The 220,661-nt window shown below is 47.5% G+C and overlaps 4 protein-coding genes and 2 pseudogenes across 14 annotated transcripts; 1 reads left to right on the top strand and 5 right to left on the bottom strand.

The window, feature by feature from the left end:
* Positions 1–7,092: 7,092 nt before the first annotated feature.
* On the bottom strand, positions 7,093–12,763 carry LOC129656499 (RNA-binding protein with serine-rich domain 1-like; annotated as a pseudogene).
* An 8,617-nt stretch (positions 12,764–21,380) lies between these two features.
* On the bottom strand, positions 21,381–29,730 carry LOC129655553 (Kruppel-like factor 18). Of its 2 annotated transcripts, XM_055586103.1 has the most exons (5): positions 29,136–29,727; positions 24,483–24,689; positions 22,909–23,121; positions 22,285–22,780; positions 21,381–21,687 (listed from the first exon to the last, which is right to left on the bottom strand). In XM_055586103.1, exons 1-5 carry the CDS (start codon positions 29,280–29,282, stop codon positions 21,512–21,514), a joined length of 1,239 nt encoding a protein of 412 aa, XP_055442078.1. In that variant the 5' UTR covers positions 29,283–29,727; the 3' UTR covers positions 21,381–21,511. The 2 variants fall into 2 exon arrangements, with proteins under 2 accessions (XP_055442078.1, XP_055442079.1); XM_055586104.1 differs by lacking the exon at positions 24,483–24,689 and having other exon boundaries at positions 29,136–29,730.
* A 25,150-nt stretch (positions 29,731–54,880) lies between these two features.
* LOC129656268 (phosphatidylinositol N-acetylglucosaminyltransferase subunit P-like) lies at positions 54,881–55,374 on the bottom strand. Its single transcript, XM_055586980.1, has one exon. It carries the CDS (start codon positions 55,331–55,333, stop codon positions 54,947–54,949), a length of 387 nt encoding a protein of 128 aa, XP_055442955.1. The 5' UTR covers positions 55,334–55,374; the 3' UTR covers positions 54,881–54,946.
* A 2,013-nt stretch (positions 55,375–57,387) lies between these two features.
* Positions 57,388–60,200, bottom strand: LOC129656266 (transcription initiation factor TFIID subunit 9-like; annotated as a pseudogene).
* An 8,392-nt stretch (positions 60,201–68,592) lies between these two features.
* DMAP1 (DNA methyltransferase 1 associated protein 1) lies at positions 68,593–77,830 on the top strand. The gene is made up of 10 exons (XM_055586090.1): positions 68,593–69,005; positions 69,553–69,644; positions 69,893–70,088; positions 75,594–75,752; positions 75,875–76,042; positions 76,317–76,502; positions 76,602–76,673; positions 76,974–77,046; positions 77,196–77,491; positions 77,720–77,830. The coding sequence occupies exons 1-10, from the start codon at positions 68,901–68,903 to the stop codon at positions 77,777–77,779; spliced, it is 1,407 nt and encodes a 468-aa protein (XP_055442065.1). The 5' UTR covers positions 68,593–68,900; the 3' UTR covers positions 77,780–77,830.
* A 316-nt stretch (positions 77,831–78,146) lies between these two features.
* On the bottom strand, positions 78,147–208,876 carry ERI3 (ERI1 exoribonuclease family member 3). Of its 10 annotated transcripts, none has more exons than XM_055586091.1 (10): positions 208,385–208,742; positions 205,890–205,965; positions 194,003–194,280; positions 174,816–174,932; positions 168,001–168,060; positions 167,461–167,550; positions 163,708–163,799; positions 136,965–137,037; positions 102,355–102,487; positions 78,148–78,725 (listed from the first exon to the last, which is right to left on the bottom strand). In XM_055586091.1, exons 1-10 carry the CDS (start codon positions 208,517–208,519, stop codon positions 78,643–78,645), a joined length of 1,137 nt encoding a protein of 378 aa, XP_055442066.1. In that variant the 5' UTR covers positions 208,520–208,742; the 3' UTR covers positions 78,148–78,642. The 10 variants fall into 10 exon arrangements, with proteins under 10 accessions (XP_055442074.1, XP_055442066.1, XP_055442070.1 ...); XM_055586095.1 differs by having other exon boundaries at positions 78,156–78,725; positions 102,388–102,487; XM_055586099.1 differs by lacking the exon at positions 102,355–102,487 and having other exon boundaries at positions 78,147–78,725.
* Between the last annotated feature and the right edge of the window lie 11,785 nt (positions 208,877–220,661).

Genomic DNA, 220,661 nt, shown 5'->3' with positions numbered 1-220,661 from the left:
AAAAAGAAATAAAAGGAATCCAGATTGGAAAAGAAGAAGTAAAGCTCTCACTGTTTGCAGATGACATGATCCTCTACATAGAAAACCCTAAAGACTCCACCAGAAAATTACTAGAGCTAATCAATGAATATAGTAAAGTTGCAGGATATAAAATCAACACACAGAAATCCCTTGCATTCCTATACACTAACAATGAGAAAATAGAGAAATTAAGGAAACAATTCCATTCACCATTGCAACAAAAAGAATAAAATACTTAGGAATATATCTACCTAAAGAAACTAAAGACCTATATATAGAAAACTATAAAACACTGGTGAAAGAAATCAAAGAGGACACTAATAGATGGAGGAATATACCATGTTCATGGATTGGAAGAATCAATATAGTGAAAATGAGTATACTACCCAAAGCAATCTATAGATTCAATGCAATCCCTATCAAACTACCAACGGTATTTTTCACAGAGCTAAAACAAATAATTTCACAATTTGTATGGAAATACAAAAAACCTTGAATAGCCAAAGCAATCTTGAGAAAGAAGAATGGAACTGGAGGAATCAACCTGCCTGACTTCAGGCTTACTACAAAGCCACAGTCATCAAGACAGTATGGTACTGGCACAAAGACAGAACTATAGATCAATGGAACAAAACAGAAGGCCCAGAGATAAATCCACACACCTATGGATACCTTATCTTTGACAAAAGAAGCAAGAATATACAATGGATAAAAGACAATCTCTTTAAGAAGTTGTGCTGGGAAAACTGGTCAACTACTTGTAAAAGAATGAAACTAGAACACTTTCTAACACCATACACAAAAATAAACTCAAAATGGATTAAAGATCTAAATGTAAGACCATAAACTATAAAACTCCTAGAGGAAAACATAGGCAAAACACTTTCTGACATAAATCACAGCAGGATCCTCTATGACCCACCTCCCAGAATATTGGAAATAAAAGCAAAAATAAACAAATGGGATCTAATTAAAATTAAAAGCTTCTGCACAACAAAGGAAACTATAAGCAAGGTGAAAAGACAGCCTTCAGAATGAGAGAAAATAATAGCAAATGAAGCAACTGACAAAGAACTAATCTCGAGAATATACAAGCAACTCCTACAGCTCAATTCCAGAAAAATAAACGACCCAGTCAGAAAATGGGCCAAAGAATTAAACAGACGTTTCTCCAAAGAAGACATACAGATGGCTAACAAACACATGAAAAGATGCTCAACATCACTCATTATCAGAGAAATGCAAATCAAAACCACAATGAGGTACCATTTCACGCCAGTCAGAATGGCTGCAATCCAAAAGTCTACAAGCAATAAATGCTGGAGAGGGTGTGGAGAAAAGGGAACCCTCTTACACTGTTGGTGGGAATGCAAAGTAGTACAGCCTATATGGAAAACAGTGTGGAGATTCCTTAAAAAACTGGGAATAGAACTGCCTTATGACCCAGCAATCTCACTGCTGAGCATACACACCGAGGAAACCAGAATTGAAAGAGACATGTGTACCCCAATATTCATCACAGCACTGTTTATAATAGCCAAGACATGGAAGCAACCTAGATGTCCATCAGCAGACGAATGGATCAGAAAGCTGTGGTACATATACACAATGGAGTATTACTCAGTCATTAAAAAAGAATACATTTGAATCAGTTCTAATGAGGTGGATGAAACTGGAGCCTATTATACAGAGTGAAGTAAGCCAGAAAGAAAAACACAAGTACAGTATACTAACACATATATATGGAATTTAGAAAGATGGTAATGATAACCCTGTGTGCAAGACAGCAAAAGAGACACAGATGTCTAGAACAGTCCTTTGGACTCTGTGGGAGAGGGAGAGGGTGGGATGATTTGGGAGAATGGCATTGAAACATGTGTAATATCATATATGAAACGAATCGCCGGTCCGAGTTTGATGCATGATACAGGATGCTTGGGGCTGGTGCACCGGGATCACCCAGAGGGATGGTACAGGGAGGGAGGTGGGAGGGGGGTTCAGGATGGGGAACACGTGTACACCCATGGTGGATTCATGTTGATGTATGGCAAAACCAATAGAATATTGTAAATTAATTAGCCTCCAATTAAAATAAATAAATTTATATTTTTAAAAAACTGAAAAAGAAAAAAAAAATGTCCAGATGGGGAAAAACAAGGAAATAGAGAAACTACCATAGATTGGAGAGGATCAAAGAAGCATGTCGATTAATGCAATATGGGATTCTGGACTGGAATTTTAAACAAACAAAACAATAGTGGAAAACCTGTCAAAATTCAAATATAGTCTTCTTAAGCATTCTAGCTAAATGTGTGTCCATTTTGTGAAGCTTTTAGAAGAATCAGCTTTTGGTTTCATTGATTTCCTATATTCTTTTTCTATTTCATTTATCTCTGCTCTAATCTTTATTTATTCCTAAACTGTCTTTGGGTTAGTTTGCTCTTTTCTAATTCCTTGAGGTAAACATTTAGATTGTTGATTTGATATGTTTCTTCCTTTCTAAAGTGAGCATTCCCTCTTAGTACTGTTTTTACAACATCTCGCAAATTTTCATTGTATATTTTCATTATTATGCAAATAAAAAGTTTTTTTTTTAATTTCCATTTATCTCTAAGTATTTATTTCTGTTTTAATTTCTTTCTTGACCTGTTGGTTGTTTAATTCAAACAGTTTTGGGAATTTTCCAGTTTCCCTTTTGTTATTGATTTTAACTTCATTCTATTATAGTCAGAGGAAATACTTGGTAACTTTATCCATCTTTTAAAAAATCTATTGAGAATTGATTTGTGGTTTACTAAATTGTGTGTATTAGAGAATGTCCCATGTGGAGGTGGGAAGAATGTCTATTCTGTTGTTGGTTCTCTAGCTAATACTCATTGGTTTTATGTGTTGTTTAAGTTCTCTTACTTAACTTCTGTCTGGTTCTATCCATCATTGACAGTGTGGTATTGACATCTCCAACTATATTATTGTAGGATGATTTCTTCCTTCATTTCCTTCAGTTTTTGTTTTATATATTTTGGTGGTCTGTTATTATGTACTTGCTGCTGCTGCTGCTAAGTCACTTCAGTTGTGTCCAACTCTGTGCGACTCCATGGACTCCAGCCTACCAGGCTCCTCTGCCCATGGGATTTTCCAGGCAAGAGTACTGGAGTGGGGTGCCAGTGCCTTCTCCGATTATGTACTTAAATGTTTGTAATTATAATTACCTTCTTGTTGTATTGAACCTTTTTAAAAAAATATGTAATAAAGTGCTTTGTCTCTTGTAAACTGTTTTGATTTAAAGTCTACTATCAGCATAGTTACTTCTCTTTGGGCTACTATTTGTGGGGACTATCTTTTCTATTATTTCACTTTCAATCTGTTTGTGTACTTGGATCTAAATGGGTTCTCTTGTAGACAGCACTTAGTTGGATCATGTTTTTTTACTTCATTCTACCAACCTCTGTCTTTGGAGTGTTTAGTCAGTGAAAGTAATTACTGCCAAGAGGGCATTCACTTCTACCACTTTGCTGCCTGTTTTCTTCTGTATGCTTCCTAGTGTTTTTTGTCCCTCACTTCCTCTATTACTGTCTTCTTTTATATTTAGTTGACCTTTGGTATGTTTAATTCCTTTCTTTTGTATATATTGTATAGCCATTAACTTGTGCCTACCACCGGGACTATGTTTCACATTATAAAGTTTTATACTCTAATTTGAAATTATACTAGCTTAACTTCAAAAACATAAGAAAATTTCGCTCCTCTGCAGCTCAATCTCCACCTCCTTTCAGGAAGAACTAATGGGAACAATATTCCCTAAATTCTGGCCTGTTTAAAATTGCTTTCCAACAGCCTTGATATTATAGGTAAAGCATTCCACAATTTCTTTCCTTGTGCAGGTGTTATTCCACTGTTTGTTTGTTGTTTTTTTGTTGTTGTTTTTACTGATTATTTACGTCAAGAACATGATTTCAAACTGATTGCTTCCACTTGAGTCTTTCTGCTTGAAGAAAAGGAGAAAAAAATTCTTCTTGTGGAAGAATTATTTTTTACTTTTAAAGTTTAAGAATTCTATGAGGATACATCTTAGAGTTAACTGTACTAAGTTGATTTCTCTAGGTAAAGATGATGCCTTTTAAATATATGCAGATGAATCCTATTTAACGTCAAATGTTTTCTTGAATTAGAGTTTTAAATAATTAGTTCCTTGACTTCTTTGGTTGTCCAGTGGCTAAGAATCTGCCTGCCAATGTGAGGGACACAAGTTTGACCTCTGATCCGGCAAGATTCCACATGCCTTGGGGCAACAACTTTTTTTTTCTTAATTTATTTATTTTATTTGGAGGCTAATTACTTTACTTTACAATATTGTAGTGGTTTTTGCCATATATTGATATGAATCAGCCATGTGGTTTACATGTGTCCCCCATCCTGAACCCCCCTCCCACCTCCCTCTCCATCCCATCCCTCTGGGTCACCCCAGTGCACCAGCCCTGAGCACTCTGTCTCACGCATCGAACCTGGACTGGTGATCTGTTTCACATATGATAATATACATGTTTCAATGCTATTCTTTCAGATCATCCCACCCTTGCCTTCTCCTACAGAGTCCAAAAGACTGTTCTATATATCTGTGTCTCTTTTGCTGTCTTGCATAGAGGGTTATCATTGCTGCTGCTGCTGCTGCTGCTTAGTCACTTTAGTTGTGTCCGACTCTGTGCGACCCCATAGACGGCAGCCCACCAGGCTCCCCCGTCCCTGGGATTCTCCAGGCAAGAACACTGGAGTGGGTTGCCATTTCCTTCTCCAATGCAGGAAAGTGAAAAGTGAAAGTGAAGTTGCTCAGTCGTGTCCGACTCTTAGCGACCCCATGGACTGCAGCCCACCAGGCTCCTCTGTCCATGAGATTTTCCAGGCAAGAGTGCTGGAATAGGGTGCCATTGCCTTCTCCGAGGGTTATCGTTGCCATCTTTCTAAATTCCATATACATGTGTTAGTATACTGTATTGGTGTTTTTCAACTACTAAGCCAGCACTCCAGAGTTAGTGCTCTACAACAAGGGAAGCAACTGCGATGAGAAGCCTAGACAGCACAAGTAGAAAGTAGCCCTGGCTCTGCACAACTAGAGTTCCTTTCATTTTGTTCTCTATACCCTTTATTATATTTCCATCTTATTTCTTCTCACTGACACCCTATAATTTAGTTTTCATTTCTGAGATCACTTTGTCTTTTTCAGTCTATTTCCTGCTTTATTAATAAAGCTACATTTTATATGATCCTTTAGTTTGGTCCATTTTTGTATTTTTGCATCTTTGTTTCTTGTGATCTCCTTCTCCCATATTGACAATTGCCTATTTAAGTATTTGAGATTCAGGTTGGGTTCTTCTTTTGCAACTTTCCTCTGCCAGGGACTTTCAGGGGGCTTCCTTTGGTGGCTCAGATAGTAAAGAATCCACCTGCAATGCAGGAGACCTAGGTTTGATCCCTGGGTGGGGAAAAGCTCCTGGAGGAGGGCATGGCAACCCACTCCAGTATTCTTACCTGGAGAATCCCATGGACAGGGGAGCCTGGCAGATTACCGTCCCTGGGGTCAAAAAGAGTCAAACGTGACTGAGAGACTATGTGAGAGGGACTTTTTAATTGCCTTTTTGTCTGACAAAAATAATTGCTTCTCATTTTTAACAATTATTGTATCTTTGTATCAAGGTTTGATTTTTCTTGTTTATGTTTAGAATGTGTTGGGTTTTTCTGGACCATTTATTTGAAAGGAATTTCTGGTGTATGAGGTGGGGAAATTTAGGTATTAAAAGTAATTTTCAGTTCCAGACTGTCCTCTTTTGTTTGCACAATGTAGAGCTATTTCTTTAGTACATGGCACTTTTATTTCTGGTTGCTTTCTCTGATTCTTAGATCTTCTCTAAGTAGAATCTTTATTCTGAGCTATTTCCTTCTTTCTTTCATCATCTGCTTAAGCTTCCTGGAAACACTACTGTCTTCTAGGGTGCCCAGTCTCTTTTTTTTTGCATTTTGCTGCTGTTGCTAAGTTGCTTCAGTCGTGTCGGACTCTGTGTGACCCCATAGATGGCAGCCCACCAGGCTCCCCCGTCCCCGGGATTCTCCAGGCAAGAACACTGGAGTGGGTTGCCATTTCCTTCTCCAACACATGAAAGTGAAAAGTGCAAGTGAAGTTGCTCAGTTGTGTCCAACTCCTAGTGACCCCATGGACTGCAGCCTACCAAGCTCCTCTGTCCATGGGATTTTCCAGACAAGAGTACTGGAGTGGGTTGCCATTGCCTTCTCTAATCATGCATTTATTCAACAGAACTCTTTTACTCTGCCCAACGAAGTACAAACACAATATTATCTAAAATGCTGCAAAGTTACAAAACTCAAAACAAAATTCATAGTACTGACTGTACAATAAAAGCCTAAAAAGCAATTGCATGTTGCTAAGGTAACCTGCACCAATACCATGAAAACCAACATAACAGGGAGTTCTGTGATGACCAGGCAGTTATCATTGTCAACTTACCAATTTCAGAGAAAGAGAGACGTGTGTGTGTGTGTGTGTGTGTGTGTGTGTGTGTGTGTTCGTGTGTATGCATGCACGAGAATACATGCAAAAAGAACCATTTGGGGCAGAAAACAGGGTATTTAGATCCAGCGGTCAGAAGAAGGCTCAGGCAGGGGAGCAGGGCCAGGCTACCAGGAAGGACAGCTGGGCATGCCCTTTCCTGTGGGACTCTGTCACAGATAACCAGATAGGCCCCAGGTCATCTGTGGAATGGGGAAACATCTTCCCAGATTGGGATGTACCACCACGTAGAGCCCTCTGCTCATCCTTGCATCTTCACAAGCGTTATCCCAAACCAACAACACTTCTGCAGCCAGAACCCTGCCACCTGGGAAACATCTGAATTGCTGCCTTCACCTTGGAAGCCTGCCTCAGAGAGACGAAGAGAGTTCAGCTGGGAAAGTGACAAAAGCGAGCTGGATGAGATATAAGTCACAGGGGCAGAACTTTGGTGGCCCTGCTTATCCAGAGGAGTTGGAGCTGGAATGGCTTCTATGGAGGGAGTGGCAGGGGGCTTAGGTGGAGGGTGGGGGGAATGCAACCTCCTTCATCCAAGGGGGTGATGGGTGAGCGGCACCCATGGGAGGCAGTGGGAGCATTCTCCCGGGAGGGCTGGCTCGCCTGGGGGACGACTGAGGCCAGGGAGTCAGCACAGCCGTAGCAGCGATCTTCTGGCCATCGATTTTTCCTCTGTCCATGTGCTTTCAGAACCTTCCCAGCCTCATCCGGATTCTCAAACTTCACATAAGCCTAGCCTTTAGACAGACGGGGGTACATCTTTTCGGCAGACATGTCAGTCATTTTAATTTTTCCACAGGTGGAGAATATCTCCACGATGTGACCCTTGGTCACATTCTTGGTGAGCCTCCCACTGTGGACTTTGGTGGATTTAGGGAAAGGGCTCTGCCTTTTCCTTCTCTTTTCATCCCTTTTGGGATTTGTAACAAGAATGCCACCTGTTGTCCTGTCTGCCCCAAGAAGGACTCGGAGAGCCTGAGGAGCCTCTGGAGCTGGAGCCACGGGAGGTGCTGGGACTTCTGGAGTGGCTGGAGCCAGGCCAGGTGCTACTACCACCAGAAGCACTGAGCCTCTTCCACCATCTTTCCTTCTCGCTTGACTCGTTGTGGGACCATTTATCTTTTTTTTTTTTAATTTTTTAAAATATTTTATTTTATTTTTAAACTTTACATAATTGTATTAGTTTTGCCAAATATCAAAATGAATGCCACAGGTATACATGTGTTCCCCATCCTGAACCCTCCTCCCTCCTCCCTCCCCATACCATCCCTCTGGGTCGTCCCAGTGCACCAGCCCCAAGCATCCAGTATCGTGTATCAAACCTGGACTGGCAACTCGTTTCATACATGATATTTTACATGTTTCAATGCCATTCTCCCAAATCTTCCCACCCTCTCCCTCTCCCACAGAGTCCATAAGACTGTTCTATACATCAGTGTCTCTTTTGCTGTCTCGTACACAGGGTTATTGTTACCATCTTTCTAAATTCCATATATATGCGTTAGTATACTGTATTGGTGTTTTTCTTTAAAGTGATCCTTCGATTTCTCATCAGAGGAGTCTTTGTGTTTGGTAGGAGAAGGAGCCCTTGTTGTTGTTGTTTTTGAGTTGTTCAGTTGTGTCTAACTCTCTGTGACCCCATGGACTGCAGCACACCAGGCCTCTAAGTCCTTTACCATCTCCCAGAGTTTGATCACTCATTTCCATCGAGTCAGTGATGCCATCCAAACAACTTGTCCTTGGTCGTCCCCTTCTCTTCCTGCCTTCAATCTTTCCCAGCATCAGGGTCTTTTCCAATGAGTCAGTTCTTCACATCAGGTGGCTGAAGTACTGGAGCTTCAGCTTCAGCCTCAGTCCTTCCAGTGAATATTAAGTGTTGATTTCCTTTATGATTGATTGGTTTGATCTCCTTGCAGTCCAAGGGACTCTCAAAAGTCTTCACCACAGTGAAGCATCAATTCTTTAGTGCTCTCACATCCATACAAGATCACTGGAAACACCATAGCTTTGACTATATGGACCTTTGTAGGCAAAGTAATGTCTCTGCTTTTTAATACTCTGTCTAGGTTTGTCATAGCTTTTCTTCCAAGCAGCAAGAGTCTTTTAATTTCATGGCTGCAGTCACCATCTGCAGTGATGTTCAGTTCAGTTCAGTTGCTCAGTCGTGTCCGACTCTTTGTGACCCCATGAATCCTAGCACGCCAGGCTTCCCTGCCCATCACCAACTCCCGGAGTTCACTCAGACTCATGTCCATCGAGTCAGTGATGCCATCCATCCATCTCATCCTCTGTCGTCCCCTTCTCCTCTTGCCCCCAATCCCTCCCAGCATCAGAGTCTTTTCCAATGAGTCAACTCTTCGCATGAGGTGGCCAAAGTACTGGAGTTTCAGCTTCAGCATCATTCCTTCCAGAGAAATCCCAGGGCTGATCTCCTTCAGAATGGACTGGTTGGATCTCCTTGCAGTCCAAGGGACTCTCAAGAGTCTTCTCCAACACCACAGTTCAAAAGCATCAATTCTTCAGCGCTCAGCCTTCTTCACAGTCCAACTCTCACATCCATACATGACCACAGGAAAAACCATAGCCTTGACTAGACAGACCTTTGTTGGCAAAGTAATGTCTCTGCTTCTCAATATGCTATCTAGGTTGGTCATAACTTTTCTTCCAAAGAGTAAGCATCTTTTAATTTCATGGCTGCAGTCACCATCTGCAGTGATTTGGGAGCCCCGAAAAATAAAGTCTGACACTGTTTCCACTGTTTCCCTATCTATTTCCCATGAAGTGATGGGACCAGATGCCATGATCTTCATTTTCTGAATGTTCAGTTTTAAGCCAACTTTTTCACTCTCCTCTTTCACCTTCATCAAGAGGCTTTTTAGTTCCTCTTCACTTTCTGCCATAAGGGTGGTGTCATCTGCATATCTGAGGTTATTGATATTTCTCCCAGCAATCTTGATTCCAGCTTGTGCTTCTTCCAGCCCAGCATTTCTCATGACTTACTCTGCATAGAAGTTAAATAAGCAGGGTGATAATATACAGCCTTGACGTACTCCTTTGGAACCAGTCTGTTGTTCCATGTCCAGTTCTAACTGTTGCTTCCTGACCTGCATACAAATTTCTCAAGAGGCAGGTCAGGTGGTCTGGTATTCCTGTCTCTTTCAGGATTTTCCACAGTTTATTGTGATCCACACAGTCAAAGGCTTTAGCATAGTCAATAAAGCAGAAATAGATGTTTTTCTGGAACTCTCTTGCTTTTTCGATGATCCAGCGGATGTTGGCAATTTGGTCTCTGGTTCCTCTGCCTTTTCTAAAACCAGGTTGAACATCTGGAAGTTCACAGTTCACATATTGCTGATGCCTGGCTTGGAGAATTTTGAGCATTACTTTACTAGCGTGTGAGATGAGTGCAATTGTGCAGTAGTTTGAGCATTCTTTGGCATTGCCTTTCTTTGGGGATTGGAATGAAAACTGACCTTTTCCAGTCCTGTGGCCACTGCTGAGTTTTCCAAATTTGCTGGCATATTGAGTGCAGCACTTTCACAGCATCATCTTTCAGGAATTGAAATAGCTCAACTGGGATTCCATCACCTCCACTAGCTTTGTTCGTAGTGATGCTTTCTTAGGCCCACTTGACTTCACATTCCAGGATGTCTGGCTCTAGGTCAGTGATCACACCATCATGATTATCTGGGTCATGAAGATCTTTTTTGTACAGTTCTTCTGTGTATTCTTGCCACCTATTCTTAATATCTTCTGCTTCTGTTAGGTCCATACCATTTCTGTCTTTTACCAAGCCCATCTTTGCATGAAATGTTCCCTTGGTATCTCTAATTTTCTTGAAAAGATCCCTAGTCTTTCCCATTCTGTTGTTTTCCTCTATTTCTTTGCATTGATCGCTGAGGAAGGCTTTCTTATCTCTCCTTGCTGTTCTTTGGAACTCTGCATTCAGATGCTTATATCTTTTCTTTTCTCCTTTGTTTTTTGCTTCTCTTCTTTTCACAGCTATTTGTAAGGCCTCCCCAGACAGCCATTTTGCTTTTTTGCATTTCTTTTCCATGGGGATGGTCTTGATCCCTGTCTCCTGTACAATGTCACGAACCTCAGTGCATAGTTCATCAGGCACTCTATCAGATCTAGTCCCTTAAATCTATTTCTCACTTCTACTGTATAATCATAAGGGATTTGATTTAGGTCATACCTGAATGGTCTAGTGGTTTCCCCTACTTTCTTCAATTGAAGTCTGAATTTGGCAATAAGGAGTTCATGGTCTGAGCCACAGTCAGCTCCTGGTCTTATTTTTGTTGACTGTATAGAGCTTCTCCATCTTTGGCTGCAAAGAATATAATCAATCTGATTTCGGTGTTGACCATCTGGTGAAGTCCATGTGATGTTGGAGCCCCAAAAATAAAGTCTGTCACTGTTTCCACTGTTTCCCCATCTATTTGCCATGAAGTGATGGGACCATATGCCATGGTCTTCATTTTTTAAATGTTGAGTTTTAAGCCAACTTTTTCCACTCACTTCTTTCACTTTCATCAAGAAGCTCTTTAGTTCTTCTTTGCTTTCTACTGTAAGGATGGTGTCATCTGCATATCTGAGGTTATTGATATTTCTCCCAGCAATCTTGATTTCAGCTTGTGCTTCATTCAGCCCGACATTTCCCATGATGTACTCTTCATATAAGTTAAATAAGCAGGGTGACAGTGTACAGCCTTGATGTACTCCTTTCCCAATTTGGAAGGGCCCTAGTTCTGGACTTTTTATTATTTTCTTTGGCTTCTAGCAAGCTCTTGTTTTTCACTCCTAATAAATTCGTTCTCCCCTTTTGAGGTGTTCAAAGCAGAATGGTGGCTTCGCTTATGTGAACACTCACTTCTAGCTGGAGTCTGAGAAAGGATCCCTAATGAATTGCAGTTGACACCAAAGTGCAGCAACTTCCCGCTGCCGCTACCTCCTCCAGCTCTCCTCAGCTTCTGAGGCCAGCGCCGCCAGAGGTGTTTTTATTTACTCTCAATTCTCTGTTTCATTTTTAGGAAGAAGCGTGTGAAGTATCAGATCTGTTACCCACTGCCTCAGGCAGATGTGATGTTCAAAAAATACCTAGAGTGATTTTTAATAAATGCCCCCAGAGAAAATGGTGTTTGCCCCAGGCAAACTTTGAGTCTGGTCAAATATTGTCAGTTTTGCAACTGGGGTCTTCCAGGGACCCACCAGATAGGTCAAATAATGAGAGTTCTCTGGGAAGGGGTGCTTTACAGGAATTCCAGCCTTGTTCTGTCCTCTCCAGTGGCTGCCAGGCTGCTAGTTTTCACCACGACAGCAGGCTGTTAGTTTTCAAGTCCACATGGAAGCCTTGATGGATGGAAACAGGACAAGCTGAAATACCACAGAGCTTGTTGTTCTTTTCATGTCAGTCATTTTTCTCATATAAATGCTCCCCAGTCTCAAGTCTGTGACTAATTTCTTGAGTTTAAAATTTTTTATTCTAATCCATTGTCATTACTTTTATGGAGGAGAGAATTTTAGAAGGTCCTTCACCATCTTCACTGCCTTCATTCTTTAATTGTAGTTTTCATTTTTACCCTTCAAATTATAAATGATAGATTTCTTTTCATATATTTACAGGCTATTAAAGTATATTTTCATGTAAATTGTCTATTCAGTGATTTTGTCCATATTTTCCTCTGGATTTTGGTTTATTTTCCCCTCAGTTTTTAGAGTTTGCCAGTTGTCTCTTGATTTTATCTCTCTGCCTGTTAATCTCTCTATTGTTTGCCCTGTGAAAGATTTTTATTTTCATACAGACAGTTTTACCAGCTCTCTTCTTTTATTGCATCTGGACCTGAGTCTTAGAATTCTTTCTATAAATTCTGGTTATATGAGCCAACTCAATGGAAATGAGCACCCTGCTGCTGAGAAAGATTGAAGGCAAAAGGGGAAGAGGGCAGCAGAGGATGAGATGGTTGATAGCATCACCAACTCAATGGACATGAACTTGAGCAAACTCCAGGAGATAGTGGAGGATAGAGAATCCTGGCGTGCTTGCAAAGAGTTGGACATGACTCATCGACTGAATAGCAACATAGAGGAATTCACCTAGTTTTTTCTGGTGCTTTTTGTTCAGTTGCCCATATGGTTGCATATTTTACTTTTAAATACCTGATCCATTTGACTTGACTTTTACATATGGAATGAATTACAGATCTAATTTCAGCTTTTGCTACTGAGTTAAACAACTATACCAACATTTTCTTTCTTTTTTTTTTTTTGGCTGCACTGCAGCCAGTTCTCCAACCAGGTATTGAACCCAGACCACAGCAATGAAAGCCCAGAATCCTAACCACTGGACCACCGCAGAACTCCCCCAGCACAATTTCTTAAAGTCCATCTTTCTTCTATTGATTTGTTACTTTTGTACTTATTTCTGATATGTCCTTGTGCCTATTTATAGGTTTTCTATTTTATCCCTCTGGTCTGTCTCCTCATCCACTGGCTCCGCATTACTATTTGTTGACCTTGCAGCCAGAGCAGAGCCCGGTGATCACCCTCCCGCAGCCCTGTCAATGCAGACACTGCACACTGCAGGCCTCCCACCCACACCACCACCCTCAGGCCCTCTGCTAACTCCGAGGGCTGTCTCCTCTGACCCCCCCAACACCACAGCCCTCCCACCATGGACATTGTATTCTGTGCCTCAGGCCCACAGTAGCGCCTCTATTCCCTCTCAGGCACCCAGCCCCTTTCTACAGCTCACCTGCACCCTGGAGGTTTCCCTCCTGCTTGATCAGTGACTGTGGGCCAGCTCTGCTTCTGCATTGACTACAAACCTGCAAACTTGTCTGCCATCCACCTTATGCAACTATACCTTCTTCAGTGAGATCTGAACCCCAACCTCAGAGAGAGGGCTTATCTGCCAAGCTTGCCTTTACTCCATAGCTTGTCCTCTTTTGGCCCTAGGGTCCCATATAGTGTTCCCTTATATCTTAGAGTTACTCTTTTATTACATTCTGTATTTTATTCTTCCACTGCTTTCAGTTCATTCGTTCAGTCTTGTCCAACTCTTTGCAACCCCATGGACTGCAGCATGCCAGGCTTCCCTGTCCATCACCAACTCCTAGAGTTTACCCAAACTCATGTCCATTGAGTCAGTGATGCCATCCAACCATCTCATCCTCTGTGGTCTCCTCCTCCTCCTGCCCTCAATCTTTCCCAGCATCAGGGTCTTTTCAAATGAGTCAGCTCTTCACATCAGGTGGCCAAAGTATTGGAGTTTTAACTTCAGCATCAGCCCTTCCAATGAATATTCAGGACTGATTTCCTTTAGGATGGACTGGTTGGATCTCCTTGCAGTCCAAGGGACTCTCAAGAGTCTTCACCAAACCACACTTCAAAAGCATCAATTCTTCAGCACTCAGCTTTCTTTATAGTCCAACTCTCACATCCATACATGACCACTGGAAAAACCATAGCCTTGACTAGACGGACCTTTGTTGGCAAAGTAATGTCTCTGTTTTTTAATATGCTGTCTAGGTTGGTCATAACTTTTCTTCCAAGGAACAAGCAAGCGTCTTTTAATTTCATGGCTGCAGTCACCATCTGCAGTGATTTTGGAGCCAAAAAAAAAAATAAAGTCTGACACTGTTTCCACTTCTTCCCATCTATTTGCCATGAAGTGTTGGAACCAGATGCCATGATCTTAGTTTTTTGAATGTTCAGTTTTAAGCCAACTTTTTCACTCTCCTCTTTCACTTTCATCAAGAGGCTCTTTAGTTCCTCTGCACTTTCTGCCATAAGGGTGGTGTCATCTGCATATCTGAGGTTATTGCTATTTCTCCTGGCAATCTTGATTCCAGCTTGTGCTTCATCCAGCCCAGCATTTCTCATGATGTACTCTGCATATAAATTAAATAAGCAGGGTGACAATATAGAGCCTTGACATACAGCTTTCCTGTTTTGGAACCAGTCTGTTGTTCCATGTCCAGTTCTAACTGTTGCTTCCTGACCTGCATATAGGTTTCTCAAGAGGCAGGTCAGGTGGTCTGGTATTCTCATCTCTTTCAGAATTTTCCACAGTTTATTGTGATCCACACAGTCAAAGGCTTTAGCATAGTCAATAAAGCAGAAGTAAATGTTTTTTGGAACTCTCTTGCTTTTTCGATGATCCAACGGATGTTGGCAATTTGATCTCTGTTTCCTCTGCCTTTTCTAAATCCAGCTTAAACATCTGGAAGTTCACGATTCACATACTGTTGAAGCCTGGCTTGGAGAATTTTGAGCATTACTTTGCTAGCATGTGAGATGGGTGCAATTATGCAGTTAGCATGAGCATTCTCTGGCATTGCCTTTCTTTGGGATTTGAATGAAAACTGCCCTTTTCCAGTCCTGTGGCCACTGCTGAGTTTTCCAAATTTGCTGGCATATTGAGTGCAGCACTTTGACAGCATCATCTTTCATGATTTGAAATAGCTCAACTGGAATTCCATCACCTCCACTAGCTTTGTTCGTAGTGATGCTTCCTAAGGCCCACTTGACTTCGCATTCCACTGCTTGACATAATGTAAAATCCTTAATGGATTTTAGTTTTCGTGAAATTTTAAGAAAATGGCTGGGATTTTTAATGGGGTGGGAATGTGTTACTGTTTTTCATATTTAGGTTAATGTCTAAAAATTCACTGTCCAGCAGATTAAATTTGGATAATGAAGAATGGTGTATTATCTTTTCTCTTTATGGTGGTTGCACTTGATAAAAGACTCAAGTGCATGCTCATATTTCTTTGGTCTCCTTCCCACCCCAGTGTGTTAATAATGCATTGAATTTTTTTTTGGTGGTTGTTATCGAGGGTCTTTTGTTTATTTGTTTGTTTGGCCACACCTCACAGCACTCAGAATCTTAGTTCCCTGCTGCTGCTGCTGCTGCTGGTAAGTCGCTTCAGTCGTGTCCAATTCTGTGACCCCATAGATGGCAGCCCACCAGGCTCCTCTATCCCTGGGATTCTCCAGGCAAGAACACTGGAGTGGGTTGCCATTTCCTTCTCCAATGCATGCACGCATGCTAAGTCGCTTCAGTCATGTCCAACTCTTTGCAAACCTATGGACAGCAGCCCACCAGGCTCCTCTGTCCACGGGATTCTCTAAGCAAGAATACTGGAGTGGGTTGCCATTTCCTTCTCCATTAGTGCCCTGACCAGGGATAAAATCTGTGCTGCCGGGAGTCTTACCCACTGGATAGCCAGTTCCCAAAGCTATACATTTTTAAAATACATACATTTGTACTAAATCCATAGAAGGTAAATCAAGGGGAGATATATATATGCAAAATTCAGAGTAGTAGTTATTCCTAGATGATAGACAGAGGGTTAGATGGGAAAAGCACGTGAGTAGATACAAAAAGTGTCAGTAATATTCCAACTCTTAAATTAGGTGAGGATTCTGGCTCAAGTCCAAGCCCTATGCATGATTTTTTTTCAGGGCTGACCCTAAGGCTGTCCCTGGCTGGTTTCCTGGGGGAAGCTACCCTCCCCACATGGGATGTGGTGCATAGCAGGGCATTGCACTTTCTGAAGCTGACCCATGGCCCCTAAGATCAGACAGGCTGATGAAAGATTTGTTTCTTGCCTGCTCACTTCCATCCATAAGCCTCTTTACTGGAGGCATTGGTGAGGCAAATTTCTTCACTATGACTCATATCTCTCCACATCTAGCCCTTTTTCCTCTTCCTCTCCAGGTCTCCCAGGTCCATAAGAAAGTAGAAGACTTTTGTCTGGGGCCTGAGGTGGCTCAGTGGTAAAGATTCAGGAGCTGTGGTTTCCATTTCTGGGTCAGGAAGACCCCCTGGAGGAAGAATAGCAACCCACTCCAGTATTCTTACCAGGATCATCCCATGGACAGAGCCTGGTGGGCTATAGTCCATGGGGGTCACAAAGAGTCATATATGTCTGATCACACAAACGCACAACAGTAAAAACATCACTGTCTACCTGCAAACATCTGACCCTTGACTGGTACTATTCCGAGTGGTTGTCAACCCAGATAATCATTATATAGTCTGACATAAGGAATAGAAGAGAGTGTTATTTTAGCCATACTGAGGACTAGTCTGGGAGTTCAGTCTCTACCAAGGAAGAAAGGGCTCCGGAGGTACGTGGCATTCAGCACAGTTTTATATCTCTCAGAACAAAAGCATACATCAAACATGACAAATATTCCTTCAAGTTTTCAAAAGAAAGAAATTAGCATGTATATGGTAAGTCAGTATGGCCTTGGCATTTGGGAAGGGGCTCTTTCAGGGAGCTCTAGCATCGGTGTCATAGGAAGGGCGGCATTGATCCCTACCCTCAAAGCAGATGTTCTTTTTACTTCAGGACGATGCATTCTCTTCACCTATGGTTAAAGCAGGTGCACAGTGGATGTTGGAGAAGCCAAAAGCCAAGCTTTCTAGTTGCAGGCCGTGACTGTTGGTGACTGTGAGCAGGTCCCTGGTGTCGTTAGACTTTCTGCAACTCAGTGTGTTATTGAGGCTCATGCTTTCCGGAAAAGAAGGTAAAGTCCTTCAGGGTCACTTTCCATAGTAATTCAAAGAGACCTAGATAGAGACTTGGTTAGTTTGCCTTTACCATGACAAAGATCATTTTCTTACACCTTGTGATGGGGCATCTACTAATGGGGTGCATTGTCACAGGCCCCCTCTTTCAAAGTGCCCCGACACAATACACTTTGGTTGGGAAGGAAGAGAAAAAAGGAGAGGAGATGGCCCAGTATTTGGTGGGAGGCTTTGGAACTGGTGCCCTCCCACTGACCCATTTGGGGATCTTGATGGTATTTGTCTACTGGGTTACCAGAAAGGCTGCTTCCTTAGAGTGGGACTCTACCAGTGAAAGCCAGGAAGCCATCCAATGGCGCACCCAGTCACCCTTTTCCTGGGCCCCATTTATCCACATTTACTCTTGTCTTACATGTCTCCACAATCTCTCAGATCACCAGTTGGAGTCTAGGGCAGGAGAAGAGTGTCATAAGCCAGTTGTGTTAGTTGGCTTTGGATTCATCAACTCTGATTTGCTTGAAAAGTGCATCTCCTTTGATAGGCAATTATTGGTCAGTTAGGGCCTTTCTAGTACCTCAAGTGAACCAGCATCATCAGTGTGACATTCTTTATTGATGCAACTGGATTCTGCAGGAGCAAAACACCTCCCTAAATGCCAGCTCACTCCTGTCAGAGAAGGAGGCCACTGGAACATCAGGAAGAGCAGTGGAAGACCCACTGTCAGAGAATTTTGGCCACACTAGTGGTGGCCTTCTTCCTACACTCCTACTCTGCCCAGACTGGGTAGTTTCTCTCCCAGCTGGAAGCCTCCAATTATTAAAGAGTTCTATGCAACCTGCCCTCGGCCCTTGTTGAAGTTATTAATGATACTTTCTGAGCATTGGAGGCACAACAGAACAGCCCCCACTCCTTGGCCTGAGTAGTGTTGGCTGACTGCTTAGTCCTTGGCTTCCAGCTGCCCAGTCAAGGAGGGGATCTGTGCCATCGCCAAGACTCGGATCAAGAAAACTGGCAAATTACAGCAGTCCATTAGGAGGCTGAGACAGAAGTCCTTCTGGCCCTCTGGAATAGACCCTAATGGGTTATAGGCCATCTTTATCTTGCTTAACAAACATAGGGGCCCATGGCTACACTCACTCCTCCAGGCAGGCCTAATCATTTGACTTGGAGTGGCTTAGATCATGGCCCTTGTACTCACCTGTCAGCATGGTCACACCCCCTCAAGGTCTGGCTCACAGGGGACCTGATGGTGTAACCTCTGCTTCTCATTCAGATACTAAAGGACCCAGGGGTTGAATTAAGGAGTCCAGTTCCAGGAGGTCAAGACCTATTTGTGATCTTTTGGGCCAGGCCATTACAAGACTATGGATGGCTTCATGCTGGAAGCTCCCCACCCTACACCAACCGGGCAGATCCCTGCAGTGCAAAATCTCTGAAGCAAGTGGCTGCAAGGACACCCACACCTCCTTTCTAGGGTTCTTGGCTGAAGCATTCTTCTCCCATCTGACTCAACATGTTTCCACTCCTAGAATTCCCCTTTCCCACCTCTCTCTCCCTTCTGCAAAATGATAGAGGTCTTTTGTTGGAGGCAATGAGAGAACTCCCCCGTAACTGTATGTAATGTAACCCTTGCCTGGTGTTTCACAAGGAAAGAAGGAACGCTGGAGAGCTGCCACCTCTTCTTTTGGTTTCCTGCTCACTCTCCAGCAGTAAGTGAATAAAGGCTTGATCTCTACTTTCAGGTTGGCTCATTGTCCTGATTGATCATCTCAATACCTGAGTGCAGGCCATTGGGTGATGGGCTCTCACAGATGTTTACTTTTGTACTTATATTAATTCATATCATACTTTATACCACATTAAGAGATAATTAATGTGAGACCTTCAAAGACCCAGGAATCTACCTCTTGGGGCCTCTGCAGTGAGAGTGTGTGGGTCAAGTAGAACTTTAAATGCTGCAGGGCAAACTGCTTCTTTTTGAAGTCTTGCAGTAGAAAGTACCTTTCTGAGTGGCCCCAAACTTGGAAGTAAATGGAGGGCTTACCCAGACACTTTTTCAAAGGAATATTATTCAAGCTGGTACTTGGATGAGGGTTCAAGTCAGACCTAAGAGGACAGGGCCTGCAAGAGCTGGGAGAAGGACCTAAACAGCAGATGAAGATGGCGAAGCTCCTCAGGAGCAGGTGTTCAGTCACGCCCAGGATGAGAGAAACAGACCCCAGGTCACTGCGGCTGCAGACATGTCAGCAGAAGCCTGAGGCCCCAGGGAGAGGAAACATCTTTCCCCTGGCAGCCAGCACTTGACCAGTCCTCCTCCTCCAACACCTCCACCGCTGTATCCTGAGAAAGCAGAAGGGGAAAAGAGACACTTTGCCTTAGAGAAAAACAGCCAAGACAGGAGGTTCAACTCTTTAATGAAGTTCATCCAAATGAGTTTCATTCAACGAGACCACTTGACACTGGAAGTGACCAAGCGTCCCTTTCCTCGTAACTCCGTAGAAATAGATCTCCAAAGAAAGAAATGAGGTGCTCAGATATGAAATGCTACGTTCTTTCTTCTTTTTTTCTTTCTTTCTTTTTAATTGGAGGATGACTGCTTTACAATATTGGTTTGATATCTGCCATACATTGCCATACAAGCCATAGGTGGACATATGAACCTCCCTCCCACTTCCCACTGAAATGCTAATTTCTTAACACATTTGAACTATGCACGCATTACAATCATCTACATAAAACATCTTTACATGTACAAATAGAAATAGAGGATTTCTATTAAAGGAATAAAGGATTTCTACAATTGCACTCATCTCACACGCTGGTAAAGTAATGCTCAAAATTCTCCAAGCCAGGCTTCAACAATATGTGAGCCGTGAACTTCCTGATGTTCAAGCTGGTTTTAGAAAATGCAGAGGAACCAGAGATCAAATTGCCAACATCCGCTGCATCATCGAAAAAGCAAGAGAGTTCCAGAAAAACATCTATTTCTGCTTTATTGCCTATGCCAAAGCCTTTGACTGTGTGGATCACAATAAACTGTGGAAAATTCTGAAAGAGATGGGAATGCCAGACCACCTGACCTACCTCTTAAGAAATCTGTATGCAGGTCGGGAAGCAACAGTTAGAACTGGACATGGAACAACAGACTGGTTCCAAATAGGAAAAGGAGTATGTCAAGGCTGTATATTGTCACCCTGCTTATTTAACTTCTATGCAGAGTACATCATGAGAAACTCTGGACTGGAAGAAGCACAAGCTGGAATCAAGATTTCCAGGAGAAATATCAATAACCTCAGATATGCAGATGACACCACCCTTATGGCAGAAAGTGAAGAGGAACTCAAAAGCCTCTTGATGAAAGTGAAAGAGGAGAGTGAAAAAGTTGGCTTAAAGCTCAACATTCAGAAAACGAAGATCATGGCATCCGGTCCCATCACTTCATGGGAAATAGATGGGGAAACAGTGGAAACAGTTTCAGACTTTTTTTTTTTTGGCTCCAAAATCACTGCAGATGGTGATTGCAGCCATGAAATTAAAAGACGCTTACTCCTTGGAAGGAAAGTTATGACCAACCTAGATAGCATATTGAAAAGCAGAGACATTACTTTGCCAACAAAGGTCCGTCTAGTCAAGGCTATGGTTTCTCCTGTGGTCATGTATGGATGTGAGAGTTGGAATGTGAAGAAGGCTGAGTGCTGAAGAATTGATGCTTTTGAACTGTGGTGTTGGAGAAGACTCTTGAGAGTCCCTTGGACTGCAAGGAGATCCAACCAGTCCATTCTGAAGGAGATCAGCCCTGGGATTTCTCTGGAAGGAATGATGCTGAAGCTGAAACTCCAGTACTTTGGCCACCTCATGCGAAGAGTTGACTCATTGGAAAAGACTCTGATGCTGGGATTGGGGGCAAGAGGAGAAGGGGACGACAGAGGATGAGATGGCTGGATGGCATCACTGACTCGATGGACGTGAGTCTGAGTGAACTCCCGGAGTTGGTGATGGACAGGGAGGCCAGGCCTGCTGCGATTCATGGGGTGGCAAAGAGTCGGACACGACTGAGCGACTGAACTGAGCTGAACTGAACAAGGAATAAAGAAATAAAGGATTTCTACAAGGATTCATAACACACTGATGAAAACATTCACTATGTACAGAAAAGTCAATGCAGAGTGCTTCTGATTCTACTGAAATGCATACACATATTCTTTATACATTACATTTATACAAAAATTAATGAAAACCTTAAAATTTAAAACTAATATTAAGCATCGATTATGTGCTGGCACAGTGCTAGGTGCCAAGCAAAGTCTTAGCAGGGAGACTCTTTCAGTTCAAGTCCTTTCCTCAAAGGCTGCTGGGCTTGTCATCATGGGAGAAATTCATCTGTGGACTCTCTGATGCTGCTTTAAGTGATCGCGTCGGGCAAAGTCTTTGTCGCATATAGTACACAGGTAAGGCCGCTCCCTCGTGTGCCTTTTCTTGTGTCTGTTGAGCTCAGATGAACGGGAGAATGCCCACGTGCATCCATTCACGTTACATTTATAGGGTTTCTCTCCTGGAACCAAGAAAGAAAGGGAGACTCGTCATGATTCAAGGTAGCATGGGACAAGGAAGTTGGAAAAGAATGGAGAAGAAAAATGTTGGGCATGTTGGGGCGGGACAGAGAGAGACAGAAGACAGGGCTGGACGGTGTGTACAGGAAAGGAAGAGGAGGAGGGCAGGATAGGCTAGAGGGCTGAAGGTGGAAGAGGAAGAGAAAAAGAAAAGTAGGAGGGAAAGCAGGAAGGTAGTGGTGGGTAGAGAAGGTTGAGTGGGGGTCATCTATTGGGACTATGGGAGTCCATAAAGAGACAGTCCCAGAAGAGGTAGGGTCAGGACCATCCTAAGAGCTCAAACAAAGCCCTCCACTTCTTCCATCATCCCGGGCAGTCAACACCACAAAACGCTGCAGCCAGGTTGCCTCTGGAGCAGAACTAGAGTCTGTTCTTAGGACTGCTTTTTATACCCTTTCAGATCGGCCAACCTTTTCTAGAGTCTTCTGGATCCCAGACTTAGAGGGAGGTGGCAAAGATCTCAAATGATGCCAATGTTTTGTAAATGCAGAGGCCTTTAGCTATTTCCCTGACACCCCCACCCTTCAGTCTGTACTCACCTGTGTGCACACGCTCATGGATCCGCAGGTGGGAAGATTTGGCATACGCTTTCCCACAGTTCTTATAGGTGCAGATGTAGGGCCTCAAAATGTCAGGCCTCTTCTGCAATGGACACCTCTGAATCTTGGGATTCCACTTCTGTGTTTCTACAGGTTGTCCTTGGATCAAATGAGAACTGGCAACATACAGAATTCTAGGATATAGCAATGATGCTGAGGAAAGTGGCATCATATAGACTCGATGGGGAGTGTCTTCATCACTGAGTTTCTTCATCTGACCCAGATAGGTAGTTTGGACCCCACTGAAGGCCATCTGACCTCCATAGAGGCTCTGGTCATCACTGAGGGTCTTCATCTGGCTATTCTCACTGGGGACTGTCAACTTGTTTGCATTAACGGCTGTTGCTTGACAATCAGAGATGAATGTCTTAAGAGTGTCAGTGACATCCATCAACTGGGATGCTGCTGCAGGGTTTCTCTCATCAAAGGAGGTCACCTTGGGGTCAAAGAGAAAGTCGCTTTAGGTTTCCAAGGGGCAAAGTAAGGCTTTAACATGGACAAAAACTGTCCCAAGGATGACAGAACATGCATAAATCATCTTTGTGGGCCTCAAAAAATCATCACCTGCTTCTGCAGGGACTCCTTTTGGCTGACGTCATCATGGGCAGTCAGAGGTACACAGAGGTCTGACTCTGGTGCAGCCGGGATTCTTGTTCTATATGTCTCATTGACCTCCTGGAGAAACTCCTCAATGTCCTCAAGTGTCGGAAAGTAAGATGTCATAGAAGCCTCTTTGCTGTTGCCTGATAACTGAACTAGATCCTCAGCTGTGGGTTTCTGCAAAAAAATGTTACAAGTTCAAATGTGGTGGTGGTGGTAGTTTAGTCACTAAGTCATGTCCAACACTTGCAAACCCATGGACTATAACCTGCCAGGCTCCTCTGTCCATGGGATTTTCCAGGCAAGAATCCTGGAGTGGGTAGCCATTTCCTTCTCCAGGGGATCTTCCTGACCCAGGGATGAAACCCAGGTCTCCTACATTGCAGGCAGATTCTTTACTGAATGAGCCACCAGTCAGATGTTGTACCCAGTTCAAATTCTAATTCTACACACACACCATCACTGGGCGTATAGGTTTCCTAAACATCTGGTAGAAAGTTTACAATTGACTGCCAAAAGCCACGATGTCAGTAGTCTCACACCTTTTCACCCTATGTGCCTCCTTGCAGCTCTTGTCATACTCTGATCAATCAGCCTGCTCAGTTTTGCCATATCCACGTCTGGTCCCTTTCTAAGTCTGCCTCTCTCAGCAAATTGTCTCAGTGACTGTAGCCTGTATTACTAAATATGATCTCCCACTCTCATCCCTGCCAAGAAAGCCCAGACTCTTCTACCTTGTCCTGACTCTCAGAGCAGAGAGACAGCTATGCTAATTTGCCCAGGGACTATAATCAAAACTTATCATGATACATCCATTGAATAAGTAAGCTGAGGACATTCTGAAGTCTTCTTCTAAACAAAATCCATAGAAATGAGAAATGGCCTTAAATTTAACTGTTATATATAATCATGCTTGAACCTAAGTGAAAATTTCCCAGCCACAGTGGAGCGAAGGCCACTGTCGCTTGGAGGTGTAGAAATAGGATATGCTCATGAGGTCAATGTCACCGTGGAGACACTCCACCAAGAAGGACCATGGAAACTTATGGATTCTCAGAGATGAAGGCCTCGTGGAAAGTCAACTTCTAATGACACCTTAATCTGGCACTTCCTTTCCTCCCATTCTCACTCTTGAAATAGTGTGATGCCAGTCTGCTTCCCTTCCTCCATTACTGAACTGAAAGCTCCTCAAGAATAGAGAACTCCTTAGTGAGTTCTGACAGATATAACTGTGAGGACCTCAGAGAAAATGGACTCAATGAAAGACTTCTGATTTTCACTCCCCCAGCTCTAGGTCTGCATCCACCCTCTAAAAGCTCAGGATGTGTTTGGGGTGTCAGTGACATCTGACATCTGGGATGTTACTGCTGGTCTACTGTCCTCAAAAGAGGTCACCTTGGGTCAAAAAGGATCTTGCCTAAGTTTCCATGGGGCAAATCACAGGCTTTAACATGGGTTGATGTTATTTCTGCACAAGAAGTGTCTGAGAGATGTTAGGACACGTATAAATCACCACTGTGAGTCCAAAGCCTCTTCACCTGGTTCTGCATGGGCTCCTTTTGGTTGTCCTCTTCATGAGCAGTCAGGGGTGCACAGAGTTCTGCCTCTGGTGCCGCTGAGGTTTCTGTCCCATATGTATCATTGAGTTCCTGGAAAAATGCCTCAAGCTCTTCCATTGCTTCAAGGTAAGAGTCTCTTGAAGCCTCTTGGCTATTGCCTGATAGCTGAGCTTCAGTTGTGGAGTCCTGAAAAAAAAAAAAAAAAAAGGAAGTTCATGTACCCTGCTGCTGCTGCTGCTAAGTCGCTTCAGTCGTGTCCAATTCCGTGCGACCCCATAGACAGCAGCCCACCAGGCTCCCCATCCCTGGGATTCTCCAGGCAAGAACACTGGAGTGGGTTGCCATTTCCTTCTCCAATGCATGAAAGTTAAAAGTGAAAGGGAAGTCACTCAGTTGTGTTCAACTCTTCGTGACCGCACAGACTGCAGCCTAGCAGGCTCCTCCGTCCATGGGATTTTCTAGGCAAGAGTACTGGAGTGGGTTGCCATCGCCTTCTCCGTCATGTACCCTACCTAGCTCAAATCCCAGTTCCAAGTTCATGCTTCTCCCTTCCTATTGATCCAATTTTAGTCTATCCCAAAAGCCTGCAATTGCCTCTTCATTGGCCTCTGTGAATGAGAGGACTCCATCTTATGTAACCTTCAAGACAGTCAGAGTAATATTTCTAAAATGAAAACTCTTCCTATGCCACCCTATCTATCAGTGGATGTGGGAATCTAGATGAATGTAAAAATATCCCACCACCCCTACATAGATATTGTCCCACAGAGTTTTAAAAATCATAATGTGATTCATGTTTAAGATTTCAGGACACAAGTAAGCTTGTGAAATGACGACCAAATATATTTAATGGAAAAGGAAACCAAAAACCAGGTTAGCTACACTATATCAGGAAAATTCACTGGCCAAATCCGTTACATGAGAAAAAGAAGATCATTATATAATGAAAGGGAATAATTAGTCAAGAGATAGACCAACTGTCCCCTGGAAGAGGAAATGACAACCCACTCCAGTATTCTTGCCTGGAGAATCCCAGGAACAGAGGAGCCTGGCTACAGTCTATAGAGTTGCAAAAAATAGTAAGACTGAAGCAACTGAGCACACAGGTGTCCAATAGGCACATGAAAAGATACTGTTTATTCAGTTCAGTTCAGTCACTCAGTCACATCCAGCTCTTTGTGATCCCATGAGCCACAGCAAGCCAGGCCTCCCTGTCGATCACCAACTCCCAGAGTTTACCCAAACTCATGTCCATTGAGTCAGTGATGCCATCCAACCATCTCATCCCCTGTCGTCCCCTTCTCCTCCTGCCCTCAATCTTTCCCAGCATCAGGGTCTTTTCAAATGAGTCAGCTCTTCACATCAGGTGGCCAAAGTATTGGAGTTTCAGCTTCAGTATCAGTCCTTCCAATGAACATTCAGGACTGATTTCCTTTAGGATGGACTGGTTGGATCTCCTTGCAGTCCAAGGGACTCTCAAGAGTCCTCTCCAACACCACAGTTCAAAAGCATCAATTCTTTGGCGCTCAGCTTTCTTTATAGTCCAACTTTCACATCCATACATGACTACTGGAAAAACCATAACCTTGACTATATGGACCTTTGTTAGCAAAGTAATGTCTCTGCTTTTTAATATGCTATCTAGTTTGGTCATAACTTTTCTTCTAAGGAGCAAGCAAGTGTCTTTTAATTTCATGGCTGCAGTCACCAACTGTAGTGATTTTGGAGCCCCCCAAAATAAAGTCTGCCACTGTTTCCCCATCTATTTGCCATGAAGTGTTGGGACCAGATGCCATGATCTTAGTTCTCTGAATGTTGAATTTTAAGCCAGCTTTTTCACTCTCTTCTTTCATCCTCATCAAGAGGCTCTTTAGTTCTTCACTTTCTGCAATAAGGGTGGTGTCATCTGCATATCTGAGGTTATTGATATTTCTCCTGGAAATCTTGATTCCAGCTTGTGCTTCTTCCAGCCCAGCGTTTCTCATGATGTACTCTGCATAGAAGTTAAATAAGCAGGGTGACAATATAGAGCCTTGATGTACTCTTGTTCCTATTTGGAACCAGTCTGTTGTTCCATGTCCAGTTCTAACTGTTGCTTCCTGACCTGCATACAGGTTTCTCAAGAGGCAGGTCAGGTGGTCTGGTATTCTCATCTCTTTCAGAATTTTCCACAGTTTATTGTGATCCACACAGTCAAAGGCTTTGGCATAGTCAATAAAGCAGAAGTAGATGCTTTTTTGGAACTCTTTTGCTTTTTTGATGATCCAACGAAAGATGGCAATTTGATCTCTGTTTCCTCTGCCTTTTCTAAATCCATCTTGAACATCTGGAAGTTCACGGTTCACATACTATTGAAGCCTGGCTTGGAGAATTTTAAGCATTACTTTGCTAGCGTGTGAGATGAGTGCAATTGTGCGGTTGTTTGACCTGTTTATTGAGTAAATGCAAATAGAAACTCCAGTGAGATAACACCTCTACCCCGATAGAATAGCTATATCAAAAAGACAAGATATAAATCTGGGGCAGAATTTGGGGAAAAGGGAATTCTCAAGCACTACTGTTTGGAATGCAAATTTTTACAGCTGTTGTGTAAAACAGTATGGAACCTCCTGAAAAGGTAAATACCAGAACTACTGTATGATCCAGTATTCCACTGCTGGGTGTTCAAAGGAAATGAAATTCATATCTTGAAAAGAGATCTAAACTCCGAGGTTGATTGCAGCCCTAGTCACCATAGCCAAGATATGGAAACAACCCAAGTGTCTGTTCAGCAGATGAATGATTATGTGCTATTCAGGTATCCAGCGCTTTTTGAAGGATTACCATTTCCCTTTTATGGAAAATCTACACTAGTACTTGTTTTCAGTAATCTACAAAAAAAAAAAAATGATTTTTGCTTTTACAAAAAGAGTTGAAAGTGAAAATAGTGTTCATCCTCTGTTTTGCAGTGAACTTGAGTAGACTGGCAGACCCTCCCTGGGGAACTACACTCAGCATCTCAGCATGAAGTGCCATAGCCTTGAACTCTCTCCGTGACCATCTGTGCTTTGTCTTCATTTGTTTTGCTAATCCTTTAGCAAGAAGGGTCCTAAGGCTTTATACCATTTCAGCTTACAAGAGGTTTCATAGAAATGTTGCACTTTCTGAGAACAGAGGAAACCTGTGTATATACTACAGAACATCATTCAACCATCAAAAAAGGAAATCCTGACATTTGTAACAATATGGATGAACCTAGAAGGCATTATTTTATGAGAAATATCAGAGAGACCTAACCCTTATAGTACTATTTTGTATGTAAAATAAGAAAAAGCATTTGAACTCATAGAATCAGAGAGAAGAGTAGTGGTTGCTAGTGGCTGAGGGGTCAGTAAATGAGAGATATTGGTCAAAGAGCAAAAAGTCTTAAAACAATTAAGTTCTGAGGATCTAATATATAGCTTGGTGATGACAGTTAATTGAATACCAGAAATTTACTAAGAGAGTAAGTCTTGAGCATCATCACCCAAAACAGAGAGGTATCCATAGCAAGTGATTACTGTGTTCACCATGTTGAATATGGTCATCATTTCACAACATATACATACATCATATTAGCATGTTGTATATTTTAAATCTATGGGAGTTTGTCAATTATACTTTGATAAAGTGAAAGCAAAAGTCACTCATTCATGTCCGACTCTTTGCAACCCCATGGACTATACAGTTCTTGGAATTCTCTAGGCCAGAATACTGGAGTGGCTAGCCTTTCCATAGGAGAAGGTGATGGCACCCCACTCCAGTACTCTTGCCTGGAAAATCCCATGGACGGAGGAGCCTGGTAGGCTGCAGTCCATGGGGTCGCTAAGAGTCGGACACGACTGAGCGACTTCACTTTCACTTTTCACTTTCCTGCATTGGAGAAGGAAATGGCAACCCACTCCAATGTTCTTGACTGGAGAATCCCAGGGAGAGAGGAGCCTGGTGGGCTGCTGTCTATGGGGTCACACAGAGTTGGACACAACTGAAGTGACTTAGCAGCAGAGCCTTTCCATTCTCCAGGGGATCTTCCCAACCCAGGGATCAAACCCAGGTCTCTCGCATTGAAGGCGGAGCCACAAGGGAAGCCCTATTTCAATAAAGCTGAGTATAAAAATACATTTTTTTCAAGGTAGGAAGAAATCCGTGCCCGTCCCTCATAGATTATAACTCTCTTCCTTAATTGTCCAATATCTATTAATGCCATAATACACCCAGACTCCTCCATACATGGTCACAGTCACACATTTTTCACATCCTTCCATTGTAAGCAGAGGTTGCAGCCACCCTATTCCACATAGTGATCTGGGGACTCAGGGGACCATCCAGGCAGCATCCTTGCCCTCAAGGGACCTTCGGGGACATGAAACTGAACAGGTCTCAGCGCTGTCTGCTTGCAGGAACCTGTCTGTGTGAGGGCATCCCCTGGACAGTGCATGCACACAGGAGTGCCCAGTCAACAACCCCTTGAAGAAATGAGCCATTTCGAATGTTTGGGTTCCTCTTTCCCAAGAGTGTACTCCTGCTAGGCCTCATGACTGTACACCTGGAAGCTGCTGACCTTCCACCCCAGCGCACAGACTTTGGTGTCTGGTTTAAATGGTGCAGACTCACCATCGGTGCATCCAGTGTGTGTTCAGGGACCTCAGCGTCGTGGGCCAAGAGTTTCCGGGACTGGGATACTGGCCGGAGCACCTGGCCTTTTGTAGAGCCGGGGATGGATGTACTGCAGTCCCAGACCAGCTTTCTTTGGTTGGCCATGCCCTGCTGATTGGATCCCAGCCTCAGAAACCAATCACCTGGGAATTTTCGACCTCTCAGGGTACCTACCTGATTAGGTCACCCAGAGGCACTTCTGGATGTTTTTTTACAGTCATTTGCCAGGTATTCAAACTGCGCAGGGAAAATGGTTTACACAAAATGGCAACCCACTCCAGTACTCTTGCCTGAAAATCCCATGGATGGAGGAGCCTGGTATGCTACAGTCCATGAGGTCGCTAGGAGTTGGACATGACTGAGCGACTTCACTTTTACTTATCACTTTCATGCATTGGAGAAGGAAATGGCATCCCACTCCAGTATTCTTGCCTGGAGAATCCCAGGGACGGGGGAGCCTGGTGGGCTGCCGTCTTTGGGGTCGCACAGAGTGTGACACGACAGAAGTGACTTAGCAGCAGCAGCAGCACAGTCATATGTGGTGGAATCTGTAACTGTCAGCATATGATGCAGAAAGTGAGGCTCAGGGAGGTTAAGCAACTTGCTTGAGATCACACCCAATGTCAGTCACAGGTTCTAGATTTGAACTCAAAAGGTTTATAATCCAGGTCCTTAAACACATCAGAGGTGTCAACCCAGGATCCAATCAGCGTATGTATCCAATCAGTTCTGTATATTTCATCTCTAGGTTGTAAACAGAATCAGAAGTGCTTCCAGGGTAAAATCCTGGATTTGATGAGATCACCTAGAAACCATTTCCATCTCCCCTCGCCCACCCCCAAGTGTCATGGAGACTGTTTTATCCCAGTGGCATGATCCACGTCTGGAGTCACAAGAGTGACTCCTGACCCTCTTGCAACTCCACTCCAGGTCCGAGTCTGGTCCCCACTGCTTATGGCTCATCCATCAAGAGCAAGCTTCAGGGCTTTAACCATTCATAGACCTGCTGAAGGGGTGCCCCACCAGCCTCGGGTCTCTAAAATTTTTCAAGTTGCTCACATCTGTTCACCTGGCCTGATGTGGGTTGAGAGATGAGGTGAGTGGGACGGAAGAAGCCCAGTCGGGTCCTTGGACCCACTCCCTGATTCTGGCTTCTGCTGTTGGCCACTGGCAGGCTTGTCCTCATGGGCATCTCCAGGGCTCTTGAGCTCTGCTCACTCAGAGGCTGCTCCTCTGGAGATATCAGTTGATAATCCAAACAGTTTTCTCACACACTCTTTTATTCCCAGGCAAGCACTGTTCTGTTTTTTCTCACTGTTCCACATATGTAAATGACAAAGTATAATGTTTCTTTGTGTTTTTAGACTCATATGTATGGCATTGTTGTTGTTGTTGTTCAGTCGCTAAGTCATGTTTGATTCTTTTTGACCCCATGGACTGCAGAACGCCAGGCTTCCTTGTACTTCACTATCTCTAAGTTTACTTAAATTCATGTCTTTTCAATGGGTGATGGAACCATCATACTGAACCACTCACTATGCTGGAACCATCTCATCCTTTGTCCCTACCTTCTCCTCCTGCCATCAATCTTTCCCAGGATCAGGGTCTTTTCCAATGAGTTGGCCTTTCCCATCAGGTGGCCAAAGCATTGGAGCTTCAGCTTCAGGATTAGTCCTTCCAATGAATATTCAGGGTTGATTTCCTTTAGAATTGACTGGTTTTATCTCTTTGCAGTCCAAGGGACTCTCAAGCGTCTTCTCCAACCAAAAGCATCAATTCTTCAGCACTCAGCCTTCTTTATGGTCCAACTCTCATATCTATACATGACTACTGGAAAAACCATAGCTTTAACTATACAGACCTTTGTTGGCAAAGTAATGTCTCTGCTTTTTAATATGCTGTCTAGGTTTGTCATCGCTTTTCTTCCAAGGAGCAAGTATCTTTTAATTTCATGGCTGCAGTCACCATCTGCAGTGATTTTGGAGCCCAAGAAAATAAAATCTGGCACTGTTTCCACTTTTTCCCCATCTATTTGCCATGAAGTGTTGGGACCAAATGCCATGATCTTAGTTTTTTGAATGTTGAATTTTAAGCCAGCTTTTTCACTCTCTTCTTTCATCCTCATCAAGAGGCTCTTTAGTTCCTCTTCACTTTCTGCCATTAGGGTGGTGTCATCTGCATATCTGAGGTTGTTAATATTTCTCTCTGCAGTCTTGATTCCAGCTTGTGATTCATCCAGCCTGGCATTTCCCATGATGTACTCTGTATATAAGTACATGATGGCATGGCATTACTCAACACTTATTCTGAAATTGGCCTTTTCTCACTGGACCTTGTATCTTCCATCTATTCTTGTGGATAGTCACTTAGTGCAATGTTTTTATTGTGGCTTTTTTTCACTTTGTGTGAGTAGAGTAATGAGGAGATGCATCCAAGAAAATTTGGGGGCCTCAGGAGGGACTGGCTTTTCTTTTTAAAAAATTTTTAACTTCAGGGACATGCCACGTGGCATGTGGGATCTTAGTTCCCTGATCAGTGATGAACCTGTGCCCCTACAGTGGAAGCTCAGAGTCTTAGCCACTGGACCACCAGCATATTCAGGAGGCATCTGGTGTGAGCCCACCACCAGGACAAAGGAGAGCTGGTTCCTTTCCAGGTTATCTTCAAATAAATTTGGAAATTGCTTTTGGTTAAGGACTAAGGGTCTGTCCATGTTCATGGATGTGTACAAAACAGCAGGCCCAGGCCTCTCAAATCCAGTGTCACTGACTGAATTTGCATTGATTCGTAAAAGAAACATAGTAAATAGTTTGAAGAAATTTTAGTCTGAATCTTAAGGTAGTTTTGATTTTGGAAAAATGTGTCTGCCTAGTGGAAAAAGTAAAACTTTGGTTAAAAGGTAAAGGTTACACTGTGGCAAAAATTTAAAACCGCATGTGAATAACCACAGACACTTTACTGTCTGAGCCACCAGGGAAGTCCTTATATAAGCAACTGCTGCTGCTGCTAAGTCGCTTCAGTTGTGTCGGACTCTGTGCGACCCCATAGACGGCAGCCCACCAGGCTCCCGTGTCCCTGGGATTCTCCAGGCAAGAATACTGGAGTGGGTTGCCATTTCCTTCTCCAATGCATGAAAGTGAAAAGGGAAAGTGAAGTCCCTCAGTTGTGTCCGACTCTTAGCGACCCCATGGACTGCAGCCCACCAGGCTCCTCCATCCATAGGATTCTCCAGGCAAGAGTACTGGAGTGGGGTGCCATCGCCTTCTCCGAACTTCATATAGATGAACTAAGTAAAGACCATTAAATCCATATTAGCATTTCTCAAACTTTTAGGTCTTAAGAGTCTCAAAAATTAATAGAGGACCTTGAAGAGCTTTTGCTCATATTAGGTAAACTTGTCAGTATTTATGATATTAAATATTAAAAATAAAGAGTTTTAAATATAGGAATACGTACTTATTAGCTATCATATCACCTCTGGAAAACTGTTCTGTGCTCATGACAGAATGTGAGGAGGCAAGTAACATCTGAGTATTATTATGATATTTGTTTTGACCTTGCAGACCCTACCCCACCCACCCAATAAAGGCCTCAGGGACTCCCAGAAGTTGTAGTTACACTTTGAGAATCCCTGATCTCTGTACTCAGTAAAACTGCTATTTCAGCTGATTTAAAGTTTATATGGATGAGCAAGGGGCCAAGAATAGCCAGAGATCATTTTTAAGGTGAATAAGGATGCGGAACTTGGCCTACCAGATATCAAGAATCATTAGAAAGCTGTATAAGCAACTAAGTATCGGCGAAAATTTAAACATCATTTCTCTAATTTTTTTTTGCTTAAAGACTTCTTTTTAATAAAAAAAGAGAAAAGCTACCTGTAACATGGGTGTCCCTGCTGAATTTTAAGACATAGAATGAACATATGAGAGTCAACATCAGGTCAACAATTCATAGTCATAAATGAAATTCTAAGAAACTCCTCTCTCTAAGATTTTTAGCTGATTTAGAAAATAAACTATTGGGTTAGCCAAAAAGTTTGGATTTTTCTGTACCATCTCGTGGAAATATCTGAACAAACTTTCTGACCAACTCAATAAAGCCAGGAAATTAAAATTTCATCAAAATTAATTTTTTATGCCTAGTCACAGCATACCTTTTGATAAATTAAATTTGGAGGCTGAATCTGGAGCTTAAAAGATGGTTATACGACTTCTTGATTTTACCACTGAGAGAAATAAACCTGCAAATATGTCATTTTAATTTATGTAGGATTTGGTTTAAATAAAAAGGTTAAATTAAAACAATCACCTAAATTCCTTATGGTTGCCTCATGAGTCATATAGTTTATTACTTACAATAATGTTAAGGATTTTAAATGTAAAAATGGGTGTCTAATTAAGTTGGATCATAATTTGGATCACTAGCATCTTTATAAATTTTGTCCTTCTAAATCTTGGAAAATATAAAAATTATGTGAGTCTATGCAGTTATGCTAACTAAACTGAGTAAAGTCATATTTCTTCATCAGATACTTATTATCAGCAGTTGTATTATTCTTTAGTGATAATTTAATTATGTCATGTTAAGTTGCTAACTGACTTTAGGATCTTGGACTAATCCAATACTGAGATAACAGTAGTCATTTTGTATCTGAAAGCCTCATAGAGGTTAAAATTCAGAGAGGGGGAGAAAATAAATTCTTAATTGCCATACAATCTTCAGATGATTTTTTTACAGTATAAAACAAATTTATTTGCAGGAATGCATAATGATTGTTTGCCATGAGCGTTTTGAACTTATGACAAGTCTCATTTTCTTGTTAAATTTGCATTTCCTGGAGAAACTGGTGTATAAAACCTTAATTAAGTATAAGTTCAAATGAGTTTTTAACCTATATATATATTTTTTTACCATATATTTCTTCTTCACAAGACTCAAAATAAGATGGAAAGTCATTCTGAATATTAAAGTGCTTATTCTAAAATAGTGCATCTTTGCATTAGCTTGGGAGAAGGCAATGGCACCCCACTCCAGTACTCTTGCCTAGAAAATCCCATGGATGGAGGAGTCTGGTAGGCTGCAGTCCATGAGGTCGCTAAGAGTCGGACACGACTGAGCGACTTCACTTTCACTTTTCACTTTCATGCATTGGAGAAGGAAATGGCAACCCACTCCAGTATTCTTGCCTGGAGAATCCCAGGGACACGGGAGCCTGGTGGGCTGCCGTCTATGGGGTCGCACAGAGTCCGACACGACTGAAGCGACTTAGCAGCAGCAGCAGCATTAGCTTTAGCGTTTCTAAGAATCACCTGGAAAAGACCACAAATTACAAATGTTAGTGAGGATGTGGAGGAAGGGGAATGCTTGTACACTGCTGGTGGGAATGTAAATTGGTGCGTCTGTTACCAAAAGTTGGGCCTGGCTGCTTGCTCCTAAGAAACCAGTACAGAGGAAAGGTTGGGACATTTCCTTAGTCAATGGCTAAGACTCCCAGTGCAGGGAGCCTGGGTTGGATTCCTGGTTGGGAAACTTGATCCCACTAAGAGTCTGCATGCTGTAATTAAAGATCCCACATACCACCACTGAAAGATTCCACATAGCACAGGATGGTTGAAGATCCCTGCATGCTGCAACCAAGGCCTGGTACAGCTAAATAAATTTTTTAAAGAGAGAGAGAGGCAAGGTTGGTGAAAAGAAGTTTGCTTTATTCTGGATGCTGGCAACCCATGCAGAGGTAAGAGCTTTTAGCTAAAGGGAGAAACAGCATAGTCAGCTCTGACAGTCATCTTGAAATTGGTCCAGGGGTAGTCTTCTTGGAATTGTGGCAGTTTACATCATGGCTACAGTCTGGTCATCATGTGGTTAACCTCTTCCACCTGGTAGGGCTTTCAGTATCTATAAAACAGCTCACAGGATATGGCTCAGAATATTATCAATAGCCCATGAAGAGGAACTAAATGTCTTTGACTTTTCTTAATGACTAAACCCATTATTTACTCTTGTTGGACTGTTTTCCTCTTCTCGACCCCATGGACTGTGGCCCACCCGGCTCCTCTGTCTATGGGATTCTCCAGGCAAGAATATCGGGGAGGGGGGTGGTTGCCATTCCTTTCTCCACAGGATCATCCTAAGGCAATACTCCCCACAAAGTGTTTTAGAAAAAAACTACTAGGCTCTTAATTCTTCCAGAGTGGTCCAACAGTGCAGTTAAAAACTGCTTTTGTTTGTTATTCCCACAGTATGAAAAACAACTGTGAAGACAGAAAAACTTCAGGGCAGCCGTGAGAGTGTTTCTGCCGAGGAGTAATAAGCCATGCTCATATCTTGTAGCCCAAGGGACACTTCACCTTGGTGGTATTCTTCCCCAAAGGGCATGATAAGTTCAACCTAGTCAAGAGAAAACTTCAGAAAATCCTTAATTGAGGAACATTCTATAAAATACCTGACCAGTACTCTTCAAAAGTTGGAAAAAATAAGGAAATAAAGAAAACTACCATAGATTGGGGAACATCAAGGAAACATGTCAGTTAATACAATGTGGAATCCTGGCCTGGATTTAAAAAACAAACAAAATCGTTCAGTAGTGGGAAAACTGTCAAAATGCAAATATAGTTTTCTTAGTCAATCTAGCTAAAGGTCTGTCCATTTTGTTACGCTTTTAGGAGAACCAGCTTTCGGTTTCATTGATTTCCTCTATTCTAGTTTCTATTTCATTTGTCTCTGCTTTGTGCATTTTGTGTCCTCAGTCACTTCAGTTGTATCTGACTGTTTTCAACCCCATGGACTGTAGCCCACCAGGTTCCTCTGTCCATGAGATTTTCCCGGCAAGAATACTGGAGTGGGTTGCCATGCCCTCCTCTGGGGATCTTTTAGACCCATGGATCGAACCCACATCTCCCGTGTCTCCTGCATTGCAGGCAGATTCTACACTGCTGAGCCACCGGGGAGGCCCTTATCTCTGCTCTAACCTTTATTATTTCTTCTTCCTACTAGTTTTGGGTTTAGTTTGTTAATCTTTTCTAATTCCTTAAGGTGTACATTCAGGGCATTGATTTGATATGTTTCTTCCTTTTTAAGGTTAGCATTCACGGCATTAAATTTCCCCCTTAGCACTGTTTTCACTGTATCTCACAAGTTTTCATCTTTTCATTGTATATTTCATTGTCATGCAAATGAAAACAGTGTTTTTCACTTGCATTCATCTCTAAGTATTTTCTTATTTCTGTTTCGATTTCTTATTTGACCTGTTGTTTGGTTAAAATGGTTAAAAGTGTGTTTAATTCCCACAATTTTGTGAATTTTCTAGTTTTCCTTTCGTTATTTATTTTAACTTCATTCTGTTATAATCACAGAAAATACTTGGTGTCCTTATCACCTTTAAAAAATCTATTTGAGAACTGACTTGTGGCCTAACATACGGTCTGTATTAGAGAATGTCCTACGTGCAGGTGAGAAGAATGCTTATTCTGTTGTTGGGTAGAACGTTCTCCTTGTTAAAACTAATTGGGTTTTTGTGTTGTTCAAATTTTCTTACTTATCTTCTCTCTGGTTCTATCCATTATGGACAGTGTGGTACTGAAATCTTCAACTATTATTACAGGACTGTTTCTTCCTTCTTTTGCTTCAGTTTTTGCTTCATATACTTTGGAGGTTATTATGTCTGTAAATATTTGTGTTATCTTCTTGCTGTATTGAACCTTTTATGTAAATATAATCTTTGAACAGGAAGGAAGTGAAGAAATGGAAGCATTGATCCAATCTATTACAAAAGCCAAGTAAGGAAGTAGACAAAAACTTATGTAACAGAAAAAAGGCATTTTTATCTGTGGATGTTAGCTCCTGTGCTTAAGCTTAAGCTAATCTCTCAACCCAGTTGGACAATAGAAGCAGCAGATGTATTAAAATAAGAATAAATATTCTCCAATAATAAAATCCTCACATGGGGGTTTCTCGCCTTAAAAACTCTGTGCCTTGACTGAGATATTCACCAGCACTTGACTTTGGGGGAAGAGAACCTGTTACATTAGAGGAAGATTTTCTTAAAGTCTCTAGATTGTGAATTAAGCAAGATCTTCAACTCTTTGAGTGCATGAGATCTTTTTTTTTTTTTTTTCTCCCTTCTGGAAGAAAGTATGAGTTGGTTGAGAGATGGAGAGTGGAGATTTTAGGAAAATTCTGCAACCCCAAAATTACTTTTTGAAAAAAGAAGTTTTATTTTGAAATCATTTCAAACTTACAGAAAAGTTGCAGGAATAGTACACAGGACTCCTATATGTCCAACCAGATTCCCCAAGTTTTAGTATTTTGCCACATCTACCTTATCGTCCTTATTGTAATTTTCTCTCTCTCTCTCTGTATATATGTAGTAGACATATTTGTTTTTTCCTGAACCATTTAAAAGTTAGGTTGCACACAATACTCCATTAATACATCAGTACTACCTTTTAATGCTTTAGTGTCAATTTGCTAAAAGAAAGGTCACTCTCCACAGTAAAACCAACCAACAAATCAGAAAATTAACATTGGAGCAATTTGACTCTATAATTTATATACCCCATTCACATCACTATTATTCTGATATCTTCTATAGGTCCAAGATCCAATCCAGAATCACACATTTAGTTGTTATGTCTCTTTATTCTCCTTCAACATGCAACAGCTCTTTGGTCTTTCCTCGCTTTTTATCATCTCAACATTTTTTAAAGAATGCAGACGCACACTCGAGAGCCCATGCTCTGCAACAAGAGAAGCCACCGCAATGAGAAGCCCAAGCACAGCAATGGAGAGGAGACCCTGCTCACCACACCTAGAGAAAGCCCATGCGCAGCAATGAAGACCCAGCACGGCCAAAATAAATAATTAAAAAAGAAAGAAAATTTAAATAATGGAAGAAGACAAAAAAAAAAAAAAAAATACAAAGGAAAGGCTAGGAAGGATTTTACCAAAGATTTTGAGTGGAAAAGTTTACATTTCTGCAGGCAGAGAGTTCTGGAAAAAATAAGTACCCATACTAAAGTAAGTCAGAAGTAATTCCTTGGGGCCACCTCTTTAGTGGGCTCAGAATCAAAACGCATCTCCAAATCTGTCCTCCTCTTATGGGAGCCAAAGAATTAGAAGGTCATTTCCACATTGGGCAGAACTCCTAGGTCACTCGGGTCTTCCTGTTTTCCATACACTAGGTGGCACCCAAGTCAAGGGCTTGTCCCCATGGTCAGTTTGGGTAAGTTTTGGCTTCTTCCTCTCTCTTCAAAAATACCTAATGTTGTGGGGATTACTAATCCAAGTGTGACTTCTTCCAACTCTCTCCCTGCAAATGTTACCTTAAGGCCATTCGGCATTTTTAATTAAATCCTTCCTTTACTGTCAACCTGATGTAGACCAGATGGAAAGGGTTTCTGGATGACACCCCATTCCCCCAGGAAAGGAGGGGAGGGAAGCAGATGGACTTATAAGACTCCCAGGCACTTCCAGCCCTCTGTGTGGTAGGGCAAAGGTTTAGGACAATGCATGCTTTGCCACAAATGCAAGATTTTAGCACCAAAACATGCAGAAGTTTGGGGGAGGGCACACAGAGAAGATAAAGGGAAAACAAGAGGGTCTGGGTAGGGCCCTGCAATGACCACTTCTTGTACATAAATCTATTCTCCAAGTACCTGCTAGGAGCTAAATTGTGTTCCCTTTAAATCCTCGTATTAATGTACTAACCCCCAGTTATTTCAGAATGTGACTGTATTTGGAGATAAGATCTTTAAAGAAGTAAGTTAAAATTGAGGTGATTAGGGTGTGTCCTAATCTTGGTATTAGTCACTAATATGACTGGTATGTTTTTTATTTATTTTGCTGGCTGCGTTGCAGCATGTGAGATCTTTCTAGTTGCTGCAATGCGGGATCTAGTTCCCGGAGCCAGGGATCAAACCCTGGCTTGGATCAAACTCCATGCATTGGGAGCATGGAGTCATAGCCACTGGACCACCAGGGAAGTCCCTGGTATCTTTATAAGAAGAGGAAATCTGGACACAGACACGCACAGGGGAAAGATGCAGGGAGAAGACAGCCATCTATAGGCCAAGGAGAGAGGTCTCAGAAGAAACTAACCCTGTCAACTCCTTGATCTTGGACTTCTAGCCCCCAAAACTGTGAGAAAATAAATTTCTATCTTGTAAGTCAGTCAGTCTGTAATATTTTGTTATGGCAGCCCAAGCAGGCTAGTACAGAATCTATTGCATCTGGAAGCAGATTCTGTAATTTTATCACTTTTAAAGCAAAGTATTTTCCAAACGAGAGCTTTTCTGTACCTAGATACCTCTATGGAGGTCACAAAGTTAGTCAAAATATGTTTTTAATTAAAGATGTCCACTCTGTTAATGAAGCAATATTGCCCTTCATTTCCAGTTGCTCCCAATCCAGTCATAATACTGCTAAATATTTCACAGTCACAACCTCGGGTTCTACCCTTTTCTCTCTCCCAGTGTGCTAAGAAAACATTCCAAAGACTATCCACTTTTTCTAAATGCTTTGAAAGGGTTTAAATAATATTATGTTTCCTGGTTGTTTGGTCTCATCTGACACAGTGATAACCTATTGCTGTTTTGTCCTTCAGTAGATGCCTGCAAACAGAGCAACTATCTTTCCTGTGTAGCTTAAGAGAGCCATGATGCTTTTGTGAAAAATATTACAAAATTTTATGGGACTCTGGCTCCACTATCTAGAACATAATATCTCTTCAAGGGAACAGCATCTTTCCAACAACTGAGAAAAAAACTATCTTCAAGGACTCCAGACATATTGCAGTTTCACAGATGTACTCTTTATTGGACATGATTGGAAATTTTCTCTTTTCTTTTCATGCATAAGAATAAGATAGACCTATGGCTAATGGGATTCCATATTCAAAACGTGTTGGGTTTCTTTGTGCATTTAAATGAACATGATTCATATGTATGAGTTACCATAACAGCATAAGGCACTTAACAAGCTTGGGGCAGTAATGCTGCCAGAGACATGGTGAGCAGGGGAATCAAATCCAAATCAGAGTAAGTATCTATTCCCATGGGGGTTAAGTCACTACTGTGTTTGATTTGGAGTGCCTGACTGTCCAGGCATCACAGGTGCCTGACTACCTCCAGGTGCCTGACTGTCCCCAAGTGCAGGGGGCTAAGGGTTTGTGACTTGCTGATAAATCGGGCCTCAGTAATGCCAATAAGGGCTTCCCTGGTGGCGCAGACAGAAAAGAATCTGCCTGCAATGCGGAAGACCTGGATTCGATCCCTGGGTTGGGAAGAACCACTGAAGAAGGGAATGGCTACTCACTCCAGTATTCTTGCTGGGAGAATTCCATGGACAGAGGAGCCTCATGGGCTATACTCCATGGGGTCACAAAGAGTCAGACAACTGAGTGACTAACGCTTCACTTCAATGGCAATAAACATGTCAACCTTGGGAAGGGGAAGTCCATGTGATTCAGCTGGGCTTAATTTAATTTATGAATCCACTGGGCAAGTACTGGAGTGACTGGGGAGGGAGGATGACTGACATCCACGGAGCAGGTCGTCTTGTTCACCAGGTTATGGAGCGTCTCCTCCATTTTGAAGATTCTCAAGGTGAATAAATACTCTCATAGTCTAGACCCATTTTAAGAGGGTCTTAAATCCACCTACGTATCTCTTCTCCAATCTTCCTTGTCATCGATTTTCTTATCTTGTCCCTTTCAAGTCCCCAGCCATAAAGTTAACAGTTTACCACTTTTTTGTGTGTCCCTGGGGGGCCTTACCTTGAAACATCTTCCCGAACAAGGAAAGTGGACAAGTTGTGCTACTTGAGTTCTGCCCACTAGGAGGATTTCCCCTCTCTGTAGTCTGTCAGGTGAATGTAATACATGACACAGTAGTTCACTGCTGGCCGCTACCAGTGTCCTGTGCTGAGTATTCTGTAAAAAGTTGAAATGTTTTCTCTCTTGGCTCACTGATCATAGGAAACTGTGAGGTCATTGGCGTTGGCTGAGGGATGGATAGCAGGGAATGAGAGTGGACACATTAGGAATGTAAACAGTTAGCTCGTGCAACTTTCATGCATATTCAGACTTGAGCCTGGTCTTATAGGACCACTTCCACTTGATGGATGAAGTACCCTCTGTTTTATGGTTTGAGATCAGTTGGGGATGTATAATCACCAAGTGTTTCGTGGTTAAGTGTTGTTGTACTCTGCTGGAGTCCAGGAGCAAGCCAGGTGCTAGTTTCCCAAAGAGCTATTTGCTGAATTCGACATGCTTTCTAAATGATACTCTATTTATTAGGATAAAGTTAGCTGGCAACTTCAGATGATTGTACTTGCAGACTTATTGTATGTTTATTTCTATCACACCAGAGTATCTCAAACCAAAGGCCACCAGCCCCATTCTTTACTTTGCTCTAACTAGTCAAATAGGAGATTTTTTCATGCCTCCATTTTTTTCCCCATCTGCCTCCCATCCCGATTTTAAAAATTTTTTAAAAAGAAGAGGAAAAGAAAGGATGGAGTGTTAGAGAGTCCTTTAGGAAAATTTTATGTATTGGGTCCTGAATCCCATAAAACTGCCATATAACTATTTATCCTTCTCATGGGAAGCATATGGGATTAGCAGACTGTGACTATGGTCTTTTATTTTTTCATAATAGTTTAACTTCTATCTGTTAAAAGGCTTTCAAGACCAAAGAAAGTAACTTAAAGAAAGGAATTTATGTTATAAAACTTTTATTTGATCTAACATTTGATCTTGCTCTTTTGAGTTCAATGGCTTCATCTGGGGAGACATAGCAGTGACAGAATTCATACCTTTTTATTACGGAAAATTTCAAACATACATAAAGTAGAGAGAATAGTATAATAAGCCTCCAAGCACCTATCTTCCAGCTTCAACAGTAATCAACATTCTATTCTTGTCATTTATACTCTATCCTTCCTACCACTGTGTTTTTTCTTTTGCTGGAGTATGCTAAAACAATCTAAGACAGCATATAGTTCCACTTTGTAAATTCTTCAGTAATATAGACATTTTATAAACATAACATAACCACAATTTCATTATCACTCCCCCCAAAATCAACAATTAACTACTTAATATCATCTAACAATTAGTCCCTGTTCAGTTTTTCCCAATGGTCTCAAAATGCCTTTTTATAGTTGGTTTATTTAAATCAGGATCTAAACAAGATGTACATATTGCATTTGGTTCGGAGGTCTCTTAAGTCTGTCTCTCATTTTCTAAGGTAAATACAGTCTTTTCTGTTGAAGAAATTTGTGTTTTTTCTAGTTCCCAAAATAGGCATCAGGTTTCTAAATAGAAGGAAAAAGCCTTAGCCAAAGAGTCACATATTATTCAGACTAGTCTAAGAAAACTAATAACTTGAGTAAATGAACTTGAATAGATTAAAAGCCACATCAGAATAGAATTGTAGGCCTTCCCTGGTGACCCAGTGGTGAGGAGTCTGCCTGCCAATGCAGGAGACATGAATGGGATCCCTAGTCGAGGAAGATGCCACATGCCACAGAGCTACTGGGCCCCTGTGCTGGAACTATGGAGCCTGTACACTGGAACCCAGGAATAGTCACTACTGAGCCCACGCACTGCAATTGCTGAGGTCGGCGCCCTGGACCCCCTGCTCTGCAAGGAGAGGGGCCCCCACAAGCCCGCACATAGCAACTGAAGGGTGGCACCCCACCCCCCTCATGGAAACTAGAGAAAAGCCCGCGCAACAGCAAAGACCCAGCACAGCCAGAGATAGAAAGAACAGGATTGTACCTTTTGGTCAGAAACATAGGAACCAAAGGCAAAAATCTGCCAAGCTTAAGGCCAATTAATATATATATATACATATATATACACAACACTGTATTTTCCCCATTTTGCATTTATCTTGATACTGCATAAAGTGCATTGCCAAGCTAAAGTACAAGCTTCCTGGGACTTCCCTGGAGGTCCAGTGGTTAAGATTATGCACTTCCAATGCAGGGGACACAGGTTCAATCCATGGTCAGGGAACTAAGATCCCACAGGCTGTGCAGCCAAATAAATAAATAATAAAATAAATACAAGTTTCCTAATTAAAAAAATAATGGCATATGAATTTCCCTTTGTTTTAAAGTCTTCCTTATATGTATTAATGGTATTTTGTTTTTGCCTTCACTTTGTATAGGACATTGCTGCAACAATCATATGACTCTAAAGCAGAAGTTTGGGCACAAAGCCTGACAATCTTCAGCATTATGACCGTAGTAAGGAATTATTGCTTTTTTTGTGTGTGGTTAAGTTGGTGTATATATTTTAATTGTGTATATATTTTATTATATCAAAAGTGTAAAACAAGGTACATTCAGGGAGATACATCCGTACACTTTTCCTTATAGGTAATCATTTTTATTTATTAGTTTTTGGTTTATGCACTTTAAAATTTTGTATATATATGTGTGTGTGTATATAGATATATACTTTTTCCATTCTTCTACAAAAAGTATAATACTATACATACTCTTCTGCATGTTGGTTTTCTGCACTTTTATCCTGGAGGTCACTCTTTAGCAAGACATAGAAATATTCTCCTTTTTACAATTGATGAATACCCCATTGCATGTGTGTACCATTGTTTATTCACCTGTCCTTTATAGATAGACCTGTGAGCTGTTGATACTCATATATTATTACACAGTGTGCTGCAATAAATAGCCTTGAGCATTCATCATTTCAAGTTTTTGCCATTTTATCTTACCTAGAAGGGAGGTTTCTTGGGCATAGAATAAATGCACATATAATCTTGCTAGCTAATGTCAAATCTCCCTCTACAGTTGCACCATTTCTCATCTCCATCAGCAATACATGAAAGTACCTCTTTCTGCACAGTCTCACCAGCTTAGTGTGTTATCAAGTTTGAGATTTTTGCAAATCTGATAGATAAGTAGTGCTATCTTATTTTAGTATTAATATACATTTATCTTACTATACAAGTAGCAAATCAAAGTTAAGCATCTTTTCATATACTTAAGAGCTATTTGTATTTACTTTTCTTTAACTTTCCCATTACTACTGGATAATTAGACTAAGATTTGAATTTCTTTTCAATATTTAGAAAAATTTTACATATTAGGGATATTGGCCTTTTGTGATATGAGTTACAATTTTGTCTTGGTTTTTATTTAACTTTGACATTGCTCATGGTATTTCAGGCATGTGATTTTTTAACTTTTGAAAATTTCAGGTAGATAAATTTACCCATCTTTCTGTTGCTGAATCCAGATATGGAATCAGAGGAAAGTCCTCCTCATTTCTAAGTTGCAAAAAAATTGACCCACGTTTTCCTCAAGTATTTGTATGACTTTCTATTTTTACATTTAGATATCTGACTCACTTGGAATTTATCCAAGTGCAAGTCATGAAGAATGGATCCAATTTTGTCTTTATCCACTTGGCCATCAGTTGTTCCAACAGCATTTGTTTATCAAACATTAAATGTCTGTATACCTTTGGAATCTATCTTTAAATTTTATATCCTGTTAAATTAACTATATATCTATTTATGCACCATGTATTAATAAAAGAAAAAGAATTTTTTTTTAAAAAAACTAAAGAAAGAAAAGAAAATGAAGTCGCTCAGTTGTGTCCAACTGTTTGCAACCCCATGGACTGTAGCCTACCAGGCTCCTCAGTCCATGGAATTTTCCATGGAGTAGGTTACCATTTCCTTCTCCAGGGGGGTCTTCCTGCCCCAGGGATCAAACCTGAGTCTCCCACATTGCAGGCAGAAGCTTTATGGTCTGAGCCACCAGGTTGGTATTATCTTTAGATTTTTATATCCTGTTCAATTAACTATATACCTATTTATGCACTAATACCATGTTTTAATAGTTTTTTAAAAAACTAGAGTTGATTTACAATGTTGTATTAGTTTCTGATGTACAACAAAGTGATTCATATATATATATACATAAATATATGAATAAGTATATTTTCCCCATTATGGTTTATTATAGCATATTGAATATAGTTCCCTGTGCTATACAGCGGGACCTTTTTGTTTACCTATTTTATACATTGTAGTTTGTATTTGCTTTTCCCAAATTCTTAATTTATCCTCCCCCCACCCCCTTTTGCTTTTGGTTACCCTCAGTTTGTTTTCTCTATCTGTGAGTCTGCATCTTCTCTTTTCTGGCTGTGCTGGGTCTTTGTTGCTGCGTATGGGCTTTCTCTAGTTGCAGAGATTGGGCGCTCCTCTCTAGTCGTGGAGCATGCGATTCTCGTTGCAGTAGCTTCTCATTGCAGAGCATGACCAGCTCTAGGCACATTTAGCTCTATTCATGTTGCTGTAAATGGTATTGTTTCATTCAATAAGAGAGTTTTAATAAATGTTTCAGTGTGAAGTAGGGCTAGTTTCCCATTTCTCTTCTTTTTAAGGAGATTTCTGGTTAGTCTTGTATTTATTTTCCAAAATAATATATAATCAACTTGTCTGGCTCCAGAAAAAAAATAATAACCTGAAGATAATTCCCTGGTAGCTCAGCTGGTAAAGAATCCACCTGCGCAGGAGGCCCTGGTTCGATTCCTGGATCGGGAAGTTCCCCTGGAGAAGGGATAGGCTACCCACTACAATATTCTTGGGCTTTCCTGGTGGCTCAGACGGGAAAGAGTCTGCCTGCAATGTAGGAGACCTGGATTCAATCCATGGTTTGGGACGATCCCCTGGAGGAGGGCATGGCAACCCACTCCAGTATTCTTGCCTGGAGAATCCCCATGGACAGAGAGCCTGGTGGGCTATAGTCCATGGGGTCTCAAAGAGTCAGACACCACTAAACACAGCACAGAAGATAATTTTATTGGGATCACAAATTGTAACTTGTAGAGTATGATCTCTTTCTGATATTGAGTCTTCTGATCAATAATATGGCATGTTTTCTCATTTTTTCAAATCTACTTTTTGTCCTGTAGGAATATTTTATAGTTTTCCTCATGCAGGAGGCCCTGATTCGATTCCTGGGTTGTGAAGTTCCCCTGGAGAAGGGATAGGCTACCCACTCCAATATTCTTGGGCTTCCCTGTTGGGGAATTACACCTCATTACACAATCCTCATTACACAATTCTCATTAAATTTGTGTCTGCATTTTATTTCATTTTGCTTTCGCTGTTGTGAATGGAATCAGGGCTCTCTTCTTCCTTTATTTTTTACAAGTGATTACTATTTCTTCCAAGTGGTTACAAAGCTCTTTATTTCTATATGCTAATTTTATAACATGCTACTTGACAAAATACATTTATTCTTCATAGGAATAAATTTTCCATTTATCATAAGTTTCCTAGAACTATATCACTTGCACATGAACATAAATTTACCTCTTCTTTTTCCATTCTTATGTTTCTTTTGTTGTTGTTGTTGTTGTTTGCAATGTTTCTTTTTTTTTTTAATTTTATTTTATTTTTAAACTTACATAATTGTATTAGTTTTGCCAAATATCAAAATGAATCTAATTGTTTTCTCTTGTGTTAAAATAGTGGACATCCTTGTCTTCTCTATGATTTTTGTGATGAGTTCCAAGACTATTTGTCTGATGCCAGCTGTGTGCCCTAAAATTCAATTCAGTTCTGACACCAGCTACCCATAGTTAGTGAAGATTCCACAGGTTAAGGCTTTCAGTCCCACAAGGCTGCCCCCACATCAGGTCCTGGGGGTCCCCAGCCCACCCACACTTCTGCCTGGCTGGATACAAATTTGGGACTTCCCACAACATCTTCAAGTGGAAAATTCATTAGACCCACTCACAGAACTCAGGAAAGTGCTATACTTACAATTATCATTTTATTACAAAGGATATTAATGAACAGCTAGAGGAAGAGATACTACCCTCCTAGACAATTAAGATGTTCCCAGCTGAGGAAACTCCCTTAGCATGCAGGCCCTGAGTTTTTAAATTGTTAGTTTGGTGACTGAACTCAATCTCCAGTTCCTCTCCACTTCTTGAAGTTCAGCGTGGGGCCGAAAGTTACAATGCTCTAATCAGGTGGTTTGGTTCTTCTGGCCCCAGCCTTCATCCTGAAGCTACCAAACCCCTCTCTGCTGTGAATCATCACCATGAAACCCCTCATTAGCATAAACTCAAGTATCGAGTTCATATATAAAATCACTGCAGATGGTGACTGCAGCCATGAAATTAAAAGACGCTTACTCCTTGGAAGGAAAGTCATGACCAACCTAGATAGCATATTCAAAAGCAGAGACATTACTTTGCCCACAAAGGTCCGTCTAGTCAAGGCTATGGTTTTTCCTGTGGTCATGTATGGATGTGAGAGTTGGACTGTGAAGAAGGCTGAGCGCTGAAGAATTGATGCTTTTGAACTGTGGTGTTGGAGAAGACTCTTGAGAGTCCCTTGGACTGCAAGGAGATCCAACCAGTCCATTCTGAAGGAGATCAGCCCTGGGATTTCTTTGGAAGGAATGATGCTAAAGCTGAAACTCCAGTACTTTGGCCACCTCATGCGAAGAGTTGACTCACTGGAAAAGACTCTGATGCTGGGAGAGATTGGGGGCAGGAGGAAAAAGGGACGACAGAGGATGAGATGGCTGGATGGCATGACTGACTCGATGGACATGAGTCTGAGTGAACTCCGGGAGTTGGTGATGGACAGGGAGGCCTGGCGTGCTGCGATTCATGGGGTCGCAAAGAGTCGGACATGACTGAGCGACTGAACTGAACTGATATAAATTCAAGTATTGAGTTTATAAATTCAAGTATCAAGGGGGTTGTTATGAGTAACAAGACACCCCTATCACTCAGGAAATTTCAAGGATTTTTGAAGTTCTGTGCCAGGAATCTGGGGAAAAAAAAAATTTTTTTTTTTTAATTATATCACCAGTAGGAAAGCCTCTAGGGTTTGCCCACTAATTAATTTGGGGCCAAGATATTGTAAAGGAAGTATCCCTCAATTTCTTTTTATTGAGTCTTTAACATGAATGGGCTTTGAATTGTGTTGAAGGCCTTTTCAGTATTTATGGAGATTATTATTTCCTCCTTAGGTATATAAATTTGATACACTATGTTAACAGATTTCCCAGTATTGAATGATCTTTATATTCCTGAAATAAATCCCATCTAGTTATACGTATTTATTTAATGTGTTATTAATATATGCTTACTAATATTTTACTTTTTTATTCATTTACTATCAATGTTGTACTTGTTCCACAAAAAGAAATTGGAAGTGTTTCTTCCTCTTCTATGCTCTAGAATTCTTTAAGTGGCATTCAGTTATCTTATTTATTTCATCAAGATTTTCATATTTATTTGCATAAAATTATACAAATTAATAGGCTCTGTTTTGATGGCCCTGTCTGGCTTGTCATTAGTTTGTATGTTTTATACTTTATTTTAAAAATTAAGTTATTCAATAGTTTGTGTACATTGCTAGTGTTTTCAAATAAGCCTTTTGATTTCTGTATTACTTTTACTCTGTTTTATCAGTTCACTAATTTTTCACTCTTATTAATTCTTTGCTTGTGCTTTACTTTGGTTTTCTTTGATCTTTTTCTATCTTTGTGACATCAATGTTTCATTTACTTACTTTCATATTCATTGATAGAGATATCCAACATAATGAATTTTCCTCTGATAACTCTTTTTTTGCCATAGACCATTTATTCAGATGTAATGTTTACACTATTAGCAGTAGTATTTTCAAGAGTTCTAAATTTTTAATTTTTCCTTCATTGAAGGAATCATTTAAAAGTATGTGTATTAAAACTTTTTTCCAAGTGGCAGAGACTTTATTATTATCATCAATATCTAGCATTGTAGTCATAGAACACAGCCTGTTATTTGCATTTAAATTTTTTACATTATTTTATTTTATTATTTTTAATTGAGGTATAGTTGATTTACAATATTATGTTAGTTTCAGGTATACAGCATAGTGATTCATAGTATTTTTACATATTATATTCCACTAAAAGAGCTGACTCATTGGAAAAGAACCTGATGCTGGGAAAGATTGAGGGCAGGAGTAGGGGGGCAACAGAGGATGAGATGGTTGTATGACATCATTGACTCAATGGACACAAGTTTGAGCAAACTTCAGGACATAGTGAAGGACAGGGAAGCCTGGCGTGCTGCATCAGTCCATGGGGTTGAAAAGAGTCAGACACGACTGAGCGACTGAACAACAGCAACAAAAAGTTATTACAAGATAATGGCTGTAATTTCCTGATACCTGTCACTTATCTATTTTATACAGAATAGTTTGTATCTTTTAATCTCATACCCTGTCTTGCTGCTCCCTTTTTCCCTCTCCTTAACGGTAACCACTAGTTTGTTTTTTATATCTCTGAGTCTTTTTCTGTTGCTACATACATTCGTTTTATTTTTTAGATTCCACTTATACGGTATTTATCTTTCTCTGTCTGACATTTCATTAAGCACAATATTCTTTAGGGCCATCCATGATGCTGCAACTGGCAGAATTTCATTCTTTTTGTGGCTGAGTAATATTCCATTGTACATATATATCACATCTTCTTGATCCATTTGCTGTTGATGGGCACTTGGGTTGCTTCCATTTCCTGGCTATTGTAAATAGTGCTGCCGTGAGCACTGGGGTGCGTGTATATTTTTGAATTAGCATTTTGTTTTTTTCCAGATATATACCCAACAGTGGAATTGCTGGATCATATGGTAGCTCTATTTTTAGTTTTTTGAAGATGTGCCATACTGTTCTATAGTGGCTGCACCAATTTACATTCCCACCGGTTGTGCACAAGTGTTCTTTTTTTCTCCATATCCTCTCTGATATTTGTTAAGGCAATGGCACCCCACTCCAGTACTCTTGCCTGGAAAATCCCATGGACGGAGGAGCCTGGTAGGCTGCAGTCCATGGGGTCGCTAAGAGTCGGACTCGACTGAGCGACTTCACTTTCACTTTTTACTTTTCTGCATTGGAGAAGGAAATGGCAACCCACTCCAGTGTACTTGCCTGGAGAATCCCAGGGACGGGGGAGCCTGGTGGGCTGCCGTCCATGGGGTCACACAGAGTTGGACATGACTGAAGTGACTTAGCAGCAGCAGCAGACTTTTTGATGACAGGTATGAGGTGATATTTCACTGTTGTTTTGATATGCATTTTTCTAATAATTATCAACATTTTTTGCCAGTTTTCTTTACGTCCTAAGATGTCCATTTTCAGGAACATTCCATGTGTACTTCAAAAGGAGGTATGTTCATTAATATAGGTATTCCGAATTTGACATACATTTGTAAGAGCTACCATACTGATTATGCTGTTTAGGTCAGTGATACTCAAAGTAGCCAGTCTACTATGTCACTAAGCATACAATAGTTCAGCTGATTTTTTTTTTTTTCTTTTTTGGTGGCAAGACTTTCCAAGTGAAGGAAGTAGTGCATTGATTTAAATTCTGGAGCAAGCTTCTTATCTCACTGCATCTAGTAACCACAGTTCATGAATTGGCAGCAGTCTGTAACCACATTTTCAGTAGCACTGGATAAGGTTTCCTAAATCCTTATTCATATTTTATCCACTTGCTTTGTCTTGGAATGAGCTTAATGTATCAATCTTTTCTCTTGTTAATGTGTTTCTGTTTTTATTTGGTGGAAGCTGACTCTATGTTATTGACTACATATCTCCATTTTTAAATTAGCCATTAACATTTCTTAAAGTCCTCCTTTTTCTTTTTAAAGTCTTTTGGTCAGAATTCTATCTTGACAGATACCAACATAATGACCCTTGCTGTTTTGTGTTTTACATCTTGCCTGGTATAAATTTATCCATTCTCTTATTTTTAAGCATTCTAATCTCTTTGTTTTAGGTGTGTTTTTAAATAACATAGGATTGGACTTTGCTTCATTTGACAATTCAAAAATCCTTTCATGTAATATGTGAGTAAACCTCATTTATAGTATTGGTAAAAATAAGTTTTTAATTATAAACTATTTTACCATATAGTCATCTCTCTCTTTGTTTTAAAAAATATTTCCTTGACTTGGAGAGGAGACAAGATGGCAGAGTAGAAGGACCTTGAGCTCACCTCCTCCCACAAGAACACCAAAATCAAAACTAACTTCAGAACAACCACTGATAAAAAAAGACTTGAACCTACCAAAGAAAGACATCCCACATCCAGAGACATGAAGAAGCTCAACAAGATGGTAGGAAGGTTGCACTCATCATATAATCAAATCCCATACCCCTTGGGTGGGCGAATCACAAACTGGAGAATAATTATATTAGAGAAGTTCTCCAACAGAAGTGAGAGCTGTGAACCCCATATCAGGCTCCCCAGACTGGGGGTCTGGTATGGGGAGGAGGACCCTCCAGAGCATTTAACTTTGAAGGCCAGTGGGGCTTGAATGCAGGAGCGCCACAGAACTGGGGGAAGCAGAGACTCCACTCTTGCAGGGTGCATGCAAGTTCTCGTGCACATCAGGAGCCCGGGGAAAAGCAGTGACTTCATTGGAGCCTGAGCCAGACCTACATGCTGGTCTCGGGGAGTCTTCTGGGGAGGGAGAAGATGTCTGTTTTTCTCTCTGGAGTCATAAAAGTTGGTGACAGAAATATCAGGAAGTCTTCATCTACTTGAACTCTTGTTGGAGGCAGATATCTTGCTTGGGTTGTTGTTATTCAATTCTCAGCCATGTCTGACTCTTTGTAACCCCATAGATTGAAGCACACCAGGCTTCCCTGTCCTTCACCAACTCTCAGAGTTTGCTCAAACTCATGTCCATTGAGTCAGTGATGGCACCCAACCATTTCAGCTTCTATTGTCCCCTTCTCTTCCTGCCTTCAATCTTTCCCAGCATCAGGGTCTTTTCCAATGAGTCAGTTCTTCACATCTGGTAGCCAAAGTATTGGACTCTCAGCTTCAGCATCAGTCCTACCAATGAATATTCAGGACTTATTTCCTTTAGGATTGACTGGTTTGATCTCCTTGCAGTCCAAGGGACTCTCAAGAGTCTTATTCAGCACCAGAGTTCAAAAGCATCAATTCTTCGGCACTCAGCCTTCTTTATGATCCAACTCTCACATCAGTACATGACTGCTGGAAAAACCACAGCCTTGACTATGTGGAGCTTTGTTGGCAAAGTGATGTCTCTGGTTTTTAATACACTGTCAGGTTTGTCATAGCTTTTTTTCCAAGAAGCAAACATCTTTTAATTTCATGGCTACAGTCACCATCTGCAGTGATTTTGGAGCACAAGAAAATAAAGTCTCTCACTGTTTCCATTTATCCCCCATCTATTTGCCGTGAAGTGATGGGACCAGAGGCCATGATTTTCGTTTATTGAATGTTGAGTTTTAACCCAGCTTTTTCACTCTCTTCTTTCACTTTCATCAAGAAGCTCTTTAGTTCCTCTTCACTTTCTGCCATTACAGTGGTGTTATCTGCATATCTGAGGTCATTGATATTTCTCCTGGCAATCTTGATTCCAGCTTGTAACTCATCCAGCCCGGCATTTTGTGTGAGGTACTCTGCGTATAAATTAAATAAGCAGGATGACAATATACAGGCTTGACATACTTCTTTCTCAATTTTGAATCAGTTCATTGTTCCATGTCTGGTTCTAACTGTTGCTTCTTGACCTGCATACATGTTTCTCAGGAGGCAGATCAGGTGGTCTGGTATTCCTACCTCTTTAAGAATTTTCCACAGTTTGCTATGATTCACACAGTCAAAAGCTTTAGCATAGTCAATGAAGCAGAAGTAGTTTTTTTTTTCTAGAATTCCCTTGCTTTTTCTATGACCCAGTGAATGTTGGCAATTTAATGTCTGATTCCTCTGCCTTTTCTATATCCAGTTTGTATATCTGGATGCTCTTAGTTCATATACTGTTGAAGCCTAGCTTGAAGGATTTTGAGCATTACCTTGCTAGCATGTGAAATAAGCGCAATTGTGTGGTAGCCTGAACATTCTTTGGCATTGCCCTTTTTTGGAATTGGAATGAATTAGCACCAAGACTTGGCCCCGCCAGTCAGGCCCCAGTGCCTTCGGCCAAACAACCAACAGAGTGGGAACACAACCCCACCCATCAGCAGACAGGCTGCCTAAAAACTTCCTGAGCCCACAGCCACCTCTACACACATCCTTTGACATGGCCCTGCCTACTAGAGGCCCAAGACCCGGCTCCATTCAACAGTGGGCAGGCACCAGCCCCTCCCACCAGGAAACCTGCACAAGTCTCTGGACCAGCCTCACCAACCAGGAGGGAGACACCAGAAGCAAGAAAACTATGATCCTTCAGCCTTCAGAACTGAGTCTACAAATGCAGTTCAGAACATACCCTGGGACCAGCTGATCCCTGGCCCTTGCGTGATGAGAGGCGATAAATATGATGTTCCCCACAGAGGGCACTTCTCCAAGGTCAAGAAACATAAATAACCTTCCATATACATAAAATACAAATATAAATTTAGACAGAATGAGTTGGCAGAGGACTATGTTCCAGATGAAGGAACAAAATAAAACAGAAGAACAACAAAGTGATGTGGAGCTAGGCAATCTACCCAAGAAAGAGTTCAGGGACAATAATTGTAAAAATAATCAGAGAACTCAGGAAAAGAATAGATGCACATGGAGAGAAGTTACAAGAAGTTTTTAACAAAGAGTTAGAAAATATTAAGAACAACCAGAGTTGAAAAATACAATAACTGAAATGAAAAATACACTAGAAAGAATCGAGAGCAGAATAAATGAGGCAGAATGAATAAGTGATCTAGAAGACAGAATGGTGAAAATTACTGCCACAGAACAGAATAAAAAGAAATGAAGACAGTCTAGGAGATCTCAGGACAACATTAAACGCACCAACATTCAAATTATAGGGGTCCCAGAAGGAGAAGAGAGAAATGGCCTGAGACAACATTTGAAGAGATAACAGCTGAAAACTTCCTTAACATGGGAAAGGAAACAGTCACCCAAGTCCAGGAAATGCAGAGAGTCCCATTAAGGTTTAACCCAAGGAGGAACATGGTGAAACCCATAGTAATCAAATTGACCAGAATTAAAGATAAAGAGAAAATATTAAAAACAACAAGGGAAAAAATAATAAATGACATATAAGGGATTCCCCCATAAAGTTATCAGCTGATTTTCCAGCATAAACTCAGCAGGCCAGAAGGAAGTGGCACAACATATTTAAAGTGATGAAGACAAAAACTTACAACCAAGAATACTCTACCCAACAAGACTCTCATTCAGATTTTGGTGGGTCTAAGGACTGTTTGAATAATTTAAAACTCTTTCCTACAAGCAGAGGACAGGAACAGTATGAATAATATCTTGATACTACTTGGCAAAGACTTTGATAGGGAAAGAAGCAAATAAACCCCTTTTGATCAATCTGTGCCTCTGAGTGAGTTTCAATTTCCATTCTATTATGTAATATGAAATCAAAGCATGAGGTCTTGTTTATGGGGGAGGGTGTGGTACTCCCAGATTCTGAAATGAGGTCTTCTGTATGAAGCTGTTACTCTCACTTTTTAATCACCTCTTTCATTTTTACACACAATTTTTTTTAACCATATGGTAATGCAGTATTTATTCTGTCCATTAGTAACTACTATTTGATAACATTATAGTATTATTAGAACTTAATATAAAAGAAGTTCAACCTACTTTTTTTTTTACATTTCAACACTGGATATTAATCAGAAAGACAGTATAAATTAGTATGGTTGAAATCTTTATGTCAAAAATTTATAATAAATGTTTGGTATTAGTCCACATACAGTTAAGTTTTTGCTGTAAAGTTATTTGGCTTCAAGAAAGAACATTTGGTTTACTTCACTAACAGGAATATCTCTTAGTGCTGGGATGGCCTCTTCTTGGTCTTTCTGGTGCTGTTGATTTTTGGCATAGTCATCTGTGATATTATGAATGGAGTGGAGTAGAGAGGTACTCATCGTGTTTATTCCAAATAAGAGGACATCACCGATGACTACGGTAATGAGGAGATACACAGGCAGAGCAACAGCCCAATACTTTTGAGGCCAATAAGTTAAGCCTAAGGAGTTTAGCCAAGATTCAGGAATAAAAGCCCACACAAGATACAGTATGAAGCCAAATTGGGAGCTTAAGAAAAGAACAAAGCCATAAATTGCTCTTTCTGGCAATGGCAATGGTGAATTTTCCACCATTTTCCCCGTGGCTTTAGATATTCTTGGGTCCTCCAAGCGCCAACTCCTACACACAATTTTGAGTGATAGCAATGGTCCCTACCTTGTTTCTATCTTTATGGGAGTATACTTAATGTTAAACCATTTAATATGATGTTTGCTCTTCAGTTAAGGTCAGTTCAGTCACTCAGTCATGTCCGACTCTTTGCGACCCCGTGAACTGGGGGTTCAAAAGCACGATACTTTTGAACTGTGGTGTTGTAGAAGACTCTTGCGAGTCCCTTGGACTTCAAGGAGATCCACCAGTCCATCCTAAAGGAGATCAGTCCTGGGTGTTCATTGGAAGGACTGATGTTGAAGCTGAAACTCCAATGCTTTGGCCACCTGATGTGAAGATCTGACATTTGAAAAGACCCTGCTGCTGGGAAAGATTGAAGGCAGGAGGAGAAGGGGACAACGGAGGATGAGATGGTTGGATGGCATCACTGACACAATGGACATGGGTTTGGGTGGACTCCGGAAGTTGGTGATGGACGGGGAGGCCTGGCATGCTGTGGTTCATGGGGTTGCAAAGAGTCGGACACAACTAAGCAAATGAACTGAACTGAACTTAGTTTCTCAGAAAAAGAGAATAAAAGGCTCTTCATCATAGTTAGGAAATAGCCTTTGTCTCTTGTTTTACTTAGTGTTTTTTCCAGAAGCTCTTCTTGACTTTTCTTAGCCGTTGTATAATTGCACAGTTTTCAACTTGATTTTCATCCATGTGATTAATTAGGTTGAGGTTTCCTAATTTTGAACTATCTGTAAGGGGCCAAGGTAATTTTTATTTTTAGGTTTATTCTTAGGTGGTTAATAGTTTTTGCTGCCATTGTGAATAGAATCTTATTTTCTATTACATTTTCTAATTGGTTATGGCTGGTATATAGGAAAGCTATTGATTTTTGTTTTTACGTTGATTTTGTATGTGGTCACCTTGCTGAATTTTCTTATTAATTCTAATAGTTTGTCAATTGATTTTCTTGAGTTTTTCTATGTAAGCGATAGTGTCATTTGCAAATAATCACAATTTGCCTCTTCTTTTCTAATGTTTATACCTCTTATTGCTTTCCTTCTCTTTTTGAATTAGAGAAAGTAAATGATACCATTTGAATAGTAGTGGTGATAAAAGTCATTCTTGTCTTGTTTCTGACTTCAATTGGAATGTGTGTCTATTACTTCACCATTAAGTATGGCATTTGCTGTAAGTTTTTATCATTGTTTTATTAAAAACAAACAATGCATCAAATTAAAGCTGTTCTTTTTCTACATGCTAGGAAATTTTTTCTTTTATATCATTAGTGGATGTTGAATTTAAGACAGTCATTTAAATTTTTTTATTTATTAATATAAGTTAAATTGATATATAACCTAATGCTGAGCCATCTTAGTAATGCTGGGATAAATCCTCTTTGGGCTTGATGAATTACTCTTTCAATACACTGCTGGATTTAACTTGTTAAGATTTAATTTAAGATTTTTGCTTCATTGCTCATATGTGGGATCATGTACATATATTTTTTCTCTTGCCCTTACCTGGCTTTGGCTTCAGGATATGCCAGTCGGTAAAATGTGTTGTGTGGCTTTCCATCTTTTTCTTTCTTTTCTTCTCATTTCTAGCTTCCTTTCTTTCTTTAATGACAACTTGTTTTTTATACTTAAAGGCTGCTGAGAAACGATTACTAGTCCTATTGTTCGATGCACAATACTGGATGCTTGGGGCTGGTGCACTGGGACGACCCAGAGGGATGGAATGGGGAGGGAGGAGGGAGGAGGGTTCAGGATGGGGAACACATGTATACCTGTGGCGGATTCATTTTGATATTTGGCAAAACTAATACAGTTATGTAAAGTTTAAAAATAAAATAAAATTAAAAAAAAAGAAAATCTAACATCTTAATTGAAAACTATGGTAACTATATGTACTCATTAACTACTATTGAAGTTTTCTAAAACAACTTGAAAACATCATGTGCATGTTTAATTTCAGTACAATGGTTTCAAGACCAAGTATACATGTTACATGCATTAAGGCTAGATTATAAATGATTGCCATCACCATCATCATTATCAATATCACCTTCACATTTTCTTTTAACTTGTTTGATGACTCATTCTCACTTCCACTGCATAATCATAAGGGATTTGATTTAGGTCATACCTGAATGGTCTAGTGGTTTTCCCTACTTTCTTCAATTTAAGTCTGAATTTGGTAATAAGGAGTTCATGATCTGAGCCACAGTCAGCTCCTGGTCTTGTTTTTGCTGACTGTATAGAGCTTCTCCATCTTTGGCTGCAAAGAATATAATCAATCTGATTTCGGTGTTGACCATCTGGTGATGTCCATGTATAGAGTCTTCTCTTGTGTTGTTGGATAAGGGTGTTTGTTATGACCAGTGCATTTTCTTGGCAAAACTCTATTAGTCTTTGCCCTGCTTCATTCCGTATTCCAAGGCCAAATTTGCCTGTTACTCCAGGTGTTTCTTGACTTGCTACTTTTGCATTCCAGTCCCCTATAATGAAAAGGACATCTTTTTTGGGTGTTAGTTCTTAAAGGTCTTGTAGGTCTTCATAGAACCATTCCACTTCAGCTTCTTCAGCGTTACTGGTTGGGGCATAGACTTGGATTACTGTGATATTGAATGGTTTGCCTTGGAAACGAACAGATATCATTCTGTCATTTTTGAGATTGCATCCAAGTACTGCATTTCGGACTCTTTTGTTGACCATGATGGCTACTCCATTTCTTCTGAGGGATTCCTGCCCGCAGTAGTAGATATAATGGTCATCTGAGTTAAATTCACCCATTCCAGTCCATTTCAGTTCGCTGATTCCTAGAATGTCAACATTCACTCTTGCCATCTCTTGTTTGACCACTTCCAATTTGCCTCGATTCATGGACCTGACATTCCAGGTTCCTATGCAATATTGCTCTTTACAGCATCGGACCTTGCTTCTATCACCAGTCACATCCACAGCTAGGTATTCTTTTTGCTTTGGCTCCATCCCTTCATTCTTTCTGGAGTTATTTGTCCACTGATCTCCAGTAGCATATTGGGCACCTACTGACCTGGGGAGTTCCTCTTTCAGTATCCTATCATTTTGCCTTTTCATACTGTTCATCGGGTTCTCAAGGCAAGAATACTGAAGTGGTTTGCCATTCCCTTCTCCAGTGGACCACATTCTGTCAGATCTCTCCGCCATGACCCGCCCATCTTGGGTTGCCCCAGGGGGATGGCTTAGTTTCATTGAGTTAGACAAGGCTGTGGTCCTAGTGTGATTAGATTGACTAGTTTTCTGTGAGTATGGTTTCAGTGTGTTTGCCTTCTGATGCCCTCTTGCGACACCTACCGTCTTACTTGGCTATGTCAAGGCTATGGTTTTTCCTGTGGTCATGTATGGATGTGAGAGTTGGACTGTGAAGAAGGCTGAGCACCGAAGAATTGATGCTTTTGAACTGTGGTGTTGAAGAAGACTCTTGAGAGTCCCTTGGACTGAAAGGAGATCTAACCAGTCCATTCTCAAGGAGATCAGCCCTGGGATTTCTTCAGAGGGAATGATGCTAAAGCTGAAACTCCAGTACTTTGGCCACCTCATGTGAAGAGTTGACTGATTGGAAAAGACTCTGATGCTGGGAGGGATTGGGGGCAAGAGGAGAAGGGGACGACAGAGGATGAGATGGCTGGATGGCATCACTGACTCGATGGACATGAGTGTGGGTGAACTCTTGGAGTTGGTGATGGACAGGGAGGCCTGGCGTGCTGCGATTTCTGGGGTTGCAAAGAGTTGGACACGACTGAGCGACTGATCTGATCTGATGACTCATTGGAAGTCCTTTATGATGGTGTCATGTTAGTGGTAATAATAGTGGTTTTGGACCCTATTAATGATGGATTAATCCAAATATGGTGAACTGCTGCTGTTGCAAGAACTGATGCTTTTACAGCTGGGGACTGTGAAGCAGGAATCTGTACTGTACACCTTGGCTCTGTGAGGGACATTGGAGTCCCTACCTTAGTTGAGGGCTTCCCTGGTGGTTCAGTTGGTAAATAATTAATCTTAGTTGAAACAGACATGATTTGTGGGATTGGGTGACTGGAGTGGGAGTACTTGGTATGCCAACAACTGAGCCAACATTTACCTGTGGAACTGTTACTCTACCTGCAGAGTATATGTCTTTATTTGCTAAAGATTAAAGTCTATAGGTTGGAACAGCCAAGCAATATCTATCGAGTGGCAATTTGCTGCTGCTGCTAAGTCATGTCAGTCGTGTCCAACTCTGTGTGACCCCATAGACGGCAGCCCACCAGGCTCCTCTGTCCCTAGGATTCTCCAGGCAAGAATACTGGAATGGGTTGCCATTTCCTTCTCCAGTGCATGAAAGTGAAAAGTAAAAGTGAAGTCACTCCGTTGTATCCAATTCTTTGCAACCCCATGGACTGTAGCCTACCAGGCTCCTCCGTCCATGGGCTTTTCCGGGCAAGAATACTGGAGTGAGTTGCCATTGCCTTCTCCAAGTGGCAATCTAGGGCCTGAATATGGCTTGATTGATTGCAAAAGAGTTTGATTTCTTTCTTCAAAGTCTAATAAAAAAATCTCTTGGGGAAAGAGAGGTAAAAGATTGGTTAGCACAGCACTGGATTGACAATTGCACATCATGAGCATCAACAGTAACTCTCTTAGAAATTTTTGCATCATCTAAAATTGTGGTCACAAATTGAAAGGCAAACTCCAACATCTGATTTACAACTCTTACCTCATATTCTGTAATCTCCATGTCCTTCAGGATTTGTGCCATCATCTCTGCATCTTTCAGCATGCTCTTGGGAGAAGGCATCTTGCCAAACTCCATATAATATCCAGCAATACGACTTTTCGAGTTAAATCACTCACATGAATGTATTTCAGTGGTTTTGATGCAAGTCCTTTGCCTAGTGCCTGGTTTACCTTGCCTAACCTACCCTCCATCTCTGCCCTGTCATGCACCCTGACCAGTGAGCAGGATGTTCAGCCTTTTCTTATTCTCTTAAATAGATTCTATAATGTGAAAATTATGTATCCTTCAAATGTGTTTCTCTCTTTATTAGGCTCTGATATCATGCTACTTTCCTGCCTTGAGGAAATTTCATCTTATATGCTCTAAAGTCAACTTATTTATTTATAAATGAGGAATAATCTTTCCCCTGAAGGTCAACTAGAACTCACCTATTTAAAATTCTCAGCCTGTTACCTTTTAACTTTGTCATTCAATGACAATATTTTCAGTTTTTCTATGGTTATTGCCCCATTTGGTTTTCTAATTCTTTTTGGAACAATTTTGGCTACTTTTTTAAAAAACTGGAAAACATAACTCAGAACTATGAGCTTTAACTGGTAAAGAAATTGGTATCATAACAAGCATGAATTTGGTATTTATTTTGGGGCAGTGAAAATCCAGGTAATCTTAAAGGTAGCCCTTGACCTGCTGCAACTGATTATCACTTGCAATCAATTATCACTTGAATGAACGATGAAGGCAAAGTGTTGGTGAACTAAGTGGCCTCTGCCACAGAACAGTATGGAGGGAATAAGGGATTTGTGAACACAGTAAAGAGGAATTTCTTTCTGAACAGTGGGAAAAAAAAAAAAGAAGAAAAGAATGTGAAACTCAATACCCTAAAATTTTGATTCAAGACAAGTCCCAAACCATTGACTTTCTATGTCTATCATAAAAATAATTTATCTCTTGCAGTCATGGGGCTGATAGTAACTGAAAATCAAATCCAAAGTGTGATATTGAGGATTACTGTAGTATAATACCAATTAAATTCACAGCCTTGCCAGTCTGTTATGTGAATGTCAGAGTGTTGACCAGAAAAGAAAGCAGTCAGATAACTCAGAGCATCTAAAATCCTACCTGCCTTGAGTCTCCCCGGCCAGTAGAAGAGGCTTCTCTTCCCCTGCTGAGGCTAATGGGTGACTTCTGACAATCCTTGTCATCAGGAGGAAATAGTAACACAGTTCTATGAAAGCCTTCTGTTGACCCCTTCTGGTAAATCAAGGTAAATTCCATGAAAATACACGTGAGTGATGTTTCTACAGAGCCAGTGTTCTAGACGGTATCACAATGTCCTTTCCTAAGTGCCAGTTGCTTCACCTTATACCCTCCTACCATATGAAAGTGACAGAATGCTATATTTTACTGATTCACATTTAAAAAAATAAAATGTTGTTGAGGCAAAATTCATATAACATAAAATTAATTATTTTAAAATGAACAATTCAGTGGCATTTAGTTCATTCACATACCTTTGAATGTGATTCCATACCTTTGAAATGGAATTTATGTTATAATCAATGATATGCTATAGTTTAATTGATAATGTTTCATAAAATTCTTCATAGTGGAATATAAATAAAGGTGCACCTTTCAGTTGATGGTGTCTTAGAGTAGTTGAATTTGGGTACTTGGTGGTTTTCTTGGATTTTTGAGGAAGCACACTTTATATTTGGATGTCTTGCCAGCCACTCATCTACTGAGTTGACCCGAAGGACCATTAGCTTTGAGAGGAATCCAGAGCAAAGGAAACTGTCCAATTGGTCTAGCCTGTAATGTAAGTAGATGGGCCTCTTGGTCTCCATGACCCACCAGATTCCAATCATGTTGCAATCACCTTGCTGATGGAGACTATAGCAAGCCCAGGAGCAGCAATGCAGAAGTGAAGAAAACCATGCTCTGTTTGATAAGTAACTGATCTCCTTTGAGAAACAGCTTTATCTTACTACCAGGCCCTGATAGAGACTGCATGCTTGTCCCTGGGACAACCAGGTGACCTTCCTTCCATAACCTGGAAACTAGTTGATCCATTCTCAAGTCTGTAGTGTTCAAAAGCATTCGTCATCAGATGGAAAGAATACAAATGAGACCAGACCTAAGCGTCTTCTCCTTTGCCACCCATCCCTCAATAAACACTTATGTCTTAACAGGCAGAGGTTGTTTGAATGGATAAAGAAAAGCAAAACCCAAATACCTGCTGTGTATAAGAGATGCACTCTAAAAGATGAAATAAAATGGAAGGAAAAAGTATATACCATGCAAACAGTAAGCTTGTGAAGGCTGGAGAGACTATATGAGTTAAAGTATATTTCAAGACAAAGACTAGAGATAAAGATAGATACTTCAGGACCACCCTGGTGGTCTAGTGGTTAAGAATCCACCTTCCAAAGCAGGAGATGCAGGTTTGATTCCTGGTCAGAGAATTAAGATCCCACATGTCAGGGGGCAACTAGAGAAATCTCACATGCTGCAAGGAAAGATCACACACGCCACAACTAAGACCTGACCAAAATAAATACATAAAATAAATATTTAAAAAGATAGATATTTCATAATGGCAAAGCGATTGATTCACCAGGAAGCTATAAGAATTATAAATTTGTGACAACAGAGATTATAACCTAATGACAGAGTTTCAAAATACGTGGAACAAAAATTGACAGAACTAAAAGAAGAAATACACAATTCCACGATCATAGTTGGAGATGAAAAGAAACCCTCAGCCATAGACTAATAGACATAAAAATATCAAGAAAGATATAGATTATGTGAACAATATCATCAACTATCTTGCCCTAATGGAAATTTATAAAACTGCATACCACAACTGCAGGATATATATTCTTTTCAAACATTGTACGCATTGTACACATCAATGGACCATATGCTGAGCCATAGAACAAGTCTCAATAAATTTGAAAGCTTTGATATCATACAGAATATGTTCTCTGACCACAATGGAATTAAATTAGATATCAATAATCATAAGCTACCTAGAAAACTCCCAAATATTTGGAAATTAAGCAACATAGTTCTAAACAATCCATGGATCAAAGACATAATCACAAGGGAGTTAGAATGATAATGAAAACATAAAATGAATAGTAGGATGCAGGATAAACTTTATAGCTCTAAGTACTTGTGATTGAAAATAAGAAAGGTCTATATACCCCTTGGGCTTTCTTATATGGGCTTCCCTGGTGGCTTAGATGGTAAAGTATCTGCCCGCAATGCGGGAGACCTGGGATCGATCCCAGGGTTGGAAAGATCCCCTGGAGAAGGAGATGGCAACCCACTCCAGTACTCTTGCCTGGAAAATCCCATGGATGGAGGAGCCTGGTAGGCTACAGTCCACGGGGTCGCAGAGAGTCGGACACGACTGAGCGACTTCACTTCACTTCATATACCCCTTACGTTTTATCATGGAATGCTGGCTGGCATCCCCAATGTTATGGTCCAATGGATCAAATAATTCTCAGTTCTCACTGGGTGGTTTCATGGCCTCTCACAGACAAGTGTTTAGTTTCTACAACAGTCATTGTAAGCCAAAAACTCCTTCTCAAGTAGTGGCCAGTTTGTGGGTGGGATCAGAGCCTTGCTTCAGAATCCTGGGTGCCCATGCTGTGATTCCCCAATTGGAATTGCCTGAAGGTATTAAGTAAGATTTCTGTCACAAAATATGTCCAGAACATTGGGTCTGTTGGATAATCAGGCCCAACTAGTAACACAGCTTGCACTGCAGCCTAGGCCTATCTTTTGGAGCCAGGTTCCTCTCTAAACCTATAGGTTACTGATAAATGAGTCAGAGCAGCACGCTCAAATATAGTACACACGGCCTCCAAACCCAAGAGGGCCACCAAGCTTTCTAACTTTTTGAGGTGAGTGGTACAAGATGTGACCTCTTGTTTCTTACTTTAATTTTTGTTTATTTATTTAGTGTAGACAAGCAAAAGAATTGTCTCACAAGGAAGTCTGTAAAAGACTCCAGATTTGGGGAGGACTGGCTCACCAAATAAAAAAATACATGTGTTTAAAAGAAAAAAAGAAAAATAAAGATGTCTTAGCTTGAGCTGCTATAACAGAAATAACTATAGACGGAGTGACTTAAAAGATATGTATTTCTTAGAGTTCTGGCAACTGAGGAGACTGTTCTGCCAAAAAATTTAAAAAGCTCAATAACATAAAATAGACCACAGGAGTCTGCTCAGGAAAGCTGATAACTGATGACATACAATTGGTAGGGGAAGGGGAAGGGAGATGCCTGCAAAAGCTAGAATTTCAAAAAAGCTGAAATGGTACAGAGAGATACCGCCCACAAATCCTGGAATCCATGGTAGGTGAGTGTGAAAACAGAAATCTTTTCCTTTGTGGAGAACGTTGGAAGCTTCTTCAATCTACTGCAAATTCTGGAGACTTCTGGGGGTGGGGACAGGGGCAGGGCTCCCGAGAATATCCCAGGAGCCTTCATCCTGGGAGGAGGGAGCCACCCCGCACTTTGCCTGCTCGACCCCCCTCTCCCCACCTCTCTGCCCCCTGCTTCCACACACACAGTGTCCTGGGACTGCTCCGTGCTGGGGCCACACGTGCCCTCCAGCCATCCCAGAGAGGTTTCCATCTTCTTTTTGCCCCTAGAACTGGAGGGGGACCACACAGGACTTGCCGAGACCCCTGTCCTCCGGCTCCTTTCCCTGGACTTTGTCAATCCTGCTCCCCACTGGCTTTTGCCCAGGGGCACAGGATGCTTTGGAGAGGTAGTCATCTTGATCAGGCCTCACAGGCAGCTCCAGTTCTCATCTACTTGGTCCTTTATATTGAGGTACAATGTTCACGCGATGAAGTGCACAGTTCTTAATGTACCAGCTGAAGGCAGTAATCACATTTTCCTTCTGGACGGCTGGAGCCTTTAAGGCACAGGGCCTGGCATTTAATGGCCTAACTAAATGACTTCCCTGGTGGCTCAGAAGGTAAAGAATCTGCCTGCAATGTGGGAGACCCGAGTTCAATCCCTGGGCCAGAAAGATCCCCTGGAAAAGGGAATGGATACCCAGTTCAGTATTCTTGCCTGGAGAATTCCATGGAGAGGAGCCTGGCAGGCTATATAGTTCCTGGGGTCGCAAAGAGTTGGACATGACTGAGTGACTAACACGTTCACTTTCACTTTACAGTTAAATACTAAACAATTATTTGTTGAATAAACTAATGAACAAAATCAAGTCAATGTACATTTCCACCAACAGTATATAGAAATATGGCGCCTATTTCAACCACACCCTTGTCAAAAATAGGTATCACAATTATGTTCAAGTTTTAGCTATTTGATAGTCATAAAATGATTTCTCATGATAGCTCTCAGTTCTTCAACTCTTTGAATCCCAGTAAGGTGGAACGCTTATCTGTATGGTTATTGGCTGTTGCACTTGTGTGAATTTCCTAATCATGTTCTTTGCCCATTTCAAAACATGGGAAATTTGTCCTATTAGTTGGAAAACGTCCTTCGTAATTCGCCTGAGCAAGACCAGGGCAGATGGAGTGGCTCCGGATCTTGATCACAGCACGCACACACCACCTTCCCTTCCCCACAGTTTCTAAGAAGCCCCTGAAAACAGGGCACATGACCACTTGCTGGAAGAGCCCAGAGGATGAGAAAACCCACTGCCACACTTATGGAGTGCATAGTCTTGGTGAGGAGAGGGGAGGAGGGGGAGGAGGGGTAGAGGTGGAGGGGAGAGAGAGAAGGGAGAGGAGGGAAGGAAGGAGAGAGCCAGGCCAGACCCTCAGGGGCGACAGTCTACTATTTTCTAGCTGAGCTGTCAACAGACAGGCTGAAGAGCGATGGGCTTCTAGGATCCCTTTTTATTCTGCCTCCTACATCCACATCCCATCAGTTCCTAGTTCCAGTTGACGCTACCACTGCCTCCCACCTTGTTCTCCTGTCTCCAGCTCCCTGCACCAGCAAGCCACCAGTGTTCTTTCTTAAAGAGGAATCTGACTGTTTTCAACCTTCTTCCCAACTCTCCTCCCCATGACGCCCCCCCACCCCATACCCTTCAGCGGCTTCATATTGCTCTCAGGGTTGAATGAAAACTCTGTTAAAGTTGACTCTGCAGCCCCAGAGCACCCCAGCCTGAAATCCCTCTCCCAGGCCCCTCAACAGAACACTGCATTGCAAGAGTCTCTTCAGAAGTGGTGTTGGGTTTCTGGGGAGGGTCAGCTGGGTGGGCACCACAGAGTAAGCTCCCCTTGGGCCTGGCAGAGAGCTCCACTGTCACCTGCAATGTGATACAGGAAGTGTGGCAGTGGCTCCCAGAAGGGTCAAGAGAGAGGCATCCCTCTCTCATTCCCTTTTCCCCAATCCTGGACTCAGTTTCCCCAAGGAATGAGAAGCTCTGGACCAATCATTCTGAGGGATTTCCTAATGACAGCAGCTAAGGCGGCACTCCAAGAAAAGGGAAGAAACCTGGCCATTTCCAAGACAGAAAGAAAAATGATTCCTCTTAGGATAAAACCCAAACTGTGGCCCCTAGTGCCTACCTCCGATCTTAAGTCTTCCTATTCTTCCCCTCCTTACCCAACGGCCACCACACCAGCCTCTTTTCTTTATGTCCCTTCAACATACAGTGTTCCTTCCATTTTAGGAAGGAACACTTTGCCTTTGTTATTCCTCATGTCTGAAACACTCCTTCTCCAGGTATTTTGTGGCTGATTTCATCATTTAAACCTCAGCTCAGATTTCAGCTCCCCGAGAAACTTTTCCTGACCACACTACGTTTAGTCCCCTATCCTATTACCCTACTTAATGTTTTTCATAGCTCTTGTCCCTATGAAACTTACACTATTTTATTGTTCATATGCTAGATATGAGCCCCGTTGGGAAATATTTGTATCTCATTCACCCAGCGCATTCCCAAAGCCTAGAATAACACCTATCACAGACACACATTGGTATACCACATCCTTGTCCTCACAGGAAGTATTCTATCAGGAGAGATATATCTTAAACAAATAATCATGCAACACTGATTACAAGCAGAATCAAGTGTTTGAGGCTGAGGTGCAGGACCCTTTCCCACTGCTTTGTCCACTTCTGGCTCCAAGGACTGTTCCTTTACCCTGTGGGCATTTGCTGCTGCAAGACCCTGGCTTCCCCTGGAAACTGACTAGAGCTCAGAGCATTCACCCAGGAATTAGACCTCAGAAGCAGGGCAAGGTTTATATCTCTAGGCCCACTTCTCCAAACTTGTGGGATCTAGCTAGGTTTGTGGCTGCAGCAGCAATTTTTCCCTACCCCTCTCCCTACGCAAGTCAGAACAGGATACAACATTGATAGCTCACTTGTGTGGGCTGTCTGCTCATTCTAGATTTTTGACAAGCCCCTGGCTTGGGGTCTGGTCTCCTTAATACCTTACAACAGCAGTCCCCAACCATTTCTGCACCAGGGACTTTTTTCATGGAAGACAATTTTTGCACTGATTGGGGGGAGGGGGTGGTTTCTGGATGCTTCAAGCACATTACATGTATTGTGCACTTTATTTCTATTATTATTACATCAGCTCCAACTCAGATCATCAGGCAGTAGATTCTGGTGGTTGGGGACCCCTGCCTTACAAGCTCCACTCTATCTCCCATGCCCAATGCCCAGGGTCCTCCGTGTCTGCAGGCTATTTTGCAGAGGCTGAAGTTAGGAGCTGCTTCCCCTGTCCCTTTGCCCTTCCTCAGGACCTTCTGTTCTTCGATTCTCTCTCTCTCTCCAAGAAGATCAGCAAGTTTCTTCCCTTGTGGGATACTTCTTCCAGTTGCTACCTGCTCGGGGCTGTGCTCTTGAACCTCTTTGGAACCCACACTAATGCAGCTAGCTCCCAGACAAGTGAAGTTTCAGAAAGCTGGGCTCCAGTAAAGTCCCACGGGATCCCGATCCACAGACAACCCAATCAGAGGAGGTGCAAGTGAGGGTCCACACCTCACACCATCTTGGCAGCCACCCTGGCAAGCTCTGCCTTGTCTGGTTGATCTCTTCAACGCTCAGCACAGTGTCTGGTACGTACTTAGCACTTAATGAACAGAGGCAATTAACACCACTAATTCGTTTAATGGAAAAAGGCACCGTGTTAATGTTTTACATGGATTATTGGCACTTCGTTTACGCAGGTACCATTACAGTTTCCACTTTGAAGAAACGAGTGCAGAGAAATTAAGCGACTCCCAAGGTCACAAAGCTGTGCACTCTCTTTTCATTGCGCGATGGCGCAACGCAGAGGGAAATGCCAACGCCGAGGGAAAATGCCAGAACCCCAGGCAGTCCAGGAAACCGGCGAGCTCCTGGGAGGCAAGGTGGGTGACAGGCTCTGCGCGGTCAGTAATTTTCATATGGGGTTGCCAGCCGGCTTGCTTTCCGCTTAACACAGACCGGAAGCGTTCCAGTCGGCCACATTTCTAACGCGCACGACCGGAAGTTTCTGTCCGCGGCTTTCAGGAGATAGTGGAGCCGCTGGGCCGCAGCCGGGAAGCTTAGGTGTGGAGGCGCTGAGACTTAGGAGACAACTGGGGCCGTTGGGGAGACTCAGGTGGCGAGACACTGGCGGGGTCCCGACCTGACCCTGGGCCAGTCTCGTCCTCGCGGCCCGCCTCCTCACCCCGCCCCCACTTGGGGCTGAAGTGGCTCCGCCTCCTGATCTGAGCCTGGTCCCTCTTCAGGCACTGACCCTTGACCTCGGGGCGCCCCCCCATCCTTTGGGCGCGATGGCTACAGGCGCGGATGTCCGGGACATTCTAGAACTCGGGGGTCCAGAGGGAGATGCAGCCTCTGGGACCATCAGCAAGAAGGACATTATCAATCCGGACAAGGTAGCAGTGGTGCCTGGGAGTTGGGTAGCGGGAGTGAAGTGGTGAGGAAGAGTGACACAGAAGAGGGCTCGAGGAGAGATGGGGTGCCACACTGGAGTGAGACGGGCGGTAAAAGATGTGACACAACGGGATAGAGAGCATGTGTCACCGTGATGAGGTGGGACGGAGGAGGGGGACACCCGTGGAAAGTGGTGGGGACCAAGAAAGTGTGACACGTGTAGGAGAGGACCTGGAGAGGGACACTTGTGTGGGATATTTGGGGGAGGGCCATCAAGTCGGGGTGACCATGCTGAGATAAGGGAGAAATATCTTCTCCTCTGCCAGGTCGGGCTCTGAGGTTAGAGGTGTGGTGGGGAATGACCCACTCGTACCCAGGCGCCCCTGGAGTGGGTTTCTGTACCTTCATAGTGTGTTATGACGTGTCACAGTGTGAATGTGTGTCGCTCTACCTGTAGGTGCTGGTTTGTTCAGGGATTGAGCTGGGCTAAAGAATTTTCAGGAAAGGGAGTTTAGGCTGTGGTTCCTCTCCTGTGGTTTCCCTCCCCAGAAAAAGTCCAAGAAGTCCTCGGAGACACTGACCTTCAAGAGGCCCGAGGGCATGCACCGGGAGGTCTACGCACTGCTCTACTCTGACAAGAAGCAAGTATTAGAACCCCAGGGCCCCAGGCTTAGGCCCCTGACCAACCTGCCTGTCCCTAACTCCTGATTTTCCCAGCCAGTTTCCTCCTCACTCAGGGCTCTTGCTTGCCCACTAGGATGCAGGAGCACGGATGTCTCACTCCAGGACGTGACTTCCTTGCTCTAGGGTAGATCAGCAGCCTGGATCCAAAGGCTCTGTCCACACCGTCTGACTCTGTAATCTCTCACCTCCTTAAACCTGCTCCCAGGGACGCGCCCCCACTGCTACCCAGTGACACTGGCCAAGGCTACCGCACAGTGAAGGCCAAGTTGGGCTCCAAGAAGGTACGGCCCTGGAAGTGGATGCCATTCACCAACCCAGCCCGCAAGGATGGAGCCATGTTCTTCCACTGGCGAAGGGCAGCAGAGGAGGGCAAGGACTACCCCTTCGCCAGGTTCAATAAGGTGAGCCACCACCATGGGGACATAGGCCAGGGTGCCCACCTGCTCTGAGCCACATGCCTGAGCTCTCCAGTCTCCTGGTTGGCTCCAGAGGCACTCTCAGACCAGGTCTTGACCATGTTTGCCCACTTAGTCCTTGGGACACATGCTTGCAGGGTCTTCTCTGCCCGTGGGGTCCGGTCCTCTCCTAGCCCTGCTCTGATTTTTGGTGAGCTGCCTTGGCCTTTCAATTGTTGCTGTTCTTCAGAGCGATGTCCTAGGTGCTCTACTCTGCTCACTCTCTACTTTCTCCCTGGTGTGCCTCATTTACACCATGACCTCAGTTACCCTCTCTATGTCACTAACCCCAACTTAATATCTCCAGTCCAGAGCAGCAGTTCCCATATATCCAGTCATTTGCTTACCTCACTCCCTAAAGGCTCCACAGGTACTTCAGATCAAGTGGATTCCCGTGAGCAGAACTTACCATCTTCCCTCTGTTCCCCACCCATAAACCTGTTCCCCACATCAGTGAATGACACCACCATCCACCCAGTTACCCAAACCAGAAATCTGGGACTCATCCTTAACCAATCCTCCTTTAGCACTCATATTATTTCAATCAACAACAGAACAAAGAAAGTAGGGAAGACATACAACAAACGTGGAAACAAATAAGTTGGATTCTTTCAGATAGGACTGATCAATGAAACCAGGATATGAAATGAGATAAAGAGGGAACTTGTAGATGTAGGGGAGGCCTAATTTAGGTAGGGTGGTCAGGGAGGGCCTCTCTGAGAAGCTGGGATTTGAGCTAGACCTCAGTGATACATCCCGTCATGAGTCCTGCTGATGGTTTCTATATAAATGACATCTGCCTATGTTCTTCATTCTCTGTACCAGCACCCTAGTCCACGCTGATTCTTCTCTGTTCTAGATGACTGAGGCTCAGATGGAGCAGGGCCCTACCCAGACCCACCCAACCAGTGAGAAACAGAGCTGGGCTAGGCTGAGATTCCCTAGGCCATTGTTTAAGCCACTACACAGTATGGACCCCAGTCCCTGCAGCTTAGAGCAGCCTAATCTTTGAGCCTGAAAGCCCAAGGGGCTTGTAGCTGGACTCCCAAGTCCTGACTTCTTGCCCCTCAGCTAGTACATCCACTTGCACCTGGACACGTTCCCCCGAATGGCTCACACCCCTTTCAGACTCAGCATGTCCAGGTGTGACCCATCATTCTCCCCCACACCCCCAAATTGCTTTTTCTCCACCTCACCACCATCTTTAGGCCCTTCAGGTCCAATGGAGGGAGAGGCTGGAGATGTAAGACTGAAAAGGGATATCCAAGAGGTAAGAGGTTTGAGGTGGGGGAGGAAAGGTTGGATGAGACAATTCAAGGTGAAGACAAAAGAGTGTTCATTTTGTATTTCGTAAATGCTGCTCCATGCCAGGACTTCCCTTGTAGCTCAGTGGTAAAGAATCCACCTGCCAGTACAGGAGATGTAAGTTCGATCCCTGGCCTGGGAAGATCCCCTGGAGAAGGAAATGGCAACCCATTCCAATATTCTTGCCTGAGAAATTCCATGCACAAAGGAGCCTGGTGGGCTACAGTCCATGGGGTTGCAAGAATTGGATATGACTTAGTGACTAAACTATATATGTGTGTGTATACATATACATACACACACACACACATATATATAAATATAAAATTTTTCTTATTCTTTTCCATGTTAGGTTATAATAAGTTAATTGAATATAGTTCCCTGTGTTATGCAATAGGACCTTTTTTATCTGTTTTATATATAGTAGTTTGTATCTGCTAATCCCCAATTTCCTAATTTATCCTTCCCCCATCCCCATTGGGAACCATAAATGTGTTTTCTGTGTATGTGAGTCTATTTCTGTTTTGTGAACAAGTTCATGTGTATCATATTTGGATTCCACATATAAGTGATATCATATGATATTTGTCTTTCTCTGTCTGACTTCTCTAGTTGCATCTATGTTGCTGCAAATGGCATCGTTTCATTCTTTTTTATGGCTGAGCAGTATTCCATTGTGTATATATACCGGTTTTCTTTATCTGTTCACTGTCAGTGGGCATTCAGGCTGCTTCCACGTCTTGGCTGTTGTGAATAGTGCTGCTGTGAGCATAGGGGGGCATGTGTCTTTAAAATTAGAGTTTTCTCCAGGTATCTGCACAGGCACAGGATTCTGGGTCATAAGGTATTGAATTGACTCTTGAAGGACGTCACCAGGTAATAGTAGGAAAGAGTACAGTGACTTGTTCAAGCAGAGGAGTCATTGTGAGCAAAGACATAAATGAAAAATCAGTCATGTGTATGGCATGCTGTGGGCATTTCCCCGTTGACGAAGCCTGAAGTCCAGGACGGAACATGGTGGGAGAAGAGGCCTGAGAGGCTAGCAGGGCTGGGTCAGGCAGGGCTGGGCAGCCAGGCTCAGGAATGGGCTTTGCGCTGTGTCTTTGGGCAGCCACTAGTAGGTTTTAAGTAGAATGGTGTCAGGATCACATTTGAGTTTTAGAAAGCTTGTGGTGGTTATGGGTGGAGAATGAAGCCACAGTAAAGGAAACTAAGCGTCTTCCCGCCAACGCTGCTCATTCGTGGGGCCGCGCTTTCAGCCTGTGGCTCCCCCGCCGATTTCTTGCTCAAGCCAGCAACACGAGAGCTCCTGTGACAGCGCCTTCCTCGCCTCTGATGGCCGGCTGCCATAGCCCGTGATGCTTAAAGCCTCTCGAGTCTGTGCCCTTCTCTTCACCTTCTGCTGCTCTATTTCAGGCCTCTTCACTTCCTACCTGGATTATTTCTTAAACCTGCCAGTTGGTCTCCTAAGTTCATATTTCACCCCCTCTGTCGTCACTGTTGCCAGGGTGGTCTATGTAGAAGAGAATCATGATCTCACTCCTCTCTTTAAAACTAACCTTTCTGGCTCCCATCACCTACAGGATGAATTCCAGACTCCTTAGTGGGCGTATAGGCCTGCAGCAGCTCCCCTCTGCTGACTCTCCAGGCTCTCTCAGGCCTTTCCCTGTCTTGCCCTTTTCTTGTTCCCCTAATGTGTCCTGATGCTTCAGGCCATTTCTCTCTCATCGCTGTTTACGTGGTACCCCTGCTTAGGATTCTTTCCTCTGCATTCCCTCACCAGTTCACTTCTATTATACTTAACCTTAAGGCTGAACCAGACCTCATTTATCTCTTCCCTGTCAACCCTTGTCCCAGGCTGAATCAGGTGTCACTCATTACACCCTAGGCATACCTTTGTCATCAGTTTTGCCTCCCTGTACTAAATTAGTTTTGCAGCTGGACTGCGAGCTCTGAGAAGGTAAGGCCCATCTTACTCAGCACTGTGTCCCTAGCATAGGTCTAGCAGGCCCATGATATTAATAAATATTTGCTGATCTCTCTTGCTTGACTCTGAACTTCTTTTTATTTTTATGGCTGCACCATGTGGCTTGTGGGATCTTACTTCCCCAACCAGGATTCAAACCTGGGCCCCAGCAGTCAAAGTGCCAACTGCTAACCTTTGGACCACCAGGGAACTCCCTGACCATGAGCTTCTTGAGAACAGGACCAGCTACACTGTTCCTGAGTATATTTTTTTTTAATTAAATGGAATTAAAATGCATAGGAGGGATACTTAACCAACTGCAGAGATCTGAAGGATCAGAAGTTATCTAGGTAGAAGGAATGTGGAAGTGAGAAGGCATTTGAGGCAAGAACAACAAAGGCTGAGGGGGAGAGCCTGCTATATTCCAGTAACTGCTAGTCTCTCAGCTGGAACTTAGGGTCCATGAAGGACAGTGGTTGCAGAGGGAGGCCAGGTCACTTACCATATGTTCACTGATTGATTCAATAAATATTCATTGATACCTACAGTGTGCAGGTCCTGTGCTGAGCCTAGAAGGTAGGAAGTGATCCAGACAACCCTTGCTCTTGGCAAGTTTAAAGATTATCTAGAAGGCACTTTCAAAGTATCAGGGAGCCTTTGAGGGGTTTCATAAGGGATGGTTGGGTAATATCAGTTATATATTCTAGAACAGTGCTTTTCAATTATCTGTGATAAAGGACATTTAAAAAAATTTCCCAATTCATCAGAGACTACTAAAGATAGTAAAATTGTAAGAAAAGACAAAATATCAGTCCATATTTCTTCTAAATTATTTAGCAGCAGATGATGCTGTAAAATTGTCGTAAAGCTTTCTAAATGCTTACTCTCATTTCTGTCCTTACTGTAGACTAGGTTTGCAGCAGCACTGGTCTAAAGGCTGCCCTTGAACAGTGTCAGAGAGGTCACATCTTGGCTGCAGATGGAGAACTGCCCAGAAGAGGATTAAATGGAGGCAGAGAGACCAGTGGGGAGGCTGTATCTCTATCCAGGCAAGGGGGTAGTGATGGTCTGGACACGGGCATGGCAGTGGAGAATTGGGAGGTCAAAGATACAGATTTGGGAAAGAGGAGCCGTCTCTGGGGTTGCACAGAGTCGGACACGACTGAAGCAACTTAGCAGCAGCAGGGGTTCAAGGGTAAAGGTAGAAATTAAAGATGCCTCCTAGGGTTCTTGCTTGGGTGATGCCAACATTGAGATCTGAACTGGAGGAGATAGAAGTTTGAGGGAGCACAGTGAGCTCAGTACTGAACATACTGATTTTTTTTGTTGAGGTATAACTGTTTTATATATATATATATTTTAGCTTCAGTTTAGAAGGTAATGATCCCGTATCTGTATATATTGTGAAACGGTCACCCCAGTGAATCTGGTTAACGTGCACCACCTGAACATACTCAGTTTGGGATGTATGTAGGACCTCCAGTAGGAAATGTCCAAGAGGCTGCAGGACGTAAGGGTTTTGAGAGCCAGTGTCGTTTGATGGAGAAACTTCCCTGGTCCTGCCTATCACTGTCTCCTTCCTGGGGTCTCTGACTGACAGACCCAGCCCATACTGGTGCTGTTTCCCTGAGGGAGGTCTGGAGGACAGGGCATGGGGGTTGGGATGGGGGTGTATGCTGGGAGTAGGATTCAGGTGCCTTTTCTATAGAGATGAAGCCTTGGCCAGCTTGGGGAGCTGCAAGTCTCCCTGTCACCACTGGGTGGCAGGAGTGCTTCAGACAAGTGTTCCCTGCTAGGGGCTCCTGGACCTTTCTCTGGAACTTAGCCGTCTGCCCTACTCCAAGTTGACCCTTGGACTCCACAGACATGCTTACCCGTGGGCCCCTCACCTTAACCATGGGGTCAGGAGCATGTGTTTTGTGCAGTTGGTCCTGGAGTGGATCCAGAGGTGGGCGACAGTCCTGGAGCCTGCCAGGGCCTTTGGTCAAGCCGTCAGTTTCTTTCCTTGCTCTGGAAACATCATTTCCAGGGGTCCTGTGCAGGGTCCCAGGCAGAGGATCTGCTTTTGTCCAGTGCAGGCATGGGCAATAAACAGGAGGGACCGTGGTCACGGGGCTGCAGCCTGTGCGACGTGCCGTGACGCGGGCGTGCCCATCCCCCTCCCCGCCCCCCGCCTGTAGACCGTGCAGGTGCCCGTGTACTCAGAGCAGGAGTACCAGCTCTACCTTCACGACGATGCTTGGACAAAGGCAGAGACTGACCACCTCTTTGACCTCAGCCGCCGCTTTGATTTACGTTTTGTCGTTATCCATGACCGGTATGACCACCAGCAGTTCAAGGTGAGCTGGTGCCTTGTTATTTGCATGTGTGCCCAACCCTCAGGCCCGGCAGGCCACTAGCTTCATGCCTGCCTTCTCACACACCTCTGAGCGTTTGTCTCTCTCTCCATGTCTGTCCTTAGAAGCGTTCTGTGGAGGACTTGAAGGAGCGGTACTACCACATCTGTGCCAAGCTTGCCAACGTGCGGGCCGTGCCAGGCACAGACCTCAAGATACCAGTATTTGACGCTGGGCATGAGCGACGGCGGAAGGAACAGCTGGAGCGTCTCTATAACCGGACCCCAGAGCAGGTCAGCCCGAGTCCCACAGACTCTTCTCCAAGCCCTGAAACCCCCTGACCACCACCTCCACCCTCCACGCCCTCGGCTCCCCTACTGCCCCCGCCCCGACCCCATCCAATCCCACCCTTCACTAGCCACCCTCCCTGCTCTCCATAGCGCTCACGACCCCCTGCTGCTCAAGAGTCCCTCACAGACAGCCCAGCAACCCACCCCCCGCCCCGTCTCCCTCTCTCTGTCGCTGCCCCTTGAGTTTCACGCTCCTCTCAGCGTCTCTCTTTCCCAGGTGGCGGAGGAGGAGTACTTGCTGCAGGAGCTGCGCAAGATCGAGGCCCGGAAGAAGGAGCGGGAGAAGCGCAGCCAGGACCTGCAGAAGCTGATCACGGCGGCAGACACCACTGCCGAGCAGCGGCGCACGGAACGCAAGGCCCCCAAGAAGAAGCTGCCCCAGAAAAAGGAGGCTGAGAAGCCGGTGTGGAGACTAAGCCAGCCCAGCTTAGGGTGGGGGGCTGGGACTAACACTGGGCCCTCTCCCAGTGACACCCTGGTCTCCATAACTGCTCCTCCCCAGGCTGTTCCTGAGACGGCAGGCATCAAGTTCCCAGACTTCAAGTCTGCGGGCGTCACGCTGCGGAGCCAACGGGTACGTGAATCACCTTCTTCTCTGTGTCTGGGCCTCAGCTTTATGGCCTAAGCGCTGTGGGCCAGGGGCCTGGAGCAGGTGGAGGTGGACACACCAGGATCTCAAGGGGACGCCAGACTGAGCTCAGTTTTCAGCCTGTTCTACTCACTGGTTGTTTCCTTCTGTGACTCAGAGCTGCCTCTAGGGGTTAACTTCTCTTCTAGCCCTCCCCACCCCGCCCCAATTCCTTTTGTCCCCTTCATTCTAAACTACTTGTCGGGAGAGGGTCCCGCTTGAGCTGAGCTGCCTGGGTCATTGCAGATGAAGCTGCCCAGCTCTGTGGGACAGAAGAAGATCAAGGCCCTGGAACAGATGCTGCTGGAGCTGGGTGTGGGTGAGTGTGGAGGCTGGGCCCCTCAGGATAGACCTTCCCACCAGAAGGGGCCCCCGCCCCTCCCAGGCGAGGTTGTGGATGAAGGCCGGGCGGTAGGGGGCAGTTCTTGCTGCTGGCTTCCCACCACCGTGCCTCCTGCCCGCCCACAGAGCTGAGCCCGACGCCCACGGAGGAGCTGGTGCACATGTTCAATGAGCTGCGGAGTGACCTGGTGCTGCTCTACGAGCTCAAGCAGGCCTGCGCCAACTGCGAGTATGAACTGCAGATGCTGCGGCACCGGCACGAGGCGCTGGCCCGGGCCGGCGTGCTGGGCGGCCCCACCACCCCGGCGTCGGGCCCGGCCCCCGCCCCAGCTGAGCCAGCGGTGTCTGAACCCGGTCTTGGCTCTGACCCCAGCAAGGACGCCATCATCGATGTGGTGGGCGCACCCCTCACGCCCAATTCGGTAAGAGGCTGGACCGACCAGGAGAGCTCCAGCTGGCCCTGCTAGTGAGCACAGGCACGTGCATGCACGGGCCCCACCCCCTCTAGCGCCCGAAACAGGGATCATCGCTCTGAGGGGTTCTGAGAATGAGTGGGTGGCCAGTGGGCATCACCTTCCTGACTCAGAGCAGGAAACACATGCACCAAGCCCGAGTCCAGCCATTGACCTCGGCACCTTGTGTCTCCTCAGAGGAAGCGGCGAGAATCGGCCTCCAGCTCCTCTTCTGTGAAGAAAGCCAAGAAGCCATGAGAGGCCCCACGGGGTGTGGGACGCTGCTGTGTAAATAGAGCTGCTGAGCTGGACTGGGCTGCCTCCTTTTCCTTCTCACCGCTTCTGATGCCCCTGGCTGGGAGGGTGGCCAGGAGGAGTGGCACTGGGGCTTGCCTATGCTGAGGCCCTTGGCAGCCCTTTAACCACTGACCAGCTCCCCCAACTTCTGTATCTGGGAACACCCGTCGTTCTACACTTGGGTTGGTTCGCACACAGCAACGACTGTACATCCCAGCTGCCTTCTAACGCAGCCTCGTGCTCAGACAGTCCCCGCAGCCCTGTGCGTATTCAGAAAGGGTCTCAGGTGCTCCACTGATGCCATCTTTACTTACTGGTGGCCTTGAGTACAGGGCAGCCTGGCACCACCTGGTCCACACACACACACACACACCAAGGGCCTCATTTCCCCGACTTTATTCAGTGGCACGTTCACAGCAGGGACGGGGGCAGACACAAGGTGGGGCCTGATCTGTCCTGGAGCCCTGGGGGCACCACACACCATGCACTACAGATGGGAGGGGGCACAGGGGGGCTTGGTGGCCCCAGCAGAAGCCTGTGTATTGGGAGGAGGCGGTGAGGAGGAGGTCCCCCAGCCCAGGCCCACAGTGGGAGGGGCTGATACTGGGCTGAGGTTGAGAGGTGGGGGTAGGGGGCACAAAGTGTCTGTTCCAGAGGGGCCAAGTAGCCAGGCCTTAGCCAGGGCAGAAGCCCACAGGGCAGGCTGGGGGACACTCTGGACGCAGAGCTGTGCCACTCTCCCTTTGCCCCTCTGGTGAGGGAGAGGAAGGTTCTGGGCTGGGCCAAGCAGCTACCCTGTCCTGCCCCATCCCATCCTCGGCCAGTCAGAACGGCTTTGACGTCTGCTTGAAGATGAAGCCTCGATACGCGAGTGTCTTCATGATGTTGGCAATGTTCTTGCAGTCATCTAAAAGGAGGGAGAGGAGACAGTTAGGTGGGCCCCATATCCTTCCCCTGTGGGCCCACAGGTGCTCCTAAACGGGTGTCGTGGGAAGCAGGATCAGATTCAGGAGCCAAAGGCTCTAAACCAGGGGGGGTCCTATACCCAGGTGGCAGCATCTCCAGCTTCAGGTTGGGTCTGCAGGAAGCCTGGTCTCAGGGCCTCTCAGTCCCATAATTCATGCTGGAAATTGGCCGGCATGTCCCGCCCGGCCCCAGCGGTGATGTATGGGTGCCGTCGCAGTAAGAAAAAGGCAGAGTAAATGTGTAATTTCTCCCTTGACGGCCCCCGGCCGCTGGGCGATCCTTCTTGTTGCCGCCGCGTGGGGACGGCCCGTCCGCCACACTCCGTCTTCCCGCCACCCGCCTTGATGTCTCCATTTCATTACTGTGCGGCCATTCATCACGCCCACGGCCAGGGTGACTTTGCCGGCACTTCCGTGTGTGTGGGACATGTGGCCCAGGACATAATCACTGGTGACAAGGCACAAGCCTTGGCACTTCCAGTCGGGGCCCCAGGCTCACATTGCTCCAGCAGCAGCTGCCTGGGTGCCTGGTTCTGTGCAGCCCCGGCCAGCAGAGAAGGCCCAGGTCTGTGGTCCTCTCACAGCCTGGCCAGCAGCCTTCTACCAGACATGCCCGTGGAGCTCAGCCCAAGCTTGCTCTCCTTCCCAGGCAGGCTTCAGACCCTCACTCTGGCAGTATCGCAGATTAAAGACGTCTGCGCCTGCCAGATCCTGGCAGCAGTGTCTTCGGTATTGATTCCTATGAGAAACTCCATGGTGAAAGCCTCCCAGACCCCAGACGCGGGTAGCCACAGGCATAGGTACTCCTGGAGCCTCAGTGTCATGGCCATGGACCAGGACTCCCTTCACCACCCCCCTCCCACATCCCATAGGTGGCTCCTATACCACAACCGGGACCTCAGCTGCCACAGCCCTTACCAGATCAATGCTAGGGCTGCAGAAGTATTGTACATCGATGTCATAATCAGGTGTGGGGGGTGGTAAGGTCAAGGTGAGGTCAGGAGGCCCTGCATCGGTCAAGGACCAACCCCTTCCAGTGAGCTCCCAGCCTCTCCTTGCCAGGATCTTAGACTAGGAAAGGGGACCAGCCAGAGCAAGGATGACTGTGGGAGCGGGGCAAGTCCGGTCACCAAGCCTTATGCCATCAGCTGGACCCCAACTCTGCAGACCCTGCATGGAGCAGACAAGTCACACACAGTCCTGTTTCTCAGAGCTCAAAATGAAGGTAGCCAGCTGGGGTGGATGTGGGCACAGACAGGTGACCCCAGGCATTTGGGAAGCCATGAAGGCTGGTCTGAGGCAGAACAGTGCGAAGACAGATGGGTGGGTAGTGGCGGCCATGGCAACTCCAGACGTGACCCATCCTTGTGGTTTATGGGCCGGACACGCACCCCGCTCAGCTGCCGCCCCGTCATTTGTCTCCCTTAGTGTACGCCTAGGCTGTGGGGGTAGAGGGTGGAGGGAGGGGGCTGCGACAGGAGGAGCCAGGCAGTTGAAGGGGAATGGGGCAGTAACGGCTGTGCACAAGGGGCGGGTGTGGGAGCAGGACAGAAGGGCCTTAACGACAGGGTCGAGGAGCTGTGATGGTACTGTTGATAGGGTGATTTTCTTCCCAAGTAAATCTGGCCTTGTCAGGGCACCTCCAGTCCTTCCTGTCTTGGACACTCTGGGGACCATGGCTACTGTGCATATTAAGAATAAGTCCCCTCGTTATCTGCAATTACCCAGCGGCCACACACCTCATTTCTTCCAGCAGAAAAGAAAATTAGTTTTCTATTGACTTCATCTGGCTCCTCCCTCGTTGCTGGACAAATCGCTCAATCTGCCTCCCCTGGCCCAAGTGAAGATGCCCAGCCCCTCCCCCCAGGCCACCAGCCATCCAGTGGGCGAGCGCTGACTTCCCACCTGTGCCTGGTCTGGGGCTGGGTGAAGGTCCATGCACCCCAGTCTCAGCCCTGACCTCTCCCCACTCTACACCCTGGAGGGGTTCATCCGCATCCCGAGCTCCAGCTACTTCTGAAAACTGCCTCCTGAGCTCCAGACCACAGATGCAGACACCTCGGGAACATCTCCTCCTAGATTCACACACAAACTCAAAACGGCCAGCAGTGAGCTCGTTTCCTCCCCCCAGCTCCTTCACTCTCCCGTGTTCTCCACCACAGTGAATGGCACCCCAAAATGTCCCAGAAGAAACCCGATTCAAGCCTGGCATCCTGCCTTCTCCCCCAGTCCAATCAAGCATGAACTGAAGGCTTTGTTGTCGTCCTGTCTCCTCTTCTTCCCTTCACTCTGGCACCACCTCCCAGTCCAGAGCCCGGCATCTCCTGCTATTCCAACAGCAGCTTCTCTTTCTCCCCTTTAATCCATTCTCTCACAGCCAAAGTGATCTTTCTCACACAAATCTGATCACGTTCTTTTCTCCTTAAATCTCTTCAGTGGCTTCCCTGCCCTCAAGTCCGCACACTCATTACGACTTCAAGGTTAAAGGGATCCTGCAAAACCGGATCCCTGCTACCTCTGGTCTCACCCCTGCCACTCTCTACCCTCAACCCCCGGATTCCAGCCTCAAGGGGCCACTTACTGTTTTCTGAAAATGACAAAGTAGGTTTTGGAGTCAGATAGACCTGTTTCTAGTCTTAACTTCGCCCGCTGGCTGTTGCCCTGCGGCAACTGCCAAGTTTCCCCAAACTTCAGGTTCACCGGGGTGATAAGAGGTGCTACCTGAGTGTTATGTGAGGAATGAGCGAGTGAAACCGCCACATGTCTGCACATGCTTTATGTTTGGAATATCTCCTCTCTTCTTGGGTAGGTAAGGATGCTAGTTTTCAGGACGGTCCAGTGGTGAGCAGGTGTGTACTGTACAATCTGTGGCATATGTGACATAGGGGCCAGCACACTTGGAAAAACCACTTATCACTCATGGCAAACTCTGACTACTGACTTCATCCACCAGGGGTTCCAGAGTCCAACTTGTTGCCACTGGTCTATCATAATGAAGAGAGACCCAGAGTGGGCTCACCCAGCAGGTCAGTACTAACTGCAGTTTTGGGCTTCCGCCCCGGAAGCTGACCTAAGAGTCAGTACTCCACTGATCAGCACAGACACAAATCTGGGCTTTAATAGTAAGTCAGATAGAGCTCTGGGTGAGCCTGATAACAACATGGCCTCCCAGGAAGTCCTCGGCTCGAAGTCCTGGGTCAGCAGTCCCATCCTGTGGCCCATCACTCAGCAACTGGGAACAGCCTGAGGCTGTTCTGGGGGGTCAAGAGCAGGGAGCCTTGTGCACACAGCAGAGGCCTCTAAGAGTAGGTCTTCCTCACCTCCAAATTCTAGAAGACTAACCTGTTTTTATGTTCCTGCAGGATCATCAACGTGTGACAAGATTGCCCTCATCTTTTGGGGGGCATTAATATTTTTAATGTTGGCATTAATTCTTAATGTTTTTATATTGCCAAGGCTGTAATGGGGGTGGGGGCTAGTTGCCTACATCCCTCAAAGGTGAGTGGGGTCAGCACTTAACAGGATGAGCTTGCTGGCTGGGCCCAAGGGTAGTCAAACACCTGCTTGGCAAGGTAGCTGCTAGTGGAGGGCGGCTCAGATCGCTCAGGACAGCCTGTGAGAATTCACACAGGGCAGCCCCCTGCTGCTGACACGCTCCAGCTGGTGCCCTTGTCTGGGACCTGAAAGAGGACAGGATGCGGAGCCTGGGCCAGGCCACCCTCAGGAGGGAAGGGGCCCCAGGAAGCTCTTGGAGGGCCATCTATTCACACACTCACTCATTCAGCAAATACACTGACACCTCCTGGGTGCCAGGTGCACAGGCCCATGCTGGGCCACGGCCTGCAGACCCTGCAGCTCCCTGCCCTCGAGGAGCTTCAGAGACTGCACCTACAAGTGGTGCAGCATGAACGATGCTGTGAGAAAAGCAGGCACCAAAAAGGGCACTTCGTTCAGTCCAAGGATCAGGAGAGGATTCCTGGGAGGAGTAAATCAAAAATGCAGAGGAGGCTAGCCAGCAAGGCGGGGAGGTGTTCTCAGCATAGTGAACAGCACAGGCACACTTTCATATGGGAAATGTGGAGTGTCCCCCCAAATTTAAGATGAGCAGATGGTGGGTGGAGGTGATGAAGAGGAGACAGGGGAGTGGCGAGGTCAGCACTGGCTGGCCAGAGGAACTCCTGCAGAGCCCCAAATGCCAAACTAAGGAGCTTTAATTTCTTCATTCTGGGAATGATGGTGAAGACACATGTTTGAGGAGCATGACAGGCTCCAATCTGAGTTTCAGAATTATCTTTTGAGGACTGGAGGGTTAACCCAGAAGGCAGAGATGCCAGCTAGCAGACTGTACTCTGTATTTCTGGTCCAGGTCAGAAGTACTGGCCCAGAACAGGCCAGTGATGGTGGAGATGAAGGTGGAGAGATAAGGGTCATGTGGGGAAGCAGATGGAGGCAAGAGATTTTCAGGAAATAGAATGAGCAAGACTTAATGAACTATCATATATTTTCATCTACTACTCTGTTTATAAAAACTTTGACTTTTTAGTCTGCCTGGAATTTATTTTTGTATGTGGTGAGTAGAAGATCTAATTTGCTTTTTCCCCTAGTGGATAGCCAGCTGTCTCGTCACCACTGACTGAACTGTCCACACCTGCCCCACACTTTTGAATGATCCCCCATCACTGTAAATATATACAATTTCCATACGTGGATCTGTCAGACCAGGAAAGAGAACGAACATGAAATGACCAAAGAGGCAAATCATCCTGAGAGGACACCCGGAGCAGAACAGTGACAAGCTGCTGACCTGAGGAGGCCGTGAGGCCTAAAGGACCTCAGACACAACCTGAGGTCCCCTGCCTAAAACGCTTGGCATGGCAACACACTGTATAGTGATCTCCTGGAGCCAGCGAGGAACGGGGCTGGAGCACACAAAGCAGGAACCCATGAGATGGGTGGAGAGAACAGTGCGAGGAGCAGGAACCATGACAAGGAAGACGGCAAGAACCTGGCGCATGTCAACATTCTAGAACCTCATCCCATCTCCGCCTCCTTCTGCTAGGATGTCTTGGCCGCAGCATGCCTGAGCACAAAGGGTCAGAGGGACTGCCAGAGCAAATTCGCTCCCAGCCCCATGTGGGGCACACTTACTCTAAGAAGTTATTCGCTGTTTACTGAAACCCTAATCTAACTGGCATCCTATGTTTTTATTGCTAAATCGGCTACTCGGTGCTGGGGGCAGCATCTCAAGCTATGGCTGGGCGCAGTTCAGGGCACAACAGCAAACGGGAGCTCAGAAGACAGGATGCCAAGGGAGGGAATCAGGACTAAGCCAGCAGAGGGCCCCTGTGTATCCCTAGATTCTGGGTTCGAATCCAAACTCCATCACTGGACAACTGTGTGAACATGAGCAGATTACTGTACTTTATTTAACCTCTCTGTGTTTCAGATTCTTCTCTAAAATGGGAATAATAATGATAATTATAGCAACTACTTCCCTCAAAGGGTTGTTAAAAAGATGAAATGAGTTTTTATTTGTGAAGTGCTTAAAACAGTGGCTGGGTTAGTTATTAGTAGTAGTATTGGTAGTGTTATTCCAATAGTATCCAATGATAATATTGTTATTCCAACAGAAATACTCTGCTATCCCCCAACTCCCATTCCTTGTCCCAGACACAGCCCACAGAGTCCCCTGGACCCACAGACAGGGTGACCTTGGCCCACGGGAAACGCCCCACCCCAGATACAGATTCCCTTCTCCCCACCAGCAGGGCTCCTGCAGCTCCCTCCCCTCCCCCCAGACAGGGCCCTCTTAGCCTCAACTCCAAAGTGACCCCTTCTTCCAGCCGCCCCCCCCACACAACCCCCCTCCACCCCACCGAGGTGCCTGGAGGTGCCACAGGGCTGATGGTGAAGGATGACGGTGGTTCCACAATAAGGGGAAAAGGCAATTTCATCTTGATTAGCAGGCGATTTCTCTCTCCGTAATAAGCGCGCTCCAAATAATTAGCGTGTTTTACGTAATAATGAAATTACAGAAATGCAGTCCACTTATTCAAACAACTCACCATTACCATATTTTTAAATATTAGACTTAATTAGAGTTTATCACTTCAGAGAAGTATGCGGACCGAAGATGTTTTTAAAAAAATCCTCATAAAGTGTTTATTAAGCGCTGGTAAAGCTGGGATAATGATGTGTTTGGAAATTAAGGCAATCAAACACTTACCGCCGCTCCTGGAGGCCGGGCATGGAAATGAGGCCATTACACGCCCATTACCCGCCAGCTCGCAGCCACTTGGGGGGCAGGGAGAGGATGCGCCTGGCCGAGAGGGCACAGTGCCTGGAAACGCCTGTGCCAACAGCCCGAGACAGCCTGACCAGTAAGCACAGAATCACTTATAGGCCACTGACATGTGGCCACCAGGAGCCTGACTCAGACTTGGCCAGGCAGGTGACGGGACAGGTCCCAAATGCCAAAGGCACCCAAGACTAACCTGGGTCCAGGCTCCCAGGCCTGGCAGGACACGTCAACTCCACTCAAACCCCAGTGCAGTGCGGGGACAGGAGCCCGATCGGGCAGCCAGAGAGGTCAATGAAACAGGTGGGAGCTGAGGACGCTGCGGACCCAAGTGTCCTCTCCCAATTCTAGGCCACACAGGAAGGGGAGCTGGCATGGTAGAGGGGGCTCTAGGAGGAAGCTGGGGGACTGAGTCAGGGGCCAGGCTCAGGAACACACCTGGGGACAGACCCGGACTGGGCAAAGTAGGCAAGAAGGGTGTCGGGAGAGAGGGGCGGGTGGCTCCAGGCCCCATTTATCCCGGTGAATAACTAATTCCAGAATTTATAGTGCTGGGTTTTTGTTCTGTGGCCATTTATATCTGCGAGGGGAGGAAATGAAGAGGCAGCGCGGACGCCACATCTTTCTGTGTTATTGCTTGTCTGCCATTTGCAAATCATTATTAATTGTGGGCCCTGGTGGTGGGCCGGGTGGGGGCCGGGCCGGGTACATCCACATAGCTCTTCATCAAGGACCCCAGCCGCTGCCCCAGAGAGCCAATTACCCCGCCCTGATTGGGATCAGATAAAGAGGGAATTTTTACAAATTAGGGAATAAATAGAATTTCCACACAGGGCGCGGGCAGGACCTGAGAGGCTGTAATGAAAAACCATCCGTCACCATCAGCGCGGGCTGGGCACGCAGGCCCGGCACTCCCTCCCTGTGTGGGCCCGCCCTAACACTCAGGGGCCCAGGCATGCAGGTCTAAGGACACCCCAAAGCCCTCCAAGGCCTGGAAGCAGGGAGAGGAGTTCCCACTGGGGCGCGTGTACACCCTCCGGGCTCAGCTCTGACACTATCCCTGTCGCCTCATCCTTTCCCTGTCTGCCTCTCCCTCAGGGTCTTGACAGGAGGAGACTGAGGCAGTCCTGAGTTGGGGACCACGGGGCAGGGACCACATCCATGCCCCTCCAGCTATGGCAGCCCAAGGGCAGGGCCCCAGCCCCGTGGACCAGTCACTCTGGGCTCCCATTAGCGCTCCTCCCCTTGGATCATTAAATATGTATATCTTATTACACGCCTTGTTAGAGTATCGAGCTCTATTGACTGATGATAAATCCTGAGCCTCGTCCTGGCCATAAATTTATCTGGAGATGATGAAGACTCAATAATCTAGTCAGGCAGATAATATCATCGGGCCTTAAAAAAGATCATTACATTATATGTCAGAATTAAAAGTGAAATACACCGTAGTAACAGGGCGGCTGCTCTGGCCATTACAACGGGTGCCCGCCTCCCCCCACTCGTCCCCAGCCAAGACCCCACTGGGGTAGAGGGGCCAAGAAGCCTCACCTTCCTCTTGGCTCTGGACGCCAGGGCTAAAAGTGCTTGATAACCTAAGGCCAAGTGAAGAGGATCTGGTGTGGGAGGGGAGCAGGGAAGAAGTGGCCACTAAGAACTGCAGAGCACACCCGCCATGCCTGGCAGCCTCTTCTGCCTCAACCAAACCCCCACCTTCGCCTGTCCCTAGGGGTCTCCTGTGGAACTGTCTTCTGGGGGCCCTGGAGTGGCTCCACTGGGAAGGTGATGGGGCTTCACCTCCTTCCAGAATGGCCTGACCAATGAGGGCAGATTCTTTCCAAAATGGACACCCAGGATACAGAGAGGTTAGGCTTGTCTGCATGCCCCAGGCACCTGTGACCTGGCCCCAGACCCACGGCCAGCAGCCTATCTGAGGTCTGTCCTGTGAGCATGCGCTATCAACACAGACCATGGCCACCTCCCTCCCGGGAGCCCTGCCTGTCACGGCCTCTGCATCCTGTCATTTGAGAACCTTGCTGCCAGCTTCTTAGTGTTTGCCGTCGGCAGGAACAACCATCTCCATTATGTCTTATTTTCACCCATTTCCACAGTCACACCCTCCACCTTGTTAACCTCCTCCACTGTTCTTCCTTTGAAATACTAAATTCATACATCCCTAGTTACTGACAGTAATACCTTTTTCTTTCCCCTCACTGGAACCTCAAAACCATTTCGATCTCTCATCTCTCCAGGTACATCCCCCTCCTGGTCTCCACCTTTTTCCTCTGTTCACTGTTGACTGGTTATCCAACAGCCACTCGCTCCCTCTCTGCAGAGCTAATGGAGCCCGCTGACCCACTCCCTTCACTGACCCAGGGGGAACCCCCAGGGTCTGAGCCATTTGTGGGGATCCTAACCCCTTGCCAGTCATGGGTTTAGGAGCGGCCAAGCATTCTGGCTACTGGGATATGATGGTAAGTTTGCTGAAAGACCTTCAAGGAAAATTTATTGACTCTTAAGAAGAGAAGCATGCGGGGGAAATAGTCCTTTATATTCTGGCTGGACGTTTTCATGTCTGTACATCATGTCTGGGACCAAAGAAGCCATCTCCCAGCCTTGAGGGCAGTTAGTCTGTGAAGAACATGCTGAAGATAGAAGAACAGAAAAATGAAAAAAACAAACAAACAAACAAAAAAAACCTGGGTCCTTGATGACACTGCTGAGATGCTAAATGAACCAACCCTACGATAACCTTACCTCTCTGGTGACGTAATAAACCCTCTTATTGTTTAAGATTTAAATTGGGTTTTCTTTTTCTTGTAGCCAAAAGCATAGTAACTGATACAGAATGTAAAGGCAGGAAACAGAGTGAGAAAATAAATCGGGGGAGGCAAGGGCAGCAAGGGCACTATTTGAGCTAGGGAATTGGTAACCCCTGTTCTCTTAAAATATTTGCTCAAACTATTTTCCTGCTATATCTCAGGATACAGGCCATGTTACCATAAAGGCTAAAAAAAGTCAAGCTTAGATGGGAACCCAGGAGAAAACAGAGGGAAGAAAATACAACTTTACTGAGAAAGGATTTTTGTGTATGTGATGTGCAATTTAAGTAGACTTTTTTAAAGTCCCACAGCAACACAAAGTCAACAGACTCACTCATGGTTTCTTCTTTCTCCCCTGCCCTTCTTAGCAATGTCACTTCCAATTCCTAGATTATCTCATGGTCCAAAATGGCTGCTGACGCTCCAACCATCACATCCACATTTTAGGAAAGAGGAAGAAGGAAAAAAGCAAGACTAACATACTTTCCAGCTGAGTCATTTCCCTTTCAGTATTGCTCCTGAAAGGGACAAGTGTGTTCAGTGTGTTCAGTCCCACACACTTTTCTTTTTATCTCACTAGCCAGAACTCAGAGATATAAACATCTAGTTGTATGAGAAACTTAAAAAAAAAAAAGCAGCATTTACCTGGGTACACCATGCTGCCCCTAATTATCCAGGGGCTCTATTTAATGAGGAAGAAGGTAAATGGCTATTGGGTACATACCAAGTAGTTTTGGTCCAGGCAACGTAACTGATACACCCCCCTTTGGAGCCTGGATTCTACAGTCCATCATCTCAGTCCTTTCTTGCCAGTAGTTTCAACTCTCTTGCTCCTTTTTCCTCCCATCACCCTCGCCTGGAAAAACCAAACTCTGCCTTCTTTAAGCTTACATCTGGGCTGAGTGTGACTAGAGAAAATAGTAACCTTACAGGTTCATGTGACTCATAAAATCAATCAACCTCACCTGGGTGGATAAACACCACCCATTTTCTATGTGCCTGATCAGTGTGCATGCTCTTTTTTCCCTTAGTGACAATTTCACGTTTTCTCTACTTTCTACAACTCTTTAACCCCTACCCCCAACATCACCCCTGACTGCCTCACCCACGCAATCTTGTCTCCTGCTTCACAGGAAACACAGAAGCCAGCCCCCTGCACCTGGGCCGGTCCTTGCCTTTCATCCTGATACAGCAGAGGAACTGTCCTGAGGTTACTTCTGAAGCCCACCCTCTCCCCAACTCTACCTGGCTTCTGGAGTCTACCCTGACTGCTTTTCAGGGGTCTTACATTGTGAGTAACCCCCTTTCTCTGTGATATAGCTTCAGTGGGCTGACTCAGGCCTTGAGACTCTTCTCTGGGTTTCAGTGACACCACCCTTTCTCCCCTCTCCTCCTCCAGCCCCCCATCCACGCTGCCTTTTCTCCTGACCGCGGTCACTGGCCTTCCTCCCTTTTGACTCTCTGCACTCTCCGTCAGCAAACGTACCTGCCCCTAAGCTTTACTTACCACCTATCTTCTAATAGTTTCTCAACCTGCACACCTACTACTATTCTCTTGGTCCAGGCGTCAACCTCTCTCGACCAGGTGACATCACTGCCCCATCTCCACCTCCTCCTCCATGGTGTCCTTCTAAGCCATACATCTGGTCATTTCACTCCCTCTTAAACCCCTTCAATGCTCCTGGAACAGAAAGGACATCAGTGGAAATGTCGTGAAACTGAAATAAGGCCTTCTGTTTAGTAAGCAGTAAGGGACCAATGCTGACGGCCTGGCGCTGACGGCTGCACCGTGACTGGGCAGGAGGCTAACACCAGGGAAAGCTGGGTAAGAACAGCTTCTGCAACAGAAAACCAGTTCCAAGTAAAAAGTTTAAGAGTTCATAATTCAAGCAACAGACACCCACCACCACCACCACTTTCAACAAAGCCTCATTGCTCTAAGGACAGTGTCCAAACTCCTACACTCAGTTCCGGGGATCTACCCAGGGTCCCTCTCGGGCCTCATCTTTCCTACACTCCTGTCGGACTGTGGAATTCAGCCTCTTCTCCCTCTTGGCTTTTCCACATGCTCTTCCTTCTGCCTGGGAAGCTCTTCCCCCACTGCTCAGCCATCCTGAGGGATAAAAGTTTGCTGCGGTTTCCTGAGGCCCTTGCCTGCACCCCCATGTTGACATTAGGAACCCCTTCTGTGTGTTCCCACAGCACCCACTGTTCCTCCATGTGACTGCCTCTGTCACCCCCTGCTGGACCACAAATCCCTTGAGGGCACTCCTGTTATCTCCACAGAAGCCCTCAGTAAATACGTAATAAGTGGAGGAAAGGAAGGACTGGAAGAAAAGTAAGAGGGAAGGATGGGGGGACAAGATCACATGAGCCTACTCTAGCCCTGATACCTGCCGCCTGCAGCCCAGACAGGCCCCAGCCCCAATCCTGCCCCAGGTTCCCACGTGCTGGCAGCTTCGGCTCCTTCCCCACCTCCACTCGTTCAAGTATCTTTATTTCCCCAAGATCTCCTGTGCCAGGAGACAGGTTGGGACCTGAGCTCTCATTGACCTGGCCAGCCCGTCCTGAATCAAGACATCTAGGGGCAGAAGGAGCAGTGTTGGGGCTCCGTAGTCCCTGCCAGTGATGCCCTGGAGAAGGGCCTGACTTAAGCCTGGGGACTCTGGGAGGGGGGGCTGCCCTCCCTAAGCCCAGTCCCACCTGGTAAATATTTCATCCTCAAGCTGCTCAGCTAATCCCTATTAATTTCAATACCGCCGCCTTGCCTGGCTCAGCTCCCAATGCATTATTTATCCCCTTTGTTTGTTTGTCGCTAACAGGTGGGCCCCAGCGGAGGCGCTGACTGGGGACAAGCCCACTCCATCACAGTGTGGCTGTGAATTAATCATGAGGACTAATGGGAACCACCTCAGCTCCAGGCACTTCCCTAGCCCCCTCCCCCTGCCCTGGCACCCAGGGGTGGGCCTGAGCTGTCTCAGCACAGTTTAACTCAATTCAAAACAACACATTTGATCCACTATCTACCCATAGGAATCAGACACTATGTTCTGCTTTGGGGACACAAGCTGAACAAAAGAGACATAAATTCCTGCCCTCAGGGAACTTTCAATCTAGTGCGGGGGAGGGGGAGAAGGGGGCATTTAACAACTTCTTAATGAGGACTATGACTGCACGCTCCAAAGGTCGAGTGTGCAGGGGAGGGGACCTGACCAAGGCTAGGAGTCAAGGACTCTTCCTTGAACAGCAAACTGAGCTGGGCTCCGAAGGATGCTGCTGCTAAGTCGCTTCAGTCGTGTCCGACTCTGTGCGACCCCATAGATGGCAGCCCACCAGGCTCCCCCGTCCCTGGGATTCTCTAGGCAAGAACACTGGAGTGGGCTGCCATTTCCTTCTCCAATGCATGAAAGTGAAAAGTAAAAGTGAAGTCGCTCAGTCGTGTCCGAGCAGACTGAATTAGGCTAAGGGTGGGAATGGGGGCTCCCAAGGAAAATAAAGCCAGGTGGGAAAGCCCTGAGGTGAATGAAGGCATGGCAGCTTCCAGAGAATGAGGGAGGGCGCTGTGTGCTGCAGTACAGGGGGCATGAGGAGAGAGGCTTCAGAAGGGGCCCCTACATCAACAAGGCCCAGCCTGGGTATGCTCCTCTCCCTAAGTGACCAGCATTTGTCCCAGGAGATTAGCACAGAGTCCTCCCAACGCCTGGATACAAGCACACACTCACACCACCTCTGCTGACTTGAGCAGTGTCTGAACTGCTTGTCCTTTGTGCCCGTGGCACTGGACAAGTGGTCAAGACTATAAGCCTTCAACTGCACAGATCAGGAAATCCAGGTGAGCTTTGGCCTGGAGGACTCTGAGGAGGCCAGTGCAGGCCTCTGAATGTCCGGAAGCTTAGGTGTGGCAGGCCAGGGCTGGGAACACTGACTGGCCTCAGCCACCATGCTCACATCACCTCCCAGGAAGGAAGTGGCCCCATCTCTGAAAACTCAGCACCAGACTGGGCACCCAGAAGATCCCAGCAAACACCTTCTGAATGAATCACTGCACAAAAGTGAATGCCCACCATCTCCCACAAAGATCTTTCCCCAGACACTCCCCTCAAAAGTTTCCCAGAGATTTATATAGATAAACGAGCTAACTCATAGTCAGGGTGGTACAATACTTTCATGGTAAGCCTCACAGGTAGGAACCATCATCAATCCTACTTTAAAGAGGAAGAAACAGAGGCCCTGGAAGGTGAATGACTTACCCAGGACCACAAAACCTGAAATGATGGGTATAATCAGAATGAGGTCAGCATGGCTCCAGGCTCCTGGCAGGTCCATAGATCTGCCCCTTCTATGGAGGGATTTCCCCCAGGAATCTCCCTTAGTGACTCCAGGGACCCCCAATCTTGAGAGCAATCCTAAAAGGGACCTTGTTTATGAACCAAATGTAGCTCTGCCAGGGCAAAGACCTCACAGTGCACATGGTTGGGGGCTTTAATTCTATTCAAAGTGGCCACTTTGAAAATCCATATGTCTCCAGGCTCTCCGTACATCACGGTGTCAAGTCATGGAGCAGTGGCATCCATCAGCAGCTCCCAACGCCAGGGCCTGGGTGCCCGTATGCCTGATCCCACCCCATGTGCCTGTCCTAACTAGGGGCTGCTCTGGCAGCATTACCCACGCTGTGAGAAGGCTCAGGCTAGCCTGCCTGCTTGACCCAGCCTCACCCCTGACCCAAACGCCTCCTCTATCCCGCTCAGTCTCTGTTTTCTTGGAGCTAGGCAGCCAGCATGGAGGCAGCCTCGATAACTCGCTAACGTGCTGCCCATGCTGTTCTTAAAAATTTATGACTGTGCAACATGAAAAATCCGGCTGAGGAGCCGTCATTAGCAGCGCTGCCTCCCTCCCCCACCAGAGCCGCCCTCGTAAATTGAGATTTATGGCTGCAGCAGGCAGGGCGGGGGCGCGTGCAGACGATGAGGATGTTGTGGGGGAGACAGGAGAGACCGATGAGTCCGCGGTGGGGCCGGTGGCTCCCCCCTGCGGCAGCTCCGGTTCATCGCAGTCTGCGGAGATACCTACCGAGAGCTGCGTCTGGCCTGGGGTGTCAGCCGTGAGCGGAGGCTGATTCCCTTTAGCCGCCGCTCTGGAGGGGGCGGAGCCTATCTATGTCAATCACTGGCTCCTTGAGGTCTTGGGCCATATCCTGAGGTCCAGGTGCCAGCAAGCGAGGGTCTCTTAGAAGGATGACTTGGGGAGGGGGAAGGTTGGACCGAGGGAGGAGGCATCATCTTTGTTGGGGTCACTGGGTCTGGGGCCCCCCGCCCCCCACTGTCCGTTTCTCCAACCAGAGGCTTCTAGGTTGGGCTGTGACTGTGCTATGCCAACCAGAGAATAGAAGGGAAGGGAGGGAGGGAGAAGGACGTCAGGAACCCTTCCGAATTCCCTCTCTTGCTGATAAGAAAGGCCTGAGGAGAGGATGTTACAGGCGGGACGGCAAGGATGCCATCAGTCTCAGAGCCTCCCCAACCAGAGCCAGGCTGGGGCTGAGAAGAGGAGGTGAGACCGCGAGCCCGCACCCCCACCCCCCCGCCGCAGGCCCTCCCTATTACCTCCCCTCCGCCTACCCCCCTGCTCACTTAGCCCTGTCAGCCAGGCCATTATGAAATTGGGGTTTCATTTACAGACTAATTAAACATTACAGCTTGTTCACAATTACAACGCGGGGATGAGGGAGTAACTAATTACGGAAGAAATGAGCTAACATTTATCTCTGCTCCCACCTCCCTCTCCCCCCACTCAGTCCGGCTTCCTCCCGCTCTCTGGTCAGTACCAGCTCTCAAGGCTTATTACCTAGGATGGGGGACTGGAAGGGCCCGATACCCACCCACCCCAGACACAAGGTCAGGCTATTCCCAGCCACCCCGGGAGAGGGGCTTAGTTCCCAGGGCCCTGCCGCCACACTCAGGGCTTTTGCACAGGACCCTGTGGGTGACGGGACCCTGTGATGGTACGTGTGGCCATATGAGGGTGGGGTCTTTGCTGTTTGAGTATGACAGCACTGTGGAGCCACGTGACTCTGTGCATCTTCATCTTTGGGGCAAGGTGTGGGGCTACAGATGATGGTTTCTGTGATGCAGTATGAAGATGGATGATCCATGCCCTGACCCCCAAGCCCCCAGGGCAGTACAGGAAAGAACCAGGAGGCTGCAGGAGGTGATGGTCTAAGTGGGCCCCAGGACCAAATTCCCCACTGGGCGACCTTTTTCAGTCAGCCAGAAGCAAGAGAGGCGGCGGGTGACCCTGCCCTGGGGCTCAGCTCGTCCCAGTCCACCAGCTGGCCTTGGCTTCTGGCCAGATTTGCACCCCCCAGGGCCCAAGGAGCCTCCTGAGGGTCCTGGGGTGCCCCCTGTGGGCAAGAGTCCTGGGGTCTGGCTGGCTTGCCGCAGAGTTTAATAATAGTAACAGTGAGAGTAAGCGTTTCCATCCTTCCTGCCTTTGGGCAGAAGAAGAAAGGAAAGAGGAGGGAGAGGAGGGAGTGGAGGGAGCGGGCTGAAGGGAGGCTTTGAGGCCTCAGAACTCACATCAAACGGCCGGATCTGGGCCTAATTGTCTGACCCCTGCCCCTGCCTTCAATCAGCTCTGCGGCTCCCCGCCCGCCCCTTGCCTAACTAGCAGCCATGTTCTCCTCATTAGGACAAGCTCCCCTTGCACACGTGTCCCCGGACATGTCCCCAGCACTCCCAGCTCCCAACCCTGCCTGGTGGGAGGGTACAGCGGGGACCCAGTTTTGGAGGGGCTCCTGGGACACCTGTACCCTCGGCCACAGCTGGCTGGCCTGAGCGGCTCAGCACCTCTCCCTGAGCGGCGGGGCCCCGGAGGCCACGTGCTGTGACCCGTCCCTGGGCTGGCTCAGCCGCTGTGTGCATTCTGTCCTCTGTGTGCCCTTCTTGTTACAGCCCAACTGTCTCAGACACATAGCTCCTGAGGGTGAGCTGTGTTTGAATCCCGTCCCCTTGGGGCTGGTTCAGCCTGGCAGGGGGTCTGCTGTGGGCCAGGGTCTGCGTTCAGAGGCCAGGAGCTGAAGGACTTTGTCGGCCTACTGTGCATGGATGGTTCCCTTAAGCAGATCCAGGCACGGCCCTGTGTGAGCGTCTGGGGCTGGTGGCACGGCAGGGAGGCAGGGGAGCTGGGTGGTGAAGAGCTCTGACCCTAGAGAGACGTGTGTTTGAACCCCAGCTCTCCCACCTCCTTGCTCTGCTGCCCTGGGTGTGTGACAGCCTTCCTCAGCTGCCTTAAATACGATATAGGTGACAGCCCCAACCTCACAGGGCTTGAGGGCTCACTGAGGTAACAGTGGAGAGTCCTCTACTACAGCTGTGGCACCAGCAAACCTTATGACAGGATACAGGTGGGGACGGTGGACTCGGAGCAGGACAAACTCCCTTCTCCACAGGCCTCACTTTGCCCAGCTGGGTCAAAAATGTCAGGGACAGAAAGAGCTGTAAGGAAGGGTTCAGAGCCCTGGAGAAAAAAGAGCAGCTCCCAGGGGACCCAGCTGATCCCAGGGGCAGGAGCTCTGATGCTGGAGCCACAGTTTGGGGGCAGGGATGTCACACAGCACTGTCAGGTGGGAGGGCAGGGGCCCAGCTTAAGGATTGTCAGGTGGCATTGAGGTCAGATGAGGCAGGTTAGTAGGGCTGGTCCATGAGAGAGAGATCATCCCTTGAGTACTGTACGCTTGGGAGGAGGGGGTGCTAGGAACACCACGGGAATGCAGGCTCTCTGGGTCACTCCAGGTACTCATTCTCAAGGTACCAGACCTGTACGGGACTGGGGGAAGGGCTGGACTGGCCTGGGCCTTGACATTGTCTCTCACCTTAAACCAGTGGTAATGATTTGCAAATATTGATGGAAACGCAAACTACAGAGATTGTGTTTTTCGGGGAGTGAAGGTGGGGAGAGGGGATAAGGAGAAAAATAAACTGAAATGAAGTCCGGTTATCTCCCATCTGTGGCTGCTCCTAATCCCCCAGCCCAAAGGAATCCAATGCAGCCCCTTATCTGCCCTGTCAATCACTCCATCACCGCCCAGTGTTTGGTGGGCACCGCACGCCCTCGCACACACTCAAGCACATGCTCACACATGTACACGCTCACTCCACGACTCTTGCTCCGACACTCCCGCCCACCCCAGCCCATTACTCCTCTGAGTAGGAGCAGCCAGCACGCAGGTCCTGCCAGATGGATGCAATTTGCATAATATCAGCAGCGGAGGCTGCAAGATCACCAGGGGTCAGGGCGCTGACATCCCCGCACAGTCTATCTGCAAGTGCTAATTTGGCCGGCATTGATCTGTCTTTCTGATTTCTTTGTCATTTACGTCTGCGATGGTTTGACAGGAGATAGAGAGAGAGACAAGGGGAGGCCAAGCCGGGCCTGGGGCTAGGGAGGTAGGGAAACAAAGATTGTACTTCCCAGTGCATCATACACACACAACACACACAGACAGACACCAGAACCTCCTCCACCTATCCGCCACTCTATTCATCCATCCATCCATTTCTCCATCTCTTGTAACTGGCAAGGGCCAGTTCCTCAGATGTTCCTGGGCTCCGAGTGCGCCCGTCCAGGGAGGAAGGTGTGAACAGCCCCGAGCACTATGCAGGCAGCCCAGTGGAGGCCCTGTGGATGCCTAGAGACTTCTCGTGGTCAGCCACCACCCCTGGCTCATCATTTTCTCTGGGACACTCTAGAAAGAAATGGATGGGGTCAGGGGAGAGGGGGAAGTGGGGTGGTAGTGCTGGGGAAACACACACTCCAGCTGTCTCTCCCCACTCCTCATAAGGGAGCTGTGCTGACTTCTCCCCTCCCAGCCTCCCTGCCCTGAGGATGGCCAAAGCCAGGAGTGGGGGGCGACACACCCCTCTGCCTCTCCAGGATGGCCAGGAACAGGTCTATCAGGTCGCAGAGGCCTCACCTCAACACTTCACCATGCTCAGGTCATCCGAAGAAGCCCAGACTGGGCTCTGACTGATTCTGAAGCCCTCCAGCTCAGCCAGCAAGTCCCAGGTCAGATCTACATCCTCCCTGCTGGGCCCTTGGCCAGAGTCCCCACGTTCTGAGATGTAGGAGATGTCATGGGGTGGGGAGGGGGGGAGAAGATGGGAACTCTGGGAAGGAAGAGCCCACTGTAGAGAAGTGGACATGGTCACTCTGTCAAGGGAGGAAAAGGGGCTGGAGCCTTCCAGGAGTGACCCCTCCACCAATGGCTCTGTCCCTGTCCCACCTCTTGCCCTCGCCCAGGGTAGCAGGAGCAGGGTGATCAGAAGGAACTCCCTGCTGGGCAAGGTGGAGGCGGGTGCTGGCGTTTGGTGTGTGCTAATCCCCGGCCTGAGGTCTTCAGAGGGACCGGGGAACTTCAAGGAGGGGAAGGCAGAGCTGTACTGCAGACGAGCTCATTAGCCAGCACCCCCACCCCCCCACGAGGAGGAGGGCGGGCGGCCCAGGGAGCTTGGCGGCGGAGGCGGCAGAGAAAAGGCTGTCACTGTCCTTTCTTCCTTTTGGTACAAGCATCTCCCCGAACCGACGATTCTCCTGCAGTGACATCTCTCACGGGCGCTAATGAGATCTGTGTCACAGAGCTAATGCGCTCTGACTGGACTCTGATAGACACCCCACTCCATCAGGGGAGCCTACAGGCTGGCACTGCCCCCCAGGGCCGGGCCCCACCCAGCCACCTGCCAGCCCAGCTCTCTTGCCAAACTGTGCTGGGCAGCAAGCTCCTGAGAGGGCTCACCCGGTGACTTGCCATCCCATCTCACCTGGAGCCTGTGGAATCCCTGGTTCCTGGGCAGAGGAGCTAAGCAGCCAGGGCAGGACCACCCAGCTGGGCACCAGGGAAGGTTTCGATTGTTCGCCCCACCTGTGACGCCGGCAGTCTGCAGGGCCTCCATGTCCCAACAACAGGGGAGATTTTACTGAGGTTTCCTGTGTGGATTTCCAACAAGAAACAAGGGAAGGAGGCCCAGGCCGTGCCCTTAGGGAGGTCAAGTATGTAGGGCCTGATCATTACCTCTAACTGGGGCCTAGGGATGTATTCTGTGCGCTCACACTGGGAGGGCTAGGCAAGACCCCCAGAGGGGTGGCCCTTAGAAGATGCGTAGGATCTCCTGGATGGAAGGCAAACAGAAATCACTGTGTAGGGCTGTCGGTTTAGGAGGAGGCTGGAAACCAAGGGGCGGGGCCCTGGCTCCCAGGGCGACTGTGCCAGGGTGGCCACGCCCCCTTCCCCTTTCTTCCTCACCTGCTGCTACCGAAGCTTTGCCAAGACCTGTGGGTTTTATGTGACACTGAGAGAAACGCCAAATGTAAGCTTGTTTTTTTCCTCACTGTCTCTGCTGGCGGCACAAAGCCCAACACCAAAAAAGTGCTCCTAATTCAGCACGGTGGTAAGGATGCAGACTTTGTGCTCAGATGGTCCTGAGAGTGAATCCTCGCTCCTTTGTCTGACTGCCTGTGTGACTGCAAGTAAGTTACTCAACTGAGCCTCAGGCCCCCAATCTGTAAAACGGGGATGACAATGGCTGCCTTCATCAGACTGTATGAAACCTAAATGAGTTAATACAAAGCGCCCCAAATAATGTGAATGTGCTGTGCTGACCACTTGCTGATATGAAAGAAGGCCCACTCAGCAGTCCCCCATGGAGGCTGCCCAAGTCAAGAACGCTAGCGGAACCCACTGACACAGCCAGTCAGCAGTTCTGCAAATGTGTAGTCCCCCTCACCTGCAACCTCCTCCATGCCACCCTGCTCCCCAGGGTCCCGAGGCTGAATCCACTCCCCCAGGAAGAAGTGTCTCTCCCTGACCACGAGGCCACACTGACAGCCACTGAGTCCCCTCTCTGGTAGGCGTTCCATCCCCGATGCTCCCCCTACTGCAGTCCCCAGGGCCAAGCCCTCTCCCCATCCTGGTGACGGAGCTCAGTGGGGCAGGACCAATGCAGGTTTAGCACCTACCACAGCTCCTGAGACACAGCAGGTGCAAGGTAGCCGTTCACCACCTCCTTCCCCATGCCCATGGCCAGCTGGCTGGCCCTGAATTAACCACCACCTCCCACATACCTTACTGCATGCATCCCTCACCTACCCTCCCCATTGCCCCCTCCACTGATTGCCCTGTGGCCTCCCCTTTCGTGATTTCTCACTGCTAGTCCTTTCTACACAGACTCTCAGATGGCACTGACTGGAACCAGCTCTGACCAGGTCATTCTACCCAAACACCCCACGGCTCCCCCTCAAACAGCCCAGCCATGCACATCTATCCCAGCGGGCCCCTCCCTTCCACAGCCAAGGTCTCTGTCCTGCCTGGCCGGCCAAACCTCCAGCATACCTGCTCCCTTACTCTGTCAGCACCTCCACCACCCCAGTGCCCAGCAGGAGTCCCCGCCAGGTAAGCCCCACAGCCCTCCCCTGCCACCCATACCTTAAAAGGAGACTCAGGAGATTCCTCCAGGGGCCAGGGTCATCGGAGCTCAGCACACCCTGCCACTCCCCCCAACCCAAGGCATTGCCGGAGAAGCCAGCAGCCCCTGGAGAGGGCTAAGCTATGGGACCTGCAGAGTCCTTACCCAGAGTCACCAAGGCTGCCTCACCCCCCAGCAAGATACATACCACTCCCCACTTGGGGCTGGCAGCTCCTCACACAGTTAATTAGCACCATGTCACTGAGGACCAGCCTGAGTGGCCAGTGACAGGAGCTAACCCCTGACCCCAGGGCTGGGAAACAGTCCACATCAAACTCTTACAGTGCGACCCTTTTAGCACGCACAGTAACTCAGGGCACCGCCAGCTGAAGCTCATTAAAGCTGTCTCTTTGGTGCGAGGGCCATTAACCTCACCGCTCAAAATCTGCACCTCCCCTCCCCGCCTCTCCCAGCCCAATTAATGCCCTGCATCCTCCCTTCCTTCCAAGCACCCTCACCCACTCCTCAGAGCCAGCCAGCAGCTGGTAGGGTAGCCCCCTTCATTCACGAGTACAAGGATCAAATGCCAGGAGCCCCCCATGCCCTGGGCAGAGCAACAGAGGAGGCAGGTCTTGGAGCACCCACTGTGCACCCAGACTGCGCCAGCCATTCCCAACAGCCCAGGGAGGCAGGTGGCACTGCCTCTGGTCTAAGGTCACAGGGCCTGAACTGCTGCTAGCTCCAAAGCCCTGACTTCGCTGCCATCAGCCAGAGCCTCGGGTGGTCCCCTGGGGCCCATCCAGAGGGAAACACCTTCTTCTCTGAAGAAGGAGGGAATACTTCAAGGGTCCCCACCTAGAGCCAACATGGGTGAACAGACAAGAACATCACTGAGTCCCAGGAGGCAGCAAAGATGGGAACAAAGCACCCCTTCCTCTCAGAGACAGCCCCAGGACAGATACGCAGAAGCAGAGCACCCCGCTCAAGACTGTGTGGGGTGAATTACCCCAGTCCTGCCAGCCCCTCCGTTTCAGGCTGCTCCTCTTTCCCTGGGCCCAGGTTCTCTGGCCCCTCCCTTCCCCAGCACCCTGGCCCTGACTCATCACTCGCTCGCCGTCCGTCCATCCACCAGAGTGTCTGTCGAGCACCTACTTAGAACCAGTGTGTGTAGCGCCCGACTGCCTCACTGATTCTGGACCAGAGCTCTGATCCTGTCTTTATCTCACTCACGGACTTCCTGTCTCCTTAAAACCTCACAAAAAGCCACATTCTCTGACCTGGCATTCAAGGCTGCCTTATTTCCCCATTTATCTTCTAGCCATTTCATTCCCTAACCTAAATGTTCCACTCCAGTCACAGGAAACTACTTGCAGATGTCCAAAATTGTCCTCTCATCACAACAGGCTTCCTCCTGCCCTTGCACTTTGGTATACAGACGGCCTCCCCAAAGTTGAAACCCTTCCCCCAACTGTCTGCCTAGCAAACTCCTATTCATCCTTCAGGGATCCCCTGACTCAAGTCTCATCTTCTCTAGGAAACTTCCTGCTGACTCCGAAGGCCCATCAGCATGATAGGTTTGGGGTCTCCTCTAGGCTGTATAAAACAGCTCCTATGGGAGGGAACAGCAGTTGTGGGGGACTCCCAATTCCCCAGGCCTGATGGCCACTTCCTCTTTCCCCCAGGACCCCAAGAGAACCTTGAGGGCCAATAAAAATGATATGGGGGCATCCTCAAGTAATGAAATGTAAATGAAGAAGAAGCCCTTGGCAACTGAGGGCAGGGAAACCGTCCTTGGGGCAGCCCAGGTGTTTCTATCCCGACCCTGAGCACCCTGGGTGGAGACTGCCCAGTTCAGTCTCTGCCTCCTCCCAGGAGCTCCCTGAGGACAGGACCATCCGCTCAGCACGCCCAGCCCTAGCAGACACCTGCAGTGCCTGCGGAAAGGATGAGAGGCCAGTCTGCAGCAGGAGACTGGACACCTTTCAGTGTATCTTGCCGGTCCCCTTCCCTGTCACACCTCCACAAAGGTACGCAGGCTCTGCTAATGTGTAACATCACCCGGGAACACCCCTGCTCCTCCCCGCTTGGAACAAAGTCTATGCCTGTCAAGTACCCTGCTTGAAAATATTTGCATGCACACGTGTGCAGACACACACACCAAATAAGATGCACTGAAATGAACAAACACATTTTCTGATGGATATACACACAGGCTGATGGTTGCTTCCACAGACAGGTGCCCTCAGGAAGGTGTACACAGAACACCTTTACCCATACACACATCCCTCAAAAAGACACATTACAGGGACACATACAAACTCCCAGACACACACACAGAGACATGCAGCTTAAGGTGCCATTCACTCCCTCACAGACACACATCCACAATGATATATAAGAAGCCAGCAGAGCCTCCAGTGCTAGAACCAGCCCCCTCCCACGGAGCAATCCCCCTGAGGAGGCACCCCCATCTGGTACCCCAAGTGGCCCCTCCCAGCCCAGGCACCACTCAATGGAGGCTGCTGCTCCTACGGGGGAGTTCAATACCCTGTGGACGGAGCCATCGGTCAGAAGGACCCCGACTAATTAAAAGCTGGTGAGGTTTAAATAATTCATCTCCTTAACTCCCATTGATCGCCCAGTTTAGTGGCCACAGACTTGAAACAATATTAAACAGCCTTCTCCAGCTCCACAGGGGGTGGGTAAGCTGACATGTGCCCACCCCTCTGAGGACATCACCCACCAGAGATGCAACCCAGGGTGGGATCCCTTGGTCTGAATCCAAGGCCACCTGTGATCCACCCAAAGCCCAGACCCCAGCCTCCTCCTGAAAGTTGTTTTGAGAGAACCTTTCCAGCGGTCAGGTTCCACTCTCCCCTCACTCCACCCCTCCTTCCCCGCTCCCCCCAGCTACAGAGAGCACCCTGCTGGAGCACTAAATGAGCCCCAGAACCCCTCTGTGTGCCAGGGGACTGGGGGGTGTGGGCAGGGGACTGACCAAGCTGCCAGGGGATTGTGTGGAGGGACTGACCAATGCCGCTGTGGGGCCGGCCTATGTGTTGCAGGCTGAGGCCCTTGTTCATGTCTAGAAGTCCATTCTTGGGCCAGCAGCCCATGGCGAAGCTGTAAGCCTGGAAGACAGGAGGCAAGAGTGGTTACCAGAGGCCCTGACCCAACCCCATCACTCACCAACACCCTCAGCCCCCCATGTCTTCCTAGCAAGGGCTTATTCTCATCATGCTACTTCATGAGAGTCCTCCCTACTTGCTGGGTCCCCTTTCCACCAGAGTCCCTCCAGAAAACCCTTTCCACCTTCAGAGCTCCCTCTCTCCTGGGTGTCTCCCCATCAGAGGTCCCCAGCCCTCATGGGGTGCCCCTCACCAAGCTCCTCTCTAGAGCTCCCATTTTTTAAGATCCTCCTTCTTAAGACTCCTCCTCCCACCAGGCATCCCCTTCCATCATGCAACCCCCCAGCCCCCCATCCAGAGTCTCTGGCCCTCTGTTGGGTATTACTGGTCACAAAGACTGGTGGTGGGAGGGAGATATACTGGAGATATATTGGAGATCAATATATCCAGACTTAACTCCAAAGACAGGAAAACTGAAGCAAGAGACGAGGGGGCCAGCCAAATGCCTGTGGTCAAGGCGCTTTTGACCTGGAGGTAGGCCAGACTGTGGAGCTGAGGGCCATATAGGCCTCAACTGAAGAGGAGTAAGGTCACCTGGCCGACTCAAGCAGCTGTGAGGGGAGCACACGAAGAATGTGTGTTTGTGTGTGTGTGTGGTGGGAAGCAGATCTTGCTGAAGGTCAAGTGCTCACTTATGCATATTCAAAGCGGCCACCCATCGATCTGTACTTAATTGTTTTCCTGGGGTTGGGGAAGCAAGCGCTGGGGGCATCGATCTGTTCAGCCCCCAGCACTCCATTGCCCCCCTCTGTCCCCAGGCCACCACCCACCTCCTCCACGGTGGGGGGGCACACATCAAGCAGGGAGAGCACTTCCTCTCACATCCCATACAGGCATGACAACCAGGTATCACAGATGAGGAAACTGAGGCCCAGAAAGAAGAGACTTACAAGGGTCAGAATGCTATTAAGTGGCCCAACAGGGATTTAATTCCTATTCAGCCTGCCAGCAAGTCCCAGGCTTCTATCAGTGTGCTTGCATAGCTAGCTGACCCTTCAGACAGTACCCATGTCTTCTCCCAAGAAATCCCCAGCACCAGGCTGTCCTTCTCCCATTGGCAAGAAGGTGACAGGGTGGTTAAGACAGGGATCATTGCAAATGATGTTTGGGTAAGTTCCCAGAAGTTGGATGGTAAGTCCACTGGTGGAACTAAGGTGACTGTTAGCCATGGGCAGGCAGGCACCACAGAGCTCCCGTCCACTACTGGGCCAGGGAAGTCCCCATCCCACCACAGACTGCCTCCCAGCGGAAGAGTGCCCAGCACGGGGTCGGAAGCAGAGCACAGGAGGTTGAACACGCAAGCTATGCCAGGACCAACGGGCTGAGCAGAGGGCTGCAGGAAGATCTTGGGGATCTTGATTCCCTCCCAGCTGCAGGAATCAAGTGTCAGCCCTGTGGGCCCTGAGAGGCCAGGAGAGAGTGCACCTCAACCTCAGCTCCCTCCAGAGCCACTTTGCTTGACCACAGAGGTACCAGCCACCACCCAATTTCCCAGCCCACCCTCCCACGCTTCCCCAGGCCACAGCTGTACCCACAAATCGGGGGTTGAGCGCGAGGCTCAAGGACAGGGGAGAGGACGCTGGCTCGGAGTCGGGGCAGAGCTGGGATGCAGGCAGCAGGCAGAGCAGCTGGTGGGCGGTGCACAGCTGCGGGAACTGCTGAGCATGGTCAGGGCCGCGGCTGGAGCGCAGTGAGCCAGAGAGCAGTGGCGGGCCGCCTTTCAAGTACTTTAAAATCACTTACAAAGGCCGGATTAAACGATCAGAAATTCCATTTAATAGGACAAATAAAGAAATAACAATCTACTCTATCAGCCTGGAGAAGGCGAGCTGGATGGGTTTTCTTTCTTTTTTTTTCCCCCCCTCTAAAAAGGAAAAAGGGAAGGAAGGGGGAAAAAAGAAGGATAATGTGTGTTTACTCAAGCAAAGAAAAAAATATTTAAGTGATGTCAGGGAGAAGATTGCGGTAACTAGTGAAGAATAACACCGTCTACTTTGCTGTCAAATCACACCCGAATTTCAGTAATAGATTCTCGGCTGACACTCAATTCAATTCGAAGGTGATCCTGCTTTATCCCAGCCCATCAAATATTAAACACTTGCATTAGCAGGTGCTGCCGCTTCCCGGCTTAAAGCAGCGGGCGGGCGGCAGGGCTGCAGAGCCCCTCTGCTCTGCGTGCGGCTCGGGGACAGGGCAGCTTGGCGTTATCTGCGCGTCATCCTGAGCCTTATCGCCGCTAAGCGGGAAGACCACTTTAGATAACATTAGGCGCCTGCCCCAACGCGTCACCGTGATTAGATTATTATTATAATGATGACTCCCCAAGATCTTCTGCAGACTGGAAAGTGAGGGGGCAGCAGAGCCCAGGAGGGCCTGGCTGGTCCAGGGCAAGCCGGGGCCCACAGTGGGGAAGCAGGGGTGCCAGGCAAGGCGGCAGCCCGGTCCCGCCTGACGAATGCCTTTCAGGAAGGGCAGTCTAGCTTGTCAGAGCCAGGGCGAGATGAATTGGCGTCTCTGCTGCGGCCGCCAGTGGCATGCCCCACGGTCTACTATTCCCAGATAAGGCGTGCTAACCAATTGCTGCCGTGGCATGGCCTCAGCCAGCACTTCCTCCAGGGGCGCGGGCGGGGGCAGGGAAGGCGCGTGCACATGGGTCTGCCAAGCTCCTAATAAGAGGGATTTAATTTTTACAAATGCTGTTTCCAGCGGGGCCTTCACGTAGCAGCCAAAGTCCAAAATGATATTAAAAACGGTTAATTAAAACTGCTCTCCTTCAGCCTGGGCTCTCCCCGCGCTAGAGAACCCTGGCAGGCCTCCTCCAGGTACTGCCACGCGCCTCTGCAGAGCCGAACCTTCGGACGTGACCACCTGCCTCGTGGATCCCGCCCGAGGCACAGTCCCAGGGCACAGCACCACAGCTCCCCCCAGCTTCTACTATCGCGGGCACCCCTCGGGCACAGCTAGCAGACAGCAGAGAACACAGGGTTCTTCCACCACCTAAGCTTCTATCGGCATGTTCTGGATCTTGCTCCTGCTGCCCTTCTGGGCCTGTACCTTCAGGCCCACCACCCCCGGCACTCACTGCTAAAGTCCCTACCCCTGCCCAGATACACACACTGTTGAGCACGAGTACACACCCACACAGGCACCAAATTCTCCCTCGGGTGACTCAGCCCATCTTTCCATTCCCCATGCCCCTCCCGACGCCCTCCCTCAGAGATTACATCCATCTGTGAATCTTAGCAGAGCCTTCGCAGGAGCCCAGCTCAGGGCAAGGTGATGTGGGCTGTGTCTCAGAGGTTCTGGCTGAGGGGTCAAGGCTGGCACCAGAGAGCCACCAGAGCAGGAGGATCAGGGACGCTGAACCCTGTGGGTTGCCCACAAGGACACTGGAGACAGACAGGCCCATGCCAGGAGAGCTTCCTGAAGGGAGCGGTACTGGAGGCACCGGAAAGACGATACAGCAAGGATAAAGGAAGGTGACAGGAGCGAGCTGGATGGCACCAGGCAAGGGCTGGGCTGGGCGGCCAACGTGGAGACGTCTTGAGGTGCTGACCGTGCAGTGCTGCCGTCAGCCAAGGGGCCCGAGTACCACCTACCGCCCCCCTTTACTCCTGCCTGCTTCCTATCCCCACTCCCTCTCTCTCTTCTGCCAATCTGTGGGGCATGGGGTAAGGGACCCAAAAGCGTTCTGACCCTGAGCAGTGCTGGGCAGAAATTTGAAAGCTAGAGCCTGTGCCTGAGCCCCTGTCCCATGCTGGTTCCCAATTCTCTGGACGCCACTTCTCCAGCTGCACCTCTCCTAGCTAGTAGGGCCCCCCTGCCCAGCTGAGGGTTCCAGGCCAGAGGGTGGGGCAGGGGGAAGGATGACTGAGGAGTCCTCTCCAGGGCAGGCAGAGTCAGGGTGAAAGATGCTGGGCCTCCCAAGCCACCCACCCCAGCCCTGTGCCAGGCAAGCATGCACACTTCCCTTCCCCTGAGCTGCTGTAATTTCCATGCGCAGGGAAGCAGGTGCCGAGCTGTTCCCGGCTGGCTCTCCCCTCTCGCGGCTCTGCCCGCCTTGGCTGCTGCCCCATTAGCTTAGTGGCCAGCCATCTGCGACGGGCCTGCCGCGCAGCCCTGCTGTAGGCGCGGCGGGTGGCCCCCTGTGTAACAGGGAGCTTTGCCATTAGCGCCTTTAATATTCTGACACCTCAGCACAGCCTGCTATTACATGCAAACGCTGATCGCCCTGTGAAATTACATTGCTGGGCCCGCGAAATGGAATCGTGTATAATCAGCCTCCTCCATGCACTGTCAGTCCCATCACAAACACGGCGCCCGGCGGCTTACGGGGGCTTAGCAGCTGCGACAAGTGTATTGGGTTTAATAGATGAAGTAGCCCTCATCGGCAGCAGCATCAGATCCTTCAAAGAGGAAAGAAGAGGCATTGACAGCTGCTAGGGTGGCTCTGCCCACTGGTTCGCCACCCACCAGGGCCCTGAGAGTCGGGTGGACACAGCGTGGGCAGGGCAGCAGCTGGGGATAGAACCCAGCTCAGACCACAAAGAGAAGCACAAACTTGCAGAAAACCCAGAACTTGAAAGCTGGCAGTGGCACATCTGAGCCATCCAGCCTCCCCACAAGATCACCCTGAGGGGTGGCCTATGGCAGAAGGGCCATTTCCCAAGACGAGGAAACAAATCAAATCACCCGTGTTTCCCATAAACACCCAACAGACAAAGACAGGGAGGTGATACTCTGGAGGATCCAGGGGAGGAAGTCTGACAGACAGAACTACTCTCTAATCTTTTCTTTAACCGGACGACATGTCGATAGTTGGTAAACCAAATACCAAGGCTACAGAGATGCATGAGGATGGCGTACCCAGTAGCCCAGGCCTCATGGAAAGAGTGCATTCAGAAGTTGGTTCCCAATTCTGCCAGTTATTAGCAGTGTAACTTTGGTGATAACCTAGAGGGGTGAGATGGGGTGGGAGGTGGCAGGCAGGTTTAAGAGAGGGGACATGTGTATACCTATGGCTGATTCATGTTAAGATATGGCAGAAACCAACACAACATTATAAAGCAATTATCCCCCAATTACAAATACTTTTTTTTTTTAAGCACACCATAACTTTGGATGAGTCATTGAACCTCTGAGCCTCAACTTCCTGTACTATAAGACGGGATGACAGTTCTTTCTCCCAGGGTATACCTGAGGTCACTCAGGAACACCCAGTCCCACTGCCACCCCCAAATATTCTTTGCCATCACACAAAATGCAGACTGTCTTTGAGAATGCTATCCCTCCTTTTTCCAGGTTCAGCTTAACACTGATTATGGCAGACTGTGTTTTCCAGTGACAGTCGTTAACATTATCTCCAATCTCACATATGCTCTACTTCTGATATGACTCTGATAAACCTGCCGTCAAGAGGGGAGTCTATACCCCTTTGGAACGGGGTGGGCTTCTGTTATAACCTCAACCAAAAGAGTAATGCACAAGTAATGCTGTGTGATTGCAAGGCTATTTCAGAAATGCCAAGGCAGATTCCTCCTCATTTGCTAGAACACTTTCCCTGACCCTTGAGCTGCCTGTAAGAGGTCAGACTGCTCCAAGGCAGCCATGCTGTGAGGAAGCCCAAATCAGTCCAGGAGGAGACACCACGTGGAGAAGCCATGGGACTAGATGGAGAGAGAGAGGTGCCCGGTCAGCCTCCAGCTGCTCCACCCAAACTCTCCTGCGTTCTCCCCTCCTCTGATGTCTTTCCTCACAGTCTCCTGTAGTCTCATCTCGTGTGTGGCTCCTGCATGCTCCCTTCCTGTTTCTGTGCTCTACCGCTCTCCCTGTGTGATCTCCTCAACTCCCTGGTCTGCACCTGTCCAACTTGCACTATTTAAGTGTCAAACAGATATCTTCTATTGCCCACTTGGCATTTCCACCTGGAGTCCACTCAGGAAATTCATTTTCAATAGGGTTAAAGCCCATTTCAACATCTCCTCTCCAAAGTGTTCCCTCTCCTGGGCTCCTCAATCCCAGTGAAAACTCTTACCATCTACCTGGTCTACCAGAGATGCAGGGGGTCAGCCTTGCTCCCTTCTTCTTCCTTACTTCTCCTCAAGTCCTGGGATTGCTGCTTTATGCCCCCTAAGACTCTACTTGAGCAACTCCTTAGCCTATCTAGGGTGCCCTCTGCCTTCTCCCAGTTTTTATCCCTAATGAACACATACTCTTCTTTCAGCATTCAGTTCAAAAGTACCTTCCTTCAACTTCCCTGGTGGTCCAGTGGTTAAGAATCCACCTGCCAATGCAGGGGACATGGGTTCAATCCCTGCTCTGGAAAGACTCCACTTGCTGCAGGGCAACTAAGCCTGCAAACCACAAGAGAAGCCACCACAACGAGAAGCCTGCACACCACAAGTAGAGAGTAGCCTCTGCTCGCTGCAACTCGAGAAAATACGTGCACAGCAATGAAGACTCAGTACAGCCAGAAATTCAGAAAAAAAAAAAATTTAATGTATATACATAAAAAAGTACATTTCTTTACCAAGCCTTCCTGACTCTTCCCTTCCTTAAACACACTCCGACTCTGAGTAGCACCTGGAATATTAGATTTGTTTACACATCTGTTGCCCCATGATGTTGGGAGTCTCTTGGGGTGGGACTGTATCTGCTCTCTCTGAATGGTCTCCACTGAGGGAAGGGCATAACTCTGCCAGGCCTCGTTTTCGGAGAGGCTGCCAGTCCTATTCCATCTCCTTCAGGAACCATGGTTGATCACGCCTAGCAGAAGAGCAATTCCGCCCCGTCCCCAGCCATCCTTGGAACTGAGGGCTCAGCTACCTGGGTTAGGAAAGAAGGGGAGATTACTTCTGTCTCCTCCTTTTCTGAACTCTTTGGGCTTATGGACAGCCTTGACTCCATTTCTTCAGGCCAGCAGAGACCTGGGCAACACAGCTATAGCAGCAAAAGGAAGGACACTCCCATCAGGTGACACAAGACCCTCCTTCCTACCCCCAGCTGGTAGTTCTGTGTGTTCAGTGTTCCCTGGCTACCGACACACTTCAGGGGCACCAGAGCTGCTGCTGCCTCTGTCCATCAACAGAACCTGAGTGGGATAATTATCTTCTCTGTGTACTTAACCTTCCTGCTCACTGCCGAACAACAGGACAGCTGCCTCGAGTACATGGGACCACCACCACGGCAAAGGCAGGAGCTGTGCTACAGGTCCAGGACCCACAATTATTTGGAAGACAGCTGCCGGCTCAGTTTGATCCCTTGGGTCCTGAGTCTATTTTTAGGTGGAACGATCTCCCTCATGTTCCCAGAGCCCTTGCTTCTCTGCTGAGTCAGAGAGGACTTGGGGACACTGAGGCTTCTGGGGAGAGAAGCAGGTAAGGAGCATAAGCCCTGCTGCCTGAGCCCCCAGAGAAGAGGCTGGCCTGTCTGGGGCCCCACATACCACCAAGTCAAGGCAGCAGGTCAGCCTGAGCCAGCTGCCCAGGGAGAAAGCCACATTGTGGGTTTTCTTTGTTTTCATTACAATTTTCTCTCCCATTGCTTCTTTGGAGCCAGCCCTATCCTCCCCGGGGTGCTGAGGATTGAATGAAACACCACCCCCGGCTCCAATAAGTGTATTTCAATTACATCTGTCACTGCATAACGATATAATGATATATCATGTGATATTAAATCCATGGTAATCATATCAGGGATTTTTTTTAATCGTGCACTAATCGCATTATTACATCTCTATAATTAACAACAGGAGGTATGGAAATTCAGTTAAGGCAGAAGGCTCAACGTACTCCCCCCACCACACCTCCGCCCTAGCTCCCCCAGATTAGGACCCGATTAGGAGATGGGAACTGCAGGGCACTAGCAAGATGGGCCAAAGCTTCCGCCTCTCAGGACCAGAGCCATGGGCAGAGCCTTCAGCATCCAGGGCTGGCAGACATAGGCCAGACTGAGACCTGGGTGCTATCTGTCCTGGAGCTGCTCAGGCAAGAGCCTGGGGCAGAGGCCACACAGAGAGGCCCAACTACAAGGCAGCTGGGCCTTCCAGACCTCCAAGCTATTGCGGCACCAGATCTTCTCCTTGGGGAGGGGTGTGACCTTTCCTTCAGACCAGCAAGGCCCCCAAAGGTGCTGGTAGGGCCCAAGGCAAGCTCCTGCCTCACGGCCTCCTGCGCCAGAATTCTTCCCTCTGCCCTAGCTCTTTGTGTTGGCAGCTCTTAACATCACCAAGTCCAACAGCTGTGATGTCTCTGCCTTTTGGTCCTGTCATCCCTGAGCTGGGCAGATCCAGTTCTTCCAGGGGCCATTCCTCCCCAGTTCTCTCTCTGAAGTTTGGCCCTGAGTACTGCATGATAAGCGGGTTTCTGATAACCACTGGAGTTGTTCCCCTAGCCCCCACAAATGGTCCAAGTCCTTATGTCCTCTCCCCCAGGCCTATATGGAGAGGGGAGGGGCTTGGGATTGCAGCCTGAACTATGTCAAATGACCCTGTCTCTCCCACCCCCTTCCTGATACTGAGCTGTCAGGACTAATCCCCTCAGGGGTGTCAGAAACCAGTCTGCAAAGCAGAATTTTGTGTTTCAAGTCCAAAGCTTTGAACTTGGCATGTAACTAGTCCTCAGTGAGGGGCAGGCATTTTGCTAAGTTTGACGCTCAGAAGTCAGACAGGCCTGAAGATGAAAGAGAAAAATCATGTCCTTTTTCCTAATAAAAAGGAGACACTAATAGCAGTCAGCACTTAGGCAAAGCACTCTAAGTTTCTAAAGTGCTTTCCAAATTAAAATATAATCCTTCATCGGGCATGTGACACCACCACCACCACGGCCACCCAGCCCTCACACGAAGGCATGCGAAGGCATGCACATGCTGGCACCCAGCACACACACCTTCCCTTCTTCCCTGTGCATGCAGAAAACGGAAAAAGTGCTTCCACCTTCCTCCCAGACCACCCTCTCTCTCTGCTGGCGTGTTCATGTAACACACACCTCATGAGCAAATCCACGTGCCAAGCTCTGTGCCCAGTGCTAGAGATCAACCACGCTAGGCCACTGACTTCAAGGAGCTTCCAAGCTGGAAGGAGATACATGTCAACTCACACAGGGTGGGGGACTGAGATGCGACAAGAGCCCCAAGGGAGAAACCAGCCTTGGAGGGGAATAAGGACTAAGATGGCCTTCAATGTGACATCCAAGGTGATGTGCCTGTGGAAGGTGGACATGCAGGCCAGGAGCTCAGTTCAAGAAAGCCTTTGGAAAGCACAGGCGTGGTGCAGGAAACTGTAGGACTGGGTAAGATCACCTGGGTAGAGAATAAGCCTTTAGGGCCAACGAGGCCCTTCTTCCTCTGATGTCTGGATGGAAACTAGGAAGGCTGAACAGCAGTGTCTTGTCTCCAGAGCTAAGGCTCTCTGGGAACACCCAACATCCTAGCCTCTGCTCTCCTGTTATCTCCACCTTCACTTAACCCAGATGTGATAGGATGAAGCAGTAAAGACTTCTAGGTCACATTGACTTAGTCATGACAAACACTACTGAGAGTCTGTTATATGCCAGACCACATGTGTGAGTGAGTGAGTGCTCAGTCATGTCCGACTCTTTGTGACCCCACAGGCTGTAGCCCGCCAGGCTCCTCTGTTCACAGAACTTTCCAGGCAAGAACACTGGAGTCAGTTGCCATTTCCTACTCTAGGGGATCTTCCTGACTTTGGGATTGAACCTGCGTCTCTTGCATCTCCTGCATTGGTAGGTGGATTCTTTACCACTGTTCCACCTGGGAAGCTAGCAATATAGACACAGTGCTGTCCCCAGAAAGCTTCCAGTCTATTGGAGAGAGCCTATGTTAAATAAACAGCAACATATATAAGCACTAAGTCATAGCTTTCAGAAGGACTCAAAGAAGAAAGGCAGGCTGCTTACAGGACAGAAGAGGGGAACCTGACCTAGATGGGGAACTCTGAGGACACTCAACAGAAACTGAGTGATGGGGAGGTGACGGGGGAAAGACTAGTGCTAAGGCCTCTAGGCAAACAGCACTTAGAAAGAACCAAGTCAAGGCTAGTGTCCCCGGAGCACAGACAGCCAGCATGAGATGAGGCTATTGAAGAAGGCAGAAGATGCCGGGGCCTCAGAGGACACGATGAGGGTTCCGTACTGTTTCCTAAGGTGATGGGAAGCCATCAAAGTGTCTGCCACTGCCATGCTATGCCATCTTAGGTGCTCCAACAACACCAAAAGTTAGTTCCTTGGCACATCTAACCCTCCCTATTCCTAAGGGTGGACAGGCCTGGGAACCAGGGACCATTTTTTTTTTATCTAGAAGGAGAGAAAGAACCTGCATGAGCAAATGACCTCATTCATTCATTGTAAGATTCACACATTCACTGAAGGCCTACGAGACCCTGGCAACTCAACTGAATCCCTTATAAACCCTGTCCTCATGGAACCCACAGTCCTTTGCAGGGAAACAGATGCCAGGAAATGCATGATCACAGTGATATGGAGTGGTTAGAGAGAATTGAGGTAGAGACAGAAAGGAGGACAGTGCTCAGGCCAATCGGAGGCATCTGGAGCTCAGCACAGGCAGTGCTGTCCCTGGATCCTCTCCTCACTGCACCAGCCAGGGTGGGTGGGGAGACTGCACTCCTGACATAGACTGCAGCCTGGGCGGGGGGCAGGGGTGGCAGGAGGGCCCTGAGCGGCAGCGAACCTAAGCCAGGATCTTCCTGTTGCAAAGATGAAGGCTGAAAGGCTGTGACCAAAGCCACTGAGGAGAAGACAGACAAGCTCACTGTATCATCCAAGGATGGGGGATGGAGCACCTTTAAAACAAGCAACAGGACTTGAACAGAAAATCATTTCCCGAAATGGCAACTTCAGTCCCCAGGCTGTTTCCTCTTTGGAAAACAAGGGGCTGGAGGGTGGCGGCGGGGAGGGATAAATTAGGAATTTGATATACACTACTATATATAAAAGAGATAAACAACAAGGACCTACTGTATAGCACAGGGGACTATATTCAATATCTTGTAATGACCCATAATGGGAAAGAATCTGGAAAAAAAAATACATATATACACATAAAGCTGAATCACTCTGCTGAACCCCTGAAACTAATACAACATTGTAAATCAACTATACTGTAAAAACTAAAGAAAATGGGGGAGAGGAGCTTAATTACCTGTTTTCTTAGGTCCATTGCTGGTCTGAAATTCACCAGTTGGTTCTTCAGGCTCCCATAAGAGTCAGGCTTATTTCTGTTCCCACATCTTTGCTTATACTATTTTCCCACTTGAAACACTAGCCTTCTTCTACCCTCTCCAAGTCGAACTTCTACCCTCTCCAAGCCTTCTTGTACCCTGCCAGGACACCACCTTCAGGGAGCCTTTCCTGATTTCTCTTCCCCCCGCCTCTACGACCCACCCTGACCTCCACAGTTCATACATACCACAGTTCTCCCAACAGCACTTTGCTTAATTACCTATTGCGTATGGTCTGGAACCCTTACTTGACTGGTCGAAAGACTGTCTCATCACTTTCAACCCCTGACATCCATTTCGAGGGCAGGAGGGAAGCTCCACTGGCACAGGCCAAAGAAGCAGGCGGAAGTCTGGGTCCCCGCTCCCTCTGCCCACAGCCCTTTGAGAACTCGACAGGCCTCCACTTGAAAAGGGTGCTGAAAGCAATGATGTCTCCAAGTGCGATGGGAGATATTTGTGTCTGCTTTACCCTTGGCTTTTTGCTCCGGTTCAGGTAGGAGCGGGGTGGGCTGGCTGGCAGATCTGAGAGCGCGGCACGCCCCAGCGGGCAGGGCGCACAGCGCGGAGGAAGGCGCGAGTCAGTCTGGAGTGCTCCCCATTTATCAAGCTCACGCAGGCCGCCAGCCGAGCGAGTCTTTCTATCATTACACCTCTCAAAATCCGATTCATACCACTAATCCTGCCTTCATTCTCCCAGATTAATAACATCTCTTTCAACCTTCACAGTGTGATAAATAGACAAAGAGAGAACAAAAGGAGAGACAGAAGAGAGAGAAAGAGCTGGAGCAAGTCCCCATAATAGAGAGAGCTGAGAAAGAGGAGAGGGGAAAAAAGGAGAGCGGGCCAGAGCAGGCAGCGGCCAGAGACTGCAATGGTCTCAGAGAACCGAGAGGAGAGCGTGGCTGCGCCCCGCTATGCGTGGCGCTCTGTCCCTGAAGAGAAAGAAAGGCTCGTTAACAGCTCCTTCCTGCCTGCACTTTTGTTCAAATTCTTTTCTTCCCTTCCAATCCCTGCTTTAGGTCAAATTCCAGTGAAAATGAGTCTTCTGGCTTCCTGGTCTCCTCCCAGCCTCCCTACCAGGCCCAGGGAACCAATCTGGCCCCTGGCAGCAGGGCTGGGGCTGGGCAGGGGCTTAGCAAGGGGCGGAGCGAGCTGGCCTAAACCCAAACCCCTGCCCCTTTCCTGCTTCTAAGGCAGAAGAGGGGAGAGAACAGAGCAGAGCCGGGGCCCAGGGCTCTGTCCTGCGTAGCTCTCCAACCTAAGGCTCTACCCGGGCAAATCCAAGGCCCCAGCTGCTAGCAGCTGAGCTAGATGGTGAAAGTGGGCAGCCTTAAGCTTGCAAAACACCAAGGTGTGGCCCACACTAACACACGGGGCCTGTGGCACTTCTTGCTCTCCCTGCCCGAGTGCGCCCAGACTGGTGTCCACAGCACAGTCCCCGCCCTCCTCTCGGACAAGTGCAAGGGCCCTCTGGATGCCTGGCTGAGCTCTTCCAAGAGGATCCAGGCACTCCCTTGCTCTGGGCTCTGGAACGCAACACCATTCACATTACACTATAATTCACACTAACCTGTTGCCTTCACTCCACTAGGAGTCTGTCCTTTGAGTTCTCTAGTCCCAGGAACAAGGTGCCCATGGCGCTTCCATTCATCCTCAACTTTGCCCAAAGTAGCCCTGGCAGGAGACTAAGTCAAACAAGGTTCAAGCCGCCCTTTGGACTGAAAAAATATTCCCATGTAACTGGCAAGCTTCGCTCCGAGGCGAGGGGACAGAAGCCCTCCATGTGCACCCATTCACTTCCCAGTCCATCAGACTGGACGGGGATCAGTCAAGCTCCCTGGACCACTGTCTCAGCACACCCTCATGACGGGAGGTGGGGTGGCATACATGCAGAAGGCAGGCCTGTCCTGCCCAATCCAGCCTAGTAGGAGGAGTCTTCCATGAAAGTCAAGTCTTCTCCAAGGATGGAGCCTGATGGTGGACAGGAAAGACCCAGAGTAGTCTCACAGTAGAAAGCTGGTAGGTAGCCTGGTGATCTCTTTAGAAGTAGGTTCCTCCTAGGGAATATCTTGCAGACACCTGTCAGATCCTTTCCTCCAAAAAGCCTCCCTCTACCCTCTGCCCCAATCACAGTCTTCCTTTAGGATCAAAATGGCTGCTACCTACTCCCACCACTCACTATGGGGATCACATTGCCTCCAGTCCCAACTCTCGGGCTTGACCATTATATCTCTGCTTGGGGAAAGTCTGGAGAAAAGAAGGCTTCATAGGGACAAGTTAGAGAGCAATGTAGGTAAGAGGGTACTCCTTGGGATCAAAGCCCATTCACCAAAACTCCAGTTCTGCTGACCTTCCCTCAGCCCCATATGAGAAGGACTGTTCACATTGTCACCTGCTCCACCTGGCCTCCAGGATCAGAGTCCTATAGTAGGGAAACCCGAAAGAATGACCGTGACTAATGTTTCTCCAAGAGTCCACCTGACCAAAGGACTGAAGAGGGAGGGCAAGAAGGAGAGAGAATGATTGTCTTGGTAACCCTATAACCCACCTAGCCCACCAGTAGTACCCTGGGCTCCAGGGCAAGCTAGGTCCAGCTGGCACACAGGCCCATGAGGCCTCCAGGGCCAAGGTCACAGCAGAGTTCCAGAAGCATGGAGCTCAGGCCCTTCCTTCCCTAAGAGCCCAGAGTGCTGCAGATCAGGGAGCCTCAGCCAGTCAAGCCTGCAGCCTTCAAGACACAAGCAGCCAGCAGGCCCAGACACCCCTAAACTTGCTCTAACCAGCTCCCCCAGGGGCTCAAGAGAGCTGTCCCCCCCAAGAGTGAGACAGTTCTGGCCCTGGGAAGAGATGTCATGGTGGCCCCTCTATTCTTTGTCTTTACCCAACACACAAACCAGGGCCTCCCTGCAGCCATCCAACTCAGGGGTGAATCCCCTGCAGCAGAGAGTCAACCTTCACCCCAGTAAAGGACCTGCCAGTGGTCAGACAGAAGAAAAGTCAGCCAGACACAACAGGGTCTCCATCAGGTTAAGAAACCAGACCCGAGTGATACTCTTCCCCCAAACCAGACTTGAAAAGCTCTTTCCCTGAGTACCTGGTCCTAGAGCCCACTCTCGAGGCAGCCGGGGGCACAGAGCAGGGAAGAAGTTGGGTCCTAATGTGTAAAAAGCTCCAGCAAAGCAAAATCATTTACTCTTCGGTGCGACTGCTCAGCAGAGCTAATAAATCTTGCATGAGCAGGGCCGATTCTAATTTCCTAATATGAAAAGGCATTTGGATTGAGAGAGAGGGGGAGATAAAAGTGATTGAATCTCCAATAGTCCAGGTTACTGACAAGAAACATCCTGCTCAGCCCTGAGAGAAGGATGGCAGCGCCCGGCCGCCTGCACACACCCATCCGTTCTGCCCCCCTCTTGGCGTGATACATCTCAGTCTCTTCTATTGACAGGACGTGGCTTTAAACACAGTTACACAAGTTATCATTTCTGCCTTCTGATCAATCTGAATTTTCAGGACAATTACCCTCTTAATCAATGATTGCTATCAGCAGCCCTGCGCCTGGACGGATTTCTCAGCAAGGTAATCATGCCGCCAGGCTGGACGGCGCGTGCATAGGCAATGAAGCTCCGGGTGGGGTCTCCTCCCTCCCTCCCTCCGGAGCCCCCATATCCCAGCGCCACTGCCAGTATCGAGGACAAGCACGGCAAAGTGTGAAGGCCACTTCAAGGAGTGATGGGAGTAGAGGACGGGAGGGAGGGGGGCCCAGCCGCCCCGCCAGCCTTCCAGACCACCCGATTACGGAACAAACCTATTAAAACCCTAGATTTACTGCCCACCATGCTGATACATCTCCACATGCCCTCCTGCCATCATTCCTACCTCCTAATTAGCCTAATAAAGCCCAATTCTAATTATGGGCTCAAACTATTAGGGTGAGTAAGTGCAAAGAAAAGAGAAATATTGGTTTTACTAATCTCTCAGAGGCTCTTGGTTCCAGAAACTCCTTTTCTTCTACACATTCAGTTCACATGGGCTCCTGACTGGAATGGCAGGGGTAGCCTCTCCTCCTGCTCAGAGGTCCGGGCATCTGGAACAGTCAAAAAGCCAGCCTGGCCTGGAGCCAGGAGGCCACCCAGCCCCACACTCTCTCCGGGGTACTTCCACAGAGTCAGCCCTCCATATAAAGCAGGGCAGGGCCCCTCAGGAGAAGAGGGGAGGGAAGGAGAGGATGGAGTTGGTCTCTGCCTCAAGGTCAAAGTTAGCCAGACGCTATATCTGCCATCATGGGGGTAACTCAATTTCTCAGATGACCTGTTGTTGCATAAAGGATCTACACCAGAAAGGCCAACGGTGGAGTGAAAATGGCATGGTCCAGGACACTGACACATCAACTTATGCTTCAGCGTGGGTGGCAGATACGAGTTATACCCGGGTAGAGTAGGTTATGGGATTAAAACAGGTCCTCACAATTTGCTATTTCATTCTGAGGGGGAAAGAGAATTAGAAAGCATGGATGTATTCACTTTCTGACATTTACTGAGTGCTAACCATGGGCTGTACTTTGGCCACCTCATGCGAAGAGTTGACTCATTGGAAAAGACTCTGATGCTGGGAGGGATTGGGGGCAGGAGGAGAAGGGGACGACAGAGGATGAGATGGCTGGATGGCATCACTGACTCGATGGACGTGAGTCTGAGTGAACTCCGGGAGTTGGTGATGGACAGGGAGGCCTGGCGTGCTGTGATTCACGGGGTCACAAAGAGTCAGACACGACTGAGCGACTAAACTGAACTGAACTGAACTGAACCATGGGCTGAATGTTGGGGATACATCAGGGAACAGTAGAGAAGTGACCCTTACTCTTAGGAGCTCACAATCTCCTGGGAAAGACAGACAAGTGTCTGCAAAACAAAAGAAATGAAACAAATCTGCTCACAAATGTTCATAGCATCATTATTTAATAGCCATAAGGTGGAAACAGCTTAAATGTCCATCAACTGATGAGCACATAAATAAAATGAGGTATATTCATACAATGGAATATATTATTCACAATAAAAAGAAATGAAGAGCTGATTCATGGTGCAACACGGATGACCGCTGAAAATTATGCTAAGTGAAAGAAGCCAGAAACAAAAGGCTACATTTAAGAAATTTCCAGAATTGCAAGAATAGGCAAATTTATAGAGTGAAAGTAGATCAGTGGTTGCTTAGGACTGGGGTGTTTGAGGGGAAATGGGAACTGACTGCTAGTGTTTTAGGGGTGACAAAATGTTCTAAATTTAAATGATGATGATGGTTGCAAAACCCTGTGAAGATACCAAGAAACACAGAATTGAAACTATTTATTTATTTATTGGCCACACTACATGGCACCTTAGTTCCCTGACCAGGGATTGAACCCACATCCCCTGCAGTGGAAGTGTGGAATCTTAACCACTGAACCACCAGGGAGGTCCCTGAATTGAAACACTTTAAATGGGCAAATTGTATGGTATGTGAATTATATCTCAATAAAGCTTTTTTTTTTTTTTTTTTAAAAACATGTACAGTAGGATAGAAGTAGTACAGGCTCACCAGCAATGAACAGCGCCAGGGAAAGCTCCAGCACAGAGCCTGACCGTGTCTCAGAAACTCGAAACAGGTGTCTGAAGAGAGTTACCAATAGGACAGGGGGAAAGTCTGCACAGAGGATAGAGTTAGGTTGTGAAAGGTCAGCAGGAGCTCACAAGACAGGAATGAAGGAAGGGACATCCCATGAAGATGCAGCCAATGTGAATAAGGCCTAGAAGTGGACAGTCACATAGACATTCTTGGTATTACTGGAGAGGTACATTCAGGGGCCAGGGAGCTTGTACTTTATTCAGGAGGCACCAAGCTTTCTCAAGCAGAGAAGTTAGGTGATAAGTACAGGATAGCTTGGGGTCTGATGGTTCAGGTAGGAGAAATAACACGTCCAAGTTGCAAGGACATGTTTTTGGAGTCAGATATCCAGGATTTAAAATTCTTCAATTCTTCTTCAAATACACTCAAATAACCAGCATGTGCTGGGAATTTGCTATTTTGCTCACTATTTTATCCCCAGTGCTTGGCAGAGTGCCTGACCTAGTAGGTGCTCAACAGCCATCTACTGAATGAAAATGAATGAACGGATGGCTATGTTGAATTCAATCCCATTTGCCAAACGTTTATTGAATACCTACTGTGAAGCTGGCACTCTGGTTACACAGAGTGAGCTCTTCAAGGGTAGGGACCCTGTCTGATCTCTGATCTCTTCTGTCGTACTGCCTTACACAGGTTCTGTTTGGCATAGGGCAGGTGCTGAAGTCAATGTTAATTTCCTTTCCTCTCCTGGTCCAGGAGGTTTTCCTGAGACCCAGTGATTCTTGGAGAGGCGTGGCCTGAATACTTCACCGTGGTTGGCGAGAAAAGAGAAGCTGAAGCTATAAGGGTGGAAGGAGCAGAGGGTGATGCCCATGGTATTTATCCCAAAATCAGCCATGGTGCTCAGAAAGCCAGGAGGCAATCCGAGTTGTCCAAGTTAGTAAAGGACTGAGCAGGAATGAGATTGTTCCCACAGCGCATCCTCAGAACCCTCTGCAGACCCCCCTGCACCCGCAGCAGCAAGCCTCCTCGCAGGGAGCCAAGCACAGGTAGGGTGGGAACAGAAGCTCAGGACTTGCAGGTGGAGGAGGGAGGAGGAGGGGAAGATCTAGTCCTTTTCTCCTGAGCACCCTGTCCTGTCCCTGGACAGCTGCCATTTCCATACCTCCCCTCTGGTCGGGAGGGCCCTTCAGCTCATGGCTGACCACAGTAGGAAGGGGGCTCCTCCATCTCCCAGCCCTCAGGCCTCTCCCCTCCCCTCCCTTTCTTTCCCTCCCTCTCCTTCCTGCAGAGCTTCCCTCGAGCCATAAAAATAAAATAAAACACAAACACCCACAGTCCAGGAGGAGGGCGTCAGACAGATAATGGGCATTTTATATCTTTTTATGACACTCCCCATAGGCAGCTCGGCAATCACAGCGCAATAAAGGCAGGCATGCAGCTTGCATAGTTAAACAACTGCCGGGTAATTAGGCACAGCAAACACTCCACTGGGGAGGCCGCAGGGCTGCCCTGGGATCTGCCTGCAGCCCGCCCTCCTGCTTGCAGCCACGTAGGTGCCAAGCCCAGGCCTAGCACCAGCAGACTTGGTGGTGGTGCAGAGGACAGACCACTGGCTGCTGCCATGTGCATACTTGGCCTCACACCTGTGCATGGTCACAGACACACCTGCCCACACCCACACACAAGCACTTCCTGAGCAGCTAGCTTGGACCTCATCTCCCCAGAAAGGCCGCTCCTCTCTTCCAAGTCAGATAGCCAAGGGTCTAGAGAGGGCCCTGCTCTAAGACCCTTGAAGAGGACCCAGGCCTGGCTGCAGCAGGGGCTCGCTCCTGCAGGGAGCCCCGAGCTTCCTGAGCTGCATAGGCAAGGGGACATCTGAGCGCACAGGAGTGATTACATGGGCTCTTTCTCCTGTAAACGCCAACTCAGTACAGCGCTGGATTCAAATGAGTTTTTTAAAATACACTCACACACACCATACACACATTCCTATTACTTCATTTACTACCTCTACTGTATTTCCCCCTATCTGCCTTGACCTGTCCATCTTCCCTCCTAGATCCGGAACTCTGTACAGTGGAGAGCAGGCCTGATTCATCTCTGAGTCTACATGTCCTGAGGCACAGGGCTGCGTTGAAGAATGGTGAAGAATGGTGGTAAGTGAGGTGTTAATTGAGATGAGCTGGCCCAGGCAGAGCGCAGGTCACTTGCTACCTGAGGCTTAGGTCTAGGCTGATCGAAACAACCAACAGAGACAGAAGCCCTCACCAGGGCTGAGGCAGCTGCACTGAGAGTCCACCAATACCCATTCTTCCTCTAGTGATCCAGTCAATCAAATTCAAACTTTCAGGGAATGAATGGCTAATTAATGAAACAGAAGAGGCAAAACCCCGCTCCAATCCAACCTGAAGATTGAAACAGACTCTAGGAGCCACAGAGATCAGCCCTGAGTAGGCTGGGGAAAACTTAAGCACCAACCCTATACCACTCTTTCCTCAAAGGGAGCTGACAGCAGGCCAGGTGAGCTCACGGAAGGGCCTTGGGTTAACCCAGCACAGACCCATATGAACGTGAACCCAACCCAGCTACTTTTCCTGGTGTCTATCTGGCCATCACTCCCTGTCTGCCAAGGATCACAGGCCAGAGGAAGGGCCTGGGCTGTACCCTGCCTTTAGGGTACTGAGAGGCCCCCTCCCACCACCTCCTATAGAAGCAGGGTGACAAGCTTCTCCTCACCCCATATTCTCATGGAGAAGCCACCCAAAGCCTCAGTAGCATTAAGCTCCAGTCCAGGTCACCCCAAACTCTGGGATGACCAGCCATCCAAACTCCTTCCCAACATCTGAGTCCCCAGCTCTCCTGACCTAATGCCAGGCAATACCTTGCCTTTCCTGGACCCTCAGTTTTTCCCAATAGGATACAGCAGTAGCCCCAAGGCTAGAGCTCAAAGTAAGTAAGAGTCAAAGAGGGACTTCTCTTGCCTTTCTTGTATCTGTCACATTTTTTGCTGGGAGCAAAAAGAGGAAACCTCAGGTCCCATAAATGATCTCAGGATGGCAAAGGGAAAAGAGAAAGATCACCTTGCTCAGCTTCCTTATTTGTTAGATGAGGACACTGAGGCCTCAGAAAGGGCACGAGATGCAACGCTAGAGCCCACGTCTTTATCCTCTAGCTTCGAATTCAGTCCAGGGTTCTTTGTATTGCACCATGCTGTCCTCTAGAGACAAGGGCTGCATCTGCACAGCTCCAGGTGGAGTCAGACCACAGGGCCCATACCCACGCCCTCCCCTGTATTCCCACACGAGGGCACATACACATAGTAGAGTATACACACACGAGTCTCCCCACAGGAGAAATACAAGATCCACATCTTTAATCACATATAGATGTGCAAGTACACATGTGCTCACTCTCTGACACACCGATTCCCATTAAATAGGTGTCATTCCCAAGAGATCTGGAGCATGAGGCCGAACTCTGTCCTTCCCCAACCACTGCCTCATTGGCCATACAATTAGGAAGGGCCCGTGTGTGTTTGCCCAGACCTCCAGCCCAGGCCTCCAGCCCAGGCCAGACCAGAGGAACTGCCTTCAGGTAATATCTGCTATGGGACTAGTCACAAGAAGAAAGTCATGGAAGGAGAGAACCTGGATTAACATCCTGGTCATGTGACTTTGAGCAAACTTCTTCATGTCTCTGAGTCTCTACTTCAGCACCCACAAAATAGGGACAATGGCCCTGTCTTGGGGAGTAGCTGTGAGGACTACATGTACAAAGCGCGTGGAGCACAGAGCCTGGCTCCAGCTGGGACTCTATTACTGATACTAACAGACGTGACCACACCTGCCTTTCCAGAGTGGACTGCAGGGTAAAACAGCAGCTGGGAGACAGGGCTGTGCCTCCTGCGTTCAAGGAAGTCTCTGTGCCCTTTTCTCCCCTTTTTTGTAAGTCCTCCCAGTTTCCAGGGTCCAAAGCAGCAACAACAACAATACAAGAAGGAAGGAAGCAAAGAAAAAAGGAATGAACCTGTGAGAAGGCAGAGTAACTAAGGGTGCCCTTGGCTTCTCAGACTTCACACTGAACTCTGATGAGCCCACCTCTTCCACAGTATCTATGCCTCTACAAGCCTCCTGACATCCCCTTTGCTCACCTCACCAGGTGGACTCAGAGAAGCAGCAGACCTGGTCCCTTCCCTCAAGTGGCTTACGGTCCTGCACACGGACAGACCAAACCACACACAGTAGCCAAGAGGCATGGGCCAAGAGCCCCTGGCCCAAGGGTGAGAGTACAGGCTCTGCAGTCTGGATGCCAAGGTTCAGATCCAGTCTCCAAACACACCCAGGACAGCTCCCCACTCTCCCCTACTCCAGAGTGGGCTCGGAATTCACTTCCTCAAAGACACAAAAGAAAGACAAAGGAGGCTCAGGGTGGGACCAGGACCAAGACGCTGTGTCATTTGACAGGACACTGACTCTGAGCAGCAGCCAGCGAGAGGCACACAGAGCAGGGGCAGGCCTCAGGGTGAAGACCTGCCATGGAGGGCACTGCAGGCCACCCCCAGCTGGAGGTCGACTTGTAGCAGCTGCAGGGGAACCTCACAGAGGAAGGAAGGATCCCAGCTGCCCTGAGCTGACTCCTCTCCCTTCCCCCTCATGGCCACACCCACCAGGGATGCAGAGCAAGGCAGGCTGGCTCCCTGGTTGAGGCTGTGCTGCGCTGCCCAACCCCATGCCACATACCAGCACTCGCCTAGAACCTTGATAAACAGCACCTAATTGATTCCTCACTCTGTAATTTCCTATGTGTTACTGTAAGGATTCTGGGGTCGTCTGGCCAAGCAGTCTCAGACTGTTCACAGCCAATAATGCGACAAGGCCTAGTGGCCTCTTTCCCTCCCTGCCATCCAGGCCCACAGGCTCTTTTCCCTCACCTGCACGTAAACACTGCAGCTTCCTGGAGCGACTGCCCCACTATTAGAAGGCAGCTGAGGCTGGCTCCACCCTAGACCACGGGAAATGGTTCCTTCCTGTGCTCACTTGCTTTCTCCTCCACTAAAAGGCATACACACGGCTGGCCCACATCGTAGCTTAAAAAACTTGAAAACTACTGTTTGTAGTTTCCAAGTGCAGCAAGCTCCTTCCCTCCAGGCCTCTGCTCACATGGGCCCCATTTTGACTCCTGAAAACTCTTGTGTCTTCCAAGGCTCACCTCCAGTCTCCTCAGTGAAGCTTGGCTGACTGCCTCTCCCACACCCCAGGGGAAACACTGGTTTGCACTGGAGGCAACAGGGCAAATCAGTTTTGACCGTGGTCCCCGGAGTCGACTGCCTAGATTCAGGTGCGTAACTATATCACTCACTGGCTGCTGAATCCTGTGGAAGGTACTTGACTGCTGTACCTCAGTTTCCTCATCTGATAGCACTTAACTCAGAGCTGTTTGAGGACTGAGTTAATTTATAAAAAGCATTTAGAGTGGCACCTATTTGTTATTATTAATTAACTCTACAAGTGAGGAAAGCAAGGACTGAGAAGGTAAATAGCTTGTCCAAGGTCACAGCACAGCGAGGTGGCAGAGCCAGGAACTGCCCGAAGGTGAATGTGACTCTGTACCCATGAACAGCCAGGCACGCTGGTGGCGGCTGGAATCCAGGACATGAGATGACAGACTCTGTTCCTTGGCATCAGCTGAGGGTCAGTCAGTCCGAGGATGGCATTCGGCTCCTCCTCCCTGGGCTCACTTGAATTTTGCTGGAGGAACCCCTCTTTCCTAGCTCCTGCCCACAAAGGCTTGTATGTCTACCTTGAACTCCTGTCTCTTTGCCCCTCGTGGCCTAGGTGCCTTGTCTCTGGTGCTCTGTGTGAGGGCAAGGGGGGAGCAGAGGCGCGAGCTATCACCTCATGCCCAGGACAACTCTCGGAGTGGGTAATGTTCTTACTGTTTTACAGAGGACGATACTGAGGCTGAAAGAAATGAAGTGACTTTCCTAAAATCTCACAGATAGTAAGTGGGCAGAGTCAAGATTCTAAACCACGCCTACTGGACTGCAGAGTCTGTGTGTCAGATACTGGTATCTCTCATAGTCAGAGAGGTTAAGGAACTTGCCCCAGATCACATAGCTGGCTGGCGGTAGTATCATCTGGTGTGAGCCAGACTCACCTGGCTCTGAAGCTCTTTCTCTTGCGCCAGTGGTCTCTGGTCTGAGCCACATCCACAGGGCCCAGTGTATGCATCAAGTATCACCTGAACACTAAGTGAAGGGTAAGTGTCAGCTACGGCCACACCATTTGTCTAGGATGATGCAGCTAGCATTGTAATTAAGAAAATACAAGCTCCTTTAAAAGCCAAGCAAATTCACTGCAGCTTCTTTCATTATGCAATTTTATCACTGCTGCTGCTGCTACTGCTATGTCGCTTCAGTCGTGTCCAACTCTGTGCGACCCCATAGACCGCAGCCCACTAGGCTCCTCTTTCCCTGGGATTCTCCAGGCAAGAACACTGGAGTGGGTTGCCATTTCCTTTTCCAATGCATGAAAATGAAAACTGAAAGTGAAGTCGCTCAGTCGTGTCCGACTCTTAGCCACCCCATGGACTGCAGCCTATCAGGCTCCTCCGTCCATGGGATTTTCCAGGCAAGGGTACTGGAGTGGGTTGCCATTGAAAGACCAAAAGCAATGTCTGTGAAGTTTTCCAACATTACTAAGAGCCCCATGTGCTCTGTCTGCCTACCTCCCTAAGAGCGCTCCAAAACCACACTTAGTACTTTTCTCAGGTACTTTCCTGATCCTCAGTCACAAACTACAATACAGAAGTGCCTTTTGCGTGAAAGAACTGTCTAAAGGTCATTAACATAAACAGGAGGCACAATCCTTTCCAGGTCTTGAGTCCCATGAGTATTAAGAAGTAGTGTAGTCTCCAGCAAAGAGGACCCAAGTCCTGAGCTAGGGAGGGAAGGAAGGAAGGACGGAGTCAGGGAAGTGAGCTTCTGCCTTTCCTATCCGGGCCTCCAACTCCTTCCCCTTGCCCATCTGCCGAGGAGACATGGTGGGGAAAAGACCAATACCTATGTGGGTTCTAGTCCTAGCTTTCTCTCTTTCTGGCTGTGTGCCCTTAGGCAAATTACTTAACTTCTCTGTTTGTCTGGGAAATCTGGCAGAGGAATGGGCATCTGGACTCTGGAGCTCATTAGTCTGGTGTTAATATTCAGTGTGGGTTCAATGAGTGCTTGTTGACACCTAGTGTGTATGTACCAGGCCCAGTGCTGAGCATTGGACATACAGAGATGGGTGGTAAGTAGGCCTCTAGGAGCTCGTAGTCTAGTAGAAAAGACAAACATGTAAGCAGATGATTACAAGATCATGTGATATACTCATTACAAAGTACTGAAGCCCTCCAGAGAAGGAGGTGATTTACTATGTCTACCAGAATCGGTGAAAGTAAAAGAGGAGAGGGAAAAAGTCGGCTTAAAACTCAACATTCAGAAAACTAAGATCATGGCATCTGGTCCCATCACCTCATGGCAAATAGATGGGGAAACAGTGGAAACAGTGACAGACTTTATTTTCTTTGGCTCCAAAATCACTGCAGATGGTGACTGCAGCCATGAAATTAAAAGGCGCATGCTCCTTGGAAGAAAAGCTATAACCAACCTAGACAGCATATTAAAAAGCAGAGACATTACTTTGCCAACAAAGGTCCATCTAGTCAAAGCTATGGTTTTTCCAGTACTCATCTATAGATGTGAGAGTTGGATTATAAAGAAAGCTGAGTGCCAAAGAACTGATGCTTTGATTTGTGGTGTTGGAGAAGACTCTTGAGAGTCCCTTGGACTGCAAGAAGATCCAACCAATCCATCCTGAAGGAAATCAGTCCTGAATATTCACTGGAAGGACTGATGTTGAAGCTGAAACTCCAATACTTTGGCCACCTGATGTGAAGAACTGGCTCATTGGAAAAGACCCTGATCCTGGGAAAGATTGAAGGCAGGAGGAGACGGGGATAACAGAGGATGAGATCGTTGGATGGCATCACCAACTCGATAGACATGAGTTTGAGCAAGCTCCGGGAGTTGGTGATGGACAGGGAAGCCTGGCGTGCTACAGTCCATGGGGTTGCAAAGAGTTGGACACAACTGAGCGACTGAACTGAACTGAACCAGAATTGGGGTGGCATCAGAGAAGGTTTCACAGAAGAGGGTTTTGAAGGATAAACAGGAGTTCCCCCAACACTCTAAAAAGGAAAAGGAATGTAAGCAAAGGGAACAGAATGAGCAAAGGGAAGTGAAAGTGTCCTGCCTACTGGAAGAGCAGCAAGAAGTCTGATACAGCTGGAATGTTAGAGGAGAGGAGCTATGAAGACAGGGATGCTGCCATGAGCTGCATCTTCCAGGCCTTGGGTACCATGCTCAAGAGGAGGGATGGACCTCCCATACCTACCACCCTCTTGGCTCTGGTGCTCTTCCTGTCAAAACACACACACTGCAATTGCACCCTTTCCTGGGTCTTTGATTTAAGAGTTCCTCTCCTGGCCCTGACAGTAAGGCATTTCTGTCCCACAGATTATAACTCACTCTGGGCTATTATTCAGCTCCCCAGCCTTGGCCCTGCTGCAGTTAGTCCAAACATAATATCCTTCATGCATATATTATCTGTCTCCCTATTATCTGGAATCATTCCGGAATTAAATTTCAGTCCTGCAATATTGGCTTCAGGAGCGGCACGCTTTATGGGCTAGTCAAAGGTTAGAATACCAATCAAAATAACAGTGCCGATGCAGCGAGACATTTTAATATTCCAAAACCCGGTAATTGTAAAAGGACATAATATTTTTTCCCTGATTACCCCAAAGGCAACACATGTTAACAAGGCGAAGGAAGGAGTGAAAGAAATTTCAGAGTTCAGACAGCTGTTAAGACATATTTAAAGGAAAAGCCTAGGCAGGGCACTACGCCATGGGGGCAGGGAGATGTGAAGAAAGAAGACAGCCTCTCCAGCTCCAGCTACCCCGACTCCAAACACAGCACTGGTTCCTCTGCCACCTCTGGGCTTCGTCCCAAGAGCTCATTCCCAAGGGGCGATGTCACAGGGGATGGGACGAAAGGAGGAAAGCTCAGGACGTGGAGTCTTGAGGCCCAGGTTCCAGTTTCAGCTCTTCAATCCAAAGCCTCCAGCCTCCAAGCTGACCCCTCCCAGGGCTTCAGCTTCGAACCCCATGGCAAATGCTCCAGGCTGCTCTCCCACCCGGCCTCTCCTTGTCCCTGCCCGTGCCCCTGCCTCTCCCAAACTTCCACCTGGTGCTTTGTGTCCTGTTCTCGCTGCTAGAGGCCTTCATCTACCTGGCCGCAGAGCTAGTTCCCCTTAAGACAGCGGCCTGTGTGACGCTGTCAACACCCCACGGACAGTGCTCTGTACTTCAGATGATGCGGAAGACCTGGGCCACAGCCCCTACCTGTCTGGTCCTGACCACTGAGTGGTCCAGAAGCATCCATCTTGGTGTGAGCCCTCCTCCCTCCAAAATAAGACAAAACAAACACCCGGCAGGGCCCCTACATCTTCACGCCTCTCTTGGTTTCTGTTTTTGTTTTGTTACTGTTTTTTCCAAATCACCCCAAAAAGGGGCTCTGCAGCAGGCACCAGGCAGCCACCACTATATACAGAATCCCAGCCTCTGTCAGGCTGCCTATTACTGGAGCAGCTCTCTCACCACAGCACCAAAAAAGTGACCTGACCGGCAGAGTTCCAGACCCTTTCAGTCCTGACAGCTTCCCGGCTAGCTCAGCCCGCTCACTGGAGCCTCCCAATCTGCACCATCCCGACCTGCTGACCTGCCTATGGCCCCCAGCGAAGAACTTCATTAAAGCCGAGAATTTATTCCTCCATAAGCCCTTAATTTATTACTGCGCTGATTGGGACTCTGAATGCTCCAAGGTCAGGAAAAGTCGTACTCAATCGTAGACACCAACCCTCCCTTCAGCAGTTTCTCCTGCTGTCCACTCCCAGGGGAGGGGGGAGACAGAAATGCTTCGTGCAGGGACCCAAGAAGGTCTCCTCTCCCTCCTTCAGAGCTGGCCCAACCCCATCCCCTTCAGGGCACCCAGCACTGTGGCAGGGTGTGTAGCACAGATGGCAGAGGGAAAGTGGAGCAGCGACCTTCACAACCTGCTTCATCCGAGTCTGTCAAATTCTAGGTGACCTCCAACCCTACAACTTCTCAGCAGGACTGTCTGAGCCCTGTCTGCCAGGACTGACTCAGAATCCTCCTAAGGCTGCCTGCCGGCTTCCCCAAAAGCCCATCCAAACAGGCCCAGGCATCAGAGGGAATTCCAGACCATTCGTGAATGTACATGCATACACTTGCATGGCGTGGCTGACCATACATGAAGTGCTTATTGTGCAGGCATGCACTATACATACATTTATACCAATGTGTCCTGCAGTGAACATATACATATTATGTATGCATATGTACATATACACGTATTCACATCCTTTGGGACCTACCCATTTCTTGATCTCTTATTTACAATAACATTCTCCTCCACCTAATCTTAGCCGCCCGCCCCTTTGGGCACAACTCGGAGCCTACCAACACCTAGAATCACCCCATCTCTGAAATCACTGATTCAGACGTGCCGCTTTCCAACCACAGTCTTTTATTCTTCCATCTGGCATGCTCCACTATACTGGTTTTTACCTGTCCCTCATCTTCTTGGGACCTATCTACTTTTTCCATATCTGTCAGGTCCCCTGCTGTCTTCTCTTCCTTCAACATCCAGCTTAAACTCCACAGTCCATCCTGGCAACCACTGTCTTGACAAAATCTTCAACTGTTGCTTTCGTCACACCTCTTGGGAGTCAGTCTCCTGTGGATGAATGTAAATGTCTGCTTTCTGCATGCGCACAGCCAGGCAGCTGAGCTCTGCTAGAGAAAAGCCACACAGCGGAGCAGAGAGGCTCCACTGTGAATTAGTGTCGCCGACATCAACTGGACCCTCAACACTGCCTATAAATCCCACTGAACTTCTCAAGTAAAGCTCACACTGTTATTCTTTACTACAACTATAGCAATCCTTTTCAACTTTCTGCCAACCTTCCCAGCCCTCCCCTATTCATTATTAGCAAACAACTGATCTATTTCACAGAGAAAAGCAAAAGCCATTAGAGGGAAACTGCCTCTTGTCACCAAATCCACAAGCCTACTCGCACCTGTCTGCACTTCTCCCCGCATCACAGTGGAAGAGCAGCCTTCCCCTGAAGACAGTCAGTGTCAAGAGACTGGGTTTTCCATCCCTTCTCCTGTCACGTTCTTAGAGACCTCCCTCACTCCTATATTTCAACCTTTCTTCTCTAATACACAAATGAGAACATACATCTTCCATCTTAAAACACAAAACTTGCCTCGATTCCACAGCTGCCCCACCACAGCTCTTATACTCCCCTTCCCTCCTTCAAAGCCACATTTCTGAAAAAATTCAAATTTCTCTTATCTCATTTACTCCCCAATTTGCTCCAATTTTGACCCATCCTTATCATGCCATCAAGAGGTTTCACCAGGGTCGCCAAGGTCCTTGAGCCCAGGTCTGGCACTTGTATTTCAGTCTTTACATCATGTGGCCCCCTTTGAACTGACTGATCCTTTTTTTTCCAGAAGATACTCTTTTTCTTTGGTTTCTGTGATCTCACCCTCTCCTGACCTACCTCCTCTTCTGCCATCCTTTCACTGTCTTTTTTCACTCTGTTTATTCTCTTCGGCACAGATGCAGGCAAAACTAAATTTAAGTTCTAACTTGGTTGTGTACCAAACTGAGATGCTGAGCAGGTTTCGTCATCACTCTGTGCCTCAGTTATCTCAACCTTAAAATGCAAAAAATGACAGTAACTACCATACAGAGTTGTGAGAATTAGATAATGTAGGTACGTGAGCACACAGCACTCGGCATAGCACTGTGCAACACAGACATAACGTGAGCTCTATAAGCAAGCTAGGAATTGAATGCCCGGCTCAAGTAAAAAAAAAAAACACACATGAAATTAATTGTAAGAATATATTTTATTTAACTTAGTATATCCAAAGATTATCATTTCAATATGGACTCAGCATAAAAAACTATTAAAGAAGTATTCTGTATTTTCTCATACCAAGTGTGTAATTTGCACTTACAACACATCTCAACTGAGATGCTAAATCTTCATCAGAAATACTTCAACTGTATTTAGATTTTAAACAATTAACAGTTGAAAATACAGATTTACCAATCCAGTTCTAAACATACTTAAAAGTTCTTCTTGAAAGTTTTCAACTTATGTTTAATTAAAATTAAATAACATTTAAAATTTGTTCACCAATCACATTAGCTACATTTCAAGTATTCGATTGCTATAGGTGACCAGTGGCAACTATACTGGACACTGCCAGGTCTAGCACACAGAATACAACCATTAATTAAGAAATATTATTACCATGAGTGACCACTCCCCCTCTGCCTCTAGTTCTGACTCTCCCTCCTCTATGTATCAAACACTGATATTTCCCAGTGTTCTGTACTAGGCTCTCTTTTCTTCTCATCTTAATCACTCCATTCCATGGCTTCAATTATCACTCGCACACCAATAATGCCCCCAAATCTGCATCTCTTATCCAGACCTTATCCCTGAGCCCCAGGACTATATATTCAAATACCTTCTCAAAAGCTTCACCAGAATGCCTCAATGGCATCTAACTCAACATGTCCCACACTGAATTCGCCTTCTCTTCCAACATCTACACTTCTTCTTCCACTATCTCGGTAAATTCATTCCAATTCTCCCAGTTGCTCACATCATAAACCTTGAAGTCATGATGGTTTCCTCCTTCATCCTCAACCCTCACAGCCAATCGGTCACCATTTCCCATCTATTTTACAGTTAGTTCTGCTCTAACACTGATTTTGAAAAAGCAAGCTTGTTCCACTGCAACTGGAGTATTAGGGAACGATTCAGCATAACACACACTGTGCATTTATGTGAGACTCTGTCCATAAACAATATAGGATAAACTCAGGAAACTACACCCAGCTGAACAGAGCTGTGCAAGAACATACAAAATGCACACATCCCAAACACATACCAGCTACCTGGACTACCACTTGTGCTGCAAGCCACATCTATCTGGTTACAATCTTTGGTTTCAAAGAACTCTCGTTCCGCCACTTCATAGTAACTCACAAGCTGCAACCCTTCTCATGCTCATTTCCATGCAAACTTCAAGTTTTCTTCAAGGTAAAAATGCCATAGTTATTGTAGTATTTGTGTATTTCTTAATCATTTAATGCATGTAAAGTCATACTACCCATAGTTTTTATTTTATTTTTTTAATTAGATTCCCATCTCTTTTCATGTACCTCTGATGAAGCTTGTGAGGACTCTGCTCCTAAGCCCATTTTTACTGCACAGCTTTCCACAGCACGGCGATCTGCAGGGAGGCGTATGTTCCACCACAGGAGAACTGACTGTACCATTTAACACTCCAGACTCAGTCCATTTCTCTACATTTTCACTGTTGTCACTTCAATCCCAGTAACTATCATCTTCCACCTGAACTAAGCAATGGTCTAATTCCATGGTTCTCAAGTAGGTACAGTACCTCCCCACTCCAGCTTCGTCCAGGCCACTGGAAATGTATGTTTGTTTGGCGGGGGGGGGGGGAGGGGGGGGGTTGGCATTTTCAGTTGTCACAGTGAATTGGAGAAGGGCACTCTCCTGGCATCCAACAAACAGGGGCTGGGGATGCTACGAGTTCAGCCATGCTGCCCACACAATGATCTGCCCATCCCAACACACCAACTACAACTCTATTACTGGCCCCCTGTTTCTACTAGCTCTCTCTACACTGCAGCCTGAGAGGTTTTTTTTCCAAACGCAAATCAGATGATGCCTCTCCTATCTTCAATCGTGTCCCCTCACCCTAAGTACAAAGATCAAAACCTAAAGTCTGGTCTACAAGGTGCTGCCTCCCTCATTTCGGTTCAGGTCAGCCTTCTCTCTTCCCCACATTCATGTGCTTCAGAAAGTCATTTGTCCAGCAAATAATGATTACATATCTACTGTGTGCCAGGGACTATCCACAGTGACGAGGACGGAAGAGGGAACACAAGAGACAAACCTTCTCCACCCTCATGGAACTTACATTCTAACTCCATGAAGCTGCCAGGCTTCTCTTCACCCAAAGCCTTGCCATATGTGGTCTCCTTTGCTCAGTCGATTTCTGCTCATCCCCCAGGTCTCAGCTTAGGCCCCCTTCCTCCCCCTTATCCCACTAAGTCAGGTGATATTATCCTATGATGTCCTATCATATCCCTTGTGATATGATCCTATGACTCTGAGCTTTTTGGTATTATAACACAATTGAAATTGTTTATTTAACATACATATTTTCTGTTCTATCCCCAGGGCCCAGCACAGTATCTGGAACACAAAGGGCACTCAATAATATTTTGCTTATTTATGCAGATGTGTATGTTTATATATGTGCATGTGCCTTTCCAGTTTATGAATATGTACATATAAACACGCTTGTACTTGTATATATTTTCATGTTTCTGCACGTGAAGAGGTGTATACACATGTATTCAAGTATGGATGCATGCATAGTTTTGGGTACGTGAGTGTATTCATCCACATGATACACATGTGTGTATCTATGTGCACACGCATGTGTGTATGCACTCTTCCGGCCCCTCAGTGGCAGCTCTGACCTCCTGGAGGCCGCTGGAAGCAGGGCTCCAAGTTCTCTCTAAGCTGACAGTTCAATAAGAGCATAGATCATTTAATGACATTCCAAATGTCAGCAAACACTAGTTCGCTCCTCTCTGCTACAGGGAAAGTAAGTGGAGGCGGGAGAAGTGGAGACTTGGCCCTGGAAAAGTTGCCCTTCCCTGAGACCACCCATGCCACCTATGGACAGGAGAGGGCAGCTGAAAGACCACATTCTGCCTCTGCTCAGACTGGAGGCCTTAGTCAAGTGAGGACAGAGACCTCAGTCCCAGTTGCTCGCTCACTCAGCAGGTCTAGGGGGCCAAGCAGGCCCAGAGCCTCCCCATTCTTTTCATGGGGCAGAGCCCTCCTGGGGCATTGAGGAGAGGAAAGGAAGGGAAGGGGGCAGCACAAAGTAAGGTCAAGGATGGGAGAGAAGCCCAGACAGCCAGGGCCTGGGTCCCATGTGGGGAAAGAGGAGTGAGGCTTTTACATGGTATTCCCCCAACCCTGGCAATGGCCTCTCTGGCTTAGCTTTTCTCATTGCTTTTTTTAAGGGTGCAGAAATCCCTGTGCAACCTGCACAAGTCACACAGTATAAAGGTCAGAAAGATCGCCATGTGCCTGGACCTCCAGGGTCCTGCAGCCTCCCTGTCTTGAATGGCTGATAAGGACTATAGTTGGATCACCTCAAGCACAGCTAGAACACAGTGTGGCTGGAGAGCAGAAAGGAAGGGGTGAGACCCCTGGTTTTTCTTAGACCTATGCGGTCTACCTCCCAGGAGGCGATCACAGAGTCCTCCGTTTCCCCTAGTACCCATTTCCCCTTCTATGACTCAGCACAGTCTGGCAGAGAACCAAGCTGAATAGGCTCAGCACAGCTTCCTCCACCGCCAGCAGCACCAAGGTAGTCCCGAGTGGCAATGTTATCACACGGGTCGGCTGGTTTCCTGCCTCTCTGCCAAGGAACCTAGAGGCAGGGAGCTATCCATATACCAAAAAGTCTAGTGAACTTCACAGAGCAATTGTTCATGGTCAGCGCCCGCCTCGCCTGGCCGGCCCTTCACATTGCATTTGCAGAGACCAGCAAGCAGCCTCAGATGCACTCTGACAGCTGGCATGCCGTCTCTTCCAGGCGCATGGGCCTGGCCACACCCGCACGCATAGCCCTGCCAAGGCCCGCGTGAGAGGCCCTCTCTGGAGCCAGCTCTCAAGGATCAGTCAGCCAGCTAGCAATTGCTCACTGGGCATACACTCTGCACCTAGCCTTGATCTGGCCAGCGGGGACACAGAGAGGAACCAGGCTCAGTCTCTGTGCTTTGGAGGGACACGCCTGCAAGGAAACACATGGACTCAAAGATCATGGATATCCAGAGTGTCAAGGCCTTACGGCAAGAGATCAACTTCTGAGCTTCTCAGCCCAGGTGAGACCTGAGCCGAATCATCAAGGAGAGGGAATATGCCTGATGAAGATGACTGGGGGTGCTTCAGACGGACAGAAGGCCTCACAACCAGGCCCAAAGGCAGGACAGAGCCTGGCCTCCTCAGCCCCAGCTGGGAGGCAGTAGGAAGCTATTGTTCAGCTGCAACAGATCAGCAGGATAGGTGGGGAGGGGTCAAAACACTGACTAGCCAGAGGGCAAAGGACCCGCACACCAGAGGACAGCCAAGGAGCTCATACACACTGCCACAGAGAGCAGCCCGAGATCTACGGAACAAAGCCCAGGGTGGCTGTCTTCCACTGCTCCTCCAAACGCTCGCTCGCCTCCAGCACCCCCACACACCAAAGAATGCTGCTCCCCCTACACACAAGTCCCCTCTCCCCAGATCCAGATCCCGCCTTCCGAGAATGCCCAGTTCAAGACTCTAATCCTTACAATACCAGAGGGCCTGGCCCTCTAAGATCTCTCCTTCTCTGGGCCCTCCTCTCCCCCCCACCCCCGGGGAATCACTATTCTGACTCCTGGTGTGTTCTCCCTCCTCTGAGCTTCCTGGGAGTCACTGAGCTGGCCAATGGCACAGGTTCCTGGGGCTGCCCCTGGTCTGTTACCCTTCCATCACAGGGATTCATGGGAGTAAAGTCTCCCGAGTGGCCTGAGCCTCCCACAGCCAGGAACCTAAGACAGCAGGGATCTGGGAAGTCTATTCCTACACCTCCCTTCTTCTGCTTACCTAGGAAGCACAGCACACACTAGGAAAAGTACAGCTTTCTGGGTGATTCATTCTCTGCCAGAGCCCACTTTCCTAGCTGCACGGGGTCCCTCCTGGCCCACAGCCTCAGCGCCCACTCCCCATGTGCTTGGGGCTAGGTGAGTGCCAGCCTCCCCCATGCTCAAAGGGAAGTGGGTACTAGTGTCCACAGCCCTTCTCACATGAGCAGGCTCAGCTAGGGGTAGGCAGAACCAAAGCCAGCCTGGACCAACTCCACCTCACCACCAGAAGGAGATACCAGGGCCAGTCAGGAGGGTTAGCGGTCACACTCATGATCACTCCTGGCACTTCCCTCCTAGAGGAATGCAGCTCAGCCCAGAGGGGGAGCTCTGAGCAAGAACTGGAAACTCCCCTTAATCGGGACTTCTCTGCACATCCAGGGGACACCAAGGAGGGTGGTGTCAAACTCCACCCAGCAGCCTGGTCCCTTAAGCAGCTCCCCACTCTCAGAAATAACCACAACCTTTCATATTAGCTAGGGAGGAGGAAGGAGTATTGAGAAAAGAAAAGAAAAGAGAACAACAAGATGAAAAGAACAGAAATGAGGAAAGAAAGCAAGAGGGATGGCATCTGAGGCACAGGAGAACCTGAGGACACGTGGACAGGGGCTCAGATACAGTACCTTTTTCAGGTTAATCCACTGCTTGAAGTAATCTGCTACTGGCAAGCCCAAGTACTGGCACTGTCCTGGGAGCCTGAAGAAAAAGAGGGAGGAGAGAACAAGTTGAGCAACCCATGTCGCAGGTACAGAGTCTATAAGACAGGGAGACCCCCAAAAGGCTAACAACCCACCAACCATGGGTCCTACCCCATCCAAGAAAGGCACCCCACCTTCAGCACCCTGGACACCAGGCTCCAGATGCAGCCCTCAGATCCAAATGTGAGAACCTGGAGACTCTATTCAAAATAATATCAGACACACTGCTTTCTGATGGCCTACGATATTGCTAAGTTTCTTACTTACATTTTCACATTAATTCAGAGTGATGCTGGGAGGTGGTAGATCTGTACACTTTATAGATGAGAAAACAAGAGTCAGAGAGGCTACCCAAGTCCCCACAGCTAAAACACGATAGTGTCAAGAACTGAACCCATGTCTGGCTCATTCAAAAGCCTGTGTTCTTTCCAGTGCAACAGGGTGTTGTCATTTTGTTACAGAGACAGGAGGAGAGAGGAAAAAGAGCACATGATTTAGAGACAGCTGGGCAGGGCCTTTGCCTCACATTTAAGTCTCTAACAATAGCTTTCTGTGATAGCGGAGAGAGAGATAAAAAGATGTCAGAAGGTAAATCGAGAGTCTGTTCTTGATTTTTCTTTAAATTATAATTTATAAACTCTCCCCTTCTAGCGGATGATGCCACTTTGCCTACACAAATCCATTCAAACAAATACTTATTAAACACTGATGTTTAATAAGAGTCAGGCACTGAGGACTCAAAAAGTAAAACTTAACTCCTGTGCACAAGGGACTCACAGTTTGTTCAGCAGAATGGACAGTAAAAGAAATAGATTAAAAGCCTTAAGTTAAAGCATTGGGGTACACGGAAGGATGGAAGAAGATACAAGAAATATCAGCTGGGAAAGATCATCGTTTTCTTGCCAAGAGGAGCTTGGCCACAGGCAAGAGAGAGCCTTTGAAGAGTTGTGATTTACAAAGATAGTTCTGGGGGCAACAAAAACAATACACTGCAAAAGCCAAGTAGCAGCCAGGAGACTAGATAGTAGCCATAGAGACAGTGAGCAAGCAACAAGAAAAAAGAGATGTAAAGGAAATCCTGATGAGCGAATGAGAGAAAGTGGGAGAACCCAATCCAGAGGCATGTGGCTAGACCAGCTTTGTGCTTCTTACTGACACAGTTAGGGGTGCAGAGAGCATATGTGACAACGCAGATGAAGCTAAGCAGCATTTAGTCAATTTCATTACTGTTTTTAAATTCTCTTCATACAGTATCTCCCTAGACCAGGCATCATCCCACTACCTTCCCTCTACTAGCCCACCGGATGGAGGCTTGAGTTTGGGAATGCAATTTGAGAGGTATACCTGACGCCTGCTAAGTACTCAGTACCTGTTGAGTTTGAGAGCCCTAAGAGACATTTGGCAGTGGAATGATGTCTAAGAGGCAGATGGATATCCAGTTTTGAAGACAGATCTGGCCTGGAGATATAAACTGCTGAATCACTCGTGTAATTTAAGTAAAATTAAAGCCACGAAAGAAGACAAGATTACCCAGGAAGACTATGGAATGAGAGGAGCAGAGCGCCCAGGTTAATGTCTCACAAAGCTCAGTCAGTAAAGAATCCGCCTGCGATGCAGGAAACCCCGGTTCGATTCCTGGGTCAGGAAGATCCCCTAGAGAAGGGAATAGCAACCCACTCCAGTATTCTTGGTGGCTTCCCTGGTGGCTCAAATGGTAAAAGCGTCTGCCTACAATGCAGGAGACCCGGGTTCAATTCCTGGGTCAGGAAGATGTCCTGGAGAAGGAAATGGCAACCCACTCCAGTGTTCTTGCCTGGAAAATCCCATGGACGGTGGAACCTGGTTACGGTCTACAGACTACAGTCCATGGGGTCACAAAGAATTGGACACGACTGAGCGACTTCCCTTTCACTTTCCGGTATTCCTGTCTGGAGAATTTCATGGACAGAGAAGCCTAGCGGGCTACAGTCCATAGGGTCACAAAGAGTCAGACATGACTGAGGGACTATACTTCAGACTTCAGATCACCTGTGGTCAACCTAAAGGATAACGAAAGCAAGCTTACCCTTTCTGGAATAATTGATTTTTGAGCCTAAAAAGCAAGTCATTAATGTCAAATGCCATAAAGCAGTCAAGTAAGAGAGAGCTGAGAACAACCCAATGAATTTGGCATCAGTGTGCTGGTAGGGACAGAAGGCAGCAGGTGACATGTTGAAGAGTGAGAAGAAATAAAGTGGAGATTACAAGCAGAAACTCCCTCTTTAGGAGGTTTGGCAACAAAAATATAGTTGAAATGACTGTTTCTACCCTAGAAAGTGTTAGGGCAGTCAACCTTCCCTCCATTACTCTTCAACTATTTGACAGACACTAGCTTTTTCTGTTTTATTGACTATGCCAAAGCCTTTGACTGTGTGGATCACAATAAACTGTGGAAAATTCTGAAAGAGATGGGAATACCCGACCACCTGACCTGCCTCTTGAGAAACCTTTATGCAGGTCAGGAAGCAATAGTTAGAACTAGACATGGAACAAGAGACTGGTTCCAAATAGGAAAAGGAATATGTCAAGGCTGTATATTGTCACCCTGCTTATTTAACTCATACACAGAGTACATCATGAGAAATGCTAGGCTGGAAGAAGCACAAGCTGGAATCAAGATTGCCGGGACAAATAGCAATAACCTCAGATATGCAGATGACACCATCCTTATGGCAGAAAGTGAAGAGGAACTAAAAGGCCTGTTGATGAAAGTGAAAGAGGAGAGTGAAAAAGTTGGCTTAAAGCTCAACATTCAGAAAACTAAGATCATGGCATCTGGTCCCATCGCTTCATGGGAAATAGATGGGGAAACAGTGGAAACAGTGTCAGACTTTATTTTTGGGGGCTACAAAATCACTGCAGATGGTAATTGCAGCCATGAAATTAAGACGCTTACTCCTTGGAAGGAAAGTTATGACCAACCTAGATAGCATATTAAAAAGCAGAGATACTACTTTGCCAACAAAGGTCCATCTAGTCAAGGCTATGGTTTTTCCTGTGGTCATGTATGGATGTGAGAGTTGAACTGTGAAGAAAGCTGAGCATCGAAGAATTGATGCTTTTGAACTGTAGTGTTGGAGAAGACTCTTGAGAGTCCCTTGGACTGCAAGGAGATCCAACCAGTCCATTCTAAAGGAGATCAGACCTGGTTGTTCATTGGAAGGACGGATGCTGAGGCTGAAACTCCAGTCCTTTGGCCACTTTATGCGAAGAGTTGACTCACTGGAAAAGACCCTGATGCTGGGAGGGATTGGGGGCAGGAGGAGAAGGGGACGACAGAGGATGAGATGGCTGGATGGCATCACCGACTCAATGGACATGAGTTTGGGTGAACTCCGGAGTTGGTGATGGACAGGGAGGCCTGGCGTGCTGCGATTCATGGGGTCGCAAAGAGTCGGACACGACTGAGCGACTGAACTGAACTGAAGTGCGAGTCAATGCCTATGTTTTAGGCTAGTAGTAGAGTAAGCATTTACTTTTCAAAGACCTGAAATACCTTACCATGGGGAAGGTTCCTCTCCACACCCAGATGACACAGTGACACTAACTATAACCAGTCAATTTCCTGGGAGGGAAAGCCTGGCTGAGACCAAGAGGATGAAGGGGTATCCAGGTAGGATGTCTCCATGTGGGAACCAATGACCAAGACTAGAAGGAAATGAGGCAAGATTCTGAAAGACAAAAGGTAGCTTTAGGAACTAGAATGAAGTTGCCTAAGACACTGTACTGTCTTAGTGTAATGTTTGGGCAATTTTCTTATTCCTTTCAATTTTTCTTTCATGTTCCTATCCTTGGTGTTTGCGAAAATGCTTGCTCAGATCAGCTACTTTTAAAACATCACATTTAAGGCCTGTGAGTAAAGGGGGCCATCAGAAGCGGCAGAATCTGCAAAGGAACACATCAGGGGACTGGCCAGGAAAAGGCAAAGGTCCTGGGTCACCTATCACTCCCCCAGCACCCTCTGGTTCATCTAGTTGACCCAGGCCAGGAGTGCTCTTGGCTGTGGCTGGCCCTGGGAGAGGAAGGGCTCCCTCTTCAGCAGGATTTCAAGGGCAGATGTCAACCGTCGGCTGTCAGACAGAAAGCGTCCTCTACCCAGGCAGGAAGTGTCTCACAGGATCCTGTCTGGTTCTCTTGAAGGAGGACAGACTAGACAGATCGTCAGGCTGAAGACTCAGCTTCAGATATGGCTCGGCAGCACCTGGAGTGCTGCCTGGGCCCCTTGGCTGACTGAAGCAGAGAGCGGCGGGACCATCACCCTCACTCGGGGCTTGTACAGTCACTTGTGGGTATACCTGCCATTTGTCGATTCACAGGCATTCCAGTTGTCAAGTCCTCCAGCTGATGGAAGGTCCGAGCTCTGTGACTTCAAGACGCAAGCAGTACATCTGCTACAGGTATAGCAGGACCCAGGCCAGTCTTCACAAGAAACACAGAGCTATATGCCAGAACTTGAACTCCCAGGTGCCTCGTGGGAAGACAGCTAGCTACACATTTGTATGACAGAACCCCAGCCCAGCTCAGAGAGCACCAGAGAAGCCCCACGAGGAGGGGTAGGTTAGGGTAGTTGCCATCCCTTCATAAAAGAGGAAACTGATGCCCAGAGAAGAAAAAGGATTTGCTTGATCAGACAAGAAGCCAAGGGCAGAACCAGAAGTGGGATCTACGCCTTCTGACTACACAAGGCATCAATCATGTAGATGTAGTCTTTACAAGTCCCTAGGAAGGCAAGGTCTGGGTTTCAGAGGGGTAGGTACCACAGTGGTTGGTGCTCAAGGTCACTTCTGGGTCCACAGTTCTTAGGCGCATAAGGCTACTGTCAGAGGGTACTAGTGGGCACGCAGTGCCACTAATTTGGAAAAGAAAAAGGTGAAAGTGCCCCTGGCACAAAGGGCCTGAATGCTGTGAGTTCTACCAGACACTGATCCCAGGAAAAGAGCCACTGGCAGTGGGCCCTTGACTAGCCTACGGGCATGAACGTGCAGGCAGGTTTATGGTGCCCAGGCCTCCGTGCAGCTGGGATCACTGGGCACAGAGCTCCTCAACTGCCCAAACATCATCTGGCCATGCTTATTACTGCTGCCCAATGAAATTTTATGCACCAAGTCCACAGGTGTGATTTCCCCTTCTTTATGAGGGTCGGAATGACATCACTGATGGCCAATAGAAAAGAGCCAATTATGTCCAGGCCATAAAAAGGAATGGGAATTTTTTTTCAACCAAATCAAAACTTCCTTCAGCCTCACGAATGCAAGGGGCCCTCTTTAAGGAAGCCCCCCACCCTAGTCCTGCCTGTGGGCTCTAAACCAAGGGATACGACTGCTTTCCAAATACTCTGGGGCCTAGGGCCAGAGAGGGGCTCCGCCTTTGTTGTTTACCATGGGGCTCGTCTCTTATCACGCTGGCTCCCTAGGGTCATCAGAACAGACCAGGAAACCTTTCCCTCTGAGGCCTGACTGGCTCCCTGTTACTCCATCCAGGGGGAAGTCAGAAAAGATGGGGTACTCCTCAAGTTCCCTTACTACTGCGGCTAAGTAACAGAACGCAAAGAAAGCCCTCTCCTACTTAGAAAGAAGAGTATGGGAGGAATAAGGGTATAAGAAACAGCCCCCTCAATAAGCATACAGCACAGAGCAAAGGGAGCCCCACCACCTGCAGCCCCACGCTTGGGCTAGGCCCAGACAACCCTGATGGCAAACAGGTGTGACCAGCTCGGCGCCAGCCAAGGCAGGGGACTGGCTCATTAAGGGAACACCACCCTCGCTAATGGGTATGGGCGGGATGAAGCCATTGTTAGCAAGAGCTCAGCTTTGAAGACTGGGTGACACAGAGCTGGGGGGCTCTGCTAGAACTGCTAGGCTTCAGTGGAGGGGGCCAGCAGCATCCATGGAGGTCTGACAAACAGACTGGCAGACACCAAGAGCCAGGACCAGCCAGAGAGCAGGCACCAGTGCTGGCAGAGATCATGGACACTCTTCCTTCTGGGTTTCTTTCTCTGCGAGTCTTAGGGACGTGCAGGTCACTCTCAAGCCTTTAAGAGGAGGAAGTCAGCTGACTCTAAGGGCTATATTTGACCCCTCTCTGCTTCTCTGGAAAGGCTGTGGGACCCGGATCTCGGAGTGATGTAGGCTGTCATTTCTCATACCCAAAAGCACATTATCGCTCACCTGCAAGGGCAAACTGTTTTGTTCCACCTGATATGCAGAAAAGGGGGCGTGTGGAGGTGCAGAGGTGAAGAGCTGGGAGAAAGGCCCTATCTTTTTTAAAGTCATCTCAGAGCACAGAGGCACGGAAGGCGAGCCTGGGGAAAGCGGAAGCGGCACACCCAGCCGACCGGTCAGAGAGGGAGCGCCTGTTGAGGGATCACCTATGAGGGGTGTGGGGCTTGTCTCCATGAAGGGCTCCACTCTTGCTCATTCTGATGCAAACCTTCCCACAGATACTGTCACTGTCACTGGCTGTCCTGCACCTCGGAACGCATCTCCTAGGCTTGTCTCCAAGTCCCACCGAGGCTGAGCCTCAGGAAAGGTCCCCTTCCCCTGGGTCCCAGTCTGGAGTCCCCGTCAGAGCCCCACAGTCAGCACAACACGCGTCTGCATCCAGCTCAGGCAGGCTACTGGAGCCCAGGCAGCACTTCACTGGGGACGCAGCTCTTTGTCTCTCCTGTTCCCGTTTCCCCACCCAGAGGAGATAAACAGACCCCGGGTGATAAACGGCCCACCTTTCATGATCACTTTTCCTCAAGTTGAGGAGAGTAGCTGGTGATGGATGGGTTAGAATTTGGTTATCAGGAAGGGCTGTCAGCCAGAGGTGCCTATCTCCTCCCCCACTACACAGGGCATCATTATGCTGTGGCATCGAGGTAAAATATGAGCAGGGGGAGAGAAGGAAGCAAGGAAGGCTGGGCTTCCTTCCCTGTGTGGGGAGGCCGGCTTCCCACAGAGCCAGCCGAGCTACAGTGAGAGCAGGCATGGGGCTGGGACCTTGGTTATCTGCCCATGACACCTTTTATCTCTGCACAAATTGGTCCTTCTGCCCCCACAGCATCCTCTTAGACAAACAGAGGCAGGCACAATGTGGCACCACCGCAATCACGCAGCAATTTAACCCGAATTAGTGAGAGGGTCAAACCAGGAAATAAGGGTTTCTCATTTCAACAGGTTCCTTAGTCTCTGCTCAGAACCACCACACTGCAGGATGGAGGGGGGAGAGAAAGGAGACTCATAATTGAATTCACTCACTTGGCCTCTGCTGATGTATAAAAAATTAATGCTCGAGCCTCCTACTTATCAAAGCTGGCCAGTCTCCATCTCACCTGAGAGACACACCGTGGTAGAAGACACAGCCCAGCCATTCCCGGCCAGGCAAGGACAGGAAGGGAGAGGAAAGCAATGCCTTGTGCCAGCAACGCCTAGAAACCTACAGGATAATGTGTGGGGTGTGGGGGAAGGAGAGGGGCAGCAAGGGTATAGGAGGTGAGCACATCAAAGATGACCCTGGACAGTTCAAGAACACGCTTCAGGGCTTCCCTGGTGGCTCAGTGGTAAAGAATCCGCCTGCCAGTGCAGGAGACATAGGTTCGATCCCTAGTCCGGGAAGATTCCACATGCCATGGAGCAACTAAGCCCATACGCCACAACTACCGAGCCTGTGTTCTGGAATCAGGAGCCACAATCACTGAAGCCCAAGCACCCTACAGCCCGTGCTCACAACAAGAGAAACCACTGCAGTGAGCAGCCTGCACACTGCAACTAGAGAGTAGCCCCTGCTGGTGAGCAAAGCACAACCAAAGAAAAGCCCGCACAGGGATGAAGACCCAGGCAAAAACAAACTGAATTAATTAAACAAAACAACAAGAATTCACTTCAGTCTACAAAGAGAAAAGACATTCTGGCTCCACCCTCCACCAGGAGATGGCCAGTAACCCCTCTGTCTGTCTCTCTCACTCACACACACAAACACACACACCCAGCTCTGTGCTGAAAGTAACACTGTTCCTCCCCACCCCGCCCCCCACCCCCACACACACAGAGCTCCGTGCTGAAAGTTAGTAACCCCGCCCCACACACACACACAGAGCTGTGCTGAAAGTGAGAAAGCCAAAAGGAGCACGTGCGCGCATGCGCGCGCGCACACACACACACAGCTCTGTGCTGAAGTGAGTAACCCCTCTCTCTCACAAACACACACACACACACACACACACACACAGAGCTGTGCTGGAAGTGAGTAACCCCCCCACCTCTCTCTCTCTCTCACACACACACACACAGAGCTGTGCTGAAAGTGAGAAAGCCAAAAGGAGCACACACATGTGCACACACATACACACACACACACACAGCTCTGTGCTGGAAGTGAGTAACCCCTCTCTGTCTCTCACAAACACACACAGAGAGCTGTGCTGAAAGTGAGGAAGCCAACAGAGTACTGACAGCATTGACAGGGCTAAAAAAGCAGGGAGTGGAGGAGGCACTTCTGCTCCCCAATCACATCCCCCACTGCAGACCCTGGAGCTAGAAGGGCCCCTGATGGGGGAAAGGACCATGTCTGTGGTTCTGCCGCACTAGGAGAAAACTTGGTCAAGTGACCATGCGTCCTCGGGCAAGTTATATCACCTCCATGACCCGCTCTGTGAAGGTTAAAGGAGCCAGCCAAGGGAAACATTTCATAAATAAGCACTTACAGAAGGGATCCTGGCTGTAAGGAGGTCAGCTGAGACCAAACCTGCAACTGCCTTTGGAGATGCTTCCAAGCCGCCTGCATTGAGAAGACAGTGCCTTGGTCAGGAAAAGGCTCCTGGAGAAGTTTTCTGGGGATGACAGTCAGGGAAATCCAAAACCACTCAACAGCTGCCAGAATGAATTCCAGGAAGCTTGGGGATGAGGGGAGGACTTGTGGATAAGAAGGCACCTTGGTACTCACTGTCAAATCTAAAAATTCAGCATGCATATAGGAGGCAACAAAAGCCAAGGCTCCAGTTTACGCACAAAGTGGGAGAACTTTCTACCTCAACTGAAACCACATATTTACAGTGTCACTGAGATCCAGGACCCTCAAGGGGCAGAGGCCAAGCGACTGTGATTCCTGGAGATGCAGAGCTTCCAGAACCGCCTAGGAGATAACCATAGCATGAAGCTAATGATCACTCCAGGAGAGACTACTGCGAAGCCATCTCATTTCCAGGGATGGGAGGGCAATGCTGGGGAGCACTCACAAAGATTCAGCTTCAATCCCCTGTGCTCTAACACACACACACACATACACACACTCTCTCTCTCTCCCTGTCCCTCCACTCTTCTCTGCCTGCCCACAGCCCTGGGAGGATGCACTGCCGACTTCTCGGCCCCCTTGGCCCCCACACTTGCCCCCATCCTCTGGGACGGCTGCAGGTTACAATTCCAACCACAGGCTTCAGAAAGATGATACACTTGCCGGAGCCTGCAAAGGGTCAGGAGAGAGTACTGTTTGAAATACCAGCGTGACAGCTGGCTCCTTGTCTGTCTCTTCCTCCCCCACCCCCCTCCCCAAACTTGTCATGGTACAAGAAGTCTATAAGCAGCCCATCAGCTTTAAATATCAGTGTGCGTGAAGCAGGAGCACGGGAGCGAGGGAGCGGGAAGCAGACAGCGTGCGCCTCTGTCGCCACTGCCTGTCAGGGAACACTAATGAATTTCACCACCAGCAGCCATGCCTTAGATGGGGGTGGGGGTGGGGTGGGGAGTTTTCTAGGGAGAACTCTCACAGTATTAAAACATCTCTTCCTAAAGCCCTGTGAATAAATGCCACTGCAGAACCGAGAACTATGCCCGCCACTAAGACTCAGGGCAATGGAGGGAGAGGGCTTGGGTCGAGCCCTGAGGTCTTCCCAAAGAGGAAGGGGAGTGCAAGTGTGAGGCTGGAGCGAGCTAGCTGAGACCCCCAACAGGAGGTGACCACCATCAACCGTATTCATCTCTTAACGGCCTTGGGATGCACAAGAAGAAAAGCCTGGTGCAGGGAGAGAGTACCAGTCAGCCAGACTCACTCCCTCCCTGCTCCACATCCCAGCAACTTCAGCCAGCTCACTTCACTTGAGCCCAGGAGCAAGGGCTCCTAGATTGTTCCAGATCTAGGAGAGGTGGGGTGAGGAAACCGGAGCGCCATCAGTCCCAAGAGGAAGCTACTTTGGCCACGGATGTCAGGAGCCAGAGCTTATTGTGCTCTCCATCTTACAGATGAGGAATGGAGGTGGAGGGAGTAATGTGACTTTCCCAAGATCCTACAGCTAGCAGGCAGTGGAGCCAACACTCAAACCCAGGTCTCTCTCACTTCTAAAGGCCCTGCTCTTTCCACAGTACCACACACCTCTCTGAGGAGGGGCCGACCACTCGCTGGCTCCTGAGTGCCCTCAACTGCCAGGCCCTGCCCTGCCCTGCCCCTCCGCTCCCTCCCCCAGAGACACATGCACCGCTGGCTGGCAGGGGCCACAGCTGCCATGTAGCACAGGGCTGGGCCCCGGGCCAGGGTGAACCCAGCCTGGCACAGCAAGCCCTGGGCATGAGCCAGGCCATCACCTGGGAGTCTCCACGGCTCAGAGGGCATGGCTGCAGGCAGAAGCCTTCCCTCGGGTGCCCTCCGTACAGCTCTGATCAGCAGTGTCTGATCTGGCACTCACCTGCTGTGCAGGGGGCAAATGACATTTAATTTCCTCTTGGGTTCCCTATGGTACAGACTAAAGGCCGTCACCTGCGTCTGGGTCTGGTAGCACAGCTGGAAGTGTTCCCAGACATGCTGCTCTGGAGAGTTCCCAAACAGAAACCAGAACACAGGCGGGTGCAGAGGGACGCCCCGTAGGCCAAGCTGCCCATCCTCCCAGAGAAAACCAACTTCAAATCCCCACAGGCAAGCAGATGTTCCAAAAGCTTCTGTATGTATGTAGTGCACCTCCCTGCGCCACGGCTTTCCGGCCCACTTGCCGCCTATCTCTAGTCCCATTTCTCCCTCGTGGAGCCCATATAAATAACCACACACAGCACACAAGAACCACAGACACCCTGTGGAACATGTAACATGCGCTTCCCCAGTGCCACAAAAACACCACGAAATCAAATACTGTGTATCTTGCCAGCCCCTCTCCAGTGAAAGGATAAGACGGGCACCTCTCCAGAGCCTCTCCTGCTGCTGTTCTTCCAGGGAAAGGGCACGGTGCCCACCTGTGTGGCTGCGAGAAGTGCTGGAGTGGCTGCCAGGACTTGGGCAGGTGGAATGGCAGAGGCCCCAGTAGGCAGCAGGGAGTGGGGTTGGGGGAGGAGGGTGGGCAGGTGCTGGGAGGTTTCCAGCGCACTCTGGTCAGTGTCTCGGATGGTGAGCTATTTGCTTTTTCAGCTCAGGCACTCTGTAGCAGTTTGAGCGGTCTCCAAGATACCTCACTCATCCCTCACTAGAGTCTCCCTCTGGCCTATGGCCATCTTGACCCTTTGCCTGGCCTACAATGCCCTCTGGAGGCTCCACAGAGAGCATCCTGCAAGCATTCGGGATGCGGCAGGCAGCCTGACCTCTGCTTCAAGGACACAGCTGTTCCCCGCACCCCGCTGATCTCCTCTGCCCTGATCCCGGCTCCCCTGACTTCTTTAGAATGTGTAACCTAGCCGACAGAGTCACACTTCTGGTGGGCATTTTCAACTGTGCTCCACGGAGCTCTAGAGTTCTAGGAGGGACATGGAGCTACTTTGTGGACTGGTGAGGGTGGGAAGAGGAAGAATGGGCAGGGTCTTGCCCCAGCTTCAAAAAGAACAGCTCAACTTTTATATATTTGTAATATTGGGCTTTCTTTAACATTTTTTTTTTTTTAAAGTTTCCTGCTAAAAATACTACCCATTCGACCTCTACTGTGCTGCTCTGGGTTCATTCACTGTGTATCTTTGTAGTGTTTGTTCTCAGGCTCTACCTTACTTATTGCTTAGCCTACAACTGGTTTTGCACATGCTGCTCCTTCTGTCCCGATCACTGGTGGTCCCCAGAGTTCCCAGCACAGTCCTTACTGGGCCTAGAGCAACTCTCAACAGGGGCTCACTTTAGGCTCCTGCTGGAATATTCTTCCAGGACACACAATGGCTAATGTCTTCAATGGCAGTTTCTAACAGTATTCCTCGGAAGACAAGAGCTGCCATGGGTGGTAACTGACATTTACAGGAAGGTCCCAGCGAAGATGCATGGCACGTGCCACTCTTAAATCACCAACTGCAGCACACCTGCTACCATCATCAATCATCTAAACCAACCAGGGACCAAGGAGGCTTTTGCATCTGGCCAATCTATGGGCAAAATGGAGTATATTCCAATAGGAAATACCACTCATTAGAAGTCTCCAAGCCACAGAAGCAGGACCATTGAAACATAGGATGATGCTCCTCAGCCAAGTACTCAAGGGCCTGCCCTTATAGAGGAGGCGCTCGTGTGCGTGCTCAGTAGTGTCCGACTCTCTGCGACCCCATGGATTGTGCCCGCCAGGAGTCATGAGTCCCACAGCTCTGCTTATCGGACTGGAAATGGGCAAAACCCCTTGGCCCATCAACCAGGCCCACCTCCTGGGTCTCCTCCAGCCAGCTCTGGGGAGGCGGCAGCAGGAAGGCAGGGGACCGTGCTCCTCCGTGCTGAAGCCACTTGTTAATAGGCCCCAGATTCCCTCCTCCCCAGGGAAAAGGAGGCAGCAGTGAGCACTCTCCCTCCCTCCACACCCCCCCAGCCCACATCTGCCTCCCAGCAGGGCCAGGGAGGAGAGCCATTAGCGTGTGCCTCAGCAGACAATGGGGAGGAGAAGTCTCCAGAGCAAAGGACAACTGCAGCAATTAGAATGCAGGGAGGTTCAGAAGCTATTTAACTGGGTGACCCTGAGGTCGCTGCATCTGACTCCCATCCCTGGATAAATATTGTATGAGAGGGGAGGGGGGCCAGCGAGGGAGCCAGCGGAGTGCTGCTCCTCCTTCCACTCCTTTCCCCACCCCACACGGCTGCCTCCAGCCACACACACCAAGAACATTATTTACAGCCCTGACAGTCAGAGCAATCACTCTGCTAACCAAGAGGGAATGGACAAAGTCGACTTACCCAAAATTGACTATGGCAATTGAAGAAGAATCCAGGGCTGTGGGGGAAGGGAGCAGAGCCAATACTGAGATGTAAAGTTTCTCCCAGATTATGGGTCCAGCTAGCATGAATACTCTCCATCACACCAAAACCACCAGCAGGTGAAGCTGGTCCCAACTGGTAGACAGTCATCAAAAATGGAGCACCCTTCCACCCTTCCGAGGGCCCCATAACAGAGAAACTCCTGGATCTCATCACTACCCAGGCTGTCGTTGCTCAGTCGCTAAGTTGTGTCCAACTCTTTGCGACCCCATGGACTGTAGCACACCAGGCTTCTCTGCCCTCCACTATCTCCCAGTTTGCTCAAATTCACGTCCGTTGAGTCGGTGACACTATCTAACCATCCCATCACACCCAGGTGTTCCCTAGCAAAGATGGGAGTCCCAGCTACCTGCCCAGAGGAAGCCATATGCCACTTACTTATCCAGCAGGTCCCTTTGCTGACTTAGTGGGTTAAGGCCACGAGCAGGAAAGTCAGACAAAGCAGCAAGGGGTCAGGGTGGGGGAAGAAGAGGAGAGCGTCTGAGCACAGGCTGCGCCTCAGCCCCCACGTGCCGCTCCTCCAGTCCTGCTCTAATGCACCCTGACATGCCTCTGAAGACAGAGAGCTGTTTGCAGTCAGCACCGTGATTTGTTAGTAATTATTTCCATGGTGTCACATTGCTGTCACTCTGTTAACAAAGAGACAGGCTGCCTCGGGCTGCCTGCAAGAAAGAATCGCAGAGAAAAAGGCCTGTCAGGCTCCCGGGACTCTCTGGGCTGGCTGGCTTTCTTCCCCAAACCAACATCCTTGCAGGCTTTGGAAGAAACAGTTTTACAGAACTATCAAGTCTGAGTCGTGTCACCCGTTAGCCAGGGACAGAGAATTTATCCCCCCTGCTCACAGGCGCCCTTCCCAAAGCCCGACAGAGCTAAGCCCCCAGTCTACAGATCATTCAGGCATGGGCCACTCTGCCAGCGGCAGCCTTGGGCTCCCTGGCCCACACCTTCCCAGCCCTCTGCCTCCTGACTTCCTCCTCACTGGGGTGTTCACAGCCTCCTCTGCGCTCCCAGGAGCTGATCACAGTGACCAATTTCAGAAGCAGCTGGCATGGATGGTGGTTAGGGAATACACAGTGGAAGGGCATCTTCCCTCCTTGAACCTGCCAAACACCGTTCAGGACCAAAGATGCTCAGGTGCCTGAGCACCTGTGAGGAGATCCTCTCTGAGCTGCCTAGATCAGGACAGAATCTGCACTAAGAGAGCTGCTGCTGCTGCTGCTGCTAAGTCGCTTCAGTCGTGTCCGACTCTGTGCGACCCCACAGACGGCAGCCCACCAGGCTCCCCCATCCCTGGGATTCTCCAGGCAATAACACTGGAGTGGGTTGCCATTTTCTTCTCCAATCCATGAAAGTGAAAAGTGAAAGTGAAGTCGCTCAGTCGTGTCTGACTCCTAGCGACCCCATGGACTGCAGCACCCCAGGCCCCTCCGTCCATGGGATTTTCCAGGAAAGAGTACTGGAGTGGGGTGCCATTGCCTTCTCCAGAGAGCTGCTGGTGGTTTGCTTTAACACAAAGTAATGTCTACATTACCCTGGCTGGGAATTAGAGGACAGATTGGCGAGCGCTGACAAAACAGAGGTCACTCACCTTACAGGCATGGAAAGTTGGAGATTAATTCTCTCCTCTCACAGAGGGAATCAGACTCCAGGATAGTGGAAGGAGGCGCCAATCTTGAGAAACCCTTTCACTGCCAAGCAGCAGTAGTAGCAGCAAAAAAGGAAGATGAAAGCCCACAAGAGTCTGAGAGAGGCCCTGTCAAGGTGGCAAGGGCCACTGCCACTCAGCTCCTACAGAATCCCAGGGGACAAAGGAGCCTAGACAAGACTCCAAGTCTCCTGGCATCAGCGTCCAAAAGACAGGGCAGTGCTGGCTGCACGCACTGAAATGAAAGCCCCCTGAAGGCAGGACGTTCGAAGTTTTATCTCTTTGTTCACTGCTAAGTCCTCAGTACCTGGAACAGTATAAGACATATCACGGACATTCAATAAATATCTGTTGAAAGAATAAATAAATGGGTGGCTAGGGCTCAAAGGCCACTTCCACAGCCCTGGGGTCAGCCTCTATCATTGGGGGTTCAGAAAAGAGGGAAGGCCAGTGCAGACTCCACAAGACACAGGGAAGACCACATGTCTAAGGGGCTGGAATTAGGTTGAAAGGACGAGGGAGATTAGGACAAGCTGACAGGACTAGGCAGGTGCTCGTATTAGACTAAACATTCACATACTCACTTGATAAACATGAACGAAAAGACCAAAAGAAGGTATATAGTCCAACAAAAAAACCAACTGTAGTATAGTAATACAATGGAATCCTACCCAGCAATAAATAGGTTGAACGACCAACGACAACGCGGATGAACCTCTTGTATATTACATTGAGCAAAGGAAGTCAGACTCAAAAGAGTATATCTTGTATGATTCCATGTATATGAAAGCCAAAAAGAAGAAAATGAGCCCAAAGTAACGGAAGTCAGAGTAGTGGTTACCTGGAAGAGGGTAGGCATTACTGACAGCAGAGGGGCACGAGGAAACTTTCTGGGATGATGCAAAAAGTTCACCTTGACTTGGGTGGCACACAGGTGTGTACATGTATAACAATATACTGAGCTGACCATTTCACACTTGTATACTGGATGTACCCTACTGTACCTATTTCATACTTCCATTTCTAAAAAGGTAACATGTTTTTTGGTTTTCCTTTTTCTGGCTGTACCACATGGCATGTGGGATCTTAGTTCCCCAACTAGGGATCAAACCTGAGCCCTCTGTGTTGAAAGTGTGGAGTCTTAACCACTGGACTGCTAGGGAAACCACAATAAAAAAATTTTTTTAAGTTGGGTCTCAAGAGTCACGCGAAAAGTATCTCACCCATACAAAAATATTTTCTAGCATCAACAGTGGAAGTTCAGGAGTTCTCCCTGGAGTTCAGGACACAAGCCCCCCATTTTTCACTCTCTATTTTCCAGAGGACATCACTTCAGTCATGTCCAACTCCATGTGACTCTATGGACTGTAGCCTGCCAGGCTCCTCTGTCCATGGGATTCTCCAGGCAAGAATACTGGCATGGGTTGCCATGCCCGCCTCCAGAGGATCTTCCCAATCCAGGGATTGAACCTGCGTCTCTTACATCTCCTGCATTGGCAGCAGGTTCTTTACCACCAGCACCATCTGGGAAGCCCTTGCCAGAGGACAGAAGGACCCAAACGAATGGCCAAGGCCTGTGAAGGTCCTAAACTTTTCAAAACACAAAGCAGTGCCACCTGAGTCTTAGGGGGAGCCTCTATTCCAGACCACGCAGACTCCACAGAAGTAGAGCTGGCGCCCTGGTCAAGCCATGCCCTGCTGGTTCTGAGGCTCTCTGAAGGAGCCTCTCAGGTTCTTCCACGGAGCACAGAACCAGACTTCCAGACACTGCCCAGAAGAGCCACAGACACAGAAACAATCTGTCTTCCTGACAAGCCAGGCAGAGACCAGCTGATCCACTCCAGCTCTAGGTGACGGTCAAGGTCCGAGTGCCTACGGCCCCTCCTGCCAGCAAGGAGGCGGTAAGACCCTCAAGGATGGTCGAGGGGCACTCTATCCATCAGATGGGAGACCAGACACCTGGCAGCCACACTCACCTCAGGACCAATGAAGCAATAAAGAGTTGTCTAGTCAGCAGCGCCACAGCAGGCTCCCGCCACCAGAAACATCTCAGCGCCTGGCCGGCCACTACATAAACACCTCCGTCTTTTATCAGGGTTTTAACTGAGCAGAACTCCCACTCCAGGGATTCCCACAACCACTGAAGTGCTTAAGACCCTCCGACACCTTCCCAGGGGGAGAGGAGATGAGTCTGCCCCTGGAGCCCCACCCTGCAGCCTAGAAATGCCCAGAAACTGGAATACCAGAGGCGCCGTCTGCCCGGGAGGGGCTGTGCCCGCAGACCTGATGGAAGAGCTTCTTTCTCCCCGAGTGTCCCTGCAGGCCGAAGGTCCCTCCAGTCTTTCCCTGGACTCGGGCTGTGAGGGAAGGCTGCAGGCTGCATGGCCTGCCAACCCGCAGCTCCAGGACCGCGTGGAGAAGGGTGGGGAGGAGCGCCAGCTGGGAGCCAGAAGCCTGCTTGGACTTCACAGAAACCTGCTCCTGCCCCGAGGCCCACACGTTGGAGATGGGTAATCCTTAGCCAAGCCCATCGTCAGCAGCCCCTTTCCTGCCAGGTCCTGGCCCCAGGACAGGTGCAGGAAGGGGCTTGCCCACATCTGTGAGAAGGCTGGCTCCAGAGGCCGGAGCTCTCAGGTGGAGGCGGGGCACCCCTCGCTCCCCAGCACCCAGGAACCCTGGGCCCGAGGAGTTGTCAGGCTAACGAGGCTACCCCACCACCACTCCATCTGAGCGTGGCAGGCTGCGCTGCACGACTGGCTTCAGGTGGCTCTTCTTTAATTAATGGCATCCCAGGCTCTGCAGGGAGCTTCACCCCACAATGAATGGCCCTCTCTCATTAGAGGCAGGCCTGCCATGATGTATTCAGGGCGAGGGCTAGGATTCATTTCCCTGTCTGTGGGTTGGGGATGGGAGGGAGTGGGGAGGCAGCAGGGAGAGATTTATATCGAGTGACTTGGATTAGCTGCAGCTGAAACATGACCCCATCAACGCAAGCTGCCTTCTTGGGGCTAACCCAATGCACCTCTGCTGACGAGAGGGCTCTAGGGAAGCTAAAGGGAGGGCAGAAGGTCTGGTTCTTGTTCGCTCTGGGCTCAGGCTGCAGCTCAAAGGCCCAGAATTCCTATACAACCTCCAGAAGCCCCTCCCCAGCCCACCCACACACACGGTGTGCAGTGCAAGCCTGGCCTGACTCTGAGCTGATCTCGCCTTACCGAGAGCCTCTTTGTGGCCAGAAAGCTGACCCACGGGCTTCACAGCTATATCAAAGCGCTGACCATGGCAATCAGCTGTTTCTCTTGCTTTCTATGGGAAATACCCTCACTCCCTACCTCAGAGGAGGAGTCCACAACATGGGAAGGCCCCACGTCTGCAGCTGTGTGGGCAGGACCCAAGTATGTGTGGCCATCTCAGACCTCGGGCTACCCAGCACTCAGGAAAAGGCAGGCATCAATCTGACGTGGAAACATGTGGGCAGCACCGCACTGCTCTGACCCCTTAGGCTGAACCCCACCTCCAGGGTGGGGGGATCCTGAGCAACACTTCTTCTCTCCCCCACAGCGATCATGAGACTGAGCAAAGTGGCCTGGGGTCTTCAAGGCAAAAAGGAAAATGTGCCCCATGTTTCCAACGTACTTCTCACAGCCCTGCAGAGGCTGCACTCTGCTAGCCACACAGGTGGTTTTAGGCCATGGAGCTGGGTAGGTTCAGGCTGGCAGCAAACAGCACACAGGCCTAGAAACTTACCCTACAAGTCGCATTAAACTTGCTGTTCAGTTTTGCTTGTGCTTGGGAGAAAAATCCTACTTCAGGGCCTACCTCCATCCTCAGCCCTCTGAGAACGCCCAGTTCACTTAGAGAGATGGAGGGTGGGCCCTCAGCTGCTGCTGCCAGCCAATCAGAAGGCTGCTTTGCAGACCTGCTGTGTCCCAGGGAGGCCAGGGCAGAATGCCTATCATCTGTACACACAGGCTCCGTGTCGTCCACGCTTTCCCCGGCCCTCGTGGTGGAGCATTCATATATCCTTCCTTCCCTACTCAGAAAGAGATGTAGCTCAGTTCCGCTTTGCTAAGCCCTATTTGGCAATGTGTCTAAACACATGCAAACTTAATTAGTTCAGGAGGGGAGCCCAAGCGCTTGCAGTGACAGATAAAAGTATCAGGAAATGAGACAAGTCAGGACTGCCAGGGAGTTCTGACTCAAGCCCCTTCCCCTAACAGGCTGCTAATCAAAGGTGATACAGCTCCATGCCGGGACCAACTGGCAAACCCATGGACAAGGTTCTCACGAGCTTAGAGACACGATGAGATGCCCCACGTGCTTCCAAGGATACTATAGGATAGAGGTTTCCAAAGTAATATTGGCAGTGGTTTCCTTAAAACAGATCTGAGGATTCATTCATTTGAAGATCAGCAAGAAGCCTCTCAGACAGCCCCAAGCCATCCCCCACCACTCCTCCTGGCCAATCACATTCCCAGAGCAAAATGAACACAACGGTCCAGCCCTCCAACCAACGCCAGCCCAGGTACCAGAAGCCTAGGGTGTCAGAGAACATCCCAAGGCTCTGTCACTCAGTGCAAACAAAGGAGAGGAGGAAGGGCATTCCGACCAAGCCCAAAGCCATGCTGGAAGACAGAAGCAGATGGACAGATACCCAAGCGGTCAAACACGCAGCTTCCAGAGTTCAAATCCCTGCTACAAAGTGGCTGTGTGCCCTTGACAACTTACTTACCTCTCAGTGCCCCAGTTTCCTCCCTCATGTGTTAAAAAATAATTTATTTCATAGGATTGCAGTAAGGATTAAATGAGATAACACATAAATAGCACAGCAGGACTCTTGGTATGTAGTAAGTAGTCAATAAATGTTGGCTATTTTTATTATCTGATGTCACTTTTCCAGATCAGTTCTAGCCCATTTGTGTCCTGGGGACACAAATGTCTCAGAGAAAGCCCTTCACATTGCTCCTAGGACCAAGCCCCATCTCCCTCACCCAGGCCCTTGCACCATCTCACCCAGTACCCACCCTGCAGGGCCCAACATCCAGTGCCGGCAGGGGAACCCAGGAGCTTCTTGGCATGAGCAGTGCAGTCCTCTACCCCCTCACACTCAGTCTGGGGCAGGAGGATCTGAGATTTTTTCTTCCATTCCATTCTCCCTGAATCCACTCACTACCACCCGCTGCCATTCTTCCTGGGCAGGGATTCTACAGGCCCACTCCATGCCTTAATTGTCATTTATTCAACACACATTTATTGAACAATTACTACATGTCAGGCATTGTCCTGGGGTTATAATGGTGCACACAATCTAGGGAAAGAGACAGACAAGTCGAGGCAGCTACAACGCAATTTCTTGTAAGAATAAGTACATGTACTCCAGGAACGTACAGGAAGGCACCTAAAAAAAGATATTAGGAGGGATCCTTAGGAACTGGCCAGTTAGAGCACCTGGCTAGGGGTAGGGGGAGCCTGAGTACATAGAGAGCATCAACAGATGAGGCTAGGGAAATAAACAAGAGCCTTGAAACCTTGAATAATCAGTGTGACTTTGCCTAGAGAACAAGGGGAAGCCTTGAAGGGTGTTAAGTGGGTATGATGTAATCTGCTACAATTAGGAGAAAGAAATATAAGAAACAGGACAGCTGGAGAGACCAACAAGCAAGAAGACATTCGTAGGAATCCAAGAAGAACATGGTGACCTGAACTAGGGCAGGGGTAGTGGGTTTGGAAAGAAGGCAACAACTTTGAGAAACCTCTGGGAGAAAGGATCATAGGGTCTGGCAATTAACTGGTTAGGGCTAGAGGAGGGAACCAAGGAAGATTTTCAGTTTTCTGACAGAACTACTGAGTAGATGGTACCAGTGAGTCATTATTCAAGAAAATGCTGGAGGACAAGGTGTTGGGAGAAAAAATAGCACCTGAGCTTTAAGTTTTAAGGCTTCCTTGATAGCTCAGCAGGTAAAGAATCCACCTGCAATAGAGGAGACGTGGGTTTGATCCCTGGGTCGGGAAGATTCCCTGGAGGAGAGAATGGCAACCCACTCCAGTATTCTTGCCTGAAAAAGCCCATGGACACAGGAGCCTGGCAGGTTACAGTTGATGGGGTCGCAAACAGTCAGACACGATTGAGCAACTAAGCACAAGCTTTAAGGGTATCTAGGTAAGATAGAGAAGAGGAGCTGGACATGAAGGCTCAGAGTTCAGATGGCAGAGGGAACAGATTCCTTTTCTCCAGTGGGATCACTGCTGCATGTTGGTTCCATTTCTCATATAGAGGAAAAGATGAGAAGACAGCGTACAGAGAATAGCTGAGGCTGAGAAATAGATGAGATCACTCCCATAAGTGTGAGTGTGTAGGATACAAAGAAAAGACAGCTAGGAGAGAGATCAAAGAAATACCAGTAGTTAAGAAACACCAAATTTAAGAGAAAAGGAAAAAAGAATCATAGGAAAGAGAAGGAAAAAGTCAGAGAAACAGGAGACATAAGTAGAAATGAAGAGTGCTTCAAGGAGGAAGTAGGCTGAGTAGAGATGCCAAGAGGGCCCAGGAGGACCCCCAGCAAGCCTTTCAGACGTCACCTACACATCCCGCCAGATACTGTGTACCCCACAGAGTCCTCCCCGGCATGTGCTTCCTCTGCCATGGGACTCCTCTCCAGGGGACAGCACTCTCTGCTCTCCCACCGTCCTGGCTGCATGACCCTCAGCAGTCCCTGTTGAGACAGTGTGTGTGTGCGTGTGTGTGCACGCGCGCGCGTGCGTATGCATGCACTAAGTCACTTCAATTGTATCCAACTCTTTGTGACCCTATAAGTGTGTGTGTGTGTGTGTGTGTGTGTGTGTGTGTGTATGCATGCGCACTAAGTCGCTTCAACTGTATCCAACTCTTTGTGACCCTATGAGTGTGTGTTTGTGTGTGTGTGTGTGTGTGTACACGTGCGCACTAAGTCGCTTCAACTGTATCCAACTCTTTGTGACCCTATGAGTGTGTGTGTGTGTGTGTGTGTGTGTGTGTGTACACGTGTGCACTAAGTCGCTTCAACTGTATCCAACTCTTTGTGACCCTATGAGTGTGTGTGTGTGTGTGTGTGTGTGTGTGTATGCGTGCACACTAAGTCGCTTCAACTGTATCCAACTCTTTGTGACCCTATGAACTGTAGCCCACCAGGCTCCTCTGTCCATGGGGTTCTCCAGGCGAAAATACTGGAGAGGGTTGCATGCTCTCCTCCAGGGGATCTTCCTGACCCAGGGATCAAACCCACATCTCTTGTGTCTTGCACTGGCAGGTGAGTTCTTTACCACAAGTGCCACCTGGGAAGCCCAAGTCCCCTTTGAGTATGTACTCCCAAAACAAACAGTAAGTAGGATAATTTGAGCAAGTATCTTTTTTTTTTTCCAGAGACAATGTTTGTCTGTACTTGAAACAAGAAGGGAGAGCCATGTAATCTAGAATGGTTTCAATCATCTGAAAAAAAAAAAGGAGTGTGAATTCAGGAGTGACTTCACAGAGGTGCTTCCACCTGCCTCCTGACTGAGTCTTCTTCATGATGGATTAAGAACAATACAAAAAATTTCATGTCCGAGTATTGAAGTAACTGAAATAGATCTCATTTTATTTGGCTAGACAGCCTAGTATTAAGAGCTCTCCCCCAGTTGCCATTCTTATAAATTATCATTATTTTTTCAAACAGTTTGCTACCCAGGTGGCTGAGTTTTTCATTGCAAAATATTAGTTCAGATGGTCTCACACAAACTTATGTTAAATGTTAAATATCTTTTGATCTCCAGACTTTCTGGTCCACATCTGCATAGCACCAACAGAGGGGTATGGTATGCAAACTGCACAAGGAGAGCAGGGGAAACACCTAAGTCAAATGCCAGCCCTGCACTCACACATTTGGCCTCCAATGGCAGGAAAACGCCCCGCTCCCAAGCTGAGGGGAAGCTCCATGAGGGCCCTCCCAGCAGACCCGGAGTGGACCCCTGGACCCTGCTCCTCCACAGCAGGGTCTGATCATCCTGACCCTCTCTTCCAAAGGGCCTCTTCCCCTGAGGCACGGAGGACCAGGTCCACCCTCATATCAGCTCTTCTTATCCCCCAGCCCACTCTGCAACCCCCAGTCCTCCTGATCTGCTCCTCTTCTTAAACCCACAAGCCACTGCGAAACCCTGTGGCCTAGCTTCTAAGCACCTGTGCCTAGAATGCCTCCTGACTGGGTCTTCTGGCCGTTCAGCTGGCAAACCCACGTCTCCAAACTACAGGCGAAAAGGTAAGCTCCTCAAAGGCAGCGCCTGTGCAGATGTCCATCCTCACTGCATCTTCCCTATCCTCCCACCATGCCAAAGACGGAAGCCCTTTACAGAGACAATACAGAGCCTGGATAAGCAGAGGAGAGAGAACACTGTGAAAGATCACTAAACTCTACACGGAGCTTCAGGAAACAACAGGTAAGGCAATGGAAATGCAGGTCAGGTAGGGAAGGCAAGCCGACCAAGGGCCAAAACCACAAGTGTCGTTTCTTAAAAACGTTTAGAAGGAAAATGAAATCTGCACCCACTGTATTAAAACCCACCTGAGCGGAATCTGTGACGACAGCTTCAAAGCCCACATAAACCTGAGTATCACCCCATTCAGGCTGACAAAAGATGGACATAAAATTAATTTGTCAGGATGGGGGGAGATTTCTTTTCTCCAGTGGGATTTCCACTGCCACTTCAGTCCCCATTTCTCAGTGCCACACTAATCAGGCCCTTTCCAACAAAAGTGATGTGAAGCTGGCTGCAGGGAGAGGGAGGCTGGTGGGGGCAGGGGGCGAGGGGAACAGCAATGAGAGGGAGCCATGGCTCGGAGAGACTAGAGTGGGAAATGAAAATATTTGCTGAGTTCCTTAGGCTTAAATTTGAAAATAGATGTCAAAACAAGAAGTGAGCCACATACTAACAAGTTGTTAGGTCAGTCTACCACCGCCCTTGTCAGGCTCATCAGCAGGCTTTACCAGGCATGAGAGAAGGTGATGCTTCTGACGAGAGCCATCTGACAAGAGGCTCCGGGAACACGGAGAAGCTGTGCGCCGTCACGCAGCACTGCTTAGGTTTCCTCTCTGGCTGTTTTTATTTTGTTACACATTTAATTAAGAGCCTTCCCAGCAGTTACGCGGAATCCTGCTTCGAAAAGGCGGCCACAGAGCTCTCCTCCCCCCGCCCCTGCCACCAGACATCTGACTCCTCCCTGCACTTTCGCTTCCAGAGCTTGGCTGGCCTTCATGAGCCAGACCCAAACCAGCCGTCAAAGTCTGCCCCAGTCATCTCTTTTGGAAGCCATGTGGCCTTAAGAATTCGATTATGCCTAGCTGGGTCTACCAATTTGAGCCTCGGGTTTTAATTTGGCTTTGTTTTCTCATCTATAAAAGAGAGACACCACTGCCTTCCCAAGAAGACAGGTAGGAGACTGAGAGACACATGGCATGTGCTCATTAACATGTTTAAAAATTGCTCTTTATCACAGTCACTGCCACTTTCAAAAGGGTGTATTGTTTGTATCTGGTCCCTTAATTTCTTATTCCTGATTTGTTATACACGTATCACTCTTTTCCCTTCCTTTTTATACCCTTGCCCCTTGCTTGTACCATGAGCTACCTCGAGAGCAGAGATGGTGTCTCTACTTGTTTGCCTTCTCAGAGGCCCTGGCACTTGTGCTGGGGGAACACACTTCAACCTTCCGTGCCTAAACAAGTTATGGATTTTAAGATTCTGCCAATCTAACTGGTTGTTTTTCCTTCATCTCCCAACTGATCTAATTTCTTCCGTTTAATGAAATTCTTTTGGCATCATAGAGTAGTAATGTTATAATAGAAATATCAACTAAGAAATAAGATCAGAAACATAGAATGTAGTTCTTGAAATTGATGTTAGCTGTCATTTTCATGTTTTCCTTTTTTCCTTTATTCCCTCACTCCCTTAGTAGTTAAAATAAAAAAGTGAAATAGATTCTCTTCAGGAGGTAAAGGAAAAGAGTAACCCAGAAACTGTGCTCATTAACATCTGATTTTCCTTTCACATGTGCTCTGATTCCCCAGCCCAATCCCTCTTATTGATGACATCAGTCCCATCAAGATGCAAAGCAGCCTCCTGAGTCACCAAGATTTGTCCAGGGCCCACCATGCCAAGGCTTCCAATGCCAGCCATCCCCTCTCCTTGTCATGGAAAAACCAACCCCAGGTTCAGAGACCCAGCCAGATAGTCCCCAACATCATGGGCAGGAAAGCTCTCACATACGCATATAAGCACACGCCATTCACCCCTATCACAGAAGATGCTGAAATTGGGTGTTTGGAACATGAACATGCCAAAGAGAGAAAGCCACTGGGAGAGCGGGAGTCTCAGCTAACTAGAGAAACCAGGCCTCTGGCCTGGGCCACACGAGTCCTAGAACCCTGGGTGTCAGCCTGTACCCTGCCCTACCCTGGATAGCGTCTCCTGTGTTGGAGCTCCCTCCCCAGGAGTCCCTTCTCACTTGAGTGCTCAGAGCTGCTCAGGATATGGAATGCTGTAAACCAGAGCAACAGCACTCTTCCTCCTCACCCTCTCCTCGGAACCCTCCCGACTCAGCTTTGCCTCCAGGCACAGCCCCTATAAGTTCCCCAACAATGAGTGTCATGGGGAGCTCTGGAGCGTGTGGGACGCAGTCAGCGCACACACATGATCTAAGGCCTGGGGGAGACAGGTGTGCGGGCGAGTATGTGACCTGGGTCTGCTCTTCCTCCCGCCTCACCTAGAGGGTTGGGTCCAATAGCAGGCTGGACAGCCACCCGGCTGCAGAACTTCACCTCAATGCCCAGCAAAAGGCATAAAAAGGATCTTGGTGAGAAAATAATGCCTGAATTGGAAGGAAATGTCACTCCAGAGCCACGGCTCCGCACCCCAACCAATGCCCCATCCTATGCTCAAAAACTCACACACATACACACACAGAATGCTCGTTGCTGCCTTCAGGCACAAAGAACACAGAGGTATTGATCCTATCAATCCTCAGCAAACAGCGCCCCCTCCACCGCCCAACCTCCACCCTGCTTTCGTTCCCTGGGGACTTTCTGAAGCCAAGTATCCATGAGGGTAGACAAGAGGCCGAAGTGTCAACCCAGCAAAGGAACCAGCTCTGTCTTCCAGAACTGGGACAGGATCAGGAGACAAAGGAGAAAAAGCAGTGGGGACAAGGGAAGAAAAGAGGAGGCTGGTGACCCGGCAGCAGCATCCCTCTCCCATCCCCACCCTGGGCTCTCTGTGGGATCATCAGGGCCTCGCATCCCACATGAGAGCCTAACATAGCATCGTGGTTAGGAAGATGGACCCTGGAGCCAGGTTGCCTGGGTCTTAATTCTGGCTCTGTGTGTCCCTGGGCAAGATACTTAACTTCTCTGCGCCTGAATGTCTTCATCTATAAAATAGGAATAATAAGAGTCCCAAGGGTTAGTAAATGAGTTACTATTTCTAAAGTATTTAGAAGAGTAAATACTATGTACTTGGTTTAGAAGAAAATTAAAGACCCTCTTTTAACTCCTTTCTTTCAGGGCAGTAACGTGTAGCCCACAATAGGAAGAGCTCTCCTAGCACAGGTAAGAAGGCAACAGCAGGGCTGGAAAGGTTCATCCAGAGGCAGAAGGCAGAGCTCCCAGCCCTCGTTCTGCCCAGCCAGCCCCCAGATCCAAGGACTGCCTGACCCAGCTGCCCTGTACACTTGGACATTAGAGACTGTGAAAGGCAAAACCTGGTCCCGCAGGTTCCAAGCCCTGTCAGCAAAGGAGTCCTGCTCATACTCACATGACTTTTAAGTCCCAGTCTCCACAGGTGACAAAAATTGACTTGACGTTTGGATCTAAGAGGCCTTCCTTCGCCATCCACTCATCGACCCTCTGAAAAGTACACAACAAGAACAGATGAGATTTTCCATTTTTTTTTTTTTTCCCTGAGTCTCTGAAGAGCCACAACAGTAAAACGCAGATAAGCTGCTTGTAATCAGAGCAGGAGAAAACTGTAATCTTATCCTACCACAGCTCCACTCTGGGCTCTCAGCCTTGGCTCAGAACTATGGAGGCCCTGGCAGGATGATCCCTGCAGGCAGATCCCACAAGCCCAAGTGCTGGAGGGGTGGGGGGTGGGCAGGGTGCCCCTCCACTCTCCCGGTGCCTGGCAGCCCACCCTGGACAGGATAAGGACAGAAGCCAGTAGGTCAGTCTAAATACCTCTGGTCCTCAAACAAAGGTACTGCCTAGCACAGACACAGGTTGGCCTGGACCATGAGAACAGGCTAGAAGGAGGCCCCCAAGCAGGGAACTCCATAGGATCGTTCGCTTGTTTAGTCATTCCACCCTCCCACCAAATGTTTACTAACCAAATGTATTAATTTACTTATTCTCCAAACGAAGGTCAAGTTAACTTTCACCAAGAAGCTAGCAGAAGAGGCTCCTCTGCCGGGCTGTAGCCCCATTCTGACAACTGGGAGAGCACAGCCTGCTTAAGTCGCTAGAAGTTCATCAACTGGCCCCAGAATCTGTATTTTTCTCCTCCTGGTTGGGGATTCAAATTCAGCAGAATCTTTTGAAGGCTGAGCTCAATTCCTAGACAGGGAAAGAAACTGCTCCTAAAGACACTTTAAGTCTTTCTTCCCCTTCATCCCTTGGATCCATTTTATTATTTGCACTCACACTGCAAGTACAAATACTAAAATCAGTATATAACGAGAGAATTATCATAAAGAATTCATGAAGCAGTGCCTACTTTTCAGAAGATCCCAGGCATGGGGCAAGAGTGCAGCAGATCACACCGCTGTGCCACTCACACAGGGGGATTATTTTTAAAGGCTATATCGCACAGTCGTTAGAAACTCGGGATTGAAAAATCAGACACATCTGGGTTCTAACCTTGGCTCTTCCATATCCTGGCTGTGTCACTGATGGGAAGTCATTTAAAAGTCATTTAACCCCTCTGAACTTCAGTTTCCTTCATCTATAAAACGAGGTAGGATGACTAACCTTACAGGGTTGTTTGGTGAATTATATGTGATAATGGATTAAGTGCCTACCTAAAAATAGACAGTAGGCTGGGAAGGGGAGGAAGACAGATCATCTTAATACAATGCAACAGAGGCATCAATGGAGAAGCACCCAGGATGCCATCGGACCAAGAAGAGGTGGAGGCCAGCCCCAGCTTTCACGGGGAAAGGCATCAGAAAGGCTGCATAAAGATGACTGAACTAGTGGCTGGGTGGCTGAGTTTGCCTGACAGCTTGGAACACAGGACAGGAGGCAAAGGCACAGACATTCTGCGTCTGAGAAGCAAGTGTCTGTTTAAATTCTGCCTTTCCCACCAGACTATCAGCACCATGAAGGCAGGGGCTGTTAGGTGTCTTATTCACTGTCCTAATCCCTAACCCAGCACAGTCCCTTCTTGATCTCTTGATTGAGATATGAGTAAGAAGTAATGTGACTGGAGTTCTGCAGTGACTGAAAGGAAGGGCAGGAACTGAGGCTGGGGGAGGCCAGACTGTGAAGGCCTTGTATACCCAGCAGATAATGGACAGCCCATGATAACCCTGGGCTTCCTGGATCCTCAGAGGTACTGGAGGTCTGGCCCAGCTGAAGCAGTCCTGGAGCAGGGCCGAGGGTCCCATGCAGTTTCATGGCTACGGCAGCCCTACCTCCTGGGATATCAGGGCCAGACTCTGCAGACCCTCTTCACAGTCTGCACCCCAGAGCATCCTCTTCAGTGCAAGGGTCTCCCCGGCAGCTAAATTCTGGACCTTCCACTGCTGAATGTGTGTCTCCTGGGCCACTCTGGCCCCAGCCCTTGCACGGACACACACGCACACACACACATGCATGCACACATGCATCCTTTCCCTAGGGTCACCTAAAGAAAATTAGGTAGACATTACATAAGAAAAGAGGTAAGGCAAACCTGGAGCTCCCTAAGTCAGCTAATCTCGCTCCGGTTCACTGGCCTTAAATCCCCAAGGTAAGTGCCCCACCTGCTAGGGGGCTCCCCAACGCCCCAACTCCTGCACAGTGGTCCTGGAAAAGAGAGCAGGACAGGACAGGACTGTCAGGAGGCAATGCCCAGCAAGACCAGGCCTCTACCATGGGAAGCACTCACTGCTCCTTGGAAGCTTACGGCCAAGGCCATTCACTCATGCAGCAGGTATTCAGTGAGCAGCTTCTGCTACAAGGCTGTCCAGGGAAGTCATGTGTTTGGAATCAGGCCTGTCCTTTTCCTTCCCTTCTCTACTTGAATGGAGAGATGGCTGGAGGGACCACCAAGACAACCCGCAGTAGCCAGCCTTCCCGGCTACTGAAGGTGTGGAGAAGCCCAGTCTGAGACCAGCTAAGAACAAATGTGTTGAACAAACACCCATCCGGCCATCTGCTCAAGGCCTTGGTTAGGATGAGAACTAGCTCCTCAGCTCTTTAACCAGCTCAGGACTCATGGGAAAAAGCAGAGCCCAGTCTGGTCTCCTCGAGCCCCCAGAGACTCCCTCAATGCCAGCAATCTCCCCTCTTCACCCACAAAGTACACCGAGACTGGGTGAGACTCAGACTCCTCTGAGCACCCTGTTTCAGGGTTGGCTCAGGGTCAGCAAGAGGAAGCCTCCTGAAGACCAACCTCCCCCTCAACCAGCACCAGTCAGGAGAAAACTCCATAACCTCAACAGCCCTGGTTTGGTGCTGGCCCAGAAAAAGCATCTTCCTCCCAAGATCCCAGCCAGAGACACTCCAGGGAAAAGCTGCCTGTCCCCTGGCCTCGCTCTGGGATGCTGTCTGGAAGACAGGGATGGAAGGGTCCTTGAGTCTGGTCTTGGAGAGAGCAGTCCAGGCTGAGGAGACCCCTTAGTGATAGGGGTGAATCTCCCCACCCAAGAAGAAGGTCAGTGGGGCTGGGAGACACTTCAGGGCTCATCTTCTCCCAACCCTTCAAGAGCCTGACCAGCCACTGAGCCTGGGCCTGCATGCTCCCTGGGACCAGGAACATATTCAGCCACTGGGTGAGCCTAGACCTGTCTCTCTGGCCCTAGTTCCACCCTGAGGAGCCCCAGGAAACTCAGTCTGCATTTCTCTCCTCCATGGGACAGGCCCTCTGGGCTCAAGAAAAAGATCTTCTTCCCTCTCTCTGCCACCACCCTACTCCCTCCAGCGTATGTGTGCTCTGCTGTCCTCCCAGACACACGGCTTGCTCCTGTGATGGGGCAGAGCTTTGGGCGTGTTGCTCTTAAGGATAAATAAAGCACCTAATGCGATCCACAGGCTTTTTCGCCTCTCCCCTCCCCCTAGAGAAGGAAGGGGAGGGGGGGCTCTCTCCCTCTCTGAAAACCCCAGGCCAGCAGGGGTGGGAGATGAGCTGAGGCCAAGCACAGCTTCCCGATTCCCTCAGGCTGGAGCACGAGAAGCAGCGTCTTAACCTTTTCCAGCTCCCCAAGGAGAACATCCCAGAAGTGTGGTCTCTGCCAAGGGTTCTAAAGCCTTTAATTTGATTTTCCTCACATAGGCAATTGTTGTAATTATTCTGATTAGGAATCATTACCCAGTGCAGCCTCCGCACCCCTGACAGGCACAATGCATCCAGCGGCAAGCTGCAGTGGGGCAGGCGGGCCGGCCGCACCTCCTGGAGGAGCTGACAGCAAACAAAAGCCATCAATGGGGAGTTCTGGGTGAGTTAATGAAGTGCTCACATGCCACAAGAAGCCAACACTAAAGCTAAACAAAAACACCTCCAGTCCCCGGGGCCGCCCGCAGTGCCGCAGCTCGGCTCCCCTGCTCCCAGAGCAGGCTGCCTGAGTCACCGGAGCCACCGGCCAGCAACAGCCTCGGGCTGCGAGCAGGCGGGGCCTCCACCGACTCCGGGGGCGCGCGGACATCTTGTCAGTAACCCTGACGGGAACAGCTGGAGATGACAGATCAATGGTTCAATACTCTCAACAGCATGTCACTGATGTGACAGCAAATGTTATTCTAATCAAGCCATAATCATAGTCAAATTACATGGCTACATTCTCAGGAAGGGAGGGAAAGGAAGGCGGCAGGAAGGGGTCAGAGGTCAGGAATTAAAGGTCACTCAACCTACCTCCAGCACTTGCTGCAGGCTTGGCTGACCATCCACCATGGCTTGAATAATCCCGGTGAGCTGAAAGGAAAGAGAAATAGCCTATGGGTGGAAACCGGGGACGCAGGAACTCAAAGCTGGACTGGAGTCTTTTCTGTTTTCCTCCTTCTACAGTAAAAGCCTCTGACCTGCACAGCTGTAGGCTCCAAACCTGGCAGAAGCCTTGGGGATCACGTATCCCCACAACTTCCTGCCCTGAGATGCGGGTGCATATCCACATAGGGAGCACGGGCTGGGTCTCAGACCTGTTTTCAGCTTTCATTTTGCAGAAAATATGATTTTACACATCTTTTGTATTCAGTAGGTGCAATAACTCCTACCGAATTACTGTGCTAATTACTGAGCCCGCCAGGCTCCTCTGTCCATGGGGATTCTCCAGGCAAGAATAGGGGTGTGGGCTGCCATGCCCTCCTCCAGGAAATCTTCCCAACCCAGGGATCAAATCCAGGTCTCCCGCATTGCAGGCAGATTCTTTACCAGCTGGGCCATCAGGGAAGCTATCAAGGCTTTAGTTTTCATGTAGGCCAAGGGATCTTTCCAACCCAGGGATTGAACCCACGTCTCCCGCATTGCAGGTGAGTTCTTTACCGTCTGAGTCACCAAGGAAGCCCAAGAATACTAGAGTGGGTAGCCTATGCCTTCTCCAGGGGAACTTGCTGACCCAGGAATCAAACCAGGGTCTCCTGCACTGCAGGCAGATTCTTTAGCAGCTGAGCTACCTGGGAAGCCCAAGTAAATTCACCTCCAGGCTCCTTAGGAGTTCCTGCAGAACTCAGGGAATGCCCCCACATGGGACCAGGATCTCCAGTTCCAAGTCCCCCTTTCTCTGAGCCTTGGTGTCCAGCACTTCCCCCTCTGCACCAGTGAAGGGCCAGGGGGCCCACCAGGCATCCACCCTTCACCCTGCATACCTGGGCCCTCGATACCAGCTGGCCAAGCAGGAAACTGGCACCTTCAGCAAAGGAAAAAGCCCACAAACCTAGTCTAGAGGATTTCTCACTCAAGGGCCTCTGCTCCACCCAGGTCAGGCCTAGGTTCAAACCAGCTTGGTGCTTTGGTCTGCTTTATTTTGAAGTGGAAAATATCCCTCAAGTACAGACTAGAGAGGCTGCCTGCAGGGCCTGCAGCAGGAGGCCCCTGCACAGACGTGGACCCAGCTGGAAATCACCATGGCTGGCATGCCCCCGGCCACTTCCAGACAGAGTAGCATCTCAGGCCTGCTTGGAAACTTCTTTTTTTTTTTTAAGTGTGGGGGGTGGGGATTAAACTCCAATTAAACTATAATTATGTGTAATGAATACCAAATACCCAACTCACACAAACCGCTGGCTCTAAGAGGGAAGGTTATTTTCTCATAGCGACTTACACGGAATGGTAATACACACCTTTTAGGGAAGAAATTTTCATTTTAAGAACGCTGAGTTCCTCTAGGTGGGTTTCTGTAGTTCATCAAGTCATTATTAGGTGGTATTTTAAGGAAGTGTAAGGACACAGCCACTCTATTTTATATTCCAGAAACTGTTTTTATATTAATCTGTATTTTAATTGGGTAACAGCTGCTGCCTACAGACTTCCCATGGTCTAAAAGGAAAATAAATTAGAAAGATTAACTACACTGTTGTTTTGCGAGGCTTTAACCCACAGCATGCCCACCCGGCTGGCACTTCCACACCCTTTCCTTGCTTGGAAGACCAAAGGACTGCCCAGCAGAGGGAGGGCCTGAGCCAAAGAAAAAAAAAGATGGTCCCTTGAGGGCTCGGGTGGGGATGGGGAAGAGCCCCCGGTTTGTCGCTTTCATCGTGGAGCACTGAGGCTTCTCCTTTCCTTCAGTCAGCATCTACTGCTGGAGGGGCTGGGCCCCACTCAAGCAAGCAGGGATCCAGCAGTGAAGAAAGGCATGACAACCCTGCCATTGCGGAATCTGAGTTCTTCTTGGCAGCCCAGTCCTGGCCCAGTCCAGAGCCACAGTGTGGCACCCAGAGCCACACTGAGCAGGCAGGGCCCTGTGTTTTGTCTTGGCAAGGTCTGGACCAGGCCTGTTGCCAACTCCAGGTCCCACAGCCAGATGACTGGTTGCGCCCACTACTGCCCTTTCTCGCCCCGCTTCTCTCCTGCGAGGTTCTCCTAGGGCTGAGTCACATCCCCAAGCCTGGCGCTGGGGCTTTGGATCAGGACAATCCTGGTAAAGAGGGCGCACAGCCACTTATCAGGGAAAGCCCCAGGGTCTGCACAGTCTCGTGTCCAGTCTGAGTTTCCTGGGGCAAGGTTAGGTCTCCTCCTCTTGGCTCCCACCAAGTGTCACTCAGATGAACTCTGAAGGGCTTCCAGAAACTCCCTCTTACACAAGAGACCAAGAGCATCCTTGCCAAGAACCCTCGCTCCTTGGAGATGGGACTGAGGTCAGCACCTGCCCTAGGCCCCAGGAAAAGTACTACATCGAAAACAACAACCGAGGTGCTGACCTGCGGGGTCTCTCACCAAAGACTAGGCCCGCCTCCTGTCACCATGGGGTGCAGAGGTGCAGATGGCCTCCAGGATTCTGGGGCTTTCTCACACTCCCCCCCAGTGGTCAGCAATCCTAGAATCATCAGCCTGGGAGGAGCCTAGTGAGCTTGGCTTCCTCCCTCTCTCCATGCTTCCCAAACCGCCTGTGGTCCAAAGCATGGCTTACAGCTTACAGCTAAGGGACTTGAACTCAACCCCCAGAGACACAGGGGCTTGAGATCCTTTCAGGAACAGGCCTCGCTCCCCTGCATTAACGCCTCCCAACAATGGACCACATCTGATCAGCTCTGTCAAGGCACTCGATGAAGATGGTGGAGGGTGAAATTTAAGAAGTCAATCCCCATACCTGATACCGACAACCTATAAGACATACCAGAAACTGTGAGGAAGACAGAAAATATAATAAAATACTACTGGGAAGTGATACCTTAGGCCTAACCTAAATCTTTCACGCTGCTGTTTAAGCCCATTCCCACTTGGGTTAATATATGTTTGTAAAAAGCTTTCACATCCTCACAATGAAAGGTACTAGAGCAAAGCCAAGTATTTATTAAGCTGAGAACCAGGGCTCACAGGCTAAACAGAGCTCAGAGACCTTAACCACTTAAAGCAGGAGAGGTGAGAGGAAGGATTAATGTGTGCTCTGTGGCTCCTTTCACTGAGGGATTACAGATTAACTCCCGCTTCCCCAGACTCAGAAACCACAAGGCGAGGGGCTTCTGACCCTGACTGATAATGTGACTGGTGACTGAGATCCCCTACCCGCGCCAGAGCTCTGTCTGGGGACGAGTGGGCTTCCTCGTTCGTAAATACAGGCAACTACAGGAAGCAGCCCTGGATGCTCGCTGCCAATAGCATGTCAGCATCCAGTGCTTTCTCCCTTCACAGTTTATCTCCAGCACAATCGTATTCTGACACCAAGACAGTTTGTTGATTACATAAGCACTTGTCTCTGGTGTGCAATCTGATAATCAGACCCACTCTTTCTCCTCAGACAAAGAGACCAATAAATCTCACCCTTTACAAGTACAGGTGCAAGACAAAGCCCTTTACTGGCATTTAGCAAAATGGGTATTTTTTCCTAGTTTGTTTTTTTTTTCCACAGTGACAACAATAACAAAAAGGACTGCACGTGGTCAGGGACTGTGCAGCAGCCCAGCTGCTACAGGCAGAGATGTAATGAGCTGGAGTGGATTCTAGAGGGGGTAGGAAAGGGCTTGGGAAGGAAGAAAACACACCCCCATCCTGTTTCTGTCAGAACATCTCCAGGCAGCCTATCAACTGGGACTAAGAAAGGACCTCAAGAAGGCTAATGACATGTTCATCACTCAGAGCAGTGAGAGTGTCTGCATGCGGGCTGCAGATTTACTCAAGGCAGAACCCCTCTTCTGGCTGCCCGGCACGGAGCCTGTCTCTCTCCTAACACAAGCATGTGCTTGTGCATGCACACACATGGCCAGGGTTCTTAAAAACAAAACTTCTGGTCCAAGAGAGAAAATCCTCCCGGAGGACCTGCTTAGAAAAATCTGGAGGTTTGGGGTTGCTCCTTACCCTTACCAATGAAAGATTCCTTGTGGCTGGAATGATCTCACTGCCCTCCCCCGTCCACAAAGGCACATTCTGCCAGACTGGATGAGGTCTCAGAAGGACAGCCCCATTCTGTGTCCATGCCTCTCTTGGCATTATAGTCCATCTAGACAGGGTGATATCTAGATGACCTGAGGTTTTCCAAAGAAGACGTTACTTACTCAAAAGAGCAGTGAGCAGTACAGCTACTCTGGGGGGGAGGCAGGCTGTGGTAGAAAAACTCCTTGACACCAGCCACTTGAGGAACATGGATTTTTACTTGGTGCCAGGCCCTAAGGATAGGACCATCAGGGATCACATCTGGTTTCTGCCATCAAGGAGTTCACAGTCTAGTGGAGAGATGGACAAATGACTGCGGTATAATGTACCTGACTGTGCTATGCCGGGTTGAGCACAGCCCAGCCTGGGCTCAGTGAAGGTTTCCCAGAGAAGGTGACCCTGAGCAGAGTGTTGGAGGACAAGCAGGAGGGCAGGCGGGCACACAGGCAGAAGGACCATCGCGTGTAGAGGCAGACTTAGGAAAGTGAGGGGGAGATGAAGCAGGGAGATCTGAGGCTGGATGAAAAAGCAGGGACCAGGCCAGGGGGAGTTCTGAGCTCTGGGAGCCTGAGAGAGGATGGCAGAATCCACGCTACAGCACAGTCACAGCCTCGCTTCAGAGCAGGTTTCATAAGCAGGATCCAACACCACCAAGCCTGCTACCCTCCAAATTATGTATGCGTGTCCTTCGGTGAGACTTTCCAGAAAAAAGAAACATCTCTCATCAGAGTCTTGCAATCCCTTCTCCCCTCCCTCAAAAGAGAAGCAGTAACAACTTTGCTCTGAAAAACCCGTTTCCCAATATCCTCAAGCGTCCACTCCTGCCCAGAGCTGAGCTCCAGCAATGCTCCGTCCCATCCCTAAACAAGTACCAGCTTCCCCCAATTTAGGCCTGCCTGTCGACGTCAAGCAGTGAGCTGGAACTGGAGGCCCCAAGGGGGAGGCTGCACACAGAAAGGAGGAAGGAAAAGATAAGGGGACACTACACTTTCAGGCCAGTGGAGGGCTCAAGAACCTGGCTAGTTTCAGGAAAGTCTTCCCTTCCCTTCCCATAAGGAAGGGGATTTTCATCATCATTAAAGTGACGATTTTTCCCCAAAGGGGGAAACAGGACAGATTAGCGCCCCCTAGTGGTACAGGTAATTCCTAGGGGAATGAGGGGAGAAAAGTTGTCCCAGTGGAAACAAGAGCCACATCATCATTGGTTGGAACAATAAAAGGCTTGAGAGACTAGACTCCTTGGCAGATGGATACATACAACAAAAGGCCCACCTGGGGCACTGGCATCAAGGCCAGGAGCCCAAGACCTCATATCTGGGCTGTCAGTATCAGAGACCACTGAGCTCCCCAACCAGCACAGGCAGGCACTTCCCCAACGCCCTCTACACCAAAGGGATTGTTTGGGGATTACTTGAGAACTTCTGTCCTCCTGATTCACTCATATGGAGAAAGCAGGTCCCTGGATAATGGCACAAAGTCTCTAACGTACTCTCACCCCAAATGCTAGTTGTTCAGTCGCAAAATCATGTCCAACTCCTTGCAACCCCATGACCTGCAGCATGCTGGGCTTCTCCATCCTTCATTATCTCCCGGAGGTTGCTCAAACTCAGGTCCATTGAGTTAGTGATGCTATCTTATCCTCTGCTGCCCTCTTCTCCTCTTGCCCTCAATCTTTTCCCAGCATCAGCTTCTTTTCAAATGAGTCAGTTTTTCATATCAGGTGGCCAAAGGATTGGAGCTTCAGCTTCAGCATCAGTCCTTCCAATGAATATTCAGGGTTGATTTTCTTTAGGATTGACTGGTTTGAGCTCCTTGCTTTCACGTTTTCCCAGGATCTCTGCTACCACACACTCTTGGCCCATGATTCTACCACCCCAGCACAGAGCATATAACACGATACACCACAGGGAAAAGCAGCCACAGAAGGCTTCTTCATACAGTCCTGAGAGTCAAACTCTTCCAGGGCGCCTGCTCTCTGCCAATGGTTCTTCTGAGCCCCTAGCAAGCGCCAAGATCTCAGTCCCAGTTTCAAAATCCATAAAATGGGGCCACACTAACCTCCTGGCAAGGTGCCCAAGTACAGAAGCAGCCTAGGATAAGGATAAAGACATCTCCGCCTTGGCCAGGCTGTCCTCATTCCCCACCTGGACTGCCCATCTCTTTCCTTAGTGATAGCGCTGTGCTTCCCACAAATTCCATCAATGCTTCACAGAGCACCACTTCATTCAAGGACAGAAAAACATCACCAGACAGCTAAGAAAGCCTCAACATAACCAAGAAGCTGAAATCTTTACCTCCTGCCAAGGACCCTAGGGGGAAATGGAACTGAAAAGAAGCTGAACCCCAGAGGCACCACCCCACTCCTAGACTCTAAGTTCCTGGTTTACCAGGAAAGGTAGGGATGATGAGGAAGGGAAAGTGTCAAGGAAACCGGGAAGAGTGAATCACTACTCTCCCGGGGTTCCCCGATGACCACAGTGATCCAAGGGGAGTGGCAGACTTTGTAAAAAGCCAACTGCTGGGCCCAATGTGTACCTGCCTTAACCACTGAGAAGACCTATGCTTTCCCTCAGCAGCCAGTATAGAGCACCAACGATCCCCAAGCTCCTGTCCCAGCAGCGCCTGCCGCTAGCCAGGGCCCTTACCTCTGTACAGAAGGGAGTAAGCTGTGGATGAACTACGGGCTGGACATACATGTGAAAGGTAGACTCAATCTCCATGGTCCGGCCATTTAGCTTCAGGATGGGGAACTCGATGATTTCCTGGAATGGCAAAGGCACAGAAAAGGAAGAATCAGTTGTTTTTTTCTAAACTAACCATCTCAAAGAACTCCGAATCAAGAATGGGGGAGTATTTTGGACTAATTAGCTCCTGCCAGGTCAAACTGAAGACTTTGAGTGAGAAGATGCCGGCTCAGTTATAATCTTGACCCTCCCACAGTTAACATTCTCACAGGTTCCAGGGACCCAACACACACTCCACCCTCACTGTCTCTGGGAAGGGGAAGGAGACAGTGGGAGCATCTGGCCCAGTTTCCCCCCACCCCTGGTTCTCCAGCAGGGGTCTGCTCACTCCAGCCCCTAAAAGGAGAACCCCCTTCCTCCTGCTTGGGTCCCTTCCCTGGAAGGGGCCTAAGTCTCCAGCCACATAGATAACCAGCCATCAGACTAATGCACAGACCTCTGTGCATGAAGTTTAAACAGAGCCAATGAGTTTCATTAGCTTTTACAAAAAGGAAAAAAAAAAAAAGAGAGATAAGCAATAAATAAAGTCAAAGGAACCAAAGACGATACTGAAGAGAAGGAGAAACCTGAGTAAGAGTATTAAGAGCTAGTGCCTCCCACCTTTCTCTCAGGCAGCACATCCACCCATCAGCATCCCCCCACCCAACCCAATCGCTTAGCCAGCCCTTCCCAGTCCGCTGGAACGTAATGGAAGAGAACGAGGAGGAGTGACAATTTGTTTGGTGTCTCTAAGATTAATTTGTCTCCGTTATTTAATAGAGATGCACAGCACCAAGGTCCTGGTGTGCAAACAGGCTTGCAGCATGCCGACTGTGCAGCCCGCTTCATACATCGCTCCTGGGAAGGGAGGAACACACCAGAGTGGGGGGAGAGAGCCGGAGAGAGCACGCACGCGCCAGAGAGACGAGGGGAAGCCAGAAGAGAGAATAAAAAAAATTATTGCTTTTTAATATTCAAAAACAGTTTGCAAAATTTAATCAAAGCAGAGGAAAAGCTAACATTTTTACCACTTTGACATTTTTATTAGTGCTTTCATAAATTTTTAAAACATGAATGGAATTAGTTTACAACACACACACACAAAAAAACTGCCCTGAAAACATCTGGAAGAGACAAATAGGAAATAATAAAAAAAATAAATAAAAGCAAAATCCTCCGAGTAAAATTAGCATGTGAAAGAGGCCTCCACTGCAGAGACAGGAGCGGGGTTTTGCCCACTCAGTGGCCCCTGCAGTCAGCTCCAGTGGCATCCTTTCCCCAGGTCACCCATTCTGCTGAGGACCTTTCCAGCATCACTAAAATCAAGGCAAATTGGTTCTCTCCAGGGACAGCCCAGAGACACAACACAGAAGCCGCTGACACCTGACTGCATTCAGGAAATGGATGAGTGGGGAAACGGAAGGAGAAATGGCCTGTCTCCCTGATATTCCAGGGCAGCCTGGTGTCTCCCCACCAAACACACCTGCTCTATGGGATTCATTTTTCAAGCATCTTTATCCAACAGATCACAGCAGGACTGAAGACCAAACCAAGGCAGCCAGATTTCATGACAGAGAAATTCAAAGCTTCTGGCTGCCTGAGCTCCCTGGGCTGCCCCAAGGATGGGGAAGCTGGCAGGAGCCCCTAGAGACAGGAAGGGTGGAAAAACTAAGACTGAGGCAGAGGCGGGGCAGAGAGGAGGCCCAGGCTGCTGCTTAAACTGAGTGGTGCCTCTCCCTCCAAAGTACCACAAGGTAGGCCAGAGAGGAGAACTTGGCTCGGAAAAACAAAACACACAGACACAAAGTACACACCAATCCCCTTGAAAAATCAGATACCCAGTAATCCAGGCTCTAACTCTGAGGTGGGGCTCATCTGAGTTAGGCTCGTTTCTGATATATCCTTCCTCTGCCACTAAGTAGAAGAAACACTTCCCCAAAGGAAAGACCTCCATAGCCTGGTGGGTTTGGCAGCCCTGGTGTCTAAGGAAACAAATACAGCCAGCTCCTCACTAACAATGTTAGCTGGGCCCACAATGAAATTTAACCTGTGACACAACTGTACTTTTCATTTAAACTTTCATTTGGAGAGAAGCAGTGTTTGGAGACCTGCAGTTTGTCCTGCTAATAAAGACAAGTGTTGGGACCTTTAAGGATGCCATTCATCTCTGGCTTTTATTAAATTCAATTTTCTTAAGCCCATGATACATTATGAAATTAGGAGTTGACATTCCTCTGGAAACAAAAATATCTATCAAACATAAATAGAAAAAAACCCCTCTATTACCAAGAATTTATGGCTTAAAGTTGATCTCTTTCCACTTTTTTACAAGCACATGGTTTGTTTTAGAGATCTGAAATGTTATTATAGATCTAGAATTTTATTAGTATTTATTGTAAAATAGTAAGCGCTTCAGCTCCTGCTCTGACCAGCACCGAGTCAGCATTCCCAGTAGATACTCTTAAACCTTGGCCTTTGGGTTTCCCTACTGCAGCTCAATCGTTCCTCCCACTGGCTTCCTCACCCCTGGGGAAATGGAGCCAACCTAAGTGCTCACACTCAAAATCACCCTCGGCTCTGTATGAAGAGAGGTAACCCCTCTGAAATGTCTGCGGGCCAGCATGCAGCAGATTGGACCTATCCTAAACACCTCTCCAATGTTGTTTGGCCATCAGCCAAGCCTTCTCTCCAAGACCAAGAACACGGCCAATCTCAGAACATGACTTTGCAGGGGTCCTACCTCAGCACCACCATCAGCTACTGTAACAACGACCTTACACACTGGCATATTCTTTTGAGCCACGGAAGATGCAAAAGAGGAACTTCTGATAGAAGACCCTTTGGGGAGTTAGAACAAAAACGACCTCACTTAGCTACTTCTAACCTTTCCATATTGCCCAGACAAGCCCAGAACCTCAAAGCACTGTTCTCAACAGCCCATTCATGGAACAGGAGCCCCAGTCTGCACCAGCTGACAAAACTCTGCAGCCTGTACACCTGGGGTAGGCCAAACACTTCACAAGTTTTCAGCTGATAACGCTTTTTATTATACGTTTTCAAATACATTTTCTCATCTTACCCTTTTTAATCCTGGAAGGTAAGTCGTATTGTCATCATCATCAGGTCATAAACCAATACTATTAAGCACCTGCTATTTACCAGGCGGGGGCTGGGTGTAGACACAAAGGCAAATACAATGCGATGTGTCTCCTCTCTCCGAAGTGCTGGGAGCCTGGGCAAGGGGTAGTGAGGAGCTGGCCCCAACACCTTCAGAGACAAACACAAGATGGAATCATTTCATTCTTTCCATTTATTGCTTGCTTCCCTGGTGGCTCAGACGGTAAAGCGTCTGCCAGCAATGCGGGAGACCCAGGTTTGATTCCTGGGTCAGGAAGATCCCCTGGAGAAGGAAATGGCAATCCACTCCAGCACTCTTGCCTGGAAAATCCCATAGATGGAGGAGCCTGATAGGCTACAGTCCATGGGGTCGCAAAGAGTCGGACACGACTGAGCGACTTCACTTCTTCACATGTAGCAGACAGTTAAAACCGGACATGGAACAACAGACTGGTTCCAAATTGGGAAGGAGTACGCCAAGGCTGTATATTGTCACCCTGCTTATTTAATGTATATGCAGAGTACATCATGCAAAATGCTGGGCTGGATGAAGCACAAGCTGGAATCAAGATTGCCAGGAGAAATATCAATAACCTCAGATATGCAGATGACACCACTCTTATGGCAGAAAGTGAAGAAGAACTAAAGAGCTTCTTGATGAAGGTGAAAGAGGAGAGTGAAAAAGCTGACTTAAAACTCAACATTCAAAAAACGAAGATCATGGCATCCAGTCCCATCACTTCATGGCAAATAGATGGGGAAATAATGGAAACAGTGACAGACTTTATTTTCTTGGCCTTCAAAATCACTACAGATGGTGACTGCAGCCATGAAATTAAAAGATGCTCGCTTCTTGGAAGAAAAGCTATGACAAACCTAGACAGCACATTAAAAAGCAGAGACATCACTTTGGCGACAAAGGTCCTTCTAGTCAAAGCTACGGTTTTTCTAGTAGTCATGTGTGGATATGAGAGCAGAACCATAAAGAAAGCTGAGCGCTGAAGAACTGATGCTTTTGAACTGTGGTGTTGGAGAAGACGCTTGAGCGTCCCTAGGACTGCAAGGAGATCCAACCAGTCAATCCTACAGGAAATCAGTCCTGAATATTCACTGGAAGGACTGATGCTGAAGCTGAAGCTCCAATACTTTGGCCATCTGATGGGAAGAGCAGACTCATTAGAAAAGACCCTGATGCTGGGAAAGACTGAAGGCAGGAGGACAAGGGGACAACAGAGGATGAGATGGTTGGATGGCATCAGTGACTCAATTGACATGAGTGTGAACAAGCTCCAGGAAATGGTGAAGGACAGGGAAGCTGCAGTCCACGGGGATGCAAAGAGCCGGACACAACTGAGTGACTGAACAACAGAGGTGGCAGACACTCTGCTAAATGGGCAACAGGAATGACGACATTGAATCTACCTAACAACTCAAGAAATGGGAATCCTTATTAGGCCTATTTTCAGTTCAGTTCAGTTCGGTCGCTCAGTCATGTCCGACTCTTTGCGACCCCATGAATCGCAGCACGCCAGGCCTCCCTGTCCATCACCAACTCCTGGGGCTCACTCAGACTCACGTCCATCGAGTCAGTGATGCCATCCAGCCATCTCATCCTCTGTCGTCCCCTTCTCCTCCTGCCCCCAATCCCTCCCAGCATCAGAGTCTTTTCCAATGGCCTATTTTACAGGACAACTAAGACCCCAAAAGCAGCTGTCACTTGCTCAAGGTTGCACTGCTAGTAAGGGACTGAGCTGGGACTCCAAATGGGGAAAAGATAGTAGGTCTAACAGCTCTCAAAATCTGAAGGGTCAAGAAAGATCTGATTCTTTTAGTCTGAAAGACTGTCTTTAAGGAGCTCAGTGCTCTATCTCCTAAGAAGAAAGACTGTTCTTGAGTTATAAGAGCAGTGAGTGTGAACCATCCAGGCAGAAAGTCCTGCAGGATTCCAACTGAAAAGCCTCCACTACAGCTGCAGGGACACGCAGTGCTGGGCTCTGTGCTCAGGGAGGGTGAGAACTATGAGCCTCCAGCCTGCGTTTCTAGCACCCAGGCCTGCTCCAGCACACAGACCCCACTCTCAGCTTTTGGTAAGTAAACACACAAAGGGGCTGAAACATGGCAAGAGAGGAGCCAAGAGCGTGCCTCTAACAGGAAAATTCTGTTTTCACAGAGTTCTCCATAGGACCAGAGAGGTGAAGTGACCTACCTAAGGTGACAAGATGGGAGGTGGCAGAGCCAGGCTGCAAAGAACTTCCTACCAGATCCCCTGCCTCTCATCTCCCAGCCTCCCTCAACTGCTACAAACCATCAATGTCCCAGTTACTGTGTGCCTGGGACCGCAGATTCCTGGAGCAGAAATCTGCTAAAATTAGGACAGCTGGTCACCCTACACCATCCACCGCTACCTGCGCTACTAGGTTGTCCAAGGGCAGAGTACCACAACCCCAAAAGCTGGTCTGCTGATGATGGATGGGAACTAGCCACATCTTGACAACTAAGCACCAAAAGCCTTAGAACTTGGATTTCTCAAAGTACCCATGGTTCCAAACCTATTGTATCTGCTGTCTCACTCAATAAAATGCCAGCTGTAAGTATTTTTTAAAAGGGGAAGGAAGACAGAGAGATAAAAAGGAAGCACCAAGCAAATATTCTTTTATCTTTTTGAGTAGAAGTTTCAGTTGGAGCAAAGATTTCAAATGCAGCTACTTTCTAATTGCTTGAGTAGGAACCCCAGTGATTCTCTTAATAAACTGAAGACAAAACTGCAACAGCATTTCAAATGAAACATCACATGAAATTTCACACCCACAATCAGTAGATTATAAGAAATAAATGTGTAGGTTGCTTTTGGGGTATTCGAACTCCCTTAAGCTAAAGTGTCTGCAGTGATAAGATTATATTCAAAGATACAACAACAAAAGGATTTTAAGCAGAAGGACTTTGGGTTAGGCATTTTTTGACAGTGGGACAGAGGGTTTAATAGTGTGGAATTCTTACAGACCTTTTCTCCAAAGCACAGATTCTTCTTTGCCCTGAGCCAATCTTTCTATGGTCCTCTCTGAAACAAGCAGGTCATTTTTCATGGCTCCCCCTTCTCAATCTAGGAACTGGCATTCCCTCAGTTTACAACTAATCTATGCCTTCTCTCCACCCACTGATTCAACGTCCAAAACGTGTGCACTCCTGCAGAGAAAGGTTTGACAAAATCCAAAAGCAACATCATCACACGACAAGGCAGAAAAAGTCATACCTAGTGAAAACACGAATTTTATCCAGACAGAGATTTTTGGATAAAAGTTTCATGCAAAGGCAAGACCTTTCTCCAAGGGATCAAGGAGCCTCTTGACCACAGGGAAGAGGAGAAGTTGAGAGGGAGAAGGGAGAACTGCAGGCTGTGCTGGGTAACGAAGGGACCGTAGTTGACTTAACAGTTTCTCCTTTGGGGGGAAAAAAAAGACATTTTATGCACAAGGAGCTTATTTCTTAAACAAACACTCGTGGTTTTGATTTACACCACAGCCTGCTCCTAAATAATTTATGGCGGGTTAAATTTATTGCCGAGCCCTGGCTGGCTGCAAATTCGAATTGCCAAATAATTAGATTTTAGGGCAAAGCTTATAAATTACCCGTCGATTTGTCCGGACTTGTTTGTCAGTTGCTTTGTGCTTCAGGTCATCTTTGGCATTTGGCTGTTTGGGTTTTAATTGCTGATTTACACTTTGACAGATGAGAGCTGATGCTCGAAGTTTCAGGACAAGGAAGGGTAAAAAATTGAAGCTGTACAAGGCTGATTTTTCACCTACACGTCCGTCTTCACCCATTCCCATAGACCCCAAAGCAATTAAAATATAGAAAAGAGGCTGAAAATAGAGACTGCTGTTCTTTACAGGGGGGAGGGGGTGCAAACTGAATTATAATTCAGATTTTACTGAAATCTGAATTTTTAAAAATATATAACACCAATAAATGAAGGAGACCAAAAATCTTAGAAACTACATCCTCACCCAGGGGTGTACAAGCTGGTGTCTACACACACATGACTCTGAATCAGCCTCAGTTCAAACATCTTCAGATATTCAATTGTAAATAACTTCTGATATTAGTGGCCTCTGTGAAGCTGACCCTTCTGGGCAGCAAACAACCAAATGATTTCTTTGTAGCTACCTGTATACCTACATTTGTCAGGGAATTAATTTAAACAAATCTCAGGCTGTGTGCAGGAGAGGTCCCCCAGGGGCAGCAGTACAGGAGGGCATGGAAGTGGAAGGGCGCCAAATTCAACTTACCATTCTAATGGAGGGAAAAAATCTCTTTGGATAGTGCTGCGGCTCCGTCTACATGTTGATAGAGGACCTGCAGGCTCGCTTTATGCTCCCTAGAGAAGGAGGGCCTGCCTCCCAGCCACCTGCTGTACCCCAATAGCTTACTATGAGGCCATGAGTCAAAATAACATTAGCAGTAATTCTCCTAACAAGAGCTGACACATATAGCTATTACATGCCAGGCACAGTTCTAAGCTCTTATATTTTATCCTCCCAATAGTCCTATAAGATTGGTACTATCATTAATCCCATTTTGCCAGTAATGCCAACTGAGGCATACCAAGTACAAGTAACTCACTCAAGGCAGGTCATACTGCACCACACAATGGTGGCGGACACCAGGCTCAGATCCAGAGGGTCCATTTCTGGAGTCCGTGCTCCTCAGCACTCTGCTATACTGCGCCTCACAGAACAGCCTCTGCCTCAGTTCGCCTCACTTTGAGGGGAGGTTGAGCGTCCACATTCTGGCACCAGGGCACATGCTGCAGCCAAAGCCTGTTCAGTTAATCCCCCCATAGGGTGGGGAAAGTTATGTAACACAAAAGATGAATCAGAGGCTTGGTTTGACAAAGTCCTTTTTTTCCAATCAATGAAAATATTGCACTGAAGACCCACTAGCCAGGAGTGAAGAGGTGGGGCTGAGTAACAGGTGATCAAGACAGACCAGGCCCACTCAGGCAGAAAGTGGGCTCTGGCTAGGCAACTAGGAGAGAAGCCCAGAGAGGCCAGTTGGGCTTCAGGAAGCCTTGCACAGTAATCCCCACTCACAGTCCCAGGGTCCGCTAGTCTCTTCACAGAAGACAGCATCCCCCAGGGGAGCTTCATAGATCCCCTGCTCTCTGTGTGTGCCCGACAGCCAGAAGCCAGGCCAGGGAAACAGTTGTGCTGCCATGACAGCAGATTTTCAAAATCACTGACCAGTAAGCAAGCGACACAGACTGACATCTTGTCCACACTGCCTGAACACTTCTCTCGCACACTGGCTCATAGGAATCCACATCTCCATAAGGCAGGCATCACTGCCCTATTTTATAGACGAGAAAGCTAAGGTGGTCAGTGACTTAAAAGCACGGTCCCTTACAGGCAGCATAAATTCCTATCTCCTGGGAATCTATGAGAAATGCAAGTTTCTGGCCTCCAATCCAGACTTTCTGAATCAGAAACCCTGAGGGTGGGCCCAGCAATCTGTGTTTTAAAAAGCTTCCAGGTAATTCTGAGACTTGCTGACGTTTGAGAACCACTGGTGGAGTAGAGCAGTGTTTCTCAGACTTCGAATTACCTGACATCTTGTCAAACTACATTCTATCTAATGCTGGGCCTGATAACGGGCTTCCCAGGTGGCTCGGTGGTAAAGAATCCACCTACCAGTGCAGGTGGCACGGGTTCGATCCCTGGTCCAGGAAGATTCCCTGCAGAATAAAATGGCAACCCACTCCAGTATTCTTGCCTGGAAAACCCCATGGACAGAGGAGCCTGGTGGGTTACAGTCCATGGGGGTCACAAGAGAGTCAGACACGACTTGAACAACAAGTGACTGAACAACAAGGGCCTGATATTCCATCTTTCTAACAAGATCCCAGGGGCTGGGGATGCCACTGGTTCTCAGACCACATTTTAGCCAAGGTATAGTCTAGAATATCTGTGTGACTAAGTCCTTATCACAGAGACACTGACAAAAGAACATCAGAGCCCACAGTTCTTGGCTCTTAGAATAAACCCTTGCTCGGCCCACTTTCAACCCCCTCAGGTGACCCTTTATATCTGCCAAGCACTCCTGGCTTCTGCCATCAGACATTTCATTCTCCTGGCTGCAGAGATTCACGGTGGAAAAGCTGACATGTCACATCCCAGAACTGTGTAGAGCAAGTTGACACATTTCTGTTAGGAAGCTTGCAAGAGGTCCTCCTGCCAAGGCAATGCCTGCTCCCTTCAAGAATGTGATCAAGACCCAGGGCATCAGCTCCCCACAGAGCACTCATCATACTACTCTCTCCAGAAAAACATCTTCCTTCTACACAAATGAATCAGAAAGTGGGACTGGATACCTCTCCAAGGAAGACCTCTCATTATAGACATCAGCCAGGAGCTTTCTTTATACCCCTGGTCCTGATTAAGCCTAACACTGGCCACAGATGTAGAGCAGGATCACAGCAATTCCTACAATAGCCTGAGGCCCCAAGCTGGAGACACCACACCATACCATGAACCAAGGCCTGCCCCTGGCATTGTTTCTCTGGTCACCTTACCTCTCTAGTGAAAGCAGACCTTATCAAAATGGCATGCTCCTCCCAGTCATCAGTCCCCGCCTCCTCCATCCCCAACTACCAATTCCTTTCGGGTGATCAGTTGGTTTTTCATTCATACCTGCTAGTGCTGGGGAGAGGCGGGGAGCACAGACTGTGATCAATACAGATTCCCTGAACTCCATTTCAGACACTGCAATTTCAAGCCATGGCCCTCAGTTATCACATTGGTAGAGCAAGATTCCAAGCTTTTCAGCCAATTATCATCCTATCCACCATCACCATCTACTTCCCAAAGGACACGGTCAAACAGTTCATCAGATACCAGAGGAGTAAAGTAACTGCCTACATCACCACTAAGCTCACTACATCAGGTGTCCCTGACACAGGCCTTCAGTGCAGAGCACTCCGTTTATAACCACCGCAGGTTTCTGCTCTCCACTCCTCACCAAATCTCTTAGCACCACTGACAACCAGAGCCCACCAGTACCCCAAAAAGCTATGAGCTACTAAAGAGCATGGTTCTCAAGCTTGTTTCTTTCCCAGCAGACCTAAGGGCTACAACACATAACTCTTCTCCATTCCCACCATCACCACCTTAGTCCAACCCACTAACCCACTTTCAAGTAATAGCTCCTAACCAGTTTCCCTCTGCCCATATTTAACCCCTTGGAACACCTTCCCTTCCATTCCCTTGAACACTGGCTAACGACATCTACTTCTGTTTCTTCTCTTCCACTCAACATTCACACTTCCTTTCCTGGCTTGCCGATTTTACTTTATCAACCTTACTGTGGACTCTGCACTTCCTTTCCTTTCAGCAACATCAGCACCTCCCAGTGAGAGCCTCTGCTAGCAGTTAGCCTTCAGACAAGTCCTTGGCTGGAAGGGCCTCCCCTGGACTAGACACCGACCAGGGCACTGGAACAGTGGAACTCACACAACAGACATTTGCTACCATGGACCAAGATCTCCTACTGGCCACTACAGACAGTTCAGTTCAGTTGCTCAGTCGTGTCCGACTCTTTGCGACCCCATGAACTGCAGCACACCAGGCCTCCCTGTCCATCACCAACTCCTGGAGGCCACCCAAACCCATGTCCATTGAGTTGGTGATGCCATCCAACCATCTCATCCTCTGTCCTCCCCTACTCCTCCTCCCCTCAATCTTTCCCAGCATCAGGGTCTTTTCCAATGAGTCAGTTCTTCGCATCAGGTGGCCAAAGTATTGGAGTTTCAGCTTCAACATCAGTCCTTCCAATGAACACCTAGGACTGATCTCCTTTAGGATGGACTGGTTGGATCTCCTTGAAGTCCAAGGGACTCTCAAGAGTCTTCTCCAACACCACAGTTCAAAAACATCAATTCTTCGGTGCTCAGCTTTCTTTATAGTCCAACTCTCACATCCATACCTGACTGCTGGAAAAACCATAGCCTTGACTAGACAGGAGGGTCAGGGTCTAAACAAGCCCATTCCAAGGCAGTTTTACTTCAAATGAAGAGCTTCCATAATGCTTGACTTCCCCTCCAGAGTCCTCCTCCCTCCTGATTCTCCCAGTGCCTAACCAGGCTTTGCCCATGGCAGCACTCCACACACACAAACCATCTGTGCCTGTCCTAGCCTGCTCACCCTTCTGCTGCAGACCTGCCAGCCTGGGGGGCGGGGGTGGGGGGGGTTGGCTAATGTCAATCTGGGAACACTCTTGTTCCAAGCTTTTAGGCAATGACTCAATTTTCACAGCTAGAGCTCAAAACTCATCACATAAATGTATGACTGTGGGGCCTTTTTAAGTATTGTGAACACCTAGGATAAGGGGATAAAAAATAATCATTCCAAAGCACCTTAATCAAAATGATGCAGGATCCTTTTTCCCAACAAGACACAGAGATGGAGGAAGCATCTCCTAGTATCAGTTTTCCTCATGTCAGACAACTGATTCAGGTCTACAAAGTACGAAATGTAATCAACACAGGCGAGAGGAAAAACAAGACAGGACGGGGGCAGGGAGAAGTGAAGGGAAGCCCAAGACCAACCCTAAATGTTCCTCAGGATTTCACGCCCCCTCCCCCTTCCCAAAGCACCAGCTTTCTTTCTGTGGCTGTTACCTGTTGCTGCTGCTCAGACGAACAGCTCATTTTGTCCCCACCTTCCACCCTCTCCAGTCTATAGTGAGTCATTTCTCTCCTCCTGCCTCTTCATTAATCCTTCCCTCCTTCCTTCTGTTCTCAGTGTTAAGTCAGCTAGCCATTTATCTGTTTGAAGGGTATAAACCGCCCCAGTTTATGGAAGGAGGTCTTCCCATGGGATGCCTAGCAGATTCAGATCCAAACTGCCAGTACTGGGAGCAGGGGGTCGGGAGTGATGTCGTCCCCTAGCCCTTGCCTCTCCCTAGAGACCTCACAGCCCAGCCCAGTGCCACCTTCTAGGGCAGCTCCCTGACAATGCCTCAGGGCCTTAGCTCACATGTTTCTATTTGACCCTCACCCTTCTGCCTCTCACACTTTTACTGCATAAAATTCTCTTAAACCTTTTTAGCTTTCATAGTCTCATTGATGTTCTTGAATGTGAAAAATACCATATTAATGATACAATCATACTAGCCAAATGCTGAAATCATTGGCTGGGTTCTGGGACTTCCTTGGTGGTCCAGTGGTTAGGACTCAATGCTTTCAGGGCCTGGGTTCAATCCCTGGTTGGGGCCTGAAAGATCCCACAAGCCACGTGGCACAGGAAAAAAAAAAAAAAATTTGCCCCGGTTCAAAGTCTTCATTCTCCCTCTCCCTCATTTTCAACTACCACATAAGCAAGCTTGCAATCCAGCTCAGTTTTGTCAGACTTTGGTCAGTTGGTCCTGGCGCATTCTGTGAGCACCTTCTTTCGTTCCTGCTACAGCAGTTCTGAGAGCCCTCGGGTCCACCTGGCACTTCTGACCTCCTGACTTTCCTTAATGAGGAGCTATGAGACCCCTCCAGAAGCAGGGCTGACCGTTCCCCTGCTCTGTGCGCCCACTGTGCCAAGTACTCACCCAGGCGATGGTGGTTATCATGTTCCTTGACTATGAGCCCCTTGGAGGGTAGGGACCACTTCTTGTTTTTATATCCTGGCATCTAACATAGAGGTTGAAGTTTTTATCCAGAGAGTGAAAAGAGGCTTTTTCATTGCCTCTAAGGTGGTTACCATGAGGTCCTCCCTATTCTTTTACGGACTTGGTTGGTTTTGTCATGTCCAACAAAAACCTTAAAAGGCAGCTCAGTGTCACTGTTAGTTTACAATCCCTGATCTCATTCACCATTCATCAATGGCCCCATTCTTTAGAGCTCTTCCCCACCACCAACCTTAGCCCAGTGTCTAACAAAATCTGCATTCCAAGAGCTGTCTCAGCCCTGGAGAGGCCACCAGATAATAACAGGCTGGGGGAAATGTCTCCTGATTTGCACTAAATTACGTGGTTGATTTTGTTACCCGTGACCCAGCACTTCTTCCCAAGGAAAGTTCCTGGTCCCACCCCCAGGCAACTCCAGAGCCTAACTACACACTATGGCAGGTTAAAGGTATAAACCCTGAGGAAGGTAGAGAAGCAGACTGAATAGTGCAAATAAACCCACTTCGATGTACCTCTGCTATGCCAAACACACAAGAGAGCGCCACCATGCACCAGTGCTCGGCTCCCGAGATGTATATTTTACTTTTACATTGCTATGTCTGCTCCGAATAAAGAAGGGCCATTCGGCTTTCACTTGAAGTTGAACAGGGACCGGACCCGGACACAGCAAATGCTTGTTCCCATTCAGGGAGCACTAGTGAGGAGCCACAGTGAGAGCCTTGGGAGGCCCATCCCGATGAGGGACCACCAGGAAACTGCAGCCTGTGGAGGGCGAACCTGGGGAGGGGGCAGGGGAGGCACCACATTTACGGAAGCAGCAACAAAAAGGACAAAAGGGCCTAGTGGGCTGCCATTCCCACCCATCACTGGCCACCAATAGAGAAATTCATTTATAGTGACCCTGGAAGAAGAGATGTGCTAAAGCAGACATATAACTAAGAAGAAAGGCAATAATTGGTCTGATGGGCAGGGGAAAAATTATTCCAGGAGTTGAGAGCCTATGCAAGAACACTTACGGCTCACACAGTCATCATAACTCAGCCCCCTCAAGCATTTTGTGCTCTGCTTATGGTGTTAACTTTAATGTCTTAACATATAACACCATCCGCACTAACACAAAATACTACACACGCCAGATGAGGCTGAGTTATAGTTGCTGTGGGAAGCATAACTTTGAATTTCCTGATTTTGGTGCATTTAATCTCAACCATAATGTTACATTAACGTCGGTTTTGCATTTCATTTCCCAGTTTAGAAGAATAGAACAGCGTCAGCGCCTTCGCCTGTCTGTACAGAAAAAGGAGGCGGGCTGACTGGGGCCATGGGCAGATGGACCGCAACCCAGCAACTGGGCCTTCCTGCTAAAGAGCCTGACCCGACCCCTCCCACTTGGAGGAACCTGGACCAGGACGAGTGAAAGGCAAGGAAGGGGTGAGTTCTTTCTCTAGGGAATGACCTTTCCATCCACTTGCAAAGTGCAGGAACCAGGAGCAGAGAAGGGAAGAAGCTGAATACAGAGCAACAGCAATGTGTGTGTATCAGGTGGGTGGGTGGGGGGGCGGATAGAGGGGGTAGAGGCCTCCTGCTGCTCAGCCTCAAATGGAGGAGGAGACCAATACAGTGTGATTTGTAGGGATAGCAATCAATTTCCTGTGAAGTTTTCCAAAATGTCTCTTTCACAAGACTAATAATGAGGAGTCAGCTTCAAATCACACCAAAAATCCACCAAATGCCCCTCTTCTATATTATCCCTTCTCCTGTCACCATCAACCCTCCCCCAACCCTGCCCTCCCCAAATAACCCAGCATCTGGACAACTTTCTATAAAAAAGAAATGCCTTTACTCATAGTTCTAACTCAAAATGCAGATGGAATCTCTTCAAGGTTTCCTTAAAAAAAAAAAAAAAAAAAGCCCCTGCGGACAAAGAGCAAACACTAGAAAACCTCAACCCCAAAGGTCATTTTTCTCCAAGTTCTGGGCACTTGAATACAGATGGGAAGGAAAACAGTCAGTGGGGCTGCCGCGGAGCAGCGAGGAAAAGACTGCACCTCGGGGCCTGACCGAGCCTGATGGACAAACTCAGGGAGGTGGGGAGGGGGCAGCCGGAACGTGTGCTCCCAGATCGGAGCCCTGGGCTGCCCCTCCCTGGCCATCCGGACGGCCCAGGTTACTTCCTCCTCCCCACGTTTTGTGGCCTACACCTCATTTCCCTCACTTACATCTGCTTCGAGCTTTTCTGAACACTGAGGTGGTGAGAGGACTTGCCCCCAGGTTAAAAGCGGCACAATTACAGTTCCCACCAAAGCTTTCAGGCTGCTCCCGGGGCTTCAGGGTCACAGCCGCCGTCATCTGACGCACAGCCACACCAAAATGAGCAATGTGAACTCTCGCTGATTGAGGACAAGGCAGTCACAATTCTCAACCAGATAAAAACCCACTTTCACGTCAAGAAACAATTCCTGAGGCAAGAAAGGAATTGTACACCTCACATTCAGAGTCTCTAAAACATGGTAATCCACCTAAATTACGTGAAAAAATATTTTCAAATGAAAAATAGTCTCATATTCAACCTATACCTATCATGTCAATCTGAATCAAAACACATAAAACAAAATGAGTGCAAATACCAGAAAGGTGAAAGCCTGTTACTGGCAAACCAACCATTCCAGTTTCAGCAATCTGAACAAAGTACAAAAGTAAACAGCAAAAATTATGACAAATGGAAAATACCAGATGTTTTACGACATTTACAATCAGTATTGTTGAGTACAACTGAGTCTGTGCCTGTCCGTTTGTATGGTGGCAATCCTGTTGGATAGTCCCTACAAGCTGACTCAGGGACTTCTGAATGGCAGACACAGATGAGAGAAATGAAACCCACGCCAAGACTCCAGAGAGGCCCTGGCCCAAAACTTGTTCCTGCCTCCTACACAAATGAGGGATATGATACACTCCCAGAAGAATCAGAAGTGCACTGTGTTCAAGCATTCTCAAAGAGTTCAACTCTTGGGAGCCAGGCAGGAGAGGAGCTGGGGTGGTTCTGATTCACAGTCCAAATGCATCCCCAGGAGGCATGCAGACCTTGCTCATGAAATATCTCTGCAGGTGGACAGTCACCAAGCCACTAGGGAGAGTTGACCAAACCTGTACAACATATTCAGGTTCTTTCACTGTCATATCTAGAAGCAGACACTCATCCCAAATCTCAATCTTTTCTGCTCCCATTCAAATTCTTTTTTGGTCTTTATTAAAACAAAGAGCAAGTCATTATCATTCTCCTTGGAACAACTCCTTCCCAGTTTGGACAAAAAAATCAGTCACTAAAAGTATATTAAATTTTTTTTTTCTAAGTCTTAATTTTTGTGCCTTTAATGATTCTTGTTCCTTTTATTCTAAGCTTCTCTCCAATTCCTTCACTAGCCATGTTGACCAAAAGACCTAAACAATGTAGAGGCTATAATGAGAACCTGACCTGTGAAGAGTTCAGTGGAAGGACACAGCGTTATCTGGGACGGACAACTTTTCCAATCCACCTTCCAACTTTCTCTGAATCCTGTCAGGACTCCACCACCTGCAAACTTTAAGGCAGATTTTGTTTGTTTGTTTTCAGAGAGAGAGGAGGGCTTTAAGATGCCAATAACAGTAAGTCTCAAGTCACTCTGGGCCACCCATCCCCTTCCTGAGAGCGGTCTGGTTCAACAACAGAGCTGTCTGGCCCCAAACTCACCTTCCTACCTGTTGATCACAGCATTGTAGAGACCTAATGAAGTAGAGATGCATTACATTTATCACTTGCCCTAGATCCACTCAAATCCATCACTATGTCACAGCAAGAAGTTAGATTGATCTGACAGGATTTGCTCTTCTTCACAAACCCATGTAAGTTATTACTCAGTACCCTATGCTCTTCTAGCTGTTTGCTGATTGATTATCTGACGATCAGGTCAAGTATCTTCTCTGGAATCACAGTAAACTAACGGGTCTATAATTTCCAAGATCATTCGTATTCGCCTTTTAAAGATAAGCAAGACAGCGAATGCTTCTTCCTGAGTTCTCTACAGCAACAGCTAATGCTTTGCTAATAATGAACCAGGACAGCCAATTCCTTAAGTGCCCTTGGAATCACATCATCAGGGTTCATTGACTCTGGAGATAATCTTTAATTAGGCTCAGATCCTGGTGAACAACAGGAAGCCCAACCTCAAACTGGGTCCAGAAGGTTTCTTCCTTCTTGGGAAGGAAGTTGGTGATACAAGTGACTTAAGTCTGCACTGCATTACATTTTCAGCACTGCAATCAATTAATAAAAAGAACAAAAAATTAAAAGAACAATGTCCTTGAAAGAGAAATGAAAGGTAATACTGACAAACCAAACTGAGACATGAATCAAGCTTCATCTTCAATAACATTGGCAGAATCCTCTGGAGAACAAGAGAACAAAGCTACATCATTATCTCACCATATAATCTAACTGAAAAGTTCAGAAACAAACATACTCAGGCAGGTGTCAGGAAGCAGAAAGCAGGAAATGTCATCGAGAAGGTACCCAGCAACCGTGAGGCTTCAGAAGAGGGCTGAATCCTGTGCAATAGGGATGTGTTAGATTTTTAGACTCAGGTCCTGCTTGGGCTTACTCAGTGACTGAAATCATCAGCAAGGGAGATAATATGGCATATTGGGGTATGGCTTCCTGATTCTCAACTCCAGAGAATCTATGTAACCAAGACTCCCACCCACCACCCAAGCACACCCATCACAGAATCTCCAGTAGGTTGGGGAGGTGGAGAGGATGACTCTACAGCGTGGGTAGGAGCAAGAGGCTGAGAAAATAAGTGGCTCAGGCAGCTCCCAGGCCGTCCTCCCTTTCACGCAAAGTTGCTTTTCCTAGGATGCTCTCCTCATACAGCTCCTGTCTTCTCAAGCCTCAGCACGCCTACTTTCAGTCCTTTCCCAAAGTAGACCACTAGCTTAAGGGAGAATAGGAAAGAGAGGAGTAGGGGAAGGTAAAAGCGTTGTGGTACCTGCTTTTTGGAAAATAATCTCCCATCTAAAGATAGAAGCCTTTCCTGGGAAAAAACAAACCATGAGAAATGAACCCAGTTCACCTCTGCAGGGCTCCTACCATCCTCTTCTCCTCCTCTAACTACTAAAAGCTACTCCCAGACCAACATGTCTACACAGCCCCAAATTACACACCTGATAATCCAGCCCTACAGGGAAGAGTTACAGTTCTAGAGTCAGGCACACCCAGGACCCCCACACTATGATGAGCTGCCATATCAACCCCCAGGCACACCCCCAAAGCAAATACCAAGCACTCCAGTATCACAGGTGCACGAGTCTCTTGCTGCTAATCCAAGCTTCCTAGCAGCACTGCCTTAAAAGGTAAAAGATCCCTGAACACAGCTGGTAATCAAGGAAAAAAAAGCAAGAAATGTTCCTTTCCAACAGTGCAACAATGGTTGAGTTATCAAATGCTGTGTAACAAATCATCCCAAAACTTAGTGGCTTAAAACATCAATAATCATTTATTCTCTCACAGTTTTTCTGAGCCAGGAATTCAGGAGTGGCTCGGCTGGTCAGTCAGACTCAGGGTCTCTCCTGAGGTTAAAGTCAGATGTCCACTGGGTTGTAGCTATCTGAAGGCTTGACTGGGGCTGGCAGATTCACTTCGAGACAGGGCCAGGAATCATCACTAGCGAGTTGGTACTGGCGTTTAGCTAACAGTCTCAGTTCCTGTACACATGCACCTCTCCCCAGGGCTGCCTGAGTGTCCTCAAAGCATGGTGGCTGGCTTCTTCCAGAGCAAGTGATCCGAAAGAGCAAGGTGGGCTGCGACGCTTTTTATGACTGAGCCTCAGAACTCAGGCAGTGTCTTCCGCGCTGCTCTACTGACTCTACAGGGCTAGCTCTGATTCAGTGTGGAAGGGGAGCTACCACAGGGGGGAATATGGGGAGGCACGGATCACTGGGAGCCATCTTAGAGGCTGACTAACACAGTATTCCTTACAACAACATGCAGCAGCAGCAGGAGAAGGAAGGAGGGAAGGGAAAGGAGAGAGGAAGGATGGGACAGAAGGAAATCTTTGACTCTCAAAGGCTGAGACCAGAGAGAAACAGTGTGCCCAGTTGCCTCGAGGCCTCTCAGGTCTGCCTCGCCCTAGGATGCTTGAGGCAAGTCTTGCTTCTTAGGCAGGAACTCCAGATGTGTAGCTAAAAGCCAAGAAGACAAGAGAAAGTGCCTCTGCGTCCCAGAAAGCCAGTCTCTCCTCCCTCCCTCCTTGCCCACCCCACCTTTGCTGAAGCAATGATGCAACAGTTACCTGAGGATGAATCTGTGGCTTGTCACACGTGGCCTCAAAGTCCAGCACTAAAAAGTAGTGATACCTCTGGGGAGGGAAGGACATCATTGCCGCCATGGATGCGCCAAAGCTGTGGGCCGCCAGCTTTCTGGTGGATATGGAGCAGAACTCCGGAACACCACAAGGAGAAAACAAGTGAGAGCCCAGCACTTTTCTTGCTCTTGAAAGCAAATATGAAGAAAATCGAGCTGCTCCAGTCTGTAAAGGTGCTAGCATTGAACATCCAGAAGCATCTAAAACTTAGGGGAGGAAAGTTTAAAAAAAAAAAAAAAAGAAAGGAGAAGAAAGAGGAAAAAAAAAAAGAACAGAGTCTGGGTTACTCCCTCCCACCGTGGCGCTGTTCCATCTAGTCTTCAGAAATATTCAGACAACATGAACCACTCCCCAGTGTTTCTGTGCCCCTTTTCTAAATCCCAGTATTCATGACTGAAGCTCAAGACCCTAAACATTGGCTCCCACAGCATTATGACAGCTCTGAGTCTCCCAGACCATCTCAAAACAAGATGCAGCACTGGCCTTGATCTTTAAGTGGAGCTCTGAAGTTCAAAAGAGAGGAGAGACAAAAATGCTGTGGTCACGTCTCAGGTGGCAACAGTTAACACTAAAGCTAAGTTTCCCAAAGTAACCGGGGGTGACCCCATTGAACCAGTCCTGGGCGCTAAGTAGACTCAGACCAACAGCAGAAAATGCCCAGGATTCTGTCCTCAGCTACAGTCCAAGCCACTTGCCCCTGGCATTCCTTTCTGTATCTTGCCATCTCCATATGCCCGCCTCCCTTCTTCCAATTGGAAAGCAGGCGGAGTCATCACAGGGAGCTTGCTCACCATAGTCTGGTGACTCCCCAGTCCCCAGACAGTAAGGGGCGCCTGGGGGAATGAACGCCTGCAGAGCACAGCTGGCAACAGCCTCAGCCCTTTCCCTCCCCTGCCCTTAGACTCTCTACTAGAGGCCTTGAATGACTGCAGGACTTTTTTAAATAGGGAAGAAAAAGAGAAAACCCAGATGTGGCAGTAATGGGAGCATTGCTAAAAATCTAGTAAAGTTTTCTGAGTGAACATGTGCAAAAAAAAAAAAAAAAAAAAAATTCCAAATCACTTTTCAAGTTTGCCCTTTAAATTTGCAGAATGTCTGCTCCTTAGAGGGCTAACAAAATATAAAAATCAAAGCCTAAGTTTTACTCACAAATAACTCAAGCTTCCTTAAAAAAAAAGAGGAATAAAGCAGAAATTTTGTGTTTTTCCCATTTCATACCCAATACTCCAATTCCCTCAACTTTAATCCTCAAAGTAAAACAAGAAATCTTGCTGCTCAATATGGAAACAGCCACAGTTTAAGCTTTCTGAAGCCCCATTCTGACAGAGCCAAAAGCTTGTCTCTGAAAGACTGCAGTGGGCACTCGCTCCCTGCTGTAGCGTGGAGGCGGTCAGCAGCCGGGAAGTCCAGCGCACCCTCAAGGCAACGATGTTATGACCACCTGAGTGAACACAGACAATGCCAAGTATTTCTTCTCATCCCGGCTCTCCTGTGACACACAAACTGACCTACAGTAACTTGCCTGCGTGTTTATATGCTGTGTGGGTCCACAATTTGCCTATTCCCATAGTGAGAGCCCATGTAGAACTAGGACTGGAAAGTATTTTAAGTTCTTCACGATCCCAGAACAAGCACAGTGCTTGTTTTCACCGTGGCTTCACAGCCTCTCCAAAAACGCAGCCCGATCCCGCAGCCCAGATCCGGAGCCTGGGACAGACAAAGGCTGGCTTGAGTTTCATTATGGAATCCCTTGGAAAGGCAAACAGGCCAACAGTCCTTTGAAAGCTGGAATCCAAAATAACTCTCCACGTCACCCACTCCTGAACAGTACTGGAAGCCTTGCTGACATGGGAGACACCAGTCTGCTCAGATTATACATTCTAGTTTGGATTCAAAGTCCCTCAGTGCCTTAGAACTCTTCTCTAAGTCCTCAAAGTCAGGCCACGTATAAGTACTTTTGAAAGTTTTAATGTTTTCCAGTGTATATATACTACGTCAAGTGTTTACGGTCAATCAGACCCAACTTGCCAAATACTGCAGGCAATTAAGCATCGTGATTAAGGAGCACTTCTGGGTTTGAATCCTGGTTTTACCACTTATTTGGCACTTTGGGCAAGTTCTGTTCGATTCCTCACCTGTAAAATGACAATAGCAGCTCCTACTCCTTAAATGAGAGTGAAATGAGAGCAGGGTTTGGCACAAAGGGCTCAGTAAGTATTAGTTTACCGTTATTACTATCATCCTGTTGGGTTATGCACACCTGGCCAACCCAGGACCCCCATACTTGGAGCCTATAAACCCAATGCATAAGGCAATCTCAGAGTAGCATCAACGTCTTCTGCATCCCCTGACTGCTCTAGACCTCCCATACCATTACTATACATGCCCTATCCCCTGCCGTGGACAACACAGTGACAGCCAGAGGTCCTCACAATGGCCAAGGCTTCCTTTCTCAACTGATTTCACCCACATCACAAAGCTTCTCTCTTGTAAAAAGTCTCTGAAGGAAATTCAAAAAAGAGGGAATCTATGTATACATATAGCTGATTCACTTTTCTGCTGTTTAGCAGAAACTAACACAACAGTGTAAAACAACTACACCACAATAAAAAAATAATTTTGAAAAATTAAAAAAAATTTTAGACCAGGCCTCCACATGTATGCAGTCACTGGGTTCCATACTTCCCTTACCTCTAAAAATCAAGTTCAACTCAAGTCAAGAAAAAGAAGACAGCTCTTCTCTTCCTACAAAATTCAGTCTAATAGCTTTAGAGCCATTAATTGTAGAAGAGGAAAGTAAAAGTCTCCATCAGCTGCAGTGGGAGGAACAGAAGAGTATGTGTGTTGGGGGGTGGGGGGTAGGTATCAGAATTCATAAAGAGGCAGGAAGGTGTGATGCAGCATATCACAGCCCTAGTCGGGCATGAAGGGCATCCATTGGGAGAGAGGGAAGAGCAGCCTGATGTGGGAGCCACGGGTAGGTAAAAGAAACACCCAAGAGGGGAAAGAGCAGTGGCAACAAAGGGAGATTAGTTACATACAGAGGGACTGATCCAAAAGGGGATTGCATTAAGGGTAATGGGACCAGGCTTCTCACTGTTAATATGGAAAGGGAAAAACATCCGTATATCAAAGTGGAACTGGAAATATCTTCAACTGGAATTGGAGTTGAACTCAAGGTTTCTGACATATATGCTATAAAAATAAAGCTAGATGTAAATGTTAGGATGAGTATATATCTACACACAAATATATAGACACACGTATACATAAAATCCCATGGACGGAGGGGCCTGGTGGGCTGCAGTCCATGGGGTCGCTAGGAGTCGGACACGACTGAGCGACTTCACTTTAACTTTTCACTTTCATGCATTGGAGAAGGAAATGGCAACCCACTCCAGTGTTCTTGCCTGGAGAATCCCAGGGACAGGGGGAGCCTGGTGGGCTGCCGTCTATGGGGTCGCACAGAGTCGGACACGACTGAAGCGACTTAGCAGCAGCAGCATACATATTTTCTAGCTCTGTTTACTGAAGGGCCAGGGAGAAACAACACTCTTTGGAGAAAATGGCCGATTCCAGGGCCACAGCAGAGAAAGCACAAGATGAGCTTAGAACATCTTGTTGTGCCAGAAAGCAGGGAGACACTCAAAGGATGCAGAAGCCAGCTTGAAGGGGCTTCCACCGGCAAGTAAATAATATTAATGGATTATTATGCACTGAATAAAAAAAGGAAACCATGAGGCCTTAAGATAAAAATAAATGAATGAATAATTTTAAAAGTTAAAGTTTGGCAAGGGAATTCACATAGTTCCAAAGTATCTACCCACAGAATGCTTATTAACAGGGAGTAAGTTTACAGTGCAGAAGCCTAGCAGACATCTCCCCAATCCAGTGAACAAAATGAACATCAATAAGGGGATTAATCAAAATCATGCATCACATGATAGGATGCAATGAGAAAATCAAAGCATCATTTCTGTGATATTTCTATCAAAGACGCATGAAATGAAGTGCAAGTCGCTCAATCATGTCTATGACGTGATTCATAGGGCCGCTTGACTCTTTGTGACTCCATAGACTGTACAGTCCATGGAATTCTCCAGGCCAGAATACTGGAATGGGTAGCCTTTCCCTTCTCCAGGGGATCTTCCCAACCCGGGGAGCGAATCCAGGTCACCCGCATTGCAGGCGGATTCTTTACCAGCTGAGCCACAAGGGAAGCCCAAGAATACTAGAGTGGGTAGCCTATTCTTTCTCCAGTGGATCTTCCCGAACCAGGGTCTCCTGCATTAGATGCATAACCTGAATCGAATCATGAGAAATACCAGAGAAACCCTAAGTGGGAGACACTCTACAAAATAACCAGCCTGTAATCTTCGAAAGTATCAAAGTCATGAATATCAAGGAAATTTTACTGGGAAAAGTCTACAAGAGATTAAACAGACCTGGTAACTAAATGCAATGCATGATTTTGAACTGGATCATTTTGCTACAAAGATCATTATTGGGACAACTGGCAAAACTTGAATGGGGTTTGAGGATTAAATGGAGGCAACATATCAATGTTAATTTTGATGGTTGTGCTACGGTTAGGTAGGAGAGTGTCCTTGCACGTAGGAAATACATGCAAAGTATTTAGGGTGATGGAGTGTTAGGTAGGCAACTCAACAGTTCAGGAAAAAAAATTCTTTGTACTGTACTTCTAACTTTATATAAATCTGGCCTATTTCAAACTTTAAAAAAAAAAATTTAAGCCACATGCAATGTTATTAAAAAGAAAAAAAAAAAAGTGCAACAGGAACGGTACATGAAGGAGCCATAATCCCGTACTGCCTACAGAAGGTAGGCTGCCCGGAGGCTGGCAAAAGCCAGCCCTCAATGCACAGTCTCCATCCTAAGTGCCCCCGCCCAGTGCCCCCTCACTGGGCACTCCTGCCACTGCTAGCATCTGCTCCGGAAACACCCCTGCACTCCCTGCAGAGGCGCCCCACCTGCCTGTCTACCTGCTGACATCTTAGGGATTTCCCCTTTCTGTTGATGTCTTTATACTTCAGTCACAAGTCTGCAGAATATAAGTCGATAACCTATATCATCAACCGGGACTATGAGAATCTAGTTGACAGGCGGAACTCAAAAGGAACCGTTTATGTTCTCTGTATATCTATTTGCACACCAGCTTTCACCCGAGACCAAGATTTACACACATTTACTCTGACACCCATTTCCTTTTCCTAGCAAATTAAAGGTAGTAAGTAGCCTATGGCAAAGAGGAAAATGAATGATTCTCTCTCCTCAAAATAAAGGGACCAGCCTCCCAGTGGGGCAGGGGAGGGGAAAACAGCCCGATTCGGAGGTGCAGGCCCGCGCCACAGCCCCTGGAGGACCGTCTCTGGGTAGAGTATTTACACAACAGACACAATGGCTCCTCTGCAGCCATTACTGTCGGTCAGGTAAATAACGCATGTGCCAAAACACACATTTAATGAGGGAAATAATATGCCTTTATAAAAAGCCTCGATCCGTATTTACCTGAGAGACCAGAGAAGCACCAAATCACCAGATTAGTGGACCACAGAGGAGTCATTCTGGTGTCTTGGGTAAATAGACATTTTATAGCCTTCCATTACTGGAGGGGGAAGGAAGGGCGAAAGGAGGGGGCCATCCTTTAATATCCACATGCAGGCCAGGGGAGCCTGGGGAAGAGAAAAGAAGAGAAGCCCGTCATGAAATATGGGATCCACTCCCACCCCACCTCCCCATCCACTTGGGATATCTCTGGGGAGGGTATGGGTTTGTACCATCCCTGAACTCAACCCATTCCATAAAAAGCCAGACTGGGGAGTTCCCTGGTGGTCCAGTGGTTAGCACTTAGGGCTTTCACTGCTGTGGGCCTGGGTTCAATCCCTGGTCAGGGAATTAAGATTCTACAAGCCACACGTTGGTGGGTGGGGTGGGGGAGCCAGACTGGGAGGCAGAGGTGCATTCCAGAGAAACCCCAGGGCACTGAGGCAGGTTCTGGGCCCAGGTGACTGGAAGCACGTGGGACAGCCGCAGCATGCCCAGCACCGAGTTTCAGGGCAAGTCCCTGCCCCAATCTGACCTGCAGCAGCACAAGTACTCGGGCACCTGAGCCACAGAGGCATCCTCAAGAACACAGTAACACCTGTCTGCAACTCATCAGTCACAGGCCCTGCCTCAAGTGGCTAAAAATAACCTGGGAAAAATATAAATAAACTGCATGCCTTCAAGAGTCATAATGTTCAGTCTAATGAATGCATTCTTACTGCTGGAGCACTTTCTGTGAAAATCACAGACTGTCAAAGATGCAAGAAAACCTAAGAGGAGACACAGTCCAGTCAGTCAGGGAAAATGAGCCCCAGAAAGAGAAAAGAACAGTCCAAGGTTCACAGAGCAAGTAAGGGTAAGAAGAGAAGCTGGGACTCCCAACTCCCAGCTCCGCGCCTCCGGCCACTGCCCCAACACAAGCAGCAGGCACCAGCACTTGCGCCCTCAGCTTTTCTGCAGTCTCGCAGTGGAGGCCAGCAGCCTGAGGGCTCGGCCTAGTCTGCTGAAGGTGCAACAAAGCTTGACAGACCTACAAAAGCCTGGAACCTCTACATGACTTCTGATGGCCCCAAAGCAGAATGGAAGCAGGAACTCTAAAGCTGGTCCTCATCTCAAACAAAACACGCTCCTCCTCTGTACAACCCACCACCCTCCTGGCCTGGAGCTTTTGCTACTTCAGCTCCACGACAAGGCTAGGGAGAATCTGTCCAACATCGGAAGCAGCTGCTAAACCCAAACTATCAGCAGAGCTAAAGTCGCTAAAGACCTTCAGGAACACAAAACTCTGACGGCAACATCACGAGCCATAGGAGGCTCCCTCTCCCCTTCAATTAGCCCATCTCAGCCACTCAAGACAGCACAGAAAAAAGAAGTGCCTGTTTGTGATTTGCCTGCTGTTTGCTAACCCTCAGCCACATCCAGTGACTTGGGCCAACTCCTCTAAGGGGCCAAGGCTGAGAAACCTCTCTTTGCAAAGACCTGCATGTCAGCTGTGCCCCGTGGCACAGAAAAGAGGGCAAAGGCTCGTTTCCTAACACACCATAAACAGAATAGAAATGGAGAAAGGGCAGGGTATGGTATGGTATCCTCATCCCTTTAAGCTCCTCTCACACTCGTAGAACAGTATCTGACCCCAGAGGGGAGGTACCCAGAACTGGCTACTTGCCTGCTTCCAAGACGGAGAACTGGAATAGAAACAAGCAGTTGTTAAAAATGCTGGTATGAGACAAACACTGGTTCAAATCCCAACTCCACCACATGTTCTTTGTAATAATAGCTACAACAATAATGCCTATCTCATAAAGATTAGATTAGATCATATAATATGTACAAAGTGCTTTACACAATAGTACGATCTCAGTTAAAGGGAATTATTGTTAATACAGGAGAAAGAGAATAGGAAACTACTATTTTCTGAAAATCTACTATAAGCCAGGCACTACAGTGGTTAATTTGCATATTTCATCTCATTTAAGCCCCCCAACCATCAAGCAAAATAGGTAACAGCATTCCCATTTCACACACGAGAACACTAAGGCTGAGATGCACTCAGCTCTTCAGGGCTCTGTTCTCCTCTCCTACATTTGAGGGCCCACGGTCTCCACTTGGCTGATTCTCCCATCAGCCATGGGGCTAACAATGCATATCAACTGTAGTTTTTCTTCTGAGCTAAGATATGACTTTAACTAAAAGAAACTCAACCATAAGCAATAATTAAGTCTGTCCAAATAACCCAAATTTGTTTCTAAGAAGAAAACCAAATTGCAGCCCTGGGTACAGAAGCGGAAACAGGAAGCACTGTCTTGGATTAGAACAACTGCAGCACAGCGAGCTCAAAGCCTCTCCTCAACCCAGTTCCATAGGAGCAAATCTGCCCGTCTCACAGAGCAAAGAAACCGGCAGGAAGCGGGGTGACAACCAGCTCGTGCTCAGGCCCCTCAACGGGACGTGTCCTTTTACAAACCTGTGCCTTGGCAATTGCTGCTCCCTCTGTTTTGAAATGTACTTCCATTTTCATCAGGCAATTACTGCTCCTTCTTCAAAAGCCAGCTCAAATCTTCCCCTTTTAGTAACTTTCGCTGACACCTCGTCAGAAAGTTGATTGCTTAAATGATCCAGCAGCACAGTTTATTCCTACTTCCTAACTTTCATCTCACTATATTATAAGATTTTAGTCACCTGATTCTCCTCTTACCAGTCATTTTCAGGGAGATGAGAACTTTCAGGGAGTTTCATCAGGTGAGAATAATAGAAGATAGGTGTAGGGGTATATGTTACGTATGTGTGTGTAAAAAGTACTTAAGTTGGACCATTGAAACCATTTTAAAATTCCAAGTAGCATTAAAGTAAAGCATAGTTTTTCTCCATCTAAGGAGTATATGAGTTCTAAAAAGTGTGAGGAACACTGAACTAGACCTAGATCCTTAAGGGCAAGGACCATGTTTTATTCATTTCTGTACTCTCAGCACAGAGCCAGGCACAAAGTAAGTGGGAGGCAACATTTGAACGACTTACGATGTCATCTGCTCTGGAACTGGAACATGTCAGAACAGACCAGGGCCTAAGAACCATGAAAAGCTTCTTTTCTTTCTCTCTTCTTCCTGCCCCCCCACCCCCCACCAATTCTGTCCTCCCCAGTTAGAGAGAGTGAATCAGCACTGCCTTGGTGCGGGAATACCATTAAAAGGATTAATTTAGGGACCGGTGTTTGGACTGTCACATCCAATCACTACCCACAGATCTACAGCTTCCCAAGTCAAGCTCATGCAAAGAGGAATCAATGGCAAGGACACAGAGGGTCTGAACAGGCATACTAATGGCCTCCTGAGGTGCCAGCGGCCAGCTCTGACACTCCCATAAATTATCTGCCTTTTGATTTTACCTGTAGCTGTGGGGCACGAGGCACAATTTTGAACATATCAAAGCAATCTCTCGTCACCCAAGGCTCCCCCAAGAATGTCCCCAAAGGGGGCTGGTCTAAAAACAATGACCCAAAGGGAATCTGCTTCCCAGCAGGCCTGTTCCTAGCAGTCATCAATTAAAACCCAACAGGACCAAGCGAATAAACGGACGCAGATCAAGACGAGCAGATGTGGACAAGGCATGCAGCAGACCATGGTTCTGCATCAACTGTACACCTCTCACTCAAAGGAAGAGAAATCACAGCAATAAACTCACACAATTTCATCGGGAGGCAACTGCACCAGCTGACAGCACACTCAATCATCCCGGGCCTCAGTTTCCTCACTTGTGGAGCAAGGACAATAACGCTGACCACCTGACCCACTTCCCAGAGGGGTGGCGAAAAGTAATTAAAAAAAAAAAAAACATTCAAGAGGCACGTTACAAAGACAAGGGCCACAAGGGCGGCAACACTAATAAATGGCCCTGACAGACTGGGAGAAATGACTGGTCACACTTTGATGAATTTCTCTCAGGTAGTTGCTCACCCAGTTCACTTCACTGATGGTGCTGGGGCTAACAGGCCACCCCAAAGAAAAGTTCTGGAATTCTGTATGGGACTCCTACTGTCTGAAAATTTTCCATTGTGAAAAGCAGCGTCTTGCCTTAATTATAATTTACTCCTGTCTGCTGACTGCCTCCACCAGGGGCTGCATTTCCATCACATGGCCACAATGACAATTGTGAGGACCCCAAATGTACTAAGCCAAAGGCCAAGTCACCCGATTGCTAGCTGCTTTTTTAAAAAACTGTGTAAAATACTATTAATAACAAAAGTTAAGGACACCGTGCTAGGAGTTTTACATCTCATCAAATCCTTAACCAACCTTCCATTTTACAGACATGAAAGCTAAACTCAAAGAAGTCAGTCACTTGCCCAAGGTCACATAAGCACTGCTATCAGAAACCTACAGGCTTCCCTCCAGCAATGCACACCAGAGCTTGTAGGAGGAGGAAGACAATTCATCAGACACTCAACAAATACTTTATTTGGTCCCTGTACCTGACACATACCATCATACTCAACTAGGAGACATTCTCAAAACCAGAGAAAGGTCACCGGTTTCCTACAAGCAAACAAAGGAGAGACTGAGTAGGACATGTAAAGAATAAGGCACTATCCTGGGAAGCTTAGGAACATGGGTCCCCCTCTGTGTATACAGTTCAGGAAGTTCAAAGTAATTGACATTAAGCTATGAGACCAAAGACTAAAATCTCTCCCAGGCTACATTTCCCATTTTTTCAATAGAAAAGAGTCCCAAAACTTCTCACGCATTCCACACCAACTTGTCCTTCCCACCCATCTTTTCTGGTCTGTGAAATAGGAGCTGGTATTGCCAACAATTTCTCAGGTAGATACCCTTTAAGCTCAAGTAGATAATCCGAAAACTAGTAAAGAGGACAGCATACACATCGATGCAAAGATTCAGGTGTACTCAATCTTTAGTTCTCTAAACATTGCCTCAGTAGCAAGAATATAAAATGTCACCCATATGTAACTGCCACAGCCTCCTTACTGGTCTCTCTGCCTATCCCAATTTATTCTTAACATTGAACATTGAAATCAAAGCAAACTTTCCAAAACACAAATGTAGTATTAGGCTGCTGCTTAAAACTTTTCAATGGCTTCTCACTACTTTTATGATGGTCTGATCTAGTGGTTGGTTCACCGGCCAAATCCAGCTGCCACCTGTTTTTATAAAGTTTTACTGGAACACAGCCATGCTCATTCATTTTCATACTATAGCTGCTTTTGTGCTATAGCAACAGAGTAAACCGTTGTGACACGGACCCATAAAGGCCAACTCTTTACTACCTGGTCCTATACAGAAAGTTTGCTGACCTAATCTTTCTTTTCTACCCACTATTTAATCCTAAGAGTTGATAAGGCCCTGGCTTCTGCTTACCTCTCCTTCATTTCTTACCATATTCTCCTGTCCCCTGCCCACTGAGTTCTGTGTGTTTCGATCACACTGAACTTCAGCTGCTCAAACTCAAGAAAGCTCTGACCTTTACGCTTAATTCTTCACATCTTCATTCTAGCTGAGTAGGTTACTTCCTCTGTAAAGCCTTCCCTGAACCCACCAGTCTGGGTTGGAGCTCCTTCTAAGTCCTCTCAGAGCACATATACTTACCCTGTTACAGCCCTCTGAGGTCTCATAACTGCTTCTTTACTATCTGTCTCTCCCATGTAGGCTCTTTAGGGACAGAGATACCAGTTGTCTTGTTCACCACAAGCCCAACACCAAGCAAAATGCCTGGACCTCAGTTATTCAACAAACAGCCTCTGAATCCTGGATATCAATCAACAGAGTATAACTTTTTAGCCAGCCCCAGAAATCCTCATAAAATGGAAATAGGCTGGAACTAACCATCTACCCAGAGGTGATCCACAACCCAAATTAAACCAACATCCCAAAGGCCTTGGTAAAATGCATTTATAAAAAACCAAATAAATATGATCCTTCCTAATGTCTTAAGATGTGTATTTCTTAGGACAAAGAATTATTCCAGCTCTATTCAACATTCCTGAACTTCAAGTAGGTGTTTGTGCAATGTCCACAAAGAAATTACGGCAGAACTTGAAAGCCTGGATACCCCACCTCCAACTCTCACCAGTTCATAAACTTTGCATAAGTTTCAGTCATCTTTCAGCATATGGTATTTTGTCAGAAAAAACTACAGAAAAGTTAAAGTGTGCACCAGTCCCCACTCCCTTCCCCCCAAGCCCAAATACTCATCAGGAAGACATCAAGCTGAAACTTGACCATGCAATAAGATTTCTCACCTCTCCTTACTTCGAAGATGCCAAGACTGGCCGCTGGGGATGCTGAAGGTTCAGTGAGAGCTGGAAAGCCCCAATGCTGTGGATAAATACACATCTCTGCAACAAGTCTATTTCAATATAAATGATCATATCCCCAGGAGGCTGCTGTTTGAAACAACTTAAAACCACACTATACTTCAAACTCCTAAACTCAAACTACTTTGGGATAACAGTTATCTATGTAGAAGTACAGTACCAGTACAGAGTTTTCAGAAGCTACAGTTGACCTCTGAACAACAGAGGTTTGAACTGTATGGGCCTACTTCCTATGTTAGGGTGTTTTTCAATAAATATACTGGACACTTTTTTTAAGATGACTGACAATATTTAAAAACTTGCAGATAAGCCAAGCAGCCTAGACATGCCAAAAATTTTAAGAAAAAAATAAGATGTCATGAATGTGTTAAATGCAAGTACATATACATATAACAAACAAAATATGTGTTAATCAACTGCTTATGTTATCAGTAAGGCTTCCAGTCAAAGCTATCAGTAGTTAAATTTGGAGAAGTCAAAAGTTATAAGCAGATTTTTCAACTGTGTGGGGAGTTGGTCTCCTTAACTCTTGCATTTTTCAATGGTCAACATATGTATTTTTGGAATGATGAATTTCATTTTCTCCAGTGGCATATTTTTCTTCCAAAGAAGGTTTATCTCCTAGAGACACTAAACATTTAAAATATCTGAGCCTGGACTGAGAAAAATGGCCATGAAGTGGTGGCTCTCTGGATAATCCAGAATCCTAGTCTAGTCAAGGAGGGGACACTGGTAACAGCTGGCAATATTCATAACTCAGAAACTGAGGCAGGGACTGGAGCAAGCACTGACTGCCGCAAAACCACAGGCTATATCGCAAATGGGCCACAAAGACCAGGTAACACTTGCAGAATACATGCAGGTCTGCCTCAAGTTCTAAGTCAAGGTAACCAAACCCCAAGTCAAATCATCAATGGATACCTATCATATTTATCACTTAATTCAGATCTTCCATACTTTCTCTTCATAGCACATAAATCTTACACCTTTTACTAATCACATCTTCCAAAAGACTAGAAATTGCAGAGGTGCCCTTGTAAGCCAGCAAGCAACACACTTGCACAAAGAAACACCTAGGTTTGGAACCAATCTACTCCTGTCTACCACTCTACACATTTAACACTTTATTCTACTTAGATCCCCTAGGAAAATGCCACTCGCCAACTTACCCCACCACAAAGAAAACACTTTTCAAAATGAAAGGGAATAAAAGCACTTTTATTTGGAAATTTCAAGTTGCAAGGAGAGCTCTCAGCCAAGCTCTGTGACCTAGCTAGCCGATTATTTACAGGATCTTTGGGCAGGAATTGTTAATGAGCTTTTAATTTGGAGTGCTTAAGTTGCCAAAGTGCTCTGAGCTCCAGTGAAGCACCACAGAATCCATAAAGGAAACCTTATCAATCACTTCCCGGCAGCTACCTTCCCCCAACCCCCACCTCTCTGAGGAGAGGCAGCCAAGTAGGTTTCTAACCAAGATCACAGACACACACATTAGTGGAGTCACACTCCAAGTCCCTGTTTATAAATTGGCTTTTAAATGGTAGGGAATTCAGGTATAATATACTTAAGCTCCAGGCATGAACCCACCAAAACAAGGCATGCTGTGTATGATAAAGTCCAAATAAAGCAGATTTTGATGAAGCCAATTTCTGGTAGAAACTCTACAATCAAAAATCATTCGGCCAATCACAACCTACTATAGTTCAAATAGTGTACAGTCTTTAGCCAATGGGATTCCGGTTTTTTTGCCCTTCAGTGGGAAGGCTGATAAAATGTCTGACAAGAACTAATACCAGAAACCTATAGCAGAGGCAATGATGGGTAGTACCAGTTTGCAAAATCCAGCCCTAAGGACAGAATTCAAGCGAGGAGCCATGTTCAGCATTTTTCAAGTCAACAAGACGCAGTTATATTTTGCAAGACTTTGCAGTCAAGCCCCAATCCAAGTTCATGACTTTTTAAGAAAACACCTGTTGCTGGAGCATTTGCAGGAAAAGCAAACACGAAGCTAGCCAAGTTAGGCCCTTTATTCACTCTTTCCACCATAACTACTACCACGGATACAGATTTACAAAGACGTAAACTGCTAACCTAGCGTGTCTGCGCGTATGTGTGTCGGAGATGGGGTAAAGGGGATGTTCTATCTACCATCTCCTTGTTAGTTTTCTATCCTATTTGATCAAACCTCTTTTTCTCCTAAGGAACCCCAGGTAAGAAGTCAGCATGCTTAATCACCTCACCCAGCCTGTCCTGCAAAGCCCTGCCCCTCTCCCTCTCCGCCTGAACGTTTTTCAGTAGACCATATGCATCCAGGGTGAGCACATGGGCCAGCACCCCAGGCTGCCCAAACTGCGCGCCGCGACCCTCACCCCGCATGCATTACCAGGGCCCAATCTGGGGGGCCTCGCCGCATCACCCACCCCGGGATGTTGCCCCCAACTCGGGCCCATCCAAGTCCAAGGGATTGTAAGCGGAGGAGCAGGGGGCCAGGAGACCAGCCCTCCTTCCCAGGGCCGCCCCCGCCCCCCGTCAGCAGCGGGAGAGGCTGTCGCCATGGCAACGCCCCCTCCTCGGGGCCAGCGCGGCAGGCTCCCTCCAGGTGCAGGCCCCGACGTCTCCCTCGGCCTGAGCAGAAGCTCAGGACAGTTTACGGCGGCGGGCGCGGCCCGCGCCGACTGCGGCGCCGGCCAGGCAGAGGCAGGGCCAGCTCCGCCCGCTCCCCACCGCCCGTTCCCGGCCGCCTCAACAGCGGCAGCCAGCACCACGAGTCCACAACACACCGACTCACCTCCGCGCACTCTGACCCCGGCCGACGCGGCGGACGGGCGGGCGCGGTGGCCAACCGCTGAGCCCGCCGCAGGCTCCTCCGACCAATGGGCTGCAGGAGGGCGGGGCTTCTTCTCCCCGAAGGCTCGCTCTCCCGCCGACATGCGCGCTAAGGTGTGCCAAGATGGTGACTCCCTTCGGCAGGCCTTGTGGGACTTGTAGTTTTGATATTGCACGTATTTAGAAGAAAGTGAAGGGGCCTCACTTCAGAGCTGTGAAAGAAATTTTAAAAAAAAACGGAACTTTTGAGGCCTAGAACCACCCAGGTAACCCACTTCCATTTTCCCACCGTCCAATATGCTCATGAGGTGAGTATAGGTTCATAAGGTGACATGTTGTACTTAGATATCACCTCATGAGTCGTTCATTCAACAAGTCATTATTATCATTACCTCTCTGATGGGAGCATGGGGAAGACCTGAGAGGAGGGGGATTTAAGGCGAAGAAGAAAATGGTTAGATTTCTGAAGGGCCTTCCCAAGGAAGAGGGACCTGCGTTGGTCAGATCAGCTCCGCAGGGAACTTAAGAGTTAAAGGGATTCTGGCCTCAGCTACAGAGAATTTCCACAGTCAATTACTTCAGTCAACTGGAAGAAACTCTGGCCAAAGCCAGAGATGTATTTCTTCATCTTGGTTATGCCTCTCTGGGAATTCAAGAGTACCAGGTTCTGAGCTGCGGAATCCCAGCCTTGGCCAAGCCACTGATGGCTTTGACAGCCTCCCACTCAACCAGGAACCGTCTTCTGGGCCCAATTCCAGTCACCAAGCCCTCTGTCTGCCATCTGAATATATTCAATTAAGAAAATGATGTCATTTCTGGGCCTTACCACCTCCATGAGATCTGACCTTAACTTAATATGGTTTCCACCTGAGCTGGGAAAACCTGGTAATCCCCATATCAAGGAATGCCTACCTTAATCCCACATTGTGGATTAGGCGATTCTGCTCTGCACCTACAGAATTTATGGCATGGTTTTATAATTGTCTGTTTCTTTCTTGTCTCTCCCCCACGGCTGTAAACTCCTTTAACATAGGCATTATTTGCATATTGTTTATGCTGTGAAGTAATACCCAGCACAGTTCCAGACATAAAGCAGGCATACACTAAATGTTTGTGAATAAATCAGGAAATAAGTATCAGCAGAGACCTGTGTCTCCTAACCCAAGGTCAGTAAAGTGGAAGTACATCTACCTATCCCTGATTTTTGGAGCTGGAACTGGGTCTTCCTCCTCCCATTAAAGGCTTCTCTGGTGGCTCAGCTGGTAAAGAATCCACCTGCAACATGGGAGACCTGGGTTCAATCCCTGGGTTGGGAAGATCCCGTAAAGAAGGAAAAGGCTACCCACTCCCAGTATACCCAGTATTCTGGCCTGGAGAATTCCATGGACTCTACAGCTCATGGGGTTGCAAAGAGAAGGACAGGACTGAGCAACTTTCACTTTCCTCTTATTAATGTTATCTAGATGTTAATCCCAGTTGATTAGACTAGTCAACATGTTTTATTATACAGTGCCTCTGATAAGTGTCAGACACTTTCTTTTGCTGAGTATTCATTGGTGAGTAAGTCACACAAAATCTGTATCCTCAAGGAGCTTTTATATTAGGGAAGAAGAGGGAGAGGAAGAGCAGACAATAAACAAATAGGTAAATAGATAAATAAAATTAGACCAGTAAGAGGCCCTAGTATGGCCTCTCTTGCCTCTGGCTTTGTTATATCCTAAATCTAGTCTGAGAATAGGTCATAGCCAGCCTTCTTGGCTGTAAGAATGAAGTAAACATACTGTATGAGGATTGGAGATTTTCCTTAGTGCCCAGCCCCAGGATTCTCCATGGAGACTTCCATGATCCCCTCGACTGCCCCAAAATGTGTTCTGTCCACCTTGGTGCTCTAGAGCTCATCTGGACAACTTCCAGGGCCTCGCCAAATTGTAAGCTTTTTTTAGACATGGACCAGGCAAAATGCACCCAAATAATAGGATAGTTTAAGTACACTTGGTGCCTTATACTGTTGCCTAAGCCAACATTTGGCTCCCTCAAGCCTTTGGCTGAGGGGGGTGTGTGTGTGTGTGTGTGTGTGTGTGTGTGTGTGTGTGCGTGTGCACGTGCACACACCCTCAGTAATGTCCAACTCATTACAACCCAACCCCATGGACTGTAGCCTGTCAAGCTCTTCTGCCCATGGAATTTTCCATTCAAAAATACTGGAGTGGGTTGCCATTTCCTTCTCCAGGGGATCTTCCCAACCCAGAGCTCAAACCCATGTCTCTTATGTCTCCAGCATTAGCAGATGGATTCTTTACCACTACTCCACCTTGACTGTATTGTAGTTCCCTAGAAAACAGAGCCTGAAGCAAGGCTTATGTTGTAAGATTTCACTGGGAAGTAGAAATCCAAGACGGCAAGAGTCAGGGGAGAATGGAATTGAGGCAAGCAAGGAGGGAAAGAAAATATAAATATGACCAAAGGTTGAAAGAAAGCACAGCTAGTCAGTTGTTTTGTACTACAGACCATGTAAAACCATCACTTCTTAGACAGGAAAGGAAGGTTGTATTACTCCACCACTCCAGCAGCCACAGTTCAGTTGAGTCACTCAAGTCGTGTCTGACTCATTGCGACCCCATGGACTGCAGCATGCCAGACTTCCCTGTCCATCACCATCTCCCGGAGCCAACTCAAACTCATATCCATTACGTCAGTGATGCCATCCAACCACCTCATCCTCTGTCGTCCCCTTCTCCTCCTGCACTCAACCTTTCCTAGCATCAGGGTCTTTTCCAATGAGTCAGCTCTTCGCATCAGGTCCCCAAAGTACTGGAGTTTCAGCTTCAACATCAGTCCTTCCAATGAACACCCAGGACTGATTTCCTTTAGGATGGACTGGTTGGATATCCTTGCAGTTCAAGGGACTCCCAAGAGTCTTCTCCAGCACCACAGTTCAAAAGCATCAATTCTTCGGCACTCAGCTTTCTTTATAGTCCAGTTCTCACATCCGTACATGACTACTGGAAAAACCATAGCCTTCACTAGATGGACGTTTGTTGGCAAAGCAATGTCTCTGCTTTTGAATATGCTGTCTAGGTTGGTCATAACTTTTCTTCCAAGGAGCAAGCGTCTTTTAATTTCATGGCTGCAGTCATCATCTGCCGTGATTTTGGAGCCCCCCCCAAGACTTTATTTTTGGGGGCTCCAAAATCACTGCAGATGGTGATTGCAGCCATGAAATTAAAAGACACTTACTCCTTGGAAGGAAAGTTATGACCAACCTAGATAGCATATTAAAAAGCAGAGATACTACTTTGCCAACAAAGATCCGTCTATGGGGTCACACAGAGTCAGACACGACTGAAGCAGCTTAGCAGCAGCAGCAGTCTCAGCACAGTGGGCACATTGGAAGCTCTATCACAACCTAACCCTCCTCCTGAAGGAAGCTAAGGCAATCAAATGTATTAGTAAATGATGTGACAGTAGTGGCAGCTGGGCTGTCCAAAAAACAAGTGGCCAAGGCCCAGGGTAGGATGTGAAAGATGGGGCAAGTGAATTGTTGGAGACAGATGAACTGAGTCCAATACAGGCACAGATACACCCTGGGTAGACCAGCTGGCTACTGGATTAAGTGACTGAGCTAAAGTGAACACTGAGAGCAAGAACCAAAGAGGATCACATGGGTTTTTCTGCAGCCCTGTCAAGCCACCAGGAAAAACAGCAAGATGATGGTCAAAGTTGGGATCTTAATTATCAGTTAAAGGGCTCAAGGACCCAAGGACAGTGCATGGCAGCCCTCAAACATGGCACAGCTAAGAGAACCCAGACTGAGTCTGAAACCGTCTTATTTGATAACTAGAAAAACCGCTCTGCCATTCTCAGTCCCTGTAAGCTGTGTGAGATAGCATAGTGCAGTTATAAGGAGTGAGAGATTGGATAGAGCCTGCTCAGGTTTGCAACCTGGCTCTGTCTGTGACCTCAGGCAAGTCACGTATTCTCTGAGGCTCAGTTCCTTCATCTCTCTAGTGTAGATAATAGTAGTCTCTACTTGTTACTAGAATTAAACATGCTTAGAACAGTATCCTGCGTAGAGTTGAGTATGTGTTAGCTATTACTATTATTCTTACCCCTCCTCCACCCCTCTGGCAACTCCTCTTCCCACTGTGATCACCACCATACCACCTCCTTGCCCGTCACCTGCCCCCTCTCACCCCCAGTTTTCTCCACTCCAAGAGCAGTCAGGGCTAGACCTGCCATGCCTTCTTTGCCCTGCTTTCCCCAGGGCTGTTCCCCAGGAGCCTGAGCCATTCATCTCCCTGGTGACCTGAATCTGAACTAAGAGATGGATGTGGGGTGGCTGAGGCCAGGGTGGTAATGTGCTCCCTTATCTCTCTGCCCCTCACCGGGGCCTAGTTAATTTTCCCTTTGATTTTAATATAGATTTATTGAAAGTTTCAGTTATCAAAACAAATTGCAGCAGCAAATTGGTGTTCTTTGCAGGCCTACAAGTGCCTATAAAGCTGCCATGCTCGGGAACGAATGGCGCTCTCCGGGAGGTCAGTCATGGCAACAGGAAGTCCCTGGGGACACACACACTGCAGTTTAATATTTTTCTTATTAGCCTTTTTCTTCTTGGCTATCTAAGCCTCCCCTTTAAATTGGAAATCAAATGGAGCCACCTGCCCAGGGAGGCTGTCTTCCCCAAGCTGCTCCACTGTTCCTTCTCTAGTCCTAGCCTTCCCACCCCTAATCCTCTGACCTCTCCCTGCCTTGCCCGTTGTTCCACAGAGAACTGTGATTCACATGCCCCCGAGATAGGGCCCACCGTGCTGTCCCAACTGTGGAAGGTTGGCTTAGGCTATCCAACTACTAGTCAGAGGCAAAGAACCCCTAAAATAGATTTAGGCCTCTTCCAGATCTGTGCTCAGAAGGGAGGAAAAAGCAAAAATTTTAGAGCAAAAGAGTTGTTTTCCAAAAGGCAGACCACCCTGTCAGGACCTACTGAGCTCTACAGAAATGAAAAGGAAATGATGAGTCTAGAAATTGGGCAGGTTTTCCTTCCAGCCCAAGAATCGTCTGATTTCATTCTCACATCCTCACTGCCATTCCCAATATGGCCCCTCCTCTCGATCCCAAGCTGATTTTTGAAACCCTTCATTTTCTGGCTTGCCCCATTGGTTCCTAGGAGAACCACTCACTGCCATCTCTACACTCTGGAATCATCCTGTCCAGGGGAGGGGCTTCATGACCTGGTAACCTCTCCTCTCCTCATCACCATCTCCTCTTCTGGGCCTAACATGTTGCTGGGTCACTTGTACCTGCCACATCCCAATTCCTCATGTCTTCCTCTTGCTCTTAAATGTTTCCTGCCAGCAGAAAGAGCTACTGTTCTTCAGAGCTCAGACTATGACTAAGGGTACTGATAGCTGTTGCTGTACAGAGTGGTGCTAAGGTTGGGATCCAGACAGTCCAAGAATTGAACCTTGTCTCTGATACTTACTCTGTGACTTGGGGGACCTCTTTGTGGTTTCAGTGTATCTTGTGCTTGCTTCTACTCTTGTCTAAGGACCACTCTGTAATAAAATGATTTGTCTCTGTATCTCTTGCCTACAATATGCTGAGATCCTCAAGGACGAAGACTGTGATTGAATCATCTTTCTATTCCACGTGTGTCTATTTGATATATAAGTAAAGGTTGTTTACTATATAATGGAGGGAATACCTACCTAAACATAAGGCAACGAAAGCACCTTCAACAGTGCCCAACCAACACGAGGTAGGTTGCTCAGTGAGTGAAATTCCCTTCATCAGTTTTCCCTTGAAGTTGGTCATCAGCCACCAGCACTCCCATTTTTTGCTTGTCCACATCTCATCTTTAAGTTCAGCTCTCTCTTGTTGCCTGCTGGAACCCTTCCATCACTGTTCAGATGCCAGCATTCACCCTGGCCCCTGCAAAGTGGTGCCAGTTTCTCCTCTCCTCTAGACCAGGCTCCCTCTATTTTTCCCAAAAGTACTCACAAACTGCTGTCCCCTGGTGGCTCTATTCCCTGGCCTGCCTTGTAACAATGCATATGCTCCCTACCATCTACACCAGCTTGTAGTAGTATCAATAAGTTTACATTGTCACCAGTCTTGCTTATTCTAGGCCCTCACCCACTTCTGTGGAAACACAAATCCACAGCAATGTTCTTTTTTAAAAAAGCTGCAGTTGTGCCATTGGAGCAATCCAAGCTATGTGCTACACTGGCACCTGTCACTAAGAGCACCATGGATGCCACCTTGAATGCCTCTGCTTGATGCGTTCAGTTCTCATGGTACTATGACAGTGTGAGAGCATGGCACGCTCTCATGAAGTAAGAAGTTGACTCCCTCCATATTTCATGCAGCTAGGGGGACATAACACCCCATATAGCACTGTGGTTTGAGCCCGTATGTGTTTCAGAGACAGTTCTTCACACTTATTTAACCAGACCTTTTTCTTCCCATTGTGCACACCTACTACCACAAGAGGAAGGAAAACAGGGTGAGTTTCATAAAAGCCATCATACTGAACCAGAGCCACCATCCTTCTTCAGCCCTTAGTCCTACTGTGGAAGCACTCACCTGCCAGAATCCCCCTCCCATATCAGTTTTCTCTTTGGAGTTCTGCTGGCTTTTCCAGCAATAGAGTGTCTATTGGGTTATCTGTTTATACAGGTATATACCTGATCCCGGAGAAGGCAATGGCACCCCACTCCAGTACTCTTGCCTGGAAAGTCCCATGGGCAGAGGAGCCTGGTAGGCTGCAGCCCATGGGGTTGCTAGGAGTCGGACATGAGTGAGCAACTTCACTTTCACTTTTCACTTTCCTGCATTGGAGAAGGAAATGACAACCCACTCCAGTGTTCTTGCCTGGAGAATCCCTGGGTTGGGGGAGCCTGGTGGGCTGCCGTCTATGGGGTCGCACAGAGTCGGACATGACTGAAGCGACTTAGGAGCAGCAGCAGCAGCAGCATACCTGATCCAGTTAGGTATTTGGTTCAAATTTGTTTTGCTCTAAGAGGATTTTCAGCCTAATATAAAACAATGGATTCAAATAGATATTTGGGTTCAGGGTTGCTGCCTAACTCCCCAACACTGGATATAGCCAAGTATCAGCTTCAAACCCATCAGGGCCCCCATTCCACTACATTTTCCCCCAAGATGTAGTGAGTAAATTCCTTTTACTAGCTGCCACTTTCCCTTACCTTCCCAGGCTAATGAAGCCTTATCCTTACACTGCAGCCCTTGTGATTTCATAGCTCCTCCTTCCTGGTCTTAACTTGGCATCAAATCCTCTACACTTAGGCTTTAACCTATGCTTCCAGCCTCAATTCCTAGTAGTTCTTAACTCCCCTTGTCTTCCAGGCCAAAGGAGCTGATTATTACTTATGGAGGAGCTTCGTACTTTTCTGCCTCTGAGACTTTACTGGTGGTGTTCTCTAAACTGGGGAAACCTTCCCCATTCCCATCTCTATGACTGAACTCCCAGAGAAGTGTGCCCTGCTCCAGGAAGTATTTCCAGATCCCCAAGTGGTCTGAAGATGAGGGACAAGTCACAGCTGGAAAGGTTTCTCCAAGCATGTGACATTTAAGTCAAGTCTGAAAAGTTGAACTGAAATTTCCCAGGCCCAGGAGTCAGGCAGGAAAAAAATGAAGAGGGCAACCCAGGCAAAGGGAATAACATGAGCAAAGACTCAAAGCAAAGAAATGGCCCACGTGTGGATGGGAAGAAAGGACTACAGGTGGAGAAAGTGTGGAAAATCAAGTGGTACAAGAGGAGCTTGAAGTAGGCAAGAGTTAAATTCATGCGTAGTCTCTTTTATTTTTTAAAATTTATTTTAGCCTACACTGGGTTTTTGTTGCTGCTTACAGGCTTTCTCTAGTTGCAGAGAGTGGGGTGGGGTGGGGGAAGCAATACTCTTTGTTGCAGTGTGTGGGCTTCTCATTGCTGTGGCTTCTCTTGTTGTTTCTCAGTAGTTCTGGCCCATGGGCTTAGTTGCTCTGTGGTATGTGGAATCTTAGTTCCTGGACCAGGGATCAAACCCATGTCCTTTGCATTGGCAGGCAGCTTCTTAACCAATGGACACCAGGGAAGTTCTCATGTGTAGTCTTGTAAGAAAGCCTTCTTGAAGTCTTTGGATTTGATTTTAAAGGCTGTAGAAATGCAAAAAAGCAAAATGGCTGTCTGAGGAGGCCTTACAAATAGCTGTGAAAAGAGAAGCAAAAACCAAAGGAGAAAAGGAAACATATACGCATCTGAATGCAGAGTTCCAAAGAATAGCAAGGAGAGAGAAGAAAGTCTTCCTCAGCGATCAATGCAAAGAAATAGAGGAAAACAATAGAATGAGAAAGACAAGCGATCTCTTCAAGAAAATTAGAGATACCAAGGGAACATTTCATGCAAAGATGGGCTCAATAAAGGACAGAAATGGTATGGACCTAACAGAAGCAGAAGATATTAAGAAGAGGTGGCAAGAATGAATACACAGAAGAACTGTACAAAAAAGATCTTCATGACCCAGATAATCACGATGGTGTGATCACTCACCTAGAGCCAGACATTCTGGAATGTGAAGTCAAGTGGGCCTTAGGAAGCATCACTATGAACAAAGCTTGTGGAGATGATGGAATTCCAGTTGAGCTATTTCAAATCCTGAAAGATAATGCTGTGAAAGTGCTGCACTCAATATGCCAGCAAATTTGGAAAACTCAGCAGTGGCCACAGGACTGGAAAAGGTCAGTTTTCATTCCAATCCCAAAGAAAGGCAATGCCAAAGAATGCTCAAACCATGCACAATTGCACTCATCTCACAGGCTAGTAAAGTAATGCTCAAAATTCTCCAAGCCAGGCTTCAGCAATACGTGAACTGTGAACTTCCAGATGTTCAAGCTGGTTTTAGAAAGGCAGAGGAACCAGAGATCAAATTTCCAACATCCACTGGATCATCGAAAAAGCAAGAGAGTTCCAGAAAAACATCTATTTCTGCTTTATTGACTATGCCAAAGCCTTTGACTGTGTGGATCACAATAAACTGTGGAAAATTCTGAAAGAGAGGGGAATACCAGACCACCTGACCTCTGCCTCTTGAGAAACCTTTATGCAGGTCAGGAAGCAACAGTTAGAACTGGACATGGAACAACAGACTGGTTCCAAATAGAAAAAGGAGTACATCAAGGCTATATATTGTCACCCTGCTTATTTAACTTATATGCAGAGTACATCAAGAGAAACGCTGGGCTGGAAGAAGCACAAGCTGGAATCAAGATTGCCAGGAGAAATATCAATAACCTCAGATATGCAGATGACACTACCCTGATGGCAGAAAGTGAAGAAGAACAAAAGAGCCTCTTGATGAAAGTGAAAGAGGAGAGTGAAAAAGTTGGCTTAAAGCTCAACATTCAGAAAACTAAGATCATGGCATCTGGTCCCATCACTTCATGGCAAATAGATGGGGAAACAGTGGAAACAGCGTCAGACTTTATTTTTCTGGGCTCCAAAATCACTGCAGATGGTGATTGCAGCCATGAAATTAAAAGACGCTTACTACTTGGAAGGAAAGTTATGACCAACCTAGACAGCATATTTAAAAGCAGAGACATTACTTTGCCAACAAAGGTCCATCTAGTCAAGGCTATGGTTTTTCCAGTGGTCATGTATGGATGTGAGACTTGGAGTGTAAAGAAAGCTGAGTGCTGAAGAATTGATGCTTTTGAACTGTGGTGTTGGAGAAGACTCTTGAGTGTCCCTTGGACTGCAAGGAGATCCAACCAGTCCATCCTAAAGGAGGTCAGTCCTGGGTGTTCATTGGAAGGACTGATGTTGAAGCTGAAACTCCAATACTTTGGCCACCTGATGTGAAGAGCTGACTCATTGGAAAAGACCATGATGCTGGGAAAGATTGAGGGCAGGAAGAGAAGGGGACGACAGAGGATGCGATGGTTGGATGGCATCACCGACTCGATGGACGTGGGTTTGGGTGACCCCCGGGAGTTGGTGATAGACAGGGAGGCCTGGCGTGCTGCGATTCATGGGGTCACAAAGAGTCAGACACGACTGAGCAACTGAACTGAACTGAAGAGAGCCTTTAAAGCAGGACAGTGACTGAGTCAGTTTGGTGTTGTGGTACTGCTCCAACTTTAATGTACTCACATTGCAATCACCTGGGGATCTTGTTAAATGCAATTTGTGATTCTGTGGTCCTGGGAAAGGGCTCAGATTCTGCATTTCTCATGAGATCCCCAGTGATGCTAGTCCTCAGACCACACAAGAAGTAGCCTGGTCTTTGTGCAATCTTTCTGGTCCAACTTCCCACCTTCCCCAATGCATCCACTCACAGAGCATTCTTTTCATTGAAAATGGTTCAAGGCTGCTGGGGCTCTTCACTTTTATTTAGCATCTATCTTTTAGAAGCTGTTAATTGAATATGTGCTCCACACCCAGCAAAGGATCCGATGCAGAGGGTTCAGGGCTCAGGAAGACAAAAAGCAAGACATTTTCCTGCCCAAAAGTGTTCCATGCCATCTAAGAAGGGGCAGTTTTCTGTGAGCTGCCCTCTGCCAGACCTGTCATAAACATGGTAAATGAGGCCTGTCTCAGGAGTGCTCCCTGGGGGCCCCACCTCCCCGGCAGCCCCATCCAGAGATGAGCCTGTTTATCCCTAACAGTTGTCTCTGACCTCTAAATCAATTCCCTGTCTGATACACAAACCCTAGTCTTCCCCAACCCTCCTCCCAATTCCAGACTATGTCAATTTGTAAAATTGGAGGCAGCATGTGATGACAAGAGTTACAAGCGCAGGCTCTGCAGTCAGACTGCCTGGGTTCATCGCCCAGCTCCACTACTTATTAGCTGGGTAACCTTGGGCAAGTGGCTTAACCTCCCTAAGCTTCAGTCTTCTCATCTGTAAATTGGGGATAATAATTCTTTGTGTGTCACAAGGCTGTTATGAGAGTCAGATGTGGTAGTGCCCATAAAGCACAGCCCCTGAAAGAAGCAGAGAGCTTCCCATAACTGCTAGCTATTGTTTTTAAAAATACAAAATCCTGGGACTCCCCTGGTGGTCCAGCAGTTAAAAATCCACCTTGCAATACAGGGGACATGGGTTCAGTCCCTGGTCAGGGAACTAAGATCCCACATACAGCTAAGCCTGTGGAAGGCAACTAGAGAGTCCATGTGCCTCAGTGAAGATACAGTGTGCCTCAACTAAGCCCCAGCACAGCCAAATTGATTAATTAAAAAACAGCAACTAGATCCTGTGTGTACAGGAGCTTACCAGAGCCTTTTTGAAAGCTCATATAAGTGAAAGTCCTTGTTATCCCCGGGCCACCCAGGATGGCTTTTTCTGCCTGTACCACCCTCTCCCTGATGCTGGGTGAAGGAGGGGGCAGAACACCTCCCGAAGCCAGCAGTGCAGAGATGCCCCACTGATGAGCAGCCTTTTGGGAGCACTTAACAGGGCAGGGAGCTTCAGCCTCCCAAAGCTGCAGCTCCACGTTGTAGGGGGAGGCTATGCGGATTCCCTCCTACCTCCACCCATCCCCACTGTGTCCCCTCTGTCCAGGGTCACCCAGGCTGCCCCTCCTTCCGGCTGCAGGGAGAGAGGCAGCTTCAATCATTCATCTTAATGTCTCTATTAAGCAGGGTTATGACCAGGATGAGACAAGAAACAAGGTCTTTTAGTGTAAAAACACGGCTCCCAGGGCTTGGCCCCAGGGGACTCCTCTCAGCACTGCTGCTGCTCCCAGTTACTGCAGCTGGAGCCCCGCTGAGGCTCAGGTCAGGCAAGGTGATTCTGCCCCTGGGTTCTCTCTTTCCCCACTTCTCTGGAACTTTCTAAGGGCCTGCCCAGAGCTTTCCTATCCAAAGAG

The sequence above is a fragment of the Bubalus kerabau genome, chromosome 6 (assembly GCF_029407905.1).
Source record: "Bubalus kerabau isolate K-KA32 ecotype Philippines breed swamp buffalo chromosome 6, PCC_UOA_SB_1v2, whole genome shotgun sequence".
Lineage (NCBI taxonomy): Eukaryota > Metazoa > Chordata > Mammalia > Artiodactyla > Bovidae > Bubalus > Bubalus kerabau.
This window is presented reverse-complemented; position numbering and strand designations above follow the sequence as displayed.

Excerpts from the sequence above, each read along its gene's own strand:
- LOC129655553 (XM_055586103.1), bottom strand. The coding sequence starts at position 29,282 with ATGGCCAACCAAAGAAAGCTGGTCTGGGACTGCAGTACATCCATCCCC. Across the intron at positions 23,122-24,482 it reads AGGAGCCCATGCAGAACCAG|AAACCCACAGCTGAGGATCT; the intron begins GTGAAGAGGCTT and ends ATTTTTTTGCAG. Across the intron at positions 21,688-22,284 it reads CCATGAGCGTGTGCACACAG|GAGAGAAACCCTATAAATGT; the intron begins GTGAGTACAGAC and ends TCTTGGTTCCAG.
- LOC129656268 (XM_055586980.1), bottom strand. The coding sequence starts at position 55,333 with ATGGTGGAAAATTCACCATTGCCATTGCCAGAAAGAGCAATTTATGGC.
- DMAP1 (XM_055586090.1), top strand. The coding sequence starts at position 68,901 with ATGGCTACAGGCGCGGATGTCCGGGACATTCTAGAACTCGGGGGTCCA. Across the intron at positions 69,006-69,552 it reads ACATTATCAATCCGGACAAG|AAAAAGTCCAAGAAGTCCTC; the intron begins GTAGCAGTGGTG and ends TTCCCTCCCCAG. Across the intron at positions 76,503-76,601 it reads AAAAGGAGGCTGAGAAGCCG|GCTGTTCCTGAGACGGCAGG; the intron begins GTGTGGAGACTA and ends GCTCCTCCCCAG.
- ERI3 (XM_055586091.1), bottom strand. The coding sequence starts at position 208,519 with ATGGCGACAGCCTCTCCCGCTGCTGACGGGGGGCGGGGGCGGCCCTGG. Across the intron at positions 194,281-205,889 it reads CATCTTCGAAGTAAGGAGAG|TTTTAGATGCTTCTGGATGT; the intron begins GTGAGAAATCTT and ends TCCTCCCCTAAG. Across the intron at positions 174,933-194,002 it reads AGCCACAGATTCATCCTCAG|GAAATCATCGAGTTCCCCAT; the intron begins GTAACTGTTGCA and ends TTGCCATTCCAG.